Raw genomic sequence first — 280586 nt, forward strand, 5'->3', positions numbered from 1 at the left:
CTTCAGGGAGCTTGCAAGAGTATATGTCTTTTTTTCCCATATCCTGAGAACAAGAATTAGACTGAAAGGGGAGGGGGTTAAGTGGCCCAAGGTCACCCAGTGGACTTAACTTCTGAGCAAGGATTGCTTTGAACCCTGGGTCTTGGTAGGGTAGTGCGACTACTGTGCCACACTTGCTCTCTAGCTGTATTCCCTGAAATTGTGCATGCTTAGCTTAGACCATCATTCTGTCTACCAGCAGCACCCATCAGCACCCATCAAGTTGCCACAGAAAACTCACAAATATGACATACGAGTAATAGGGAATTACAGATAACCACAGATTGTCATACTTTGCATAGAATTTAGCTTTTAAAAAGTTTCTAGACCAGGGGTGTAAAATTTGTTTCATACAGAGGGCCAAATAGCATTCATGATGCCTGTTGAGGGCCAGAAGTGACTAAGCAGGTCACGACTAGAAATAAGCCTGTTTTTCTCACTTGGGAACTCACTAGCTGCAATTAAAAGAGAAAATAGGCAAGTCTTGATCATGTTTTTAAGATATGAGAGAGACCAATTATCACGTGGGCTGCCCTTTCAGCCGTTGAGATTAGCTGAAAGTGATGCTGGGAGAGCCTGAAGACCGCATCTGGCCCACAGGCCTTTTGACTGACCTCCCGTTTCAGACCAGTGGTCTTCAATCTTTTCATGCTGTGACCTCAACATATGAGACTGAGGACCCAATGCTAATCCTCACCTTCCTTCCAGGACCCAATCGGTCCCACTGCTATCCACCATATTCCCCTACCTGCCCCATATCCCCCTACCTCTTGAGTCTTCACAACAACCCTGTGAGGTAACAGCCTGAGCAAGGCTGGCTCACTAGATGCCCACAAGCTGGCCTTAGGAGCTGCAGGGCAAGACAGTGAGAATAAGCTGTGCAGGATTATATCACGAACTCAGTTTTGATAAGGCAGTACCATTATTGGATTTGATTCAAGCCCTCTCTTGCACAGGCTTTGAAATTTTGCCATAACCCTCAGGTTGAAGAGCACTGTTCTCAACCTTCTGGTTGAGGGGGGAGGCATTGATTCCCAAACTTAAAAGCATGATGGAATGTTGAAACCCAGAGCTATCAGTCCTTTTCCCCCCTAATATGCATCATTTTGTACTTACTGACACTGAATTGCATTGCCATTTGGTTGCTCCTTCACTTGGTTTGGAAAGGTCCTTTTACCACCCTGAATAGATTTGGTGTCATCTGCAAACGTTGCCATCTCACTGTTTTACCCATAACTTCAGATCACAGATGGACAAGTTGTTGCAAGGTGAAATGCGAAGTCCGCAGCAAACTTCAAAAACTAAAAGTAAAATTGAAAACAAACTTGGTAGGCAAGAATGATGATCGTCTGCAAGCTTTATTTCGTTGCCAGCAACAGGCCACTCCTTTGTTCAAAGTGATGAGAGCAGTGAGAGCTGTGTGGTGACTCATTGCTATCCAGAGAATAGCAATATTCCAATGTGAATTCTTGGTTTATATAGGATTCTGGCTTCTTTGTCTGAAAAATCTCACTGTCATTGGCTAGGGGCTCATGACATCAGAAATGGAGCCTTTCTTGGGATTGGCTACAGTTTGCAAGCATTTGATTGGTCAGTGCCATATATGGAAAATACATACATATTTCAAAAACCCACTAGGTGGCACTGTTTACCCATTTATTACAGAGCTATTTTATATTCCTCTCAATTAATGTAACCCTTCTATAAACTGAATCTTTGGTTCCTTATAATCCTCAGTATGTATATTAACTCAATTTGATACCAAACAATCCAAATTCTTAAAAACAAGGGTTTTTAAGAGACTTTCTGTTGCTAAAGCCTGCTTTCTCTGTTAACTTTTAGAGTTCAGACAGTCTCTCTGGAATGCTCTTTGTTAATTAGGGCTTCTAATGATACTTTTCAGATCCTCTTGCTTATCTGTTCTTGTCTCAGCTGTTTTGTAGATGTTTGTCTCTACCAAGCTCTGTATCTGTCTTGTCAACCAGGATTGACTATCCTTTACATTAAATGCTCTTGGCGCCAGGAGAAAGAAATATAAATTTTCTGGTTTACTCCTTAGTTCTCTGTCTGGTGTCTTATCTAGTCCCATTAAGCTGACAGGCATGATATAAGTCTGGAATATTTTTGCTTAGATAAAGGTCTTATCTGTAAACTAACTTCTTTAGTGTCTTCCTAATTAGTTCACTTCAGGCATCTGCATTTTCAAGGTCTATATTTGTAAGCTGCCTGCTTTGATCAAACTAATTTTAACAGAACTATTTTAACAGCTAAAAGTCACTCTTTCATTTATATTGTTAATTGTATTCTCTAACCATCAACCTACATGCTAGCTCTATAACTTATTTGGCATTCCTATGAACCTTTGGGTGTGAGGCTTTAGCAGCTTCCAGTGACATTCCTTTTGTTAATTTACAACCCTATAGGCGTTTAAGAGTACACAGTAGCAGGATCTGTAACATCTTCCTAAATGCAGTCACACACCATGGTATTGCTTTGGTAAGATGCATATATAAGACTCCTTTTGATTTAAAGAGAAGCCTAATAAACATTGCCTAGAATTCAAAAGCCCTTTCTCTCTGGTATTTATAACACCGTCTTTCTGAATATAGAAATGGCAAAACTGTTTTTTCCATTTTTTCTTCAAGGAAGCTTAAAGTTCCCTGGATTTTAAAAAATCCAAATAGCTTCTTTGTTTTAGTCTGACATGCAGGCTGGGGCCATGGGTAGATGCACTCCAGCAACAAGCAGAAGGAAATATTTTAAAACAAACCTACTCTGTTCACCCTAGCTTCATCCATCACTCTGACAGCTGGTAATTCCTTATCTGATAGTTTGCTAAGAGTCTCTTGTTAATTCACACCCTTAAAGACTCTTCTCATTGGGCATCATTAGCCTGTCATTAGCACAAATCTGTAACACTATCCCCAAACACCATGATGTTGCATGCACAAGACAGTGCTCAATTTGTTTCTAAAGAAAGCTTATTTAATTATACTTTAAAATACAAGATATCATGTCCAAAAATCCTTTCTTTCTCTATGTTTTCCCTCTGTTTAATGCAGCCATTTAGGCTCTGGGTTTGCATTCCTGACTTCAAAGTGAAGCTACAACTTAGTCCCATTCATCATTCCAGTTAGGCTTGACAGCTACTAATTCTTATCTGATGTTGTGACAATTAAGTAGTAAAACATCTTAGATTTATGGCTTTTGCCTTCAGTTTTGCTTTTTTAAACTTCTTCAGAGGGGGCAAACATGAATCCAAGCCTGTTTGTTTGTGGGCATGCTGAATATAATATTTTCCTTATTTCTTACTTAACTAATTCACCCATTGCATTAACGCTATTAAGCATTTGTTTTAAACTGATTCACTTATAAATGACTTGGGTGCTCTCTGGCAACTTTGTAGTTATAAGCAAAAGGGGGTATTTCCCTCCCTAATTCCTTCAGAGGAATCATCTCTCCAGCAGGCTGCCACATTCCTTAGATAACAGCCAATTTGCTGACCTGCTTGAAGCAGACAGAGGAACAAAATGAGATCCATTTTTTCCTATAGCTGCCAAGCATGTGAACATGAAATTTTAAACTAATTTGTTTAATTGAACATATTATCCATAAACACCTATAGCGTAGCTAAACTATAATGTGTTTGTGTTTATAGCTTTCTTTAGCCTTGCCTCAAAGTGAAAAAGGACCGGTCCCAATACAAATCTTCTGGGAACTCCAGTTCTTGCTTTCCTCCAATGTGAAAATTGCCCATTTATTCCAACTCTATTTACTGTTTTTTCATTTGTTAGCAATCCATAGAATGAGCTGTTCTCTTATTCCATGACTGTTAAGTTTACTCATGAGCCTTTGGTGAGTGGCTTTGTCAAAAGTGTTTTTGGAAGTCCAAATATACAATTTCACCCTAATCACCTCTACGTGCCTGTTGACATTCTCAAAGACCTCAAGAAGATTATTGTGGCAGGGCTTACCATTGCAGAAGCCATCCTTCAAAAAGGTTCATTTTTTAAAATGTTTAATTTTGTCTTCAAGTATGTTTTCCACCAGCCTCTAATTTCTTAGATCTCCTCTTAAATGTGTTATACTGATTATTTTCCAGTGTTCCACAAATTCATGTAGGGGTACATGCCTGTACATCTTCTGTAATGAAGCTTCTCTACCATCTCTGCATTCTCTTTAACTTTTCCTTTCTATTTCCTCATCTGATGGTCCAAGCACACCCCCTGGTAGGTTTCCTGCCTGTGGTGTATTTAAAGAAATTAAGAAGAGCCCCACTGGGTCAGGCCAAAGGCCCATCTAGTCCAGCTTCCTGTATCTCACCAGATGCCTCAGGGAGCACATAAGACCTGCATCTGGTGCCCTCCCTTGCAGCTGGCATTCTGAGGAAGCCTATCTCTAAAACCAGGAGGTTGCACATACCCATCATGGCTTATAACCTGTGAAGGACTTTTCCTCCAGAAATTTGTCCAATCTCCTTTTAAAGGCACTGAAGCCAGATGGCATCACCACATCCTGTGGCAAGGAGTTCTCCAGACTAAACACATGCTGGGTAAAGAAATATTTTGTTTGTCCTAACTCTCCCAACATTCAATTCTAGTGGATGTCTCCTGGTTCTGGTGAGTGAGAGGGAAAAGAACATCCCTCTATCCACCTCCTGCATAATTTTGTATGTCTCAATCATGTCTTCTCTAGACTGAAATGCCCCAAATGCTGTAGCCTTTCCTCATAAGGGAGGTGCTCCAGAGAGTAATTGTTTTGGTTGATTTCTTCTGCACCTTTTCCATCTCCACTATATCCTTTTTGAGATGTGGCAACCAGAACCGGACTCAATACTCCAGGTGTGGTCTTACCATAGATTTGTACAAGTTTTTAATAGTTTGCCTTGGAGTTTTCAGCCTTGTGCTCCTCATTTTTTAACCCTTTATCGTCAGCTTCTATTTCTTTTGCTTGTGTTCCTTTTGCTGTCACCTGGGAAAGCCTCCCTTTGGTCCTAAGGAAGCCTTTTTTGCTTTTCGTAGTTTCCTTGTCTCCTGTGAGCCCCGCTGGCAGCCTCCTGGACCCGGGTGCCTTTCCTCCAAGGCTACAATCCTACCCACACTTACCTGGGAGTGATTACCCACTGATTATAATGGGACTTACCTCTGAGTAGGTAAGCACAGGCTTGGGCTCTGAGGCTGCAATCCTATCCACACTCCCCTGGGAGTAAGCCCCATTGAGCATAATGAGACTTACTTCTGAGTAGGCAAGCACAGGCTTGGGCTCTGAGGCTGCAATCCTATCCACACTCACCTGGGAGTAAGCCCCATTGAGTATAGTGAGACTTACTTCCGAGTAGACATGCGCAGGCTTGACCTCCAAGCCTCTGGAAACCCAGCATCCACATGGAATGCTTGCAAGCTAGCCTGGCAGAAGCCGCTTCCGCCCTCACAGCAAGAGGCTTCAGCCTCTTCCGGCTCCGAGCGGAAGTGTCCTTTGGTCCGTGTACTTTGGTCTTCCCCCCTGGTAACGTGCGGAAGTCGCGCTTTCTCTCCCGGAAGGAGCGTTCCCAGAGGTGTGTGGAGGGGAGACACTCGAGGGTCGGCCGCCGAGGAGCCTCTGCCTGGCCGTGGCGGTGATGGTTCTGTCCTCTGCCCAGGTGGGTGAAGGGAGTACCGGGCTCCCGAGGAAACCAAGGCTCGGACGCCTGGATCCCTTTAGTGCTTCATGCCCCCTCAGCCTCTTGCCTTCTCTTAGGACCGTTAAGAGCTGCGCTTTAGCTGTTTGGGTACTGCTTTGGAAAACTCATGCACTGCCTGATGACTCTGTGGAACTCCCTGCCACAGGATGTGGGTGGCTGTGGAACTCCTTTCCACAAGAGCTTTTCAGTCTAGGAAAAAAGACGACTTGGGGGGGGCACATGATTGAGACATACAAAATTATGCAGGGGATGTGGAGACTGTATAGGGGATGTTCTTTTCCCTCTCACACAACACCAGAACTGGGGACAGCCATTGAAATTGAGTGCCTGTGGACCTCCTTGCCACAGGACACGGTGACGGAGTGGATAGAAGGATGCTCTTTTCCCTCTCACACAACACCAGAGCCAGGGACAGCCATTGAAATTGAGCGTGCAAGGGAGGGATGTTGTGTTCAGTCGGTATCATGCATTGAAAATTGGCTACTTGCGTTTAATAAAATGGCCCAAGTTGAACCCAAGTTAGTCTAGTGTCTTTGTTGGAGGGTGTGGGGTAACTAGAATGTCAAGCAAGATGAAAGTATGTTGTATTGTAGCTGAGTATTGTCTACAACCTGCTATTACTAGCAGTGGGACTCTAAAATTTCAGGCAGGAATTGTTTCCAGTTCTATCTAGAGATGCTGGGGGTTGAACTAAGACATTGAGAGTCACTGGTGTTTCTCAGTATGAACTTTTTGAGGTACTACCTTGATGCCTCAGTTATTTGCCTAGACTATTTGGACCTTTGCTGGCTTGCCTGTGAGGAACCAATCCAGTAGCTGCCCTATTCAGTTCTAACTCCCTGAGTTCTTGTTTTCAGGACAGCTGGCAAAATGGTGGATTGTCCGATCCTTCAGTTTGTCAGCCCATATGCTTTCGAAGCCATGCAGAAGGTGGACGTTGTGTGCTTGGCAGCCCTGAGTGACCCCGAGCTTCGACTGCTGCTGCCTTGCTTGGTGCGGATGGCTTTGTGTGCACCGGCGGACCAGAGCCAAAGCTGGGCGCAAGATAAAAAGCTGATTCTTCGCCTGCTCTCAGGTGTAGAAGCTGTCAACTCCATTGTGGCCTTGCTATCTGTGGACTTCCATGCTTTGGAGCAAGATGCCAACAAAGAACAACAACTTAGGTGATTACTGTTGTGATCCTATCCACATCTTCTTGGGACTGAATCCTAATGAACCAGTGAGACTTGTGTCCAAGCAAAGGCATATTACAGGCATATGATTATTTTTTTTTAATATTAAACATTTGTGTGTTACTTTTGCACAAAAAAGTTCACAGAACAGTTTACATAGCAAAAGACATGAAAAAAATATTCCCAGTCCCAAAAGGGCTCATCTTAAAAAGAAATAAAAAATAAAAAACTACCCACCAGCAAACAGCCACTGGAAAAAGCACTATGCTAGAGTGATCTCTCTCTTGTGAATTTATACACCACTTAAATGCTGTGCTTTTATCCAGTTGTGCTGCAAAAAGAGTTTTTGTCCGTTATGATTACACTTCTTGATTTTTCAGAGTTTTCCATTTTTTTACACTAGCAGAGAGTGTTACAGAGTGTTACAGATTACATTATCAGAGAGAGAACTTTGGAGATGTAGGTGACGAAACAGTTGAGGTTGAGGAGCAGTGGCTTACCTAAGATCATTATGAGTTCATGGCAGAGGTGAAATTTGAACTGGAGAGATTCACAGCTTACTTCCTGAGCCACTACACAGTGGTAGCTCTCCATGCATAAAACAATCCCTTTAATACTTACCAATGTAGTACAGTATGAGGGTGAATGCCCTGTGGGATGATAAGGCGGGGTAGGCATTTAGTACATAAAGTATTTTTCCTAATTATATACCACTTGGGGAAGACTTGCAAATAGCTCGCAGAAGTCTCTTCTAATTTGTGTATATCTAATTCAGTGCAATGGCTGAGGTGTGGTGGTTGAGTGGTTAAAGACACTGGACTGTCGACCGGAAGGTCAGCAGACCAGGGGTTCAAGACACCGGTGCTGCGGAACAGGGTGAGTGCCTATTACTTGCCTCGGCTCCTGTCAACCTAGCAGTTAAAAAGCATGTAAATGCAAGTAGATAAATAGGTACCACTTCAGTGGAAAGGTAACAACTTTCTGTGTGCTTTGGTGTTTAGTCATGCTGGCCACATGACCAGGGAAGATATCTTCAGACAATCTTGGCTCCCGCTGGCTTTGAGACGGAGATGAGCACTGCCCCCTAGAGTCAGATACAACTGTGCAGGGGAAACCTTTACCTTTACCTTACCTAATTCAGTACTTTGGAATGCATTGACAGCCTGACAGCAAAAAAAGGTTCCAGCATTCTGTGAAAGGAAGGGAGCCTTCACATACAGAGGCAGTATGCAACTGAGTAGAAGGTACGGCGGGAATGGCCACTGGCTATCACTTTCCCAGCCTGCTTATAAGCTGCTTGGAGGCAGGCGGCCAGACTAGGTGGGCCATGTAGAGATATCTGCTACTAGGCTACTGTTGAACTCAGTGGCTTTTTGGTTTGCTCTTGTGAGGCTGTTAAGTACAACAGGATTTGCTTTCAAAATCTGTCTTTGAACAACTGTGCTTGAATCCTCAAATTAGGCATAAACTTGGTGGGGGCAGTGGTGAAAGTATCTTGGTGTCGCAGCTGCAACACGGGCTAACGCTGGAGTTTGAACACAGCGATTCCCCTCGCCGGCTTCGTCTTGTTCTTAGTGAATTACTGGCAATTATGAACAAGGTATAGTTTCTTTTTAAAGCCTCTCTCTCTCTGTGTGTGTTTGGGTTTTTTTTTCCCTAACTAAAGCAAAATACATGAGATTGTTGCCTGTTACCTGATAATCAAAATATCACAGTAGTAATCCAAGTTTCCTTGGTACTAAAACGTAACTTCATCCAGCAGATAATGAACTTATGGGGTTTACTTGCCCTAGCGTGTGGGCATGGCTGCTAGCTTAGATGCTCTGAAAAAAAATCCTTTCAAGGAGGATTTACCTTTGACTGTATGTTTTGATAGCTAAATGGAGTTTCCAAGCTGAGTGAACTGTCAGGTGCCAAGGAGTACAAGGGACATCACCATCCATGCCTTACTTGTGACCTTCTTTAGAGGCATGTTGGACTTTGATGGCTCTTTACTCTGATCCCACAAGGCAGCTCAGCTGAGACATCTTCCTCTATCAGGATAAGCAATTGCAGGAGAGAGTCCAGTTTCCTTCATGCAATAAGTGCAGGGAGAGTGAAGTATTAGTTAAAATACACCCTTTCAGTTGTGGCTGGCGGTGCTTAAGAGGGAGTTCCTTCTTCTTAAGAAGGAGCGCCTTAAACCTGGAAGAATTCCTTCAGGAGTGTTTTGATGTGTGTGAGAGAGATTAGGCGGTCCGCTGAAGTGCCAATTACTGGCAAATCATTGCAGTTTAAATAAATTTATTACTGAAACGTCAGTACAGGTAACTTTCCAAGACAATGAGAACAGAATTTAATAAACAAAAACTGTTGCACATTGACCAGTTTAAGACCTCATGTAGGATTGAATCCTGATTTCACATCACCTAGTCTCAGATCACCCAGGAGTAAGTCCCATTGACTATCATTGTTAAAAGCATAGTAGCCTGTTAAAAGTACATATCTGTAACATTTCCCCAAATGCAGTCACATACCTTGGTAGCATCAAGTCTAATATATTAAAAATAAAATATTGAAATGAATGGGACCCACCTAGTGGGTCCCAACCCACAGTTTGAGAAACACTGCCCTAGACTGATCAACCACTCCTTAACATTTGCAGCCCTAGGTGGTTGGCCTTTGTTCCTGAGTGTACAAGAGTCTCCTTTTACTTACCATTTTCTGTCGTTTGTCCTTCAATTTCTGCCTTGTCCTGCTCTTAACTTCAACCTAGTTAAATCTCAACATAGCCAAATGGTGCTGTTCTCATTTGTGTGTGTCCAAAAGCCTATGTCAAGACAACTTCTTTTTGTAGGTGGCGGAGTCCAATGGGGAGTTTTTCTTTAAATCATCAGAACTGTTTGAGAGCCCTGTTTATCTAGAGGAAGCAGCTGATGTACTCTGTATCTTACAAGCAGGTGTGTATGTACAGTATAAATAAAATAAGAAGAATTTTATTCACGTGACATTAGTCACACACATGACTAAATTCCATTAGAAGTAATAGGACTTGGGACCCAACTAGACATAAGGAAGAATGTATTCATTTGGTCCCCCCCCCCCCCCAAAATAGCGCTGGGGTGTACATGCCTGAAATGAGGCAAAATCTCCATGGGGAGTAAGGTGACATCAACATTTTGCTTACACCACAGTTCCTTGCACAGTTCTACCCTTCATGTGCTATTTTAATTAGAAGCCTTTTATCTAATTAAAATAGCACATGGGAGGAGAGGATATGATCAGGATCTGAACCATAAGAACAGCCCCACTGGAGCAGGCCAAAGGCCCATCTAGTCCAGCTTCCTGTATCTCACAGCGGCCCACCAAATGCCCCAGGGAGCACACCAGATAACAAGAGACCTGCATCCTGGTGCCCTCCCTTACATCTGGCATTCTGACATTCTGAACCACAGCAGGCGAAAGTGTTCTAGCCCACTAAAAACAATTATTTTGCCCCATTTTTGGCACTCTTCTTATGTTATTTAAGGGGGAAAAATGGCCAAACTATAATACTATCTTCGTAGTGTCTCGTTTGGCCCTTGACTTGTTTGACAAGTTGACTTGTCTGATATCTATGGTACTTAATCAAGGTCCATTTTAGTTTGTTGCAACCCATCATTTATTACATGGTTTATTTAGTATATTGATTTATATTACATTTATTACATATTACATTTTACAATAATTTTACATATTACAATAATTACATATTACATATATTACATTTATTGATACTATATTTATTACATTGTTGATTTAGTATTTTTTTTGTTCCTTGTTGCTGTTTTGCCTGTTTTTAAAAAAATAGTTTTAAAATTTTCTGTTTTTATTGAATTGCTTTAGTGATTCTTGTAAGCTGCCTTGATGGTCCCTTCAGTGCAACCAAAAGGTGGCCTAAATTTATTAATTTGCTTTGGTGGTTTCTACTCTGCCTTTCCATGTTAAAACGAGCATAGGGCAGCTTACATGAAAGAAATGAAACTTTCTGAAATACAAAATAAAATTCAGCATTTGCTGTATAGAATTTTGATGTTTTCCCCTAGCTCAGAAGAGTATACAGCAGTGGCAAAGATGCAAAAGTTTGTCTTGTTTCTAAATTCACACTTTGCATCACCTTCAGGTTTGAGTCATTGGGATGGGGTTACTTTAGGGAGTTGCCTACCAGGCTAATGGACTTTTGGAAGGGAGAACTGATGATTATTTTTTAAATGCTTTCTGTTTAGAACTGCCTTCCCTGTTGCCTATTGTGGATGTGGCTGAAGCTTTGTTACATGTGAAGAATGGGGCTTGGTTCCTGTGTCTCTTAGTGGCCAATGTTTCTGACAGCTTTAACGAAGGTATGTACTGATATTTATACTGTGTTTTTTCTTTCTCCACCTCTTCAAAATTAGTGGGTTGTGTCCTGAGGAAATTTTTGCCAGGCTTCCCCATGCTGCGTCCATCCTGCTCAAGAGAGTCCGCTGGTCCTTGAGAGTGGATTTTCAGGAGCTGCACAAGCAGATGTTAAAGTAGAAGGTTCAGAGTTAACATGGCACCTTTGGCTGGTTCAAGTTTGTAGGGGCTTGATCAAGAATGGCGAGCGGCAGGATGAGGAAAGCTTTGGAGGCCGCCGGAGGACAGAGGCTCTCCGCCATCTTTGCAAGATGAACCCTTCCCAGGCACTGAGGGTCCGTGGCATGGTGGTAAGTCTTGTATGGGCCTGATGTCATCCACACAAGGGGTGCACTGACACCAAACACCTCAGGACAGACTTGAACTGAGCCACTCTTGGGAAACCAGATGCCTTCTTGAACCCAAGTAACTTTTATGAGCTGCTTACTTTGCTTATCCTGCCTCACCACAACTGGGCCCTGCCCTTTCCTTTCCAAGTATAACTTCCCCTTACTGTAAGCAGATGTTGCCTGCTTAGAATTCCCTTCTTTGTCTTGTTCCTGTTCTGAGCCCAAAGACACCCTGTAGACTTTGTGGTAGAGATTTGAACCTGGGTCACCCTGTTCTTAGTCTGATGCTCTAACTCAGAGATTTTCAACTTTTTCATCTCAGGGCACACTGAAATGGCTCTAAAATTGTCAAGACACATCATCAGTTTTTTGACAATGGACAATGCACACCATGCTGCTGATGGGAGGCTCAGATCCCCCAATGGCCCTACTAATAAGTGACCCTCCCCCAAACTCCTGAGGCACACCTGCAGACCATTTAAGGCACACCAGTGTGTCACGGCTCACTTGTTGAAAAATTACCACTCTTAACTACTAGACCACATTGGCTCTCATCTCCTCTCAGTCAACTGCGCTGGCCTGATGCACTTCCTGAAAAAAAAAAAACCACCCCTACACAAGTCCAAATTCTGTTCATCTCTCTTTTGAGAGGCTTATATGACCCTACTGATTTGTTTAAATAACGTACATTCTGCTTTTAAACCAAAAGTTCCCAGAGCAGTTTACATAACATGGATTGAGAAAGTTGCCTGTCCCAAAGGGATTCTCAAACTAAAAATTAGACAACTCGGGAGAAGAGGAGAAGGAATGTGAAGGCAGAAGAAGCATATTTGAGTATTTGATGCAGATTTACTTAGGGCTGTTTGCTGTATCATACTAGTTCTTGCCCAGTCAATGCAGGAGGTCTCTGTGTTTAATGTTTACCTCTGCAGCAGCCAGGTGGAAATGGCTGTAGGAGGATATAGCTCTTAAAGGGGAGGGAGTCAAATGGCAGTTTTGTTCTAGCCAGGCCAATGGAGGGTGCCTTGGCTCTCCCTTTGTTGCCACCAGTTGGAAATTACCTTGACTCTGCATGGAGGAAGGGGGACGGAATGCAGTCCCTCTAGTGCAAATGTGTCATGAATATGTACGTGTTAGGCCTTGGTTAGCATGTGGAGCCTGAACCAAACTAAGTCAGTAACGGAGAAGTGGCTAGCGGTTCCTAGCTGCAAGAATGTGAGTAAACAAACAAAAAGATTGTTATCTCTCTTCTGCTGGCCAGAAAGGACAGACAACAAGAATTACAACCTGTTGGAATGTTTAACACCTCAGTAGACTGAGGGGCGCCGGAAAGGAATGCAGCCATGATCTCCAGTTGGAAGTGGTAAGAACTAGGAGGGCTAGCAACCAGACCCACTCCGAGAAGGTTCTGTCCTCAAAAGTTTCTGATTGGACAGTCTAAATAAGTATGAAGTCACCTCAGCACTATTAGCATAAGAAGTATCATAATGAGTGCCCCAAGGGGTGTGTGTCCAGATCTTCTTGAGCAAAGTTTTTGGGGTGCAACATTTTGCACGAGGTGAGCTTCATTGTCCACCATGGGCATCTGACCTCACAGGTAGCCTGGAGCTAAAAGATCTACAAGAGTGAGTGACCCAGGTGAGAGATAGGGATTAATAGAGATAGCCAGCTAGCTTTATTATTTTATTGCTGATATGTTTCCTAGATGTTTATGCTTCTAGCATTTGCTGCCTTACTGTAACTTATGTAACTTTATGTTCTTAATAAACTAAAATCTCTTTTACCAAGTTGTTTCATTGTCTGTTGGGGACAAAGATTCAGAATCCTACCTAGCCGTTCAACAAGCTACCGAGTGCTCATTGAGGTCTACTAACTTGAGGACTGAAGCTTTAATTGGAGAAAGAGCTCAGTGCCTGCAAGGGAATAGAGTTAAACCTAGAGGGTCTCAGTGTCCTTGGACTGAGGCACTGTCACATACAGGGTGGTGGTAGTACTACTGGATGGGGGAGCCTTGAGGGCTTTAGGGTTTGAGAACCAAGAACTCTGAGCACCCCAAACCCCCCTAAGTTTGCAACAATATGCCAGCAGGCATGTACAATGTACTACATTGTTTGTCCTGTCTGCCAGTAGTCCCTTTTCCCTGTAAGTGGGCATTTAAGTTTGCTTTTTTTTTTTGGCCTAGGTGGAAGAGTGTCACTTACCAGGTCTTGGAGTTGCATTGACTTTGGATCACACAAAGAATGAGTCTTCAGAGGATGGTGTGAGTGACCTGGTGTGCTTTGTTAGTGGCTTGTTGCTTGGGACAAATGGAAAAGTGCGGACTTGGTTTGGAACCTTTATTCGAAATGGGCAACAGGTAAGAGCATCTGACATGTGGACTGATGCCAGGTGAAAAAGAGAAACTAGGCAAACAAGGGAGGATATGAACCAAATCAGCCTTTAGTTGTCAAACTATTCATTTATTAATCAATATAATTTCATTGATTTAACCCACTTTCCTAACACTCAAGGCAGCTTGCAAACCCATGTTGAAGCTTCAAAGAATGTTAATTTGATTTATCTGCTCTTTTCCTTATCTTTTTTTAAATCCAAGAATTCAGTGTTTCTCAGACTTTGAGGGAGCTTTACTCCCTTAGTAAGTTCTTGCGGGGGAGGAGTGATCCCCAGGATCATGTCGTGAAGGGGGGTTGGGGTGGTGCTTTGCACTTACATTGAATGATGTAAGGCTGCTGGAGGCTGCACAAGGTATGGGGAGCCCTGCGCAGCCCACTGCAGCGCTCCCCGAGGCTTGTAATGTTCACTAAAAGCGGGCGCAAAGCACCTCCTGCAAAACTACAGTGGTCTGTAGTAGACTCCCATGTTGGTATCATTCTTCTCTCCTTTTCTTCTTACTCAGACCCTTTATCTGGCTTCCATGAATAAGTTCCTAGAAGTCTGTGCAGGTGTATACATTCTTTATCTGTGTATCTTTATATAGTGCAACCCCTATACTTCCTGTCTGTTCCATCCCACCAATTTTCTGTGATGCCTATTAACTCCTATGTCCCTATATTAGAATTTCAAGTTCATCCTGTTTCCCGTACTTCAGACAAAATATGTTTTGCACAGTGATTGTTTGAACCAGACAATGTCTCTTTTTAGCATGTACTTTTATGAAATATTTGCACTGTCAACAAAGACAAAAAATAAAAGGACTGCTGATACGAAGCAGTAAAGAAAGAAAGCTGTTGTTCTTTTTAAAGATGCAACTGCTTAGGTTTCTTTCCTCCCAATGTTTCATGCAGAGAAAGAGAGAGACCATCGGCTCTGTGCTTTGGCAGATGAGAAGGCAGCTACTGCTGGAGCTGATGGGGATCCTGCCCACTGTTCGGAGCACCCACATTAGGGAAGAAGCAGATGCAGACATGGAACCCAATGTCTCAGTGTATTCAGGGCTGAAAGAGGAGCATGTGGTGAAAGCCAGTGCCCTCCTGCGACTCTATTGTGCTTTGATGGGGATTGCTGGTTTGAAGTAAGCACTCGCTGTTCTCTTTAAATGTACCTTGCTATCTTCATAGTCCTCTTGGGATCCTCAGTTCTCTGGGGATTCCTTTTTATGTTCCCCATTCACTGCAAACTCTTTCTTGACCTGCTTGTGGGCTCCTCCAAAGCCTTTGGTTGGCCACTGTGGAAGCTGGGGGCTGGACTAGGCGAACGTTTGGCCTGATCCAACAGGGCTGCCCTCATCTTCTTATTGCTGCCACCCACACTATCTGGAAGCAGTGGATATGGTGGAGCCGCTGAAGTGTGGTGTGCTGGGAGCTATATGTAAGCCTCCTCTTGGGGCCTTGGAAGTGGGAGGTAAATCTAACTGATGGATCAAAATGGATACTTCATTGCTAGTTCAGGATTCATTTTCTTTGCAAAGTGCTGTGGAGGCTGCCATTGTGCCGAGGTGAAACTGAAACCTACAGAAAGTGAGTTTACCAGGGCTTTGTTACACAGGTGTGGGTCTGAATTGATGTGAATCATCACTTCATAAGTAGAAGCATGTGATGGCAAATATCAAGATAATGTCTATCCATGATCCTTATTTTCCTTTATAGGTTGCACTGGCATTTTAATAGCTCATTTGCCCTTTATCTAAGTATATTTTAAAAAATGTTAAGAAAACATATTCAGAAGTACTAGCTTATGTGTGGTTACTTCATATAATGAGTGTAGCCAGGCTTTGAATTGGTGTTAGGAGCAGGGCCCAAACCCAGGATTTCCATGTGTTGCTCCAACTCTCTTTAATTGCTGAACTGCTTTGACTTTTGGGCAAGAATTTCTGCTGGTGTAGTTCAGTATATGCATGTTGGATCCAACTGCAGACTCTTGACTGAGTCAAAATTCTCTTATCTGTTTGATTTTCTTTTGAGCTTTTAAACCAACGTCCCCTCCATCGTGGCCCAGTGTTCTGATGTCTTTTCAAAATGGGTGTCTTATTTTTTTGGTTCTTGTTCTTGCTGATGGTGTCTAGGCCAACAGATGAGGAAGCCGAGCAGTTACTTCAGCTCATGACCAGCCGGCCCCCGGCCACTCCAGCTGGAGTCCGCTTTGTTTCTCTTTCGTTCTGCATGCTGCTGGCCTTCTCCACACTTGTCAGGTATCTTTTTAACCAGAGCAATAGCTTGCTTTTTTTTTAAAGAGTATTCAGTGGTTGTGGATGACTCGCCCAGGCTGTTCTTATATGCAAAAAACGCTCGATTCTTAGAAGGGCAAATCGAAATGTTAATATTTTAGCATCTTTTCAGAGTCTACATATTTATTTATAGAATTCTTATTCTGCCTTTCCCCAACACCACCAAGGCAACCAACTACAAAACAATGTTAATTTTGTATCAAGGGAATACTCAGTTCTTTTATAAACCAGCTAAATGAAACTGCAATAAAATAGGAACATCATTTCCGTGCAGTAACTGTCCTGTTCTGTTTGTCTTGTAAGCTTATACCTGTCTTTGATCCTCTTTCCCATTTGTTGTGTCTTTTAGCACCCCAGAACAGGAGCAGCTGATGGTGATGTGGTTGAGTTGGATGATCAAAGAAGAAGCTTATTTTGAAAGGTGAGCCAATTCCTTGTTCTCCTATGACAAACTCAGCAAATGAGGATTCTCTCTCTTTTAAAAAAATCTTCATCCATCAGAAAATCACTCCCTCCTTCTTCTCATGTTTCTACAGCACTTCTGGGGTATCAGCATCCTTTGGAGAGATGCTGTTGCTGGTTGCCATGTATTTCCATAGCAACCAACTCAGTGCAATCATTGACTTGGTCTGTTCCACTCTGGGAATGAAGGTGAGTGCCTGCCTTTTATTAGGGTGTGGCCCTTCCCTCCCACAAACGCTTTGAGTTGTATTGCTTGCTTGCTAGAGTTATATCCTGCTTTCCCATTGCTGTGCTCAGGGAGGCCACCAAAAATCAACGCACCTTGCTTATTTTTAGCCTGTGTATTAACTGAGCCTGATTCCTATAATGCAGTGGAATTACAAGATTGTAACAGTACAAATACAAAAATAACAAATAGGGAGAAAACATAAAGTGAAGAGTTGGTATTCCAGCAAGAGCCAGGCAGATAGTAACACAACCATGGAGGGAGATGACTCGGCTGCTTGGCAGGTGGTGCAGCTAGAATTTATCAATTTCCTGGTTCTCACTCAGTGATCACCGTTTTTCAAGTGGGGGCCACTTTGGCAAAATAAAAAGAAAAAAAATCTGTGTGAGAGCCACATCAGCTATTAATTTAACACATTAGGGAGGAACATAAAGCCAAACATGTTATTTTATTTCTATACCCTGCCTCCTATCACCAGATGTAAAGGTGTGCAATCCAGTTAATTGCTGGGTTTAGTAGGGAAGGAGAGATCAGCAGCAGATATTTCAGTGCTCCTCTTTGGCTGGATCAGGTGCAATGGAGTGAGGCTCCCACTTTCCCTGGTGTCTGCATCTCTGCTTGGTTAGGGTCAGCATAAGCTCCTAGTAGCTTGTGGGCCTTGCAAAGGAGAACACTTCTGTAACCACTGTCTTCCTTCTGATGCTGGGTTTGAATTCAAGCAGCCTAGCGTAGTTTGCCACAAGTATGCCACATATGTGGTTTGCCACAAGTATGAGTCTTGTATAGTGCAGGATAGTGGCTGAGAAACTGGGTTACAAATCATGACATTTCTGTGTCAGATCTTGTCTCTGCCATGAGAGTTAATTACTCTCAGCTCACTCCATCTGCTACATGGGGGTAATATACTTGCCTACTTTACAGAGTTGTAAAGATTACAAAATAATATATTTGAGGTATGATCAGCCCACACCCACGTGGTTGACTGTTTAAATGTTACCCCTGCTGTGCTTCTGAGAAAGTAATTCTCCAATGGCAATGGTAACTTTTCAAGTTACTTTCCAAAGTTACAAAAGTATTTATTTCCAGAAAAGTAGTCAGTTGGGAACTCTTGTATGTGGAGAAGGAATTCCTTCTGAAATGAAAACAGGTGTGACAGCCAATCTCATTGTGTGTATAATTTGTTTCAGATTGTTATTAAACCTAGTTCTCTGAGCCGCATGAAGACCATCTTCACTCAGGAGATCTTCACAGAGCAGGTAATTTGTAGGGAAGCTCATTTCCTCTCCATTTTCTTATACATGGTTTTGTTTCTGCTGCCATACACCTGGTGTATGGCTTATGTTCTGATCAACCTAATAAACTTGAACTTGTTTCTGCTGCTGGTGTTTCACTGTCCGTGTTTCAAATTGTCTTTGAAAGCTGCCCTCCTATGTAATTTCCCTTTCTCTTCTTCTCCATAGGAGCCTTGCAATCCCCCACCTTCCCTTCTTTCCTCATTTCTCCCACTTGGCAGCAGACAAAACTTATCAGCTAGAGCTTTTTAAAGGAAGAGGGTGTTGTAGTCCAGTGGTAGGTCACTTGTTTTGTGAGGATTCATACCATTGGAGGCTATCCAGTTCAGTCCCCTGCTTGTTGCTGGAAATCCATAACTAGAGCACGCCTGACCTCCGTTGAGGGAGTGCTCATCAACCCCTCCCCACCCTCCAGTAATTGGTTCCATTTTCAGACTGCTTTTACTGTTCAGAAGTTTCTCCTTATATTCCACTGAAGTCTGCTCTCCTGTAATTTAGTCTTGCTCTCTGGGGCAGCAGAGAATGAGTCTTTGCTCTCTTCTGTGTGAAAGCCCTTCAGGTATTTTGAAGAGTGCCATGCAGAAGGCCTGAGGTTCAGTCCCTGACAGAGTCTCCAGGTAGTGCTGGGAAAGAAACTTGTTCGAAACGCTAGAGAGCTGTTGCCAATCAGAGTAGATGACACCAGGCTAGAGGGATCAGTAGTTTGATTCAGGATTAGGCAGCTTCTTATATATTCATTGATGACTTTCTCACTCAGTCCAGGAAAGAAATTGGTTTGTAATGTGCTGTTATGGCAAAACCCTGATAGGTAGGAGTAGGATTCTCCAACATGGCTGTGGTGGGGATACAGGTGGAGCCTATTTATCCGCATTAGTTCCGTTCCGTGACTAGGCATGATTAACAAAAAACGTGTTGTGCTAAATTCCATAGAGTTACGCAAATACACTGCAGCCTGACACTTCCGGATGGACGGAAACTAAGGCAGCTGTTATCAATCCCCTGCCCTCCACTCTGCACTCAGCTGTCCCGCTGAGCTTTTAAGAGTCCAGCCCTATGCGTTTCTACTCAGAAGTAAGCCCCATTTTAGTCAATGGGGCTTACTTCCAGGAAAGTGTGGAGAGGATTGTAGGTTATATCTCATGCTTTGCTTGGTGGGAAGGCTTGCTTGTGTCCATGATAGCCTGCACCATGGGGGGGAGGTTTGCTTGTGTCATGATTGCCTGCACCATCTCAATGGGGGGGGGGGAAGGAAATTGGCAAACATTTTTTTTTAAAGCAATCCCCTCTGTTGCTACCACACCTGCCCCTGTGTGAGTGTGAGTGAGTGAGAGCGAGAGAGAGAGCTGCACCTTGCTGCACGTGTTCTGGCTACAGAGATTTTCAGCCCCCCCTTCCCCTCTTTTGCTGGCTCTTTGCTCTTTCCCCTCTTTGCTGGCTCAGGGGCTCCAGGAGTTTATTGTTCCTTTGCAAGGGGAACCTCTTCCAGGGCTATTTCCCTGCCTGGGCGAGGCAGAGCCTTTTTCCAGTGTTTTGGGCTGCCTGGAAATGGACACCAGCAAAGGCAAAGGAGGCAAAGGTGTTCGTGCCTTTCGGTGCCTTTCGGTCCCCCACCCCATTCAGGTTGAGACAAATCTGCAGATAAAAAATCTGTGGATAAATAGGCTGCACCTGTAATGATGCTGTATTGAACTGAGCTCTGTGCTATGTTTGTTGTTGGTACCTACTTCTGAAAACAGAATAAAGGCATCTCTTCTTCATAGGTGGTAACTGCCCATGCAGTTCGCGTAGCTGTCACAAGCAACCTAAGTGCCAACATCACTGGATTCCTGCCCATTCATTGCATCTACCAGCTTCTCAGGAGCCGATCCTTCACCAAGCACAAAGTCTCTATCAAGGTGGGTTGCTCTGTCTATGGCAGCAAAATGTCACACCAGAAGAAGACCTTCTAACTCACAGATGAAGCACAGGCTTTGCATGTAGAAGGTGGCAGATTGGCTTCCCAACATCTCCAGTTCGAAAGATCTCAGGCAGCAGGGCTGGGAGACTTTGAAGAGCTGTCTCCATTCAGAGGAGACAATGAGTCTTGATGGGCCACTTCTGAGTTCAGATTTCAATCTTAGTTGATTTAGACTGCAATCCTGTACCTGGGAGTAAGTATCATTGCACTCAGTGGGGCCTACTTCTGAGTAGACATGGATTGCTCTATAACAGGGGAGGGCAAACCATGACCTGGGGCTGGATCCAGTGTCTACATGGATCTGTCCACCCGGTGAGCAGACCTTTTGGTTCTGTGAGATGTCTTCCCCATCCAGAGGACAGAGATGCTCTGGGTGGTCATGTCTGCCCGGACGTCCTGTTGTGCGGCATTCTGACACGCTGGGCAGACGATGTGACTGCCCAGAGCGTCCCTGTCCTCCGAATGGGGAGGACATCACATGGTAGCCATGTGGAAAACTCAGATGCAGTCCGGATAAGGACTGCATTCTGGGCATGCTGCACTTGGCTGTTTTGAGAAGTGTTACTCTATAAGGCTGCCATTCTAAATACAGTAAATAAGGCCTAATCCCCTGGACACATTGGACTTTGCTTCTGAGTAAACATTAATAGGATTGCCTGTAGGTTAACTTTTATTTCTGTTTTTTTTTAAAGGACTGGATTTATAGGCAGCTGTGTCAAAGCTCCACTCCGCTCCATCCTCAGTTACTTCCTCTCATCGATGTCTACATCAACTCCATTCTTACACCAGCGTCAAAATCCAACCCAGAAGCCACAAATCAGCCAATCACAGAGGAGGAAATCCTTAATGTTTTCCAAGGACTAACTGGGGTATTTATCCATGATCACTTTTTAAATGCCTGCCTGTGCATCGGGTACAGCACAGCCGCATGTTGCATTATAATGTGTACCTTTCTTGTATTTCACTCTTAGGGTGAGAACTCTCGTCTGAATCAGCATTATGGAATCACAGCCCAGCTTCTGGTCCTATACTATGTTTTATCTTATGAAGAAGCAATCCTGGCCAGCTCAAAGACATTGGGTATGCATTTGGGAGTGACATGAGGCAAATGCATGAGTGTCTGAGTACAAATTCTAAGTAGCCTAGAATGCCTGAGCACAAATCCCAGAATTCAGAACTGTCCCACCAGTTCAGCTGGTATGGTGACCGTCTTTTTCTTTGGACATTGCTGTTCAGGTTCTTGCCCTCACTAGATACTTTGTCATCAGTGTGAATGCACAAAGCTGAATCAGGCCTTTGATTCATCTTGTTCAGTGCTGTTGCTCAGCCACTGGTCAGCGCTGGTTCTCCAGAGATTAAGACTCTGAGGTCTGTCCCTTCTACCACTGAAGAAAATGATATTAAAAAGCAGGCAGCTGTGCTGAACTCTCAATAGTGGTTTTCTGTATTGTCAGTTATAGCTTATTGCTTCTGTAGTGCAATTGTTTTTATTGTAATAGTCTGTTTTTTATTGCATTTGTTTTAATGAAGCTGCTTTGTCTTCTTGTATGAAAGAAGCAAAATAGGCATTTTTGTTTTAAATTAGTGTGGTAGCACACATGCTTTGCATACAGGAGGTGCAGTCATTAGCATCTCCAGTTTAAAGGATCACAGATAGCCAAGCTGAGAAGGACACTTCTCTGGGACCACAGAAAGCCCCTGCCCATCAGATGAATAGCAGAGGGCTTGATAGACCAATGGTCGGACTAGGTACAAGTCAGCAATGAAACTTATACGGTTACAACCAAAGATTACACTACAGCGACAACATATAATTCAAACTGTCCTGCTGATTTTCTTCTAGTGGTCTTCAGAATCTGTGTCTGTAACAGTTGCTGGTTCCAAACCATTAAGAGCTTTCATGTGGTGGTAGTTGTGATTGGCTTACAGATTGGCTTCATGTCTTTTTGTGCAGCTGCCATGCAGAGAAAGCCCAAGTCTTACTCCTCTGCGCTGATGGACCAGATCCCAATCAAGTACCTCATCCGGCAGGCTCAAGGGCTGCAGCAGGAACTGGGAGGTATGTCTAGCTGGAGGGGAAAAAAGTTCATCTTGTGGCATTGTGTGGTCTGGATTGTACAAATGAGAGGGGTTTAGTCACTCCCAGGACTTGAAGTAAATAGCAGTTCTGCAGGAGCACAGAAGCCTGTTGTATTGGGCACAGAACCTATGAGAATATTCCTTTCATTGAATAATAAATTTCAGTTCCCTATAGGAATGAAGATATGTTTGAAAGTGAGTAGACAGTGCCTACTGTAGTCTTGGAAACCTGAGTGTGGACTAAATAAGACAGTGATGGTAGTGAAGGGTGGATTTCAGTGCTTTGTATATCTTCTTTCCCCTTCCAAACAAACAAAATCAGAAAAATTATTTGCAGAAAGACTGTAGCAACAGAAATGACCAAACATTTTGTGACATGTTAAAGACTTACACATGTATTGTAGCATAAGTGTTCATGGATTACATGAGGGTAAAGCACACAGATTGCAGATTTGCCTTTTCTTGGTGGAGAACGTGGATTATCTGAGAGCAGTAAACTTTTTAGTTCTGCCCTTGAGAGCTTCTGAGTTTGGGCAGGGAGTCAGTTGGGCCAGAGAGTTATTGGGTTGCTCCCTGCTATATAATGCCATGAATATTTGCCGGGGGGGGGGGGGGGGAGGAGGAGTTTGTGGATGACATCAGTTCTGCTATAACTTTGCCTGTATTGGGTTGTACTGTCTTTGTATCATGCCATAGCCGGCCAACTTTACTGCAAAGATGAGTGAAGCGCTGGGCAATTTCTAACTATGATTTTTTTCTGTTTCAAACCCCCCCCCCCTTTGCCCTTGGAGGTTTGCATTCTGCACTACTGCGTCTCCTGGCCACCAACTATCCCCACCTTTGCATTGTGGATGACTGGATCTGTGAAGAGCACATCACTGGCACAGACACCTTGCTGCGCAGGATGCTTTTGACTGATGCTGCCAAAAAACACTCTCCCAAGCAGCTCCAAGATGGTAGGGTGGTTTCCCTTGTGGAAACAGCATTGGGGCATTTTATTGCATGGCTCTGAAAAAGGGACTGGATCAAGTCACAGCGAACTAGTCTGTCCATTGTGACCAAGTTGGTCACAATGGCAACATATGACATCCTGTTTCAGAGGCAGTGTGGCCCTGAATACCAATTGCAGGAGCAATTGAGGGACGGAACTCTTCCCATCTTCCCCTGCTTGTTGGTTTTCCAAAGGCAGCTGGTGGGCCACTGTGGGAACTTGGGTGCTGGACTGGTTGGACTGATCCAGCTGGGCTTTTCTTATGTTGAATCTGTGCAGCACAGTAGTAATTAACACTTTCACCTTGAACCCTCTTTCTGACTTCTGTGCTTCCAGCATAGGTTGTTGAGTCTCAGCATTTGTCTCTTTCTGCCTAATCCCCGTTCCATTCCAGGTGTACCTGTCCTTGCCATTGTACCTTGTTCTGCTATCTCCCCCTCCAAGGTCCTAGTGCCTGTCAGTTTCTCTTTTTAGCTGACCACCTCCCTTCCCTGGAAGTGACTATTAATCTCTGCTAGCCCTAGTGTATAGTCATAGGATGTGTGATGTTGATGTGGTTCCTTCTCAGCATGAGCATCTCATTATTCATTTACATAAACCTGTACCTGGAACACTATCTTTACATTTTTCTTTCTTTAATTTGTCAGCCTTTTCAGTACTGCAAGAAAATCACACGCAAGCCCTGCAGATTCTGGAGCACTTGACGCTTCTCTCGGCTGGAGAGCTGATTCCTTATGCAGAAGCTTTAACATCCAATATGAATCGGCTGCTCTATCCTGGAATCCCTCGGCGAATTCTTCAGACTGTCAACAGGCTTTGGATGGCCTTGAACACAGTGATGCCTCGAAGGTAGAAGCTTTAACTGCTGTTCTTCCCTGGACCATTCTAGCATCGCACTGCATCCTTCTTTACAGCTACCTGACTTTCCTCTGCCCCCACTCCTCGATCCTGACTTGGATGTCTGTTTATATGGTCCTTGATGTGTCTGTTTATATGGTCCTTGATGTGACATTGCTCTGTTTCACAGAACTTGATGAAACTCACTGAGAAGCAAAGTTGCTGCAATTTGGAGCACAACTAAGTGGCAGCAAGACCTGCCTCTCACTTTAGAGCTTGAGTTGGCTAGAGGCCCTGCATCCTGCCCTACTGGTATACCTGAGTACATCCCTTTACTCTTGTTTAGGAAGTTGTCTCCTACCAAGCCAGACCCTTTGTCCACTTAACTCAGTATTGTCTGCTCTAACTGGGCAGCAGAAAGCAAATGATCTGCACTGAACTGTAACCCCTCCAAACTTGTCCAAAAAAGTTTTCCAAATGGCTTCAGACTTCCTGTTGTTGCTTCTTCATTACTGATCCCATCAAGGCTGGACTACACTTCTGCAGATGTGCAGTGGGCTGCTTCTATCTGCAGATGGTAGCTCATTCCCCTTAACTCCTTTTACCCAGCATGTTTTCATTCATGATTGCAGGCAGATAGTCAAGTAAAGATTGTGATTGCTTTGGGATGAGTAGTTTTTTTTTTCTCCTCAAAGCAAATTGTTCCCATGTGTGAGCTTTGCTGAGAATATGAAGGAAGTGATGGGGGCTCTGGGGAAGATGACCATGTGTTCATAGTCTTTCTTATCTGTAGGTTGTGGGTGATGACAGTGAATGCCTTGCAGCCTTCAGTCAAGATGGTCAGACAGCAAAAATACACCCAGAAGGACCTGATGATTGACCCTCTGATTGTGTTAAGATGTGATCAGAGAGTCCACAGGTAAGCCGCATTCTTCCCTCCCCTGGTCATGGCCTCTGTAACTCACAAGCATTGAGGCACTGCAGTCTCAGCAAATTGAGGGATGGATTTTGCAGATTTTAAAATCCTAGAAACAGCCATGAAGGGTGTTAGATTTGGGCAAATCTCCATAGCCAGGTACAGGTCCCCAAACACAGCCAAACTAATATATTAAAATAAAATTGGACAAGGTCCCTAGAACTGTAAAAGAACTGCACCCCAAGGGGAACTTTAGACTTTTATTCTTCTAAACAGCAGTGCTTCCTGCCTGTAGTTAACTGTGTAAACCTCTTTGTGAACTTTCTGTTGAAAAGCAGTATATAAATACTGTTAATGTTAATAATAATTTTACAAGGTGAACCAAGGCATAGCCAGGGCCATTTGTATGACCTGGTTCTGCTGGAGGGTAGAAAAAAGGACTAAGTATAACAGGCTCAAAATCTCAACTGCCATGTTTAAAAATAAGAGCACATTTAATGGCGGCAGAGATCTCTGAAAATGTGTGGGCCATGTCTATTGGAATCTCAGAAGACAGAAGAGTGGCCGAGGCAAGATTTTTCCAGGCTATGGGTGGAGCTGTCTTGCCACACCCCATTTTATAGGTAAAAAGAGGAATCACGCACATTTACTCAATCAGTATACCTTATGCAAGGTTGCAGAATTCAGCTTTTCTTGGCACAGATTGCTGAGTGCTGAAGTTTTTGATAGTTTTCACATCCCTGCCTGTATCCTACTGGCACATTTAGAGCTTTTCTGCACTTGTCTTGCTTTTTCCAGCAGCTCTTGCTTGTTTGTTTCTGCCATCCTGTGTATGTTTTCTCATGACCTTAGGTGTCCCCCTTTGATGGATGTCACTCTGCATATGCTGAATGGGTACCTACTTGCTTCAAAAGCCTACCTGAGTGCCCATCTTAAAGAAACAGCAGATCAAGATATCAGACCATCCCAAAACAACTTGATGGGCCTGGAAGCGACAGAAGTGACCCGAGAGGAACTGAAAAATGCATTACTTGCCGCCCAGGTAATCCTGCAAGCAATGATCAGGAAGAAGAATAAAGTGGCCCAGTTTTTGATAGGGTGGAGCAGGGAATGATCTTGGCAGCAGCAGTTCTGACAGAGATTGAGTGGTGTTAATGGGTAGTGAACTGAAAGTGAGTTTTTCAGCAATTTGGGCAGACATGTATGGGGGAAAGCTTCGGGGTCCGTGTTTTCCTATTTTTGTGATGGGATTAGGCTAAAGTTATGTGCAAAGTCCCTGAGAAATTTTGGTAGCCGAATTGTTACCATCTTCACTAAACAAATTATTTAGGTATTCCTCCCAAGTAGGAGCCTGCATGTTCATTCTGAGTATTTCTTTTTGATGATATTCATTGGCAACCTGAATTCCAGGTCTTATGAATCTACCATGTGGATTTAGCTTGTTTTCTAGCCTTGGACTCCTGGCAGAGCAACTTGAGCTGGTGAAAGGCAGGCTTGGACCCTAGGCATAAGCTAAGGGCTGCACAGGGAAGTACACACTTTTCTGGAAGTAAGCCTCGTTGAACACAATGGGACTTACTTCTGAGTAGACATGAGTAGGATTGTGCTCTCAAGCAACCTATGTTACTATACTCTGTGATTCCTAGGTAAGGAATTGTGGGACCCCCTTGAAACTTTGTAGGACTTGAAACTTTTTGTTTTAGAGCAGGGGTGGGCAAACTTTCAACTTTAGGGATCCTGAACCTTTGACAATTGTATAGGAGAAGGGATTTCAGCATGTGCAGCTTGTCACCTGTTTTAGAGGAACAGAAACCTTAAACATTTTTATTTTAAATTTACCTGCTAGTTTGAATATTATGTTTTAGGGAACCCAGAAGTACGTTGGAAGCTTCTTTAGGTTCCTCAGTGAGAAGATCTGTTATGGCACAGCTAGCGTCCCACTTTCTCCTGCAATGTTCATCCACAGGGGAGTGTTTGACTGTTTTCTGGGCAGGTTTCAGTCCATGCAAATTGGCAGCAAGGGTCGACAAGTCTGACCAGTGCCCTGTGTGAATAGTGTACACCCTAAAATAGGCAAGGTGACATGACAGTGTACACTGTTGGTAGGTAAGATGACACAACAAGACAAAAATGACAGATCAGTGCCACACATGACTAACAGCTCCCCCCCCCCCCAAAAAAATAAATTCCTTCTAACTGGGATGTTAGAGTGTTAGGAAACCAGATGGGGCTTGCAGACAGACTCATGGAAAATACTTTGCACCATGTTAAAACATGTCTGTGCGTCATCTTTGGGTAAACTTTGTATTTTCTGTTTCAAGCCTTATAGTGTCATGCTTGCGAGGAGTTTGGAGAGCATCTGTCTCTTTCAGTGCCTCTCTTTTGTCACCCTGTCAAGTGTGTTTATACGCTCTGCAGCACTTGGGCTGTAGCGTGTGAATGAACTTGATGGGCATCCTCTCCAAGCCATTCTTGTATTGCTACTTAACAGAAACAACAACTTTGCTGTCTTGGAAACAGTAGAAGACTTAGAGAATGGCTGATTTGACTACAACGCCTTGGAGAAGACCTCCATTTGTGTTCCTTTTGCCTTTTCCAATCCAGTATCCCCCCACCCTTCTCCCTCTTTTTTCCTTCCTCCATAACAAAGTGTAACTAAGTGCTTGCCACTTGCCACCAGCTAGGGTTGAGCTGATCGGTTTTGCAGCTGCCATTAGAGATGGTCTTTTGATTAGTCAACAAAAGGTGGGCCAGTGGGGGGACAGTTTCTAATGGTTGGAGACAGGGTGAAGCATCAGTGACACATGACTGATCGCGCATCAGTTCACGCATGATTGATCAGTTCAGTCTCTTCTCTCCCTTGCCTGCTGCAAGGTGGCACACTTGAACTGCCCCTGACCCTGCATTATCTGTGTTCAGTTGAGTGAGAGACTGTATAGTTGAACCTCATCTTGAAAATGATGAAGCCATTAGCTCACTTTTCACATAATGTTTATTGGTACATTGATGGATAGTTTGTGTTTATTTTATTTGCAACGCTCAGCTCAAAACTGCCTGCAGCAGTTTATTTTGTCTATATGTATGAAAAATCAACACAATTTAAACAATTTAAAAATGCTTTTTACAAATGAGCAATTTATATTGAATAAGATATAGATAAAGATTATTGGATAAGATATATGCAATTTATATTGGATAACAAGATCAAAAGAAATATATGCTACACCATTCTGTTTTGGCTAATGTCTTTGTTTTGACTCCCCCCCCCCCCCCCAGTTTTGGCTAATGTCTGTGTGTGGTGTGTTCATTGAGCTTGGTGAGATGCCATTTATGGACCCTGCATCTGTTGTCTCCTGTGTTGGTAATACTACTTCTAGGACCAGCTTGATTATCCTGTGCCTGGTGCATTAGATTCACAGTAGCTGTAATTAATGTGGCATATACATGTGGACACTTGGGCAGGATCAGAAGATGCATGATAGAGCAACCTTGCACAAGCTCAGCAGGTGTTCTGTGATGTGAAACTGCCTGAGAATGCCTATGTAAATTGCCTTGGGTTCCATGAGTAAAATTTTAAAAGCAGTGATATTCCAATTAAAATCTCCAAGTGTGTTGTGGACACACCTTTCCCTATTGCAGGGGTGTCTAAAGCTTTTGACAGGAGGGCCACATCATCTTTCTGACACTGTATCGGGGGCTGGTGAAAAAAAGAATTAATTTACATTTAAAATTTGAATAAATTTACATAAGTTTACATAATTGAATATATTAAAGATGAACTTATATGACTGAATGAAGGTCTTGCAATAGCTCAAGGCCTATAAAAGGCCTTGCACAAAGCAAGGCTGGCCTTTCCTTTGCTGCCTCTACTGCATCACAGACGTGAAACAACAAGCAGTGGAGGGAGCCTTCATCCCACAGCTCACTCGAGAGGCCAAACAGTTGCCCTCATGCTGAGAGCAGTTGCATCAGGCCAGTGTGGGCTCCAACAAATCTCTGGAGGGCCAGAGGCTCATTGGAAACTGGGGGCTCCCTGAGGGCCGCATTGGGAGTCCTCGAGGGCCGCAAGTGGCCCCAGGGCCGGGGTTTGGGCACCCCTGCCCTATTGTATTAACAGAAGTGATTTTATCTGCTGCATTCTGCAGAATGTGGTGTGCAGTTTCCTGAGACTATTTTCATTTAAAAGATGAATAAAAATAAGTTTTTAGCTTGAATGTCTGCAAAGATAGACTGGCAAAGGCATGGATAATGCCTTCTGAAATCAGAGAGGCGACTGCTGCTTGCCCTGAGGATGCAGAACCATGAATTTGGATAAATCCATTCCTCCCTGCTTATTTTTTGTCTTGTTCTGTGTCCTCTGATGTTGTCTAGGATAGTGCTGCAGTTCAGATTCTTCTGGAGATTTGCTTGCCTATGGAAGAGGAGAAGTCCCTGGGTGGTAGCTCTGGCAGGCTACTGAAAAGCATTCCAGGCTCTGCTTTCTCCAGCCCTCGGAAAAAACAACCAGAGGAAGAGGAGGAAGGGGAGAAGGAAGAGGACAGCCTTCTCTGCAACCTGCGAGAGGTGCAGTGCCTCATTTGCTGCCTCTTGCACCAGATGTTCATTGCTGATCCCAACATCGCTAAGCTAGTTCACTTCCAGGTGTGTGCTGTGTTTTCTTGCTGGTTTACATTAAAAAACAGAAGTAGCAGCAAACTTATAGCTGAGTCCCAGGTCATGTTCTTTATGGGATACAAGGGATCATTGCTGAAGCTAAGCAAGTCTTGGTCCAATCAGTGCCTGGGAATGGTGACTGCCTAGGAACCCAGTGTGCTCTGCTTTGTGTTCTATGATGATGGGTTATAAATGGCATACATAAATACTTTGGAAAACCAAATTACCACTTCTCCCTTGGGAACAAAGGCTGAAAGACCTCAACAGATTTGGAAGTTGGGACCCTCAAGAGCCACAAAGTGCCTTTTCCATGAAGAATGTTCATTAAACCAAACACATAATTATTTGAAGTTTAATGTTTGTTCACTCTTGCGATTGTGCCTGGACTGTTTGTGTCTGGCAGTTCACTTGCCAAGTATGTCCAGTGTGGTCTTGTCATAAATCAGCACCAGGCATTCTTTGTTCTAGGAAATTACAACTTTTTTTTCTGGTGCTGCCCAAGTCTTACCTGAGTGATAGATCAGGGCTGTGTCCTCAGAACATCGATTTCTCAGTGGTACAGCAATGCCATACATGTCAAAATGGAAGCTGAGTCATTAGAAGAGTCTTGGCAGATCCATTGATCCCATAGCTGGCCATCAATCCCAACCCTAACTATTCTGCTATCTTGGTTTTCTCTCATTAAAATAACCTTTTATCAGTATTGGTATAAAATGGTTTAATCCAGAGTCATTCTCTCTCTCTCTCTCTCTCTCTCTCTCTCTCTCTTGCTCTCTCATACTGTGATGACTGAATGGTTATAAGCAATAAACTTGCTTGTAAGATTGAGTTATTTTCAACTCAGTTTGAAATATTGCTAATTGACTTTAGTCAAACTTGAGTTGACTTTTTTTTTTAAAAAGACAACCATATGAAACTGCCTCATACTGGAGTCATTAATCCATTTAGGCAGCCTTGTCTGCTCTGACTAGCAGCAGCTGTTTGGGTTGAGAACTGAGTGAGCTCAGGCAAAGGCCTTTCCTAGCCCTGCTGCCCAGGAACCATTCAACTAAATTTGCTGGGGATTGGATCCTTCTGCATACGAGTTCTGCATATAGCTTCTGCATATGGGTTACAAGTCATGGTAGGTATGTGTAAAGAGAGTTAGGCTGCCTCTGAATGCCAGATGCAGGGGAGGGCACCAGGCCGTAAGTTGTGTCTGTTGTCTAGTGTGTTCCCTGAAGCATTTGGTAGGCCACTGTAAGATACAGGAAGCTGGACTAGATGGGCCTAGTCTTGTTCCAGCGGGGCTCTTCTTATGTTCTTACAAAGCAAGTAGTCTGCCACTGCATGTCTCTGCTCTGCAAACGGGAGAAGTTGGGTGTGTACATTTGCTTACTGAACCAGCATATAATGAAATCTGAGTTTAAGAATGAAGAGCTGCCTTGGGACAGTGAATGTTGCTAGGTGGGTTTTCTTGATTTCCCTGCAATGGCTTATGGTGTCAATCTCTCTCTCATGTATGTATATTGTATGCATCTGATATTGTTATTCAAACAGGGTTACCCATGTGAACTGCTTGCACTGACAGTGGCTGGCATTCCATCTATGCACATCTGCCTGGACTTCATACCTGAACTGATTGCTCAGCCTGAACTGGAGAAACAGGTATTGTATGTGGCAGCTACCTACATTCTATTTTCCCTGATCACTGGGTAAACAGGCCCAGCACAATAACTCCTGAGAAGTTTTACATTAAGTGTCGAATAATGGCAGTAATGGTACTTTTGCTTTGTTTGGTGATGACTGCTCTTATTCATCAGAAAAAATACACATCATTTATGACAGGTGGGGATGTGTTTGTGGAGAGCTTGTATATTGGAAGGAGCCCTGGGGCCTTCTATGCACAGCCCTCCCTGGTTGGGGATCTCTGCCTTTGAAGCCTGGGCTGCCCAGTGTCAGGATGGAAGGCAGGTTTTATCCTCACTGCAATAATAAACTTAAGTGCAGGGCTTGACTTTTTCCTATTGGCGTGAATGGAAATCATTCACTTTTACAGGAGAAAGCAAATGTGAGCTACATTGTGAGTCAACCCCCCAAACTTCCTCTGTTACATTAAATTCTTCACTTTATTTCTCAGAAACCAAGATCACTCATTTTGCAGAATTAGATTCACCAAGATCCAGTGCTAGTTGTTTTAAGCCACAATTATGACACTCCCTACTGCGGGAATTAAGAACCACCACCTCCCTTGTGACTTTTTGGCAAGGACTCAAAACATATTTGTTCTATCTGATGTTTGAGTGATGGGTTTATGTCTGCCCTCTGTGCCTCTATAATAATGCTTTTATGCAAATAGTTGCCTCCCCCCCAATTGTTTTATTGTTAATGATTTTATTTATTGTCTCACATATTGTATATTTTAGTATGGAATGTGTAAGCCACTTTGGGCATTTGCCTTGGCATAGAAAAGGTGGGGTATAAACCTTTAAAATAAATAAATAATGCGGCAAATTAAAAAGCGCACAGAATGGTCTTGACTACTTCACAAATACCATTACTGATCTTTTATCGGGCCTTCTTGTTTGTTCTTGTTTCCTCTCCCCTCCAGATTTTTGCCATCCAGTTGCTTTCTTATTTGTGTATCCAGTATGCTCTACCGAAATCCCTTAGTGTGGCTCGTCTAGCTATTAATGTCATGGGGACGCTGTTAACAGGTATGTTGGGATTCTGTAAGGCACTGGAACTTGGGATCAGAGGTTTTGACTGAGCATGTGTATAAAAGGGAAATGTCCACTTCCACCTGTAACCAAGTCTCTGGCTGAGTCATCTGATTTGCAGCCCAATCCTAGGCATGTCTACCTGGAAGTAAGGCCTATTGTAGTCAATAGGGCTTGCTCCCAGGTAAGACTGAATAGGATTGCAGCCATAGTGAGGCCAGCTCCATTGGTTTGGCTGAGTCATCATTGCCCAGACCTCTTGTAGTCAGTTGCCACTCCACCTGACAATAACAATTATCTAACATAATTGGTACCTGAATGTGCTTATTTCCCCTTCCTTCCCTGTTTCAAAGGATAATTATAAGGTGATTTTTTTTTGTGATTTTTTAAAAGATTTTTTTCCTTGTGATTTTTTTTTGAAAACTGTACTATTTCACTAAAACAACACTTCTGCTTCTCTTGTAACTGTTTAGAAATTCTATGGGGAAACTTTTCCGTAATCTTCACTCACCATTTTCCTCCTTCTGCTTCCTGTCAATAGTCTGCTATTACCTTCTACTTCTCCTTGACTTCACTACTTCACTCATGTCTAGCTATTTTTTTTTTTTGCCACCTTGAAGTTTTGATTGCTCATCACTTCCCTTGATGAATGTCACGTGAAGGGAAGGCTGGTCTTGTGCACGTATATCACTTAGTAATGTAACACCCACTGACTTGTAACTGTGTGTGAACTGGCTCCATTGGAAAGTATTGATTTCTTCTTTTAAAATATTGACTTTTTAAGACAACATGAGGTGACTAAAATGTCTTATCTGTGGTGTCTGATGTGAGCACATTTGCTCAAGCAAATTATTACTTGATATATTAATGACTGAATGACATGCTGTCATTGACCAAATGCTTCAAGTGCTGGCAGAGTTTCTTCAGGGTTACAAGGAATATGAAATCCATCTTGTAGCAAATTATGTGATGTCATTCTCTTGTTATACACTTCTATTAAAATGACTTCCATTTTCTTGCCAGTTTTGACCGAGCCTAAGCGTTACACCTTCTTTGCGCCGACCCTACCCTGCTTGGTCTCATTTTGCCAAGCCTTTCCTCCACTCTATGAGGATATTATGTCTCTGCTCACCCAGATTGGACAAGTCTGCGCCTCAGATGTCGCCACAGAGACGAGAGATTTTGACCCAATCATTACACGTAGGTAGCTGGTCTGAGTGTGTGTGGTGATGTGTCATAGTTGGGTGCCGAGTTCGTAAGAATCCAATGCTCTTTTGTGGAGGAGCCAGAGAGGAAAATCTGTTCTAGAATTCTGCTTTGCATCACCCAGTATGCTCATAGTTCAGCTCTCTTTCTTATCCTTCTAAACTTATAGATGTGTACCTAATTTGTAATTGTATCTACAGATTGGTAATCTATTTCAGTTTTTACCTTCAATTGTCTCTAGGTCTCCAGCAACTGAAGGAGAAGCCATATGAGCGGACAAAACTACCTAAAGAACCACCATACAAAACTGGAGTAGGAGATGCAAGTAGCTTGGATCCCAATGTCCAGTTATGCCAATGTATTGAGAATACATTCATTGAAATCATCAACATGAGCGTCAATGGAGTTTAAGCAAACCAGAAACGGGAGGACCCTTGCCAAGTTCTGTAGTGTATAGTGACTTTCTATTGGTAAAGCAATCAAAAGCTAAGAAAAGAATTAGACTGAAAACAAAATATTTGTTTGAATTTGCTTGGATTTAATGCAGAGTAGTGGGTTGGAGAAGATGCTGTTTTCAGTGAAAGGCATCTAAAGCAATGGTCTATATGTAGCTCCTATCTGGAAAGGATTGGGTTGGGTATTTGGTTGGGTTTTGCAAACAGATGATCATTTTGAGTTATGAAACCATTTTTGGAAAAGCGATTGCCCTGCTGTCTTTTAAGTGCTTTGTACCTTTGAGCCGCAGGTAATCTTTTTCCCTCTGCTGTTTCTTGGGTAAATGATTGGAAGGTGCATCTGACTGTGAGATAATGCTTGCTCCAGAAATGGCATCAGTCTGGGAAACAATTATACTCCTTCAAGAATGGCTTAGAGGAGTCTGGCCAAGAAGAAACAATCATGTTCATTGTCTGAGTATTGTTTTGTTTTTAAAAAGATGTATGTAACAGTAGGCCCCAGTGGATCAATTTCAGAGGAGCGTGCTGGCCTAGGGGCTAAGTTGTTTCCCCACGCTCTTCTGTTTGTTATATTGCAAGCTGATGCTTTTGGTGCCAGAAGCTGCCTATGAGGTGGCTGGTTAGGACTAGTGTGTCCTTTTAGCCACTTGAAGAACACAGATGAATGTGGGCCCAGCTGGTGGTTCTTCATAGTTTGGATTTGGTATACTAGCTTCTAATTCCCTATTCCTCTTATTGTCACATTTCTGCTCCAGTTTGAGTACCTGTATTTTCTGGAACTTGGCAAATATCACTTTCTAAGCAGTGTTTAAAAAACCAATTAGATTTTTTAAAAATCAATTTGGGTATTGGGGGAGAGATTGCTTTTTTAAAGTCTGTTGGATATCTAGGGAAAAAAAATTTCCAAAAGCACACTTTTATTGGAGTAAATTTTTCTAACACTGTTATGTGTAAAAGAAAAAAAAATGTAAATCTGTTTTACAGCTAGAGCACTGGTTAGTTTTATTTTAATCCTGATACAGGTGTTTATGTGTATATTAGAGCAATTTGTATAAAAAGCAGTATGGAGACTTGTATGGGAATGTCTGTTTTTGTTCTGATTCATGTTTTGGAAAGCTAGTATTTGTGCCAAAAGAATTAAAAGGTAAATTAGCCGTAAAATATCAAAATAAGAAATTTAAAAGTTTATGGAGTGCCACTGACTAAAAATCAGGTCATTTTATGAGTCAAAAACAGATTTTTAGTGATTTAGGGGGAAAGAGGTACACCCTGGTTGAGCGCACCATTTTTTTCAATGTCTTCAAGCATGGTAGTCAAATAATTTCAGAGAGGTTTTGCAGTTTCCCCGTGGGTTTTGTTTTTTTTTAAATTACAGAATTGCCCTTAAATATTTCTTGTCAGGCCCCCAATCCATGAATAAGAAACTTTTTGGATGTTGAGTTATGTTGAGCTGGGATTTACATAGTGTAGGGATCAACAACTGGAGCTCTGTGGCCAAATCTGCCCTCCAGGTATTTGGCTCCACAAATGCCTGTCCAGAAATATGTGTAGAAGGAGCAATGACTGTAGTCATAAAAGTAGTGTCGGTGGTCTTCTCTGAGGATGAGAAGTTGATACTGGTCCACCTCTAGAAGAATATTTGGTACCCACAACAATTAAGACTCAACTAACTTGGTTTTCCAGCTGATACTGCTGTTTAATTCAATCAGCAGTATTCCCCAATGAAACCATCAGATTGAGCTGGAAAATGTTCTTCAGAAGCACAGTATTGTCCTTCAGATATTTCAGCACGTTCTGCAAAGAAATGTGTAGTTTCTGCTAGTATTACTTTATCGTAGTTATGGTCAGAATCTGCTATAATATGTTTTATATTTTAGCAGACTTGGTTTGTTACAGATATGGCTGTAAAGAGAGAGAGAGAGAGAGTGTGTGTATGTATGTATGTATGTACCTGGATTCTTAGGCTGTAATATTTTTATATACTGTTGGTAACATTTTATTATGACCGATTGGAAATGTGTGTGTTTTCTTATAAACACTTGTACAGTACCAATCCATTCGTATTTATTTTTTATATTCTCTCTAATGACAACTCATGTATGTGTAATAGGCTAGAATTGGGTTGCAAGTTTTGCCTATTTGTTATGTGAAGTCATGGAATATTAATGAATATTCCAGTTGCTATTAAAGCAAAAGGTCAAGACGTATGGATGGTTAATTTGCTGAATATAAGTGGAGCTGTGAGCTGGTGGGACAATACTTTGAGAATTGTTGACTGTATCTGATAAGAGTTAGTTTTCCAAAATGATATTAAAATGAAGAACATTTCTTTCTAGCATGCAGGAATAAAAAAACATGAACTGGTACACAAGACTTTGAAACCAGCTAAGTAAGCACTGTGAACTCAAATGTGTGTTCCATAGAACAAATGGCAACTAAATTACTTTCTTGGAAATTATAGAGGCTGGTGAACTTCAATCACTAGGTGGGTTTAGAACAGGGGTGAGATATTCAGTGTAACAGTTTAAGTGCCATTTGGCAATGTAAGCAACTAATAAGTTCTTAAAGTTGCCAAACATTTTTTCCCCCCAAAACTGAAATGAAGCCTCTTGAAGCAGTTCATATGAAATGGATCAAAACAAAATTTCAGACTAGAAGATAAAATAGAAAATGACGGTTGGCCTATAATAAATGAATGTGAAAGGTTTAAAAAACCATTTCCACCACATGATGTCACCAGTGTGCAAGGAACAAAAACTCTCAATTGCTCCTAGGAGTTGATGAACCTGTACTACATACGCATCAGCCTCCCTCAAGCTGTATGCATGACTTAATGTGTGCAAATGAACACCATCAATCTCCTCTCTAGTTACAGTGAACAGATGATAATAGCTTTTCATATAATTAGCAAAGAGATTTTTGCAGCACTACTTATTAAATAGGCACAGTGTCTATTTTCTCATTCCCATCCTGAAACAACCAGGGTTGCTTCAGTGCTGGCCTGCTCATTTCAGTGGCATTTAAAATAGTTGCACCTACCTTTTCCTATTGATTTAAGTGGGATTGATGATGATGAATAAGTATTTATATACCACTTTTCAACAAGAGCAGTTCACAAAGCAGTTTACGAAATAAATCAAATGGTTCTCTGTCCTCCCAAGAGTTCACAATCTGAAAAAGAAAAATACAGATGATTCACCAGCAACTGCCACTGGAAAAGGTGCCATCCTGGGATGAAGAGGGATAATTGTTCTCCCACTACTAAATATAAGTGCTATAACCAGATGTCATAACTGCAAAAGGACCAGGCACCCCAAAATGTAGGACATTCAAGAAAAATGTGTCCCTGACAAAATAAAAGCGAAAACATTGCATATTAATTTCAAGAGGTTAATTTAAACACTATATTACCTATTAAATTTAAAACTATACTACATATAATTTACATATATACACATATATTTACATACATATAATTTATGAATTACTGTACAAGAAGGCTATGCGCCACCTGCTCACAGGGAAAAGAAGGATATTTAAGTTCTTTTCCAGGACACATGGCGAAAAAAGAGGACATCTGGTCCCCTTGGCTATAAGTAATAGATGTATAAATAAGTTTTACTTGTATATAAATATATGTATATAATTTATTTATAGGCAAATACATGTTTTTGTTTATATTTAAATAAAATGTATAATTTATATTTATATCATTTACACAATAAAATTTATTATATGAATATAAATTATATATTTTATTTATAATATATTTATAAAATATATTTAAAAATTATATTTAAAATATATTTATAAAATATACATATATTTATATAATAGAAATTTATATAATAAATGTAGATAGATTTATAAATTTTATATAAATGTAAATTTTATATAAATTTGTAAATTTATATACATTTATTATATAAATCTCTTGTATTATATGAAGTCTGAGGTAGAGGGAAATGCTTTTTCTTCACCATGTGTGAACTGAGGTGACTGTCAGCCCAATTCAATCCACACTTTCCTGGGAGTAAGCCCCATTAACACTAATGGGACTTAGTTCTGAGTAGACATGCATAGGATTGGGCTGTGTGTTAGAGACTCATTGGGAGCAACTGAGGCAGAGGTGCCTAAAGTTTTGCTAGGCCGCACAGGCCCTGGCGTTTCCAAGGCAACCAGCGAAGAACCCGGAAGCGGCGGTGGGTGGAGAGTGGAGTAGAACCCCGCATAAAGGAAGAGCGGAGGCATGCGCACGGGTCGCGCTGTGAGACTAGCGCGGCCGCCGATTGGCTGGCGGAGCCATCACTTTCCAATCACAGGACGGGGAGAAACGGAGGCGGGAAGGAAGGCTCGAAGTTGAAGAGAGCGAGTGAGGGGCCGTGCTGAGGTAACTGTCGAACGTTGCGGTGTGGGGGAGGGGCGCGCTGAAAGAGCCGTTAAGGGGAGGGGGTTCTCCCTCGTCCTGCTGTGGGCAGGAGGCGCTCTTGGGCGTCATTAGTTGAATGAAGGGGCAGCATGAACACCTATAGGGCGTTCTAATTGGACAGTATAGTCTTCCTATGGACAATGTAGGGGAGGGAAAAGGGGCATTCTCTGCCCCCCCCGTCTGTCTCATGAAAATCAAAGCCTGAGGTGAAGATGCAGCTCCCCACCTGGAGTGCAGAGGGACCTGCCTCCTCGGGCCTGCCCTGCACCTGGCACTCTGAGGCAGCCACTTCCAGGACCAGGAGGCTGCCCATCGTGGCTCCTGACCTGTGCCTTGGACTCCTCCTCCATCAGTATGTCCAGCCCCCTCTGAAAGGCATGTAGGTCAGATGCCAGCCTCACGTCTTGTGGCAGGAAGTTCCACAAACTAATCACACGCTTGGTCAAGAAATATTTCCTTTGGTCTGTCCTGACTCTCCTGACACTCCGTTTTGATGGATGTCCTCTGGTTGTGGTGCTGCGTGAGAGGGAAAAGAACAAGCCTCCATCCACTGTATCCATCACCATGTCATGTGGCAAGGAGTTCCACAGACTAATCACAGACTGAGTAAAGAAATGCATCCTTTTGTTTGTCTGAATGCTCACGACACTCAATTTTGGTGGGTGTCCCCTGGTTCTGGTGTTGCATGAGAGGGAAAAGAACAACCTTCCATCCACGGTATCCATCACCATGTCCTGTGGCAAGGAGTTCCACAGACTAATCATATGTTGGGTGAACAGATATTTTCTTTGGTCTGTTCTAACTCCCCCAACATTCAATTTTAGTGGCTGTCCCTTGTTTCTGGTGTTGTGTGATAGAGTAGATAGAGGGATGCTTTTTTCCCTATCACCATTACCACATTCTGTAGCAAGGCGTTCCACAGAGTAATCACATGCTGGGTAAAGAGGCATTCCCTTTGTTTTGTCCTACTTCTCCCACAATTATAGTGGCTGTCCCCTGGTTCTGGTGTTGTGTGATAGAGCGGATAGAGGGATGCTCTTTTCCCTATCACCATTACCACATTCTGTGGCAAGGAGTTCCACAGAGTAATCACACGCTGGGTAAAGAGGCATTTCCTTTGGTCTGTCCTACCTCTCCCAACACTCAATTATAGTGGCTGTCCCCTGGTTCTGGTGTTGTGTGATAGGGAAAAGAGCATCCCTCTATCCGCTCTATGACCATTACCACATTCTGTGGCAAGGAGTTCCACAGAGTAATCACACACTGGGTAAAGACGCATTTCCTTTGGTCTGTCCTACCTCTTCCAACACTCAATTATAGTGACTGTCCCCTGGTTCTGGTGTTGTGTGATAGGGAAAAGAACATCCCTTTATCCATCCCCTGCATAATTTTGTATGTCTGAATCATGTCCCCCCTCTGGTGCCTTTTTTCTAGACTGTAGAGCCACAAAGATCTGTAGCCTTTCCTTGTAAGGGAGGTGCCCCAGCCTGTTAATCATTTTGACTGCTCTCCTCTGTACCTTTTCCATTTTCACTATTTACTTTTTGAGATGTGGTGACCAGAGACACAACAGGGATGTGAATGTGTCTATCCTATAGATTATATAGCAGGGGTGGACAAACTTGATTATCCTAAGAGCCACTTATGATAAATTTCAGATATTTGAGAGCTATAATTTTTAAGAAGCATTTAAATTCTTAAATATATTTACTTACCATGATCATTTCACATATGTTTTAATCCAGTGAACCTCAGTTTATACCATGTAAATAATTATAAAGCTTGAATTTTTTTAAATTTACCTTTTACATTAATAATCTATTTCTGCCCAGCCCACAGGTATACACATTTCATCCCTGTTTCGTATATACAACATTGGGCAGAAGTGACTTAATTGTGATACAAAAGGGAGCCCAGCCAGATTATTTGCACTTTCTATGTCAGAAGAGCCGCACATGGCTCATAAGCCATGGTTTGGCCACCCCTGTTCTATAGCAGCATTTCTTAGGTACCACTGGTGGTACTTGAAGTGGTGTCTAGTGGTACACATGGGATCCCCAGACCCCCACCACCTGACAGCGAGACCAGCAATGCAATGTGACAAGCAGCAGTAGGAGGCTAAGCTTGGCAGACAGAGCTCCAGTGTGCACTTTTCATGTGCTTGAAAGAACCCTCTCATCTTCCCAGAGCCTCTTACTGGTGTCTGACCTCCCAGTCTGGAAGTAACTGGTGATGACATCATTGCCAGTTACTTCCTGTGGTACTTCCAGTAGGCAGACCATGCGAAGTGGTACAACAGGGGAACAATCTTTAAGAAATGCTGTTCTATAGGATATAAAACTCCCCTAGATAGCTAGAGATAGCACTGAGTTTCACTTCCTCCCCGAATTAGATGTGTCTGAGTAAATGACTGAATGGGGGGTGGGGTGGGCACTGATACATTATTTCAGTGGTTCTAAAACTTTTTAGCACCAGGACCCACTTTTTTGAATGACAATCTGGTGGGACCCACCGAAAGTGATGTCATGGCCGGAAGTGATTTCATTAAGCAGGAAAATTTTTTAACACCCCTGTACAACAAACTCAAATCTATTTAATTAAGTAAATTAAAAGCCTCCAATTTATTTAAAATAAAGACCCCTCCTATCATTGTTAAAAGCATAGTAGCCTGTTAAAAGTACAGATCTGTAACATTTTCCCTAATGCAGTCACATGCCATGTGTTTACTGAAGTCTATTAAAAATAAAATGGACATTTAAATCAATGGGGACCTACCTGAAATTGGCTTGCGACCCACCTAGTAGCTCCCGACCTACAGTTTGAGAAACACTGCGTTATTTCATTTTCACTTGTATATCCTAATTCAATACAGTAGTCTCACCATGTTTCTTGAAGATGAGAAGAGTGTCCTGGAATAGTCTATACCAGTGGTTCTCACACTTTTTGCACCGGGATCCACTTTTTAGAAACAGAATCTGTCAGGACCCACCAGAAGATGTCATGAAAGGAAATGATATCATTGAGCAAGAAAATTTTTAACCATCCATGTGTTTAATCCTACCCACACATACTTAGTAGTAAGCCCCATTGACTATCATTGTTAAAAGCATATGCAGAGTAGCATGTTCAGTATAGATCTGTAATATTTCCCCAAATGCAGTGACATACCATGGGAGCATCAAATCTAATAAATTACAAATAAGATACTGAAATGAATGGGGACCCACCTGAAATTGGTTCGCGACCCACCAAGTGGGTCCCGACCCACAGTTTGAGAACCACTGGTCTATATTGTAACTCATTACAAAAAATGGAAGAATTTTCATATGTCCTTATGCAATATTTTACCCATTGAAGCGATTGGGGAGCACTGTTGAAACCTTCTAATCTAAGCAGCCTAACATAGAAACTCAGTGCCAATTCCAAGGCATCAGTAGCCCTTAGGCAAGGGATATTGGTAGAGTCCCTTAATCCAGGTGAGGTGGGATATGCACACTGAGACTTATCTCATGCTGCCATTGACTTCCCTGGATGTCTGTGCAAAATGACCATGATGGTACCATTGGGCTGGCAAACACTTTACCATTCTGGAGGTCCAAGCCAGTGCTTGATTTGGTCATGCTGAGGAACTGTCTCTGTATACATCAAGGGTATGAAGGAGATGATAAAGCAGAACTCTCTTAATACGTGGATTACTTCTTACAGCTTGCCATCTTGTTTACAACTAAAGTTGCATCTTTAGTTGCAGAAATTAAACAGGGTTCTTTTCCCACCCTTTTATTTCAGTGCTAAGAAAAGCTTTATTTCCCCAATTTCTTCATTCAAAGTTGCTTCATTCAAAGCATAGGAGAAGAACTGGTAGAAGTTGTGGAACCTGTTTGGGTCTCAAATCTAAACCCAGCGCTCCCTTAGTTTATTCTCATCAACTTAACATAAACTTTGTAGAGCGATCTAGAATGCAGTTCCTTATTTGTTACAGAGAACCAGGCATGTGGTTGTTGTGTCTCACTCTCTGTGCCTTTTGCAAAGATCCTGTAACCGCTGCAGAAGAAGGTGCATTGTTAAAACTAGTTTTTCCTTTTTATTTGCAGGTGTCAATCTGAAAAGAAACTTAGCCATGGCTTCAGGAACACCTGAGTACACAATTGGAGGTGTGAAAATTCTTTTCCCTTGCAAGGCTTACCCGTCACAGCTTGCTATGATGAATGCAGTAAGTTTTGTTAACACACTAGATGGATTAGAATTAACAGTGTTTCCTGTAATGCTGTTCGGAGCTTCTGCAGTTATATCCTAATAAGTACCGTTGTTCCAGCTTCCCCTGATGTTTTCCTTCCAGAACAAGCAGTGATTTCTTTGTATATTATGAGTCCTGTTGCTCCAGCTTGATTCAGACTGTTGGTTACCCATAGAACATTGTGTCCAGGAGTACCTTATTAAGGGTGCAATCCTAACCCACTTTTCAGCACCGACATAAGGGCAATGCAGCTCTGAGATAAGCGAACAAACATTCCCTTACTTTGAGGAGGCCTCAGTGAGTGCCATCCAACTGCAGGATGCAGCACATGGCCCACTGGCATAGCTATGCCAGTGCTGGAAAATTGGTTAGGATTTGGGCCTTAGTGTGCTAGCAAAAGATTTCGCATTATATATTCATTATATAAAGCAATGAAGATGGCTTATGCCAAATCAGATCACTGGTCCATCCAACTCATTACAGTGTATTCTAACTAGCATCGACTTTCTGTATTTCCAGCCACAAATTATCCCAACCTTGCTATCTATTGGTTTTAATTTGCATTGAACCTGGAACCTTCTGCCAACAATACTTCTGTTGTAGCATTGACCTATAACATCTTCCCACAGCCGCAAATTCAGCATGCTACTTTCTTCCTTGTCCAATCTCACATCTACAGCAAACCTTTTCAGAACCATTCTAATATCACCTTGCCTTTGTTTCCACTGCCACCAGGTTGTCATCTTTACAATTCCCGGTGATTTGCTGTTCATTTCTAAAGTATTGGAATCTGATACCAACTGAACTGGCTTTTCAGAAGGATTATAGGCCCCTCAACCACTGTTAGTCATGGCAGCCTGAAGAACATCTGTGTTTGAAGACACTATATCTCTTTATTCCACCCTCAGGAAGCACACAAGAAAGGGCTGTTGCCTTCATGCTCTGCTTATGAGCTTCTTAAAGGCATCTGGTCGGCTACTCTTGAAAGCAAAATGCTGGATGTATATTACTCTGATGCTACAAGACCAGTGTGTGATGTGTTCAGTATATATAATAATATAAGAGAATAAGAAGTAGAAAAATGAAAGGGGAGAGGGAGAAAAAAAATCCTGCTTGTTTGCGTACACACATGCACCCACCATGTATATACAGGACAGTTGCAATGTGAATCCATATAGCCTCTAGTCACCAAAAAGGTCTAGGAATTCCAGCCAGATTCACTGCAATCCCACTCATTATTAATAATGCTTCCTTTAGCTGCCAGGTCTAATATGTTAATTTTAATTATCTTTGCTCATAGATTGTCAAGGGGCTAAACTCCAAGCAGCACTGCTTGTTGGAGAGCCCTACTGGAAGTGGGAAGAGCTTGGCATTGCTTTGCTCAGCATTGTCATGGCAACAGTCTCTGTATGGTAAGTTGTTCTATAATGTTCATTTTCTGTTTTGGGATCATTTGATGCTGATCAGCCAGGATCCTTAGGTTTCTGGAATATAAGCTAGTGAACTGCTGTAGACTGTGTGTGTTAAGGCCCCAAAGCCCTCTTATGGCTATTGGAACATTTGAAGGTACATTGACACCGAAGGTGCATAGGGCTATTGTACCTTTAATAGTTAAGTAGAAGAGTGAATTTTGGGCAGAGGTAACTTTTCTCAACCCTGTGTGATAAACTACACTTTCTAAAACATCCTCTTCTATGCATTGGTTAAAGATACAGGAGTCCTGTCCTCCTTTGCATCTGGCTGTTTGTTGGCTGCCTGAAATTATGTGATGTAATGAACTGGAAAATGTCTGCTTTTTCTGGATTTGTAAATTATTCAAATGGATGTTGATTGTCATTTATTCATTATGGAGTTCTGTCATGGTGCTTTGTCTACAGTTCAGAAGGACTGTGGTAGAAAGGAATTATGAACGGTGTGAAACAGACCTTGCTTGTTTTGGACTGGAAGGTCATGTAAGGTTGGAGCTTGTGGTGGTTTATGACTATGACGTTGTCGAAGCATGCAGTCTTTACTTCTCATCATTTGATAAATAGGGCTAATTTTAATGATAACTTAGTTCATTAATCTTATGAATTGAATTGATTAAATCAATTGAATTAATTGATTGAATCAGGTTTCAGTTGAATTAGATTTCTTATGTGCAAATGAGAAATCTAAAAGAAAAAAAGCATTTTCCTTAGTTTCTAGGTGTTGCATCCATGTCTCACAGTGGGCATCTTCTTAGAAGAAGCTCCCCTCTTCATTCTCTCCCAAGAGAGAATCCCTTTTCTGTGATGGCACTTGCCATCCACAACTTTTATAAGAACTTCTATTAAATATTGTTTTAATACCTTTTAAATTTACTGCATAAATAATCTGGGGCACCTTTTTGGGGATGTGACATCACTCAGTGGGAGAGCCTCTGCTTTACATGCAGAAGGTCCCAGGTACAGTCTCTCAGTTAGGCCTGGGAAGGACCACTTTCTCAAACCTTGGAGAGACATCACCAGTCAGTGTGGACCAAGGGTATCAAACTCATTTCATATAGTGGCCTGAATAGCTTTCGTGGTGCTTGTTGAGGGCTGGAAGTGTCATCATTAAGCAGGAAGTGATGTTGTTAAGCAGGTGATGGCCAGACATAACCACCTTATTCTCACAAGAAACTCATTAGCCACTCTTGACAGATGAGAAAATGTGCAAATCTTGATCGTAGTTTCAAGTTATGAGAGAGCCCAATTATCACGATGGGAGAGCTCAATTATTACATGGACCACCCTTTCAACAGCACTACTTCTGCTGCAGCATCACTTCGCAGCTCAGCAGCTGAGTGGTTCTCTGTGAAGTAACAACTCAACAGAAGCGGCTCTGCTGAAAGGTTGGCCCATGTGATAATTGGGCTCTCCCAGCACCTTGGCTGCATATTCCTTGCCTTCAGAGGCTTCTTTTGTCTTTCCCTCCTAGAGCCTGGCAGAAGTGGCTCTGGAAGAGCCCACTTATGCGGGGGTGGATAAAGAGCTTCTTCAGGCCACATTCAGACTGCGGGCCTTATGTTTGACACCCTTAGTGACACCTAGGTAGACCAAAGGTCTGATTCAGTAGAAGGCAGCATCATATGTGTAGTCTGTCAGAATGTTTTAAAATGGATTTGAGTAAATTTGCCACGCTACTGATCACTCAGCATTTGGGCCTGGTGTGCATGCGTGTCCCTTGACAACCGCAGCATCCAATGATGACTTACCTGTGTGATTAGGCCATCCCACATCTTAACACTGCAGACAGAACTATTGTATCATCTCAGACCAGTGCTTTTCAGTAAACTTATACCATGGAATGGGGCACATCGCTTTCACACCAGGTAGTACACCTTGCTTTCCAGTGCTGCAATGAATTCTGTTTTGCAGTTAGACTTTGTCCTGGGTAAGTATGTGTACAAAAGTACGTAGTATAACTGAATAGGGTTATCAACTGTGAGTTCTTTGAACATGTTAAGCGGCCTACTGTGTCAGGGCTCAGTATTGTCTGCAATGATTTAACAGTGGCTCTCCAGATGCCAGGGATTTAAACTTTGGTTCTTCTGCATGTAAAGTAGGTACTCTGTTACTGAGCTGCAGTCTTTTTAATTACCATATTATAATACACTACAAAGATGTAAACTGAATCTTCAACTATGTGCTATCAGTAAACTTTTTTTGTCAGTTAGCTTGTCTGTTAGATATCTATAATCCCAAAATAATAAAAAAAACTTGGTTTTCCTACAGCTGTTTCAAAAAGAACACTTTAACAGTCTTGACTGTTTGTTGTTCAGATCATCCACTAGATGATTTGTCGCTCTCAAAGGAATGCAAGAAGCCAGAGGCCTTGATGCCATGCCGCTGTAGTTGCCACGCTGAGCCCACAACTAAAGACCAGAGCAGTGCAGAGGTGAAGCCAGGGACTTCTTCCTTCATCAGCAGTGGAACAGGGGCACCTGTAAACAATAAGACCCTGTTAGGAGAAACAGGTAATTCGAAGATTGCTTTTTGTGCAAGTCCTTGGCAGTAGAGTGTGACCTTTAAGGTGTGTCCAGCATGTAAGTCCCTCCGGGGTAGTCTTTTTTAAAAAAGCCATGGTAAGACTAGGCTCCAGGTAAATAAGTAGAGAAGAGTAGGTTCTTGCTGCAGCCAAAAAGGAAACTTCGGAATGTGTGGGCAGTTGAGTTAATAACAGTTCATGTGGTTTAGTGACTTTGGTGGACCAGTTTTCAAGAGGATAATAATTAGGGATCTGGATTGGAGGTGGGGAGGTGGAGGAGAAGGGAAAAAGTAAAGTTTAGGATTGTTGTGGAGAGATGGGAATTGAAGATGTCATTTATTTTAAAGTGGTGTGCACAAATACAGACTAAGTATAATGTGAATATGGTGGTTTAATTTAGCAGTCCCCAAACTGGGGCATCGCAGTGCCTCAACTAGTGAAAAATGGTTGCTACCCTCTTAAGGTGGGTGACAACAGTGGCGATGGTGTGCCCATGATTGCACTGCTTCCATGAAAAAAGGGGCTTTTGTACATACTTGGTAGTCGCAGTGGCCCTCCAGGTGGTGCAGGGAGCCTGTTCCCCCTCTATAGACCTTATTGCTCCTCAGAACAGCTCCCTAACATTATTATGATCCACTTCTGGTTTTTGGACAATGCTGGATGGTTTTTGAAGTGCTCATTAATCGTATTATTTTTGTTTATTTTAAAGTTTTTCACCTTATATCCTAAATGCCACTCAGAGTACCTTACAAAATAAGTTTAAGACCATACAATAAAATGACAAGCAGGCATTGCAACCAGTTAATAAAATACAGGTTGACTGAAACTGCACAGAAGGAACTATGTTAGCAACCCTTTAAAGCAACAAACACCTGGTCTTCTAAAATTCTGAATTCCAGGCTAGTGGGCCTCCTGGAGAAGTGAATTCCACAAAAAACCTTGTGTGTGTTTTTTTAAAATTTTTTGGTAGAACCATCCACTTCACTTCTGTAACGTAGGGCCCAATGCCATCCAACTTTCCAACATATTTGCAGCTGTGCCTGTGGGGCATCCTGCAGTTGGGGAGGGCGGTCACAGAGGCTTCCTCAAAGGAACATTTGTTCCCTTACTTTGGGGCTGCATTGCAGTTGTATCGGCGCTGGAAAGTTGAATAGGATTGGATCCTTAGAGGCACTTTGAGCAGGGTCTCTTGGAAAGATATAAAGCACTTGTTGATATGAGTGGTTTGTTTCAGATGCAGGAGCTTTGATGCTCACAGTGCTGTGCTTTTCCTTTCATTTGATTGGAGGCAATGGATCTATACATACTTATTCTTTTGAACCCATAAATCTAGTCTCTTGAAGTGAATGGGGCTGATGTGGTGCTTGAAAGTTTTGTATATGTGTTACATCAGGGTAAGTGAGCCTCATTGCTAACCCTTGAGCTCTTTCAATTTGTAATGCTGCTGAGTATAGTATTTACAGGAGAAGAATTTTTGTTGTTGTTTTTTCTGTGATGGTCTCTTTATCCAATGTTCCTGTTACAGAGGAGATGCCAGAAAGCACACTTTCTTCAAAACTTTCTGCAAGGAAGCGGGCATCTTTTTGTGAAAGTGAAGATAATGATTTTAAAGTGGATAGAAAAAGAATCCGTTCATTTGGCATAAGTCAGCAGGTGAGAAAAATTTGTTGCCAGTAAAAGTAATTCAGGAATGATTAAGGATGCCTATCAGTATTGTAATCAAAAATTCACAGGTTAGCTGGTTTGTATCGCAACCTAGATTAGACCATCTACTGCTTTAAAAAATGCCAGTTTATTTCATTTGATTATTCATAAAAATACAACTGAGTAATTTGGTTTGTATTAAATTACAGGCCTCTCTCCCTGTGTCTGTTCCAGCCCCTGTGGATGTGGGGGAACCCTATGTAAATAGCAGCCCACGTACCCATTACCTTAGTTTTTGTTTAACAAAGCAGTATTCTTGCTGAACTGAAGAATATGACATGTAATCAACCAGCCTGCACATTAGTGGAATGTTTACAGCAGCCTCTAGTGTGCAGGCTGCTTGCCTGCATGTTGCATTCTTTAGTTCAGCAAGACCGTTGCTTTTGTAAAGCAAGAAATGCCCAAGCTTCCAGCACTACTAAACAAAAACTAACACATGGTAGTGGGTGTGAGGCCATATTGTAGATGTGAGACTGAAGAGGAAGTGGGTTGCCTAAGAACACCTAGTGAGTTCATGACAGTGAGGGGACACAAACTATGGAACTGCTAGCTTGCAGTTGTGCAACAACAGCTCTTATAAACCATTTGCTTGGAGTCATTGGTTTCTGCTCTACATTTTGCTTCCTATTTAGTTTATAAATGTTTATGTTTCCTGTAGACTAAGAAACATCAACCATTCAAAGGTGTGCAATTCGTGGATGCTTTAGAGGTTTATCAGAAGCGGAAAAATGGGGAATTGACCGTGCAGACTGTGCCGTCTGAAAAAGCTGTGCCTTTTTCTCTCAAATCAGTAAGTATGACAGTTCCAACGCAATTCAAAATATGAAATTCAAAATATGAAAACAAATTATGTTGCTAACACAAAAGTTTCACTGTTTGAACTAAGTTCCTTATCTCTCTGGCTCCTTCTCCCCTGTAGCATTACAGTTAAGGTGCTCTTTAACCCTGCACACACACCCATGTCAGCTTTGAAGATGAAGCATTGTCCACTTAAAGTTGTGCTTTTATTTCATGCTGCTTTGCCCTTGTTTCTCATTGCTTTTATTCTCACCGTCCTTTGTGATAAGCCAGTTCTCCTTTAACCATTTATTCTTTGGAGGTTTTTCTTTTAAACAATGAAAAGTTTCCATAAGCTGAGTCGTGAATATATAAATATCTTTTTTTTTTTAAGTTTATATCATTCAAAAGGAAATCATCAAATTGCCATGGTCTATAAATATCAGTTCCTTCAGAGGTTTGAAAAGTCAGCAAAATTGTTGAATAGTCAGGAATAGCCAAAACATCAATATGTGTTCTTATTACTTTAGATAAAAAGAATTTTGATACCAGAAAGGAATCCAATCTGTAGCAACTATGATGGACTGTGGATACAAAGGTATATTTTCTGTCTCAAAGGTGGAAAATGTGCCATGGTCTATCAAATTCCTCCATATATGATTTAAGAGTGGATCTAACTTTAGTATGAATTTTGCAAGGTGGTGTGCTGTTATCACAGGATCCAGGACTTCGATGAAATCATCTCCTATCAAAAGATAGCAAAACTTGATGTCAGCCAAATAACTTAAGGGCTCAATCCTATCCAATTTTCCAGTGCTGGTGCAGGTGTGCCAGTGGGGTGTGTGCTTCATCCTGTGGTGGACGTACAGTCACTGGGGCCTTCTCAAAGTATGGGAACATGTGTTCCCTTGCCATGGGACTACATTGCGGCTACACCGGAGCTGGAAAGTTAGATAGGATTGGGCCCTAAAACAATTAAAAAACATGGCTGGATTGTCAAGGTTTGGCGCATAAACATTTAAAAAAACATAACCCCAAACCATTTCACAATTAGAATAATATATCTCACCTCTCTATCCACTATGGTCCCTATATGTAATACATCTGTTAATAAGAATTGCCACACCCTTTTCAGAGTAATCAGTTAGATAAACACTTGCCACCCACTTTTTAATCAATAGACTCTTATCTTCCACCATTAGGTGAGTCTCTTGGAGAAAAATCAAGAATCCTTTTTTTGTTTGTTTTTTGCTTAGCAATTTAAAAGGACAGTTTAGTAACTTTTAACACTACAGGTAGATTACCCCTTATTTGGACTGTTCAGAAATCTTGCCTTATTATGAAATCCAAACATTTTTTTCCAAACCTTAAAAAAAACTTTCTGTAGGGTGAACACTAGAAGACCTTGTGCTCATTATCTTGTGCAATGCAGGTACAAGCTGTCAGTTCTGTGTTCTTTGGTTTGTATCTGATGTACATACATTGTTGCAAAATGTCAGAGGCCAGCAGACACTCATGGGTATCAGTGAAAAGAGAGGAAACATTTCTCATTATATTTATGCAATTATTCCAAAAGCCAGTCAAATCCAGATACCTTCCCATCCTAAGCATTCCAGATAAGGGATACTCAACCTGTATTAGTAAGTCTCTACATTTACAGATGGAATGTGAAGTTCCAACATGAAGCAATCATTGCCTGCAGCAGTGTGGAAAATCTCCTTTGTGGTTCTGATCATGTTCAAAGAGAGTTTGTGTATTTTAACCATAAGTTTCTGGTTATTCTGATTTGTGTATTTTGACCATAAGTTTCTGAAACTACAGTATATCCAAGGTTGGTGAGTGGGAAGAAAAACCCTATTGTCTGAGAGTAGAAGGTGGTTTGAAAGATTAATCATGACTATGTTGTCTACTGTCATGTGGAGTTAATTGATTGGCTTTTGTGTTGTTTGAAAAACCTGCAAAATTTGTTTGAAAAGATATGGCAGTTGGACTTGCAAAGCAGATTAGGTACAGTATGAAAAATGAAGCTTGTCTTATAGCACTTAACTCTTTCAATATACTCTTTCCCCTTGTTCTTGGGACTACTTATGAAATGTTGGTACGATGCCATATCCTTCAGTGGTTAGGCGAGTCACTACTGGGAGCAGGGCCTTTTTCATAGCGGCACCTGTTATTTCAATTTTTTTGCTGGCAAGTTCTTTCCCAGCCTTTAGGTTGAAAGGACTGGTTTTTGAAGGTAACCTGAGTGTCTCTAGGCAGTGCTTATTTGGTTGATGCATTGATTATTGTTGTGGTGCTGGTTGTAAGTCCTTTTGACTTTTGTACTTTTGATTTTGTTGCCATTTTTCAGTTGTGGCCTTTAATGTATTGTTGTCTTCACATTGCAGTTAAGTTTCAAATTTCTAAAAATGGAAGTTCAGAAGCTTTTAGTTATAACAAATGGTATTTGACTTGTGAAAAAATTTCAATAATAGATAGAATTTCAGCACAAGATAAAATATAATTCTAAGTTTTTGTACACCTTTTATGAGAGTTTCACCTCCTATCTAGCCATTCAGATTTAAACATATTTTCACTGTACTTTAATAAAAACCCGGTCATAGAAATGTTTAAGTGAACCCAAATGTTTTGTTCTACAAGTCCATTAATTTTTTCCCATTATTTTCCAGTTGTATTTATAAATTTTTGAAAAAACATCTGAAAATAAAAAGTCATAACGAGAACGTGCTAGAATTGGCACTCTGAGAGGAACCTCACCCCCCTTTGTTTCTGCGCAAGTCAGTCTGAGTATGCCTGCTCTCTGGGAAGAGGCAAGTCTAGAGCAGGGGGCAGATAATTCTTGTGTGCCTCTGTGGGAGTGATTACATGCTTTAGTTGCAATTGATGTACTGATGGTGTATAATTCCTTCCCTACATTGTGAAGGCTGAGCAATGAATCTTGCAGAGATTCTGCAGACAGCCTCTTCTGTAGGCAGATACTTTTGGCTCCCAAAGCCTTTAATTTTCTTTCTTGTGACATAAAATGCTGTAGTTCTCTCACTGCCAGCAGTTTGAGAATTACTGGCTTCTTATTACTACTGTCATTTGTAATAATATTCAATATGCTGTGCTCTGTTTGGAGTTGCATCAGTAAGCAGTCCTGCAGGCTGCTAGGGCTGCAGGTTATCCAGTTCGTTTTCGCTTCCCTGTGCCAATAAAAAATGTTGTGTACACACTCACCCTTGTGTCTTATCATACCAATATCACATTAAATACTCAAGAATTGATCAGGTTACTACTTTATTAACTTTCATTTTTAGTATCAGTAATTTAACTGTTGCCCTATTTTGTTTCACATAAATTAATTTAGAATAAATAGGAGCTCTAGAAGGCTCTCAATCACAGCTTCTGGAATTCAGGGACTGATATTACCCGATCTCTGTGCACTCCACCCAAAATCCTATGCCGCAGCTTTTCAAGACAACTACATAATTGAGAAAGGTGACCCTGCAATTTTTCCACCCCAGACAGGTGCCTAGTTCACATCTCTGCTTTGGCTGGCCTTGTCTACTTGTAAGAATGCTTTCTGTCTCTCCTGGGTGGTAAGAACAGCAAACCATTACATGGAATATTAGTGACGCGAGTGAGTGCTTTTACTTTTTCCACTGTGATTTAATGACCTCGGCTGCCACAATGACTTAATAAGTTGGGAAACTTGTATTGATTTTGGTGGTGGTTGTAAGTGTCTAACTGAAAATCAGTGACTGCGCAATTAACTTGCTTCTATAGTTAGTGTCCTCCTACTGCAGTAGAGTTGAGGCATATGGGAAATCAATAGAGATTTATTCAGCCAAATTGCTTCATAAGTAGTGACTGCAGGGTAAACCCTGTCCCTTCAGACTCTTCAGTAGCCTAGTCTCTCATCCAAGCTTTGAAGTGAAACAGTTTTCAAAAAAAATCTCTCCCCAGTGTCTCTTGACTGGGATTCTGGCTGAAAAGTCAAATCATGCTTTGGTGTTATGTGAAGGAATCTGTCTTCATCCTTGGTCTTGTGTGCTTTTTCCTCCTCTTGCCCCCTTGCAACCAGCAACTTTTTCCCATCCTTTCCTGGCAAACCATAGCTTTCTATTCTAAACGAATCAGCAAACTGGTTTGTGCTTTCCCTACAAATTAAGGACTTGATCTTGAAACTAGGTTGCAGGGCAGGTACAAACCATAGTTTGCCAGCTTGGTTGAAAGGGCAACTGTGGTTTGCTTCAAATCAAGAGAGGAAGAAGGGAATTGCTGCACATGGCAAGAGGATGGAGTACAGTGATACACCAATCAGATTTCTGGAAAAAGTGAAGGTGGGGATTTGGAGAGGATTAATGACAACTAAATTTATTAATTGAGAAAGTGTTTTGAAATGGGAAAAACAAATTTTATACCTCATGGCTTTTCTGCCATCTTGAAAAATTGTGATCATTTTCCAGGAATTCCATTTGGGAAAGAATTGGTGGCAACCAGCTAACATTTACAGATTTAAATAATACAGATAGAATGTTGACATTGTTAGCATCAGCTTGTGCTTCACTTTTTGGTGGAGACAGCTCATAGATTTTGCTGAGCATCATAAAATATTATCATGTATCAGTCATTGAGTGATCAGGTTGTATTAAGTGCATGTGTCAACCAGTCCTTGGCCTGTAATGTAAAAGAAAGCAATGGAAGGATTATTTCTTTAACAATATTCTTACTCATTTCACTAAAATCTTGCAAGGTTTTGAATCCATTTAGCAAAGCCTTTTAAACAATTTAAAGAGATGTATTACTCAAAGCTTAGTAGTATTCCAAGTGAAAGCTGTTTCCTTAAGTACTGACTGATTTTAAAATTCCATTAAATGCAAATGGCCAGATAGCCTGCCAAGGTAATTTCATTGATTTTTTTTTTCCCTTGAAAACATGTCAGCAGAAAATCTGGCTCTCTAAATCTGTGTATAAACTTTTAATAATATATGACACACCTACTGAACTCTCACTTGTGTAAAACTGTTTTGTTTAACACAGCATAGGCATATTGACTGGAATATAGTACATTCTGGGAATACTGGAGATGTGAGATGAATAGTTGTTTCCTGAATTGTAGCTATGTCTCTGCCTCCTTCTCTGGGTGCTTTAACTTTTGCTAGGGTTAAGGAAAGCATTGTAGGTTGGCAGTTGTGCATTAACACAAAAAAGAAAGTTAACAGACTAAGATAAATCGGATCACTATTTTTATACATGTTACCATCCATTTATGTAGCATTTTACAAGGGAATCAGTACCTTCTCTGACGGGCTTACAATTTAGACATTAACAGAAGGGAGACAATGAAAGGTAAAAGGAAATATAGACAAGGCTAAGCAGGGGAAGTATAGAGGTGTGCGTCACTGACTGCACAGGCTATTGGATTCAGATTGCCTCTTCTTTGCATTAAGAGCCTCTTTGTTGTGTAAACAGACATTCTGCTGCAGGCTATGGGAGACCTGATTGCCTCATTAAGAGCCTCTTTGTTGTGCTTTGACCACCATCATATATGCGGTTCATCAATAGGCGGAAGGTCATTAAGCATTTCATTAATAGGTGGAAGGTCTTTAAGCGACACACTCCTGCACAGTCATTTCGGTTGTATGTACTTAGGCTTTGTTGTAGTAGGGCATGGGGACCCTGGTGCACTTTAGGAATGTTTTCTTTGCTGTAAGCAAAGGGGAGGGTTCAATGGCTGACCATATATTTTGCCAGAAGAAGGTTTCTGTCCAGGGCAGAATCTCCAGGTAGGGCTGCGAAGCACCCTGTCTGAAACCCTGGATGGATGCTATCAGTGAGAGTGGACCATACTGAGCTAAATGGACCCAAGGATCTTACTCGAGACTAGGCAGCTTCTTATGTTCACATGCAGAATTGCATATTGTTCTTGTTTCTGCAGAAGTGTAGGACCAAAAGTTTATCAAAGGATCCTGTTTCCAGAAGAAACTGACCAAATACCTTTGCAGGGAGCCCTCAGCAAGTCTGGATGGCAACAGGCCTCTCCCATTGTCACTCCCTAACAACTGGTATTAAATGCCATACTATTTCTGAACCTGGAGGTTTCGTATAGTCGCCAAAATCAAAACCATTGATTAAGATCTGTTTTTGTTCCTGAATTTGTTTCATCCTGTTTTAGTGAGAATTTAAGAAGGGTAGTGTTAGATCGGACCAGAATGCCATCAGGTTTTCAGCATCTTGTTTCCATTTGTGGCCAGCAAGATGCACCTGGGAAGCCCACAAGTGGGACTTAAAGGCACTAGCCCTATCCCACCATTGCTCTCAAGAAACTGGCATTTGATGGCAAGTTCCTTTCCTAACTACCATAGCTAATAAGAATGCAAGAGCCTTACTGGATCATATCTATCAATCCCAGCATCCTGTTTCTGGCAGTTGCCAGCCCAAACAGTAATTAGTCTCCAAAGAAGTTAGAGTTTTCCTTGGACAGGTGAAACTTTCCATTTGTATCCGACTGTCTTGCAATAAGTACTTCATTACAAAAGTCTCACCCAAAATGATGCACTTACCCAGGTAAGTCTTCATTTATTATAAATTGTCTGCAAGTTGAGGAAACAGCATAAGCATATACATGGTTGAATCAGAAACAAACTCCGCTTTTCTTTCCAATCAACCATCCACATTATGACCTGATTACATAAATGTTATTTAAAATTGTTGGTTTACTTTTACGGTACATTGAGTTCATGACTAGCTTCATGCCTATATATATAGTGTCTTGAAACTCCTAACAAAACCAAACTGTGTTACTTAATGTTCATTGTTTAAAAAAGAAAGGTTTTCTTGCTTAGCAAAAGAAGACCTGCTCTCTAACTCCATTTAATGGGCAATAAACTTTAGTAGTGTACGGAAAAGCTTTCTACAATTTTAAATCTGTCATGGTGTTGAAATTCACTAGAAATAATTTTGGGGACCAGCAGGGGGTGCTGTTGGTTTTTTAATGGAAGTCTAAACATCAAACTTTCAAGTATCTTCATGAATTATAATAAAAATTCATGATCGTTGAGGCCACTCAGATCTTACATGGGTAGCAACAATAAACCACAACTTGGTGATATTTATACGTGCCTCATTTTAGGCTGTTAGATGAGCTCCTGGATTATGAAGCATGAATAAAAGAAAATCACCACCCAAGACAGATGGCTGTTTCTGCTTTGAAGTAACAGTTTATTAGTACCATTTTCATTCATGACCCTGCCTGTAATAATTATGAGGTAAATTGACTTTTGACATTGCAGGGAAATTTGTGGAGGACTGGACTTTTGAATGGCTGTGCTTTTCCTAGTGTTCTGAAATTGTGTTTTAGAAAGCTAGCATGTGGAAATATTGCCTCTTGATTTGGCCTATGGACAGTATACCAGGTCTGTGTAAGAGACCCAGTGGGGACCAAGCTCATTGGGCTCCTCTGTTTGTGTCTGTTAACCCTCTGTTTGTGTCTGAATTTCAAAGTAATTTAATCCTTTAAAAGGGGATTGGACAAGTTTTTGGAGGAAAAATCCATTACGGGTTACAAGCCATGATGTGCATGTGCAACCTCCTGATTTTAGAAATGGGCTATGTCAGAATGCCAGATGCAAGGGAGGGCACCAGAATGAGGTCTCTTTTTATCTGGTGTGCTCCCTGAGGCATTTGGTGGGCCACTGTGAGATACAGGAAGCTGGACTAGATGGGCCTATGGCCTGATCCAGTGGGGCTGTTCTTATGTTCTTAAGTACTTTGTAGGGTGGCTATGGTGATGTGAATGCAAGAGGGAAGAGGAAATTGATTCCTATCATCCATTTCATGTCTTGCTGTACTTTTTTGCTTTTTCTAAGAATTTGCAACAGTCTGTGTGAGGTCAGGGCCCCAGAACAGCATATGTGTTCTAAGAAACGAAGGGCGTAATTTGTTCCAGAAGTGGCCCTGCATATCAGAGAAAGCAGAATATATGTAATAAATACTGGCGATCATTTTTGAAGTTAGCAACAGAAATAGGCATGTTCAGTGTGTAAAAAACTTTGTTTGTCCAGGAAGCACCACCTGCTGATTACTCAAAGCTTCTATTTCTGAGGGCTGATTTATATATTGTTCCGGTTGTGATGGCTTTATAAAACCTCCAGTTGAGAGGCAGTGTATCCAAATGAAAGTTGCTAGAGAGCAACTTTAAGGAAGAGGGTTATTACCTTCATGTCCTGCTTGTGGAGTTCCTAAGGCATCTGGTTGGCCTTTCTGGGTGACAGGATGTTGGAACTTGATGGGCCTTTGGTCTGATCCAGCTGGGCTCATATGCCTATCCATGGTAGTGAAAGCAGATAATTTTTCTCTGTGTACTTTGCAGTGCTATTGCAGGAGCTTTTTGTGGCCTGGTCTTAGGGAGCATGCTTAGCATCCCATTCCAGTTTCTGGGGCAGGCTCAGTTTGGTGAACTTCCTGCTCAGTTAAGCACCTGTATTCTTGGGCAACATTCACAGTGCAGTGGATTTGGGAATGAGCATCCCTCTTTGCATATATTGTAGCATAAACCTTATATGAACTAAATATGTAGAATAACAAGTAGGCTTCATTTAAAGTTCACAAGAATCTCAGTCTGTCTTTTGAAACATATTTTAAAATCTGTTTAAAGTAACTCTGAACTAATGACAACTTAATTATAACTCAGTTCATCTTCCTAGATAAAAGGCTTGATTATTTGAGCTTGGTGGTACAGGAGATATAAAAGAAAATAGTCTACACTTAATTTGATGAAGAGATTTTTGATTATGGAGCTTGGCATTGAACTATGTCAAACACATAGCATAAGATGGTTCCTAAAGCTGGGCTACATATATTATTTTAGTGCCTACAAAACTAAGAACTTACACTTCAAATTGAGATAATTTCTAGTTTTCCTTTTAGTGCAGCAGCTAAGCCACAGTAAGTATAAGACCTGTACACTTTGGGAGAAAAATCACTGAGCTTGGTATATACGAAGGATATCTAATGAAATTCAAATGAATATAGTGAGGCATTCATATAGGTTGGCAACCTTCAGTCTCGAAAAACTATGGTATAAGCCTACAGCACCCGGTATTCCCAGGTGGTCTCCCATCCAAGTACTAACCAGGCCTGACCCTGCTTAGCTTCTGAGATCAGAAGAGATCGGGCATGTGCAGGGTGACAGTTGCCTGTTACCAGCACAATCCAGCCTGACCCCTCCTTCCTCCATGTCCCACAATCCTCTCCTCCCTCTGCTTTCTCTATCCAGCACAATCCAGCCTGACCCCTCCCTCCTCCATGTCCCACAATCCTCTCCTCCCTCTGCTTTCTCTATCCAGCACAATCCAGCCCGCCCCCTCACCCCTCCATGTCCCACAACCCTCTCCTCCCTCCTCCACGTCCCAGAATCTCTTCTCTATCCACCATAATTCTGCAATCCTCTCCCTCCACAACCCCAGTTTGGCTGTACTTGTCGTAAGAGGCGACAAAACAGCCACCGGGTAGATGTGGCTCGTCAGCCTGGGAAGGCAGCTCATCTAAGAAGGAAACTCTGACCTCCACTGCCTTGTGGCTATATCCAGTTGTGGAAAAGGCTTCAGGAGTCAACCTCGAGGCAAAATCCGGAGCCGGAGTACCTGAGGCAGTTCGCTGCTGAACACAGTCACGCTCTGGCTACTCCTGCGACGCTGCTGGAACCAACCGTATTGGCTTCTGCCTTTCCATTGGACCATTTCAGTGACGTGGAGAGGGGGGATTTGCTGCATGGGTAACAGTCTATTCTCCATACCCACTTTACCCAGGCCTCGTGCACTGAAGAGGATACTCCAACTTTGCCATACGGCGTCGGCACAACATGGGAAGCAGCAGTTTACTGGTTATAAGTCTTCGCTCGTTTGGCGTAGAGCATGATACCAGGGGCTGCTTCCGACAGTGGGAGAGATCATTGCATCTCATTGGGCAGCTACCGCCCGCCTTAAGCTGGGCAGTCCCCAGCCAATAAGGTGCTGCCTCGCCACGGTCCGTTAACCTCACGGGGTGCGTGGGGTTTAGGGTGAAAACTGACAAGCGGATTGACAATTCTGCACCAGGCAACAGAAAACTGAAAACTCCTGCCCTAAAGCTGGGCACCTGGAACGTTAGGACAATGATACCTGGCTTCTCTGACGACCTGAAAGAAATAGACAACGCCTGCAAAACAGCTGTCATCGACATGGAGCTGAGCAGACTGCAGATGGACATCGTCGCCCTTCAAGAGATGAGGCTGCCAGATTCAGGATCTGTCAAGGAGAGAAATTTCTCATTTTTCTGGCAGGGAAAACCACCAAACGAAACCAGGGAACATGGCGTTGGCTTTGCGGTCAGAAATACCCTGCTGAAATCCATCATCCCACCTTCTGCAGGAAGTGAAAGAATTTTGTCCCTACAGCTCCACTCCTCAGCAGGACGTGTCACTCTCGTCAGTGCACATAAACCGACTCCGTCATCTTCAGCAGAAGCTAAAGACAAATTCTATGATGACCTGGCCACCACTTCAAGAAAATCCCCGAAAAAGAGCCATTGTTCATCTTCGTCGATTTCAATGCTAGAGTTGGTGCTGATCACAGTTCATGGCCCACTTGCTTAGGCCAGTTCAGCACTGGGAGGATGAACGAAAATGGCCAACGCCTGCTAGAGCTTTCCTGTCATCACGGTCTCTGCATCAGCAACACCTTCTTCAACACGAAGCCCCAACATAGAATCTCTTGGAGACACCCAAGATCAAAGCACTGTTACCAGCTCCACCTGATTCTCACCAGATGCTCCAGCCTTCCCAGCATCAAGATCAAGTTATCAGGATGCTGCCTGCTACACTGACCACTCCCTGGTGTGCAGCAGAGTGAAACTGCTAACTAAGCAACTGTATCACACAAAAAAGGAAGGAAGACCTCGCACTGACACTAGCAAGACCCGGGACCAGGGAAAAGTGGAGGAATTTGCACAAGCACTTGAGGAATCTCTTCCAGGCCTGGCCGATGCAGATGCACCCAACAGATGGGAACATTTCAAAAATGCCGTTTACAACACCGCCTTGTCCATATTTGGCAAGAAGACCAACAAGACGGCAGACTGATTTGAAGCCCACTCTGAGGAGTTGACACCAGTCATTGAGGAAAAGAGGAGAACTCTAGCAGCATACAAAGCCTGACCCAGTGAGCGCAACCTGCAGGTCCTCCAAGCTGCTTGCAGCAAAGTCCAGCAGACTGCCAGGAGATGTGCTAATGACTACTGGCTCCAACTCTGTTCCCAGATAGCAGCTGACATGGGCAACATCAAGGGGATGTATGACATCAAGGGGATGGTATCAAGCTGGCCCTAGGTCCAACACAGAAGAAAACTGCCCCTCTGAAGTCTGCAACAGGCGAGGTCATCCAGGACCGGGCGCAGCAGATGGGATGCTGGGTGCAGCACTACTCTGAGCTATATTCCCAAGAAAATGCAGTAACTGAGGAAGCACTGAACAACATCGAGTGCCTGCCTGTGTTGGAGGATCTTGACAGTGAACCAACCCTAGCAGAACTTCATGTGGCCCTGGACTCCCTCGCCTCTGGCAAGGCACCTGGGAAAGACGGCATCCTTGCTGAAGTCCTAAAGTGCTGCAAAGAGATCATCCCCACTGAGCTGCATGAAATCCTCTGCCTCTGCTGGAGAGAAGGTGGAGTACCACAGGACATAAGGGATGCAAACATCGTCATGCTGTACAAGAACAAAGGCGACAGGGGTGACTGCAGTAACTACCTTGGCATCTCTCTCCTTAGCGTTGTAGGAAAGCTGTTTGCCCGAGTTGCACTAAAGAGGCTCCAGGTACTTGCAGAGAGCGTCTACCCAGAATCGCAGTGCGGATTCCGAGCCAACAGGTCAACCACCGATATGGTATTCTCCCTTAGACAGCTGCAGGAGAAATGCAGAGAACAACGACAGCCACTCTTTATAGCCTTCATAGATCTCACGAAGGCTTTCAACCTGGTCAGCAGGGACGGCCTCTTCAAGATTCTCCACAAGATCGGATGTCTACCCAGGCTCCTCAGCATCATCAGGTCTTTCCATGAGGACATGAAAGGCACTCTAGTCTTTGATGGTACCACATCAGACCCCTTTGACATCCGAAGCAGAGTGAAGCAGGGCTGTGTTCTCGTGCTGACCTTGTTTGAGATTTTCTTCGCTGTCCTGCTGAAGCAGGCCTTTGGAACTGCAACAGAAGGCATCTATCTCTGGACCAGATCAGACGGAAAGCTCTTCAACCTCTCCAGACTGAGAGCAAAGTCCAAAGTCAAGCTGAAACATCTGTGTGACTTCCTCTTTGCCGACGATGCAGCTGTCACCGCCCACTCTGCCAAAGATCTCCAGCAACTCATGAACTGTTTTAGCAAGGCCTGCCAAGACTTTGGACTGATAATCAGCTTGAAGAAAACACAGGTTATGGTTCAGGATGTGGACTCACCTCCCTGCATTGCAATCTCTACGCATGAGTTGGAGGTTGTCCATGACTTTGTGTACCTTGGCTCAACTATCTCTGACACTCTTTCTCTAGATACCAAGCTAAACAAACACATCGGTAAAGCAGCTACCACATTTTCCAGACTCACTAAGAGAGTCTGGTCCAACAAGAAGCTGACGGAACATATCAAGATCCAGGTCTACAGAGCTTGTGTCTTGAGTACACTTCTGTACTGCAGCGAGTCATGGACTCTTGACTTCTTCTCCCAACAGGACAAAGTTCCAAACAACACAGTCCTGGAACGAGCTGGAATCCCCAGCGTGTATACACTGCTGAAACAGAGATGCCTGCATTGGCTTGGTCATGTCGTGAGAATGGGCGATGCACGGATCCCAAAGGATCTCCTCTATGGAGAACTTGTGCAGGAAAAGCGCCCTACGAATAGACCACAGCTGCGCTACAAGGATATCTGCAAGAGGGATCTGAAAGCCTTAGGAATGAACCTCAACAGATGGGAAACCTTGGCCTCTGAGCGTTCTGCTTGGAGGCAGGCTGTGCAGCATGGTCTTTCCCAGTTTGAAGAGACACTTTGCCAACAGACTGAGGCAAAGAGCCAAAGAAGGAAGGCCCATAGCCAGGGAGACAGACCAGGGACACACTATACTTGCTTCCAGTGTGGAAGGGATTGTCACTCCTGAATTGGCCTTTTTAGCCACACTAGACGCTGTACCAGAACCACCATTCAGAGTGCGATACCATAGTCTTTCAAGACTGAAGGTTGCCAACAAGTGAGGCATTCTTATTATAGGCAGCTGTCAATTTACATGGGGGTTATTTTTTTCTGGAAAATGCCATGTATATTGAAAACGTGTAAATTAAAAAGGGTTTTCCCATAAGAAAATTTTGAGACTAAAAGATAAGTATTTTGAAGGTGTTCCAGAGTTTTAGAAAATGAGTAACTTGAACTCTAAAAAAAAAAAAGTAAAAAAAAAAAGCTTGAAATGGAATAAAAGGCATATGGTTTTTTAACTGCTGTTTCTGACTTGCTCTCTAACAGTGTGTCCTGTCTACGTGTGTTTCCCTGATGAAGTTCTGAAAAAGTAACAGAATGAAATGTTGGACTTCTTATCAACATGGATTCTAATTTTTTGACACAATCATGGTTTTCTCACCCGAATTAAGATATGTTAAAAAGGCATATGATTGATTGAAAGGCATATTTTCTCCCTCACTGTTGCAGTATGCCAAACTGTGGGTTGGGACCCACCAGTGGGTCACAAAAAGTTTCTGAAATATTAAAAAAATAAAAAGAACTTTGTAAGTACCTTTGCCTTGTTTGCAGAAGAAAATGGCAGCAGTGAAAAATCTGGATGGAGAGACTGCTCTCATGGCTGGAATGATAACTTGTGGTATGTGGTAATTTTCATACCCCCAAATTAAAATGTTACATTTTTTTATTTTTCGCTAGTAATAAAAATGTTACATTTTTTTATTTTCGCCACAGCTGGCATGCTGTGGATTATTTGTGAACTCAGTTCTAACCTTTTACCTGACCTGGAAGTACCTAGCTGCACATCTGGCTCTCCAGTTCAGTCTTCGGGGCACCCTGGAGTGACTGGAAAGGTTTGGGGGACCAGTCCTTGAACTCCATTTTTAGGGACAGTCTAGCAAATGTATACATACACATACTATATGTAAGGTCCCTAGCAGCCTCGGGAGCACAAGACCCCAGTTATTAAAAATTTATTATTAATAAATAAAAATATTCTTTCTAGATTTTTTTTTAGTAAATCTATAGGGCTGCAATAGATTGTCATTTTAAAAAGTGGGTCCCAGTGCTAAAAATTTTGGGAAGCACTGCAGGATACCATTTGAAGCTAGCTGCTTACAATATTCATCCTGCTACTACCGCAAATCGCATGGAGAAAAATCAATAAAAATGTTGCGAGAAATCACTCAAAGTCCTCTGACTACTTGTTCAAATCATCCTGCCATTTCTGCTGAAATGAGCTGCTTCTGGCATTAAATCTAAAGCTTGCTTTGCAGCTTGGTAACCAAGACAAAAGTGAGAGCTTTGATAAAGGCATAGGTAAACTCTTCCCTCTTATTACCTTTTGATCATGCACAGTGGATTAGCATAGTGCCCACACAGTGTTTGTTGACAATATGCCCTTTAGCGGATGTTTTTCTTTCTCTTATGCTAACAATTATATTACAGAAGCAGGACCATGCAGCAAGGCCTTTGAACATGTAGATATGTGATGGTTTTGGAGATCCTACTTCGCTTTCAGTACACAGGGCATGTATTTCCATTGAAACAAAGTTATTTGTTTACCTAAGAGACTCCTCTGGGTTGCATAAGGAGAGTGAAGAAAAAGGGAGGTGGGAGAACCAGAGAACTATGCCTTTTTGAAAAGATCTGCATTTATACTTAACATTGAAAGGACACTGAGCTTTTTGTTTGGGCCTGACCTTTTATCTTAAAAGGATGGGTCTTTCAAAGGAGAGACCTTTGTGGATAACCATTGACTAGGAGCTCAGGAAGAGTAAGGCTTCAAACAGAATTGGTGTAGTTCAGTCAACATAACTGCAACTGCATTTTAGTATAATTAAACAGTGGCAACCTCATAGACAAGTTTAGAAAAATTACTGCCTCACAGTTTTTTCTTAATTAGGCCATTGCTGCCTTATAACTGTGATGGTTGTGTGTGTGGCCTAGTGACAGCTTAGAAGAAGAGTAATGAACCATCATGCTGAAGGTTTTTTGCCCATGAACTTGGAGGCAATTTTTATTCATATAAGCGACTAGATCAGTGGCTAATTGGAAGCTTGTCTGCATGTGTATTCAAAAGACTCTCCAAATCTTCTGTTCTTACTGCATCTTCCTGTGCTAAATTGGATGCAATCTCAAGAAACCCTAATCTTTCTGGAGTGATATTTGAAGAGAATTACAGATGCAGTGGGAAACCCTAGAATTCAGATGAAAGCTCCATCCAGAGTGCTCTGTATAATTTCTTCCAAATGCATTCTTCCTGCTTCCATGCATTCAGGAGCTCAGCTGAAGTAATTCTGTTTTCTTAATCTGGAGTAAAATAACATCTTAGTTTGTGCACTGTACACTTGTTTTCTGAAGAAGATTCTGGTTTACGGGTGCTTTTATGTATTAGCTCAGGAGGGTGATACTTTTCCTTTAATAGCAGAAAACCATATTAGATGCATGTGCACCTATACTAATCCTCCCTCTTTTCTCTCTCTTGGCATATCCTTCTTTAAGCAGTCTTGTTTATCTCTTTAAACCCCTTGTTTATCTTTCTCCACCCCAAACAGTTTCCGTGCATTTGAACATAAGAAGAGCCTTGCTGATTCTGACCAAAGATCTGCCTTGTCCAGAATCTCGTTTCCAATGGTGCCCAATCACACATTTTCAGAATCTTACAAGAAAGGCAGCCTCCTTTGCTGTCTGATTCTATAATCTCTTGGCTATTGTGGCTTATGATGGATAGACATCCATTATATTGTCATCTTCTTTTTCCTTAAACCAGTGGTTCTCAGACTTTTAGCACTTTAAAGATCCACTTTAGAATGAAAATCTGTCAGGACCCACTGGAAGTGATGTCATGACCAGAAGTGAAATAATCAAGCAGGAACATTTTTAACAATCCTACTCACATTTACCCAGGAGTAAGTCCCATTTACTATCATTGTTAAAAGCATATACATAGTAGCCTGTTAAAAGTACAGATCTGTAACATTTTCCCAGATGCAGTCACATACCACAGTAGCATCTAGTCTAATATAGTAAAAATAAAATATTGAAATGAATGGGGACCCACCTGAAATTGGCTTGCAACTCACCTAGTGGGTCCCTATTCACAGTTTCAGAAATAGTGCCTCAAACCATCTAGGTTTTGTTGAAGTCCTTTTTCTGTCTAATCTGAGCATTTGTCTCTCCTGTTGGAGATGGGTTGACAAGTACTATATGCAGATTCCAATTACATCTTCATACATTTATATTGATATAAGATGTTGTGCTTTTTTATTCCTTTGTGCTTTATTCCTTTCAGCATTATTCTTAATAGTGAATGTACCTAATTTAGTTGCCACTGCACTGATGTTTTCATTGAACTACCTGCCATCACTCCTAGTTAGTCACAGCCAAGTAAACCTTCATCAGTGGCTATGTGAAACAAGGATTTTTTTGCCTGATATGCGTCACTTAGGGCCCAATCCTATCCAACTTTTCAGCACCAATGCAGCGGCAATGCAGCCCCAAGGTAAGCGAACACATGTTTTCTTACCTTGATGATGCTTCTGCGATTCCTCCCCCACCACGGGATGCAGCGCATGCCCCACTGGCATAGCTGCATCAGTGCTGGGTAGGATTGGGCCCTTAATTGCCTAGAATTCATTTGACATTTTGTTTCCCATTCACTCTGTTTGGAGAATGTTATTCTGGTTAGTTTGGGTTTTCCGTATCTTCAGTAATTTGTTGTCTTCTGCAAGACTGAATGTGCCCCTGATTATCTCAAAGTCAGACCATTTATGAATAAGCTATTCTGCCCCCCTCCCACTTGTCTTGCACACCATTTTGTTCACTCATTTCACCCCATCGGGTCTCTCTGCATCCCCATCTATGTTACCCTCCTTGCTGATAATTTGTCCTTATTGAGCTTGGTGGCAAAATACACATGATTTTTACTGTCCTAGCAAATCACACCCAAATGCATGGGGGCATGCAGCATGACTGACTGGCTAGAAAAACTGGCACCAAATCTGCTATGTGTTTCTGAATCCTGGGAGAGGAGTGGCAACATAGAATGTTAACAACAGATGTTCTCCTATTCCCAGCTCCACTTGTAGTGTACTGGAACATCTGCTCAGAAAATCATTTATATAGCATGAGAAATTAAAATTTGGAGGCAGTAATACCTTTGCAAAGACTTCTTTTGGGTTTGTGGAGGGTCCAATATGGACAGTGTTTCCTTGTCTTTCAGGGGAAGGTCACTGTAGGTAGATTTTGAAGTAACTTTTCAGCAGAGTTCTTGACCTTTGGGTGTATTTGTTAGTTTTTCTCCAGGTGCTTGCTTTAGATAGAATTGCTTCAGTCCCTTGTATGGAACGAGTGTTTTCTTCCATAGGTGCTGCAGTGATCTATAGATACTAAACGCTTGGGGCAAGTTTAGCATTTTTCTTCCTTAAGCATTGGAAATGTTCCAGTTTTTGCAGTGTACATCCCTTGCTGAAAGGGAAGGAGGCTCAGCTTGTGGCAAATTGTCACACGGAAGCTGTTTGGTTCATTCTGAACATCAACTGAAATTCAGTGTTTCCAATCCTTAGAAGTAGTTGGGGTTGTAGCTCAATAGTGAACCTTATGTTTCACATGCTGAATGTCTCAGGTTCAACTCTTGGCATCTCCAAGTGGGAAAGACTGTCATTTGAAATCCTAGAGAGTCATTGCTAGTTAATGTAGATGGTACTAAGCTCAGTGGGTCAGTGATCTAACAGAAGGCAGCTACATATGATAAGGCAAAGTGGCATAGCAGATAGAGCAGTGTTTCTCAAACTGTGGGTCGGGACCCACTAGGTGGGTTGCAAGCCAATTTCAGGTGGGTCCCCATTCATTTCACTATTTTATTTTTTATATTTTAGACTTGATGCTACCATGGTATGTGACTGCATCTGGGGAAATATTATAGATCTGTACTTTTAACAGGCTACTATGTATATGCTTTTAACATTCATAGTCAATGGGACTGACTCCTGGGTAAGTGTGAGTAGGACTGTAGCCTAGGATTGTTAAAACTCTTCCTACTTGATGATATCACTTCCGATCATGACATCACTTCTGGTGGGTCCCAACAGATTCTCATTCTAAAAAGTGGGTCCTGATACTAAAAGTTTGAGAACCACTGAGATAGTGTGTTAGTTTTGGACCAAGGAGACCTGGATTCCAGCCCTCAATCTGCTATAAAGCTCACTGAATATTTCTCAAGCACAGTCTCAGTTTAATCTACCTCACAAAGATGTTTTGGAGAATAAAATAGGAAACTTATGATATTGTTTGGAGGATGGAACTTGGGATGGGACTGTAACTCAGTGGTATACCAGTTGCTTTGCATGAAGTAGGTCCCAGGTTCAGTTGGTTGCAGTATCTCCAATTAAGGTTGGGAAAAGACCCCTTATCTGAAACCCTGGAGACCTGCTCCCAGTCATTATAGAGAATACGGAGCAACATGGACCAATTGTCTGGCTCAGTAGAAGGCAACTTCATATTTCAGAGTAAAAATTCCATCAGTGGAGAAATACTCTCTTGGTCAGTCTTGCTGAAATACAGACCCTTGTGAGTTTTTTTGGGAGAAAGTGGGACAGCTGTGTTAAGGAATCCCCACTTACACTAGGCAAGAAAGTAAACAGTAAATGGAGAGTAGTGTAACAAACACTTGGAGTATCAAGAAACAGCTGTGAAAAGGATCTGTCTTAATGTGCTAGCCCATTGCAGTTTAACATATTGCTTACAACCTTCACAATAGGGGCTGAGTGACTTCAGTTACACATTCCAGGAGACTGGCAGTCTGTTACAATCAGAGTGCGGGCTCTCAACGGGCTAGCTTACTGCCGATGGGATGAAGAAAGTTGCGGATTTGTATTACACACTCTCACCTGACACTGTATCCGATCCCTTACCCCTGCTGATTGACGTCCTGAATGAGCTCTTTGAAGCAAGCTCCAGCTTAATTAAAACGTTTGCTTGGTTAGCGGTGATCTGTGAAAGCCAGTGATAAATATTGAATCGGGTTCACCTGCTGGTTACTGTGAGTGGATAAACAGCTGCTTTGTGCAGTTTAATCAAGAAGCTGAAGACTATGCCTTTTGAAAAAAGGGTTGTTTTTTTTTAAAGAAAACCTGAAAAGTTTTAATAATGCCACCTCAGTTATCTTAGTAGGGTGTACTTGTGTGAGATTTCGCACAGTGGGCATCCACCACCAAGCAAGCTTTGTTTCCAGTGATATGTAGATGGGGTATATCAAGGAAGCTCTTATTGCGTCTTATGTCAAGGAGCGCAACCCTGCTGTTTGTTTAGCCTTATTTTGCATTTGATTTTGCTTTCCATTTCTGATGTTTCAATTCTTTGCCTTATAACCACTGACGTTCTAAGCTGTCTTATTTCGGGCAATGCTGTCCTTTGGAACAGAGGAGGTACAATGCTGTATTGGCCATGAAAATCTATCTACTCAAATGTTTTCTTTCTGATGGTGGCTACTGTCAGCCGCTTGGGAGGCTGTTGTTGCCAATGGCAGGGGAAATCTCCATTAGACAGCTATGGAATACGCTTTGTGCTGTATGAATATTCTTTAAAAATTCAGAGTTTGGGCTAAAATCTCACGTTTCTTCCCCTCTCAAAGGACATTGACTTTCATTCTACCCTCTTTTGTGCGTGTTTTTCCGTACTAAAGCATCCTTGTTTTCTTGTAAGGATAACAACAACAGGTTGACGCTAGCTTGTATCTAAGCTACCCTGTTTCGCCCTCCCCCATTATGTGTTGCATCTATTTTGAGATTTGCTCCTGAGAGATTTGGCCACTTCAGAAGAATAATGGAATTTGCTTATGTGTAACGTTGCCTATAAAATATAATTTTATTTATATGATTTATATCCTGCCTTCTGAATCCACAGAGCGCTCAAGGCACTATCCAGTATAAGCAAAAACAGTAAAATACAAAGATAACACAAGAATAGTAAAATAATAATAATGAACAGTGCAATTAAAAAAATTAAAGCTAAATACAGAAACAACCATAAAAACCAAGTCAACAATTTAGAATATCTATGTTGCTTTTCAAGAAACAAGTTCTCAATAGTTTACCAAGCAGATGGAATGGAAAGATGGTTCTATGCCCCAAAAGGACTCACAGTCTGAACTGTATGTTGGAATCCAGGAATGTTGCACCCTTATCTTTAAGGGGCCTTTGGGCAATTGTTAAGGAGAGTGGGGTATATAAACTGAAAGGAACTCCAGAGTTCCCTGTGCCATTGCAAGAAATTCTCAGGCATTCTTACTAAGAACATAAGAAGAGCCTTGCTGGTTCAGGTTAAAGGCCCAGCTAGTCCAGCTTCCTGTATCAAACAGCAGCCCATCAGATGCATCAAGGAACACTTAAGACAATATACTTACATCTTGCTGCCACTCCCCTTCACCAGACATGCTATTTACCCTTCCACACACACACCCTCCCGTGAAGACACCAGCCTGCAGCTTGAGTTTAACTTGGGCCACTTTATTAAACACAAGTGACCAATTTTTAAAACATGAAACCTACAGAACACACCATCCCTCCCTTGCCAGTCTAGAGTAGGTGTTAGTGGGCATGGCCACAATGGATTTAGTGAATGCTATCCTGGACAAGTCTAGGGTGACTATCAGTTGGTGAGCCGGTAACAGTTGTTTGAGCCTACCAACCTCTAGCACTAGCTGTGGAAATAGTTGAGTTTAGCAAAGATGAGAGGAAGAATGTATTTTAAAACACTGGCTGTCTTTCCAGTACCTGTTGTCAGGCCTCCACAGAGTTCTGCTCTCAGTTGGTGTGACAAAATCATAATCCAAACAGGTAGAGTAAAAGCCAGAGGAACATAAGAACATAAGAACAGCCCCACTGGAACAGGCCATAGGCCCATCTAGTCCAGCTTCCTGTATCTCACAGCGGCCCACCAAATGCCCCAGGGAGCATACCAGATAACAAGAGACCTCATCCTGGTGTCCTCCCTTGCATCTGGGATTCTGACATAACCTGTTTCTAAAATCAGGAGGTTGCGCATACACATCATGGCTTGTACCCCATAATGGATTTTTCCTCCAGAAACTTGTCCAGTCCCCTTTTAAAAGCACCCAGGCCAGACGGCAGCACCACATCCTGCGGCAAGGAGTTCCACAGACCGACCACACGCTGAGTAAAGAAATATTTTCTTTTGTCTGTCCTAACCCGCCCAACACTCAATTTTAGTGGTTGTCCCCTGGTTCTGGTATTATGTGAGAGTGTAAAGAGCATCTCCCTATCCACTCTGTCCATCCCCTGCATAATTTTGTATGTCTCAATCATGTCCCCCCTCAGGCGTCTCTTTTCTAGGCTGAAGAGGCCCAAACGCCGTAGCCTTTCCTCATAAGGAAGGTGCCCCAGCCCCGTAATCATCTTAGTCGCTCTCTTTTGCACCTTTTCCATTTCCACTATGTCTTTTTTGAGATGCGGTGACCAGAACTGGACACAATACTCCAGGTGTGGCCTTACCATAGATTTGTACAACGGCATTATAATACTAGCCGTTTTGTTCTCAATACCCTTCCTAATGATCCCAAGCATAGAATTGGCCTTCTTCACTGCAGCCGCACATTGGGTCGACACTTTCATCGACCTGTCCACCACCCCCCCAAGATCACTCTCCTGATCTGTCACAGACAGCTCAGAACCCATCAGCCTATATGTAAAGTTTTGATTTTTTGCCCCAATGTGCATGACTTTACACTTACTGACATTGAAGCGCATCTGCCATTTTGCTGCCCATTCTGCCAGTCTGGAGAGATCCTTCTGGAGCTCCTCACAATCACTTCTGGTCTTCACCACTCGGAAAAGTCTGGTGTCGTCTGCAAACTTAGCCACTTCACTGCTCAACCCTGTCTCCAGGTCATTTATGAAGAGGTTGAAAAGCACCGGTCCCAGGACAGATCCTTGGGGCCCACCGCTTTTCACCTCTCTCCATTGTGAAAATTGCCCGTTGACACCCACTCTCTGCTTCCTGGCCTCCAACCAGTTCTCAATCCATGAGAGGACCTGTCCTCTAATTCCCTGACTGTGGAGTTTTTTCAGTAGCCTTTGGTGAGGGACCGTGTCAAACGCCTTCTGAAAGTCCAGATATATAATGTCCACGGGTTCTCCCACATCCACATGCCTGTTGACCTTTTCAAAGACTTCTATAAGGTTTGTGAGGCAAGACTTACCCTTACAGAAGCCATGCTGACTCTCCCTCAGCAAGGCCTGTTCGTCTATGTGTTTTGAGATCCTATCTTTGATGAGGCATTCCATTCCACCATCTTACCCGGTATGGATGTTAGGCTGACCGGCCTATAGTTTCCCGGGTCCCCCCTCTTTCCCTTTTTAAAAATAGGCGTGACATTTGCTATCCTCCAATCTTCTGGCACCATGGCCGTTTTGAGGGACAAGTTGCATACCTTATTCAAGAGATCTGCAACTTCATTCTTCAATTCCTTAATAACTCTTGGGTGGATGCCATCAGGGCCCAGTGACTTATTGATCTTTAATTTATCAATGAGGTCTGATCAATTTATCAATGAGGAAGAAGATCCAAAAGGCCAGAGACAGTAATAGCCAGGTCTAGGCTGAGGGTTGATTTCTAAAGAAGACTGTCTGAGGAGAGAAGAGTCTGTCATGACTACTTCTAATGATGATACAAATTCCTTTTAGTTCAGAGATCTGTGATGCAGGTGTTGGACTATTGACCTGATCTGAATTCTGTTCAAGAATTCAGAACAAGAGCAGGTTTGCAGCTTAGTGGTTTTCATGGTTTCTTTTTTGTTCCTGGTTAAACAGGTGACAGTGGTGACCAGGGAGGGGGCCTTTGCCCAGTGTAGGCTGGTGCGCAACTGTGTTCTTAACTGAGTTGGTCACACCTGACCACGGTGGTGACATCATTAAGAACATAAGAAGAGCCCTGCTGGATCAGGCCAAAGGCCCATCTCGTCCAGCTTCCTGTATCTCACAGTGGTCCACCAAATGCCCTAGGGAGCACACAAGGCAACAGACACAACCTGCATCCCGGTGCCCTCCCCTGCATCTGGCAAGCAGAGGCAGCCTGCCTCTAAAACCAAGAGCTTGCACATACCTACTATGACTTGTAACCCGTAATGAACTTTTCCTCCAGAAATTTGTCCAATCCCCTCTTAAAGGCATCCAGGCAAGATGCCATCACTACTTCCTGTGGAAAAGAGTTCCAGAAACTAATTACATGCTGGGTAAAGAAATATTTTCTTCTATCTGTCCTAACTCTCCCAACAATCAACTTTCGTGAATGTCCCCTGGTTCTGGTGTTATGTGAGAGGGAAAAGGGCATCTCTCTATCCACTCTGTCCATCCCCTGCATGATTTTGTATTCACTGCATCATTATGTAATCATGTCCCTGAGGCAGTTCATGGCTGAACACAGTCACGTTCTGGCAACTCCTGCGATGCCGCTGGAACCAACCGTATTGGCCTCTGCCTTTCCATTGGACCATTTCAGCAACGTGGAGAGGGGATTTGCTGCATGGGTAACAGCCTATCCTCCATACCTACTTTACCCAGACTTCGCGCACTGGAGAGGACACTCTGTTCCAGAACCACCATTCAGAGCGTGACACCATGGTCTTCTGAGACTGAAGGATGCCAACAATTATGTAATCATTGCATCATTAAACATTGTATGTAGGGCTACCTCTGAAGATTATCCAGAAACTGCAATTGGTGCAGTTTGGTGCCTCAGTATGGTCATGGGAGCTTGGTTGTTTGACTCAGTCAGGGCACTGCTCCTGTGGCTACTCTGGCTGCTGGTCCAGTTCTTGGACTAATTCAACGTGCTGGTGTCGACCTTTAAAGCCACTGGGATACTTGAGGGACTGCCTCTCCTGTATGAAACAGCTCATTCCTAAGATCTTGGGATGGGGGGGGCTCCCACATGTGCTGCTGCTAGCTGAAACAAGGCTGGCAGCATTGCAGACTAGGGCTTTTACCATGGTGATGCCACTGTTGTGGAATTACCTCCCTTTGGAGTTAAGAATTACACACCTTGTTGGTTTTCCAGCGGGGGTTAAATACTTTTTATTTCTCTTCACTTTCTTTACTTAGTTTTGTTTGTTTGTTTTGTTATCATTTATTACTCTTGCTGTTATGCTATTATTTAGCTTTTATTTGCTGTGGTTATTGTGTTTTATGCTTTAATTATTTTTAATAATTCATTCTGTGGACCATGCCAGTCAGCATGTAACAGATCCTGCAAAGCTGGCAAGAGCCTGGTTAGAGTGAAAAGATGGAAGACCTTTATGGATACTTTTTTAGGGGGGTTTGAAACCAATGGTCTTGGCCTCTGTATACTGCTCACCACCATTGCTGACACTTTTTATTTAATTATAGTAATAAAATAGATGCATGAGCTAAGTACATTGTAAGTTTTCTTTATTACTTAGATCAAAAATGGAGCACATTTTGTATTAAATTTCTTAGACAGCTTCATAAAATTTAGTAGTAAATATTTTTGGGGAAATGTTTTCTGTTATTTTTCAGTCTTGGAATTATGTTATCTTTGTTTCTTTAAAAATGGAAGTGGTGATGTGTTACATATCTTTAATATTTGAAAGCCTAATCCTATCCAATTTTTCAGCACTGGTGCAACCACAATGCAGCCCCAAGGTAAGGGAACAGATGTTCCCTTACTCTGAGGAGGCCTCTGTGCCTGCCTCCCCACCACAGGATGCAGTGCATGCCCTGCTGGCACGGCTGTACCAGCACTGGAAAATTGGATAGGATTGGGCCCTGCATCCTCCTTGTCTCATGCATAGAGACATTTAAAAAAATACACATAACCCAAGGACATAATTAAAATTGTGATTTTTTTTAAGAGGGGAAAAAAAGCAAATTACAAACGTAAATCTTGTGTTATATCTTTATTATACAAACTTCAGTACAGAATAAAAGGTGACAATTTCCTCCCTAAATTGGATAAAATGCATGTTCCATTGATAAAGTTTGTCGATCTTGGCAGTCTCTAGAATCTTAGCGTTACTGAATGGTAGTGTGCCTAGAAGATCATTTCCAGTACTAAACTTTAACAATGTTTAGTGCCATTGAAAGGTTTCTTATCCATTGTCCACTGCAAAATTAGGAATGTTTAACTATACAATGTTGAGACTATGCACTGGCTTTTATTCATTTCATTTTTTCAGTTTATTAAAAATATAAAGCGAGATCCTTCCTCATGGTTCCGAAACCCATGATGCAGGTATTAGACTATCAGCCTTTACTGGATGGGGTTGCTCACCCTCTAAAGCAGGGGTCTCCAAACGTTTTGGCCAGAGGTCTGCATCAAATATCTGACATGGTGTTGAGGGCCAGAAAAACATTTAAATAAATAAATTAGAGATGGAACTTAGATGAATGAATAAATGAAAGAATTATCATTCTTTCAACCTCTCTGGCCCTCAGAACATACTCAGTTGAGTGGGCCAGAGGCTTTCAGCAGACAAGAGGCTGGCTGCGGGCCAGATAGTGGCTTGCCGTGGGCCACAACTGGCCCCCAGGCCAGCGTTTGGAGACCCCTGCTCTAAAGCTTAGGAGCTTGCAGACCACTGATTGGAATTATCTTGGATCACACTACCCCCCCTGCACACAAAAAATACAATTAAATTTGTAATAATTAGAGAATATTTATTAGAGATTTATTAGATTTAATATTTATAGAGAAGATTTCTGGGTTGCTGTTTTTGTTGCCAGCTGTGGCTGCAGGTGGTCCATTCTTTCCTCTCCGTGGTGGTCCATGGGAAAGCATCTCCCAAGTGAGTGCCCACCCACCATGGACTACCAGAGATGCAAGAGAATGAACTGCCCACAACTGCAGCTGACACTTCACTAATGGCTATGGGCAGTCTGTTCTCCAACCTCTCTGGTGGTCTGTGGGGGAGCACTCGTTCGGCGAGATGCTAGAAGTGATCAGGGGTGATCTTTTTTTCTGAGATTGCACAGACCACTTCTCAGGGTCTCATGAACCACTTGTGGTCCCCAGATCACAGGTTGGGAACCAGTACTTTAAAGGAACAGTGCACAACCTGGGTTCCTTTTGAACCCATAGTTCCTCTTGGAATGCCCAGGTGACAGCTGTGGCCAGGAGGACCTTTGCACAACTTCAGCTTGTGCCGTGGCTGCAGCCATATCCCTGGCTGCTTTCATTAAGCCTGTCTCTTTTATTGTGTATTTGTATGCTTTTGCTGCGTCAGGAAGCGTCCTGCTTCCTGTTGACATTCACTTAGTCTTCTCTAGCATTTAGGCTGCCTTCCTGTTTGTCTTCCTATAAGCTTGCATGCTTATAGCATTTGGTAAAAGGAAGAGACATTCTTGCTTAGCATGACTGTAAAGAAGGTAAACGAAGGTAATGGGCTCAGGGGGGTACAGAGTAGGCTTCCCCCTTATTTGCAATTTTCGGTATTGGCTGGGGGGTTATCCCCTGCAGTTACTGAGGGATGCCTGTATATGCAAGCCTCTTTTCCCAGCTCTGCCTTTGCATTTTAAAAATAAAAAAGTACATCTAATATAAATATTAATATATTGGGACACAAATGTCCAGGATGCAAAAAGCCCACACTAATGCCCAGGGACACCAGTGACATACAGTTGACCAGGTTGCCATAGTCTTGTCACTGTGGCTGTATCAGTGCTGGAAAGGGATAGGATTGGGCCCTGAGTTGGCAACTCCGTGGACAGTCCAGCCATTCATCACATCAGTGAGTCAGAATGAGTACAAGATCAAGGTACTGCAACCAGATATAATGATGTGTATCTAGTAACATTGTTTTGTTTTAATTATTAAATATGAGAGTTGGAAAACAGATCACTAACACCTAATGGCCATTCTTGTGTGCTGCAAGAGAACAGCTAAAGTGTCAGTAGTAGTTAAAAAAATTAAAGGCTCCCATAAAGGAGTGTATGTGCTGCATCTCTGCATGAGTCAGTACTCTGACCTTGCCTACTTTCAGTTAACTTTTTCTGAACGTAGTACTTGGAAGCCTACCTTCTCTCTTAGGAATCTGTCTGGAAACAGACATTGGAGCCCTTCAAGTGCAAGTATAGGAGAGAAATATGCCTCCAGTTTTAATTCAAGGAAAAAGTGTGCTTCATCTGTATGTGGTATGAAAGAACTGTTAAAATCTTCTGTTATCCTTCACAGCAATATCAATTTTGAGAGTGAGAATGATAAACACAAGAACAAAACTCTGAATTACATTTTGACAAACCTAATGTCTTGATAGTTTTTGCTTTTTTTAAAGCGTATATTGTTTTTTTTTTACCAACGCATTGTTTGAACTGGACATCCAATGATAGAAATACAGGTGGGATGTTGGTATTCACTGATTTGACACTCACTGATTTGACTCTCCACTGATACCGAGGTCCATATTTAAATGCCTTGTATAGGAATTCAATTTCCTTGTTACAAGGAAAAAAACATCAAAATCCAATTTCCTGCCTTTGCACAGTTAAAATAATTATAATTTATTCCACTAGATTTGATTATTATTCACCCCATCTAGTGGCTGAATGTGGTATAGCATCAATACCAATGCATTCTGGGGGGAAATGAAGGCGAAACTTGGAAGTGGTTCTTTAAAGCTATTTTTCTATTGATTTGGTATCCACTGATTTTTTTTTATCCCCAGTGAATAATGAGCCACAACCTGTATGTCTAGAGCAGGGGTGTCCAAACTTTTTGTCAGGAAGGCCACATAATCTCTCTGACAGTGTTGGAGGCCGGGGGGGGGGGAATAGAAGAATCAATTTACATTTAAAATTCGAATAAATTTACATAAATTTACATAAATGAATATTTTAGAGATTGAACTTATATGAATGGATGAAGGTCTTGCAATAGCTCAAGGCCTATAAAAGGCATTGCACAAAGCAAGGCTGGTCTTTCATTTGGTGCTGCTGTTTCTGTTGCTACTGCATCACAGACTTGAAACAGCAAGCAGTGGAGGGAGCTGTTGACCCGCAGCACTTGCGAGAGAAGTCAAACAGTCATCCTCACACTGAGAGCAGTTGCATCAGGCCAGTGCGGGCTCCAGCATGTCTCCAGAGGCTCATTTGAGACTGGGGGCTCCCTACGGGCTGGATTGGGGATCCCTGAGGGCTGCAGATGGCTCCCGGGCCAGAGTTTGGGCACCCCGGTCTAGAGGCTTCATTCTGCCTGCACAGGAAACATGCATAAACTATGTCCATAAGCAGTATGATGGGCACAGCTACAAAACTGGAGTAGTTCATAATCATCATACATTTCAGTTCCTTTTTAATGTTAAGACACTTTCATTTTTCATATACTTTATAATAAGTGTGTAAGTTCATCTTCTAAGTAAAAAATAAAGTAAAAAATAGTTTTTTGCAAGAAAAGAATTTAAAGAGAATTCTTCTTTAATAACAGAAATAAAACAAATATCTCAGAGCCCAATCCTATCCAATTTTCCAGGACTGGTATAGCCATGCCAATGGGGCATGTGCTGCATCCTGTGGTGGGGAGTGAGTCACGGAGCCCTTCTCAAGGTATAGGAACATTTGTTACCTTACCTCGGGGCTGCATTTCGGTTGCACCGGTGCTGGAAAATTGGATAGGATTGGGCCCTCAGTTGCTAAAATTATAATTGTAACTGTTTTTCATATATACTCTCCCTCACCTTCTTTCACTTTATGCAGGCACTTTCTTGAAGGCTTTATTTTTTGGGCTGGTGGCGTCTGTGGCTTTGAGAAATGTTATGACTACTGCAAAGCTATTTTACTGGTGACTATAAAATCAGACCAAGTTTACTGCTTTCCTGATGTTGGTTTTTTTAGTAAAAGGTAACATTTTAAAGCTGCAGTAGAGGGTGAACTGCTTATTAAAGGCAGTATTATGCCAATTTCAAACCTTTTAAGAAAAACTTTTAAGGCCACCTGTAAAATACTGTAATTCTTTAAAAACCTCCACACAGTTTTCTCTGTCCTTATTTTATATGTTATATATACATTACTAAAAAAGTAAACTTTAAGTACATTTAATCCCCCCCCCCAAAAAAAAAAACCTTCAGTAGAAGGTATTAAGAACATAAGAACAGCCCCACTGGATCAGGCCATAGGCCCATCTAGTCCAGCTTCCTGTATCTCACAGTGGCCCCACCAAATACACCAGGGAGCACACCTGATAACAAGAGACCTGCATCCTGGTGCCCTCCCTTGCATCTGACATAGCCCATTTCTAAAATCGGGAGTTTGCACTTACACATCATGGCTTGTAACCCGTAATGGATTTTTCCTCCAGAAACTTGTCCAATCCCCTTTTAAAGGCATCTGGGCCAGATGCCGTCACCACATCCTGTGGCAAGGCGTTCCACAGACCAACCACATGCCGTGTAAAGAAATATTTTCTTTTGTCTGTCCTAACTCTTCTAACACTCAATTTTAGTGAATGTTCCCTGGTTCTGGTGTTATGTGAGAGTGTAAAGAGCATCTCCCTATCCACTTTATCCTTCCCATGCATAATTTTTTATGTCTCAATCATGTCCCCCCTCAGGCGTCTCTTTTCTAGGCTGAAGAGGCCCAAACACCGTAGCCTTTCCTAATAAGGAAGGTACCCCAGCCCAGCAATCATCTTAGTTGCCCTCTTTTGCACCTTTTCCATTTCCACTATATCTTTTTTGAGATGCGGTGACCAGAACTGGACACAATACTCCAGGTGTGGCCTTACCATAGATTCATACTTTTTTGTATGAATAAAATAAAAAGTATTCATACTTTTTTATTAAAAAATAAAATTATTATTATTATTTATAAAATAAATTAATAAATAATTATTAATTATTAATTGTAATTATAATTGTTAATTATTACAAATAATTAATAAATTGTTCTATTAAATAAAATAAAAGGTATTCATACTTTTTTACTCAAAAGAAGCCAATTAAATCTTTTGATCATCTAGTATTGGGATTACACCAACATGGCACATTTGTCAGGTATGAGATATTGTGTACTGGACTCATTACTCCATAATAGGGATCAGCAACATGGGCTGCAGGGCCAGATCTGGCTCCCTGGTAGTCTGCAAGAGGATGAGAGGTGGGCGCTAGTTGTAGCAATGGGAATTTTTGGCAGTTTTCTTTAGGGATCGGGTCTTGGCCTGCCAAACAGTAACAGTCTAAGAGCAAAAGAAGATCCCCTGCTGAATCAGACGAACGTTCAGTCTGCTCCAGCATTCTGCAGTGATCTGTGGATATGATTCTAGGAAGCCCATAGCAGGAGAAGAAAACAGCCTCCTCCTGCTGTTGCTCCCCTACCTCTGATCTTGGAAGTAGCATATACCATCCTGAACCATTGAACCATCCTCTTCTCAAATTGGTCCTCATTAACTAATTAATGACCATGGCCTATTTATTTATTTATTTAGTCCTATAGGTTGATTTTACCCTTATAAACACCTTCAAGTGTTTTTGCATACTCATTGGTAGAAAAGCACCTAAATTAAAATGCCCCAATAAACTGCAAAAAAGTAAATTTGGATTAATGCAGAATGTGTGTTTAATTTTTATTCCACTTCCTCCTTCTTCCAAGGAAGTCAGGGTAGTGTTACATGGTTCTCACCAGCCCCATCCTATCCTGCCTTTTTACCATCAGCAGGTGGTGGGGTGGTTGAGAACCATGTCATGTTATGCTGCCCTCCTTGGAAGGAGGAGGAAATGGCAGAATTAAAATTAACCTGTGAATTATTTTATTTCCTTATTCATATTAAAATTGGTATGCTGCTTTTCAGCACATTAAAGGCCATCAGAGTGGCTCACAAGGCAATAAAATTCAGTAAAGTAAGTAGTGCCTCATGACTGAAGGATGATTTGAACCCAGAGTTTCCTTGGTCAGAGTTCAATTCTCTATCAACTACATCATCTTGGCAAATATCACTTTAATAATTTTGCTTTTTAGTTTTTCCAAAGAGCAGGACAGAATGGGGCAGAAATATATCATGATATAATTTGAATTTCAATTTTCTGTGTGACTATAAACCAAGGCTGACATTGCCACATATGTAACATACACCACCCGTCAGCTGTTTCCTGCCCTGCATCAGGACAAGAGACCCATTCATAACTCTTCCTTTTATCCTTTTGGTGAATAAGTAATTATTCAATATAGAAGGGCAGGATATTTGGAACTGGCTATTTAATGTGGCAGCACACCATAATGAAACCTGCTGTTACTGGCAACCTGAGAGAGGAATGTAACAATTCTAGCACGGCCGGTAACTTTATCTGCTTTGACGGCCTGTTTATTTGGCACATCAGTGAACCTTTTATCCCAGTGAGTGACAGCTCTTGAAGGGCTGCATTTACTTCCATTCTATCATGTATTGTAATATTTAATGGTGGACAAGGTTGAGTGGGACCAAGGGTAATTTGAACCTGCTTTTCCACAGAGCGGAGGCCAAGAGACAGTTGATCCCTGGTATTGTGGCATAACGCTCACAGTGACTTTGCATTTGCTTATGAAGGATAATCTTACTGATTACAATTAAGAGGAAGGCGAAAAAAGAAATCTTGAAATTGACAAGAATACTGTGTTTGGCTCCCTATGTCATGGTGTCATTTTTTACACAAGATTAAGTTGTCGTCATCCCCCTTCATTAGAGATTAGGAGCGATTTTTACAGTGTTCAGGTCCCCTAGTTCCCTTTAAAGATCTATTTTTCTTATTATTAAAATCTTATAACCACCTTGTGTGCAAGTGTTGAGGGTTCCTAAGTGACAAAATAGAGTGCAACAAAGAAATTTGAGTTATGCTGTTACTAATTTGCACAAATTTACCCGAGATTCATTTTGCACTAGAGAAATGTTGTCAAACAGGGAAAGAAGCCTAGGTAGAGGGTTGCAGATCAGACTGGAGGGAAATATTTACCACTATGTACTTTGTTAGTCCTTAAAGTGCTAGAAGACTTTTTGGTTTTGCTGCAACACACTAGCAGGGATACTTTTCTAGAATCAACATATAGGCTCCCCCCCCCGTAGCTGCGGGGGATATGTACCAAGATCTACTGAGGATGCCTGGGACCATCAATAGTAGTGAACCCTATATATCCTGGACTCTCAACTGATATCTTGGAGTCTTGCCTGAAAGTGTTGATGCTACTTAGCCAGGATGGCGAGGTTTGGATGCCCCTGTAGGGAGACCTTGTAGTACCTGTGGTGGATCTCATCAGTTAAGTCTTGCACTGATACAGGTTGTTGGTCACTCCCAACTCATGGTACAGGTTGTTGCTGCCGAAAGCCCTGAAGCAGAGCTCCAGCTGCCCCATCATGGTGTGCCCACTGGGCATCCAACTGGGGCAGAGAAACAAACCAGACAGGAGTGCCAGAGCGTGAATGCTGCCTTTTCCACAGCATCATGCATGCCTAGTTTTCCTGCATGCCACACCTCTCCTCTCCCCGCAACATGTTTGGCTTTCTTAGTGCAATTTTTATGAATAATATAGAAAATAAGTTAATTGAGCCCTATGGAAACAAATCCAAGAAAGCACTTGCTCAGATAGATTCTTAATTATAAGCAGTTAAGTATATTGTTGGCATCACCTTAGCATATCATTCACCATCTTAACTGCTTTGGACTAATCAGAACAATTGGTGTATCAGACCTGTAACAAAACATTTTATTTCAATCCCTTACTGATCTGTACAACTTCTGCTATTTTGCTTTGGACATCCATAAGTATTTTTCAGTGAGTTTGCCTTTATTTGCAGATTTATATCCCACTTCCCAACTGTATTCCCAAAATTCTCAAATTTTGGCATGCTTCTCCACTGATGGCTAACCTTATTTGGGAACAGCAGCGTTGGTTTAACATGGTTTCGCATTGGCACTTTAGTTGAAAATTGAAGCATTAATCATTAGTGGTTATTGGCTGCCTCCACGAAGTGGCTTGGTTGTATGCTAAACTTAATGGACTTTTGTGAAACACCATCATTGTGTTTGGACTAGAATGCTTTGATTTAGCTTAAAAGCATTTTAGCTGCTTTTACAGATAAAAACATAGTTTTCTGATTGTTCGCAACCTTTGATTCTAAAAAGGTGATACAACAGTATAAGCTAATTCTCAAAATGTACCAAAATCTCTCTAAAATACATTAAAATCAATTCAAAGTTCATTTGTATTTTTAACTGTCAGACTGCGAGTATAATCATGAATGCTGTTTATTAGACATCTCTAGGAAACTAAGGACCCAATCCTATCCAACGAGACATGCACTGTATCCTGTGGCATGGGTGGCAGTCACAGAGGCTACTTCAAGATAAAGGAATGAATGGTCCCTTTCCTCAGGGCTGTGTTGCGGTTGCATTGATGCTGGCAAGTTGGATAGGATTGGGCCCTAAGAGCCCAATCCTATCCGTATCTACTCAGGTAAATCCCACTGAAGTCCGAGGGGCTTTCTCCCAGGTAAGTGTAGATAGAATTGCAGCCTAAATCCTCTTTCTGTGTAGTATCCCTTAACAGGAGTGTGTTGGGTTTAAGGAAAAACAAGAAGACATTCACATTCATTTTAATTCTTCGTTTCTGAGAATAATTCTGTTGAATGCTTATTGGGACTTGAATTTTGCATTGTAAGTTTGCATTTGGGAAAACTGAAACTCTTCTGGAGGAAAACATTAAGAAAATCTGGAGGGATTATGGCAACATCCTTAATGAAATGTCTCTACCTTAGTTACAGCCTTCCAGCTCCTGCCCTCTGTGTTCCTGTTCCTCTGTGGAGGAAAATGTCAAAGGCTCTGCTGATGCAAAGAAGAAAGAGAAAGAAGGAAAACCATTTATCCCCAAAATATTTTTTGGAACTCGAACACACAAACAAATAACTCAGATCACTAGAGAATTGCGGAGGACAGCGTATGCCAGTGTCCGTATGACAATTCTTTCTAGCAGGGATCTTACTTGTGTTCATCCAGCAGTATCTGGTTGTGTCAACAAGAACGAAAAATGTGTAGAGTTGCTGGAAGCAAAAAATGTGAGTAAATGTTTTTTTAAAGGAAAAAATTCTTAGTGCAGCTTATTAATTATAGCTTATTTTTCTGCCTAGGAGTGTACTCAAGGTGGCTGACATTCAAATAAAGTGATAATGCCTTAGTGCAGTGGTTCTCACACATTTTGCACTGGTTCCCACTTTTTTAGAATGAGAATTTGTCAGGACCCACTGGAAGTGAAGTCATGACTGGAAGTGACGTCATCAAGCAGGGAAATTTTTAGCAAGCCTAGGCTGCAATCCTACCCACACTTACTCAGGAGTAAGTCCCATTGACTGTCATTGTTAAAAGAATATACAGAGTAGCTTGTTAAAAGTACAGGTTTGTAACATTTCTCCAAATGCAGTCACATACCATGGTAGCATCAAGCCTAATAGATTACAAATAAAATATTGAAATGAATGGGGACCCAACTGAAATTGGCTCGCGACCCACAGTTTGAGAAACACTGCCTTAATGTAAAGTGACAGCATCTCACATACAGATTCCAGAACAAACACATTCCAGTAATGCTTCTTTAAGAGGTCTAAAAATTGTCTAAGCTACATGGTCTTCACTGCCCTTTGAAAAGTATCATTGACACCAAATGAACACCAAATGACACCAAATGAATTCAGCACCAGCTGAGCATTTTACAGAAAGCAGACTACAACTAGGATATGACTGCTGAAACAGTTCTATCTCTGGTTGCCACCCAGCTTACCTCTGCAAGTAGTGGTACTTGGAACAAGGCCCCTGATCCAAATTTTAATGAGTAGTACTACACATGTGATTGTAGGTGGTCCCTCAGCTATCCCTGCCCTAGCCCATTTATGGCTTCAATAAATGGGGTTCCAACTAAATCAGGGGTGCTCACACTTTTTTTGGCCCGAGAGCTACTTTGAAGCCCAGCAAGGCCCGGAGATCTACCAGAGTTTTTTTTACAATGTTCGCGCCATCATAACATATAACATTTATGTGTACAATGTATGTTGGTGTACCTTGAGCCCCACTGAGTATAACAGGACTTACTCCTGAGTAGACATGCCTAGGATTAGGCTGTGAGGCTGCAATCCTAGCCACACTTATCTGGGAGTAAGCCCCATTGAGTACAATGGGCCTTACTCCTGGCGTTTCCTCCCAGAGGCACCTGAAGGGGGGGGTCGGCACTCCGCGATCTACTCATTTTGCCTCGCGATCTACCTATTGAGCACCCCTGAACTAAATGATTCACATGATTCCCTGGGTCACATGCTTCTCAAAAATAGCCAGGTTGTTGATGCGTTTCCCATGTTACAAGAGCACGGCTTCTGGAGCACTTCCTTATCGCATAAGCATAAAGTTAATGTTATTAATTAATCACAGATGTACTCTACATGCATAGGAGTTATTTTCATTTCATCCACATAAGAACCGTGTTCGGTAGGATACATTGAGAGTGTGTAAGTGGCCGAAGACAACGTAGTCAACTTTGAGGCTAATCAAGAATCCATGCCTAGGCCCTAAGTTAAAGCATTCGACCAATTAGCATTTTCCCTTGTAAGCCACCAGTGTTTTCTGAAGAATGTACAATCTTACTGTGCTTAATGTCTTTCAACTCACCCTTCTCTTTTCTTCTTGCTTTCAAATGATTTTGGTACTTGTCAAGTGCAAGCAAGGCATGAAGTCTTCATGCTTCCATCTCCCCCTACAAGACCCTGAGGGTGAGCTATAGTGGTAATGAGGGCCAATTAACACTGTCACTTTCAGCGCCCTTGTTTTATCCCAAGACCATATTGCAAAAGTCAGTTGATAAACAGATAGCTGACAATTTGCGAGCTAAGAGACACCAAGTGTGATAGCACTTCTACTGCCAACCTTCCCTTAGGGTTGTGTTACAACCTTAAAATAGATTGCCTTTTCTCATTTGGTTATCAGCCTTTCTATGTGTAAGCATCCTTAAAGAGCTTCTAAAGGATACAGTTTCAGGGGCTTATTCTACTCTTTCTGCCTCTGCTTTAAAGAGCCATTGTTTATTAGTAAAAAAGAATTGGTTTATTGGTAAAAAAAATTGGTTTCTTGGTAAAGAAGAAGCAAAGAAAAGAAACTGTGTTTCATCCCTCTTTAAAGAGAGGTGATAAATGATTTCGGCTGTACCAGCATGTCAACATCCATGGCCAGGGCAACAATGGATATATGAAATGCAAAGCAGACACATTGAGTTGGTGACTGGGATGAGTGCTGAGGCTAGAGCAAAGACTGGCAAGGCAGAGAACAGAGTTACTGGAGAGTAAGGCTTGAGGAATTAAAGGGCAGACTTGGACATAAGAAGCTTCTCTCCTTTCCAGAGGTAGCTCCTGATGCAAGGTCTGCTAGCTGGGGACACTTCTCTGCCAGTTCTGAATGTTGGCCCAGATCCTGCAGCACCACTTCTCTTAGAGTCGTGGTGGCAAACAGAGTCTGAATTGGGGTCCAGGTGGGGGCATTGGATCTCCAAGATCTGACTATTCCATACAGGATTGTGGTGTTTGCTGGACTGTGACCAGTTAGAGGCTCAAGCAGAGAAATCTTATCTTTCTCTTCTTTGGAGGCTTCTTTGGGTCCAAATTGAATTGGATCCTCCTGACACAGCATCACATGCCTATGCAGTTGTGCAACTCCTGGCTACAAATTATGCCCCAGAAATGCTGTAAAACCAAACCCCAAAGTACTTTACTATTGAAGACTAACCAAATGAACTCAGAGAGTGATTTGGGCATGGAAAAATAAATTGGGGAGGCACTCAGAGGAGAAAAGATTGTAATAATGAGCAACTTAAATGACCTACATATTGACTGGAGAAATACATGTTTGTATCACAACAAAGGGACGGGCAGTCCAATCCTATACCTCCCAGCGCTGCTAGATGCAGCTGCGCCAAAATAGCTGCCGCTGCATCCAGCGGGGACGGGGACTCCTGAAGGTCTCCTCTGGGGAAGGGGACTTTCATCCCCTTCTCCTGAGGAAAGCCCCAGGTCCCTCAATGGGACTACTTGAGTCTGCACCAGTTATTTTGCTGGTGCAGACTTGAGAACCTCAGTGTCAGGGTTTGCAGCCTGACATGAAGGATAGGATCTGGCAGAGGGGGCTTACGCTGGTCCCTCCTCCCGTCCCACCCACCCCCATTCCCGAAACATCTCCCTCATCCCCAAAAAGCCGCACTGCTGCCTGGCAGTGCTGCATACTGCCAGCGGCTCGGTGTCATCATCCTCCTAGTGCTGGCCCAGCTCTGGCACTCCCTCCTCTCCAAGTGCTGTAAACGTGCTGCAAACATGCTTTATGGCATGTTTGCGACACCCAGTGCCACTGGTATTCATGTACCACTGGCACTGAGGAGTATAGAATTGGACCCTAAAGAAGCTTGCAGCTTGGGAGTGCTCCTGGAGTCAGTGTGACTCATAAATTTTTAGGTGGTAACAGTAGCTAGGAGTGACTTTGGTTAGCTTTGGTTGGGGCTTCCCTGTAAACATGTTCAGGTTCTTTAATTACTTCAAAATATGGCTGCTAGGTTATTCACTGGAGCTAGTTACATGGAATGTGTTACTCCACTTCTGTTCCAACTTTACTGGTTTATTTGCAGACCCAATTTAAGGTGCTGGTCATTACCTTTAAAACTCAAATTTAAGGCCTAAGTAGTTTAGGGATGAATTGGGGCCAGGATAACTTAAGGACTTCTGCTTTTGTCATCCCTAAGAGGTTATATGAAGAGATATGACTGAGGTATTGTTGTGGAACTGAGAGAAATTCCTTCTCTGTGAAAGCACCCAGGTTGTGGAATTCCCTACCCAAAGAGATGCATTTTGGGGTGTCTTTCAAATTTTAAAAATGTTTTTGTTTAGGCAAGCATTTGACTTGGCATCTGTTTTATTTGCTGTCTCTGATTGTTATAGTTTAGTTCTACTGTTATCTCACTTTTTTGTCAAACAAATATTATATTTGTTGGCACTTTTGTTTCACTGTAATAAGTTACATTAAGTGTTTTTGGCAATGTGGAGGTGAGATCCCAATTGTGAGATAAATAAATGGAACCAGTTGAGTGTAATTGTGTCCTTTGGGTTGTGTGTTTGAGTGCTGAACATCTTGTTTACTTTCAGGGCACATCCTGTTCTTACTATCATGGAATCTATAAGCTCAGTGAACATCATCTTTTACAATCTGTGCATAAGAAATCCCAGGCTTGGGACATAGAAGAGCTAGTGAAACTGGGGAAGAAATTACGGGCCTGTGCTTATTATGCTGCTCGGGAACTTATGCAGGAGGCTGAGATAGTGTTCTGTCCTTACAACTACCTTTTAGATCCACAGATAAGAGAGAGTGTAAGTATATTTGCCAGCAGATGTTTTAAAATGTAATTTTTATATTTATTAACTAAGAACATGAATTCTTATTCCATACAAAACTGCCAAGCCCTAAGATTAACTTTAAAGCCACCATTGACAGAAATGTAGTTTGGTGGACACTATGCTTAGAGTCTTTTCAGGGATGGCTTCTGCTCTGCTGAACATCTTCTTCAGGGAGATCTGGCCCCCATTTTGAACAGTACATCATGGTCTTTTTTTTTTTTTAATTCCAGAAAGCTTCTGATTCATTTTGATTTTGGCTTTTAGTATAAGAAGCATGTGTTTTGTTTTTACTGTAGCTACAGTTTTGATTTTATTGGTGTGCTATATATTTGTGTATTGTAAATCACTTTGTTGTTTATAACTGAAAGTGAGATAGAGTAGTGAAGACTTCTAATAAAAAAGCCCCAAATTCATGTTGCTTGGTGAACAGCTTATATTTGTTACTAAAACAAAGAAGAGATTGGTGTTAGATTTTTTTCAATTTAACTTCCTGTTGTGTGCTCAGGTATGCACTGCTTTATGTGGTAATGCATATAATATTGGGTTTAGGAACACTATCCATATCATGGAACTGGGTGGTGATGGAGAATAGGACATTCTTTTCCTGCATCATGACTTTATTGATCTGTGCGTTCCTCCCATTCAAAGTGAGAAGATTCTTTTGTTGCTTCTTGTTCCTCTTACTACTTCTCCTTACTTTCTCTCTGTTTTATTTATTCCATGTCTTATGTAGGCTTCTCAGTTGTTGCCTTCCAAGAGACAGATATTGAATCATACTCACTTGGCTCGAGCAATGCAGCAGTATCAGTGGTTCCTAGACCACTCATTGGCTTACATAAAACGTAACAATCTAGGTCTAACAAACTGTGATTCAGTTTTGCCTTGTGGCTATATGCTTTCCCCTCCCTTTTCCTCACCCAGCTAAATGGAAAGTTTCTGGTTTGTTAAACCATTTTCTCATTCCATTCAAACCAGGAAATGGTGGTTTAAGCTCTCTCTATGAACAGGACATCAGGGCCTGTTTTTTTTTTTCCTCTCTTGTCCTTTCTCCAAGGAGCATACATCTCTTTCTACCCTTTATTAATAGAGCATCTTTGCGAAGTAGATTAGGGTGCAAAACTAACTGACCCAAAGTGTACCAGAAAGCTTTATGGTTGAATGGAGATTTGAACCCAAGTCTTGCTGGTCTATGACCAATACTCCAATCCATACAACATATTGTACTGGTTTTTAACTTGTTTCAAGTGCCCCCCCACATTAATTTAAATAAATAATTGGAAATACTACAGCCTGACATTGCAAATTCTGCAGTTTTATTGCAAACAGAAAAAATGACCTTTTTCTTGTATTTTATTTTTGCCAGTGTTACTAGTTGTTAATTTTTTGGTTTGCTTTTTGTTTATTTTTTTAGATGGAGATTAACTTGAAAGACCAGGTGGTAATTTTAGATGAAGCTCATAATATTGAGGACTGCGCACGGGAATCGGCCAGTTACAGTGTAACAGATACACAACTCAAATTGGCCCGAGAAGAATTGGACACAATGGTGAACAACAACATTAGGAAGAAGGACCATGAGCCTTTGCGTGCTGTATGCTACAGTCTGACAAAGTAAGAGAGAGTCAGTTTAAAAGAAGTAGCTGTGACATTGGATGGATGTAGTTTATGATCATAGTCTTGTTGTGTTTACTATTATCTTGATCATTTACATTTTATAAATGTGTTAACAGTGCTGGAGAAAAGATGACATCCAAGGCTGCACATATACCTGATGAATCTTACTAGATTGTATCTCTTCAGACTGCAAAAGGAGATCAGAGATTTGAAGTCGCCATTAAAATAATAAAAAGCTTCAGGCATATGCAAAATTTGCACATTCTGTTGAACTAGCCTGAAACTCTTCTCCTTAGTGTGCCAATTTAGTGTGTCTAGGATTAGGTTTTTTATATGGGGAACATTCAAAAATTCAGTCTCCCCACTACAGTAACAACATATGAGTCTGCTGGTCATGTAGCTCAGCTCTGAATCTGGGAGACAGTTCTAACACTAGACCCTTTGGTGTATTTCCTCCTACACAGAATTAGAGTTGGAACTATCAACCACTATCAACAACTGCAAAAAAAGGCCTCACTTCTAAAATATCAAGTCTATTTTTTACACCATTTTTTTTACACCACATTTTTTACACCTTCAGGCACCACAATCCATATCAGCTTGTCCTTCTGCACACCTGCCATGGAGGTTGCCATGCGCAGTCTCCTCCCCCACTTTTTTTGCTTTTCTTATCATCTTGCCTAATAGACTGCTGGAGAACACAATAGCGCCCTGTATCATTTGTATCATTTGGGTTGGTTCTAATAAAGGTATTACTAGACTGGGCAGAATATTTGGGTTGGAAATGTCAAAACTCCATCACTCACTTTTATTTTACTTGCTCTCTGGGTAATTGGTAGTGTTCTGCAAGCCCTTCTCCAGCCTGTGCTGAAGGTTCATGGGTTTTTATGCTGCTGAAAAAGAGACTTCTTTCCTGTGATAGTACATTTTCTCATGGTGGCTCTTTCAGATGTTAAAAATCTTTTGCAACAAATGAAAGGAACAAGACTGAAGGCTTGAATGCCTCAAGCCTTTTAACCTTATCACAAAAACTTAGATTGATCTTCTTGTCAAGAATGCCAACAGTACAAAAGCAGCAGGCGGAAAGCAGGAGATGAGACAAAATGACCATTAATTAAGAATACGGTGATTAAAAAAATAGTGGGGTTGCCAACTTAGTAACCAATTTTAAAATAACCTGTGCTGGTTATTTTACATTTTTCAAGCTTTAATTCATAACGCCTGTCTATGTCTTAAATTTTAATTCTCTTTCAGAGATTATTTTCTAAATTGTCCCATCTTCCTTCACTGAAAATGGTCAGTATTTCCAAAACCAAGCAGGGGATGTAAAGGATTTTAGTTTGTCTATTAGTACTTTATACTTTTTTCTTTTAACAGCAGACCCTTGTTCAAGACCATAGATTGTTTTTGAAAGCCCCCTCTGTTTCAAAATTACTTTGCCGTTTGGCAAGGTGGGGGAGGGGAACAAGGTGGCTGTTTTCTGGATATGCAAGCTGAAAGCCTTCAGGCATATGAATTTAGTTTCACCATTCTTTAGATCCCAGACCTTGTATGTACCTTTCATTGTATGCCTCTTTAAAGCCTTATCTATTTTCATTTGAAATTAATAGCATTTGAAATTGAGGTAAATGTTTAGTTTGGTTTCTTTTTGACTAGGCTCAGCTATTTCAAGAACAATTAGGTAAGAAACCAATTGTCTAGCAAAGTTATGGAATTGCCTTATACAACACATTTTGTTTTAAGACATGGACTCTGGGCAACCATGTCTCAGTAGTTTGGATGACTCTATCGCAGTGTCAAAACCTGTCACACTGCAGAAGAGGACATGAAGGACTTTGAGCTAGCGTGGTGATTCAGAGCCTGTGGTGTGAGTTAGGGTTTCCATGATTTGAGCCCCTTCTGCTGTGAATTCACCACTTAGCTGTAAGCAATCTACTCCCTCTTAGTTTCAGTCTTCCCCATCAGCAGTGTAAGAATAATAATATTCAATTTCTTTCTAAGATTGTTGTAAATACAGTAGCTCCCCCTCCTCCCATATCTGTGTAGGATACACAAAACTACGGATAGTAGCAAACCCTATGTTTTCTGTCTGCAAGGCATTCTGGAGCACTATTTGGTAAGGGAGCAGAAGAAGCTTTTTAGAAAAGGAAGCAGACAGTGCTAGACTCTTGTCTGCTAGAGGAGGCGACAACAAGAACACTAACAGGAAGTGGAATCTTGTGTTCTTACTGTCTGCTTCTTCTGCTGTCCGCTTCCTGTTAGCATTCTTGCATCTAGTGGCTATGAGCTAGTATTCGCACTATCTGCTTCCTTTTCCAAAAAACTTCCTCTGCTGTCTGCTTCCTATTAGCGTTGCTTTGCTAAAAAGAATTTTCAAACAGAGTTGTGTCATGAGCGTGATGGGAATTTGAAAACCACGATAACTGAAACCCCAGAAACCAAGTTTGTGGATATGGGGGGAGTGGGATTACTGTATTATATCAAGATGTTGAAGCACTTTGCACTTTCAGAATATGCTAAACAAATGCTTATTGGTGATATCCATTGTCATCTTAACATTTTGTAAATTATTTTTTACTATCTCTGTACATTGAAAACTTTTGATAAGATTAGTTTTATTGTGCCCAAAATGTCATAGACTAGAACAATGGTTCCCAAACTTCCTCGTTTTGCAGTGCTCCTAGACCAAGTGTAATTTTTTCACAGCACTCCTCAGTGTGTTTAAATATTCCATGGCATCTTTAAACTATCCCATGGCACCCTTTTATGTTTTCTGTGGTGCTTCGGGACGCCACAGCACACAGTTTGGGAACTATGCGGCTAGAGAATTAAAGAATTTAATGTGATGTGTATTACAATCACTTTGTTTTTTGCTTCTTGTGATTATTTTACTTGCAGTTGGTTGAGGGAAACCTCTGGTCAACTTGTAGAGCGAGATTATGAAACCTCTAGTAGAGTTTGGAGTGGAAAGCAAATGGTAGCATTCTTGCATGATATGGGAATAACCAACGCAACATTTCCCATTTTGCAGGTAGGAATCTCTAATTCATAAAATAATTCATAATAATTCAAAATCATAAAATCTCAAATAATTCATAAGAACAAGGTACCAGTGCTGGAATTACTATACAGAACTAAAGTACATCAAAGTTTCCTAGACTTTTAGTACACACACTGTTCCCTATACAAATTGTACTTAACAGCCATTCAGAGGCATATGTCGGTGGGGAAGGGGGCACCACTGTCTCTTGTTGAGCCTCCTCCAAAGGAGGAGAAAGCATGTGGCAACCAGTGATGTTCCCTGGGAGAACCCTCTATATCAGGGGTGTCAAACTCATTTCAAACCAAGGGCCAAATAGCATTTATGATGCCTGCTGAGGGCCGGAAGTGATGTCATTAAACAGGTCATAACCAAAAATAAGCACTTTTTCTCACTTAGGACCTCATTAACTGCAAATGACAGAAGAGAAAATATGCAGATCTTGATCATATTTCAAGATATGGGAGAGCCCAATTTTCATGTGGACTGCCCTTTCAGAAGTAACACCTCAGCACTGCTTAGCAGACGAGTGCCTGAGGGCAGATAAAAAGCTTCTGGGGGCCGCATCTGACCCCCCAGGGCCTTATGTTTGACACCCCTGCTCTATATGCACTGCTACGTGAAGGCACACCATTCAGCAGCCACCTCTGCTGGCAGTGGTGAGGAGGAGGGGAGTGTGCCAGCACGAGTGGGGAGGGAGGGGCGAGTGGGCACAAGGCACTGGGTCGCAGGGCTGGAGGGCACAAGGTGTGGCCTCTGGAGTGCTGTCAGCCCCAGAGAGAGGTGTTGGAGGGGGCATCATCTTGTGCACTCCTTTGTGTAGGGGAGGCCCACGTGCCTCCCCAGAAGTGATGTTCCGGGGAGAACCTGGAAGTGACATCACAATGTCATGAAACATCTCTACCTCCGGTGACATGGCATCCAGATACACCACTGTAGCCATTACTTTATTAAAACCTAGTCTAGCATATATCTGACTTTTATCTTACTATCAAACAAAAATAGTTGCACCGTGAGTATTTAGAGAATGCTGCCATGGGGAAAGAGGCAGTATTCATACTGAGAAATATTCCATAAAAGATTCCAAACATTTATCAAGCATCACTAATTTACTATGCGTTTGTGACACCTCCTGTCCATGGCAGCTTGTCTTGATGCTTTGTCAAGGCCTGGTGCTCAGGATAATCTTGTTGCTTTTATATTGGCAGAGGAGGGGGATGATCAGTGCCACATGGGACTTTACCTGCTGTAATGAGCATGGCGCTGTGAAATGCATCCAATATGGTAGCTTGATTTTTCAAAAGACACTTCAACTCCTACCTTGGGACTTATCCTGGGACTTGCTGCTATAGTGGATTGGTTCTTGGTTCATATAGGTGAATTTCAAAATTTGCTTCCTTAACTTTTGCACCTGCAGAACTCAGTTTTCACCATTACAGATATTTCTTATGCAGTTACAGTACCTTTCCCATGACCTAATTTGTCTGAGAACTGCAGAGAGATTAAAGTTTTGTTTGTGGCTTCTGTTTATTCTAAATGATTTTGGTGGACAGGTTTCTTTGATTCTTCTTATTTTCTTCATAGTTTTTTCTTAAGCAGAACTGCTGTGAGTCTTTCTTTCTTTCTTTCTTTCTTTCTTTCTTTCTTTCTTTCTTTCTTTCTTTCTTTCTTTCTTTCTTTCTTTCTTTCTTTCTTTCTAATTGAACATTAGTTTCAATTTAACAGATATCAGTTGTCCCCAACCCACCAGTATTTCATGACTTAGAATCACTCTATTACAAAACGAGATGAAAAACATTCCAGGGATGCCCAAACCCCGGCCCTCAGGGACTCCTAATCCAGCCCGCAGGGAGCCCCCAGCCTCCAATGAGCTTTTGGCCCTCCGGAGACTTGTTGGAGCTCATGCTGGCCCAATGCAACTGCTCTCAGCTTGAGGGTGACTGTACAACCTCTCGTATGAGCAGTGGGATGAAGGCTCCCTCCACTGCTTGCTGTTTCATGTCTGTGATGCAGCACTGTCAGTGAAGGAAAGGCCAGCCTTGCTTTGTGAAAGGTCTTGAGCTATTGCAAAACTATTGCAAGATAGGCCTTGAGCTATTGCCTATGTTCCATCTCTAATATATTTGTTTATGTAAATTTATTTAAATTTGAGATGTATATTCTTTTTTCCCCCTGGCCCCTGACACAGTGTCAGAGAGATGATGTGACCCTTCTGCCAAAAAATTTGGACACCCCTGGTGTAGACTGTGCTAATTTTCAGTTTATTTTTTATCTGGTCTTGTATAGAAACGTTTTGCTGTTGTCCTTGAAAAGGAAGAAAAAATAACGCTATTCCATGGAGGAGAAGAGCTTGTTTCAATTCCAGTTATAAGTCCCTCAACTCAGATTGTGCTGAAAGGGCTATTCATGGTTCTACAGTACCTTTTTAAAGAGAACCACAGGTCAGTAAATGCTGCAAAGGTGATCCTTTTCCCAACTGTTTAAATAATTATTTTACTATAAATATATTTCAGGCACATCACCTCGGAACTTTTTATTTTTTATTGTTTTTTAGGTTTGCAGATGATTATAGAGTTGCTTTGCAGCAAACATATGTTTGGACAAATGAAAATACTGTTGATGTTTCCGATAGGAATGGTTTCTTTGCACGATCCAAGAAAAAATCTATGCATAAAATAGCAGTACACACACTCAACTTCTGGTGCTTGAATCCAGCTGTGGTGAGTTTGTTGTGGGTCAAAATAACATCTGTGCTCCTATGACTGAACTGTGTATGAATGTGGAAGAACTCTGATAGGATCTTCGGATGTGTAGTTTTTAACTTTTCTAGCAGTTACCATGTAGTGGGGAATGTGGATTAGGTGCTACAGCAGATTAACCTTATCCCCCTGCATCATTTCCCCAGTGGAAATCTACTCCCTGTTGTGACCCCAGTCTCAATCAGTGTCTAGGACTCTGGCACAAATTGGGAGAACCAGTGACACAAGCAGTGGAAGTGCTGAGCCAAAACCAGGAGCCCTTTGAGGCCAAGATCCCTGAACATGGACTTCCAGAGACAGTACACCCTGAGTCAGTCTCCTGAGAGAACATCTTTTCCCATAGTAGAAGTCTCTTGCTCCCCCAACATCTGCCCACCAGCTTAGGCAGTACACCAAGACTGGACAGAGAGGTGATGGAGAAGGCTGTCCCTTTAAGACTCTCCAGGAAGTGAAGGAAAGCCCAGGAAGATTAACCTGACCCAAGAGTTATGTAAATCTTTGGTTGAACTCTAGACCTTGTTGGAGCTCATTGCCAATTTTGAACTCTCCAAGGTCCTGTGCCTCCAGCCTAGCCTGCTCTTGTTTCTCAGCATCAAGATGAAGGAAAATCCTCTGTTAATCTGCCATGCAGCTGTTTAAGACACATGAACTCTTGTATGGGAGGATATGAAAGAAAGTTGACAAACCTGGTATAACTACTTCATCTGGCAGTATTTGGAAATAGGAAGGTTATAAAATATTTGGGGGGAGGGGTCGGGACATGCTTAATTTTTCACACAAACATTTTTAGAATTAAGAAAGCATTATGTTCCTGTATTTTAGAGTTTTGAAAATTAACTTTTTTTCTTTTATGCATTTTTACATGTACTACTATAAAAGCTATTTTAAAAAAACAGTAATGAACTGTGTTTATAAAACAATATTTGTTTTCTCTAGGCATTCTCTGACTTGAGTGGCAAAGTCAGATCAATTGTGTTAACCTCTGGAACACTTTCTCCAATGGACTCATTTTCCTCTGAGCTTGGTGTGAAGTTTTCCATTCAACTTGAAGCCAACCATGTTATTCGGAACTCACAGGTATGATTGTTGCATTCAGGATTGGATTCACCACAGTGCTAAGTGTACTGTATGTAAGAGACTTACAGTCTCTGATGCATGAACATTTCTGTATGGCGTTATTCCTAATCATTCAAAATGATTGAACTGTTCAGTTATCACACAGAAGATGATTAAATAGCCCTGTTCCCACTTATAGAAAAATCCTTAATTCTAGAGCAACGAAAGATATATACATATATTCAGAAATTGGTAATACTTCACTGTTGACTATACATTTCAAATATGATATTCAATTTGCTTTTTCAAGGTGAAATTTTATCTTAATTTTAAATTAAGAATACTTAAAATTTGTTGGCATCTCTTACTTGTGTTTATTTTAGGAGGCTGCAAATACAAAAGTTCCTAAGCTGTCATATGCAGAATACTATTATATGTCAGCTAACAAACACTATCAGATAAAATATATTGAAAGGTTCTTGCCGGATGTCACGTAATATTCAGCAAAATACCTGGGTATTCAGAGAGAACAGGAGAATGTTAGGCATCAGTATCTGCAGAACAGAATTTCGTATACCTCAGTGTTTCACAAATAAAAACAGAGATACACTTGAAGTGCCCCTAATGTTGACTGATGCTAACACAACAGTTAAAAAAGCATGGCCAGTATTTCTTCAAAAGGAAAAATAATAGGAACTGATTCACCAGGAAGAGGCTCCAGAAAATACAGACTATCTCTGGTAAATATGTACCACTGGACTGTCTGAAATTTTGGTTACATTTTTGGAGCAGATTCACTGATGCATGGTGTACACATGCTGCAAAAAGAGGTGGTAGAGTGGCTGTACCACTTTAGTCTGCAGATGGAGGGTTCAATTTTTGATTGTTTGCTCACATAAAACACTTTTTCAAATAGATTAAGGAGTAGCTTATTAAGGAAGAGATTTGAATCCAATCTGCTCTTTCCCGTGCTCGTTTTCCAATTACCGTGTTTTGTTTTTTAATTTAGAGGAGCATTGAAAAATATGTCTCCCCCATCACCTGCAATCTGAAATGTTACAGCACACCTAATTCTGAGCATGGGCAGACCATGCCTTATTCTTATGTAGCATGACCTTACAACAGGGCATATAATGTAGGATTAGCAGGCAGAGAAGAAAGAGATCTACCTCTGTGATTGCATTTTTATGAGTGCAAATTGGTAAGGGAATATGACCTAGGCATCAGGTGGGTTTAGGGCCTTTCTTGTTGACAATCTTCAGTCTCGAAAGACTATGGTATCGTGCTCTGAATGGTAGTTCTGGAACAGTGTCTAGTGTGGCTGAAAAGGCCGATTTGGGAGTGACAATCCCTTCCACACTGGGAGCAAGTGCAGTCTGTCTCTGGTCTGTCTCCCTGGCTATGGACCTTCCTTCTTTGCCTCTTAGCCTCAGTCTGTTGGCCAAGTGTCTCTTCAAACTGGGAAAGGCCATGGTGCACAGCCTTAAGAAAACACAGGGCCTTTCTATCATCCTCATTATCGTCATCAATTTTGAATGTAATATCTATCACTGTATGTGACACTTTGCACAGGGTGAGAAGTCAGGTTCCAGCCCCAGGGGTTTACATTCTAGATATTGACAGACGGGAGATAACAGAGGAAGGGAAACAAGATGGAGGCAGAGATAAACAGGAAAAGCATGTGCAGTTGTTTCAGTTACACATGTTTAAACTTAATGATAGGGAATGGTTCTTAAGTTGTACATAATGGGTTTGAAGGAGGAATTTGAAGAAAACAAGCAACGAAGCATCATGTAAGTATTTTCAGAGATGGGTCCAGGCATAAGGGCAGCAAGGGATAAAGACTGGATTAATTGAAGGACTAGAATATCTTTGAACAGTGTTTGGGGAGGAGTGAGGTTGGAAGAGAAGACATAGGAGTGTAATAGGACAGGAGTGGTGAGAGGTAAGAAGAGGTGAAGCCATGTGGGGCTAGAAGGCAAGGACAAGGAGCTTGTGCATACCATAAGTCAGTGAAGGAATTTAAGAAGGGGACCTAATGTTAAGAGGGGGACTGATGATGTCAGTGTAACAATAGAGATGAATGAGCAGCCAAATGGTGGATGAAGGTGAGGGGATCAAGGTGAGCCAACAGAAGCACCAGTGAAGGGACAGTTACAGTAATTAAGGCAGGATTACCATGTTTATATAAGAATTGTTTCCAGAAACTGAGCTTAATCAATGTATGATGTGCATAATTTTCTTGGACCATTATTTGGGTTTCTTTGTATATATGCCAATGAAGGTTTTGAAATTGAAATTGAATTAAGGCAGGAGACAACCAAGGCATGAACTAGAGTTTTGGAATGGAAGGGCTGGATTCTTGTAGTCTTGTAAAAGAAAAGTGATTTAGGGCGCAGTTCCCTTACTTTGAGGAGGTCTCCGTGAGTGCCTCGCAACTGCAGGATGCAGCACACATCCCATTGGCACAGCTATGCCAGTTCTGGAAAGTGAGTTAGGATTTGGGCCATAGTTTGGCAACAGACTGATGACCTTTAAAAAGAGCACTGTTTCTTGTTTTCTTCGTTTCAGAGAACAGAAAGCAAAAACAATTGAAACAAGAAATAAAATTGTGAAACATTATGGGTGGTATAAACCCCATTGTATTTATGGAGCTCACACATTGGTTGTATACAGTATTTGTGCAATCTCAATAATTAATTGAATCTGTGCTTCACTCTTGCTGGTGAATGCAAAAAAAAAAAAAGTACTAGCCAGCCCACCTCTCTCCACCTGTGTGTCAAAGGGCAGTTTGAGCAATGAGGCTGACAGCCTACTCACCTGAAAGGAATTGCTCCTAGCCTCAGGTAAGTGAGCAAGTGGCCATTTGTAAGGCTGTTGTGCATCATAAATACCTGTTTTATCTCACCATAGAATTTAAAAATAACATCTGCAATAATCCTGCTTGCCCTTCTCTCTCCTTCTGTGCTTTCATAATAGAATATGTTTTGTTATTGATATATACTTCAACTGTAAAATGTTTCTCCAACAGGTGTGGGTTGGTACTGTTGGAGCAGGCCCCAAAGGCAAGTCATTATGTGCTACTTTCCAACACACGGAAACATTCGAATTTCAGGATGAAGTGGGGGAGCTTCTGCTCTCAGTTTGTCACACAATTGGCCAAGGAGTTTTGTGCTTTTTGCCATCTTACAAGGTAAAAATGACCTAGTGAAGTTTTAAATACATTTTTTAAAGTTATGTAGAGATTGATTATTTGTAAAATGTGTTCTCCCTATGCTGCCTTCCAGGAATACCCTGGCTGTCTTCTCAAAGTCAATCTCTGTGCCGTTATAACTCCAGAGTCTCATAAGCTGTTCTGTATTGATTTGTCGGTTTGTTTTCATGCTGCAGTGTCCTGCGATATATTTTTCTACAAACCTTGAGGCCAATTAAACAGAAGAGTGAGTGAAATATAACTCTTAGAGAAGTTAGGAGTTAGGCCATGTTGATCTGGAAGTGTACCATAGTCTTCTAAAGCTTTTGTGAAAATAAATTGGTTCATCTTTTAAATGCTACGGAAATCCTTGCTATGTTTAGATATATGTAGATTAGGTTTAAACAAAGTAAGTTTGGAACTAGAATTCTTATGTGGATGTGTGTTCAGCATGTATTGATATAAATGCTCTCATTTGAGAGGAAAGGAAGAAAGCTTAATAAAGACAAGTCATGAGTGTTAAAGATACCAAGTTCTTTCCTTATACAGAATCAGGTGATTGGTCAGTATTGTTTTTTCTGACTGGCAGCAACAGCAAACTCTCAGGGAGAAAAAGGCCTTTCCTAATCTTTCCACCTGACAGCTTTTTAGCTGGTGTTTGAACCTGAGACTGTCTTCTTGCAAAATATATGATCTGCTGCTGAGCCATGGCAGCTTAAACTTGAACTCATAGTCCAGTTCTGAAAAGGGCAGGTTGTTTTCTGAGAGCTTAGCAATATAGTGTAATTTGGAGGACAGTATCTAATCCATGTATTTTTAGGAAAGCTTACAACCTGATCCTGTCCCAGGCCAGTGCTGGGCTCCTGTGCGCTGCCTGGGAGACAGCTGCCGCACATGTGCCTTTCTTAAATCTTTAAAAAGGTGACTTCTAAATTCTATAGAGGATGTCAACAGCAGTGTACAGTGAATTTTATGTATGTTTCATTTTTAAGACATGTCTTTGTGTAGTAAGTGTGACATATCCATTTGAGTCCATACACTCAATTGGCACTACTAACCCTGAATACTGAAAATCAGAATATACTAAGGACCCAATCCAATCCAATTTTCCAGGGCTGCTGCAGCTGTACCAATAGGCATGCACTGCATGCTGTGGTGGGGCAGCATCATAGAGACCTCCTCATGGTACGGGAGCATTTATTCCCTTATCTCAGATTTGCCCTGCAGCTGCTTCAGTGCTAGAAAGTTGAATCGGATTGGGCCCCAAGAGAGATTGCAAGTTGAGTCTATATTGGCTTTCAGCTTGAGGAAGGCCTCCTTATTGTAGGCACAGATAGTCACTAAAGTTGTGAATTTCACTCTTGTATTAGTATCTTGTTTTGACTAGGAGATGGTGACATGGAGCTCATCCCTTGCTTTGATTGTATTGGTGACAGGGACAGTAGGTTTTTGCTTTTTGTTTTTCTTAAAAACCTGTATGGGGTATGTGGACACATTTCATACCCTTTTTTAAGACCACTTATTCCTTAACCTGTGTGGGGAAAATTAAGAGTTGACAACCAAGCTGTCCGTCTTTGCTTTGCCCTTGTTAAAATAAACACTTTGTCGTGTTTTCAGGAAATAGGGACAAAATTTGAGAATATCTGACTTGGCGTAATTTTTAAGATGGATGCATGATGGTGAAATAATAAAAATATAAATTTTCTAATCATTTGATTTTGTGTCTTGTACCTGGTTACCTGGAACCCCAAAGGCTTAGAAAGTCATGCTTGCTTTGGTGAAAAGATTAAGAATTCCTCTTTTGAATTTGGAGACAGATTTTTATTGTGATGTGAAAACTAATTCTGTAAAGTAATATCATATTTCCTTTTCAGCTTTTGAGCTATGCTTTCTTGGATAATCTGGAGATCATTCTTAGCCAGCTTTGAGATAATATTTTTCAAGATTCATACTTCCATTCCATAGTTTTTATCCGATTTGTTCAATAGCAGAATGTAGAACAGTCACTTAGATCTGAGCAACCGGAATGCAGCCCACTTACATTTCAGTTCATCACATCAGGTTATGTCAACGACTGAAAGGAAATAAGCATTTTGTGGGGGAAATGTTTTTTTCCTGGCATTGTGTCCATACTGTTTGCAGCTTCTTTATCCATGCATGTATATATCCTAAAACCTTGTTGCTAATTTCAGGAATTTTTGAAGAAAATGTAATAACTTCATTGAATTGGAGAAATTTCAGAAAAGAAATATACATCCTGCATTATTCTTTTTTTATAATGTGCGTGAGTCAAGAGATTACAATTTCTTTCTTGTGTATTCTCTAAAGCGAGCCATAGTAGAAAGAGAACTTGCAATTACTGAGAATAGCCATTAGGTGACCACACCAGACTGTAGAATACAGACCAGCTGGAATAAGAAAGGTCTGCTGAATGAATGTGCATCTATTACATTGCTTTGTAAAACTTCCCAAACCCAAGCATGCAGGCATACAAGGATAACTTATCTCGTAAAATAGCTTAGAGTTATCATGTGCCTCTGAAACAAAGTCTGGGCCTCTATTCCAAGTTTTCTGCATACATACAAGTCAGTTTGAATCTGTATACTGCCCCTTAGTAGTAATAACTTGGATCCAAAGCATTGTGAGTAGCAGCAAAAAATGTATTAGTGCTGTTCCCTGAATGTCTTGTGCAAGAGCTTGTGGAATACTTGTTGTAGGATGCCACAGTATAGCAGGAGTTGTGACAGTATATACAACAGTGGAAAATAAAAATACAGGCTGTAATGTATTTGGGCCATAAAGTCTTGATATAGAGCTTGTCCAAAATTTTGCACAATAATTAAACAGAACAATTCACTAGCAGAGCACCTGCTTTGCATGCAGAAGATCCCATATTCTATCCTTGTTATCTGCACTTAGGTCTGGAAAAGATCCCCTACCTGACATCCTAGATCAGGGGTCATCCACTAAAATTGATTGTTGGGAGAGTTAGAACAGACAAAAGAAAATATTTCTTTACTCAACATGTGATTGGTCTGTGGAACTCCTTGCCACAGGATGTGGTGATGGCGTCTGGCCTGGACGCTTTTAAAAGGGGATTGGACAAGTTTCTGGAGGAAAAATCCATTACGGGTTACAAGCCATGATGTGTATGAGCAACCTCCTGATTTTAGAAATGGGCTATGACAGAATGCCAGATGCAAGGGAGGGCACCAGAATGAGGTCACGTTATCTGGTGTGCTCCCTGGGGCATTTGGTGGGCCGCTGTGAGATACAGGAAGCTGGACTAGATGGGCCTATGGCCTGATCCAGTGGGGCTGTTCTTATGTTCTTATCAGTGGTTTCCAATTTTTTTTTTCACTTGCATACCCCTTGGTAGCCAATTTCCATAAATTGTACCTCTAATATTAACTAAATGTTGGTAATTAGTTGCTGTTATTTCAAATTTATGTTTTCAACTATTGATCCATATCTGATAATACACAGATGACCAAAAACTAGCAGTTTCTGAGGCTTTCACAGCTAGCTAACTGCCTTCCTACCTGTCTTGCCAACCCTGCAAGACATTCTAATACAGACCCGCTTTTGTTCGCCATTATTCTTTTTCAAGTACCCCTGAAGGTCCCGGCAAGTACCCCTGGGGGTACATGTATCCCAAGTTGGGAACCACTGTCCTGGATGGTCACTGCCTGTCAGCATAGCTAGATGGGCCAAGGTTCTGCCTCAGTAGAAGGCAGCTTCCTCTATAACCTATGTAAATTTTGTACTGGTAGGACAAATTATTTTAATTTAATAAGATGCAGAATATTTTTATAATGACAGAATATAAAAAGCCAGACCTTCTTAATTACAGAGCCACTCTTGCAGATCTTTAATATATACGATTATGACAGGTATGCATCCAAAGATAGCCAATCATAGCTAAATCTCATTGAAATTACTGGGACTTAAGCTAGTCATGGCTAACTTATCTCATTAACGTCAGTAGTACTTTTTCTAACTCTCTCTGAATATAACCCTATTCTCAGACTTCGGATTGAAAGTAGTTGCAGCATTGGGCAAGGCAGTTCTTCATAACATATTCTCATGGGGACATTAACTACCTCCTCCAAGCATGAGAGCTAACCAGTTATCCATGTATGGAGCTGCATAGAGAAACTGATTTCCTACCTGAAATTGAAGTGTTCTAAGTGGTCATCCGTGCAGACACAGAACCCTCCCTCCCTCTTGCGTCTGGTGTCTGTTGCACTTCAGTACATTTTACAGTGAAAGCTAGTGAGCAAGAGTGATAGTGGCGGCAGTGGCAAAGGAGCTCAAGCAAGGAGGAACTTGCTGTACTCCTCATAGTGTGCATCGTGTGCATTTTTTTTTAAAGTGTGCATGAAAAAGCTTCTTTCTTGACAGGTAAGAGCAAAAGTGTCAGCTGTGAGGCAACAGCTGTAGAGTGTTCCTAGAGTGGGCTCTGTGCTATTTCAGAACCATATTCTGCTACCTCAAAGTACATCATATCAAAATATTCTAATTGTACTTTTAAGGTGAAGTTTCACTGAAAAGGTCTGAACTTTCTTAACATAACAGCCCTCTGGATCAGACTAAATGTCCATCTAGTTCAACATTCTGTTTCCTGCAATGGCCAGCTAGATGCTTCTGGGAAGCCCCCAAGCAGGGCAGAAAGGCAAAGGCCTTCCTATGGTCTTTCTCCCTCAGCATCTAGTATTCAGAAGTACATTGCTTCTGACCTCTCCTTCTCCATGAATTTGACCTTCCTGCTAGCCATCTAAATTGGTGATCACCACCACATCTTGTGACAGTGAGTACAATAAATTGTGTTATTTTTGTCTGTCTTGGACAATTACTTACTTCTGCAGATGCTAGAGCACATCAGTTACAAGTAGGCAATGATTTTTCCTCTTGGTTTTCATGTGACTTCTACTTTTGAGAGATATCAGCTAGTGCTAATATCTTCTTGGTAAAATATATGCACATTGTAATTGCTCTGCTTTGGATGCGGTCTCCCCCCTCCCACTGTGTGTGTGTGTGTGTGTGTGTGTGTGTGAGAGAGAGAGAGAGAGAGAGAGAGAGAGAGAGAGAGAACCATTCCTCCAGTAGGGTGTGGTAGTAGTGGTTCCCCCCCCCTTTGAAGTCAATTGAGGCAGGTATTGAACAAGTAGGGAAACTCTTTGAATAGAAACCTGCCACAATCCACATGAGAGAACCCCTGTAAGCATATGAGCAATTGCATGGTTCCACTCTCTAAGAGGGGAAACAAAACAACTGAAGTGCAGCTTTTGCCTGTTCCTAGCAGGGTCTCTTGGTGCATCACTTGCTCCTTATGGACCTGTGGCATCAAATGCTGTTGAGAGATCTAAAGCAATACACCTGGCCCCCTGGGCTTGCTTCTCAGTCCAGTTGGTAATTGTACTGAGCTCTCCAATTTAAAACTTGTCTTCAGAAATATGGCAATGGCCTGCCTTTCAAACAAGCACTATAGTGCCATTGCTATGTCAGCCATTCAACTGCTTTCCTGTAAAAGAAAAAATATTTCAATCCAGTAGTAAACATTGACTTGCTTTGCATTAAATGACCTGAACTGTTATTTCCTTATTTCATTTAAAACATTTATATATTGTCTTTCAAATGAAAAGTTTCGAAAGTACTTCACAGATGATGATGATGATGATGATGATAAACATAGCAGTTAAAATATGCTACTAAAAAACCTAAAGAAAAATTTTTAAAAAGAAATTATCTGGACTGAAATGTTAGCAGTGGAGTTGACAGCAGTCTCTCTCTGGGCGTAGAATCCATAAACAGAGTGCTGCCATAGAAAAGATGCTTCTCTGGTTACCACTAGTCACTTGATGGACAGGGATAACCAACAAATGGTCCCAAAGATTATTGTAGCACTTGGGCACATTGGTAAGGAATTCCTTTAGGTGCCTGTATTTGTAGCTGTGAAGGGTTACATAACCATAAAAGTTTGTGCAATTCAGTGATCATAGCAGTAGTTCCTTGCCTCGGGAGCCTGCGGACCACTGAGGCAAAAATTGGAATTGTCATGGACCACATAAAACCCCCCCATGTCTTGCACACAAAAAATACAATTAAATTTGTAATAATTAGAGAAGATTTATTAGATTTATTATTTAAAGAGAAGAGCTCTGGGTTGCTGCTTTTGTTGCCAGCTGTGGCTGCAGGCAGTCCATTCTCTGCCTTCTGTTATGGTCTGTGGGGAAGCATCTCCCGAGTGAGCACTCCCCCATAGACTACCAGAGAGGGAAGAGAATGGACTGCCTGCAAGCTGCGGCTGCAGGTATTCTGTTTTCCACCCTCTCTGGTGGTCTGTGGGAGAGCTCTTGTTCAGTGAAACACTGAACCATCTGTGGTCCTCTTGTTTTGGACAGAGCAAAAAAAAATAAAACCCACAACTTTTTGTCATTCCTCACAAGCCTTTCTGTTCATTCTGTGGTTTAATGGTCCTGACATCATTCTGCAGGTGCAAGCTACCCTTATGTATGGTTCGTCTCTTAACTGCTCCTCCTTCCATTTCTTATACTTATTCTTCTTAGTTCTCAACTTTTTAGAAAGCTCTTTGTGCAACCTCAGTGTTTCCTTAGCTGTCTCCCAATTTGTCTTCTCGTGGGAGCTGTTTGCAATTGTGCCTTCAGTACTTCACTTTTCAGAAAATCCTCCTTGGACTGTTTTCTCCAGTAGAAGTTATAGCCATGGGATAATCTTTCTTTGAACTCATTAAAATCAGCTTTTCTGAAAACCGGGGTATGTATCTGACTATCCCTAACTTTCCATTCTCTCAGTGTTGAGAGTTCTTAGATCGCTTTAACCCAGAGTCCTTTCCACTTTCACTTCTTTGACCAATTCTTGTTTGTAAACCTTAAGACCAGGATAGCCAACCTTCTTGTTCTTTCCTGGATGATAAAGTTGTCAAACTCCCTCTCAACTTAATCTACTTTGCTGAGTTATAAAAGGGGAGATTGGCCATGTCTGAGCTTCTTGGAAGGAAAGATGGGGTAAAAGATCAAATGAGGAAATTTACATTAGAAAGTATCTTGATTCGAAACCTTACTATGCCTATTCCTGCACTACCATATCTCCATGAGCCAGGTCAGGAACTAGTTATGTGGTAGCCTTGGTGAGTTAAGAATTACCTCCAAGTGACTAGGTTTGGAAGCTTTTTGTAAACTAGAATTGGGATTCATTTAGTTCCCCCCTTTCTGTCTAAGTGGTACAATAATTTTTGTTGTTATGTGGGAAATTATGTGTTATGTTCCCCTGGGGGCTGGGGATAAGAATAGTCCCTCAGTTTGGCTGTACTTGTCGTAAGAGGCGACTAAACAGCAACCGGGTAGATGGGACTCGTCAGCCTGGGAAGGCAGCTCATCTGAGAGAAGGAAAACTCTGATCCCAAACCTCCACTGCCTTGTGGCTACATCCAGTTATGGAAAAGGCTTCAGGAGTCAACCTCGAGGCAAAATCCGGAGCCGGAGTCCCTGAGGCAGTTCATGGCTGAACACAGTCACGTTCTGGCAACTCCTGCGACGCCGCTGGAACCAACCGTATTGGCCTCTGCCTTTCCATTGGACCATTTCAGCGATGTGGAGAGGGGGGATTTGCTGCATGGGAAACAGCCTATCCTCCATACCTACTTTACCCAGGCTTCGCGCACTGGAGAGGACACTCTGTTCCAGAACCACCATTCAGAGCGTGACACCATAGTCTTCCGAGACTGAAGGATGCCAACATGTATGTGGGAAATTTAGTGTGTAGAATTTTTTGTTGGCCAGGACACTTTATGGAGGAGTTATGCAAGCATGAGCCAACATCTTATGCTAGCACTCCCAGCACTTTTGCAAATCTTAAGGTCTGGAGTGCCAGAATATTGTGCTGAAGGGAGCAGGAGAAATGCAACATTGTCTCCTCTGATTGGCAGGCAATATGAAGTCTCTGGATTGGCCAGGCCTGGTATAAAAATGAGATGCCAGGTCTTCTGTCCTTACTTATATACTGTGTGTATTAACTACTATGTTTCAGCTTGAAACCTATAGCAACTGATCTCATGGGTCCTGGGCTGAGAACAAACCCTCTTTACATCTAAATTTGGGTTGAACCATACTACAGCCTGGCATATTGCTTTCCTATTCAGTATTCAGAGCCTGGGTTCTATATTTGTAATGGCCTTTTCTGAGGTATTTAAATGTGCACTTAATTTTAACCACATGAGTATAACATAGCAAGATTTTGTGATCAAACCATTGGAGATGCTATGTCTTCTGCATCCCTTGGGTATCATACAGTGATTTATGATCTTATGCGGCAAATTTTTTAAAGGGAGAGACAAAAAAAAAAGATTAAGTGAGCTCTTTTTCCAGTTGGGGGTGGGGGTTTACAGACTACTTGAGCAGATGATAAGCTATGGTGGTTAAGAAAGGAATTTATTAAAATCATTTTTTAAAAAGAGGGTTTCAAAAGATCTACAACTGTCAGGCTATACACTGTGTTAGCATATATAACCACCTTCTATTTATTATGAACTGAGAGTTATGTCGTTGTCTCTTCGCATTCCTTGAATTTTGATTGCTACATTCACTTATGTCTACAATTTAGCTGGAGAGCATCCAAAGACCCAAGAGTCTCTGTCTAGTCCAGGGCACAACAAAATCCCATACTTGATAGCTACTCTAATAAATAATGTGTATGTAATGATACTTTTACATTTTTATATGTGTAGATCTTGTTTCTTTCTTTTTCCCTCAGGTAGGGTTATCAGGAATAACTGCTGTGCCCATTTAAATTATACAATTCCTCCCTACCCCACCCAACCCCACCCCACCCCCCAAAACAGCTTTTTAATAGCACATGAAATGCTCTGGCATCTTCAGAATTGTGTGTGTGAACTTTAATTTCTGCTATTTAAAATTGTGTGGCAAGAGACAAATGCTGAAGGTTGAATGCATTACAGCAAAGGGAAAACCGATGTTTGTAATAAAAGCACTTCTAGTAAAATCGGTAGCAAGCCTGGCAAGCACACCCTATAAAGAGGAATATCAGAAAGTGAAAAGATTACTCAGAAATCTAAGGTGCTTTTAAACAAGATTAAGATAAGGGTCATTAGGGTGCCTGTCGCCGACCTGTCTGCATTTAAATGCATCCTGCCTGGTGTCTGTAGATTGGAATGATTCATTCAATATGTGTCATATCAAAGTCAAAGTAACCAGCAAGGAGAAAAATGCTAATGCTTATAAATTTCAGGGGTGATCCATCATGTTGATAACTGAACTTTCCTTGGTGGCTGTTCACAATATGGTGTAATCTTTAGAGGTCGTTGCTGTTGTTGTTGTTGTTCATGATTTAAGCTGCTCCTGATTAACTTTGTTTCTGTGGACTGTTAGAAACATAGGAAGCTGCTTATCTTGAGTCAGAACATTGGTCTGTCCAGCTCAGTATTGTCTACAGGATTGTGAGCAGCTCTCCAGAGTTCCAGACAGGTACTTGCCTAAAGCTGTCCAGAATTGAACCTGAGACCTTCTGTTTACAAAGCGGGTGCTCTATCATTGAGCCACAGCCCTTAATATGATGTTCTAAAACAGCCTGTGCAAAAATATAAATGGTTCCTCTGTACATGCACCTAAAGGGAGATGTTGGCCACTTTTCACTTCTTGCTGCAGCTCTTCAATGCCACCCTGATTACTGCCCTGATGTTAAACAGCAGCTTGAATTGGGGAGAGAATTAACACAAGAAGCTACAGTGGAAGGGGGTCATGTGTGGAATACTATGCACATTTCCTTTAAGTCCACCTTGGTACAGTATTTTAAATTAGAGATGGTATCATCAATGGTGATGAGGAGTCCTACTACTTTTTTGTTTTATTTGAGATATTTTAAGACTGCTTTTTATTTCAAAAAGCATGCAAAGTGGTTGTAATAAAAGCAGTAACAATAGTTAAAACAGGAAAATTAGGCACAGCTGATTACAATAGTGGTAATTCGCATGTTTATAACAACACTTAAAATAATAGGCCAGGAAGAATGAAAAGTTATTTGACTGGCACCTGTTGAGATTAATGGTAGATAGTCAAAGGGTAATATAGGCACCAGAATACCACAACTAGGGAGTCACATCCGAGAAGGCCCTCTCCTTGGTCACTACAGGTTGAGTATCCCTTATCAGAAATGCTTAGGACTAGAAGTGTTTCAGATTTTTTCAAATTTTGTAGTATTTCCATATACATAATGAGATATCTTGGAGATAGGACTAGAGTCTAAACACAGATTCGTTTATGTTTCATATATACACCTTATACACATAACCTGAAGGTAATTTTACACAATATTTATAATAATATTTGTGCATGAAACAAAGTCTGTGTATACTGAATTATCAGAAAGCAAAGGTGTCACTATCTCCACCACCTGTTTTGGATGTTGGAGCATTTCGGATTTTGAATTTTCGAATTAAGGATGCTTGGTCTGTACCAACATCACTTCTGATGACAGGCGAGTTCAAAAGAGGGCCTTTGAAGTTGGCCACAGTTTACAGGTAGAAACATGTGGGAGTCCAACATGGTCTTCAGGTCCAACAAGCAAATCTGAGCAGTTTCCCCTTATATCTCTTCTCACTGTATCTTAGCACTGGACAGACACCACAGAATGCAGTTGGCTCAGGGTCATATGTGGTTAAGGGTATACCTGAATACATTTTTGTATCATCCATGCCACTGCCATCCTCCTGTCTTCTTGTTTCTCCCCTTGGATACTGAAAGCACCACATGTGTCTTTTAAACTTGGCATTAACTGGCATTAAACTGGCATTTAAACCTGGATGATTTTTGTACCCAGGTTTAAAATGTAATACGTGAATTAGTCCTCATTTTCTAATGAGCTATATTTTTCTTTCCTTTTTTTTAAGGAACCATATCTGCCAGTTATTGTCAACAATATTGACCTAGATGGACTATTTCAGGGATGTCAAACTTGTTTCACACAGTGGTCCAAATAGCATTCATATTGCCTGCTGAGGGCCAGAAGGGAAGACATTAAGTAGGAAGTGATGTCATTAAGCAGCTCATGACCCAAAATAAGCTCCTTTTCCTCACTTAAGGAACGTATTAGCTGCAAATGAAAGAAGAAAATAGGCAAATCTTGATCATATTTTCAAGATATGAGATAACCCAATTATCATGCGGCCCACACTTTCAGCAGTGACACGTCAGCATAGCTCAGCAGCTGAGAGCAGCTGATGGTGGTGCCAAGAGAACTAAAAGACTGGATAAGGAGCTTCTGTGGGCCACATCTGCTCCCTGGGCCTTATATTTGACACTCCTGAACTATTTGGTCTTACTTGGGTTAAGGTAGCTTCATGTGCTGTTAAACTATCTCAGTTGATCAGTATTCCACAATTATTGACTGGTTTTGGTTGCCAAGCTGCAATTGTGGTTGCTTCTACAAAGCAGCTCCCCTTCTTTTCCCCCAAGCTTCCTTTGCCTGTTGTTTCTCCAGAAGATAGTGTCAAGTAAATAATGCGAGCAGTTATTGGGCCTGTGCAGTTGTGTTTTCCCCGTGTGTCAAGTTCAACATCCAAGTGCTCACACACACACACACCTATAGTGAGGACAAGAGATAATGAAAGCATGTTGGAACTAAAACATTCTGGAGTGGGCACGAGGCTAGGACTCCTAGTTCCCTTGTATAGGTTCATAGGAAAGACAAACAAAATGATAGCAATTCTGAGGTTTCTGAGAAGACTGCTTTGGGCTGTTAACACCCTCTGACAACTGATGAAAGTTGGGCAAAACCACTCTCCTTTAGTGGGCTGTGTTGCTTTCAGGGAGCATTGAAGATCATAGCTGGTGAGGCAGACCTATGCTTAGATGTCCAACAGTGGAATCCTGTGCATGTCTAGTCAGACATAAGTCTTACTGACTTCAGTGGGACTTACTCTGAGGTAAGTGTGTAAAAGATGGTAGCCCAAGACTTTTTGTCTTACAGGAGCAAAGGTCTATATAGAAATGCATTGCACTCACCGGCTACCATATTTGGCAATTCATTAGCAAGTGTCCAATATAATATTGAGGATATTTTGTTAACAAATGGTTAATTTTATTGTTAAAGGGTGGACCAAGCTTCACAAGCGTTGATATGATGCTGACTAAATCTTAGATTCTGCTTTTTTTTTCCTTTGCCATATTTGGCATGAAGTGTTGAAAGCGGTTTTCTGAAAAGCAAGTCAAATTAGTGAGTGAATCTTAAGAGGCACTGTCTGCTCCAAGTCTTGACTTAGTATCTTTGAGCCATCAGTTTTGTTTTACTGCTCTGTCTCTTTAGTCATGTTTGGGCCTTCAACTCAGAGCACATTTGATCTTAAAGTTTGCTTGAAGGATACTGTGTTGGGGAGGACTCATTTGGAGAATGATTCATATGTGGAAAGGAACAGAACAAAAAGTTTGTTCTTAATTGAACTTAGATCCCACCCTCTCCCAGGGGTTCATGGTGGGTTATAATATATAATATTGATTTGTGTATTATTTATTGATAAAGCACATTAAATGTCTAAATGCCGTATAGAAATTAAAAAGCAGCATGGTCCCACCTGCAAGCTTGCATTCTAAGAAACTAGATACTTTTAGTGGCAGTATGCCTCTGAATTACCATTTGCAAGGGAGTTGTGATGGAAGAGAAGTATACCATTTTTTCCTGCTTGAGGGCTTTCCAGAGGCAGCTGGCAGGCCACTGTGGGAAGCACAGTGCTGGTCTACATGGGCCTTTGGCTTGATCCAGCAAAGCTTTCTTTGCCACAGGATGTGGTGCTGGTGTCTAGCCTAGACGCCTTTAAAAGGGGATTGGACAAGTTTCTGGAGAAAAATCCATTACGGGGTACAAGCCATGAGGTGTATGCGCAACCTCCTGATTTTAGAAATGGGTTATGTCAGAATGCCAGATGCAAGTGAGGGCACCAGGATGAGGTCTCTTGTTATCTGGTGTGCTCCCTGGGGCATTTGGTGGGCCGCTGTGAGATACAGGAAGCTGGACTAGATGGCCTGATCCAGTGGGGCTGTTCTTATGTTCTTATGTTTCTTCTTTCCTTAGAATTATTCTACCCTATTTCTCCCTTGACACTGGAACCAAATCAAACAGAAAAATTTTTTATTCCTCTTCTTCAGGACACAGTTTCATGGTTGGAATTCTTTGGAGAGTCAGAGAAGAGCCACTGAAAATGCAACCTTTGTGCCTTTTTTGCAGGCAGATTATTGTATTTTTTGTTTACTTGAGAGTTTTGACTGTTGAATGTAGAAGGGCGCAATCTTAACTAACTTTCCAGCACTGACTTAGCCATAATGCCGGCCCAAACCAGTGGCACACCTAGTTTGGGGGTCTCAAAATGGGGGTGTCTCATTTTCATTACTCTACCACTTTCTCCAGGGATGAAGTCTGCAAAATCTTGGTAGGAAAAATATTGTTTTTAGAGTTATCTTCTTGGGTCAATAGTGAGTTTTGCACTAAAGTGAAAATGAAGCTCATTTTCAGATACCAGTGTTAACTTTCCTATGACTTAGTTTCTGCTTAAATGTTTCCTACAAGCACATTTTTGCATTCACTGCAAACTTCTTGAGCAAATTCCACCTAGTTTATCATTTTTGTAAAAGTTCATTCCCTTCTGTTTATTCTCTTTTCTGTTTCAGACTTTTCTGTCTGTTAAAAAGACCATGGGTATTTTAAAGTGTGGTCAAGTTGCAGGTACTTCCATTTGACTTGTGAAAATGCTGAATCTCTCTGGCTTAATTAATGCACTGGATACATGCGGAAAAGTAGATGTGCTTCAGTTGGGCCATCCCTACTGGGTGAATCAAGGATAATATTTCATTCTCCTGAATATCTGGCTCTTGTCAAATGGAGGCTGGGTCTTTTACTAGCTTTTGTATGAGTACAGTAGAAACGTATAAAGATATTCAAGTCTTGAAAATAGAGAGAGGAGAAATGGCAGTAAATCTAAATTTTAATTTGTTTTGAAGTTGCTCAGAAAGTATTACATTTATTCTAAAATTTCCTTCAAGATTAAATATGAGTTCTTAAAGTTTTGAATTTACATTGAAAAACTTTCCTTGCAAACAAAGGTTTGGTGAATACCTGGGTAAACAAATATTTTTTGTTTCATGATCACCAAAGTTAGGGAGGAGAAGGAGGGTTTTATGAATTAGCATCAATAAATTTAGAAAAAAATGGTAGTCTGTTTAGCCAGGCTTGTTTAAAAGCATTAAGATTTGAGCACTGGCTGTTAAAGTGAGTCGATGGCAACATCACAAAGTTTAAACAAATGCCAAAAAAACATTTTCCAGAGTACTCGGATTGTAACAATACCATTAATGAGGGCAAAGAGGTTTTAATGCAATTTGCACATTCTAAAGTTTCAAAAAGAGGGTTTGAGTTAGTACATTATTAATGCGTAGAACATCTGGAACTGTGTAAAAGCCACAGACATTGAGCAAGTGCAGAGTTTCCCCACTAGGCCTGATGCTGACTGATTTCCTCCCTAGTGAGATGGCTTGTTTTTTGGAAGTTTGAGACAGTAAAATGACAATAACCAGATAAGAAGGAAACATTCCATGCTCTCTCTCTCTCTCTCTCTCTCTCTCTCTCTGACTGACTGACACACACACACACACACACACACACACACACACACACACACACACACACACAGACTCTCTCTTTCTCTATGTAGGGTATAAATTAAACTTTCAGATTAGGATTATTCACACCTGAAGTCATAGTACTTTCCATGCACTGAAGCATCCAAGGTCTAGAAATTCAGGCCATTCACAGGCACCCTTAATCACCCTTAATTACTGCTGTCCCTGGTAGACATTAAAGCAGTGGTTTCCAAACTATGAGCTGTAGCTCCCTGGGGAACAGTGAAAACCAGCCAGGGGAGCAGTGGAATCTTCGTGAAAAACCCACCACCCTATACAATGTACCCCTAATAGGGAGCCACAGAAAATGGTCAAGTAAGTCAAAGGAGCCGACAGTCAAAAAAGTTTGGGAACCACTGCATTAAAGTGAAGAGGGAGCAAAATGAAGGCTTTTTCTTATTATAGTGCATATCTGTCTCCATCTCTTGAACTGCTTCTTCCTATGAATGTTACTAAAATAGGACTTGTCTCCTTGTTTTTGCTTCCCATAGTGTCCAAGAAACATTAAAAGTAAATATACTGCATAGTAAAACCCCACAGGAGTATCCCATACTGTTTGCCTTTGTTTGTGACTCTATTATTATTGTTGCACTTTTCAACAAAAATGTTTACAAAGTAGTTTACATAGCAATGAAAATCTTTAAAAAGTTTCCCTTCCTCAAGTAATAAAAGGCATGAGATACCAGCAGATAGGCACTGTAAAAAGATGCTATGCTGGGATGAACAATTGCTTTTTCCTTGCTAAATGCAAGTACTCTCCTATTTTAAAACTTGTTAGGTTCCAGAGATCTGTACTTAAGTTGGACATTCTTATGTTGAACATCCTTACCTCACCCTTATAGGAAAACCATCACCAGAAACATGCCTCTGTACCTAGTTAGGATGCATTATTTTATGGATTTGTTGACCTTTTTAAAAACATGCAATGCAATTCTATGAATGTTTACTTAAAAGTAGGTCAAGTTTTGTCTGATGTTGCTTACTGTCAGGTAAACCTTGGATGTTAGACTCCTGTTCAACCACTTTTTAAAAAGAATATTCAGAGTCCTGATCAGGCACTGATCAGGTTTGGGCCTCATTAACTATACCACTACTGTAGAATTCAGTGTGGACAGATGATTTGCTGCATGCAAATGCACGTTCAGCCTGAATCATACTTGTGATTTTTATACCCTTTGCATATTAAAAGAAAAAAGCATGTCCTTTTTTCTTTCTCACCTCCTTAGTTGTTTATTATTCATGAAGAGCTGGGTCAGACATTACTACCACTTAATGATTTGCTTGACTCTTGTAAGCGTGTCGCTATTCCTTTCTCATGGTATGAACCTCTCTGTTCCCCTTATTTAATGTCAAAACCTACATGGAGACCTACTGGTAGTGCTGTTTGTTTCATAAAGAGGTTTCCTCTCAGTTTCTGAAGTGTTAGTTAAAGCAATTCCAAAGGACAAGTGGCTTTTTCAAGCCTTACTGAAGTTCACATGACTTGAAGATGTATTCAGTTTCTGCTTTTCCTTCCCCACCATTGCCTAAATCAAAGACAAGAGTTCAAAAGCCCAGGGTTAAACAGATTAGCATCAGATAGTTGTAGGAGTTCAGTTTTGTTGGCTTGCTGCAAAATTTAGTGGGCATTGTTTATGAGTCTTTGCTCGTCCCCTGTAGTTTTGCCATTACAGATTTGGGCATGGTTCATTTATCTCAAATCATGGATATTTATTATTAAACGTATTTTTGCTGCACCTTTTCAATTCAACCGAATATACAAAATTTAGAACACATTAGGGGCACAATCCTAACCAACTTTCCAGCACTGACATAGCTGTGCCAATGTGGCGTGCACTGCATCCTGCAGTGAGGAGGCAGTCAAGGGGGTCTCCTCAAGGTATGGGCATGTTTGTTACCTTACCTTGGGGCTGCATTGCAGCTAGGTCAGTGCTGCAAAGTTGGTTAGGATTGTGCCCTAAAATACTTAAACAACTAATCAAAAATACAAGGCAGATAAAAACAGTGAAAAAGCAGCAATCTAGCTATTAAAAGCTAGGGCAAAATAATTCATTTTAACCCGAAGCCTAAAACTGAAGAAGTGGTAGATCCAGGCAAACAGTCCTGGGGAGGATATAGGCTATCCTGTCCATGGGCCAGCAGTTGCTTTATGTAGTGCAGTGATTCCCAAACTGGTGGGTCGCAACTCCCGACGGGGATTTAGAACAGACTGCCCATGTAAACCACCTTGAATAAAGTCTGAGGAGAAATCTGACGACCAAGAAAGGCGGTATATAAATACATTTTATTTATAATAACTCACCAGGGAAACCAGAAGCAAAGCATTTTCCCTTAAGGGGAGTGACCCTGCAGTGATGCCACTGCAGCAATCGTGCCACCTCCACAACTAAGGAGCTTCTCTACATACGTACTTGGGAGATAACACTAGCCTTCAGCGGGGTGCGGGGGGCTTTCAACCCCGTCTGCCGGCCTCCCCACTGCTCCAAACAGCTCTTAATTCCTATTGTGACCCGCTTCTGGTTTTGCGATCGCAACCTGGAAGTGGGTCATGACCCAAAATAAGAGTTATTTGGATTAACAGGGAGGGCCCACAGAGGGAGCTACGAGCCTCCCACACCCTTCCAAAGGCCAGCGCTTCCCCCAAATATGTAAAGGTTCCCCTTGATCACAGCAGTGCCATCGCCACCCTTGCAAAGACTTAAAAGGTTCCTAACTCCCATGTAGGAGTTTGAGAACTACTGATGTAGTGGGTTGGTTGAGGGGGTGGGTTTGTCCTCCATAACTGTTCCCATTCTCTGGATTTGAAAAGTAAGAGAGGACCAGTGGCGTTGCTAGGGGGATGTGGGTGATGTGCATAGGGGGTGTGTGACACCGCTACTAGCCAAAAAATTGTAGTATATATTTATGCTTGTATCTCAAAGGTACATAAATTTTATTGTGCTGTACCACAATGACAATAAAGTTACTACTACTACTACTACTACTACTACTACTTAAACCAAATACCAGAGAAGAGCTTTCAGCAATATTTTCTGCTTTTGTCTAGAACAGCAAATTAAGTTTTACAATCCAAGGAAAAGGCAAAGACAAGATGAGAAGCTGGCAAATCAAACAGATAGATGGGTTGATGTGACATTGTTGTGATTCCAAGGATACTATGGATGACTGAGGTGAAAAAAGATAGCATTGTGGGTATACTGCATTACTTTGTGTGTTCAAAATTGAACAATAGCTTTACTGCAATATCTGAATAGCCTGCATCAAGACACCTGCCTCTGTGTCTGTGAATTCACTAAAACCCTGCTGCTTGCCTTGGCTGTTAGAAGGAATGGAAAGTTTCCACTCTTTCTGAGATCAATTTCTGTTCTGCCCAGAATGCCTTTTATCAACAGCATCTTCCTACTATTAACAATGCAGTGAGACCAGACTTGAATGGATGACTGAAATGCTATTACGTTTGGAGCCATGTGAAATAATAGCTCTTAAATTTTTAAAGTTGCTATTTTATTGTGTAAAGTGTAGTTGGGTATTCACCTGCTTCACATCATTTTTTAATCTGTCATGTTTGGTTTCTTTGCTTGGTTGGCTACTGCTAATAGTTAATATGGGCAGGTATGTACCATCTAGATTTTGTCCTTTTCAATAATGCTTCAGGCATGTGTGATGGTAAATCTTCGGTGGATTATTAACTTCTGAACTGATCCTTCCCCCATCAAAACCTATACCTGAAAAAAACAAAAGTTGAAAGAGTAACATATAGCTTGATCCTATACTCTGCCTTTTTGGAGTGGTAGAGCATAAGATTTAGCACTAGACTTCTGTTCCCCTGATACTGGGGCAGCTTCTGCTATAATGTGACTGTATAATGTGACTAACTTCTCATAACTTTATTTCACTGGTTTAGAGTCACACTTGCATTGCTTCTGAGTTGCAACCAATCATCATGTCATCATGCCAGACTTCTGCATTGCTGAGCTCTGTGTTGTGCAGAGCTCAGCTTGGAGGTTTGTGGCAATGTACTTGGCAATGTACTTGGCAATGTACCTGAGAGCAGTGTTTTTCAACAAGTGGAACAGGTACCACCAGTGGTTCTTGAGGTGGTGTCTGGTGATACTTGCGGGACCCGTGACACCTGCTGTCCAGCAGCAAGCCCAGGAGCGTGACACAACAAACTGCAGTAGGAGGCTTGGCTCAGCAGGCAGAACTCCAAAGCATGCTTTTCCACACTCAAAAAAGCTCTCCCATCCACCCTGAACCTCTTACTGGTGTTTGTTGCGTCTCATCTGACCTCCCAACACAGTAGTAACTGGCTATGATGTCATGCCAGTCACATCTGGTGGTACTTCAAATAGGTGAACCATGTGAAGTGATATGGTGGAAGACAAATATTGAGAAACACTGCCTTAGAGGGAACAGTAGCTTCAAGACATTGCTACTGCTACTTACTAACCAAGAAGCTGTCAGAAACCTTAGGAGAGTTCTCTTTTCCCTTTTCCATTGACCATAAATCAGTGGTAGAGCACATGCTTTGCATGCAGAAGGTCCCAGATCCCATCTCTGACATCTTCAGGTAGGACATCTTTCAATCAGGAAGGAAGGAGGGGGGAGGAGCCAGCCAGGAGTATAAAGCTAGGCGGGCCATCGCGTGTGGCTCTCTGCAGACGCGTGTGGCCTCTGGGAACCAAGTGCCTCTGGGAACTAAGTGCCAGGTAAGGCACAAGAGTTTAGCATCTGGGCGAGTTCAGCAGCAGGGCGAGGAGGCCAGGGCCCCATACACTGCCCTTCCTCTTCCCTTGAGAAGAGGGCTGCTATCCAGTGTACGGTTTTTAAAAGGACCCATAAATAAAACAACAACAACAACAACAAAAAAGCTATGCAGTCAGACAGCCAGCAGCAGGGTGGGGGCTATCCAGTGTTCTGCATTGAGTGCCACATGTATGATTATATGCCTCTGGGGCATAAGTCATGGGTGTGTCCTCGGTGCAAGGAGCTCCAGGCTCTCAGGGAACGCGTCCGCTCCCTTGAAGCCTTGGTGGCCGACCTGGAGAAGCGCAGGCAGCCAGAGGAGGACCGTGGGGAGACTTCCGGGGACAATCAGGCTTCGTCCCAACCTCAGGCGTGCAGCTCCTCGGCTGCCCGGGTGGGAAGTCTCGGGACTGGAGGACGTCATCCTGGAGAGGAGGGAAACAATCCCCTAGGGGGGATCCCTTCTCCAGGGGATGGGCCCGTATCCGAGCGCACTCGGGATACTCCTCGGCGGGAGGGGGGTCGGGTGCTTCTTGTAGTGGGGGATTCGATTATTAGAAACATAGAGAGGGGGGTTTGCGACGGATGTGAGGACCACATGGTGACTTGCCTGCCTGGTGCGAAGGTTGCGGACATCACTTCTCGTCTAGACAGGCTAATAGACAGTGCTGGGGGAGAGGTAGCGGCTGTGGTGCATGTCGGCACCAACGACGTGGGCAAGTGTAGCTGGGAGGTCCTGGAGGCCAAATTTAGGCTTTTAGGCAGGAAGCTGAAAGCCAGGACCTCAAAGGTAGCGTTCTCTGAAGTGCTACCTGTTCCACGCGCAGGGCCAGCTAGGCAGGCGGAGATCAGGGGTCTCAATGCGTGGATGAGACGGTGGTGTAGGGAGGAGGGGTTTAGATTCGTTAGGCACTGGGGAACGTTTTGGGACAAGCGGGGCCTGTACAAGAGGGACGGGCTCCATTTGAACCAGAATGGAACCAGACTGCTGGCGCATAACATTAAAAAGGTGGCAGAGCAGCTTTTAAACTGATCCCTGGGGGAAGGCCGACAGGAGCCGAGGGGCATCCGGTTCGGGACTCCTCATCCCTATGGGATGAGGATGGGGAGGTTAGAGAACAACAAGACAAAGGCAGGGTAGGAGAAGAAATTGGGAAAGGTAGCGTGATGGGATGTGATAGACGGTTTGGCACAATGAGAGGATGCGGGGACAAAGGAGCAAATAAGCAGCCCATCCTGGGGCATTCCGTGTATAAATGCTTTTATGCGAATGCCCGAAGTCTACGAGCAAAGGTGGGAGAACTGGAATGTCTGGTGACAAGGGAAAATATTGACATAGTGGGCATAACGGAAACCTGGTGGAATGCGGAGAATCAGTGGGATACCGCAATCCCGGGCTATAAACTCTACAGGAGGGACAGGCAGGGGCGTGTTGGAGGTGGGGTGGCCCTTTATGTTAAGGAAGGGATAGAATCCAGCAAAGTAGAGATTGAAGGTGGGTCCGACTCCACCGTAGAATCTCTGTGGGTTAAATTACCAGGCTTGTGCAGCGATGTAATACTGGGGGCGTGCTATCGTCCTCCAGACCAGAAATCTGATGGGGACCTTGAAATGAGGAAACAGATCAGGGAGGTGACAAGGAAGGACAGGGTTGTAATCATGGGGGACTTCAATTATCCTCATATTGACTGGGTCAATTTGTGTTCTGGTCACGATAAGGAAACCGGATTTCTTGACGTGCTAAATGACTGTGGCTTAGATCAGCTAGTCAAGGAGCCCACCAGAGGACAGGTGACTCTGGATTTAATTTTGTGCGGTACGCAGGACCTGGTTAGAGATGTAAACGTTACTGAGCCATTGGGGAACAGTGATCATGCTGCGATCCGTTTTGACGTGCACGTTGGGGGAAGAATACCAGGCAAATCTCTAACAAAAACCCTTGACTTCCGACGGGCGGACTTCCCTCAAATGAGGAGGCTGGTTAGAAGGAGGTTGAAAGGGAGGGTAAAAAGAGTCCAGTCTCTCCAGAGTGCATGGAGGCTGCTTAAAACAACAGTAATAGAGGCCCAGCAGAGGTGTATACCGCAAAGAAAGAAGGGTTCCACTAAATCCAGGAGAGTGCCCGCATGGCTAACCAGCCAAGTTAGAGAGGCTGTGAAGGGCAAGGAAGCTTCCTTCCGTAAATGGAAGTCTTGCCCTAATGAAGAGAATAAAAAGGAACATAAACTGTGGCAAAAGAAATGTAAGAAGGTGATAGGGGAGGCCAAGCGAGACTATGAGGAACGCATGGCCAGCAACATTAAGGGGAATAATAAAAGCTTCTTCAAATATGTTAGAAGCAGGAAACCCGCCAGAGAAGCGGTTGGCCCTCTGGATGGTGAGGGAGGGAAAGGGGAGATAAAAGGAGACTTAGAGATGGCAGAGAAATTAAATGAGTTCTTTGCATCTGTCTTCACGGCAGAAGACCTCGGGCAGATACCGCTGCCCGAACGGCCCCTCCTAACTGAGGAGTTAAGTCAGATAGAGGTTAAAAGAGAAGATGTTTCAGACCTCATTGATAAATTAAAGATCAATAAGTCACCGGGCCCTGATGGCATACACCCAAGGGTTATTAAGGAATTGAAGAATGAAGTTGCAGATCTCTTGACTAAGGTATGCAACTTGTCCCTCAAAACAGCCACAGTACCAGAAGATTGGAGGATAGCAAATGTCACGCCTATTTTTAAAAAGGGAAAGAGGGGGGACCCGGGAAACTATAGGCCGGTCAGCCTAACATCCATACCGGGTAAGATGGTGGAATGCCTCATCAAAGATAGGATCTCAAAACACATAGACGAACAGGCCTTACTGAGGGAGAGTCAGCATGGCTTCTGTAAGGGTAAGTCTTGCCTCACAAACCTTATAGAATTCTTTGAAAAGGTCAACAGGCATGTGGATGCCGGAGAACCCGTGGACATTATATATCTGGACTTTCAGAAGGCGTTTGACACAGTCCCTCACCAAAGGCTACTGAAAAAACTCCACAGTCAGGGAATTAGAGGACAGGTCCTCTCGTGGATTGAGAACTGGTTGGAGGCCAGGAAGCAGAGAGTGGGTGTCAATGGGCAATTTTCACAATGGAGAGAGGTGAAAAGCGGTGTGCCCCAAGGATCTGTCTTGGGACCGGTGCTTTTCAACCTCTTCATAAATGACCTGGAGACAGGGTTGAGCAGTGAAGTGGCTAAGTTTGCAGACGACACCAAACTTTTCCGAGTGGTAAAGACCAGAAGTGATTGTGAGGAGCTCCAGAAGGATCTCTCCAGACTGGCAGAATGGGCAGCAAAATGGCAGATGCGCTTCAATGTCAGTAAGTGTAAAGTCATGCACATTGGGGCAAAAAATCAAAACTTTAGATATAGGCTGATGGGTTCTGAGCTGTCTGTGACAGATCAGGAGAGAGAACTTGGGGTGGTGGTGGACAGGTCGATGAAAGTGTCGACCCAATGTGCGGCAGCAGTGAAGAAGGCCAATTCTATGCTTGGGATCATTAGGAAGGGTATTGAGAACAAAACGGCTAATATTATAATGCCGTTGTACAAATCGATGGTAAGGCCACACCTGGAGTATTGTGTCCAGTTCTGGTCGCCGCATCTCAAAAAAGACATAGTGGAAATGGAAAAGGTGCAAAAGAGAGCGACTAAGATGATTACGGGGCTGGGGCACCTTCCTTATGAGGAAAGGCTACGGCGTTTGGGCCTCTTCAGCCTAGAAAAGAGACGCTTGAGGGGGGACATGATTGAGACATACAAAATTATGCAGGGGATGGACAGAGTGGATAGGGAGATGCTCTTTACACTCTCACATAATACCAGAACCAGGGGACATCCACTAAAATTGAGTGTTGGGCGGGTTAGGACAGACAAAAGAAAATATTTCTTTACTCAGCGCGTGGTCGGTCTGTGGAACTCCTTGCCACAGGATGTGGTGCTGGCGTCTAGCCTAGACGCCTTTAAAAGGGGATTGGACAAGTTTCTGGAGGAAAAATCCATTATGGGGTACAAGCCATGATGTGTATGCGCAACCTCCTGATTTTAGGAATGGGTTAAGTCAGAATGCCAGATGTAGGGGAGAGCACCAGGACGAGGTCTCTTGTTATCTGGTGTGCTCCCTGGGGCATTTGGTGGGCCGCTGTGAGATACAGGAAGCTGGACTAGATGGGCCTATGGCCTGATCCAGTGGGGCTGTTCTTATGTTCTTATGTTCTTATGACAACTCCTAAGGCAGTTTCAGCAGTTCACGTGTAGTATATTCCTTGCCTTTTCGTCCCAGTGGCAGTTTAATAAAACAAATCAATATTAAACACTCAGTAAATAGCTATTCGTCTGGTCACCTGTTGCCATTGTTCTCTCCAGCAAGTGGCCAAGCAGCTGTGCACCTCCCAGCTGAGCTCTATAGAGCTCAGCAACCCAAAAGTTCAGGGATGATGTAATGACATCATTGCCAAACTTCCGGAGGCAGCGTTCCAACAAGTTGCACCACTGCCCAATTACAGACAGGGTCTTACACCAGCGCAGACCCCTTGGAGGGCACAGTGCTTGTGGTAAGAATTTCCTCCAAAAGATATGAAAGGGGAAATTTTAGGGAAGCTGGTTGATTATTTTTTTCCCAATCCATAAACCAGTAACATAGGTATGTGAAGGTTAGTAATTTTTGTGGAATGATTTGCAAAGCTAATATGTTTTCATTTCATTTGACCTTTATTGGTATAAGCAATATCCTATAGATGACAACAATATCAACATAAAAAACTTACAATAAACAGAGGGATAAAACAACCAAAGTTGAAACCACTCATTGTTTAGGATCACTATGTAGGGGAGCAGAAATACATAAAAATTTATGCCTTGACAACATTGAAAGCAAATATCTCACAGCATAAAGCTAATATGTTACTAGTTTTAGTTTAGATTGCAAGTAGCATTTGGTGTTTGATTTAAGCAGGAAAGCAGCTATAATTCGTTTAAATTGGTTTTATTTTTTAACAAATGAGTATTTACTTCATGGGAAAATAAGTAAGAAAAGCATGTAAATGAGAAATAATTTTACAACAGCATCACAAAGGTTTCAAAAGAATTCACATCTTATTATGCTGAGTGCTCATAAAGGCAATAAATGGAACCTAAATCTTTTCAGATATTGCATATCCCTATTAACTCTCATGTAAGCAGACATCCAGTCAATTTGGAAATTAAGGCTAGAATGCAAATTTTTGAGAACTATTCTCTGATTGTTGGAATGGTTGGAGTTATGTCATTTAGCAATAACTTAAGATTTCTGTGGTTAATAGATTCCAAACAAGCTCATCCTTCTTTTAGTTCTTTTAAAACATGTCTATCCTTCCTTTGTTGCTAGTGCAAGACTGCTCATGATAAAACACTCATAAAATTACATAATCGTAAAATATAAATAGAATAGACATAATCGAATAAATAATTAAACCAAAAGCAGCAAAATCAAATAAGCCCAAATCTACAAGCCAAGAGCACCCCCCTCAAAAAAATTGGGCAGCAGCCAAACCACCTCACAAAATCAGTCCCTCCCAAAGCACAATAAAAAAACCACATGTTAACCTGACACCTAAACTTTTAGGTAGCAAGTTCTCGTAGCAAGGAAATTCCACTGAAAAGGCCTAGATTTTAGTGGATGTCCACCATATTTCATGTGGCAAAGATACTGAGGGCAGAGCCCTCAGGTGATGATGGAAGCACACAGGTAGGCAATTTGGCTTAAGTTGTCCCTACAGTACTTGGGTCCCAGACCATATAGGGCTTTAAAGATTAAACTGGCACCTTGAATTGAGCCACCTTGAATTGAGCCAAGGGTTCAATTGACAGGGTTGAGCAGTGAAGTGGCTAAGTTTGCGGACGACACCAAACTTTTCCGAGTGGTGAAGACCAGAAGTGATTGTGAGGAGCTCCAGAAGGATCTCTCCAGACTGGCAGAATGGGCAGCAAAATGGCAGATGCACTTCAATGTCAGTAAGTGTAAAGTCATGCACATTGGGGCAAAAAATCAAAACTTTAGATATAGGCTGATGGGTTCTGAGCTGTCTGTGACAGATCAAGAGAGAGATCTTGGGGTGGTGGTGGACAGGTCGATGAAAGTGTCGACCCAATGTGCGGCAGCAGTGAAGAAGGCCAATTCTATGCTTGGGATCATTAGGAAGGGTATTGAGAACAAAACGGCTAATATTATAATGCCGTTGTACAAATCGATGGTAAGGACACACCTGGAGTATTGTGTCCAGTTCTGGTCGCCGCATCTCAAAAAAGACATAGTGGAAATGGAAAAGGTGCAAAAGAGAGCGACTAAGATGATTACGGGGCTGGGGCACCTTCCTTATGAGGAAAGGCTACGGCGTTTGGGCCTCTTCAGCCTAGAAAAGAGACGCTTGAGGGGGGACATGATTGAGACATACAAAATTATGCAGGGGATGGACAGAGTGGATAGGGAGATGCTCTTTACACTCTCACATAATACCAGAACCAGGGGACATCCACTAAAACTGAGTGTTGGGCGGGTTAGGACAGACAAAAGAAAATATTTCTTTACTCAGCGTGTGGTCGGTCTGTGGAACTCCTTGCCACAGGATGTGGTGCTGGCGTCTAGCCTAGACGCCTTTAAAAGGGGATTGGACAAGTTTCTGGAGGAAAAATCCATTATGGGGTACAAGCCATGATGTGTATGCGCCACCTCCTGATTTTAGAAATGGGTTATGTCAGAATGCCAGATGCAAGGGAGGGCACCAGGATGAGGTCTCTTGTTATCTGGTGTGCTCCCTGGGGCATTTGATGGGCCGCTGTGAGATACAGGAAGCTGGACTAGATGGGCCTATGGCCTGATCCAGTGGGGCTGTTCTTATGTTCAAGGAACAAATAGATAACGTGTGGCGCAATCCTAACCCCTGGGTTAGGCCAGCACAAGTCACTTGTGCCAACCTGGGGGTGTCGCAAATGTGCCATAAGGCACGTTTATGCCAACTTTAGAGTCAGGGAGGCCAGCACAAGGATTTGCACTGGCCTCCCTGTGCCGAATCCAGGCCCACCGGGGTAAGTTTGTGTCAGCTGATGCAGGGGTGTGGGGGGGGCATGGGGAGGGCAGGGAGGAGGTGTTTCGGCGTGGGGGAGGGCAGGCGGCAGGCATTCCTGTGGGTGGGCGGGAAGTCGGAAGCAGGGCCATGATCCGGCAGTTATGCCAGATCCTGACTTTGTTCCTGAGTGGCGCAGCTGCTCTGCTCTACTTGGATTTGCACCACCTCCTGAGGTGGCTCAGATCCGAGTAGACCCATTGGGGCCAGTTCAGCATGAGATGGGGTAAGGTGACATTTTTCCCCTTTCTTCAGGCTGCGCCGCTTCTGGCCCCAAACATGCACTGGATGCAGTGCAGGCCCGCTGACCTGCCTGCTCCAGTGTAAGTCAGGATTGTGCCCTAAGGCAGATTGCGCAAATTTGAGGTGACATGTCTCTATGAGTATTCTCTCCTAATCGCTAGTGTGCAACATTTTGTCCCATTTCAAGTTTCCAAGGACACTTCAAGAGCAGCCTCATGTAGAGTGCACCTCTAGATAGAAACTGGAGATGAGTAGGGTGATCTGGGTGTGATTACGTCAAACTGCTCTGGGAAAGACCAAAGTTGGTAACAGGCAGTCTTTATTATCTTCCTGATGCTGATACACACAGTCTTTCAAATGAATATTTGAAAATTGAAGTGTTCTTTAAATATTTTAATTGGCAGATTTGATTGGAGTCTATATTTTTTTAAGCACCATGATAGAAAAAAAAAAATTAGTATTGTTGTCCCAGGATTTCCATAACTGAAAAAAGAACACCCTGATTTATTTCTGTACATCATCCAAATAGAAAACAATAAACAGCAGTCTTCCCTGGGAATTAAAAATGAGAACAGAATTGTGAGTGTGGAGAAGTAGTGGTTATTCCAATCTAATCCCTGTTGAGACTTTAAATATGGGACAGCTGCTATGTTCCAGGAACAAACACTTTCACTTGAACAGTGCCAAGATGATACTAGTAATTGAAGGGACGAGATTTTCTATCCTCTAGCCAAAGGTGGGATAGAATGGTGGATTTCAGCTGGCATCTGCAGGGGCTTTCAGTTTCTGAAGTGCCCTGTGGCACTTGCTTTTTACTTGGGGGAGAATATTTCTCAGCAACAGCTCCACATCACGTAAAGTGGAATCCATAGCGACAGTCAGTGGCAGATTATTGGACATCATGTCTAAAAAAATTACATGCCACACTGGCAGATGGAACTTTTTCCCACTGAATTTCACACCCTGGATACCAATTTCCTTTAATATTTAATCGTGCTGTTCGTTTAAATATCTTGAACACGCAACAGCAGGAAAATAAATGAAGAATTCAGGATTGTTTCTTTTCTTTTTTGTTGAAGGCAGTAAACTGGATTGGAGTGGTTTGCTTGAACACAGGCTTATTTCCACCTCGATTAACACATTTTTCTTGTATATTTCTCCTACTCATCATGCATGTGCGTTCACGCACACACCATTTAAGCAACAATTACGTAGGAAGGCGATATGTTATATGCTACACTTTGTTGGCAAGTATTAATGCTGCTTTTCCAAGTGTATTCAAGTGATTACAAAATGAGAATAAAGTAGGGGTAAGAGCTACACTTACAAATGATAAGCAATTCATTCCTAGAAATGTTCCTGTGTGTAATAGTATGACTTTTGTGCAACTTGCATAGGTTGCCTTGACCCTAACCATTGTTCTGTAACCTGCAGGGTTCCTACTCCCTTTGGCATTTCTTAAAGGTTCACTGCTTGAAGTGATTAAGATGTAAAAGAATCCAATGCCTCAGTCGACTGATTATTATCTTGTGATGTTTATGTCCGAAGCTCCTATCTTGAGATTTATTATTAATGTGTAAATGAACAAAGTTACAGTCAAAGCAGCTAAAATTTACAACATGAAAACATTTTATTGTGTGGACCAATAGCTTTATGTGATGATTCAGTGTCAGACTCTGATACGTACATAACAAGTCTAATTTAGTTCATATCCTGCCTGGAGGTGCATTTTAGCATTTGTGGTGTCAGCTACTGCTAACTTGTGACCAGAATACAGCAGCATTAGTATTCTCTGGTGGTATGTAATCAGTACTTGTCCATTAAGATTGTCAGCCAATCAAATATTTTTTAGTTGATTACTCATCTGTTTTTTGACTGATCCACCAATTGCATTTAAATAAATATGTTAACCCAAACTTCCGTGTCAGTGGAGGACAGTGATGGAAATGTTGATACTTTACAAATGAAAGTTTCCACTCATTGTTAGAAGAAAAGGCCATTGATGACCTTTCATTTTATTTTTAACAATTTCATGTCCTCAAAAAAGGGGGGGGGCACGTGTATTTTCCCAACTCATGATCTCACCCATTAAAAGTATCCTTCATTGATTCTAATAACTAACAGCGCAATCCTAACGCTGTTAGTATGCTGGAGCAGGCAGGCCTGTGGGCTTGTGCTGCATTCAGTGCAAATTTGGGGCCAGAAGAAGAGCAACCCGAAGTGGGGAAAACTTCCCCTTATGTGTCACGCTGCACTGGCCCTAATTGGTCTATTTGAATCTGCGTCACCTGATAAGGTGATGCAGATCCAAGCAGAATGGAGCAGTCAGGGGCTGTTCCACGCCACCCAGGAACAGGGTCAGGATCTGGCATAACCGCCGGATCCTGGCCCTGCCTCCTGCTGCCTGCCAGCCCGTCCATGAGAACGCCCACCCCTGCCCTCCCCCCCCAAGACGTCTCCTCTCCTCCCTCCCTCTGCTCCACAGACCCCTGCATCTGCTGAACTCGTCTGACGCGAACTTAACCGCTGGGCCTGCACCTGGTGTGGGGAGGCCAGCGCAATTCCTTGTGTGGCCTCCCCGTCTCCTGAGTTGGTGCAAACTTGCTTTAGGGCATGTACTGAGTCAGATACTTGGTCTGTGTAGCTCAGCACTATCTATACTGTCTGGCAGCGGCCTTTCTGAGTTTTCAGATAGGAATTGCAAAGAGTCTTACCTGGCAGTATCAGGGATTGAACCTGCATGCAAAGTAGGTGCTCTGTCACTGAACTGTAGTGTTACCAAAAAGGGCTGTTATGTTTTAAGGGGAATTATTTACCCTTTTGGAAACCTCAGAATCGCAGGCTGGATAACAAAACAGCATAAAGCAGAGAAAATCCCTTGTTTAGCTTAAAGAGGGGACTGGGAGAAAGATAACTTTCAATCAAAGATTATATTTTTATTACAAAACACACAAAGGTAAACATAATACACATTTCTTGGTTCTAGTACTTGAAAAATGTACCTAGTTTTTATGGTGGTTGCATGTGCTATGTATTTGGTGCATCCGAGAAGGAATCAGAAATGGATAGGTTGTAGGGAAGGATTTTAGGGGTCCCTTAATCTGCTAAACCCAGTTTGCTAACTAAAGATGGGGAAGAAGGCAGGAATAGATGGGAAAGAAGGGAAAGAATTTCAGAAACGCAGGATAATTACCTGTCCTGGGGAGCAGATGGATGGGGGTGTGTGGAGAGTCCTATGGAGGACCCTCACAACACCGATGTGCTGTGTCCCTGAAGGGGGGGGGGGCCCAGAGAGAGAGCCATGTGCTCGGAGCTTTCTCTTAAAGGGTTGTGGCTGACCTAGAATGACCCGGATGTGTCCTAGTGCTGGTCTAGATGTGCATGCTCAGTATACACACAGGTACACGTGGAGTGTGTAAAACAGTGGGAGGGTCCAGAAATCAGCTATCAGCAGAGGCTGACTGGGGGAGGGGGGGTAGCTTGCTTCCTGTTGCTACTGGACTTTGGAGTCTGGATGTAGCTTAATGGCTGTGATTTAGTTAACAATAGGAGATATTTAAGCAACGACTTAGGTGGAGGCTAGGTAAGGTGTTTGCATATTCAGTGATTGACTTAAACAATAAAGACATTTCCAGTGTTCCTAGAGAAAATGAGTCTTTCCAGACTGAAGGTGGCCAACAACATGAGAAATGGGTGAGCTTATGATTTGACTCCTTTTGTGGCCTGTAAGAGAAGTTTTAGACCTGCATTTTAGTCCAGAATACATAACCAGATATAAAACCACAACTTGGAAGGGAAAAGGGGATTTTCACGTAACAGTAGCCCCTCCCCAACCTCATCAATATGTACTGAGGCATGTGGATGTTTGCATCAGTGATATGGGCTAAACAAAAAAGAAAAGTGATTTGGAAATGGGTAAATGTTTGGCCAAATCAACCCTGATTTGTTGATGTTGTAGAAAATACATATAACATCCCCAGTGGATAGAAGTAGTGTTCCTCTAAGCTGCATGGTTGCACAGCTTTCACAGTGCTCTGGGGTTGCCCCTGCACAGCCAATTTGATGTGAAACTAATCCCACATATTTGAGCTAGGCCAGGTAGATTTTCCTCCTGTGACAACATTTATGATTCATCTCTCTTTTGACTAATTCACTAATTACATTTAAATAAATATATTAATCCAGACTTCCATGTTAGTGGAAGATGCAGGTTGAACTTGCTTGCTTTCCAATTGTGATTGGATGCCAGCCAATTGTTATGGGGCATGGGTTAAGTTCATGCAACTTAATGTTTGTAACACAGTGGTGGGAAAAAGAAAATATATGTTAGATGGAGGGCAGGAGTTGGGAGCAGGACATGACTAGGCCAAGGCACTGTAAGCAACATTGGGTCATGTGAGAGAACTGGCACTCCCTTGTTAAATAAACATTTGAGAAATTTAAAAAAATGAGGCGAATTATAAGTATTTTCTTTTGTGATTCCAAAGATACAGTAACACCATTTTGGTCTTCCATTTTTTAACCCTTTGCTCTTTGACACATTTCTTAACTAACTCTTCTCTGTTGTGAGTTATACACGTTCTTGGGCTCTTCTGGCCCACAGCCTAGGAAATATAGTCCTGCTTTGAATTGGATTTTAGCATCACCACTACTCCTGAATAGCATACTGTTTCCATTTACTCTTGCAAGGTGAAAAGACCACAGGTTTTTTTTTTTTCTTGATTTGTGGAGAACTATCTGAACTGATGCCCATGTTACAGAATATATCTGTGTTCTATGCTAGTTGAATGCATGGGCACAAAGTTCAATGCCTAGTAACTGCCACCTGCTCTGAGCCTGTCTTGCCCTGAATTTGGATTCAGACTGGGACAGTAGTTCTTGCTGCCATCACCCAAGGCCAAGGAAAACCAGAGAATGAGACTGTTTTGGAAAAACCTTTCCAGAAAAAGGAAAACCCTCAAACTTGAGGGTCCCTTGAAAAGTTGGCCAGTACCAAAGACTGGTGGTCTGTTGTAAGACAGGGCAACCAACTCCCTTTTGGGTGAACTGAGACCAGGTCCATGGAGCAGTAAATAAAGGAATCAAAGCACCAAAACAATAAGAGTTAAGTAAAAGGGGGGTAAATGGCATTTAAGGAATCACAGAAAGACAGAACAAAGTTTATATGAATGACTGCAGCAAAAGGTGGCATGGAGGTTACAAAGCTAAGAAGAACACTAGTGTGATTTCTCTCGGTAGGTAAATGCACAAAGTGGTTGTGGAGTTCCACAATTTTTATAACCTGTTAACCAGACTTCACCTGTAGTACTGGATACTGGGAGGGGGTTCAATCTGAGTTCTTCACCATTCTTAAAAATCATGTGGGCTCCACCATCCAGTGAGCTGACTCAAAAGCTGTTCTTTGGTTACTGATCCAAAGAAGAAAGCATTAAAAACAAACTATGGCCACTGCATTCAAATAACTTAGGAGCCACTGCAGGATACAAATAAATTATAAGAGCTTCCCTCAGTGTTAGGAAGGCCCAAATTAGCTGAAGATATTCAGAAAAATAAGGGGAAACTGGGATTTTTGCTGCTGATTCCATTCAACTTTGATCCTGAGTGTGTTGTTCTACTACATTGAATTGAAAACCATATGCTAATAAAGGTAAATGAAATGAATTGAAAGCTTTGGTTTTGTTTTAACTTTACATTATGACTAGTCTGCCACGGTTTCTTTATTTATACAAGTACAGTTGCCATCGAATTTTACCTGAAATGAAAGTTTGAAGTAAAAAACCTATTTCCCAGCCTTCACTGCTCATTTCAAACAGAAGTAGTGCAGAGAAGGAAGTCTGCACAGTTCACTTTTGGTAAATAAGGGGAAGGGGGAGGCAGAGGTGTGCCTACTTGTTGTGCATGTGGACTCATTCATAGGGGGTACATGCACATAAAGGTGGCATTTGCAGAGGCACATGGCAGCACTGATCTGAAGGTTCCTGCTTAAGCAGTATCTGAAGAATTTCAAGAGTAGCTAAAAGAGTTCCATTGCCACCACCTGCACATTTGAGTGGAGAGCACCACATTTTCTATATGCATTGCTAAAAGGAACAAAAAGACTATGACGACAAGCACCTATGCTTTAAAGTAAGCTCCTTAATTTAGTGAATCTTGGTTAAAAAAAACACAAATTTTATTTTGAAGTATAAAAATTGCTGGCAGTGCCTTCATCAAATTGAAATCCACAGAATGAAAGTTTTTAATTGATATGGTGAAACGTTACTCTGATGCTTTAATGAAGCATAGTCTAAGACAGTTGTGCACCAAACAGGTGTATTGCTTCAAAAACACCCAGCATTGCTTCATTGGTAGGCCCAGGATATTAGCTGTGTTATTCCAGAGTCTTTGGCGTGCAAAACATTTCATTTTTCATTACTGTTGTCGCTGTTCACATTTTTCATTATTTAAGGAGGTTATTGAAAAATTGATGGTATGTTGGTACCAGAGAGACATCCTGTAAGCTGCGGTGTTGATTTATGGCACATAGAACATAGTTCAGTGCTTCAGTTTCCTGCTGGCGAGTGGCACTTTGTCATTGTCCCTAAAGAAAAATCATACCAGTGAAATCCCCTGTGTTCCCCCCAAGTTGAGTGATGCATACTCTAGCTTCAGAATTGACTATGAATTATTCACCGTTTATTGTGCCAGTGTGTGCGCAGAGTGATCATCATCTTGTTCATAGTATGGAGTTTATCACTATGGGCCTGGTTTAATTATGTAGTTGTAGTGTGTGGCTTTTTTTTTTTTTAAAGCAATTCTATTTGTGTCAAGTCTGTGATAGCTACTCCAGATTTTACCTCCATTTTTCTTACATGTTCAGATGTGTCTCATGAAGATTTTGGTCACAATGGCCATCTGGTAACGTTTTGTGCACCAACTTTCTGAACAAAATCATGGCTACTTTTAATGATTTTCTCCAGTAGTATGTGACTGTATGGGAACATTAGACATAACAAACCTGGCTGACACCCCTCTGGAGCTTAGAGTATGCCCCAAATCCTCTGCACAGTGGTTGTTTGGTACACAAATTGATATGGAACCAATTTCCTGGTGTAGAAGATTTAAAACTGCTTAACTTTTTAAAAAATTATGTGTTCTTTCTTTGCATATTTTTTATTTAGTTTTTCAAAGTGCAGAAAGGGGAGGGCACAGTAAAGTTCATATACATAGAAGGATATATGCATATGCACACTATACTGAATAATATATGTATAGGTGGGACCTCAGTATCCACTGATTTGGTATCCACTGATTTGACTCACCCTTTCAATGCCTTATAACAAGGGGAAAAAGCATCAAAATCCTACAATTGTGCTGTTAAATAATTATTTCACTAGATTCCATTATTCACCCCAATCTAGTGGCTGAATGAGATATAGTGCATTCTGGGGTGACAGTGGAGGGGCCAGAAACCAGAAGTGGGTCTTTAAAGCTATTTTTCCACTGATTTGGTAACCACTAATTTTTTTTAAATCCACTGGGGGTTCCAGAATGGATAACAAATCATGACCTATATTATAAAAAGAAAATAAAGAATCCCATTCTTTATATAATTGTGAAAACTAGTATTCCAATAATTTAATAAAAAGAATAAAATGTTCTACACATGTATTTATTTCTCTCATTCTCTTATAGTAAGTTAACCTCACCATATCTACTGTTGTCTTTGAGGATAGTATAGTAGGATATGGACATCCTTGTATCCTAAGTTCCTCTTCTGTGAAAGGCACTTCTGACCATTCAGGGGAGGGGCAATTTTTGACCATCTCCCCTTAACCCTTTACCCCATGCAGTCATGTGATGGTCCTATGATACCTCCCCTGCTTCTTCAGAGGTTTTTCAGTTATTGCAGAGAGCTGCTGTGTTGAAGAAGTAGTGGGCAAGTTCACTTCCATTAGTTTCTTTTCATGTGCTCCTTAGGATACAACCCAATGTGTTCAGTGGTTTTTTTGTTGTTGTTGTTGTTGTTTTTTGCTGGAATATTTTCCATTAAGTTTTATACCATCATTCTAATATGGCCTTGTTTTGATTGAATTGAAAATATTAATCTTCAAAACTACACAACTGCGTTTCAAAAAGTAATGTCTGTCTGTCTCTTAGCTTCTATGTAATTTTTTAACCAATTTGATTTAAAACCTTCCAAATTTCAAGACACATTTTTTTAGTTCAAGAATCCAAAAATATTTCTTGACTCGTTTGTCCAAGTGAACATTTCAGAAAAATAATTTCTACTGAAACTGTCACTCAAGGCAACATGTGCAAATCTTTCTTGTGGGGAAAAAAATGTTTAAACGAACTAACGTGGTTGCAACTTCTTAATGAAACAGCACTTCATCACATAGTCTAGACTCTAGGAGCTGAAGGAGATATCCTAATTCCAAGCCCAGTGCCACTAAAGCCCAGGCCTTGTCAGGTCACTGGGTTGGCTATATCTGTCTCTTTTATTCTGTTTCTGAAGTTTTGTGCTGACTGTATGTAGAACTTCTGTTTGACCCTTCAAACACATTTCCAGCCCACTGGAGACACACGTTGATTTTGAAGCAGTGCTTATTCAAAAAGAAAATTCTGGTAGCAAACACATGAAGAGCTCTGGATGGTGGCGTAGGGGGTGGGCAGAAGGGCTTTTAGATCAATGTTAGTCCCTCGAGTGCCTCTGACTTTTTTCACTAAGGATGGTGCCAGTACTGTGAATTTTATTGAGGACAAACCTAATGGTGACTTTCTCACCTCTTTGCTTCTCTTTTCCAAGTAATACTGCAATTGCTTCACCATCATAATAATTTTTGTGGTGTCTGGAAACAGTTTAATTGATCTTCTCCGTATGCCTGCCCCAGCAGTCTGTTTTTTCTCCTTTATTTTTAATAGAATGGTTTCCTTTAACAGATGGTGCTGTTGGGATTTTGATAAGAGAGCCTACCTTAATTTATATGGTGGGTTCCTTGGAACAAGGATGTGTACTTTTTTTCCTGTTCATTTGTATGGCTGGTCCAGCCATCAAGGTAAACTAAGCAACCATCTGACCTATCACTGATGCTGAGGTGCTTGCCTCAGCAGTGTAAATACCTTCAAGAAAGCCACTGTCTATGCTTTTGGATCAACTTAGCTTAGATCAGGCAGCTTAGCAGCTTGTTGACTAGGTGCTATCACTTGCATTCCAGGGGACACGATAGAGAGCGTTTTGATCTCCACTGGTTGTTCATGGATCAGTTTTAAAAGGAGAGCAGTAAGCAAAAAGATATTAAAAGTATATTTTATTGGCAACCTTCAGTCTCGAAAGGTGGTTCTGGCACAGCGTCTAGTGTGGCTGAAAAGGCCAATCCGGGAGTGACAATCCCTTCCACACCGGGAGCAAGTGCAGTCTGTCCCTGGTCTGTCTCCCTGGCTATGGGCCTTCCTTCTTTGCCTCTTAGCCTCAGACTGTTGGCAAAGTGTCTCTTCAAACTGGGAAAGGCCATGCTGCACAGCCTGCCTCCAAGCGGGCCGCTCAGAGGCCAGGGTTTCCCACTTGTTGAGGTCCATCCCTAAGGCCTTCAGATCCCTCTTGCAGATGTCCTTGTATCGCAGCTGTGGTCTACCTGTAGGGCGCTTTCCTTGCACGAGTTCTCCATAGAGGAGATCCTTTGGGATCCGGCCATCATCCATTCTCACGACATGACCAAGCCAACGCAGGCGTCTCTGTTTCAGCAGTGAATACATGCTAGGGATTCCAGCACGTTCCAGGACTGTGTTGTTTGGAACTTTGTCCTGCCAGGTGATGCCGAGGATGCGTCGGAGGCAGCGCATGTGGAAAGCGCTCAGTTTCCTCTCCTGTTGTGAGCGAAGAGTCCATGACTCGCTGCAGTACAGAAGTGTACTCAGGACGAAAGCTCTGTAGACCTGGATCTTGGTATGTTCTGTCAGCTTCTTGTTGGACCAGACTCTCTTTGTGAGTCTGGAAAACGTGGTAGCTGCTTTACCGATGCGCTTGTTTAGCTCGGTATCGAGAGAAAGAGTGTCGGAGATCGTTGAGCCAAGGTACACAAAGTCATGGACAACCTCCAGTTCATGCTCAGAGATTGTAATGCAGGGAGGTGAGTCCACATCCTGAACCATGACCTGTGTTTTCTTCAAGCTGATTGTCAGTCCAAAATCTTGGCAGGCCTTGCTAAAACGATCCATGAGCTGCTGGAGATCTTTGGCAGAGTGGGTAGTGACAGCTGCATCGTCGGCAAAGAGGAAGTCACGCAGACATTTCAGCTGGACTTTGGATTTTGCTCTCAGTCTGGAGAGGCTGAAGAGCTTTCCGTCTGATCTGGTCCGGAGATAGATGCCTTCTGTTGCAGTTCCAAAGGCCTGCTTCAGCAGGACAGCGAAGAAAATCCCAAACAAGGTTGGTGCAAGAACACAGCCCTGCTTCACTCCGCTTCGGATGTCAAAAGGGTCTGATGTGGAGCCATTGAAGACAACAGTGCCCTTCATGTCCTTGTGGAAAGATCTGATGATGCTGAGGAGCCTGGGTGGACATCCAATCTTGGGGAGAATCTTGAAGAGGCCGTCTCTCCTGACCAGGTCGAAAGCCTTTGTGAGATCTATGAAGGCTATAAAGAGTGGCTGTCGTTGTTCCCTGCATTTCTCCTGCAGTTGTCTAAGGGAGAATACCATATCAGTGGTGGACCTGTTGGCTCGGAATCCACACTGCGATTCTGGATAGACGCTCTCTGCAAGTACCTGGAGCCTCTTTAGTACAACTCGGGCAAACAGCTTTCCTACAACGCTAAGGAGAGAGATGCCGCGGTAGTTGTTGCAGTCACCCCTGTCACCTTTGTTCTTGTACAGCGTGATGATGTTTGCATCCCTCATGTCTTGAGGTACTCCACCTTCTCTCCAGCAGAGACAGAGGATTTCATGCAGCTCAGTGATGATGATCTCTTTGCAGCATTTTAGGACTTCAGCAGGGATGCTGTCTTTTCCAGGTGCCTTGCCAAAGGCAAGGGAGTCCAGGGCCACGTGAAGTTCTTCTAGGGTTGGTTCACTGTCAAGCTCTTCCAGCACAGGCAGGCACTCAATGTTGTTCAGTGCTTCTTCGGTGACTACATTTTCTCTGGAATATAGCTCAGAGTAGTGCTGCACCCAGCGTTCCATCAGCGTTACCCAGCCATCAAGGTAAACTAAGCAACCATCTGACCTATCACTGATGCTGAGGTGCTTGCCTCAGCAGTGTAAATACCTTCAAGAAAGCCACTGTCTGTGCTTTTGGATCAACTTAGCTTAGATCAGGCAGCTTAGCAGCTTGTTGACTAGGTGCTATCACTTGCATTCCAGGGGACACGATAGAGAGCGTTTTGATCTCCACTGGTTGTTCATGGATCAGTTTTAAAAGGAGAGCAGTAAGCAAAAAGATATTAAAAGTATATACTGTATGATGAAATACAGTATTAATGGGCAACTTGATTGGTTATCATACTATTGTAGATTGTGCTTCTCACTGCAAGAGAAGGTAAAGGCATGAGATGGGGAGATATATTTTAATTCATTCAGGGGAACAAAAATTTCAGGCCAAACCCTCTTCCTTACCTTATAATTACTCTCTGAAGCGTCATGCACGCTGATGAAGTGACATAAATAGTAACAGCCTTGTTTCAGCCTTTTGGGCTCCACTGATGTGGATGGGAGTGAAGGGCAGCACAACAATAGGATCGAGCTGTTAAACACATGCTTAATTTTTCATGGAGAACAATGGAACTTTGGCTGGAATGTGATCAACAATAATTATTTATAGAATTTAGAAGTCACCTTTTTAAAGATTAAAAAAAGGCCTTAAGGTGATTTACAAAACAAACACTTTTTAAAAAGTAGCAGTACTAATTAAAATATACTGTCAAATAATAGCAGCAGCAATAAATATAAATAAACAGTGGCAATATTGGTCAAATTCAATTTCATAAGACATCTGTTGTCAGATAAATCCTCCCCCCCCCCCAATATTGTACCATTTCAGCCATGGAGGGAAGTTGCTTGATAACGAAGTCCAGCATATGGGTGTCACAACAGAGAAGGCCATTCCCCATGACCAGATTAGTCTGACTTCTGGAAATAAGGTGGATACAGAGCAAGAGCATGTCCATAAGCCTTAAAGGGGAGGTATATATGGGATAAGACTTTCTGAAAGGTACACAATACCTAGGCTGCTTAGGTATGCACAGTAATTGATAGGTTTTGATAGTGCTTTATAGTGTATTTAATTCTGCATGCATTTGGCTTTCTGCTCATAGTAGTGCTGTTTTAACATGTCACTTAAAGCTGTTCTGCTTGCTCAAGGATTTGTGCAACAACTTTTGGACTAACAGACAAGAGTGGAAGCATGAAAACTGCCACAGAATCTGCTTTATATAGTGCCATGTTAACTCTAGCACAAGCTCTTCTGCAAATGTTTGCAGAGCTATGGTAACTACTGTTTTCGTTCTGCTCATAGTTCTTCGGATCCAACACATTATTTTTTAATCTTCATAACCCTATTAAATATGTTAGTATTGTTATCCCTGTAACACAGGTGGGAAGTTAAGACTGAGGGAACATCTTATCATACAGTGCAATCTTGTGCCTGTCTTCTCAGAAGAAAGTCCCATTGAATTCAATGGGGCTTACTCCCTGGCATCTGTGTATAGGATTGCAGCCTTAGGTGACCTAATGAACACCTGGCTAATGTGAGATTAAGGGTTCTATCCAACCCCCAGCTCAGAGGTGTCATAAAGCACTTTTGTGCCACTGTTTGAGGAGGGAGGCTGGTACAGTATGTGTGCTTGGCCAGCGGAAGGGTAAGGCCATGCTGGCCGAGGCAGGCCTGCTCAGGGGCTGGGGGAGAGTCGGAAGGAGGTGTTCCGAGACAGGCATGCTCATGGGTAGGCCGCAGGTAAGTTGGAGGTGGGGCCAGGATCTGGCATATGTGCTGGATCCTCACCCCGGTCCCAGGCAACCCAGAGCAGCTCCAGGCTGCTCAGAGCTGCACCACCTTTTGAACATTACCCCAATGAATTCCCCCTGTCCCAGGCTGAGATGCAGGCACCCCCAACCCCGCATTGGATACAGGACAGACCAACTAGCCTTTCCATTCCAGCGCAGGTTAGGATTGGGTTGTGAAACTAGTGGTAGGAGTAAAAGTAGTAGTCTAATGAACATGGAATCTAGGAAGTGATCTGAGTATGTCATGCTTAACTTGAGATGTCAGCGTTGATCCTACTCCTCTTACCCATGGCTATTCCACTTCTGTTCTGAATGTCAAAAGGTGCAAAAGGATATGCTGCCCTGAGGAAGGACAATCAGCAGCTGTAAAACTGCTTAAATGCTTACTTTTCAGCTTCTTTTCCTTTTAAGAAGATGAAATTATGCTAAACAGGCCTTGAGGCAAAACACTTATTGGACAACTGTCTGGCCTTGTTGCTTGAGATTTAGCAAGGAGGAGAGAAGGAGTCTAAAAAGTTAAGATGCCAGTTCAGAATATAAAGTAACAGTCCTTGAGGGCAGAGAAATCCAGGCAAAATGGTAAAAGATGCCACGAAAAACTTCTCTCTGAAAAGACAGAACTGCCCAAGCTTCAAGAAATTATGGAAAGAAACCAAGGTGCCAAAATCCGTTTCTAATTATAATATCCAAGTAGACAATATGAACATAAGAACAGCCCCACTGGATCAGGCCATAGGCCCATCTAGTCCAGCTTCCTGTATCTCACAGCGGCCCACCAAATGCCCCAGGGAGCACACCAGACAACAAGAGACCTCATCCTGGTGCCCTCCCCTGCATCTGGCATTCTGACATAACCCATTTCTAAAATCAGGAGGTTGCGCATACACATCATGGCTTGTACCCCATAATGGATTTTTCCTCCAGAAACATGTCCAATCCCCTTTTAAAGGCGTCTAGGCTAGACGCCAGCACCACATCCTGTGGCAAGGAGTTCCACAGACCGACCACACGCTGAGTAAAGAAATATTTTCTTTTGTCTGTCCTAACCCGCCCAACACTCAATTTTAGTGGATGTCCCCTGGTTCTGGTATTATGTGAGAGTGTAAAGAGCATCTCCCTATCCACTCTGTCCATCCCCTGCATAATTTTGTATGTCTCAATCATGTCCCCCCTCAAGGGTCTCTTTTCTAGGCTGAAGAGGCCCAAACGCCGTAGCCTTTCCTCATAAGGAAGGTGCCCCAGCCCCGTAATCATCTTAGTCGCTCTCTTTTGCACCTTTTCCATTTCCACTATGTCTTTTTTGAGATGCGGTGACCAGAACTGGACACAATACTCCAGGTGTGGCCTTACCATAGATTTGTACAACGGCATTATAATACTAGCCGTTTTGTTCTCAATACCCTTCCTAATGATCCCAAGCATAGAATTGGCCTTCTTCACTGCCGCCGCACATTGGATCGACACTGTCATCGACCTGTCCACCCCCCCCGCCAAGATCTCTCTCCTGATCTGTCACAGACAGCTCAGAACCCATCAGCCTATATCTAAAGTTTTGATTTTTTGCCCCAATGTGCATGACTTTACACTTACTGACATTGAAGCGCATCTGCCATTTTGCTGCCCATTCTGCCAGTCTGGAGAGATCCTTTTGGACGTCCTCACAATCACTTCTGGTCTTTACCACTCGGAAAAGTTTGGTGTCATCTGCAAACTTAGCCACTTCACTGCTCAACCCTGTCTCCAGGTCATTTATGAAGAGGTTGAAAAGCACCGGTCCCAGGACAGATCCTTGGGGCACACCACTTTTCACCTCTCTCCATTGTGAAAATAGCCCATTGACACCCACTCTCTGCTTCCTGGCCTCCAACCAGTTCTCAATCCACGAGAGGACCTGTCCTCTAATTCCCTGACTGTGGAGTTTTTTCAGTAGCCTTTGGTGAGGGACCGTGTCAAACGCCTTCTGAAAGTCCAGATATATAATGTCCACGGGTTCTCCCGCATCCACATGCCTGTTGACCTTTTCAAAGAATTCTATAAGGTTTGTGAGGCAAGACTTACCCTTACAGAAGCCATGCTGACTCTCCCTCAGCAAGGCCTGTTCGTCTATGTGTTTTGAGATCCTATCTTTGATGAGGCATTCCACCATCTTACCCGGTATGGATGTTAGGCTGACCGGCCTATAGTTTCCCAGGTCCCCCCTCTTTCCCTTTTTAAAAATAGGCGTGACATTTGCTATCCTCCAATCTTCTGGCACCGTGGCCGTTTTGAGGGACAAGTTGCATACCTTATTCAAGAGATCTGCAACTTCATTCTTCAATTCCTTAATAACCCTTGGGTGGATGCCATCAGGGCCCGGTGACTTATTGATCTTTAATTTATCAATGAGGTCTTAAACATCTTCTCTTTTAACCTCTATCTGACTTAACTCTATCTGACTTAACTTATGCCTATTACATGATTACAGCATGTGTACAGGTCCAGCCTATTTATGCATGGATTTTTTATACACAAACTTGACTCAACACAAATGGCCCCTGCAAATGAGAAGGAATGTGCTGATCCCTGGAGAAGGGGAAAAATGCATCCCTTTAAAATCAGTTTAAAAAACTGAACAGTCCTTTAACAAAAACCTCCTTAATGAGAGGTAGCGAGAGGGGGGGGGCAGCTGACTGACAATCCATCAATCCTTCTCTCTCCAGCGGACCCCTCCCTTCTCCCTGAGCAGGAAAGGGAAAGAAAGGTGATCACTTTGCATTGGTGAAGGGAAGGGCTGAGTGAAGCGCCTTTCTTTCTAAGAGCTTGGAGGAGGACTGATTGATGAATTGTCTTCTTAATGACTCTTACCATACATCACAATCACCGGAGCAAAGAAACTTTGTTTTTTAAATTGATTTGCTATAGTGAGTTTTGCCATCCAAGTGAGTGCTTGGAACTGAACCCATGGGAATAATGAGGCTCAGCTGTACTTGATTTTTCAAATGTAAATAGCACATACTGGGATTTGGATCAGGATTATAGGAGGGTTTAACCTTTTCCCCCTATGTAGTATGGTTCTGCTCCCCCTCCAGCTACTGGTTGGAGACAATCCATATTGGGGAGAAGGATTAAAGCCCCCTTCCTACTACTACAGTCCTTATCCCTGTTGGGCCCACTGTATACACAAGACTATGTTTGAAAAGTTAAAGCATATATACTTCAATCATGCAATAGGCATTCTGCCTCGCTCACCAGCGAGAACACGAAGTAACTGGGTCCAGATGGGGGGGATGGGGTCGGAAATCTACCATCATTTGTGAATGTCACACAAGTGTTTGTGCTGCCAAATTACATGAACTGGAAATGGGGGGGGGGGGAGTCATGCTTGGATTAGCCCAAAAGAACAGAATGTGTGCCCCTCTTCAAGTGATAGGAATGTATCTTTCAAAAATCCATCACCATCTCTTAGATGTAGGTAAAGCAAGATTTTTTTTTTGTCTACCTTTGGAGAAGACTTCGTCTCATTTATGGAACCATTGGAAAATCTATTTCCAAAGAGTTTAATAAAACATATATATACTGCCTCACACTGTAAAAACTATTATTCCCCTGGGTGGAAGAGTGACTAACTGTAAACGTTAATGGCTTCTTCCAGTGCCTTCTAACCTTATACCTTTCTCTCCTTCTCCCTTTTCAACCCAAAGTGCTATTGTTTCTCTGGGATAACCTTCCTTTTGAGGTAGCAGTTCCTGTGAGGCATGAGAGTGATATATTTTATTTAGTCTTATTTTTAGTGGCACTCACCACAATAACAAAAGTGTGTGGCAGTGTTGCTTTTTTCCCTTTCAATCGTTGTCTTAAATTTTCCATATATGTGAGTGCTACATTTGTATATCTTATTGGGCTCTTATTGGAAGGTGAGTATCCCTAAAATGGTAATATAGAGCATATGCCAGCCACTGTTAGGTGCTCTTAAGTACTATTGGTTTCACTGGGAGAGATTTAATCCATTTTTGCCAGGCGCACAGGTGTACACATTTGCTCCCTATTGTGTATATGCAACGTTGGGCAGAAATGGTTTAAGGATGCACTAATCCCATTGAAATCAACAGGGCTTAGACATATGTCACTTTGGCTGGACTGTAGTTTTTGTTTCATCATTTGCTCCAGTTTCTTCTGGAAGTGAAGATTATTCAGTTGTGTTGAAGGATAATACTGAAAGCTCAACTCTTGTTTCTTCTTAGTCTCTATAAATCACTCTTTGAACTAATATGTTAATACTATTGAAGCTTAACCTACATGGTGAATTTTAGAGTTACTCATAGCACTGGAAGGTGGCGCTCATGAACCAGTTGGAGATCTTATCTAATGAGAACAGCCCAGAAAATAACACCTTGTACCAACATTACATGTCCACACATTTTCCATTCTCAGTACATACAGGTCCAGCCTTGTTATACACAGATTTTTTATACCCGGATTTGACTCAACACGAATGGCTCCTGCAAATGAGAAGGAATGTGCTGATCCCTGGAGAAGGGGAAAAATGCACCCCTTTAAAATCACAGTTTGAAAAACTGCTTTTTACTGTTGCAGAGAAACAGTCATACAAGTGATTACAGGTATAACCTAAGTATCCACAGATTTTTCTGTCTCACAGCTGATGAGAAGGGCCCTTTAAATTAAAGGAAAACAGTTGTTTAATAATGCCAGAGAGGGCAGCTGGCTGACAATCCATCAATCATTCTCTGCAGGCTTCACTCCTCCCTTCCCCCTGAGCACATGAAAGAAGGCTAAATGGCAGCAATTATCACCTTCTCCATTCTTTCCCCCTTGCTGGAGCTCCTGGTGAAGGGAGGGATTTTTACCTCCTAGTGAAGCCTAAGCGCCTGGAGACGCCATGCGTGTAAAAGGTTTTTTACAAAGGTTTTTTAATCACCAGAGCAAAGAAACTTTGTTCTTTAAATTGATTTGCTATAGTTTGTTTTTTGCCATCCACATGAGTGCTTTGAATGGAACCCTTGTGAATAATGAGACTCAACCTGCATACAGAAAACAGATGTAAGAAATGGCTGTTGAGTGCTGCTCTCCAAATCATTTTACAATAACCAATGATACTTTTATCCTCTGTATGAAAAATACCGCTGTAGGAATCCCTGTCAAGTCCATTTTATTATCATCCTTGATTGCCAATTTATTGTAGACAACCTTTCTGATTCTGAGGATTTTTTCAAATTGCATGAAAAGTTTTTTGCCATGTGTTTGTGCAACAGGCACAATATTGTGGCAAGTGTCACTTAGAAATCCCAGATTATCAAGGGGACAGAAGTGGCTTTGAATGTAGGCCGCAAGGGGGAGAAAAGTGGAGGTTGCTTGTTGCATCTCTATTATCCACAAAGCTGGAAATAATATTGCTTTTCAGGTTTTTGTTTTTTCCATGGTATCTCAAGGAAGGTGATCTTGGACTAGTTTTTCCAATGTTGAATAGGAATTGATGTGTGTTTTAAAACAACAGTAAAGAAACAATTGGATAGATAGGTAAATGTTTGAGTGGGTCTGTGTATGGGGTAAACTGCAGACATTGAGGTAAGATGGTTATATTTATCCTATACAAATTATTTCAGTGCAGCTGGTTCCCTCTTAAGATCCTTCCTGAATGTTCACTGCTTCAGATCATTTGTTCCCTGAACCAACACTGCTTGTTTACTTAGCTTATTTTATTTCTTTATTTAATTCAGTGTCCTTCTCTTCTGACAAAGAGCTTGGGGACAGCATTTGATCCTCAGAGGAGTTTTACCTCTCTCCCATCACCACTTGAAGTGAAGTTGTTGGGCTTGAGGGAATAACAGTGGCCACTAGGTTGTGGCCTTGCTGCATGAAGTCTGGCTAGCTTCCTCTCTCAATGATTTTAAGCATTTATTAAATACTTTTCTGTTTTAGATCTGTCATTAATTGTTGTTCTCTGAATAAGTTGACATCTTGTCTGTTTTATCATTACTGGTCAATCTGGTTTCCGTCTATTTCTGATGGTTTGCTATTTTGTTGATTGTTGTTTTAAGGACGTTATAAGCCACCTTGAGGGTTCTAGAATGGAAAGGTGGCGTAGATAAATTCTCAAAGCTTTTTTTTACTTGTTTTTTTAATTTGCTTTTTGTTTGCTATTATTATTGCTTGCATTTTGTGATCTTTTATTGTATTTTAATATTTTATATTATTGTTAGCTACCTTGTGCCTTTTGCTACAAAAGGGATATACAGTAAACTTTTAATTAATAAACACTCCTATTTACTTACTTACCATTTTTAAGCAAGGAGTTCTCAATGCGGTTTCTGTAATAGCCGAAGGGAGAGGTTATCTAAAAAGAAAGATCTTCAGGGGTCAGTGTCGTGAATATGTACATGTTAGGCCTTGGTTAGCATGTGGAGCCTGAACCAAACTAAGTCAGTAATAGAGAAGTTGCTAGCAGTTCCTAGCTGCAAGAGTGTGAGTAAACAAACACAAAGATTGTTGTCTCTGCTCTGCTGGCCAGAAAGGACAGACAACAAGAATTACAACCCATTGGAATGTAGCACCTTTGCAGACAGAACGGCGCCTTATCAAGCAGATGAAATGCAACTGTGGATCTCCAGTTGGGAGGGGTAAGAACTAAGAGGGCTAGCAACCAGGCCCACTTCGAGAAGGTTTTGTCCCCAGAAGTTTCGGATTGGACAGTCTAAATAAGTATGAAGTCACCTCAGTACTATTAGCATGAGAAGTATAATAATGAGTGCCCCAAGGGTTGTGTCCGGCCCTTCTTGGACAGAGGTTTTGGGTGCAACATCCTACACGCTGTGAGCTCCATTGTCCAACATGGGAATCTGGCCTCACAGGTAGCCTGGAGCTAAAAAGATCTGCAAGAGAAGCTGACCCAGGTGAGAGATAGGGATTAATAGAGATAGCCAGCTAGCTTTATTATTTTATTGCTGTTATGTTTCCTAGATGTTTATGCCTCTAGCATTTGCTGCCTTATGTAACCATATGTATTTAATAAACAAAAATCTCTTTTACTAAGTTGTTTCATTGTCTGTTGGGGACAAAGGCTCAGAATCCTGCCTAGCTGTTCAGCAAGCTACCAAGTGCTCATTGAGGTCTAGTAACTTGAGGACTGAAACTTTAATTGGAGAAAGCGCTCAGTGCCTGCAAGGAATAGAATTAAGCCTAGAGAGTCTCAATGTCCCTGGACTGAGACACTGGCACGTACAGGGTGGTGGCAGTACTACTAAACAGGGGGCCTTGAGGGCTTTAGGGTTCAAGAATCAAGAACTCTGAGCACCCTAAACCCCCCTAAGTTTGCAACAGCCAGAAAACTGCACTGCTGGCTGTACAACATTGAAGTCACAGGAAACTGTCATGCCACACTAGGCAACTCATCAGCCCAGATGGAAAAAGGTAGATGGTCCTCATGCTTTTGTCATCCCTGATGTGCTGACTCCAGAGGGACAACTTTGCTGGAGGTAGCCTGTTCCTCTTGTTTGGGCCTGGGAAAAATGCCCCACTTCCCCAGAAATAGCTTCAGGGGATTAGATGTTCCATTAGTCCCCTGGGAGCAGGTCTCTCCTTAGCCAAAGCTGAATGCAAGAAACACAGTCCCCACTTTTCCTTTCCCTGGATCTGACAGTTGATGCTAGTGCCATGTTGAAGTTTGGTGCTGTTGCTGCTCCTGTTGCTGAACTTCATACTTTGGAGAAATACATGGGGACTGTCCTTTTCTGCTCCAAAAAGCATCATGAACAATGATGGTGCTGTGATAATAACAGCAAACACATTTGTCCTCACAGCAACCCTGAAAAATAGGTTAGTCTGAGACAATAACTTAACCAAGGCTACCCAGTTAAGCTACTTGGCTAAACAGAGATTTGAACTCAGGATTTCCTCCTCTATCCACTACTCTATACTGTCCATACCAATTGCATTTTCTTTCCAATTTTTTGCTTATTTCTCTGCATGTCTGGACATTGATAACTCCCCAGAAGGTCTTGTGCCTGTTCAGCAGCCTAAAAAGCTGCTGTAACATCCTTTGCAAGCAGTCGAAACTCCATTATCTAACCCACCTGAGCATTTGTAGGTAGGGGAAATTCCTTCATGTCTGGAGTACTAAGATTGGCATGCGCTTAGCATTTTAAGCATTTATTAAACACTTTTCTGTTTCAGATGTATCTTTAACTGTTGCACACTGAATAAACCAAACCTGTCCATCTGGGCCAAGGGGTGGGGAGGAGTGACCAGCTGAGTTCCACTCCTCCAATCAAGGTTAGGTATTCCCCCACCCAGAGGAAGTCCAGGTTGTTCTCTCTCCATTGACCTGGAAGACTTCCTTGACCAATGTAAGTAGTGTGAGCCAGGATGTATTTAGTTAGCGTTGTGTTAAGGAAGTACATTTTTTTCTGGTTTGCTAAGCTACTCCAGCCATTTTCCAACTTCTTTGAGTTTAGCATAGCAAAGCATTGACGGGGAGCTGTGTGGGCTGAGTGTTTTGAGTAGTATCCGAACTCCATCTGCTAAGCATTACAGCATCCATTTGATCAAACCTTTCTGTTGTGCTTTCCAGCCCAGCTCACTCATTTTCTATCAGTCTGCTTGACCTTTCACTACCCACTTTTCTTTCCCATTAACCTTAATTAATGCTCTGCAGGATCCAGAGTGCTCAGGGAGGGCTCTGCACCCTACAGGAACACCTTTACTTTACCCTTAATGGGGTAAAGTGAGTAGCCCCATTGCGGGGCTGCTTACCTTACCCAGGGGAAGGGGACGAAAGTCCCCTTCTCCCGAGGCGCCTCCTATGGTAGCCCAGATTGCGCAGGATCTGGCGGCAGCTGTTCTCGGTGCCGGTGAGGCTGGGCACCCTGAGCAGCTCAGGATTGGGCTGCCTTTGCTGGTCCAGTAAAAGGAAAGCAGGAAGGGATGCAGGCATGGTAATCAGCATGTCCTTGATCAGCCTGCCTTCTTCCTGAATAATCATTCTCTCTTTTTTCCAGGATATCCCCGCCCCCTTCCTGTCTTCACTAATATCTTTCTATTGTAAGTTCTTCCTATAGGAGTCCTACCTGTTCTCTGTTTAGGGCAGTACCAAGCACACCTTTGGCTAGATGGCATTAGTATGCCTTTTAAATACATGTTTCCTGTGAGCAAAAAGTATATCCTATTCTTTGTGAATATATAAGCATTTTGTTGCTACAGTTTGTTTCATCTACCAGTCTGATTTGCTGAATTGTATATTAATGACCAATGAACTTTGGCACTAGGCAAGCATCTTATGATCTATGATCTTTAGCCTGAGGTTGCTGGAGAGGTAATTGGGTTAAGAGATGAGAGATGCTGAGGCTGTCTGGGGCAGTATTCTGGGGATTCCTGCAGGTTCCAGAGGGAGTGGTTTACACAGCCTGAGGCAAAACACTGAAAACTTGCAGGGAGCAAAGCTGGAGGAGGTAAAATGAGGCAAAGCTGAAAAATGAATAGAAAAGGCATGACAGCTATTATGGTTTGACTGTTTTTTCTTTTTCTTTTTAATTACAAGAATCCTGTGCATATAAAGTAGATTTGTGTACTACAGAACTGGCCAAAGGGCAATAGGGATAGAATTGTATTTGTTGTTTATACGATTTAGGGCCCAATCCTATCCAATTTTCCAGCGCTGATGAAACTGTGCCAAGAAGGGCATATGCTGAATCCTTCAGTGCAAGGGCAGTCATGGAGGCCTCAAAGTAGGGGAATGTTTGTTCCCTTACCTCGGGCCTGCGTGGCAGCTGCATCAGTACTGGAAGATTGGATAGAATTTGGCCCCTTAGATCTCTTGATGGTCCAAAGAGGATTACATAAGTGAACAAGGCAAATATACCTACTTTCTTCTTCATGTCCTGAGTTCTGCCCCACATATGGGATGTGTACCTACAGATCACAATATTTAACTTGCTAGAACCCTGAAGAGGTGCACTTGTCCCTCTCCTCCTCAGCTAGAAGTGCTCCACACACACTGCAGGCTCTGAGTGACTTCCTGCTCAGTTCTGACCCCCCAACCACAGTGAGGAGCTTTCTTTTTCTTTCCCTGTTTTTTGTGTTTATAATTAGTGTTTTGTGCTTTGAATGGAAAGTATCTGATTTTTCTTTCCTCTGTCATGCACTATGTTTCATTAGATCACCTTAAAAAGGTGCCTAAACTGTAGGGGTAAAATCCTCACTGTGGATGGCTCCCCATCTATGTGGACAAGGGATGTATAATGTGGATGTTTGTCTTGTTTGCTTAACATTTACAAAACAGAATAGCATCACTCCTTTCAACTTAAAACATATCAGGTGTGAGAGAATCTCTAGTGGTCCAAGTAACCTAATTAAAAAAACAAAAGAAATAATCCTCATTGTAAAATGGTTTAGTTGTTAGTATTTTGTATAATTACTATGGCATTACTTTATCTACTCATGCAGATTGTGCAGTTATATTTTTTCTGCTTGGAGACCGCCAATATTTCAATTTCTGCAAGCACCCTCAAGCATAAAGTTTCAATTTTCCAATGTGTTGCTTACATAAGCTTACAAAAAGTAAAATATGAATGCATATGTGATAGATCCAAAATGAATTTGTAGTTCTTTTGTTTGTGCATCTTACTATTTGCATTCTGCTCATCACCTCAATAGCTTGAAAATGTAGGAGAGTCAATAATTATAGTTCCAATTTTTTTTGGTTTGTTCAGATGTTGGATAAACTGAAAGCTCGCTGGCTGCACACTGGCTTGTGGGAGAAGCTGGAACAGATCAAGACTGTCATTGTGGAACCCAAAGGAGGTGACAAAGCTGACTTTGATGAGCTGCTGCAAATATACTATGATGCCATAAAATGTAAAAAAGGAAAAGGTGAGACAATGACTGGTATGACACTGCAGGTGCTTGAAAACTTGGTTGCTGCAACTAGACATTAGGATATACACACAACTGCTGCCGAAACCAGCAGTTATATGTCCTACCCTCTGCTTCTAGTAGTATCTAATGTACTTTACCCTGTGTCCTTTTAAAAGGACATTTTATTTAGTAATAAATAAACTTATTAAGAATTAAGATTTTTAATAATTTTAATTATTAATTTTATTAAGATTTTTTATTATCTAACATACATAGTAGTAAAAGTGAAGAAGTATAAATAAAATTAGAACAAAAATGTAGAGGAATGTAGTGACCAAACCATGTTAAATGTTGCAATTATGTACTTTGTGATAAAAGCATGAAACGTGGTTATATACAAAAGGTATATAGGAACAAGCCTTTCTCAGTTAACAACACTTAAGTTATGGAGTTCCCCCTCTGGCTGGCCAAATTGCTACTAGTTTTTAGAAGGGCAGCAAAACTGATTTATTTCATCTAAATTTTTTAAATTCTGGTCTTTTGTCTTCAGTTTTTATTTGTGCTCCAAGCTCTGACTCTGGATTTCTCCATTTGATTTTTGTATGCTTGCTGCCTTTGTTTTTTTATTAATTGTATGCTATGATATTTTAAATGTGTTATCTGTGTTGGTTGTTAGGTTCCCTCTTGGTCCTTTAAATGGGATAGGCTGCAAGATATCAGTACCGTATTCAAAACAAACAAATAAATAAACTAGGCACATAATTTTTTTTTTTCTTCAACAGCTTTTTGGGTTTTGTCATGCATGACTTTGGCCCTAAGGTATTGTATATGGAAGCAAAATGAGTCAGAAATGTGAAACAGTGTTGTCATAGACAACATAGTGATGATTAGTGGGCTTTGATAGTTCTTTTACTGTAATATGCCAGGTCCCAAAGAATTTCAGACAGATGTGCTCTTAATTCAGACAGGTGCATTTTAAAGAGTTAGATTCATTACCAAAGTATTGCTTACAGCTTGAATTTTGGTGTCGAAATAAACCTTTTTATTGTACTGAGCTGTGGTTGTTGATCCTAGAAGGCTTTGTCCCGAAGCAGGTGTAAAATAAAATGGTAAATGAAAAAAATCTCTGTAAATAAAGTCACTGTTCATGAAGAATATACAGGTTGAGCCTGTTTATCCACGGCTTTGGCTCAACATGGGTACCCTAGACCTGCGTTGAGCCAGACTTGGCCCAACGTGAACCCTCCAAAGCCCACAGAGGTCGTGCACGTCTGCCTGCACCCTCTTTGGGCTTCAGAATGGCCCCAGAGTGCATTAAAAAAAATGCAACTTCTGGTTTCCCTCGGGAAACTGGAAGTGATGTTTTTGCCCTTATAAGGCATTCTGGAGGGCACACCTGTATGTGTGTTTTACTTGCTTTGTAATTTGGCCACAGACCATTGACATATGTAAAGATATCAGGAAAATGCCCTTAGACTTTGCCCAACCCCCAAGAATGGAGAATCCTATAGTTTAGGACAGGGGTGCCCAAACCCCAGCCCTGGGGCCACATGCAGCCCTCGAGGACTCCCAGTCCAGCCTGCTCCAGTGAGCTCTGTCCCTATGGAGACAGTGAGCTCTGAACTCACTGTCTAGGGACTATGAACCCTAGTCTCCAGTGAGCTCTGGCCCTATGGAGACTTGCTGGAGCCCACACTGGCCCAATGCAACTGCTCTCAGTGTGACAGCCAACTGTTTGACCTCTCGTATGAGCTGTGAGACAAGGTATCCCTCCACTACTTGCTGTTTCATGTCTGTGATGCAGCAGTGGCAGCAAAGGAAAGACTGGCCTTGCTTTGTGCAAGGCCTTTTATAGGCCATTGCAAAACCGTCATTCATTAATATAAGTTCCATCTCTAATGCATTTATGTAAATTTATTCAAAATTGAAATGAAAATTAACTTTTTTCCCAGCCACCAACACAGTGTCAGAGAGAAGACGTAGCCTTCCTGCCAAAAAGTTTAGACACCCCTGGTTTAGGAGAAACCATCTCTGACACCTCTCACTGTGCCACTGTTGTTTGAATATGGTGCTTGGATGGTATTGCTAAAAGAGCTGAACTGTGATAGGGATGAAATCAGTCATTGAGATATATAAGGGCCATTTTGCTAAATTTAAAAAAAAAGTGTGAAGTTTGTCACTGTTTTCTGTTCTGGCCAGCAGCACTCCTAGCGCATGGTGGGTGGCATTGCCATGTTTGCATGTATGTGCAAAGGCATTTGTCTTTGTGTTCTTTCTAAGGAAATATATTCCCTAATGCAGTTGTGATGGTCTGTGGTAGAGAAAATAACAAAGGGTCTTGGTGTATGTTGGAGACTTAAGCTTTTTTCACTTCACTAAATGTACAAATTGGCCAATGAAAGAGTTGGAAATACCATGGGGTTCCCACTTCACACAACTAAATTCAGAATCATCTGTATCATCCATTTGTGCAGGCTACTAAAGCTTTATGATGTTTTTGCCCTTATCACTTTATACACCATTGTGCAGGCTACTAAAGCTTTATGTGGCCTGAGCACATGGGAAGAGAAGCATCATGCCCGTATCATGCTACAAGTTTTCAAGAATTTTTCTTCCTTCATTAGATTTATCAAGTGGACAGTGCAGTCTTAAAGTGAGCATTATGGTCTTTTCACGTACTCAGCAAAAATAGCAGACAGTCTTTTAATCATTTTGTTATTGTTTGATTCTGTTTCAGATGGTGCACTTCTTATTGCTGTCTGCAGAGGTAAAGTTAGTGAAGGTTTGGATTTTTCTGATGACAATGCCCGTGCTGTTATAACCATAGGAATTCCATTTCCAAATGTGAAGGACCTTCAGGTAGGATATGCACACTGCTAACACCTGTTAATTGTGCCATATCTAATTTTAGTGTGTTTTTTTTCTCAGCTGTATGCAATTATGACACGCTTTCCCAAAAATTCTTGCTTTACCCCTTTCCAAATGATGGTGTTTTCTGCATGATTATGTATAGATCAAAGAGCCTTACATTTTTATACTCCTTTGGTCTAGATCAGGGGTCGGCAACCTTAAACAATCAAAGAGCCATTTGGACCCGTTTTCTGGAGAAAAGAAAACCTCGGGAGCCACAAAACCCTTTTGACATCTAAAATGAAGATAACACTGCATATATAGTTTTTTTTACCTTTATGCTATGTATAAAAAAACTATAGTGTGTTGCATTTTTAAAATGAATGAACTGCTACAGAGAAAACAATATGTAACATATTTTAATGTTACAAGATCACCATAATCTTAAATTTAGAATTACATATAAAAAACGAAAGAGCTAAAATTAAATACATTTAAATTAAATACTAATTTATTTTCCCAGGGCCTGCCCTAGTCAATTTGGTGCTATAGGCAAGACTTGGGTTGGTGCCCTCCCTAGCAGAAAATCCTGACCAACAGTAAATAGTCATCTTTGTCTCTTTTCTACAGTAATGTAAAAGAGGTACAATGAAATACAAAATCTAATGACTAGTATTTTTCAATACAATAAAGAGATTTATAGTTTTTACTCCCCCTTGTATGTCCCAATTTATAATGCACTCCCCTCTTGTATATGCAACTTTTATAATGCGCTCCCCTCTTACAGGTCCCATTTTTATAATGTAGCCCCTTCTTGTAGCTCCCTTGTAGGTGCTGGGGCACCTTCCTTAAGAGGAAAGGCTACGGCCTTTGGGCCTCCAGCCTAGAAAAGAGGCGCCTGAGGGAGGATATGATTGAGACATACAAAATTATGCAGGGGATGGACAGAGTGGATAGAGAGATGCTCTTTACACTCTCACATAACACCAGAACCAGGGGACATCCTCTGCCTGTCTCCTCAGAAGTCAGCCCCAGTAGAGTGAATGGGGCTTCCTCCCAGGGAAGTGTGGACAGGCTCCTCTCCCTGTCTCCTCAGAAGTCAGCCCCAGTAGAGTGAACGGGGCTTCCTCCCAGGGAAGTGTGGACAGGCTCCTCTCCCTGTCTACTCAGAAGTCAGCCCCAGTAGAGGGAACGGGGCTTCCTCCCAGGGAAGTGTGGACAGGCTCCTCTCCCTGTCTCCTCAGAAGTCAGCCCCAGTAGAGTGAATGGGCTTCCTCCCAGGGAGGTGTGGACAGGCTCCACTGCCTGTCTCCTCAGAAGTCAGCCCCAGTAGAGGGAACGGGGCTTCCTCCCAGGGAAGTGTGGACAGGCTCCTCTGCCTGTCTCCTCAGAAGTCAGCCCCAGTAGAGTGAACAGGGCTTCCTCCCAGGGAAGTGTGGACAGGCTCCTCTGCCTGTCTCCTCAGAAGTCAGCCCCAGTAGAGTGAACAGGGCTTCCTCCCAGGGAAGTGTGGACAGGCTCCTCTGCCTGTGTACTCAGAAGTCAGCCCCAGTAGAGTGAACGGGGCTTCCTCCCTGGGAAGTGTGGACAGGCTCCTCTGCCTGTCTACTCAGAAGTCAGCCCCAGTAGAGGGACCGGGGCTTCCTCTCAGGGATGTGTGGACAGGCTCCTCTCCCTGTCTACTCAGAAGTCAGCCCCAGAAGAGTGAACGGGCTTCCTCCCTGGGAAGTGTGGACAGGCTCCTCTCCCTGTCTCCTCAGAAGTCAGCCCCAGAAGAGTGAACGGGCTCCTCTCCCTGTCTACTTAGAAGTCAGCCCCAGTAGAGTGAACGGGCTTCCTCCCTGGGAAGTGTGGACAGGAATGCAGCTCACCTCGCTCCTTCCTGCCCTTTGCCTCAGCAGCTTCTCCATCCAGCCTCGCCTCTTCCGTTCAGCCCCCTGCCTGCTGCAGGGCGAAGGAAGGAAGAGCGCAGGGAAGAGGTGCCCGGCTGCCCCCCCCACCTGCTCGCAGTGGGGCGCGGAGAGCAGGTCCAGGAGAGCGCCCCTGCCTGCCTGCCGAGGAAGGAGCTGCTGTGCGTGCGGGGGGGCGCTTTGCAGGGAAGGAGCTGCAGGGAAGGAGCTGCAGCTTTGCAGGGAGGAGCGGCGCCCCGTACTCACCAGCAGCCAGCGCCCGCAGCACATCGCGCCAGAGTGAGGCGCCCTCGGGGCTGGGCTGGCTGCGCGGAGGCCAAGGGGAAGGCGCCCCGCTTCCAGCCCCCACTGGGGAGCCGCATCAGAGGACAAGAGCTGCATGCGGCTCTGAAAACACAGGTTGCAGACCCCAGGTCTAGATAGAATCCAGATTTTAGATAATCCTGCAACATGTTTATTTGCCTTATGGTGCCACTTCAGTGCAATAGTGTAAAAGCTGTGTTTGCAGCAAAACCAGTCTCTTTAGGGAATGGTTGATCAACCAGCTTTGAACCCACCCAACAGTTGTACCATCTTGGCCACATTTTACAATTTTATCAACAAGGTTATCATGGCAGACTTTGTCAAATGGTATGTTGAAATCTATGTACCCTGTGCCTGTTAGTTTAGATCAGTGGCACCCAAAGTCATGACCTCTGTGTTTGAAAAATGCAGTCCCCATCTGGACTGCAGCTTTTCTTACTGCTCTCACGTGGCTCGTTCTCCTGGTAGACCTGGGCACCAGGACACTCTGGAACATCACGTCTGTTGCCCAGCATCCCAAAAGGCTGCATGACAGGATGTCTTTGGCAGATGCGACTGCCTGGAGCATCCTGGTGCCCTGGTCTTCCAGGAGAACAAGCTGTGTGAGAACCAAAAGGTCCACTCACCACGCAGAAGGATTCTACCAAACCCCGGATCCAGCCCTCGAGCCACGATTTGACCAGCCTGGTTTAGGTAAAAACAAAACAACAACAAAAAAATCTACCTTCTGTTCCCCTTGCTTTTAATTTAAATGTTTGCTGAATTAATTTTAGGAAAGATGATACCTTTTGTGTCATATCAGCTATGTTAGGGGAGAGTGGCCCCGTAGACTTTCAGGGGCTCTCTGTTACAAAGTTTGAGAGTTGCTGTAGAAGAAAAGGGGAGCTTTTGAAAAAGTGGGGCATCTGCACTGGCCTTTTTATTGTGTTTGGTGGGGTGGAAGATCTCCCAAATCTTCAGAAGTTGGTTGTTATAGAAAAAGGGGGAAGAGAGAGCACATGCACATGAGAGCGCATGCTTATTAGAGTCCAGCACAAAACTGTGGTACTCTCAGTGATAAGGTTTGGCTCTGTGGAAGTAGGAAAAAGTGTTTCTGAGCCAAAAATGACTTCTTTGGCTGTGACCAGATTTCCTGCCCACCTCTGGGACTTCCAAATTGAGGCAGGAAAATGTGGGTTTGGAGCCAAGTGTGGTTTGGTGAGTTCATAATTTACTCTTCTTACACTGGGGACTTGAAAATAAGGAAACTTGCTCTGAAATGTTAATAATGGGCAGTTTTGAAGTCTAAACCTGAAGCTAACACCTCCAAAGAGGATTTCTTAACTTCCACCATTCTTAGACACCTCTGAGAGACTGTAACTCAGTATGCAGCACTTGCAGTAGAAGTGTAGTATATGAGCAACTGCATATAAAAACAATAAACAAGTATTATTTATATAAATGCAAAAAGTGATCCTGGACTTCCTTTCTGTTCCCTTTCCAAGAATACAACTGGCATAGTTTGTTCTTTCAACAAATCTAAGCCACTACGGTTCAGATATTAACTGTTGAACACCATGTATCCAGCAACATAATACATGAACCATGATAGAACACATCAGTTCAGTTACACATTTCACTGCTTCAGAATTGTGTTAGTGAAATACTTTCAGGTTCATGACCCTGGCTTCTCATTGCCCTGATGGGGAATCAATTGGATTAGATGACTCACATTTTTTTGCTGACAAACAGCAACTTTAGGCTGTGTGCTAGGGATATTTGTGTATCGGTGAGCCACACAACAAATATCAGAGAAGAAAGATTATCAAAGATAATTTTTATTCACAGAGGGTGCAATCCTCTTCTTTGGAATCCTCATGAGCCCCAAGGCATGGGTAGAAACACACAATTGTTTTTTTTACAAGGACAGTCCAAGTGCACCCATGTGTTTTTCAATCACATCTCACTGAGTCATCTTCATGTGCACTAGTCTTGAGGTTGGTACATATATGAATAATCATTACTCATCGTTTGTAATAACACCTGCACAATTGTGGGTGGTTCTTTGTAAAACTCTGTGTCTTTGGACCCAGGCACCTCAAGGTTCACTTCCTTCTATATGTGCCTGTCTGTGTGTTCAGCTATCATCGGATCCCCTTTGCTGGTGTGCCTCCACCATCAGAGGTTATGTTTTTTGACTGTGATGTTCTATTTATGGAATACTCTGCTAAAAGATGTTTGCTTGGCACCAGGTGAAATAATTTTCCTAGGCCTTTTTTAACATGAGCAGAAATCAATTTTATCTGCTGCGTTGCTTTTAAATTTACAGTTTAATTATTACTGTGGATTGTTTTTATCATTTGTAAGTATTCATATTTAAGGGCAAGGTATAATGTGGTGACTTGGATGGGTGAATTGAGCCCTCACACAGTGCTTTCATTTCACCCAGTGTTAATTTGCAATAGTGTTTTCCAACAGTCAGTTCACACATTCAGGTGCCAGCCATGAAGAGTTAAATAATCAAGTGATGTGCATGCATATGTGAGTGAAGCAACTCTTTTTAATGGCTTAGCACATGTTAACATTTAGGCTAGACCATGTTCAGAACCTTCCTTTTTGAAAGGATGGAGCAAGAACAGTAATTATCTTGGTTTGATCTTTGAAGACTTGACACTGGGAACTGCCCCCATGTCTGCCACCAAAGCAGTTGCTACCTTTGGCACTCCTGCTTTGGTTCTCTTGGGGGGGGGGGAGCCTAATTGGTGCAGGAGCACTGCAGAAGAAACCTTTTTAAGGGAAGAGGGACAAGTATCTCTCTGTGTTCCATCCTAATGCTGACTCAGTCTTGTGTTGACTAAATAAGAGCAGTAGAAAAATTATTGTCCCTTATTTTAAAGACAGGGTTCCTTGGACTGTTTCCCAATCTGAGTCTCTTCACTGAAAGTATCTGCTCTGTGAACTTCCTTGCCTCCCTGGTACTGCTGCATTTCATAATTCAAGTTTCTGTCTGCCCAACTATGTTATCTGCCTCTGGTCCCCTTGACTACTAGTTCTTAGATGTAACCCATGCCTACTTGCCACTAATACCTTGGACTGTCAGCCACCCCTGAACCATTGACTTATGACCTCTTTGAAAGACCAGGAACTGACCCAAATGGTCCCTGAGTACTTTACCCAGGATGTCTCACGCTTGTTCCAGTATACTTGTAGGAAAAAGCAGGGTCTGGGTGTTAGTGTCACTATTTCTTTAAAACTAATCATATATGTTTTGCACATGTGCATGTGAGTTGCCATAAATGTGTTTGGATTTAACTGACTTTTGGCATGAACAGATGCTCCTTCCCCCTATTAAATTAAGGGTTAAATTAAGGGTTTACTGTATAGTAATCTGTCTGACCAATCTTATGCAACACCATTGTCTCAGAATAGGAATTGTGCAGAAATGCCACAACTTCATTGTAACTGTTCTAATTACAGTGCAAAATATTTAAAGGAAATTGCCAGTTAAGGTTGCTGGAGCCTTCCTGTGGTTTTACACTATCTTATAAAATGCCTTTGCCAGATGGTAGTAAGGCCAGCATTAAGGGCTGAATTAAGGGCCCTGAGGGACTTGGGGATGGCATATCTCCTCTATTGGTGTAACCTTTAATTTCAGTGATTGGTCACCATTTATGAAAGTTTTCCCTAAATATGTCCTTTGATTAAGCCTTTGAACCAATAATAGGGCAAAGACAAACTTTCCATTTTTACCTTCTGTAGTTTACTTTTTTTGATCCAATGAAAAAAAATCCAAAGTGATTTTCTTGTGTTTAGCTTGTCCTTAGCAAGTAGTGCTGACCTTTAAGTTTTTACTTTACTGTCAAAGTATGTTGAAGGCTTTAAAAGTGAAGCTATCACCTTGGGGATTTGTAAGGATGACTGACACTTACCACTTCACCTTAGACGCAGTGGCACTGAGCGTATGCAGCAGCGTTGTACCTCAAGGGAAGCTGTTTGATTTTTTCTTCACTTCTGCTTCACTGGAAATGGATTGAATTTTCTCTTCAGAGGAGAATTTTGGTTGCATTAGATTTTAATCAAGTCACTTGTTCGCAGTCCCTCAAAGCCTGCATGACTGTGATGAGTAGATGGGCCTGGGGTGACTGTGCTACATGATTTGTCAAAGCCGCAGAACTTCAAGATCTCAGAGATGCCGCATGCCGTGATTTGACAACACTAGAAAGTGTTTTCCTGGTTGCAATGTTATATAAGCTTCCGCTACTTTTTGTCACTGGGATTAAAAGTGCAAAGGGGAAAGAATGGAATCATAAGGTATAATACAGATCACAAACAAAAGGGAGAACACAAATGTGGCCTAGTGGCTAAAGTGTGGCACTTAAGCCATTTCTGCTTAACAGTGCATATACGCAACAGGGGCTAAATGTGTACACCTGTGGGCCAGGCAGAATAAACAAAGGAAGCCCAGATTAAAAACCCAAAATCAGCATGAATCTCACTGGATGATCTTGAGCTTCTGTCTAACCTACCTCACAAGTTTGTTGTGAGGAATCAAGGAAGGCAGCAATACATGCTATCCTGAGTTTGATAGAGGGAAAGTAGGATACAAATATAATGAATTTGAGTAAAAGCAAATATGTGTAGCAGTCATGTGGGTAATAGACTCCTACTAAGCAAAGAGGTGATAACTTTAAGTGGGGGTTCTCTTTAAGTTTGATGGAGGAGGGAAATTGTGCCTGTTCATCTGAGTGTAGCATATTTTTCAGTGGCTCTTGATGCGTTTCCCTTGTGTCTTTTTTTTTTTTTTAAAGTTATGAAGCCTTTGGGGGTTCCTTTTTAATTTTGCTATGTAAACTGTTTTGTAAGCTTATTTAGTTTGAAAAGCATTATATGGGTATTTATAGCACTATAATAATAAGCTTGCAGGGAGTAGATTTAAAACACAGAGGCACTGGCGTCGCTAGGGGGGTGCGGGCCGCACCTGGCGATGCGCCCTGGGGGGTGATGCGCTAACTTTGTGGCTTTAGGAGCTACCCTGTCATGCCATACACTGTTGGATGCGGAATGGCCAGCAGAGTGCAATGCAAAAAACAGAATCGAAATAGCTCATTTCATTTAAAATTATGGCCAAAAAACCGGAAGGAAAAAATGCATGGAGCCCTATGGAAAGTGAAAGTGAGCCGTATCGCGTGTTTACTCGTGAGTAGGCATACTTGCCATAGTTCATTGGAAATGGCAGGCTGAGAGGAATCTAACGACACCAGAATGGTCCCAATCCAATGAATGCAGCCCCCAAAAACACAAAAGGGAGGAGGTCCCTGCCTCCCTCCCAGCTGCCTCTATTGAGCCGAAAACGAAGCCACATGACCGCGTTTACTCATGAGTAGGCGAATTTGCCCTAGTCCATAGGAAAGGGCAGGCAGAGGGGACTCCAAGGATGTCAGAATAGTCCTGATCCAATGAATGCAGCTCCCAAAGCACCTGAGAAGGAAGTCCCTTATTCTCTCCTGCAGTCTATTGAGCTCTATGGAAAGCAAACTCAACCACATGGTTGCGTTTACTCATGAGTAGGCCGACGTGCCTTGCCTTTTGGTCAGGCCAGGCAAAGGAGAATGTGAGGCCACCAGAAGGGTCCCGATCTGATGGAACTGAAGTTCAATGTATGTTCCAGAAGGCAGCCTCTCTATCCAACTAAAAAGGACAAAAAAAGAGGCTTGAATGGTAAGGGGAATGTTTTCTATTTTGCACTTGCAAAGCCAGGTGGGTCTTTATCTTGATGTGCTTGAAACAGAAGAACTTTAAACTGGGCACTGGGGAGGGCTGGAAATCTCACTGATCCTTTTTGGGGGGTTGTTATTGCAGGCAGACTACAGAGTGAGCACCATTGACCACTATGGGGCTTACTTCTGAGTAGACATGCATAGGATTGGGCTCACAGGCTGCAATCCTACCCACACTTTCCTGAGAGTAAGCCCCATTGACCACAATGGGACTTACTTCAGAGTAGATTCATTTGGTGGAACAGGACTGGCTCCCCCTTATTTAATTATTTCTTTTATTTTAATTTAATTATTTATAATTATTTATTTTAATTTGCTTGATGATGTCACTTCTGGCCATGACATCACTTCCAATGGGTCCTGGACAGATTGTCATTCTAAAAAGTGGGTCCCAGTGCTAAAAGTTTGAGAACTGCTGCAATAAGGTTGACATGGGTATGTGTATCTGTGTGTGTGACTCTACAAGTTTTCAAAATCACTAAAATCAGAATTTGGAGGAATAATACCATCATGTTATATATCAATAAATGCATAATTTCATGCAGAATGCAGTGAAACAAACCACATTGAAATATCTGTGTTCTAACAAAAGGTACAGCCAAAAAACCAGTGGGGGTGGGGGGTACATCACTACGCCCACGACCTGGGGCATTGCCCCGTCCACTGCATGGAGTGACACGCAGGCCTCCCGCACTGGGTGACATGAATCCTAGTGACACCATTGCAAAGAATTGAAGTCTTAATTACTGTGTACAAGAGTGTACAAGAAATCCCACTTTTTCATGCATATAAGCATAAAAAGGATTGTAACTCAGGCCAAATTGCACATTGCAGTAATGTAACAGCTTGGTTTTTGTCAGGTGGCTTGAGCATACTGATGAAAAAGGCAGACTATGCAATAAATCAATGAGGAAGGGGCCAAGGGAGGAAGGAAAGAGATGAGAGAAATATGATAGCTATTTGCAGAGGCAGTCTCATGTACTTAAGTTTTGATTCAGGTTGGGAATTTGGATTAAGGGCTTAAGCTGAAGGCTTCATGGAACAGTTTTGAGGTTGAATTTGAATAGGGACACAGAGAGAGAAATGATACTACATTGGTATTCAAGAAAAGAGTACTAGGTATAAGGTGCAGGCAGCAAGGGAACATGGGCAAAAGACACCTTTTTATCATGGCTCTTTCTTAGAGTTCTAGGGATTATAGAAATCTCGTACAATGAGAAGGGAGTTCTTGGGAGTTCTTAATGAAATTAATTTTGGTCTTATTGAAAAAATAAGGAATGAAGAGGTTGTTTTTAGTAACTAAGGGTGCAGTTCTAACCAACTTTCTAGCACTGAGGTAAGGATAATGCAGCTCCAAGGTAACGGAACAAACATTGCCTCTGTGACTGCCCCCTAACTGCAGGATGTAGCACATGCCCCACTGTACCTCAGCAGTGCCAGTGCTGGAAAGTTGGTTAGGACTGTGCTGTATGTGACGGAGCACATCCCTTGGATGCAGGGCTTGGGTCCAATTCCTGGCAGCATCTCCAGATAGTACTGGGAGAAGCCTGCACCTGAAATCCTGGAGAATTGTTGCCAGTCAGTGTAGACTGAACTGACCTAGATGAACCAATCATCTGAATCAGTTAAGCGCAACTTTATATGTATCTATGAGACACTAGAGACAAGGAATTCTAGAGTGCTTTGAACCCTGCATTCTTTTCTGACTCCTTGGTTTATCCAAAGGTGAACCCTTACAGCATTCCATACTCCAGTTGCTTCCACACATTAGAGGCAACAGCCATCTTGTTTCACATGGTCACTCGTGTGAAAGAGAGGCAAGCCAAAAGCCTTCTTACTTTTGCCTGTGTTCCTCAGTGTTTCCCTTCAGCTTCTAACTCATCCCCTGAATGTGCAAATAGATTCAAGGCTGAAATGAGTCAAGGGAATTTGTTTGTTATCCTCTGACATTTAAACGAGTTTTCCTTATTCTCTCTGTTGGCTCTTTAACTTACTGCTTTTTACTCCCAGTCTAAATGTCTGCCTATCTTATCTTATTTATCATATCTTTCAAATTTATACCCATTTTTTGACAAGTGTATTCAAGGCAGTTTACAAAACAAATCCATATTAAAACTTAATTTTAAAAGTCTGATAAAAACACTAGTAAAAACTACATGAAACTGAAATGAGCAGCCAGATAAAAATAGCAGCTAAAACCAATAAAAGAATCCTAGATACTACTAAAAACCCATGAGAAAGAACAAACTTGTTTGGTGCCTAAAAGTTAGCTGTGAAGAAGTTAGAAATTAGATGTTAGGCCTAGGGAAATAGTTCCATAGTTTGTAGAAATAGTTCCAAAGATAGAATAATCTTTGAAGTGTTTCTTAAATGCAATTAATAAAGAAGGAGTGGGCTGTTGATTCATTCACTCTTCTTCCTCCCCACTCTCATGGAATTTCTCCCTGCTTGCTTTAATGAAATTTAGTATTGCATTTGTTAACTGTGGCTAAGGCTGATAGGGTTGCTGTTTAACCAAGGTTTGCTAAACAGCTTCCAACTCTACTTAAGTGAGGGTGATTATAGACAAAATACCATTTGTGAAATGGCCTTTAGAACCTCCATTTAGCTTACATTTATACAGCTTGGGCCTTTTATGTCTAGTATCACAGCTTACCCTTGCAATAGCTCCAGGACAGCAGCCTCCCTGTAATATCTTAGCCCCAGAAGACTAATAGAGACTTTTGTGTTCAGATCTAGCTTTTAGTGACTCCACTGAGGAGCTCAGATTTTTGAAGTATACTCTTGTGACCGCCCAAGTCTTTATGCATGCACTATTAAGCCTTAATTCTCACAGATGTTACTCCTCTTTTTGGGGGTGGAAGGGATGTTGAAAGCAGCCGTGTTTAATGGTGCTCCTACTTAAAAGATTTTACTTATAAAAAGAGATGGGGGTTTCATGACTCACACTGACTGACTTTTATGACTGCTTGGCAGTCATCAAGAGGTAACCTAGGTGGTGAGTTACATTGTGAAGGTGTATAATTATTGCTTTTTCAGGTGGAAGCAAAGCTCTTAATTTGACGCATGAAATTTTAAGAATATATATGTCATTTCTGTACAGCAGTGGTTTGCCCTTTTTGCTCCTGCCATGGTCATTTGCTAAACATTAGGATTTGAAAACATTAGCTGGGTACCAAACTCTCAGTGAAAATGGCAGCAAGCTTCTGTTTCCAATTCTATTCAGATGATCATTACGATGAAGTTGCCCTGGTTAGTACAGGTATAAAAGGGTAACAGATTCCTAAATCATTCTCATCTCCTTAGATATTGTCCAAGTTAAAGTTTTCACCTATTCAGAGAAACCCTGTCCACCATTATTTATCTGCTAAGGGGCTCCCAGACATCTACCACAGAACCTTCTCAATATTGCAGAGGTTTTTGGGCCAATATTCTAGCATTTTCTAGCAACATATGCTAGAAAATGCCCCAGAAACCTCTGCAATATTGAGAGGTTTCTGTGGTAGATGTCTGGGAGCCCCCTCAACAGACAAATCATAGTGGACAGGGTTTCCCTAAATATTTGAAAACTTGGTCAACTTCGTCAGGTCATGGGGCACAGACTAAGTTTAGTGGACTTTGTCATCAACCTGAATAAACTGGGAGTGCACTTCAAACATGCCCCTATGATTGCGAAAGGCAAGGAAAAATCCATAGTAGTGGGCAACCTTGACTTGTCTGTCACAACTAGTGCTGAGTGAAAGTACTGCCAAACTGATACTTAGGATGTAAAACAGTTTCCCTGAGGAGGGGGGGGGGGTTAGAGAAACCCAAATTTACTTTTAATTTTCTTCTTCTGTGTCTGTTTGCAAATGTTGCAACCATAGAAGTAGTGAATGCAAGAGAAGAAAGTATCCCTGTTTTTCAGGCAACACAGAAGAGTACTCCCTTCCCCTTGCTTACTCCTCCCCTGCCCTCCCAGCTCTGTTGGTGAACTTTGCCCACCTTTATAGGAATCCCCATTCTCCTCCCCATAGTCTCTCAACTTGCAGTCTAATTGCATCAATATCCCCCCTTTGATGCATCCCCACCACTGGAGCGCCTGCTGCATCCTGTGTTGGGGGACGATCCCAGAGGTATCCTCTGGGTAACCTGCACCAGCTATGTCTGAATGGCCCCCGAAAGTGGAATAGGACATTGATGACAGCACTGCAGCTGATACCACCCCCTTTCCGGCTTTGATCAGCTCTCCTCGCCACCCTGTTCTTGCCCTGCGTCTCTTCTGCCCCCATGTAGACTTGCTGGCACACAACCACTTGCGGTGGCAGCTGTGCAAAGCAATGTGTCTCTTTTGCAACAGCTGTACAGGACCTTGCACTGCTGAAACATGAGTTCCAGCAGCACAAGGCATCCATAGGATTGGATTTTTAATCTACCTCACTGAGATGTTGTGAGGATAAATGAAAGACTATATACTTTGCTCTGATCTCTTTGGAAGCAAGTCTTAATTTTAAAAAATATAAAAATAAAATGCATCATTTTAAATCACCGCATTTGCTCACATACATGGCTTGCTGGTGTGCTAACACCAATGGTGGTATACCGAGAACAAAAGAGCAGCCCCGCTGGATCAGGCAAAGGCCTATCTATTCCATCATCCTGTTTCCTACAGTGGACAAGCAGATGCCTCTGGGAAACCCATAAGCAGGAAATGAAGGAAACAGCCCTCTCCTACAATTGCTCCCCTGGAAGGCATACTGCCTCTGAACCTGGAGGTAGCGTAGACTCACCTGATTGGTAGTCATTGATGCTGTGTGACACAGTGTGACTGTGTGACACAGTCAGACAATTCTGCCATTAAGCAATTCCTAATCACTTAGAATTTACCAGCAGCTTTCAAACTGTTCTGGGGACTAGGGGTTATCAAGGGTTGTCCAATTCAGCATTTGAATTTATTATATTTTTGGTCAAGTGCTTCCTTAGTGTTGCTTTATCTGCCACAGTGTTTTTTCTTTGAAGGTGATATGTTTTCTTGCTTCCTTTTCAGTTTTGTTTCTCTTGTAGCTGCTCTAAAATGCCAGTTTGTTTTGTTTGCAAATGCTTGAATAAAAGCAGGGCTCAGTTTGGTTTTTCTCCCCCCCTTTTTTTGCAACATATAACACTGCATTCAGCTACATAAAATGGCCTCTCATAGTTGGTGAAAATAAACCAGATTAACAAAATAAATAGTCTTTCTCTGTATTTAGAATACCTAGTATACAAAGCCTAACGCAGTAATTTGTCAGTAAAATTTATATTGCGATAGTTTCCCTGATGATTGTTTTTATAGTATACTGATATTCAGCAGAAAATGTTCCTTGTGTGCATTCTTTCTTCTTCAGCATGGTTTAGCTTTAAACTGTTTTGGGTTGAAAGGTTTCTGCTTTGGCTAAAGATAAAACCATTCTGTGTGAGTGTCTGGTGGATGAAGTGTTTATTTTTACTGAGGCAAAGTTTTCTTAATGGTTTTGAATCTGTACACTTTAACAGGTTTAGTCCTCATATTTATTTAATGAACTGAACTCCTGCTCCTAAAAGGCTTTATCGTTGAAGAATAAAACGGTGCCATGCCGATCATATGTTTTGTTTATTAGAGGGTATTGTAATCTTCTTAGAGCTTCCAGTGTCATGTGCCCTGAGAATCTCATCAGTTTTATGTTGACACAGCCTGTTGAACTAATCCAGTGTTACCCAATCTTTTGATACCCCAAGCACAGGGTTATTTTATTTTTTAAAACCTATGTCCCACTTTTTAACCATATGCTGACATGAAACAGTTTACATTAAAAGAAACAAAAGACAGGTATAAAATAAAATGCAAAAGAATTATCGCAGAAAAACAATTGCAAAAAACAGTAAAAAGCCAAGTCCCCAATAACAGAATTATAATAATTAGGTCATCCATTAACCAGTCAAAACAGATTCAGAACAAGCATGATAGATCATCCAATCCTGAATGCTTTGCAAATATCTGGATCTATTATTACCCCTGGCTTTCTACCATCCTGTTTGCCCAGGAAGTCACTCAGGGCTCAAGGATGGCACCAGGCTTCTTAGGCAGCAGGGAGGTTCCCATTCCTGCCATTGCAGTGCAGACTCCATCTCTCTCATCATTCTTTCCCTTGGGATGATGTTATTGCTTATATATTGGCATGGAAGGGGTGAGGATCAGTGCTTCACAGAGCCTCCCCACTTCAATGGACAGAAAGTGGTGAATGCATCTTACAGAAGAGCCTCATGTTTTAAGGATCATATTGACCTGTCTTGTCACACAGGGTTTGTGAATCTCTGAACTAACTGTAGGAAGACTGATCGATCATTCTGTTGAACCTCCCTGCATCCCCCCCCCCCCCAAAAAAAAGAAAAATTGAATGGCAGCTGATACTCTGCTCTGGAGATTTTAGATAGATTTTGGGTGCAATCCTGAGGTGCCCATCTATGTTGAAGGACTAATAATAATATTAATAAATATTTATTGTTGCCCTAGACAAAGAAAGAAGACCGGCTTCCATATGTCTGTTTACGTCTGCCACCATGACCATCCAAGGTCACGGTGGCAGACGTAAACAGACGTATGGAAGCTGGTCTTCTTTCTTTGTCTAGGGCAACAATTCCCCAGTGGTGAATCAGCTCTGAGTGAATCAGCTCTTGGTTCTAGCATTGATCAGCATGGAGGAATAAGATCCCACCTTCGTCACCAGTGTTATATAGTGGGTCCATGCGAATAAATAATAATAATACAGGTATTTATATACCGCCTTTCTTGGTCGTCAGATTTCTCCTCAGACTTTATTCAAGGTGGTTTACATACGCAGGCTGATTAAATCCCCGTAGGGATTTTTACAATTGGGACACTTATGCAGAATGTCTTGAGTTCTTCCTGGAGGCCAACACAGTTAAAGATGCCGCCCTAAAGTGGGCCACTTTATTCAGCGTCTGTGGCTCTGCCACTTTTGAAATCGCCCAGAATCCTGTGGCACCAGCAGAATTAAGGGATACCAGTTATGTTGTGGGCCTCCTGCAGAATCACTTCTTGACCCAGCAGTCCCATATTGCACGCCGCCATACCTTCTACAAGCAAGATCAGGCTGCAAGTGAGTCTGTTCCAGCTTACGTGTCCGTGCTTCGTCATCTTGCATGAAGATGTGAATTCCAAGATCCGAAAGAAATGCTTCTCGACCGGTTCGTATGCAGCCTCCGGGACTAAAGGATTCAGAGGAAACTCTTTGCGAAGGAAGAACTGACCTTTCAAGAGGCTGTCAAGGAGGCGCTGGTGTTTGAAAAAGCAGAAGATGCAGCAAGGGAGATTCGTGCCTCTCGCAGCCCAGCCACAACTCGAAAAGCCAAGGCAGTCCACCATGAGGATATGGCCGCAGACTGTTTGGAAGAAGGGGAGGTGCTACGTATTAATCGAGGTATGTCAAGACGCAATGATCGCCAGGAACCACAAGCACCTAGACCCAGTGTCCAGCAGGCCTCCGATGTCTCCAACCAGGGCCCTTGTGCCAGCTGTGGGGAACCACATGAACGTCAGAGTTGCCGGTTCCGTGATGTGACTTGTCAGGCCTGTGAAAAGAGGGGTTATATTGCCTGCACTTGTCTCAGTAAGCCTTCTCAGGCTCAGAGCCAGAAACTTCTTCAGGGGTCTGTCAGCCAGGAAGAGATCTACACTACTTCAGTACACCCCATCCAGAGTGTCCGGTTGCCAACCAAGGAAAAGATACCGGTGACAGTAGAAATTCAAGGCTCCCCTGTGTAATGGAAGTGGACTCCAGATCAGCACGCTCTATTATTTCTACAGAGATTTTTAGTGCATTTGCCCTAGAAAGGGCCACAGACTGAAGCCGATTGGACATTTGCTTTCGGATTTTCAGGGTAACCGTGTCCCTGTTCGGGGTGCGGGTAAGTTTCAGGTGTGTTATAAATACTTTGATGGGCTCCTGAATCTGGTGGTCGCCAAGGGACATCGCACCAGTCTCCTCAGCCTTGTGTGGTTTGATCCTCTGGGCATCCAGGTGACTGGGGTCCAGAGTATCAGCAAATTAGACTTTGATGCAGTCTGCCAAGAATTTGCCCAGGTCTTTGAGGGGACCCTTGGCTGTTACATTGGCCCCCTGGTCTCTCTGCACCTAGATCCGGCCATCATGCCCATCCGCATGAAGTCATGGCGGGTTCCTTTTGCACTCGAGCCCAAGATAGACGAGGAGCTGGATCGCCTTGTGGCTCAAGGGGTCTTAGAGCCAGTGCCACACACACTCTGGGAGACTCCAACTGTTACCCCTCTCAAGCCTAATGGGGATGTGAGGATCTGCACTGATTACAAATGTACACTCAACAAGGCTCTCCAGCAGCATGCATACCTGGTGCCGGTCATCAGCCATCTCCTCACCTCCCTTGCAGCTTCCAAGGTTTTCGGAAAATTGGACTTAACTCAGGCTTATCAGCAGTTGCCAGTGGATGATGACACAGCAGAGGCACAGTCGATAGTTACCCAGCGGGGTGCCTTTAGGGTCAAGTGCTTACAGTTTGGCGTGTGTGTTGCGCCAGGAATTTTTCAGGGCCTCATGGACACTCTCCTCAAAGGAATTCCTGGGGTCATTCCCTCCTTTGACGACGTGCTGATTGCCGGGGCATCAGATTCGGAATTCGCCAGTCGCCTGCGCAAGGTCCTTTGCTGCTTCCAATCTGCTGGACTTAAGGTAAAGAAAGAGAAGTGCATCTTGGGAACCCCGAAAGTTGAGTTCCTGGGATACCTCATCGATGCTAATGGTATTCATCCTGCACCAGAAAAGGTTTGAGCTATCGTGAATGCCCCACCTCCAAGTAGGAGTTACAGACATTTTTAGGACGCCTGAACTTTTACCATTCCTTTTTGCCACATAAGGCAGCATTGGCACAGCCCCTCCATCGCCTCCTGGACAAGAGGACCCCCTGGGTCTGGGGCCACCGCAAGGATGCTGCCTTCTGAGAGGTAAAGAAATTACTCACTTCCAACTCCATACTGGCTCACTTTGATGAGTCACTTCCTGTTCTCCTTGCATGCGACGCCTCTCCATACGGTATTGGTGCAGTCCTTAGCCACACACTCCCAGATGGAAGAGATGCTCCAGTAGCCTATTATTCGCGCACCTTGTCTCCTGCTGAATGGAATTATGCACAGATATACAAAGAGGCTCTGACTATAGTGGCGGGCGTCAAAAAATTCCATGACTATCTTTATGGTCGACGATTTTTGATATTGACAGACCATAAGCCTCTGTTGGGTCTTTTCGCCCCAGATAAACAAGACGCCACAGATTCTGTCTCCCCGCATCCTGCATTGGTCCATATTCCTGGCAGCATATTGGTACTCCCTGAATTACAGACCTGGCAAAGTGATGGCTCATGCAGATGCCCTCAGTAGCCTTCCGCTGCCTACTCATGGACCCGATCCGGCTCCAGCACATGGCATCATGCTCCTGGAATCGCTCTCAGAACCGCCACTCCATGCATCAGACGTGGCTTCATACTCGACCAAGGACCGTATCCTTTCTCATGTTCTCAACTTGGTGTGGAGGTGGTGGCCTACGGACTGCATGAACGCAGAGTTCACTGCATATATCTCCCACCAGCACAAACTCTCAGCCAATAAGGGTTGCCTCCTCTGGGGAAGCTGGGTCGTCATTCCAACGAAGCTCCGTCACCGGGTCCTAGAAGCCCTACCTGAAAACCATCCAGGCATCATACGAATGAAGGCACTGGCCAGGAGCTATGTCTGGTGGCCCAGAATTGATGCGGCCATCGAAGAATGGGTGAATCGATGCAACACCTCCCAGGAATCTCGGTCAGAAGTACCTAGAGCGCCCGTACAACAGGGGGAGTCCATTCTGACTACATATAGACTTTGCAGGGTCCTTTCATGGCCAAAATTTCTTCATTCTTCATTCTAATGGCTAGAAGTTGTCCCAGTAGCAGCTATGACATCCCGGGCAGTCGTCAAGGCTCTCCACAAGATCTTTGCTACCCACGGCCTACCTGATACAATCGTGTCTGATAATGCTGCCCAGTTCACATCAGCAGAATTCAAGGAGTTCATCGGCAGGTATTTGATCCGCCATGTGACATCAGCTCCCTTCCATCCATCCATGAAAGGTCAAGCTGAACACATGGTGAGAACCACAAAAGAAGCACTCACCCGCATCATCCAGGGTGAGTGGGACCATTGACTGGCAGTGTTCCTTTTCAGCCAGCGAGTCACACCATCCACTGCCACAGGCCATAGTCCAGCGGAACTTCTTATGGGGCAGCGCCTGACAACGCGTCTTGACCGGCTGCACCCAGACAGGACTTCAGAAAGACCTCTGAGATATGAGGGGGTGTGCGTGGGTTCAGCCCAAATGACCCAGTGTATGTACAGAACTATGCGAATGGTCCAGTGTGGACCCCAGCAACCGTCATTAGAATCACTGGCCCCATCTTGTACAAGGTGGCCATTCCGGACGGCCGGACCTTCCACCGTCATGTGAACCAGATGCGTCGTCGCCTGGCTGACTCAGCACCCACCACGCTGATCCCTGTCCCCAGTGGAGAGCATCAGGTCTTGCCACAGTCTGGAGAGGCCATCAGTCCAGATGTGATCCTGCAGGAACCAGAGACCTCCCTGGACTTATCTGAGCCACCAGATGTCAGCGTACCTATGGGGAGTCCCTCTGCCATAGATGTGCCAACCTCAGAGCTGACTGAAGAACCAGGGGTCCTGATACCGACGCCTTGCCGTTCTTTGCAAATGCGGGTATGGCCCCACCACTTACAGGACTATGTTGGTTAATCTTGAACTGTAGTTGGGGGGAGGGGTGTTATGTATGTAAGTTATGCAGGATCAAAATCCTGACTGATTGGCCCAAACTTATGGCTGGCCAATCGGGTGATGGATCGAAATCCTACCATCCGATTGGCCCTCTAGTTAATGTAAGTTCTGGCCAACGGATGATGGATTGAAACCCTACCATCCAATTGGCCCTCTAGTTAAGGTTTCAATTGCACCAATCACGGGAAGTCTGGGTGGAGTTAAAGGCTATAGAAAGCCAGGCGTTTGCCTTGTATTTAGCTAGGTTTTGTTCTGAAGATGGAATAAACGTATTGAGCTGTTATCACTATGCTTTTCTTTATTTGCATGGATCCACTATATAACAAGCTCCCTGCCTCCTTGCTCCCCAAATAATACATAGCACTGTGCTGGAGAAGAGCTGGTGCCTCCACATGCTGCCTGTGCCTCCCTCCCTGTAGGCTGAAGCATTTTTGCATTGTTTCATTTATTTATTTGAAATATTTACACCTCATTCTTCCCCATCCCAATAATGGAATGCCCAGAGTGGCTTATAAAATATAAAGTAAAATATAGAGATGAAAACATATAAAAACAGAAGCCAGAATACAATATCATGAAAAATGCACCCAATACAAAAAACATAAAATGCAGCAACAGCAATAATAATAAAAGCATCTAAAACGGCACCATCCAAATCAAAGCAAAGGTGGGAAAGCCCATCAAAAAAGAAAAGTTCTTATCCCCTACATCAAGGCTATGGGGATCTCAATTTGCCTGGGAGGGAGTTCCGTAACATTGGCGCCTCTATGGAGAAGGCCCTACCCCTTGTTGCCATCCACCTGGTTTCAGTCATGAATAGCTTGTGAAGGAAGGTCCCCTCAGATGACCCCAGGGGATATGTCAGAAATAAGGCTGAGTTCAGACAACAGCCCCCCTTCCTCTGCACAAAAGGGTGGACTCACAGTAGCCATGGAAAGGGTTTCCTCTTCTTATGGCCCAGACTGTTGTACTTCCCAGGACTTTCCAACTGGCTTCCGACGTAGGCTCAGTAAAAAGATTTAGGGAGGGCATGTGGGCCCTTCTGCAGCTTCACTGAAAGCCTAGCCTGCCTCTCTGGACCTCCACCTGGCAAGCCAGCTCACTGCATTGCACTCACGTTGCCAAGCAGCTTGGTCAATGCACATCCTGCAATGTCTACTTTGGGAAGTTCTCTTTGGGAACTTCCAGCTAGGAAGTTCATGGCAGAAGCAAGAATTAAACTGAGGAAGTGGTGATTTGCAGCTAAGTCTCTTAGCAGCTACACTGACCAGCCCATATACAGACACTCATTAGAGGCCAGTCAGCTTATGAGTAAGGTGCTTACCCTATTACCAGTACAGATTCCCCAAGACACTTAGGGGTGTTCCATTACTGTTATGTTCCGCCCTAAGGTGATGCACTCTGTTTCATTCTCCACCCCCACCTTGACTCCCAGGAGAACTCATCTCCTTCTCTGTCTCCCACTATTTCTTCCTTTGCCAAATGTCTCCTGCATAATACATAATTAACCTTCTTCTCAGAGACAGTATTGCAAAACAGGGCTCAGTCGCCATGCAGCACCAGCAGCCTGCCCAAGCAGCAGAAGGCAAAAGTTTGTTTCCTGCCTTTTGTTTTTCTTGAAGCCCAGCTAGGGTGAAAGGACTGGTAGTGAAAGGGGGGGACGAAATGGGGAGGGGGAAAGTTGGTTAACTTTCAGTTGGAGGGAAGGTCTGTCTAATTAAGCATTAAAGGAAACAGTGGTTAACAGGTATAATGCTGTTAGACTTCAGTTAATATGAATGCGGCGGTGACCTCCCAGATAGATCAAAGCCTAATCTCTCTGACAGCTGCAAGATGACATGGCTTGCCACAGGCCTTCTACTGCTCCTTGTTGAATCTTTTTCTGTAAAGCATGCCTGATAGCTAGGAGTATGTTTTTAAGGATGAACAGGTAGAAATAAAGGCTGTCTTTTGACATTTTAACTAATCCCTTCTAGCCTGTGGTTTACTGCACATTTAGGATATTTGCTAGCAGGAGACGCTGGCTTTTCCACATATGCACCATGTCATGTTGAATTGGGCGTCACTGTGATGGCTGATAATGCAAACTTATACAGTGAAATGGATTCTGATTGCATTAAAGTGACGTGCGCTGACCTTTTACCTGTTACTTGATTTACAAGGAATACTTAACCCTAAACAATCAAACATGCGTTTATGTTGTTTTAGTTGTTTTTCAAATACAGAAGCATAAAATGCTTGTTTTCTTTGCTTATTATTAAACAGCAATGCACTGTCTGTTGTTAAAGATCCTTATAGTTGTTGTTATTAAGAATATTTATATACCACTTTTCAACAAAGAGGTTTGCAGAGAAATTCAAATGACAAAAAGGTTCTGTGTCCTAGAAGGGCTCACAATCTAAAAAGATGCAGAAGAAACACCAGCAAACAACCACTAGAAAACATACACTGCTGGAGTGGACAGTTACTCTCCCGCTGCTATATATAAGAGGAGCACCACTTGAAAAAGTGCCGGTGTTGTTTAGCCAGTGGTGAAAAGTAGCATATAAATCTAAAAATAAAATTAAATGGCTTACAGACAAACAGCTGGAAGCCTCATGGTCAAAGTCAGTCCCCAAGAAGTATTACCTGCTCTTCCTGATTGCCAGTCCAAGGGCAAAAGAAGCATATATGGGAGTGACAGCTATGGCCACAGGGCTTATCAGCAGCCCATTTTGGAGGATGGGGTGTGCACGCACATGGGCTGTCTTACACTCTGCCTTCTGCTCAGATTAACCTTCCAGGAAGATTAGTTGCTGACCAGGAGACAGTCTTTTAAGTTCCGTCACTTATTTACTTAAATTCTGTATCCTTGATTTTGCTTACGGGGGTGGGGGAGAAGCAGCCTTGCTATAAGAGAGATAACCAGTTTTGTGGGCCTTGAAGAGAAAAACAGGCCAGACCTGAAGTGCTGTGCTCAGCTTGCAGACGACAAAACAGAAGGTTTTTGAAAGTGCCAACTGTAATCTTAAATTTACATTTCATATGCAGACAGAGAATCCATCCAAAGTGTTGCCTGCCTTTCGAAAGCATGAATAGATGCTTGCCACAGGTTGCCCATTTCACTCTTCAGCCATGTGGACATCCTACAATTTAAGCCCATTTAAACTGCAGTCAAGAATACTCTTGCTTGGAGATGAGTTTCATTGAAACAAATGGGGCTTGCTCCTACATCATTGTATTAGGATTGAAGTTTTAGGCTGCAATCCTAACCACGCTTTCCTGAGAGAAAGCCCCACTGAGCATAATAGGACTTACTTTTGAGTAGACCTGGTTTGGATTGTGCCCTTAGTGTTGTTTGACCAATAGGGTTAAACCAACTCTGTTGATCAGCCTCACCCAAGTATTGTGTCCATTTCTGGGCACTTTAGAAGAGGTGCAGCTAAACTGGGACATGTTCAAGGAAGAGCAGGTGGAGAACAAGCCCTGCCAGGAAAGGTTGAGGGGACTTGGTATGTTTAACCTGGAGAAGAGAAGGTTCTGAGCGGGGCCGGCTTTAGGAGTTGTGGGGACCCCCTCGCTGCATGGTCTCTGCAGGTACCCCTCCCCCACTTACCCATGATGAGGGGTGGCAAGTAGCCTGAGTCAGGCATGGCACAAGGTGCACCCACAGCACCTAGAAGTAGGTTGGCAGTGACTCTTTGTTACATCTATCTTGGTATGTAGCTGAAGCATCAATAATCAGGAAGGAATATCAAACCTTCTTCATGGATCTGTAATTGGAATTGTTCAAGCTGTTTGGTCTTGTTCTAGATAGGGCTTGTTCAGTAAACGTTAAGCTTAGCAGAGAAAACCTTTGCCTGTGATCAATAAATCCTGAGTGATGGAAACAAATATTAGATCAAACTGAATTTATTTTCTGGCTGTAAACTCTGAATTTGTAAGTTTGACAGGCTGTTTTAAAGGGCATAAGTACATAAAATAACATTAAAAAAAGAAAGAATCCATACCCAAATTCGAGTTGAAAGTTACCTGTCAGAAGTGGTTAGAAGACTGCTGTTTTCTCTCCTGAAGCGTGTCCTTTCAGTTGTCAGTTTTAAAAGGTTAATACAGAACAAAAGAGCAGTGAAATTAACCTTCCTTGTTTAGTTTTGTGGCTTTCCTTTTAAAACAACAGGTTTGGAATACCGAATAGTGGGCCAGAGCTAGTTTTCTAGACAATCTCTTTCTCTTATCCATCTTGACCCAAACTTCTTCCCTGCCTGTGGAATGGGAAAATGAGGAATTTGGTCTTGCAGTGATATTCCACTAATAGATGGAATACAGCAGAAGTATAAGGATGAGCTTTCCTAACTCAGTGATGGGATCATGCCCATCCAGCTCACCAGATGCACCTGCCCTCCTTCTGTCACAAGACTACACAATGGGGATAATGTTTGCATAGAGGACATATGTATGTGTACATTCTAAAGTAGGTATGCCTCAATTTTGTGGTTGGTTTCCACATTTTAAGTGTGGATCCAGGCCCAAGTTTTTTGGAATTATTGTGCACAGGCACTGTAGAAATGTGGCATTAGACCTGTGGCTCCCAAACTCTCTGGGAACTGCTGTAAGTTCTTGCAGGGTAGGGGCAAAAGCAGTGATACGAATGCTGCTATCCTGCTGCTGCTGCTGGGGATTAAAAGTTTTTTTCCATACTTGAGGCAGTTCTGGCCTCCTGGGGTCCATGGAGCCTGCAGGCTCCCTACACCTCCAAATGTTTGTAAATAGTCAAAAACAGACGCTGCCTATGTTTATCGCAGAACCAGAAGTGTCAATTTTTTACTATTTTCAGAAGTTTGGAGATGTGGGGTGCCCTGCAGTGGCGTCCCCAGGCTCCCCGGGCCCCTAGGAGGCCATCATTGCCTGAGTTAAGAAAAAAAAAACAACCATAACCCTTGGCAGCTGTGCCAATGCAGTGATCTCATTGCTGCCTTTGCCCTCTCCCCACCCCTTATGGGGGAAGAGACAGGGCTTCCCTGGCTGGTGTGTTGCGATGCCCCAGTTTGGAAACCTCTGCATTAAACTCATTTTTGCTAATGAGCTCTGAGGTGAGAATGAGTGGGTGGGCATCTATTCCCCCCACCAATTGTAATTTAATTTTTAAAAAGTTGATTGTTTTTGGCATTGCAATATTGTAACTAGCTTATAAATATCTACTTGTCTGATCTGCTGTGGTGAGCAGGAATTGCCTCCAAGTGACCAAACTGGGGACCTTTTATATATTTGAAGATGATTCCTTTTTGCTTCTAAATTGTTGTCATACAAATTACTAAGGTTGCTCTGTCTGGATGAAGAAAATAAAGTGTTTAAGACTAGTGGCTTTTTAGGTCTTACTTTCCAAGGCCTATTTTGGAGATACATGCTTCAATATTAGCAACATACAATATGCAATTTCGAACTGTTTGAGTGCTGGTCTGTATAGTAAACAGTAGCCTCTGCTTGCCAGTTGGATGTTCCACAACTGACCCCAGTATATGTGTGTGGGTGGTGAGGAAAAGAAGCATAGATGGGTTTCTTCAGTTTTAAGTGTTGTGATAAGGATGATAAACTTGGCTCGAATGTAGGCTTATCAGCTGGAGTATTTATCTGCCTGCTGTGAGGAGTGAAACAGGAACTTGTGGTGTGCGGTGAGATAGAAATCCAGCGGACTTTCTCGGTTTCAAGATAATTCTGAGAAGGAAAGACACTAAGCAAAATAGTTATCCTTCTTTGGCCAGGAGGCCGCTAAGGCATCTTAGGCAAACCTGTGATCGCTGTGTACTGAGTGTTAAGGCATTGCTCAGTGAACCTCAGGGGGAGAGAAGATAAAAAAAAATCAGCGTGAATAATGTGCAAAGTGAGCAAGTAACCAAAGGGTTCATGTAGAATATATCAACACTGAGAGCCTTGTATAGAATTCCAAGTATTGTTGTAACAGTTGCTGTTTTTCATAGAATATAAATTTTATTTAAATTACTTTTTGGTTACACAAAAGCTTTCTGATCCCCCATATTATACATTGATTAGCATACGTGAATCAAGATAAGTGGACTTCAGCTAAAGCAGTTTTCATAGGTATAAAATTCATCCTTGAGCTTGTGTTGGCTAGATGTCTGTCAGCATGCGTGAAAAAAATATTTATTTTTTATTAATTATTTCAACACCAATAATTGGAATAAATCTATTTGTTTGGACCTTTGGCAGCCAATAGACCATTTCTCTTTTGAAGCTTACTTTATTAAGCAATCATAATTGGCAGTTCACCTTATATGAAGGAAATATGTCCAGGAATTTTAGTATGTTGTATTGATTTTTCTAGGTTGAACTGAAGAGGAAATACAATGACCAGCATTCAAAAACAAGAGGCCTTTTACCTGGTAGCCAGTGGTATGAAATTCAGGCCTACAGGGCTCTCAATCAAGCCCTTGGCAGGTGAGTAGAATTAAATTGTCTTAATATATTGATCTATAACTCCCTTTTTGAACCTTTTCTGGCAATTCCTATAAAACAACCACTGAAAATATGATTTGGTTGCTTGGATATACATAAAATGTGCTTATTATGCCTGCCATGAGTTATAATACCCTAATTTATTAGTTGTTATGTGCTGAGCATTGTAGAGAATGCAGATGAGGAGCATAGTCCCTTTGCAAGAGCTTCAGACTATGCTCAGATGGCTCTGTGTTTGTTTTACCGTGGTAGCAGTGAGGTAAATGCTAACAGAAGAAGAGCCCTAATGGTTCAGCCTAAGGTCCACCTAGTCCAGGATCTTGTCTCCCATAATGGCCAGCCAAGCGCCTCTGGGGATCCCATTAGCAGGGCACGTAGGCAACAGCCTTCTCCTGCCATTAATTCTTAGCAACTGGTATTCAGAGGCATAATGCTATTGAACCTGGAGGGTTGCCAAAGGGAAAAGATTTTGATGATTTTGCATTATCCATGAACATGGCACTTTAACACAATCTCAAAAGATTTCTGCAGTTTAGAAAGACAATAAAGGTAGCAAGGGATGAATGAACAGAATTAAGCTAAAGCATAATGGAATATGAGAAAGAGAGAGAGGTTATCTTACCATGCTAAGCAGGAAGAAGATGCAGCTGGCCAGTGTGTGAGAATGAGACAGGTATAAGACAGAAAACCTAGCTGTTCTAATTTTGCCTCCTGAAAAAAAAACCACAATCCTATAAAAAAAATAATGTGAGTTTTCCCGACATCATGTTTTTCCCTATATCTAAACAAGCTTTCAGGGTTGTGCAGGAGTTAGGGGCATTAAAACATCAATCACTTTTTCACCCTGACACCTAAGCTGGTGGCTCCTTCAGTTTGTGGTAAATGACTCTGAACTATAATCTCCAATCCTGTAAACATTTCTGACCTGTATTCTCTAAGGACAAAACATCTTGTACTCCAGTTCAGCTAAAACTGAAGTGATGTTTTGAGAAATCGAGTAACAAGACATTTTACAAAGTGGCATTAAAGGTTTCTGACTGTAGCCTATACCTTCCTTCCAACCATGTAGCTAACAATCTAAAGTTTGTTTTATATGTAGTTTTATCATTTTATTCTTTAGGCGTATCAAGTCTGATATGGGTCTTTTTTTTAAATTTGTAAACAAGACATGTGCATCTGGGAAAGAATTTGCGTCTATAAATATGAATATATTAATAATTTGCATCTGTAAATATGAATATTTAGCTGATCTTCCCCCCAAAAAACTATGATTGTGTTTGAAAGCAAAATTAATTATTCATTTAAAAGATGTATTAACTATTTTTCAAAGTTTAGCAAAATATTTTCGTGGGAGAGCAAGAAAACTATGCCATTGCTTCTTTATACTTCTACCAAACTTAGGAAGATGGTCTGATTGCCACCATCACCACTTGATGATACAGAAGTAATCTAATACAGAAATAATTGCTTTTTAACACTTTTTAAGAGTAATGTATACTTCTGCAATGACGTTATTATTACTATTACCATTATTTGTAGCACTAACTAGTATTGTATATGAAAGAGACACATGGGCCTTTCTCTCAGGTTTACCTCTACAAGACAACTAATAAGTTCCAGAAAAGTTCTTTCTGGGAAGAAAGGGAAGCACCATGTATGCAATGCTTTTTTGATGGGAGAGTACACAGTGTCTCTAGGGGTCTCTGTAGGCCTCATGGTGGGGGTTGGGGTAGGTTGCTTCTACTGCTGCTTTCCACTCTTCAAACAATTCATCGTTGATGAGGATTAAACCTACTCAAGCAAAACTCCTTCTCCCTACCTAGAACAGGTTATATGATTATTTCATTTCCTGTTTGTTTCCAGGATCATTTCCAGATTTTTAACTTTAAAACTCTTAGCAATTTGTAACATGAATGCCTTTGCCTTTTCTCTTATTTGCCCTTCCATATACTTCATTCAATACCTAGGTTCCATTTTAGCTCCCCCCATTGAGGTTTTGCAGGTGGACATAAGAAATAGGGCCTTTTGAGTTACAGTATAGACACTCTGAAATGCTCTCCCTAGTAAGGCTTCCATTACCTGGAGAAGACCTGCCTCTTTAAAGAGGCCTTTGGGGAAAACTGAGCCAGTAATCTATCTTGATTGCTGATTTGATTACAGTATATTGTCATGTTGTTTGGTATGCTGATTGAAAAAAATTATTTTTTTGACATTTATTTTGCATCAATTTTATATAAACATCAGAAAGGAAATAATACATTATATCATATAACAACAGTACCCTATGGTCTTCCTGATACTGTCTGCATTTTTTTGTATCTGTATGCTTTTAGCCACATCAAGTTCCTTAATCAAAGAAAAGTGTGATAGATATGTATTAATGTTAATAAATGATTATCTGCATCAAGTTCCTTAATCAAAGAAAAGTGAGATAGATATGTATTAATGTTAATAAATGATTATCTGCTGTAAGATCCAACTTGCAATGAGGTTCCACATAGAAATGGCTCATAGGAAGGATCCATCATGCAATGGGGTTGCAGGATGCTATGTGTTTGTTAAGAACAGTTTAGTTGTTCATCAAGGTTTGCCAGTCCAAAGTGAAGTACAGAGTATTCCATAGGTTTTATTTGGCATTCAAACATATAAGCTGAGAAATACAGATCTTGTATGGAGATTGACCTGGGCTAGCTTTAGTCCCAGATGTAGTGCTTTTGTATGGCCGTTGCCATATATGAAGTAACACAAGTCCATGAAACTTGATCACCTTTGGGGAAGGGGGAGAACATGCCAGATGTTGCTCATGGCCAGGTGACAACTCTGCCATGAAATCTTGCAACATTGCTTGACTTGAAAGGTGTGGGATATGTCTCCAGTGGGTCTAATACATTTATTTTAACTGCACACTTAGAGTAGTGGAAAAATGAAAAGATGGAAAGAATCTTCTGCTTTGCTTTCGTTTCTAGCTAGTATACCCGCCACAGGTGATGAAAGTTTCACTGGAAAGCCACCTGCAGAATTTTCTAGAGGTGAGCTTGTTATAAGGTTCGGTTTCTAATCTGAGCATATCAGGCTGTGGGTATTGTCTGCCAGGAGCTGCTTCTGCCCAAGCACCAGTGAAATTGGAAAGTACACAAGATTATCTGGTGAACTGTGTCCACAAAAACATCCTGGCTCTTCTGTTTTAATCTCTGGGCTCTGATAGAACTTCTGTCATTTCATTATAGATGTTTGCTGTTATAGATGTTTGTATAGTGCAGTGATGGCTAACCCATGGCACGCGTGCCACAGAGGGCACGCAGCACGTTTTTGCTGGGCACGCCAAGCCATGATGAGCAAGCCCCAGCTGCCATGTGCAAGCCTCTGCTCACCGCCCCTGGAAGGCACCAGCAGCCTGGGCAAAAAGGACAGCAGGGGGAAGAGCCAGGCCCCCAGGGAGGAGTCACCCCCAGCAGCCCAATAGGAGCACTTCCTCCCTCCCCTATCTGGGGTAAGGAGGGAGACTCCACGCAGCGTGAAGGTGCGGGCTCAGCAAAGCTGCTGCTGCTGCTGCAGGCTTTAAGGCGCCAGCCCTGCACAAAGTAGGTCACATTAAAGTCATTGGGGCTTGCTCCAAGGAAAGCGTGGCTAGGATTGCAGCCTCAGAGCCCAATCCTACTGTAGGATTGCATGTCTACTCAGAAGTAAGTTCACTGTAGTCAGTGGGGCTTACTCCCAGGAAAGTGAGGGAAGGATTGCAGCTTGAGCGCCCACTTCTATGCATGTCTACTCAGGAGTCAGTCTCATTAAAGTCATTGGGGCTTGCTCCCAGGAAATTGCAGCCTCAGAGCCCAATCCTACTGTCTACTCAGTAGGATTGCATGTCTACTCAGAAGGAAGTTCACTGTAGTCAGTGGGGCTTACTCCCAGGAAAGTGAGGGAAGGATTGCAGCTTGAGCAGCCACTTCTATGCATGTCTACTCAGAAGTCAGTCTCATTAAAGTCATTGGGGCTTGCCCCCAGGAAAGTGTTGCTAGGATTGCAGCCTGAGAGCCCACTCCTATGCATGTTTACTCAGAAGTAAGTCCATTGTAGTCAGTGCGGCTTACTCCCAGGAAAGTGAGGGTACTATTGCAACCTGAGGGTGTGGCACGGACATTCCCTTGGCAGGGTTGGAGAGGAGGTAGGTTGGAGGGGAGCATAGCTCAGAGCGTGGCATAGCTGGAGGGGATCAGAGCTGGAGGGGAGCAGAGCGCTCGGGCCACAGCACGGGCTTTGCGGTGCCAGCCTTGCACATGCTGCTGGCCCTGCCTTGTTGCCCACTGGAGGCTTATCTGTAAGAACCTCACACAAAACTAATTTTTATATGATTGTAAAGGTAAATCACACAATTGCTTCTCCAATCCTATTGGAAAAGAAGTGCATGCAGAATTTCACATAGCTGTGAGTGTTCATGAAATACAGCATGATGCAGCCATCCAACTAGGATAATGCTGGCTTAATTAAAAAATAAATGCAATCTTGCACAGTATTACTATTACTGACAACATTTATATGCTCCCTGTCCATAAAGGGCTCACAATGTAAAAAGAAACAAAAGAACACCAGCAGACAGCCACCAGAAAAGACACTGCTGGGGTGCAGAGGACCAGTTACTCTCCCCCTGCTCAATAAAAGAGGAACACCCACTTACCCAGCATGTAATTAACCTGTGGAACTCCTTGCCACAGGATGTGGTGATGACATCTAGACTAGATGCCTTTAAGAGGGGATTGGACAAATTTCTGGAGGAAAAGTCCATCATGGGTTACTAGCCCTGATGGGTATGTGCTACCTCCTTATTATAGATGTGGGCCATTGTGAGATACAGGAGCTGGACTAGGTGGGCCATTAACCTGATCCAGCGGGCTCTTCTTATGTTCCTGTGTTCCAGCCACTCATACATCTAACCAGCCACCCAGCCAGCACTCTACACTGCACAGCACAGGCTGAGGGAAGCAGCACAAAGATGTTAATGTATGAGTTATTTTTTCTAAAGGAAAACCTCAGTATTCAGGTTAAATTGCCTATCGGCACTTTGCGTTCAATAAGTGGGTTTTGGGTTGCAGTTTGGGCACTCGGTCTCTAAAAGGTTCGCCATCACTGGTATAGTGTTTGCTGTTCAGCAGGTGCTTGAGCAGAAATGCAAAACCCATCCTTTGTCAACTTTTAGATGAAACAAATGTGCATCCATTTTACTAAGTCATATTCATTTGTGCTGCAGTGTAATCTACAATGCGTTGTATACGGAGTTACCTTTGGAGACTGTTCGGAAATTGCAGTTAGTGCAAAATGCAACTGCAAGGTTACTAAGGGCCCAATCCTATCCAATTTTCCAGCACTCGTGCAGCGGCAATGCAACCCCAAGGTAAGGGAACAAATGTTCCCATACCTTAAGGAGGCCTCTGTGACTACCACCCCATCACAGGATGTAGTGCATGCCCATTGTCACGGCTGGAAAATTGGATAGGTTTGGGCCCTAACTGGGACTATATTGCACCTGTGTGTAAAGAGCTCCACTAATTTCTGCTCCATTTATGAGCCAATTCAAAGTGGTAGTTCCACCCTTTTTACATTTGATGAGACAGTAATGTTAGTTTTACTCAGTGCTTTTTTTGTAAAAAAAAAAAAGGTGCAGGAACTCACGACTTGTTAATCTTTCATTTATTTATTTATTTATTTATAAATTTATTTAAAATAAAATATTTTATTTAATATATACGTATATATATATATATAAATATATAATATGTATATATAAATATATAAAATATTTTTTTATTTAAAATAAAATAAATCTTTTATTTATTTATTTATTTATTCATTCATTCATTCATTCATTCATTCATTCCTCTCATTTCTCTCTCTTTAAATCCCCATTCCCCTACTACTTAAGAACTAGAAAATGAGGGGAGATCTCCAAGAGAGAAGAACAAAAAGAGACGGACCACCTCGGGAGCGCACACCAAGGATTATATCACGGCTTGTTGCATGTATTTGCAAATATGTAACAACCAAAAAAATTAATTAAAACTTTTAAAACATTTAATAAATATTGCTTAAAACAATTGATGAGGGCAAAATATAAAAAATGATTACATTACATCACTCTACAGATTTGTTTGAACCCAAATCAATTAGCACACAGGGGAGAGGGGGCACAAAAGATGGGTTAATTAATTGATTAATAAACAAGTTATGGATCAAAAATCATGTGATCACATACCCTCTATTGGCTCAAGACATTGAAAGATGATTGGTGCGGAAAAAAAGAGAAATATGTGATCAGATAACAATGAATGTGCAATATAAGCACTCAAGGGGGAGCAGAAGAATAAACACAAAAGATGAATTGTAAAATAGATAAATTATATAATACTGGAATATAATCTATTTTACAACTCATCTTGAACCAATAGAGGGTGTGTGACCACATGATTTTTGATTCATAACTTCATAACTTAATCAATTCATTAACCCATCTTTTGTGGTTCCCCCCTTTCCCCTGTGTACTATGTCCCCATTATAATAATAGTGATTAAATATAGTCTAAAAAAACCAAAAATTAATAGACAACAGTGATCTGACCTACTGCACAGAGGAATACATATTTCCTAAGTGTTATTATAATATAGCAAGGACACTTAAGCTTCCCCATTTATAGTTAAAAACCTAAATCTCCTGTTGATGACATTACAAAGCTACTAAATTATTAGTAATAATTTTTGTTTAATTAATTTAGATCAGCCAAGCCTTATATTAATAACTATAAAAATGAATGAATTACTTGCTTCTGAGTAGACCTGCATGGGGTTGGGCTGCAATCCCATCCACATTTTCCTGGGAGTAAGCCCCACTGAACACAAGGGGACTTACTTCTAAGCAGACCTGCATAGGCTTGGGCTGCAATCCCATCCACATTTTCCTGGGAGTAAGCCCCACTGAACACAAGGGGACTTACTTCTCAGTAGACCTGCATAGGCTTGGGCTGCAATCCCATCCACATTTTCCTGGGAGTAAGCCCCACTGAACACAAGGGGACTTACTTCTCAGTAGACATGCCTAGGCTGTCTCAGGTGCAGGGGCTGCACCAGCCAGCTTCCTTCCCCCCCTCCTCTGCCAAGCCAGTACCTGGGTGCTGCAACCTGTCTCCCTGGCTGGCTGTCCCTTGTCGTCCTCTTCCTCCTCCTCAGCACATGTCCCTGCGCCCTCCACCGCTTGGAAGCTGTGCGGGAAGCAGAGCGCGAGGAGAGGAAAGGCGGGCTGGGCTCAGGCTGAGAGCTGTGAGTGCGGTGAGGCAGGGGCAGTGCTTTTTTTGAAAAAAAAAGGTGCAAGAACTCACTTACAAGAACAAGTTTAAGATTAACAAGTGTAATCTTTTATTTACTTATTTATTAACTCCCCACCTAAAAAAAAAAAGAAGAAAAAAAATTATTCCTTATGGGGATTTGAACTCCCAACCTCTAGCTCCACAGACCAGTACTTTAACAATTGAGCTATAGAAAGTCTTAGGCTCAAAGTGTTTGGAACTAATACTTGGGGCACTGATAGCCACCAGCTGGGCTCAAGACCTTATATATTAGTTCTGAACACTTTAACTCTAGGCTTTCCTATAGCCCAATGGAGAGAGTGCTGGGCTTTGGAGCACAAGGTTGGAGGTTCAAATCCCTCCCTAGCCAGCAGTGCTGGGCAGCGCAGGGAGGGAAAAAAAGGTGGGGGCCAGGAGGAGGGGGAAAAAAGGTGCCGGAACGCCATTCCGGTGCGTTCCATTACAAAAAAAGCCCTGGTTTTACTTCTGCTTTTATTTCTCTCTTTTGGTTGCTGTTTTATTGTATTGTTTTTAGCATTTGTTCTGAATTACACTGATAATTCTTTGTTTGAAGGATGATATATACCAGGGGTCTCTAAACTTTTCGGCTGAAGGGCCGCATCAAATATCTGGCACAGTGTTGAGGGCCAGAAAAAAAATACAAAATTTAAATAAATACTTTAGAGATGGAACTAAAATGAATGAATGAGCTCAAATGTCTAGGATTTCTCCAAGCACCAACACAGCCCAAGAAATAAAGCACATACTTAAATGGACCCTCATTCTTCCACCCCACAAGCACAACTCTGGTTGTGTTTGGTCAACTGGGCCAGAGGCTCTTGGGGTATCAGAGGCTGGCTGTGGGCCGGATGGAGGCTTGCCCCGGGCTGCATCTGGACCCCAGGCCGGGGTTTGGAGACCCCTGATATATACCTATGCTTCTGACCCTTGCAGATACTTCTGAATAATTTGCAAATCATTTGTGTGTTCAGGGGTTTACTCTGGTATGGTAGTTCCACTCTTAAGGAATAAATATCAATATCCTGATGTTGAGCTAAGGTTATGTAAGGTTTTGTGATATCTGAAACAGTAATTGGAATCTATTCTGGCTAATATTATGAAATTTCTCTATTCTCTCCCTCCCTCCCCCCTACTTCCCTTTTCAGTTTAAGAAGCTAAACATTTGTTTTCTCTTTCTTTTAGGTGTATTCGACACAAGAGTGATTGGGGTGCACTTATTTTAGTTGATGATCGCTTCAGAAAAAACCCCTCCAAATACATAACTGGTAAGAAGGTATTTCAATGCTCTAGGGATGCTGGTAGGAATGCTCATGGTCCATATCTAGGCTATCATGGACTTTGCCATGGTTCAGATTGTCACCATGTGGCAGCTTGCCTCCAGCCAGCTGTTTCAGTCAAATTTGAACATTTTTTAGTAGAAAAGGCTTGACTGTGCCTCATCAGCCTTCTGACCATATGTTGCCTGATCCTGCTCTAACTGTATTCATAGCTGAATGTCACATTAATAACTTTTAACTTATCCCTGACCAAGGTGACATATTAAAACTTCTGTAATGCATAAAAACCAGTTTAAAAGATTGTTTCAATCAATTATAAAATATTCTCAGTTAAGGAACAATTGTGCCACGAGATCCAGGTGTGGTGGTGGTGTGTATAAATGTGTAGTGAATATTCTACAGTCATCTTAGCTTTATGGTCTGAAGGCTCATCACATAAATCTTGCCAAAGCTATGTATTTCCGAGTTTGGGCAATGTCTACTTGGTAGGGGGACCATGTATATGTTGTATTGAGTTATATGGAAGAAAGCCATTATATAAATGTAATAAAAATAAAATTTAATAAAGTAAAAGGTACAGAGCATCTATTAGGGTCTCTTCTCACATGTTCATTTTCCTACCTAACTATTACTTCTGTGTTGCTATAAATAACATGACAAATGCACATGTGTCTGTTTTGTTTTGAGAAATTATGTTTTATACCCTTTGACTCATCTGGACCAAAGTTTAAGGACTTTTAAGTGCCAGTTACCCAGAGTTTAAGGACTTTAAGTGCCAGTTACCCAGGCATGAGCAGTCATCAATGCCATGACTAAAAACATACAGGTTGTGCAAAAAAAAAAAAATCAGTGGATATCAAATCAGTGGAAAAATATTTTTAAAGACCGACTTCCAGGTTTCTTGCCCCTCCATTGTCGCCCCCAAATGCATTGGTATAGATGTGATACTGCATTCAGCCACTAGACGGGATGAATAATGGAATCTAATGGAATGAGATTATTTAACAGCATGAAGGTGGGAAATTGAATTTTGGTACTTTTTTCCTTGTTACAAGGCAATTAAAGGTGGACCTCATTATTAGTGTTGAGTCAAATAAGTGGATACCAAATCAGTGAATACGAGGCACTACCTGTACTCATAGTATTCATAATCAGTCAGCCTTATTAGCTGCTTAAAAAAATTTCAGGAGGGCATCAGTTTGACTTACATGTCTAATTTTCCATCTGCTTGAACCCAGTGTAGGTGGAAATAGTGGTATTATTTTTTTTGTCCTATTTTTTGTAAACAAACCCAAAGTGTCTTACAATGGAACAAAGGTCATCAGACTTAAAGTTAAAATTAAAGACAGGACAAAATATTGAAATAACATTAAAACACTGATTCATTATCATCATCATCATCATCATCATCATTTAAGAGCAGCAAATACTGAAGTTCTTTAAAACAGCATATCAAATAAATGTTAAAAACTAGATATAATAAAACAGGGTAGTTAGTATGTATGTAGCTGCATACAGTATGTAGCAGTATGTACAGTATGTAGCTATATACAGGTGTGCTGAATACAGAAAATAGCAAATTTGGTGGTAAAAATTTATCTAGAAAAAAATTTCAACTTTATGAATATTCACTCTTTTTTTATCCAGTTCAGTACCATTGTTTGGGCACCATTTCCCCTGTCCCATCCCAGCTTCTGCTTCCTCCTCCTTTGTGCATTAATCATATGTGTAGTTCCACCAATCGGGGATTATACAGTGAATGGAAAGGTATCACAATATTATGTAGCCAGTTGGGTTTGGTTATGTGGTAATGGCACTGAAGGCAATGCGAATGAATTATTTTGCTGCTGTGCTTTTATTGTTTCTGCTGCTTTACTTTTGGTTATTTGCTGCTTTGATATTTTTATTATTTTAACTATTTTTATCATTAGCTGCTTTGAGAATAGAAATATTGTAAGGTGGGATATAAATTGTTTAAATAAAATAAATGAATAAACATATCACAGAGGGTGTTGAAAAACTGACAAGAAAGGGGAGACATAGTTTGGTTGTACTGAATATGCTCTCAAAAATCCGGGCAGCTCAGCTCTACTGAAGAGGCAACCAGCACGATTGGAATTCTTCACAGTATGTATTTGGTTATCACAGCTGAGAAGTCAGCCTACACATTAAGTATGTTTGAAGAAAATGTTTTAGAAATTGGGCTGTAAAAATTAAGGAGAAATGGTGCACATAACTCTAGTTTTCCTTTTGTGTTTCTAAGCAATCTCAGCCAAGGAAGGTGGTAAAGCAACTACTATTCATGTCTTGTCAGTAGGTGGTGCTCAGATTCTATCATATGAACTGTGTCATGTCTAAGGGAAGCAGGAAGACAGTGGGATTAGAAAATGAAATTCACTAATGTTGGAATCTTTTACACTGAATGTTAGAAGCAGTAAATGGTGGTGCCTCTTGCAAGCAATTGGGTGTTTATGGTATTGATTCTCAGTAACAACTTTCTTTCCCTTTGAACTGAGGCAAATTAAGCCAGAGATTGCAATAAATGATTATGAATTAATTTTATAGTGTTAGGGTGATTTAGATGCCACTGTTGCAATCTATACCAGCACATATGTGAGTTTAACCTGTTTTCAAAATAATCAATTTGTTAATGGCTCGAAGAAGTGTTTTTTTGTGATATTTTTTTGTGTGTGCTTTTCCTGAAATAGTTTCAGGATATGCAAGAGGAATACCTTCCTAACAAATATTGTGGTGTGTGTACGTACTTGCTCAGACACAATACACCGGAATCAGTTACACAGGGTGTCTCAAAAAATGTACACATATTTTAATGAGCTCTAATTCATATACATTGTAAAAACCTGCAATACTCAAATGTTTAAGGGAAGCAATTGAAGAGATATGCGGAACTATCCCAGCAGACATGTTGGTGGATGTCTACAGATACTGGGCAGCCCAATCCTGAACAGCCCATTGTGCTGGGACTGCTGCGGCACCGAAACAGCCACAGCATCCTGCACACAACAGGGCAGCCGCCAATGGCTCCTTGGGGGAGGGAACCTTTGCTCCCTTCTCCTGGGTTAGTAGACCTGCAATGGGCCTACTTGATTCTACAGCAACCCTTGGGTCGCCATAGAATCAAGAGCCTCTGTGTTCAGCCGACGGCCCGACATTGAGCCTCTGGATGCAAATGAGTGGAGCTCCTCTGGTCCCGCCTCCCTCCCGCCCCGCTCCCTCCCCTTGGCACATCTCCTTCCCATCCTTTCCCCACCTTCTTCCTGCCTCCTGCACCCCGGAACACTTCCTCCCCACCTCCCCCGATGCCCCACCTATCTCTCCGCCACCCGGTGGTTTGGGCAACCGCAGTGCAGTGGGGCAGCGGTGGTCCACCAGCGCTTGCCAACACTGAGCTAGCACTGGCACTGAGGGTTGCAGACATGCCTTATAGCATATTTGCGACAGCACCGGCGGTGGACCGGCAGGAAGAACTCAGGATTGGGCTTTTAGTCAGCAATGTATAGACGCCAATGGGGAACATTTCTAACACTTTGTCTCAGTAATTAATTAATTTAATTAACTGGGACAAGCAACTGCTTATGTCCCATATACAGTATGCGTGTGAATTATAGAATAATAAATTTGACACTACTGTGTGTGTACATTTTCTTGAGATGTCCTAATAACTGTAATTGTTCATTTGAAATGTATTCTACTAAAGCCCTAATTGGCAACTTATTTTAAACAGGGGACAGATTTTGAATTAGTAGGGCTGAAGGGCCAGCAGTGTAGTTTTTCCCTCTATCCTCTGCAAGCTAAGACACAGGCAAAGGGCTATTTACCTTCCTCCTCTATGTTAGTACAGAAACAAGACTTTGGCAGAGCCTTCTTCTTAGGCATCCCAGTCATGTACTCCCATCTGTCTGTGTCTTACCTTATATACCATAGTGTGTAACTGAGTTGCATAAGGGTCAAGTCCTCATAGATGGTTACCTGCTAACACTAAAGACAGAGGCCAAGGAGTATTTGCATGTGTCTCTGAATGAGCAGCTGAGGCACTTTAAAAAGGGAGTGCACTTCCAAAGTACCTGTTGTTCTTCTTCCTGGAAAGGGGAGTTAAATAAAAAGTTATTTGCCAGGGTCTTGGATTATGCAGGAGAAATTACCTGAGAGGCATAATAAGTGATGAGGACCCTTTGAATCCGAGGCTCTGTTGCGCGCATGGGGGAGAGGGAAAGAGTTGGGAAGCTCCTGGAGGCAGAACCAAGTTCCCAATTTGCCATTTGGCCACTCTGATTCTAAGATATTGTGAGTCATGACTTGCTCTTTTAGTATATCACGTTTTAGACCAGCAGTTCCCAAAGGCCTACTCGGTATTTGGGACCACAGGTAAGTATCTGTGGGGGTTGGACCTGGGGCAGAGGGTGTGTGTCCCAACAGTACCGCAGCAGGAGCAGCACCGTGGGGACCCAGGAGTCTTTCCCCTTACTTGCAGGGTCCCACTGGCTTTGGGGAGGGTCTAAGAGGCCTGCAGACCCCTCTGTGGGCCTCCTCCGATGCTAGAAATCACTCCATTTGGAAATTCGAGTGCAGTTCTGGTTTAAACTGAACCCTGCAGGTAAGGAGAAAGATCCATCTGTCCCTGGGCAATATGATCGCTGTGGCGCCACCCATTACTGGGCCACTTCCCTTAAGGGGGAATGACCAATTTTGGTTCCCTATGGTGGGTTGCAACCCACCACTTTGGCAACCTCTGTTTTAGACTCTTAACTGCAGTCATGTGATCAGTCCAAATAATTCAAATCTAGTGAATGAACTGTGAACCTAGTTGAAAAAGAAAAATCAGTTTTGCGATGTTTGGAATGCATCAGCCCCTCAAAACTTAGCTGCTCTTGCTTGCATTATAGTAATAACACAGTAGAATTTACCAATTTTAGAGACATTCTGCCAGTGTCCGTCTTTGTCTTTCTAAAGGGCTATCAAAGTGGATTCGTCAGCAAATCCAGCACCATGAAGACTTTCATCGTGCACTTTGTTCTTTGGAAATGTTTGCGAAGAAGAACCAGAAGGGCATTGATTCATCACCTCAGGGCAACGATGAGTCTATATTGATACCTTCCAGTTCAAAGAACCTCTCACAAAGTTCTTTTCTGGAGGCAACTCTTCATCTATCACCGGATGCTGTTGTTGAAGGAGGGGCACAAGACCCAGTCCCAGAAGTACTGTCTGCTGCAGATCTGATCACAAGTCCAACAGCATCCAGTCAGACATGCAGCATCCTTCCAAAGAAGAAAAGTAGGTCATTCAGAATAAAAAACTTTTATTTTGAAAGAAAAATAACCCCCAGAAAAAACCACTTTTGTTTGAGTGAGATCAAAAGAACTGTGGGTGGAGTGTCCATGTGAATGTAGGAAACTGCCTTATCCTGAGTCAGACAATGGGTCCATCTAGCTCAGAATTTTCTATTCTGACTGGTAATGGCACTTTAGAGTTTTAAGAACATAAGAGCAGCCCCACTGGATCAGGCCATAGGCCATCTAGTCCAGCTTCCTGTATCTCACAGCGGCCCACCAAATGCCGCAGGGAGCACACCAGATAACAAGAGACCTCATTCTGGTGCCCTCACTTGCACCTGGCATTCTGACATAGCCCATTTCTAAAATCAGGAGGTTGTACATGCACATCATGGCTTGTACCCCGTAATGGATTTTTTTCTCCAGAAACTTGTCCAATCCCCTTTTAAAGGCGTCCAGGCCAGACGCCATCACCACATCCTGTGGCAAGGAGTTCCACAGACCGACCACACGCTGAGTAAAGAAATATTTCCTTTTGTCCTAACTCTCCCAACACTCAATTTTAGTGGATGTCCCCTGGTTCTGGTGTTATGTGAGAGTGTAAAGAGCATCTCTCTATCCATCCCCTGCATAATTTTGTATGTCTCAATCATGTCCCCCCCTCAGGCGCCTCTTTTCTAGGCTGAAGAGGCCCAAACACCATAGCCTTTCCTCATAAGGAAGGTGCCCCAGACCAGTAATCATCTTAGTCGCTCTCTTTTTCACCTTTTCCATTTCCACTATGTCTTTTTTGAGATGCGGCAACCAGAACTGAACACAATACTCCAGGTGTGGCCTTACCATAGATTTGTACAGCGGCATTATAATATTAGCTGTTTTGTTCTCAATACCTTTTCTAATAATCCCAAGCATAGAACTGGCCTTCTTTATTGCCACCGCACATTGGGTCGACACTTTCATCGACCTGTCCACCCCCCCCCCAAGATCTCTCTCCTGATCTGTCACAGACAGCTCAGAACCCATCAGCCTATATCTAAAGTTTTGATTTTTTGCCCCAATGTGCATGACTATACTTACTGATATTGAAGCGCATCTGCCATTTTGCTGCCCATTCTGCCAGTCTGGAGAGATCCTTCTGGAGCTCCTCACAATCACTTCTGTTCTTCACCACTCGGAAAAGTTTGGTGTCGTCTGCTAACTGGCATCCACATGCCTGTTGACCTTTTTGAAGAATTCTGTAAGGTTCGTGAGGCAAGACTTATCCTTACAGCAGCCAAGCTGATTCTCCCTCAGCAAGGCTTGTTCATCTATGTGTTCATCTATGTGTTTTGAGATCCTATCTTTTATGAGGCATTCCACCATCTTACCCGGTATAGATGTTAGGCTGACCGGCCTATAGTTTCCCGGGTCCCCCCTCTTTCCCTTTTTAAAGATAGGCGTGACATTTGCTATTTAGACTGGGAAGGAGATGTAGCTCAGTGGTAGAGTAACTGCTTTACATGCAGGAGTTCCCATGTCCAATATCTGATAGCATCTCTGAGATGCTGAGAGAAACCCTAATTGAAGGCTGAGAAAGACCCTAATTGAATCTCTATTTATGCACTATTTATGCATAATTGAGGAAAAAGAACTGAATGGTTCATTGTGGCTCAGGATTATTGCGTATTAATCAGTCAGATTACTTGAAACAATCTACAAGTACTGTATTTGGGGAGTGAGCATTGATCTGTTTTGATCTTTTCTTCCTCTCTGTATTAAAACAGAATCTGTATTTAGTGCCAACAGTGAATGGGGCACTGGATGTAGTAATATTGTGATTCCTCCTCAGAGAGATTTCTAGCCTGACCGTCTTGTCCTAAATACATTACTGTACATAAATTTATGTGGAAATGATTTCATCATAATAGTCCCAGCTTGGAGCCCTGCATGTGCTTCAGTTCACATATCGACCAACTAAGCACAGCATCTAGTGGTTAGCATATAGCCCCTTCTCTCAACTTCACTGGCAGTTACTTGAAGTAGCAGAGCATGCTAGTAGTCCTTCCACCATCCAAAACTAGGGATCCCAGACAGAAAACATCTTGGGTTGTAAAGCCCCTCTCTCGGGAAAGAGGAAGTCCCAAAACCCTGGGGTGGTGTGTTTCTCTTTAAAACCAAACATAGTGGAATGTGACTTTCTGAGAGACAGGGAAGTCCTTCCCTTTTTATAAGTGAATATCAACCAGGCAAGTAAAACCGGAAAAACCCAAGTTTATTAAAGTTTAGTTTTTTAAGCTTAAGTTCTTTTTAAGTATTTTAAAAAGCAGTAGATAGATGAAAAAAGGAAGGGAAGGTATAAAGACAACAGATGACAATCATACCAAAATATTGTCATCTGTTGTCTTTATTCCTTTTGACCTCCCTTCCCTTTTTCATCTGATATCTATTGTCCCTCCCTTAAAACTCTGAGGTGGGGAGGGATGCCTAAAGACCATGGAGATAGTGGTGACAACACATGCAGAATGCTCACCAGGTATCCCTTGATGTGTTGGATATTGGAGGCAGTCACCCAGGATCCTGAATTTCCTGCTCTTGGGAGTCAAGTGGACTTTCCTGAACTGCTGACCTAGATCAAAATAAAGTCCTTTGTGTATTGCATTATGTAAGGGAAAGTGATCTTGGGGGTGGGGTGGGATATGCTAAACAATATAAAGTGGTGTTTTGCATCTGAATGACTCAGTGACATCACTGAGCTATTTCTAGGATGCTAAACTGGCCTTCATTAGAGGGACACATCATGGTTTGCTTGTCCAGATCTGTACTCTTTCCTTGAAGTGAATGAGAATGCATGTACCAGAATCATTATACTCTGAGGGAGTTACTGAATCAGAGCTAATATATAAAGGATTTAAATGTAAATTAGACAATAAAAAGGTGGAGATGAGAAGCTAAAGTTTGGTTCTAGGATAGTGAGCCTGAAGTTCAACTGAAGCCAAAATACATAATATTTAGTTAAGAATCTATGATTAATCCTTTTCCACAGTGTTTTTAATCTAGATAAATAGTTTTCAATTCATGTTCTAAGAAATGCCAGAGTTGTTTAAAATCTAATTAAGAATTCCTCCATGGGAAGATCAGTACTCATGGACAGAATTTCTTGAAAGAGAATTTCTAACCTTCCTCTGCAATGTGCAAGCTACAGTGGAGTGTAGGGTACATGTTTAGTTTGAGGAAAGCAACAGTGAAACCACAAAGGAATGGCCAGGTCTTATATCAAACTGTGTGTCTTAAAATGCTGCCTCAGAATGTTTGGAAATTTCCAGGGGCAGTTGTGGTTGATATGGAATACGTTTTTTGAGTGTCAAAGGTTTGAAACCCACTGATATAGTTCTTTCTAGAAACTGGACAATATATTCTGATATACATGCAGCTTTAGGTTTAAGAATCAGCATCATCACTTTCTACCACAGAGACTTGAGAATGTTGATTTCACAGATAAGTTGAGTCAGGCTTTGATCCAAAAATAATGGAGTTTTCTGTGACCCTCAGATAAGTCACGAGGTTAAACTGGTGGGGGGTGTCTGACTATAGTTTTGTCTGATTTTACCCAAGGTCAGATCCTGAGAAATAACCTACCAGTAATTACCTGTACAGTCACTAATTTATTAAAAGTATAGTAAAAGATCATAAGATACATTTTTATTCATTGATTTTTATTTTCTGGTCTTCACAACCTTTATGTAAACACTACCAGAGTAAGTGCACTGAAAACAGCATATCTGTAGAACCATTAATCAAATTCTTCTTTAAGGTTCCTGGTGTGCTAAACCAGAGGCTCAATATGTAACATACAACTTAAAACACATAAGGGGTTGTACAATTCAATTCACAGCAGAGAGACAAGCACCAAGGAATGAGCATAACAAGTGCAGCTACACATAGTTGCAACCCTATTTACTCAGAAGTAGACCTATTGCTTTCCATTCTTGTTATTCTTGAGTAGTGGTGCACTGAATTGTAACCTCAGACTTTGTTTCAGATGGAAATGAGGATTACATCCTGGTGTTTTAAAAGCCAGACCTCTGCTAAACATTTGCAAAATAGAATGAGGGTGCAGAAGGGTTGGGTGTGCTCCTGCCAAAGAGAATGAGGCTTGCTTGATTTAAATGGAAGCCTTGAGCCCTGGCTTGCTTTTTTTCCTCAGAATAAAAGGTAAACTTTTGCTGCAGAGTTGCTGCCCTGGAGGTTAATAGTCCTTTAGTTATTTCTGCATTGTCTCCTTTTTTTCTGTGCCATGATTTGTCTCAAACAGCCCTGACCCCTGAGTGACCTCGCAGATAAGGGAGGAGATAATCTAAGCTTGATTTATTGGCAGAAATTTTTCGCCTTATAGACAAGTATCTACGGTATTTATACGCTTAATTATCTGTGTTTTTTTCCTTATAGATGTTAACTCAATTTACCAGATTGGAAAACAAGAAACTCTTACAGTCTTCAAACCCAAAAGCTCCACCACTGAAAATAAGGGAGGGAAAGCAAATAGTTGTCTCATCTCTGGGAATATAAAACAATATTTCAGTAAGCCATTGACTTCAACACCTCTACCTGCAGTGAATAAAAAATATACCGCTAAAGCAAAATGGCAGCCAAAGGAGCCAATTGTTGAAACTAACCCCTGTGTCACAAATGGACCCCAACAGGATTTCTCATTGGGTGAAGATGACAGACCAAGTGGACAGACATTACATGGGGAAATGATTAGCCACTCTGCTGAAAAGACTACCAGCTCAGCCATTCAAGAATGTCCTGCTGAACAGCAGCTCTGCACTTGTGATGACAAAGGGGATGTGGCTTTTTTTCCATCAGGAGGAACCATGGAATTTTCAACATCAGATGTCACTGCAGAAACAGATGCTGAGGATGACAGTATCTATTTCACACCTGAACTTTACGACGATGCTGAATCAGCAGAACAGACAAGTGAATTGCTAAATCACACTTGCAGTGACACTGGGACTTTCTTCAAAACTGCACACTCTGTCATAGCAAAAGAGTCTTGGGAAATCAGTGCTCTAAATGCAGTAGAAGCAGCGGACACAGTTAAAATGAATGCAGAAGCAAACACAGGGTGGCACAGAATTGTGCAGGACAATGAAAGTCATGGAAGTGCAGTCAGAGCAGTTGAATATAGTGCTAATGTAGGTGAAGCTGAGCAGGCAACTGAAGAAAAGAGAAATAAACTTTCCAGATCACAAAGCAAAGGTGTGTCCAACTTTCAGTCAAGTTACAAGTAAAATTCAAGAATTGGTCGTGCTTTGGTCATGCTTGAGAGGAAATCATGGAATAGTCATTTTTAGCCTTTTTTTGGGGGGGGGGGATGGATGGATGGATTTGATTCACTTTTTGGCAAATTCATAATCAAAACCATAACAATAGTCTGATGTTAACTGAAGTGAGGCATGACTATAGGGCCAACACACAGTTACCATGTTCAAGTAATACACTACCCTGTTAATTCTTCATGTGGTAGAAGTGGAAATGCAAACCTTCTTAGGGATGCAGTTATTTTCAGAAAGTGACTCCTGAATAGGCCGTGATTACCATGGGTACCATGGCCATTGGTACCTCTGCATAGTTTTATTATTACCAGAGTTTTTCCAGCTCCTGAATGTCTAATCCAGCAAGCTGTGATGGCCACACAGTGTTTTTGGCAAAATAGGACTGTCCTGTTTTCCATGGATCCTGCTATTTGTTAATATTTGCTATGTGGCAAAAAAAATTGATCCTAACAATTTTCTTTAGGATGTGCAGAGAATGTTGCTGTCTTTATGTTTGATTGGTACTATCATGCATCATCTCTTAAACAGACCAGAGCATAGGAATGTTAAGAGTGATTCCAACGCTGCTTGAGTCTAAGCATGCACAAAGTCTTAAAAATCAAAGCAGATAGAGGGAGCAGATCAAGTCCTGTTGGTTATGAGAATTTTTGTTAGAAAAAAACTGCTGTGTGGGTAACACTTCAAGGCTGCTTCCCACTTTGCACAGCAGGTGCGTTCCCCATAGCAAATGCATGGAGGATGAATGACAGCTGCTTATATCTCGCATACCTGTATACATGTAGCTTCGGGAACTTTGGCCAAATCATAGCCTCCAGACACAGGTACATGTCTATTTAAGAATGCAAGTTCTGTAGGAAACACCAGTGTTTTGCACTTAAAGAATGAAGCAGCCCTTAGAATAACTCTGTAATAGGAGATTTGCTAAAACAACTACAATTTGTATGTATAGCTTGTATCTCTGTGTGTATCTATGTCTGTCTCATCAAAACCTTTCTTTTTAATGGAGCAGTGCATAAAGAATATTTTATAGAAAAACTAAATATACCATTTATAGACCTCTTATCTCTTTCTTATATGTACGTTATACAGTATGTGAAAATTCAGGTAAGACAGTATCAGTGATATCTCTTCAAGTCCTTTTGCAATGCCTTCTTTCTTTGGTTCTTCCATGAAATTCTTTGATGTTAGGTTACAAGATCATTATTACTTTGTGTAAGTACTTCTCTTCCAAATTTTGAGCAAATAAAACAATGTACACATTTTAATAATGTCCAATGAACTCTATTATTGCATTTTTTTTTTTTTTTGGTAAAATCTGCTTGATGGAACATGAGTTTAATGATTTGGTAAAAATCAGCACCAGGTTGTCTTGATTAGTGGAAATATGCAATAATTTAAATAAGCTAGGAACAGCATTTCATTCTCAGTTGTACAAACCATAATTAATACAAATCTTGAATTTATTGAAGGGCTGAAAGTGCAGAGAATATGTAAAGGAAGAATCAGGAAACGTTTTAATAAGGGAGGTGTCCACATCTGTGATAGAAAGGTAAAGTTGATAAAGATTGCTAGATTTAAGTTTATGACCATAATGGTGTTAGTGGTTATCCAATTATAATGATGAAACATGATACTACTCTGTATGCCTTGGTTCACATCAGGTAAATTCAGCTACTGAGTAAGTGATATAGATATAATTTCAGTTCAGGTTAGGGCTCCTTCTAATGTTACCTTGGCAAAATACATGAGCTTTTCCAAAATGACTTCCAGCATTGCTGGGTAAAATTTGAAATCTGAGATGAAGTGGGTGAGCCCAAAGTATGATTTCTTTCCATGTCAGAGTTGTTCCAGTTTCTGGGAAGATGTCACTGGCACGGGACAGAACTATGAACTTTCAGTGTTGTTAAGTGGCTCCTACCCTGCTAAAGGTAATGCCAAAAGAGGGAGCAGGCTGTTCATTGTCTTCCAAAAACCAGCCAAAGATCCAGCAACACTTCCCTGCTCATAAGAGCAGCTGAAGATTAATGAATAAAAAGTACTTAGGTGTTCTTTTTGTGTCAGGAAAAGTACTACTTGATACCATTTTTTCTCTTAGGACACTGTCCCAAGAATATTCATTCTAGTAACTTAGGACTGACTAGGTGCATCTCTGTCACTACAACTCTTTTTTCATGACAGAACACCAGAAATACTAAGGGCACAAATCCTATGCACTTCTACTCAGAAGTAAGTCCTACTGTGTTGAATGGGGCTTATTTTCAGGAAAGGGTGGATAGGATTGCAGCCTAACTGTAAGATAAATGAAGAGTGTCCCCTTGATACCAAGGCCATGTAGGCTTGTTCCTCCTGGAGCATGTATGGGGTGCGCATGGGGGTGGAGAAGGAGAACCTTGATTCAGAGTTCTCATGTTACTCAGTGGCATGGAAAGGGGTAGCAATGCAGCAACTTTCATTTGGCCAGGGTAATGTAAGAACTTGGACATAAAAACAATATTCTTGGTGATTGTCCAACAAGTATGAAACTTGCTTTCCCCGTTCTCCTCTCCTCCAAACTCTGTGCCACTCTTCCAGGTGGCTAGAAGAGGAGGAGCAGTTGAGGTGGGCAAGTGCCCAGATGGAGGCAGGTACCTCTGCCCACCCTCCACTTGAATCAACCATCTTGGTCTCTCTCATGGACAGACGGAGTGGTGGATGCATGAATATTGTAGTTCCAGTCTGAGAAGGGAAGGAAAACAGGGATAAAAAGAGGTGAAAAGTGGTCAAGTATGTTTATTGCTTTGAAATTAGCAATCAGGTTTTTGACTCTTAAGTTATCCTGTTGGTGAAATTTCATCTGATCTTAATAAGTCAAGAATTGTACCCATTCTGCTCATCAGGCCTCATTTAAAATAAGAAGTGGCTGAGATTACTGTATAATATATGCATGTTGAGCCAGTCATTTATATTTTTTTTTATCACCAATGAATGTAAATTTCCAAGCAATAAAATATTGATCTAAACAGGCTTGTGCTTTCACTATGATGACTAATTCATTTCTGTTGGAACCCATAATGTTCATTATCGAGTTAAGTGATGAGAGAGCAATTGGTTCTCTCTTAAAATAATTATTACATTATGTATTTGGACACTTAGACTTTCATATGTTAGTTTTTATTTCTGTTACCTTTTCATGGTGAGGAAGGAAATGCTGAGGGACATAACATGCAAGGCATGACTTCGTTGTATTCCCTGTGAAGCTGAAATATCACCTACAATAGCTGGTAAGATCCATTTTCTACGGCTCACTAATAACACTTCACAGTGTTATGATATTCTAGATATTCTACAGTATTATGTGGGAGAGGTTTTGGAATATCCAGTAGGATTGTTTTAAGTAAACTGTGTTAAGTAAACAATTTTACGTTAACTGTGCATTGGGGCAAGCGGGTCAGAATGACACGTAGATCCCAGCAGCACCTACAACAGCATATTGGTTGAGAGCACAACCTGCTCCCCAAGCACTAGCTAAGGACTGAAGATGAAGACTTAAAACTGTAGTCCCTATGTGCATATCACAAACTGCTTTTGAAAATCCTCTATAGTTTTAAAAGCAGTTGGCACATAACTATGGAGTGCTACTATTTAAGAACTCCAATTTGTACTGACTTGAGAGTACTATAAAGTACTACTATAAATTTCAATTTCATCAATATTTTGGCACCTACCTAGCTAAAACATATTTATAATTTAATTCAGATGAGTGTTGGAGGTGTCATATGCCTGATGAAGCTCCTATCTACCTTTACTGGTCATGTGCATATTTGAGTCTTGTTGAACCCAAGTCCTTCATGAAATAAAATAACAGCAGCGAAAATAAACTTTGCAGTAAAATAGAAATTGGCAAACTTACCAGTTATAATAAAAAAAAAAATGATTTGGTCAATTTGCATATTTAACAAAGTTAGCATATTCAAGTAGGTTTCAAGAAGGACTTGGGCAAGATAACTATGGGCGCAATCCTGTCCTGCTCTGCAACAGGCAAGCCAAGAGGCTTGCGCTGTATCCAGCGCAGGATAGGAGCCAAAAGCAGCTCAACCAGAGGCAAAGGAAACTTTTCCCCTTACCTCTGGGTAAGGACTGCTGGCCCCTATGGGTCTCCTCAAACTTGCGCCACCTCTTGAGGTGGCACATGTCCAAAGAGAGCAGAGTGGCTTGGAGCTGCTCCGTTTTCCCCAGGAGTGGGGGTTGGGATAACTGCCGGATCTCAGCCCCGCCTCCTGCTCCCCACATGTCCGCGGGGCCACCCACCACCAGCCCTCCCCCCACCCAAGAATACCTCCCTCCCGCCTCCTCCCCACCCCTCACCTACCTCAGAGTCTGATGTTGGTGCAACCAGGCCGACAGAAGGTGCTCAGAGGAAGCCAGCATGAAGGCTTCCGTTAGCCTCCACAGGCTGCCGCTTCTCTGAGTGCCAACCTGGCTTCCTGCTGAGGAGGCGCAAATGTGCCTTATGGGTGCAAGGGGCTTGCATCGACCCAAGTCAAGGGCTGGATTGCGCCCTGTTTTAACTGGGTCATATTTCTTACTTTTGGGGATGATGAAGTTTTCTCTTCCCTAAAGAGGGCTTCTTGAATTTTGTATTTATAATTATATATGTATTATGTTATTGCATTTTTCTACATGCATAGTAATTTTTTTTAAAAAAAGGACAAATTCACAGGGGCACCATGCGATGATCCTGGCTCTCCCCAGCACCACTAGCAGACATAGGATGCATTCTGTGACTACACAGGAATTAATGGTGCTAGGAAGCACACTTATCCACATGTAAAGGGTATAGGCAGAGTCCAGGATACCCCAGTGTTTAGGCTCAGCTGTGTATCTTGCAAACATGCAAGCAGTACTTCCAAATTGCTTAGATACTGATGTCGTAATTCCAGGAGCATTGGGGAAAACCTGCAGAAATCATGCAGAAATGAAAATTGTCTGGAATCTTTTGCAAAAGGCAACCTCAAGGTTACTGAATCTGTGAAGGTTTGCACATGTGAATGTGGTGCATTTGCAGAAAATAAGAATTAAGTGTTAATTGTCATGCATGTTTTGCTGAGCTGCAGCATTTTTTAACCAGCAATGAAAATGGAAGATAAGGGTAGCCTTGCAGGTTCCTTCCCACTGTCTTGGCTGGAATTAAAGAGGTGCTCTAGGTATGATATCCACTGGGAATTTTTTGCTTTTCTTTTTTTGAACATTCACTCCTCCAAGAATACCGCCCTGAGAGCTATATTTTGAACCACCTTGCAGAATATACCTTTTACCACACATTAGTAAATAAATGAATAGGACAGAATTTAATCATAGATCTCTCTTCTTGAAATAAATGGGACTGCAAAATACTTAACTTTTGTTGGATCACATCCAAAGTTTTGTATTGTTTAAAAAAAATATGGCAATGTATCAACTTAGACAGTCTTTTTCACTATTCTCTACCCTCCAATAGGGGTTGACATAATTGATCTTGACAAGGATGCCTGGTCATGGGTAAGTCAAATTTATGATGTGCCTCCAAAGCACGAAAAAGTTTCCTTTCCATGTATAATACAAGAATATTGCAGTTAAACAGGTTCAACCTACATATCTTAGCAATCTCTGTCCGTATCATGTTTTCATATCAGTCTCCCATGTATCAAATCTCAGTGCTCTGGGGAGGCTTTTAAAATTCTACTTCCAGAAATTATTTTTCCCAAGAGGTTTTCAGTTTTTTTTATCACACAAACAAAATCACACCCTTATGCTCTGCATTAATTCAAAATAACTCATGCCCACTGGTTCTATTTTTTGCAACTGCCAGAACAAGTTAGAATTCCTGCCTCATTCATATGCATATGTTGTAGGGATGGATACACACCAGCCATCATCTTTAGCCACCATTTAAAGGCTCTGTATTAAGTGTTCTCAGTTGATGGTGCATCCAGAGTGTCTACTGGAAATAAAGATAAACTCATTTTCATTTAGGAATTGTTTGTAATTCTTTAGTTGGTATTTCAGTTTTACCTTTTATGCCTGATATCCAAAGAATTACTGTAAGTGTGACCAAGGGGTTGAACTTTCTGGTTTGTGATGAGAGATAAGATTTACTTTTTCCCCACTTTGAACAGCAATCACATCACCAATTACTTTTGAAGATCTGCTTGGTTTTGAAAAGAGGTTTTCTGTCTGTTGAAGTGGCTCCTTTTGGAGAATAACAAACCAGGAGCTTCACAGATGCACAGAAGTGGTTGTGCAGTTCTCTGGATCATCATTATTTCTTAGGCAGAAGTGCAGTAAATTTTCTTTCAATATCAAACAAACAAAAAATTTATGACTGAATATTCATGTTGTTTCAGTACTTAGCAGTTTTCTGTTACCCTGGCTTCTGCTATTTCTCAGTACCAGTTTCTTTTTTTGCCCTTATTTGCTCTCACTGCCACTGAATCCAATTGAACATGGAGATCACATAGTTTTGTTTACATGTATCTATAACATTGCATTGAGACAGCATTGTAACATCACAGATAGAAATTGCACAAGACATTACAGGTGATAGGACTAAAGTGGGGAAAAGGAGGAACTCCCCGAAGTTAACTGAAACTGGCAAATGCCCCCCCCCCGCTCTCCGGAGGCGAGGGGGCTCTGCTCTCTTCACCTCTGGAGGGTCCTCTAAGCCCAGCAGTAAAAGAAACGCTACTTCCAGTTTCTCTGTGAAACTAGAAATGTCTGTTTAATGCCTTATAAGGCATTAGTAGGTCCAGGGAAGCAGGGGGGCATTTGAAAGCAGGAGGTGCGCGTGAGGGGCCCCTGCAGACCTGATCTGCAGGTAAGTGATTTCTTGGATATGAGGCCTCCTTGTACAGTAAATTGGTAAATGCAGTTCATAAATTCTACATTGTCTACAGTAAAGTTGATGAAGGTTTTGAGTTACCATCAAAAGAGGGGGAAAAGAAGCAACATATCTAATCATGTCTCTCATAATAGGAGACTTGAGTGACTTGGGAATTAAAAAATGTATGTTTTTAAGGTGGTTGTTTAAAACCTCACAAATGAAATTTGACCTTCTGCTGTAAAATTACATTGAGACAAATGTCTGCAATAGTATATAATAAAGCCAACAAACTTTTGGCGTGAAGTATGGCTAATTCTATCGTGTTGTATGTTTATAAGGAAAAAATATCCATTGTAAGTTACAGTAAAGGATTTCAGACATGGTTGACATGCTAAATTGACCTCAGACCTATAAAAAAAGAAATACCCCCTGAGGGTTCAATATATATTTTTTCTTAAGTTCCATGATCTTGGTTCTCCACCTGATAGAAAATCCAAAGGGAAGGGTCGGTAGCAGAACCAAGAAAGACTTTTGAGAACTTGGAGGACTGCCACCAATTGAAATAAGCAGTACCAGTCTTTCTAGAGACACAGACTCCATGGTAGAGTATGTGCTTTGCTTTGCAAAAGACTGAAGATCTCAGTCATTTCTAGTAGCAGGGCTAAGGAAGACCTTGAGATTTTAGAGAGCAGCTGCTAGTCAGGGTAGATCATTCTGAGATAAAGGGCTAATAGTTTGAGATCATATGTGGCAGCTCCTTTTCTGCTGAGTGAGCTATGCAAGGCCTTTTTTCCAGTGTACCTAGTATGCAGCTATTTTTCTTTCATTTTGAATTGTTATTCAGGATAAGTTAATTAGAAACTAATGAATTCTATAAATTAATAAATTTCAATAAATTCAGGTATAAACTTCTAGTGTGAAGTCTTCATGAAAATGGAATAGAGTTCATATTGGGTCCTCAGAACAAAAGTTATGTAAGTTATTATTATTAATACTTGTATACCCCCAACAAAATCATAGATCCTGAATCCTGCCTCCTGTTTGACTCTGCACTACAGTTAGATTCTAATATGTTTAGTAGCTAACATAAGAACTATAATAATGTTTTATACACAGCTCGCTAGATGTTGGTGGCTGGATTTGGCCTGTTGAACCTCCAGATAAATAGACATGGGGCATAATCCTAACCAACTTTCCAGCACTGACATCGCTGTGCCACTGTGGTGTGCACTGCATCCTGCAGTGGGGAGGCGGTCAAGGGGGCCTCTTCAAGGTAAGGGCATGTTTGTTTGCCCTACCTTGAGGTTGCATTGCAGCTAGGTAAGTGCTGGAAAGTTGGTTAGGATTGCGCCCATGGTGTCATAGAAAGTTCAGTGTTTCACAAATATAATTACTGTTAATAATTAATAATTAATTTGTCAGTCATCTAAATGGCTATCAAGACCATTTATATTGTAGGCACTTATGAGTTTGTTCATAAATATGTTCATACAATGTGTTTTTCCTGATCTCATTACATTATGTGTGGCACCAACAAGGAGGGCCTGTATACTCACAGTTGTTGAAAAAGAAAACTTTTTGAAAGCAGAGCATGTGCTCTTTTAAGCCTCATTCACAACACCTCGTGAATTCACTCTTGTGAATTTGCTCTTTCAAGCCTCATTCACACCACCTTGTGCTCTTCCAAATGCACAGAATCTCGGACTGCCAGATTTGCTAATTCCTTAGGAACAGAAAAGATGGTACAGTGGGAATGAACTTTTCTCTACCATGTAAGATAGATGTAAGTGCTAGAAGATCATGTCATTATAACTCATTGTAATTGGGCAGAACTATGCATTATGTAAGCTGCCTAGATTCTGCAAAAATGGCAAGTAACTCTCACCCATTGAGATCAATGGGATTAAAAACTTTGGCTGAATCCTGCCTAGTGTTTTTAGTTCATGTTGTAAAATAGAACATGTGGAGTGGTGAAACGATGGGTGTAGCTAGTTTTTACAGTCATGACTTCCCCTAAAGAGCCATATAAATTGTAGTTTTGTGTGACTTATGCTTAAGTATGTTAAAAAGTAGTTTCAGGTTTTTTGCTTAATCAGTACAGGTTGCTGTTCTTCTCCCTTCATGTAGTCGCCTGAATAATCCTTTCTTTCATAACTTTTTACAGTATATGTGATCACATCATCACTTTAAAAGGATCTTCCTTTGAACAACAAGGGTTATTTCCAAATTTGCCCAGGCTGTAGGGCTTCCTTATAAAGTGGCGAAAGTCAAAAATATCTCCAAAGTTTTTGTCCCTGAGACTCTTTATTTACATGCTTGCTGTCATATTTCCTGTGTATAGGATTTGCTTGTATCTTATGTACCACCACATTAGATTGTGTGCTGCAAAAGAATGGCAGGGTTGCTGTAAGAAATACATTGATTAAAAACCCCTGTGATCCCAAATCTTCCCATGCCTGTTACCTCTCTGGATGATTCACTACTCCGCCCTTTCCTCCTTCCATTAAAGAGATCTCCACCAGGTCTAATTCTGCCATAATTCTGACTCATTCCTGATCCAAAATACCTTGCCTTCAGAGGAGTCTCTTTGTGAGTCCCTGCTCCTTCAATCAGGAAATACCTCAGAAGATGCAGAAACATGAGCTGGTGAGCACTTCTGAGGGTACTTTTTATATTTTTATACTCTAAAAAGAAAACCTTTTAGAGTATAACAATGAAGTGTGTCTTCAGTTTTAATTCAGGAAAAAAGTGTGTCTCAGCTAACTGAAATGGGAGAGGCGGTGTACTTAGCAAGATTTCCGCTGCCATGTGGAAGAAATCACACAAACATAAGGTGTGTCCAAGGATTCAGTACCATGTCTGCTTTTTCTTGAGATCTGCTCTTGTTTGTCTAATAACACCTCCCAGTGTTTAATAAGCTACATTTATTTTTATATCATTTTTCCCTTAAATTAATTTAACAACTTGTTACCATTGCTGATTAGACAGTAAGCTGCTGAGGCAGTAGCTTTTTATATAACAGGAGATTGTTTTGTTCATCGTTTTGCCACATTTGGCAAACTTTTAGTTTAATGCGCCTCTTGGGAATACCAGTCTGACCTCAATCTGAGTAAAGCCTTAATAGTTGGCGTGAGGGAAGCTTGTGGGAGGTGGTGGCAGTCATCTTTTTCCCCCTGCAGACTGTATATTTATTATCGCATGTTAATCAGATTCATCATTCTGTTTAATAAAGATTTCATCTGCCACGCGAATGCATAATCGGCTGTGTCTGAGTGATTGCCCTTTGTCTTGAGCAGATTACAAAAACTGTATTAAGCGTCATCAGGCAAAAAAAAATGACAACCTTATTAATTTGTCCTTTATGTGTTTTCCAGCAGATTGGGCCTCATTATTATGCAAACTCATTACCCAGAGCAAGAAGCCCAGAAGTAGCTCATTAATGTTTCTTTCCCTTGGTTTGTAACAGATTTTTGTATTGGGGGGAGTGTGCAGAAAATAATTGCTAATTATGTGAGTTAAATTGTACAGTGCCTGCCTTTTCTTGTTGGTTTTGGTCATATGTTTTATGAACAGAGCAAAGCACCATTCAGATGCTACAGAGTTAGGGCAGAAGTGAGACCTAGAATCTGATACCAGCTTCCATTGCTTCTTTACCTTCCATTTTTCGAGCCTGCAGTTGCAAGAAGCATAATTAGATCAGGATTATTTTGCAATGGATGGGCTTGTACATAGCTTCTTTTAAAAGCAGATGAGAATCATGATAATTAATGGAAATATCCATCAGCAAGTTAACACATGCAGTGATAAAATGTTGCCTTGGAGGAAGAAATCAAATTTCAAAGCCAGCTGTATTTTGAGTATTCCCCCCCCCCCACCTTTGATAGCTATAGCATTCATTGTGTTAAAACTTGACTTTCTTGTTTCATATCCCACTTATTCTCATAATGGGTTTTTTTAAAGTTTTGTTGTTGTTGTTGTTATTTTAACCAGCTGTCCTTGTTCCTTCCAAATCCTACACTGGCAGTATAATTCCCTGTGAAATATGTGAATGCCTAGAAAATTAAATGTAAGGATTTGGCAATCATCTGCGGTTTGACAACTTTGCTCCTAAGTGCGTAATTGGTTTAAGTCAGGGTAGTGCTCATACTTATCTTGTAGCGCATCTTCTGTAATCTGTCTGCCATCATAGCTGATAAGACTTGGCTGCAACTGAAGTTTTTACAGCACTAGAAATGAAATCCTGATCCCTTAAGATTTTGCATGGATTTAGCTGTATAATCTGGCTCAGAAAATTGTGTGAGTAGACAAATCTAGGAGGAGACAAACCTTTTTGAAAAGATGTGATGAAAATCATCGGATTGGCTTAGATTTTCTAAGTAGACTCTTGTTGACAGCATAACCTATATTTTCATCACTCTTTTTTTCCTATTTGAGAGGTAACCATTAGGCCAGTTGCCATGGAGAGATAGTATACTTGCATTCAAAAGATAATAAAATAGTCTAAATTAGTGGTTCCCAAACAGTGGATCGGGACCCACTGGTTGGGTCGCAACCCAGTTTTTGGTGGGTCCTGTGGCATCCAAGTAGAGTCTCCAATGAAAACACAGGTGATGGAAAGATCAGATAACTAATTGCCTCAAGCCCTGAAGCTATTCAAAAATCAGATAATTGCTAACTGCCCCGCAAAAAGCTGAGCTCCTGCAGTTTGCAAGCATGTGTAAATATAGAGAGATAAGTGTTTGAGCATCTTTTTCTGGTGATTACTATGTGTAAATAAATCTTTCTAGATCTCTCTTTTTTTACAGTTTCATAAACCTAGCTGGGTCCTGGTAGAGTGTCATTTTAAAAAGTGGGTCCTGGTGTTAAAAGGTTTGGGAATTATTAGACTTGTGTTTATATTCACAGGGAATAGGAGCCTTATAATATATGGGGTTGTTGTTTTTGTTGGCAACACTATCTGACATAATGCCTAGTACCAGTCCCAGGCTTTGGTGAAACTTTCCCTAGGGAGAGCATTCCATAGGGAGATTTAAAATGAGTTTCATCATTGCAGAGAAGTACCTATTAGCCCAGGGATGCCCAAACCCTGGCCCGGGAGCCATTTGCGGCCCTCAGGGACTCCCAGTCTGGCCCGCAGGGAGCACCCAATCTCCAATGAGCCTCTGGCCCTCCAGAGACTTGCTGGAGCCTGTGCTGGCCTGATGCAACTGCTCTCAGCATGAGGGCAACTGTTCAACCTCTCGAGTGAGCTGTTGGACAAGGTCTCCCTCCACTGCTTGCTGTTTCATGTTTGTGATGCGGCAGTGAAGGAAAGGCCAGCCTTGCTTTGTTCAAGGCCTTTTATAGTCCTTGAGCTATTGCAAGACCTTCATTCATTCATATAAGTTCCATCTCTAATATATTCATTTATGTAAATTTATTCAAATTTGAAATGGCAATTAATTCTTTTCTTCCTGGCCCCCAACACAGTGTCACAGAGATGATGTGGCCCTCCTGCCATAAAAGTTTGGACATCCCTGTATTTACACAGTGCATTGTTACTTCTGTGTTTAGTTCGAACAACTTCTTTGTGATATTGTCCAAAAGGGCATTTCCATCTATTTTGCAGTGGGAGAATTGTGAAAGTTTTCCTTAGAGCATCACAAATGCAGAGGTGAGCAGACAGTTAGCTGGGGAGTTGCCATTAAAATGTCCGGAGTTGCGTTGTAGTGCCTTAGGATAGCTAGTCAAGTCAAGTTTATTAGGTTGATCAGCACATAAGCCATACACCTATTTATCTGAAATCTTAAAATCAGAGTTTAAAACCACATAGAAACAGAATTTGACTATATCCACAATACACTCTTTGCAAAGACTACTTAACAGTAATTTCAATCTTAAAGAGTCTGAAAACAGAAAATTTATGTATCTATTTCTTTAAGAAGCTATCTCTCCCTACTGTATATTTTGGGCATCGGAAAAATATGCACCGGGGTGTCTAATTCAGTTAAGGGTCAATCACAATAACACTGCTCAGGAGGGATCCTTTGAAAATGACCCTTCATTTGTGCAGTTGGTAAAGCATTACATCGTGCAATCATATGAGCACACCTTAACTTGGGAACCATCAGTACATAAAAATAAATGGGTAAAGAAAATTTAGTGGGAAATTTAATTCCGAAATAAGAAGGGGAGCATTTATGCTTAGCCTCCCTTAGAAGGCAATCCCAATCTTGAATTAATAGCTTTTCAACAAGCAGCGAATGACTTCTTCCACTGAATTTTTCTAGTGACTGTAGCTCACATATTTTCTTATTAATGTTGTTATTCCATTTTACCCAGCAACGTTCTTGTACTGCTAGTTTTGTGAAAATAGGAAGATTTTCAGCAATTGTATTTAAATCCGATAATAGCTTTCTTAGGATAGCTAATGGAAAATCTTTAGAGCATCTTTGTGAATAAGGAAACTCCATGAAATGCCACCAAAAGAGATTGGCTTTGTAGACATTTCACACCAAGTTCCTAAGACATGGGTGAAGTCCTTATTAGTGGTAAAATGTTAGAATTCCCCCAGCCTTTGGAACCTTATATAGACTTTAATTAAGCATGGTTAAGGGATGGGTCAAGATTACATCTGTATTGGCCCTAGGATCTGATCAGCAGGGGCACAGTGAAATATATAAATTCAAATCAAGACTTGGATGTGCAGTGAAGCAATGGCATCCACCACTTCAAGTTGTGCCCACACCTAGCCTGCTCATATATCTACCTACATTTTCCTTTCCCTTTGGAGTTATGACAATTCTTTGAGGAGGCTTGATTGACTTTTCTATAGAGCAACTTCATCCTTTTTTTTTTTTTTTTTTTACTAAAACATAACTTATTTGTGTGTCATTTTGCTCTTCACCTTATTTGATGGAGGTTAAAGACAGTTTTCTGTTCTTGTTGCTCTTTTACAATTTTTTCTTTTCTGCAGAGACATTACAAGTTTTTGCATGTAGGAAGTGAAATCAAGTGATCATAAAGAATTTGCCAGGAGTCCATGTAGGGATGTCACCGTGCAGCCCTTGCAGTTGCAGTCCCCCTCCCCACTTCTCTTACAGCCTAATCCTATGGGCCACTTATAGCAGCAGAGCTAGTGATCCGCTGCCCTAAGTCATCTTCTGATGGCATGAATGGTGTACCACCACCATGCACTGTGGAGCTGCTGCACCTGCTGTGCATTTAATGTGACCAAGAGGGAAGTTGGGGGGAGGACTGGCGTGGGGAGGGGGCTGATCTGGGTGTGGATCTCAGCAGTAGTCACACACCAGCTCTAGTCCACTGATAGAGGAATGGATCCACCCCATTTCTCTCTCAGACCTACATTAGCAAAATAGCTGGTGTAGGTCTGAAGGGATGCATTGGTGACTAGGTGCCTCTGGTCGCCCACCCCACTGTCGCATGCAGCATGTGCTTCATCAGCATGACTCCACAATGGAAGATGGTGGGGATAAGATAGTATTTGTTTTGTTCCTGAGGTCAGCCCCAAAATGCAAACTGTGTCTTTGTCCTATGCAGAATTATGAACCAATATGGTTGAAGACCAAGATACCGTCTATGTATTGTAAGATTCTGGTCTTTCATTGACAAGGGGGTGTGATCTCTAATCCAATCTATACTAGTTTGCTAGACACTTTGCAGATAAATTTGCTCATATCTACCACAATCTGGGCTCCATATTGACAGTTTCCCTTGATGTTCCATTTGCATCTGTTTGTCTTATTGTTATGGATCTTTTTTCCACCTTGAATTAGCCTGAGGATGTGGACAAGATCCTTCGGAGTGTCTACATATTGGGTCAGTCCTGCCCAGCTTGGCTCATAAGATCTTCTCTGTATGAAAATAAATTGGTATAAGATTGCTAGAACTTGGTTGGCCACATCAAAAAGCATTTTAACGGTCATCCACCTTTTTTGGCCTTTTCTAACAAGTTTATCTCTAGGCTACCCTAGAAATATTACCCTAGCCAAATTTCAGTCATACATACCTTTATACTCACAGATTCTTATTTCTTCTTTTGCTTAGCCACAAATTCTAGTTATATATTTCTCCTCCTTGCTCCCCCACAATCACAAGGAAAATATTCAGTGCTTATAGGACAAAGTTCTGCTACTGTACATCTTTATTTTAAAAATGTTTTATTACCAAAGTCTTCAGCAGCAACTGTCTGTTAGTGTTCCAGTGGCTCATGTCTAATTAAGCCTTTTGATTTACAGTATGGCTTATGAAACATGCTGGGATGGAGAAGAGCAAGCAAGCGTGGGCTTTTCTTTACACATTCTATGATTATTTTGGTCTGAAGAAACACGAGGACTCAGTTGTCTGTCCTTGCAATTAAAGTAATCTTTCAGTGCCATTTTAAGTTGGTTGAATTAGAGCAAATGCAGCTTGTGGATTTCTTTTTTAATTTTTATCTATCAAGATCTTCGTAAAAACAGTTCAGCAGCAGATGCAGAGATTATGGATTCAGCATTCTAATTGTTCTGTATTCTAATGAGCAGCCACTGTTGCCAGCCAGTACTTTGTACTGATTATGATGCGATCCAGGCGCAGCTGCCACTGACCCCTCAATTGCCCCATTAACAAACGCCTCTTTGTTGTTGGTATGGGAAATATCTTAGCTGTTGTGGGTGCGATTTCAACACAGAATGACATTCACATTGGGTGGGGGGCACCTTCACAATAAAGATTCATCCATTGCTATGTGTTAACTTTGCATTTTGTTTTTAAACAGAAGACCTAGTTTAGATTTTAGTTTCAAAGTATTTTAAAATTTTCCCCTTTCCTGCTTAGCCCAAAGGGCTCTTAGGACAACTTAAATAAAGTTTAAAAATGGACATTAAATATAATAATAAATACATTTTAGCAATATGTGTTAAAAGACAAGCAAACATGACAACCAGCTAAAAAGACGAAATGGTGAAAATCAATTCAGGAGCTCCTCCTGGGAAGGGAGGTCAGGCCATGCTTTACATGTTGAAGGTCCCAGGTTCAATCCCTGACATTTCCAGGTTAAGCTGTGAAAGATCCCATTTGAAACCCAGGAGATCACTGCTAGTCGGAGTGTAGACATCACTGAGGTTGATGGTCCAATGGTCTGACCCACTAAAAAGCAGCATATAATCTATGTATATATATAATCTATGTAACCTATTTATAACCAGCTATTTATTACCAGCTATCAAAAATCAATAAAAGAAACACAACTTGATGTGTGTCCTCAGAGAATACATTCCATAGTGAGAAGGCTTTGCTTAGAGCAGTGGTTCTCAAACCAGAGTTTGAGCTGCTCTAAGGTTTTGTGGAGGCGGGGGGGGGGGAGGCAGCGATGCGATCCCTGCAGCAGCCTCCTGGGGGTGCGGAGAGCACTGCGCGACCCTACACAGGGCTCCCAGAGCTTTAGAAAGTGAAAGCAGACTGATCATGCTCCTCCTCTGGTTTGCAGTGGCACAGCTACATGGGCTGTGTTTGATCTTAGGGCAAGCGAGTCCCATTTTGGCCTCAGTTTCCCCCATCTGCAATATGGAGATAAGAAGATTTATCTTCCAGAGTTATTTGTAAGGATTCCATCAAGAGAATACATGAGAAGTGCTTTGTTCTCTCAAAAAGTGCTATACAAATGCTAAGTATTGTTATCAGGTAACTATATTGTGTACTTCCTTCATCCTTTGTTTTCCTTAGATCATTCATTTGTCCCTTCCTCTGTTGCTTTGTTTTGCCTTCTTCTCCCTTTCATCTCTCTTCCATTGTGATGTTTAGATTATAAGTTCTTTGCAGCAGAGACCTATCTTTTATCTTTTTGTTACTGTGTGCATTTATATACCTCCTTTAAATAAAAAGTTCTCAAAGCATTTTACATATGTAGTGATGGAAAGACATATACTCCTATGCAACCTGCTTGGCATTTACTTTTGGGTTTCTCAAGAGGAGCATGAGACATGTCACAGCAACCAGACCCAGCTGTTGCTGCCATGTCCCATCCAAACTTGGGGGGGGGGGGATAGATTTGCATCCATCAGAGCTGGAATTGATACACCCAGATTGAGCCAGGTACTAGCCAGGTTTGCCTCAGCACTGGCACTTGTTGCAGGGTTGAAGGAGAATGCCAGCTGCACTTCTTTTTGTTCTCTCGTTCTCTCTCTCTCTCTCTCTCACACACACACACACACACACAGAGAGAGAGAGAGAGAGAGAGAGAGAGAGAGAGAGTACTCATTGCATTGGCTCAAGCTGTGTATTGGGCAGTGATTCAGCATGTCTAAACCAAAGCAGCCCATGCCCTTATAGACTATAAAAATGGCTATATTCAAAGAAAAATAGGGAAAGTACAAAATGGGAAATAAGAGACATAAGAGGCACTTTAAAAGAACTCAAAAGCAATTTCTAACTATGCATCCCTTGTGCCAAGGTTTTCGATACGTAGTGGTTCATGAGCCCAAATGTGGTGGGTTGTGACCTGGACCCTTCCACCTGCTCTTGTTCTAGTTTGGCCCAGCAGTGGCAGTCAGAGAAGGAGTATGTGAGTCCAGCACATGGGTTGCTTCATACCACAGCTGCCAAGCCAGCTCATGGGCTCCTTTAGGCAGATGAACTCGGCAGGACGAAGCTAGCCCAGGGGCAATGGGTGCAGGTGAAAGAACCTGAGTGCTGTGGCAGTGGCAGCAGGGAAAGGGACCTCTGGGTGAAGGAGCATGAGGGCTAGAAGGAGTAAGTTGCCACAACCTCACAAATTAGGCTTCTGGGGTCACAGTCCCAAGGTTGAAGAACACTGCTTGACATGAGCTCTCATATGGATCACTAAATTGCCATTTGCTGCCCTGAATCTTCTGAATAGGATGGGATATAAAAATATTGTTGTTGATTCTAGAGAGACAGCAAGAGACCTCTGGTTTAACCAAGCCTGATATGAATTACAAAAGTCTGCCTTTGAACATTGGTAGTCTAACTAGCAGCTCTGCAGTTTGCTCTCAGTTTCCTTGTTTTGCTAAGAATTTCCAGGTTCCTCTTGCTCCAGTTCTCCCCCCCCCTTCTAGCTTCTACTTCCTTCTCCATTCCCTACTGGCTGTTTCAGCACAACTCTGGGGATTGCCCCATTGTTTTTTTGCAGTTTCTTCAGATTAGGTAAAAGTGTTGGCATCCTTCAGTCTCAGAAAACTATAGTATCGTGCTCTGAATGGTGGTTCTGGAACAGAGTGTCCTCTCCAGTGCACAAAGCCTGGGTAAAGTATATATGGAGGATAGACTGTCACCCATGCAGCAAATCCCCCCTCTCCACGTCGCTGAAATGGTCCAATGGAAAGGCAGAGGCCAATACGGTTGGTTCCAGCGGCGTCGCAGGAGTTGCCAGAACGTGACTGTGTTCGGCCATGAACTGCCTCAGGGACTCCGGCTCTGGTTTTTGCCTCGAGGTTGACTCCTGAAGCCTTTTCCATAACTGGATGTAGCCACAAGGCAATGGAGGTTTGGGATCAGAGTTTTCCTTCTCTCAGATGAGCTGCCTTTCCAGGCTAACGAGTCCCATCTACCCAGTGGCTGTTTAGTCGCCTCTTACGACAACTACAGCCAAACTGAGGGACTATTCTTATCCCCTAGCCCCCAGGGGGAAAAGTAGGTAAAAGTAGATCTACCATAAGTCCCAGGTCAGTAGAGAGGATGCCCATGGCCTTGACCCAGCCTTGGTTGGTCTGTATAATAACTTTATAACTGGTGTTAAGAATAGGAGTCCTGCTTATAAGCCACAAAAATAGTTATGTGGTGTTAAAAGCATGTACACAATGCAGTCTAAACAAAGCTTTTCTCAATAAATGCCAAAGCAGGACTGACGCTGTTATGAGGCAAACTGAGGCAGCAATGTGAGATGCAGTTAAAGGAATGGCACACTATTGTTTGGGTTTTGTTTTGGGATTTTTTTTAGCATCTTGATGGTGGGGAAGGGATTTGATTTTCCACCTTAAGGCAAAATCATTGGACCAGCCCTGTCCTCATGGAAAAGGATATTTAAGGAAACATATCCTAGGTTCTGTTGTGCCATTTGTGATAATACAGCTTGAAAAGACACACAATTGTTACTTTAACCCCCATGAAAAGAATACTCTATACTTCAGCGACAATTAAATTGCATGGGCCCTGCATGTCTTTCATTTGCCCCCATCCCTTTTCCCACAGCTTTTCACTCGAACTGTAAGAGGCTCAGGGGTCACAGTTCCAGTCTACTGCTCCTCCTGGATGCCCTTAGCACCATCATTAATAACATCATCCTGAGATGTGTTGTTGACTGACAGGCTGATATTGTCCATTATTTTGACTGTCCCTTGAAATTACAACCCTAAAATATTCCATATTATATGGCGACTTTGTCTGGACATAGAAAGCCCAACCGGGGGGGGGGGGGTCTTGTCTGGTGTTTTGTAGTTGCTTGCCATATCCTGGCTGCCATTGCTGCAGCTATGGTGACTGCTGTGTCTAGATGAGCCATCTTGGCAGCTCAGACTGTTGCTGCTGTTGGTTGGCTCAAGTGTACCCCTACTCATGCCACCTCCTCTCATCTCTTTTTGCTTTCTTCTACCTCCCTGTCTTCAGCTCCTTATTAGTACTAGGGCTGATTGGCAGGTCCCACACTACCTATTGCCGCATCTCCATTACAGTCTAACCTGGTGAGGTTGACTTGAGCTGGGAAGTCATGCATAGCCCTACCGTCTATGCCCCATAATTGTAATGGGTTTTTCCCCCAGTGTTGTGCAAGCAGCACAATATATATGATAGAAAAGGGTGGTGTCTAGTGTCTTTCTTTTGTAGCTTCCAAAATGTTGTCTTTCACTTCAAATGAAAACATCACCAAGCATGGCTTAGATTCAATTTACTTGTCAGTCAGATGTACTTATTGCAACAGAAATTCTATCTTCATGTAATCTAGGCAAAAACATTTAGAAATCATCAAACTGTTGGGAGTGCTCAAGTGTTTAAAATGAAACACACTGTGTGAACTGGCCCTGGGAACCTAGTGTAACGGAAATGTGCAAGATCCCTTGAGGAGATAGGTTGTGGTGTCAACTATTGCATAGGGTTGCATAGGGTTAACCCCAGGGCTCTAACTAGTAGTGGGTGTGCTGCACAGCTGTAGCCACTAGGGGGCAACCAGATAATTAAGGGATAAAAGGAGCACCTGGAGAAGGGAGAGTCTGGTGGGTGTAGAAGGAAGGAACTTGGAGAGACTGAGAGAATAGAAGGAAGGAGCTTGAAGGAGAGAGAACTAAATTGATGGATAATGGACTGAGGAGCTAATGGACTGGCTGATGGACTATTAGACCTGCTGACTGACTAATGGACAGATGGTCGATTGGACTTCTGAGGATTGCTGGAACAGAGACTGCTGGAGACACTGGACATTGGTGTGTGGCTGCCACTCCCAAGACCTGCAGTGAACCAAGTTGTTGCTGTGATGGCTAGAGAAGCTACTAGTAGGAGAGGGGAGGAAGGAGGACTTCTGCAGGTTGAAGAGGTGAGCTACCCTGGTGGTGGGATCCAGCAGTGCAGAACTAGGGCCGTTGTTGGGGAACACAGGGGAGCTAATCAGCTTAAAGTGGGCATAGGTTCTCTAGGTGAAGCTTGGACTGGGAATTAGGCAAAACACCTAGGCAGCACTAAGTGAGGGAGAAGTGCTCCTCATCAAGTAACCCCCCACCCCCCACTGATAGAAACATATGGTGTGTAAGAGAGAGAGAGCACCCTATGGGGCTCACTAGCATTGTGTTTAGGATTATTTATCTGAAATACAATGTAGTGTTGAAATCTAAAATATGCACCAAAGTCTTCTCTCTTCCCCTCTGAATAGTCTGTATCTCCTCTGTGCCTCCCCCCCCCCAATAGTTAGTTTTCTGATGCAGCTGCTTTCTGGGAATGAAACCAGCCACCACAGTGCATCCTCTGAGGTAAAAGGTACTATATGTTGTTGCACAAGGTTGTTTTCCTACTTTGTTCTCAGACCATTCACCTTGCACTATTGTAGAGGATAAAGACCAAAGCACTGGTGGATCCATTTTTCCTTTGAATTCCCCTACACTAAGCATTCAGGCAACAGCTTTATTTTGGTTGCTTTTATTGACACTTGTCAAAAATGCTGATGTCTGGCTGATGATTGAATTTTTCTCCTCCTCGCTCCTGCCTCCAGTTGCCTTTTCCAGACTCCTTGTCTGATTCCTTCCCAAGTCGCACCATATGAGACCACTTAATTTCCTTATTTAGAACTGATTATATTGAGCATGAATTGTGTAGTGAATTGCAAAAAGCCCCCCTCAACTTCTTACCAGGAGACTTCACCAGAGTGCCAACCTCTTAATAAGTACGTGTGTATTCAATAAACTTTTGCCTACTTAACATTACTGGTAAGCATGTTGGAAAAAGAAAATATTTTATCCCTTTGAGCTTAACCTTTCTTTCCATTGAAATGAATGTGAGAATGCTTGTTGCTCCAGGGTTTGTGTATAGTTGTAAGGAATCAAGGTAGAAGACTACTGCAATCCCTGTGTTCCTTTCTTGCCCTTCACTTTCTGCTGGAAAGGCCTTGTTTTAAGGACAGAAGACAATGATGATCCACTGACCAACTTCTGGTGGACCACCTATTGTCTTCTTGTTGTTGAGTTTCTGAAGGTGTTCCTGCAAGACATATACCGTATGTCCTCAAGCAAGTGTGCGTACTCAGGATCACAACATAGTTATTCCTTAGTAAGAACACTAGAGTCTTGATGAATCATACCAAAGATCCAGCTTAGTGCAGCATACAGTGGCTAACCAGATGTCTCTGGGAAGCCCAGAAGCAAAACATGCAGGCAAATAGTCTTCCATTGTTGTTCTCCTATAACTGACATTCAATGACATACTACCTGTGAACATGGAGTCAGTCCAGTGCCAGGATACTAACAATCCTGGAACAAAGCCCTTTGTGTGAGCCCCTTTAGTGTCAACCAGCTCCTGATGGTGCTTTGGGTACTAACCATTGCTGAAACAGAGCTAAGGGATTAAGTCGACTCTGATGGGCTCAGGAATTAAGCCATTGATCAGTCCCTGTTACCTCCCCTGCACCAAGGTTCTTAGTCTAGAACCTCTGTTCATTGGAAAGGGGAAACCCCATGAATGCTTGAGGTTATGACACATCCATCCGCATGGGCACATGCATACTGTTATTTCAAACATTTCTGTCTCCCCCCCCCAACAACAACAGGGGACCTGTATTACTTACACACACACACGCACACACACAGACTCTCTTAAAAGAACATGGTAACACACTTAAAAGAATATGGCAACCTTCTGCTGCTTCTTGAAACTACGTAACCCAAAAGATATTGCATTGCTAGAGTTTATTTTAACAGTTGGGTGCTGATGAAAGAACCTGGCTTCAGATCACAGTTAGGACATGAAGAATAAATGTAGTAAAATATGCCAGTTCATAAAACACGTGTATAAAGCATGTGTCAAGTAGAATCTAGATCGCAAAGGAGGTCTCTGAGGGGCTTGAGTCAGAGCTTATTGAGGCTTAAAGGAAATCTCTGGGGGTAGCAAAAATGGCAAACCTTGTTTCATTGTGTATCATTATGGCTTACTGGAATTTAATACAGGAGTTTCAGAATTTCTTGTTTCTGGTCTAATTTTTCTTTGTAAGATGTAAAGGGGATGTAATGTGTGTGATAAAATTAATTTACTGTTAAATAGTGTGGTACAGCATCAGTGAATGACAGTTAATCTATCAAACCCTGCCACAGGTTCATTCTTGTTGTTTTAATATGTTATAGGGATGAAATGTGTTTTTCAGATATGTTTTATATTTGCACATGTAATGGAAAGTACAATATATTATGTGCTTGTGCCCTGGAGGAAGAAAATTTAAGAGAAATAATTGACCATCATAAATCTTATTCCCTACTTCACCCCTTAGTTGCCTTCTGTTTTGTATCTCGCTTGCTTGTTTTTAAATGTCATGTTTTTAGTTGTGGCATGGCTATTGCACTGATATTGATGGTACCCTCAGCTTGCCTTAGACTGCCATACATAGCCTGGGATTCAGATTTGGGTGTTCATCAGTAGAGTTTTGCCTTTTTTCCCCAATGAAGAGTTGACCTCTGCAGTAGTGTTGATACAAGGTTCTGGATACCTTGGTCCTATGCTGAATCGCTGTGGTACTCACATGTCAGACACTGTTCCCCCCCTTGCTGGAAGGTAGTGTTCAAATATAGTTCCTTTTACCTTTCCCAGAGATGCTGAAACAGGAATATCCTATAGCCTCTGTTTCCACTTTCTGACCTTTGCCTAAGGGCCTCTAAGGCAGTGATTTTCAACCACTCTGCCTTGGCACATTAGTTGGCAACCTTCAGTCTCGAAAGACTATGGTATCGCGCTCTGAAAGGTGGTTCTGGAACAGCGTCTAGTGTGGCTGAAAAGGCTGATTCGGGAGTGACAATCCCTTCCACACTGGGAACAAGTGCAGTCTGTCCCTGGTCTGTCTCCCTGGCTATGGGCCTTCCTTCCTTGCCTCTTAGCCTCAGACTGTTGGCCAAGTGTCTCTTCAAACTGGGAAAGGCCATGTTGCACAGCCTGCCTCCAAGCGGGCCGCTCAGAGGCCAGGGTTTCCCACTTGTTGAGGTCCACTCCTAAGGCCTTCAGATCCCTCTTGCAAATGTCCTTGTATCGCAGCTGTGGTCTACCTGTAGGGCGCTTTCCTTGCACGAGTTCTCCATAGAGGAGATCCTTTGGGATCCGGCCATCATCCATTCTCACAACATGACCGAGCCAACGCAGGCGTCTCTGTTTCAGTAGTGCATACATGCTAGGGATTCCAGCTCGTTCCAGGACTGTGTTGTTTGGAACTTTGTCCTGCCAGGTGATGCCAAGAATACATCGGAGGCAGCGCATGTGGAAAGCATTCAGTTTCCTCTCCTGTTGTGAGTGAAGAGTCCATGACTCGCTGCAGTACAGAAGTGTGCTCAGGACGCAAGCTCTGTAGACCTGGATCTTGGCACATTGGTCTTGAACCAATGTAGACCTGTATCTTGATCTTGTACAGGATCTTGTACAGGATCTCTGTACAAGATCTTGTACAGGATCTCTGTAGACCTGGATCTTGGCACATTGGTGTGCTGTGAATGGTCTGCAGGTGTGCCATGGGAGTTTGGGGGTGAGTCATATACTAGCAGGGCCATTGGAGGATATGAGTCCTGACTGGCAGTGCAGTATGTCTTGTCAATTGTTTTAAAAAAACAAAACCTGATTGTGTACCTTGACAATTTTAGCACCTGGGTTGAAAATTGCTGCTTTAAGGGGCCTCTGAGGAAACTCAATTGTGGGTGGGGAGAAGAAAGCAATGGCATGAGTCTCTCAGTTGTGCAAGTCTTACTGCTACTACCTGCTGGTGAACACATTGAGAATTTGAGGGGTCAGCCATGTAGGTCTTCAGAGACCAATTGGCTCTTGACCAATTCCTGAAGCTGGCCCTGCTGTATTTAGAACTGCTTTTGTTAACTTCCCCTCTTCTACGTGATTTGCCATGTAAAATAGAGGAGCCAGGGGCATTGCTGCTGTATTTGGGAAACAAAAACTGCCGTGTGTGTGTGTGTGTGAAAATAGCTGCATAGTTCTATGGATCTTGGCCATGCTATTTTTCATTGTAAAATGAATTGAATTTCGTCCTTGCATTGTCGTGTCATTGTTGCTTCTGTTCTTTTTGTCATTAAAGGCCAATCCAGACTTTACAGCAAAAATGCTACTGCCCCAGAAACCCTGTGTTTAGTTCCATTGCTTACTCTAGAGTTTAGCACAAATTACCCACATCCCCCTGTGTTTCCCCCAGATGATCCTCCACAGGGCTGCTGGGGGAGAATACTTGTCAAGGGCTGTACTTGGAAGGGCTAAAGGAAAGTACATCATCTAGGTGAGGCCAAAGAAAAGATCCAGAGCAGCAAACCAAAATCAGGGTGGCCCAAGACAGTTCCATAGTCAGGTCAGGCAGTGTTCAAGATCCAGAAAGGCAAACAGAGATCAGAGTGGGCCAGAGGTCATGATCAGGTAATCTAGTTGGTGGAAGTTGGGCAGCCCAATCCTAACTATATTCTCCTGCACCGATGCTGCATCCCATTGGGGAGTTACTGCTGCAGGAGTCTTCTTCGGGTGAGGGTACATTTGTTCCCTTCCCCCAGGGTAAGCCCTAGCAGCTGCAATGGGTCGACTTGGGCCTGCCCTAGCAATATTATGTTGCTCCATGTCAGCAGATCAAGCCCAGGAAGGGGAATAGGATACACCACGCACCAGTCCTGCTGATTCCACTTGGGCTCAATCTACCCACCCCTTTGCTCCAATTGCTGCCCTCCTCCTGCCCCTCCTTCATTCCTGCACCACACTCATATGCTCTGGTGGGTGTTGCCCTGTGCTCTGCTGCCAGCAGGAAAACTCTGGCATCTTGCAAAGTGCTTTATGGTGCTTTTGTGACAGCACAAAGGCCTGACATGCTGGCAGAGCATGTGTTCCACCACTGCGCTAGTTCATTAGGATTGGGGCCTAAAAGGAGCAAGGCAAGGAGTCTGTGTGGCTTCTCTTAGCAATTAGTTAGCCTGTGCATGAAGCAAAGGTTGTATAAGGCCATCCAACCCTTATTGGCTGCCCAGATCCCTTGGTCTGGCTGAGATGATGAGTAGCAGTATCTCCTCTCTGGTCAATATCTGGGTAGTGCTGCCAATAGCTCTCTCTGCCTGAGTGCTTGTTCAATTTCCCTTGCATTCTACAGGGGATAGGAAAATACAGAACACTGAGAGGTCAGGACACAAATAGTTGTGCTAGATGTTATCTGGAATGCACGAACTAGACACCTAGCTGCTGTTTTTGTGGTAGCTAGTTGTAAAATGCAATGTCTAGTTTGGCAACAGGCACTCTAATATTTTGTGGTATTGCTGATGGCCAAAGTTTAACTTGAGTTAGACCTTCTAACCTAAACAGTCATTTCCACATTTACAACCCACCTCAGGTTTATGTGAAATAGTAAAGTACTAGGTTTTGGGTTATACACAGAACTACATATGTGATTACAACCAGTCTTCACACATCTGGGTTAGGGAAAAAACTTCCAGGTCAAAAGTGGTGACTTCCAGAATGCAGTACTGTTGATAGCTTTTATACTTATATGTATGTTTTTGTGCATTTCATATAATGGATAATATTCCTGTATCAATAAATCTGGTGTCCAACTCTTGAATATGTTTATATCCAACAGCTTCTCTAAGGGAATGGATTGATCAGCTGTTTCAGTTTAGAAACTTTCCATCATGTATGGTGGTGATATGATTTCTTTTACATTAGGTTTAATAACTTCCTTTTTTGTTCCCTGATAGCTATTTGGATTTACTGTGTCACTTATATGTTCCCTTATCAGATACTTATCTTAAAGATTTGCCTGTCTTGCTAACAGTGTACTTGGTTTGAGTTGATGCTGTATAAATATAATTGAAGAGTAAGTTATGTTTCCAAGCATCTGGCGTTCCTTGTGGTTAATCATTTCTGCACAGGCATACCTAATGGGCTCCCTTGCACGATGACTTATAGAGAAAATTCTGCCCTCTTTATCTGCCCCTCCTTCTCATTCGGCTATTTGATCCTCTTGTGGCAACAGTACCTGAAGCAATTTAACTGTGTTAAAATGGGGCAGAGTGTAGTGTTAAAAGGCTTTTAGAAAATATTTAAATGGACTACTTTTTATAACAAAACAATAGACTGGATAAAAAACTAATCCAATAAATATTAATGGAGCCCAGGCTTGCACTCAGGGTTCACAGAGTCATTCTCTCAGCCCAGGTGTTTGTTTAGCAGGAAGTGATGAGAGGAGATTTCATCTTGTAGTGGATGGGTCCGATGTAATGCCTTTTCCATGTGGAAAAAGGGAGCTTTGTTTTGTTCTAAGCAACTGCCTGTAAGTGCTTTTAGAATCATGCCTAAAGAGGGTTACTGGAGGTGTCTCAACAGCCCATGTAGATTCTGAACCATGTAGAATAAGAGGTCTATGTGCACATTACCTTGATGACCATTATCTTAATTGTTGATTTTGTTGTAGATTTCTTTTGAAAAGAAAATGGGATAACATTTTTGAACAATAAATAAGACATCTGTTGTGGGAATGTGCTATATTTTTGAAACTTCTCTACAGCTGTTAACTCCATTTTGGAGTTGTGTGTTTCAGATGTGTATTTCAGTAATAATAGTAAGCAGAGGCCTTTCTTTTCTTTATTATGGTCCCAGACCAGCATAGAGAGGTCTTTCTTGGCACTTGCTGGCTGAAATAATTTTACTGGAGATGCTGGGTGGAGTGGGGGGGGGGGTTCATCATAGTGCCTTCTGCATGCAAAGCTTGTGCTCTGTTCATCCCTCCAAGATTGACCTGGTATCTCTAGGAATCAATATCCAGCTCCAGGTGACAGCTATCCTGGAGATTTCAATTGAATTAAAACAATTCTGAATTGAAAACAATCCTGGAGATTTTAATTAATTTAGGACGCAATCCTAACCCCTTATGTCAGTGCTTTCCAGCACTGACATAAGGGCAATGCAGCTCTGAGGTAAGGGAACAAACATTCCCTTAATTTGAGGAGGCCTCTGTGAGTGACACCCAACTGCAGGATGCAGTGCATGTCCCACTGGCACTGCTATGCCAGTGCTGGAAAGCACTGACATAAGGGGTTAGGATTGCGCCCTTAATGATACTACATCACGTTGTGGAGGGGTTGTGGGAGATGGCAAACCTATGAGCTATAGCCTCTCCTTTCGTTCTAGAGCTTTCCCAGGTAACTCATACCCCTCCTCCTTGATATACCTAACATTCCTTTTTCCTTAGCCTTATTTTTGGAATCAGTAGAATAACACTTGCCATGCCAGTAATGTAAATGAACAATATATGTTTTGAATGTCTCTTTGTATCTCCTCTATTTTGCAATTAATACAGCTACAGCTCCTCACACTCTTGGCCACTATGCCAGGCCAGTTCATCAGAATGTGATATACTTGAAATCTTGACCCTTTTCCGCCAACGGTAAGTTTAAAATTACGTACAATAACACAGTCTCTTTGTTATTAGATTTTCACTTTTGGAAATTTATACTTTACTTGGTATGCAAGCGGTTACCAGCGAACTAGATGACCACAATACCTGCGCCCAATTACAAACAGATGGTGCGCTGTCGTTCTAAATGGCCACATGTTCTGAACAATTCTTGTTCTGAATAGTCATAGTAAAAGCTGAACCCCCCCCCCCCATCCAGTCAAAGCATCATTTTTCAGAAGGAAATAATTTTGATAGTTCTGGACTGCTGGGTGAAATTTCTCTAGATGGTTCCATGGAGTTTGTTGGTTTACAGAAGTGCTTAGATAAATTGTTCTGAAGAAAAGGTGGATTATCAGAACATTTGACCTCCTTCACAAGTGTAAAGAGAAAGCACAGGAAATGCATGAGTTAGGTTAATCATGCAGAATCATTCTCCTGAGTGTTGCCTTTGCAGAGATGAATAATAGACATTAAGGCTGCAGTCTTATACACTCTTACTTGAGGGTAACTTCCATTAAACACAGTGGAATTTCCTTTGGAGTAAGCATGTGTAGAAGTGCAACATGCTGAAATGTATAACTCACACTTGTGTAATGTCAACTTTAAATACAAACACTGACAACCTTTTATGTGACTCAGAACTGATCCTGCACACTCATAATATTTGCCCCATACAGTCCTATTGGAATTAGTGATGTTCAGAATCCCTTTTCTCAGATGTTCAGATCTTTTTTTTTTTTTTTTTTTTGCATTCCTCTCAAACTGTTCCAGTGTTTTGCCCAAGCTGGTAGCTCTGAATTTGCCTGGAAATTACATTGCAGAGGTAACTGTAGTTTATTTATTTATTTATTGGATTTTTATTCTGCCTTTCTCCCAGGAGGGCACCCAAGGTGGCTAACAACATTTAAAAGTCATAAAATACATTAAAACAACAGCAGTAAAATAGGTAAAGAACAACCAGCAGCTATAAAATCAGAAGTAAAAACAGTTAAAAGCAGCCATCAAACATCAAAGACTTGCTGGAATAAAAATGTCTTGAGGCCTTGCTGGAAGGTTAACAATGAAGGAGCTGTTGGGGAGGAAATTCCACAATACAGGTGCCACCACCTAGAAGGCCCAATTTCTGGCCACCATCCCCCTAACCTCTCTTGATGATGGCACAATCAACAGGGCCCCCTCTGATGATCGAAGAGAGAGGGCTGGAATATACGGTAGAAGATGGTCTCTCAAATACGCTGGTCCCAAACCATTTAGAGCTTTAAAGGTCAAAACCAGCACCTTGAATTGGGCCCGGAAACTAACAAGCAGCCAGTGCAGCTGCCAGAGCAGCGACGTGACAGTCAAACCGCTGACCTCTAGCAACCACACGAGCAACTGTGTAGTTGACACAGCAGCACTTTGGAATGCAGATGCAGCAGTTGCTTAATGGAAACTTTTTCTCACAACAGTTTCGAGGGCCAATGCAAAACTTCTGGGTGCCTGAGGTGGCCCACTAAATGCCACTCTCTTTGCATGGCACCTTGCTGCATCCCTACTACTTGCCATAGAGGCACACCTCTGGTGCTTCTCCCACTCCTCTTTCTATTCCTGTTCCTTAGATTTGAAAAGGAAGAAGGGGGAACAGAGCAGAAGAGGAAATGTGGGGAGTGGGCTAAAGTGGCAGGCACACAGAGATGGGCAGCAGGTCAATTCCCCACCAATATGCTGCCTGAGACATCTGTTTCAGGTGGTCTCATAGATGGACTGACCCTAAAAATTCCTACACCAGGAACAGGGGCCCGCTGCAAAGCAAAGAGAGAAGATACTTGCTTCCTTTAGCATGGCCTGAACTAGTCCTGGATTACCGATCAGAACCATCATCATCCCCAAACCACTAGTTAATATGGGGCAATGATTATCAGAGATATATGTTTGCAAAATGATTGCAGCAGCATATCTGACATTCAGGCAACCCTGGCATCATCACCTTGCTGTGTTAATGGCATGTATCTGGTAATAACAGCATTTTTTCCCCACCTCTGCCCATTTTACTTTCAGCTTGTCATAGGAAAAAACCCATACCTTGGCAAATGCATTTAACCTCAACTTTAAACACTCTCTTCACAACATTTTAACACTGATTGTACCTTGGGGGGTTAGCCCAGCAGGCTTCATGTGGATTAGTAATAGCACTGCAAAATGAACTGACAGTAAAACTTTCACTTGCATTTGGCTAGGCCCATGTAAGCACGATCCTGATGAAGTGTGACTAAATCCCCAGTTAAAAACTTTGACTCCTTTTGCATGTTTGGAAAGTGCCATTATGTCATGGTATTGAGTACCCGACGGATAACTGAGATATTTCCTTCCCACCAAGGGATTGTATATGCTGTGGTACATAGGCTTTGTTGTAATTCAAGATAGGCAGTCTATTAAAACAGTATAGAATGTTATCACTGAAGTCAACCAGAAAGCAAAGGGTTTTGTTTTTGCCACCCCTGCTAAATTAAGGATTCATGCAGTCTTGAAAAACTTAACATAATTTTTTCTTGGTCTCATACTTAGGCCTCCAAATGGGAATTTCTGCTCCCTACTCTGTTATTTTTTTTTAATCTCACCCTATAAATCTCAAATCAAACAAACTATGGTTTTTGCTTTCCCCTCCCCCTTCAAGCCCTACCTCTTGCAGTGAAAGAACAACTGCCCAAGGACTGACCCAAGACCTCCCAACACTTGAGACAGCAGGCCAAATGCTGTCCCTCACCCAACCATTCATCAGCTTCCACCTCTGTTCCCTGGATTTGCAAAAGAAGAGGGGAACAGAGCAGAAGAGAGTGGTGAATGCAGAATCAGATACTTTCTCTCCTGTCCTCCAACACTTCTGCTCTGTTCTCTGTCTTTTCAATCCTGGAAGAGGAGGAGCAGTAGAGGTGGTTCTGCTATTGCGGCTGACAGCAGTCTAAGTCACAAGAAAGACCACCGTGCGAGTAAATGCAACTTGGATAAAGTGGTGCACGATGACCAGTGTCCTTTGCGACAAGAAGATCTTGTCTTAAATCAAAGATCTATCAGAGTCAGTTGCACTCTGCGGAGCTGAATGTTGGCCGGCGACACAAGAAACTGAACATTGCCTCAGTATCATGGAGACAAAGACGCTGTGTTGGATTAGTGGTATCTCTTGCTTTGACCGCATCCGCAATGATGACATCCGGCAGCGATACGGCATCACCCCAATTGCTGACAAGATTAGAGAAGCTAGGCTCAGATGGTACGGCGACGTTATGTGCGCCAATGACGACACACTGGTGCAGACGAGCCTTCAATTGGAGGTCAACGGCAAACGACCAAAGGGCCGATTGAAGCAGCGCTGGCTTGACACGCTGCATGGCATCATGAAAATCACCCGCCTACACCCAGACCAAGCCCGCAACCAAAAGAAATGGTGACTCCAATCCAGAATAGTGAACCATATGGGACAAATGCTGAAGAAGAAAGAAGAAAAAGAGGTCAAGAAGCAGTAGAGATGGCTAGGTGGGCAAGCAAAAGAGATAAATGCTTCAGCCAGTCAGCCACTTGAAGTGACTGGTTCAGTCAACCTCATGTATGGGGTTGGCCCTCTTTCCATAACCTCTTTTCCAGTGGCTTCTCAACTTTGAATTTTGAAATGAAACCATGTTGAACATCACTCAGACATACCTGTCCTGCAAACTTATATTGGTTGTCTGACACTTTGATTGTACCCCTTCCCTGTCCTTGGAATTGTTTGTTAGGGACCCCTAGTTCCCCTCACAACACTTCAAAAATATGAAATGGGTCTGTAGTATAGCTACGTTGTCATGCTCTCACTGTTCAGTATCACTATGTTGCTATTGCAATATATTAATAGTATGAATTGTCTGCGTCTATCTTCTACTGGCTGCTACTGTATTTATTTCCACACTTTCTTTCTCACCAAGATGACAGGCCAGGAGTGTCATATGTTTTAGTTCTGCATCTCTCTTCTCTGCTCATTTTGCTTTCACTCTTGCCAAGACAGCCTCTAAAGATATTCCTCCACTGCTTTAATTCCCTTGGGGCCTGCAAGAAGCCTTTTGAGTAATCCTTCTCTGAGAGTTAACCACCCAAGAGTTCACCCCTTATGGTGGATACTGGCTCATTCTCTCTGATTTCACAATCTGTGTTATCCTAGAGAGCCTTGCAGATCTTCATACAGAGTTGGCTGCCTTAGGAGCAACAAGAAACCTTTTGGTTGTGTATTCAGAACTTTTTTGACAACTGTGATGTGTATTTGTACCACAGGCTGTCAAATGGTGATGTACTGGTCCAGACTGGAAGAGTGGTATTTGAGCCTTTTGCTGGGAAGTGACTAGCTTCTCTAGCTGCTTTATAAGGTTCCATTTACCACTTTGACCTCACTGGTAATGTTTCCATTGATTCAACAGCAATCATCTGACACCTTCACCTTCTATAGCAATCCTTACATTTGAAGAGCTGTATACATTCTATTGTGTTTTCTTTGCTCCCAAAACACTTTACAAACTCTTCTTAGAAGTACTTTTCGTAAGCTTTCCCAATAGTTTATTAGCATATGCTTTTGTTCCATATGGTCGCAGGGATTTGGCCCAGGGAGTCAGTCCAGTACTGATAAAAGGATTTTCTGGCTAGTTTATTTCTCGCATATCCCCTTAAACATCCATCTTGAATGTAAGATTTATATGAAAGGAAGAAAATAAATCCATCAGAATGGTATAATAAAATAACTACTATACAATGGATTGTAAAATTTTGTTAGCATACCAAAGATGTCTGTTTCCCTGTTTTCCTTTTTTTATTCTACCACATATTCCCATTAACCATGTTTTATACATGGTAGTCCAGCATGAGTTGTATATTAATTTGTCTCCTGTGCTTTGGAGAAGAATGTAGTTTAATATACTTGAGTCTATGGTAAAGTTGCTCTCTTAAAGTTCACCTCCGGAATGAACTATATTTTGGTGGCCAAAAGTTCTTAAGTTATTAATCAGAACTTTTCAGATCTATTTTGAGCATGTTTGTGACTGAAGAAACAAATTGTTTCATTCTTCGAAAAGAACTGATTCTTCAAAAGGACTGAGGTGTTGTGCCTATACAGTATGAGCTGAAGGTAGCCCCATGCTATTCATACCCAAGAGTGTTTGAGCAGGCAAGACAGGGAGAGGTTTGGTGAGGTCAACTGAGCAGCAGACAGACTGAAGACCAGTAGTCTGGCAGCACAGAGCAGGGGAAAGGGGTCTGCTGACCATCAGCAGAAGTTGCCCACACTGTGGAAGTTAAGTGGGTCAGGGAACTGTTATATTGGACAGTGGCACCAGATTGGCCCTTGAGTGTTATCTGACTACCACACCCCATTTCTGGTCTTACACAGTCAAGCAGCTTGACGTGATAGAATGGACTGCACTACTTCACATTGTGAGTATCCACTTATGATGATCACAGTTTCATTTAATGATCACAGTTACGTTAATTTAAAACCATATTAGAAAACCAGCACAACGAGCAAGGGGTTAGAATAGATTCTTTGTCTCTTCTGTTTTCTGTTTTCAGGAGGTGATTTTATGTAATCTTTTTAACATGATAGGCCGTTCATAACTGGAATTCACTTATCGCAATCTGTTTCACTTCCTTCCCACGTTGTTCTCCTACCTGCGTAGAGCAGGCCTCAGTTTTCACAGATTTGCACAACATACCAGTAGTTGCACTTTCTAAGGGCCAAACAAGACACTCAGGTCAACTGTATGTGTTGCTTACCCTATTCACCTATAAAGTGCTGGTGGGGAGGTCTGTTTTTTATACTAAAAACAAGCTAGAAGGAATTGAAATTCTACCTTGGTCACTGCACTTGGCTTCTTTAAATGGTTTTCTTCCTGCCTGGCTCACTTCTACAATCAGACCCTTGGAGGAGAAAAACTTCTTAAAAGCAGCACAGCCAAGTCAGGCAGGAGATAGGTCATATTCTCCTTTCCCAAATAGTCCTTCTGCTATTAAAGTGTAGGACCTACCGTGGGTTCTGGTACAAGTTGGCAGATTGATTGGCAGCACTCATGTCTATCTCACATTACTTCAAACATCTACTAATTTGGTCCAAAGTTGCTGCACTGATGCATTATCTCAGGAGTTTTGTTGCCAAGGTGCCCTGGTGTCTGCTCCTGCCATTTGCCTTGCTTAGCAGGAATCTGAACATGGGTTAAACAAAACTGCAGTAGTCCAAACAGCTGAACATAGTAGCATGTGCAGATGAACTTCCCTGTTGATATTATAGCTGGCTTTCTAAATAAGAGAAGATCTACATTTCTAAAGCAGTGCATGTCATAGGAGGTGGCAAAAGAGTTCAAAATAGAAAGTTGCAGAATATGCTAGCCATTGACTAGCATATTGACAAATATGCATAGCATATTGACAAATAGTTAGCTAGCTATAATGACATTTGGGCTTTCACAAGAAATAAGAACAGAGACAAAGATTTCCTAAAACTAAACTCATTTGGGACAAACTTATCAATGGAACTAACTGCAAGATGTCACCTCAGTTAGCTTCATGTCTTTGTGAAATTATCTGTAAACACTGCACAGTTTAGTAAACACAGCAATGGAAAGAAAATTATTTTCAATTTTGAGATACAAAACCTATTCTGCTGCAAGGAAAAGACTCTGGACTTCCTTCTTTTTCTTACTCAAAGAGGTATGCTCATGCTGTCCTCCTTTGCCTCCTTTGTGTATGCTGTAATGTGTTATTTAAAGTTAATCCTTCTATTGTTTCTCTGCCATGTGGTATGTTTTGTTTTGTGTGACTACTGTATATTTTCACTGATGCAACACTTCATGTCTTACTGGAAAGAATCATGGCTAAATGCGGTTAATCCAACTGAATGCAGTTTCATTGACTCTGAACTACTTGATCTCTTCTTTTTGAAAAAAGACCCCCTTCTTTCTTTCTTTCCCCCCTTTCTCCTTGTGTTTTTAAGTACTGTAAAAATAAGGAGAATACTGGTAATTGTTGGTAACAGGATCTGCTGGCATTAGAACTTGTATGTCATTCATTTTGAGAGGATTAAAGCAGGTATGAGCTCACAGGCCAAAAGACAGTACATGACAATTTTAAAAAGCCCAAACGTGATTATTGATAGGACTCACAATGGGAGATTTAAGCATTTCAGTGCTAGCAACGGGAGTTGGAGAGGTACATACCACCCTGGGAGAGGCCGCTTGCCTTGTCAAAGAGCGTCCTAGTTCAAATGAAGAGCAAAGCTTGAGATCAAATACCTCTCCAACTATGGCTTAGTACAGGTGTTTACTTTCATCAGCCCCTTTGACTAAGGTCATAATGAATGGTGTGTTTGAATTTTTTTTTTTTTGTAAAAGAAAGCCTTTGAGTGGATAGAGACGACTTGCTGCTACTAAAGAGCTGGGTTAATGCTTAATCAAACTGAAAATGACATCTGTCTTTCAGGGAAAATGAGTCACCACTAAGTTGCTTTTAAGCCAATAAAAGAAAGCAGCATGTACTGAAAAGCAAAGACATGTTCAGGCATCCAGAGCTTGAACTTGGAAATGGTGAGCTAATTATTCTGCAAAATGAGCACTTATAGAAGTCATTCAGCTGACAGGAGGGCAAGAGAAAGCATGATGCATGGGTTGGAGGTGAGGGAGGTTAATGTGCATGGCCACGTATCTTGTTGAGTCTGCGCAATTTGTTAGCATTTACCGTCATCACCTTTGGTCTTTTCTGTGTACATGGGTAGGTACCAATGATCAAGTCTCCTAGTCTTATACTTTATATCACACCCTCCCTGTGCTTTACAGACAAAGCCAGTCCAAATCCCACCCCCAGGGTACAAGGCAGCACTCTGATTGTACTCCTACTTACCTGCTAGTACACCAGCCTCCATAACTCTTTCTCTTGCTCCCTGCATTCAAAAAGGGGGAAAGGAGTGGAATGGGAGAGAAAATGTGGAAGAGAGGACAGTAATAACCTAGAGTGTCAAAGATGCTCTAGCTGATTGCTTCCTTCCACTCCATTCTCCTCTTTCTCCTGGAATCCAGGGAGTGGGAGGAAAAAAAATAGTGGGGATTCCTCAGGCATGGGCTGATCCAGTTTACAGATAAGTCATGAACAAGAGATGTCTGTGTATAAATGCAATGTAGTTTGCTTATGACATTTGATCCCACCCTTCCTCCAAGGAGGCATAGGTAGCATGATGGTCCTCCCCCAATCCTTACAACTTCCCTTATATCTTTATAACAAACCTGTGAGGAAGCTAAGGCTGTCACAGGGCTAAATAGGGATTTGAACCTGGGGTTTCTTGGTCCGTATCCTACATTCTTCTAAGCACTATACACATTAGCTCATTTGTTCCAGTTGCAGGGAGTGGATGGGTGGACTTGAAACCCAAAGTTTCATAGAAAAAATGGGTTTTGAGCTAAGATGTATAGAAATATCTGCCCTTCCTTATTGCTTATCTATATTATGCAAAGAGCTCTCAAAACTATTTCTAGCTTCAGTCTCAACCCTGTGAGGTAGGTTCTTATTCTGAAACCTTGGAGAGGTTCAGTTGTCATGCTTGCAGGACACAGCCTTCTTGTTCTGAAACTTTGGAAATGCACATTGCCCCTTCTGTTTTAGCAACCACTGAAAAACCAGTCTTTCCACTTCTTCTTTTTTTGGGGGGGGGGGACTTTTAGGCTGGTCTACTCTAGTTTTACATTGAGACTGTTGTAATTGTTCTAGATCTTATCATATTTTACTTCTCCTGTTGTATGTTTCTTTGGGCCTTCTTTTGGTGAAAAGTGGCTGAGAAATGTTGTTAATAAATTTTACAGCTGAGGCAGAAAAATAGTGGCTCACATGGCTTCCTGAAAACACTTCAGCACTGACTTTAACCAAGGGCTTTAATTTCATGTCCATGGGGCTTGTAAGGAAACCTTGCCTGTCAACTCCCAGCCTCATCTATCCATAGCTTGATTGTAGTTCAGTGACAGATCACATGCTCTGCATGTAGAAAATCCCAGATTCAATCCTTTGCATCTCCATGTATGCCTTGGAGAGACCCCCACCCTGAGACCCAAGAGAGCTAATCTCAGTCAGCATAGACAATATTGAACTAGGTCACAGCTCTCCAAACTACGTTCTGTGGGCCATATCTGCTGTTTGGAGACAGCCCTCTGCAGCATGAATGGCGCTTAGCATTCTGCCATGCTGCTGCAGTTCCTGGCACCTGATCTGAACTGAGTGACACTCTGGGCAGTCATGTCTGCCTGGAAATCTGGGCGTAATGCCTCTGGGGTGATAGACAATAGACATGACTGTCCAGAGCATTTCCCAGTCCAGATCGGATTCCAGGAGCAGCAGCAGTGGAATGGTAAACCCCATTCACACCAGGGAAGCCTTTATCAGTGCAGAGCAGTCTCTACTTTGGAGACAGTTGAGCTAGGTGAATGAATGGTCTGGACTCAGTAGAAGACAGGAACATGTATTCAGCTGTTGGTCTGACTTGTTATTGCAACTGTTTCTTAGCTTCTTGTAGGCTGTGCTTGTTGTTCTGGTTGATTTTTATGTTTTTAATATCAGCTGCTTTCAAGTCTTTAAGAGGTGAAAAAGCACCCTAAAAATACTAAGATAATTTTTTTTAAGTGGCTACTCCATAAAAGAGGTTGGAAGGGAGTGGGAAAGAATTGAACAAAACTTTCTGAAGACTTCTTTTACGAAACTCATATTGGAGTGTCTGCATGGAGGACTGTTCCAATGTGATCTCTTAGCACATAGGCAGGGCTATGCACACTAGATTTGCCTAAGCAGGACATCAATTTATTGCTCATGAATAATTTAACTCCTTTCTCCATGAGCACCATGGAGTTGTATACAACTGTTGTATTGCAGAAGGAGGCATCATGATCAGCTGTGACTGCTGCCAGACTTGTATTTTCTTTGTGTTAACAAATACCTGAATATTGTGCTTGCTTTTTTTTGTTAAGGTGTTTGGATGCATTTGGTGGAGGTGATCCAAATAGGTTCCTCTGCTGAATGTAACATAAATTCTTCAGAGTAATGTGGCTAGCCACTTGCTGATATCTCCAGTGATTAGCTATATTTTTTCCTCTGGAATTCAAACATTTTACCTTCTTCTATCACAGCAGTTTGTCCTAACTTTTGAAGGGGATCTTGTTTAAAGAAACAGAGCCATTTTGTTTGTTGGATGTATACTCCACCTTTTCATAATACACTCAAAGTAGTGTACAAAACTAACAATAAAAGCAGGTTTAGAAGATAATACCTTGAATAACACTGGACAACACACAATTTGCCTCTGAAATGAAAATAGCTAATCTTTACTAATTTTGATGTGCTGAACACGAAATGACAATGAAATCTGTTGATTGGCTCTAGTGTAGGAGATACGCAGTACATTGTGTACATTGGCGGTTGGAAAGAAGTGGACACATCTATGGAGCTATCATGTCTATGGAACTATCTATTTCGGATCTGAGATCTTTCATAAACCATAGCCAATTTTGCCAATATTTATGATAGTGAAAATATATAGGAGATGACTGATTTAACCTTTTATACCCAACCCACAGGTATACACATTTGGTCACTGTTGCATATATGCAATGTTGGGCAAAAATGGCTTAATCTTGGGGGCATAACCTTTGTAAAAATTTGTTGCCCATTATAATTATCAAAATAATAAATGTGAAGCACTTTGCCTGCTCTAAAAATGGTATACAAATGCTAAAGTAGTATAAAAATACAAGTTGCATAAAACCAGAAAAGTAATAAAACTCAGCAATCAGTAGGAGAATGTCTGTCTGAACAGAAAAAAAAGTCTTGATCAGATGGCAAAAGACAACCAATGGGAGGTGGGGACTAACAATCCTGTCAGGTAGCTTAGATTATTTCCTAGGCTGCCCAGTGAGCTGCATGTGGTGGAATGGAATTTGAACCCAGGCCCAGTACTCTATTATTTATACTGCACTGACTTTCACGTGTGTGCCTTGCAAGCATATATGAAAGCTGCATTTGGGGCCGCTTGCATCCAGCATTTATCATTTTGTTAAAACGTGTGGTTTGGTGTGTCCGTGTTAAAGATCTTGCAGTGTTTTATGGGGAAAATGGAAAAGAATCTTGGATGTGCCAAAAGAAACTGTGAAGGAATCTGGGATGTGCCTTCATTAATAATTCAGCAACGTTTGATGAGATTCACACACGTCCTGAAAAGAGGTAGGAGTTCAGATAGTGGAAAGCTGCAAAATCAATACAAACAGCTGTAAAATGAAGGGTCAGAGGAAGGAGAAAAGGTGTCCTCTTTGGTTTGCTTTTTGTTAACCGGACTAACCCAATTCTATCTCAGCATTAGTGGGCAGGGCCAATACACGAACATTCTCTCTTATGTAGGCTCACAATAACTTTAAATGTAAACACGGTAATTCACATGTAAAGAAATATGGAACATAGGTTCTGGTTAGTTTCCAACACAGATTTATGATGACATTAATGGTGAGTGACTTATGATCATTGTAAACAGATGCCATATGGATTTCTATTGATTGACATGCAAATGTTTGACAGCAGAAATCCAGGCTATTTCCATCATGCTGTGCACAGTTTTGTTTCTTTTTCTTAAAATGTGATTAAACTACAGTGATCCTGAGTCTGGAAGTAAAGAGGGTCGTGGTAGAAATTAATTTCATTTCACAAGATGAGAGAGGAGTTGAGTAACGGATGGTACTGTGATTTAATCCATACTTCCAAAATTTAGAACTAGAGTTTATGGCAGAGAGAAAGAGTTGGCCAGTGCAATTTGTTGGGGTCACTACTGACACATGCAAAGCTGGGCACACAGACAAGGAAGCTTTCAGAAATCCCTAATCACTTTCAGAGGCCTAAATAGGGGGTTAATATTGCCACCTGTCATATTAATATTTCATGTCTGAGTGTTTCTATAGGGTTAATTTAAAAACATATGTGCTGCTCTTGTGACACACATTTCAGTAGGATAGCTTGTTTGTGGCTCCATAAAATGCAATATAGAAGTGAGCTGCTATTTTGGGAGAACCAAATAGCAGCTGTTGCACATTCAGATCCACTGTTTTGTCACAGATATGTCTAGCACAGAAGTTCAGAGCTCTAACCCCCAACAGAATTTGTTGTATGCCACAGAGCAGGGGTGGTCCAAGACAGGAGGTCTTGGACCTAAGGCGGTATGCCAGATGCTGTCCTCTTTGTTTAGCACTTTGCCATGCCAAATGACACCCCCCCTTTGCATGGTGGCATGCTAACTGCCCTGCCTCTTTCATTCCTCCTCTTCCTTCTGCCCCTTGGATTTGGAAAGGAAGAAAGGAGGAAAGTGGTGTTCTAGAGTCTCAGATCATTACCAAGGGAGAAAGATAAGATAATAATAGGCTAGGTCAGTGGTTCTCAAACTGTGAACCATGGCTCCTGGGGAAGCCACAGAAACCCGCCAGAGGAGCTGTGGAATTCTAAAATCCATCACCTTATACAATGTATATTATTGTAGCCCTAATGGAAAGATGTGATCAATGGCCCAGTAGGTCAAGGGATCCACCAGATGAAAAAGGTTGGGAACCACTGGGCTAGGTGAAGAAGCGCAGTAATTTAGAACTCAAGGTGATTGTGCACTTTCTCCCTACCTATTTTTAACTGTCTAAAACTGCTTTTACTTCCAGGCTGTGATGTATTGCTTCTCAAATGTAAGCAGTGAAAGCAGATTTTAATTGCAGATAGTCCTGCGCTAGAGAAATGGCTAGCTTTAAAATTAGCCATGTTTCCGGGGAGCTGCCATGTTGCTCTGAACATGTTATATGTATTGAGTAACTTCTCTGTTTATGTACGTATGAAAACAAGAGAGTCTTAAGAAAATAAGAGATGTTTCATTTTTCACTGAAATCAATTTTATATCCAATATTTCTTTTTAATTCTACCACTACAACAATTTTGTCCAGCAATGGCATTCAATCTCCTGACCATTTGCAAGTAAGCTTTGATATTTAATGAGGGTTTATTAAGCATAACCTGTAAAATATTTACATTATATTCCTTTGATTTCGCGCTTCCCTTCTAACATCCTGTATATGAACTTGCTTGACCGAACAGCATCAGCTTAAGTTGTTGACAGTCATCAGCCAGTTAGAGGGATTTTTTCCCCCAGTGTAAATCTCAGTCCTACCATCATCAGAGACTCAGTTGGCAACCTTTTCTGTTTGTTTAAACAAACAAGGATAAAATAAGAGTATTTTATGCAACGCTGAAAGATGAGTGAGGGGTTGGAAAGAGTTCATATAAAGCCTTGTGAATATTTGTTTTGAACTTTGCAAGTCATTTCAGATAATGCCTCTTTTGACTTGGAAAACAAAGACGATTAAGAACAACGTGCCAGCAGAGACGTGAAGATATATCCAGGCAATCGTGTGCTCTCCAACCTCCTTTTAGCTTTTGCATGAGTCCCACAAGTCCCTGTTCAAAGACTGAGGGAGGAAGGGAGGGGGATGGCCATACTGTTGTTTCTTCATCTCTTAAAATTCACACACACATATGCACATGCACAGCAAGGGTAGGCATGTGCTCCTAGACAGGGAGAACATTCAGTTTTCAAAATGATCATGAAATAGCAAATGTTTGAGAAATGCTATTCTACAGCTCCTTTGGGTGCATGGAACTTATTGGGTGGCTTTTTGGATCTCTCCTGAAATGTTTTGGGCCCCAGTTCCTGAGCTGTACTAGTTTTGGACTGATCTTTCTCTTGACAGAAAAAAAAATCTGAGAAAAGACCTATTGAATTAAATAGTTATATTGTATCATCAGAGTGCCTTCCTGTGTAACCTCTTCACATATGACAGGGTCTTACAACCTCAGAGGTAGAAAAGGGCCACAGTCACATGCAACCTGAGTTCCAGGTGAAGTTAAAAGCGGTCAAAGAAAATAGTTTTCTGTGGCTACAGAATGGGTTCCTCTGCCTCTTGGGGACCACTTGGAAAATGCAAGAGTGGAAAACAGGTCTGGCACAGTTCATGTTTAGGCCAGAACTGCTCATAAGGAGTGTTCTGAGTTTGCATTTTGCCTGTGGCACTTTTGTCAGTAAGTATAATTAATGAAACAATGGTAGGCCCTTTAAAAAAAAAACTGTAGGTGGCAGCAAAGCACTAATCTTATTATTCAATCCAGGAGTTTTGAAACAAACTGCTCCTCGCATATTGGATGAAATTGCCATGCTGGATCAGACCAAGGGCCCATTTAGTCCAGGATTCTGTTTCCAATAGTAGCCTGTGAGATGACTCTAGAAGTTCCCAGGAATAGATGAAGTGACCATTCCATGTAATCTGTTTCCAGCATTTGGTTGTGAAACCAGGCACATGAAGTCCCTGTTCAGCTATGAAACTGCCTGAGTGACCTTGAAGCAAGTCGCTATCCTTTAGTTTGAACATATTATGTCAATCTTAAAAGACCTTTGCTGGCTAATTGTTTCCAAGCTTCTAGGAATGAGATATCTAAAGAAACATCATATTCTATCAGAACATGGCCACACTTAACTTCAGAGGCCTTTCTCTGTAGAAGCCCTCTCTGCCTTTGAGTGACTGTGGAAGAAAGACCTTTGTGGTGGCACTCAAACTTTGAAACTTTTCTCAGACATGTTTATCTGGCGCTAACACAGTTACCTACATTTTTTTACATGTTCACTTTGTACCATCACTGTTACCAAGCAAAGTCCATTCTGTCATGTCTTGTCTTTAGCTTGGTTTTTGGTTTGCCTGTTGACTGCCATTTGTCATTTGCCATTGTCTTTCCACAAGGACATGAAGGGCACTGTTGTCTTTGATGGCTCCACATCAGACCCCTTTGACATCCGAAGTGGAGTGAAGCAGGGCTGTGTTCTTGTGCCAACCTTGTTTGGGATTTTCTTCACTGTCCTGCTGAAGCATGCCTTTGGAACTGCAACAGAAGGCATCTATCTCTGGACCAGATCAGACAGAAAGGTCTTCAATCTCTCCAGACTGAGAGCAAAGTCCAGCTGATGTGTCTGCGTGACTTCCTCTTTGTCGATGATGCAGATGTCACCGCCCACTCTGCCAAAGATCTCCAGCAGCTCATGATTCGTTTTAGCAAGGCCTGCCAAGATTTTGGACTGATGATCAGCCTTAAGAAAACACAGGTCATGGTTCAGGATGTGGACTCACCTCCCTGCATTACAATCTTTGCGCATGAACTGGAGGTTGTCCATGACTTTGTGTACCTTGGCTCAACTATCTCCGACACTCTTTCTCTCGATACTGAGCTAAACAAACACATCGGTAAAGCAGCTACCATGTTTTCCAGACTCAGAAAGAAAGTCTGGTCCAACAAGAAGCTGACGGAACATACCAAGATTCAGGTCTACAGAGCTTACGTCCTGAGTACACTTCTGTACTGCAGCAGATCATGGACTCTTCGCTCACATCAGGAGATGAAACTGAATGCTTTCCACATGCGCTGCCTCCAACGCATCCTCGGCATCACCTGGCAGGACAAAGTTCCAAACAACACAGTCCTGGAACGAGCTGGAATCCCTAGCGTGTATGTGCTGCTGAAACAGAGACGCCTGCATTGGCTTGGTCATGTCGTGAGAATGGATGATGGCTGGATCCCAAAGGATCTCCTCTATGGAGAACTCGTGCAAGGAAAGCGCCCTACAGGTAGACCACAGCTGCAATACAAGGACATCTGCAAGAGGGATCTGAAGGCCTCTGAGCGTTCTGCTTGGAGGCAGGCTGTGCAGCATGGCCTCTTCCAGTTTGAAGAGACACTTGGCCAACAGACTGAGGCAAAGAAGGAAAGGCCCATAGCCAGGGAGACAGACCAGGAACAGACTGCACTTGCTCCCAGTGTGGAAGGGATTGTCACTCCCAAATCGGCCTTTTCAGCCGCACTAGACGCTGTTCCAGAACCACCATTCAGAGCGCGATACCATAGTCTTTCGAGACTGAAGGTTACCAACTAACTGACTGCCATTTTATCTTTTTGGGTGCTAGTTCTGTTGTACTCTGTTGTGGCTGGTCTTGTGGAAAGTGGGATACACATTCAAGCAGTCAGTAAACAAGCTTTCTTGACAGAGTGAATGTGAGGCTAAAACACCTGCATAAGTTCTTCAGAGAAATGGCAGGATCCAAATGGGCTAAATAAACAAGTTTCACTTGCCAGGCAAACGGGAGAGCACTTAGTGTTGTCATATACACAAAAGCTATGCTTTATTGAAGTTGCAGGCTTTGCTCATATGTCCAGCATTGAAGTTGCTTTAGAAAACATATGCACACACCCCATTTGGCACATTGGCTTCCAAATTCACAAACACGCAGCAGAAATAGACACATGCAAGGTTTCTGCACATCAAGGGATAACTGCATTTATCCCTTGCAGTTATCCCTTGTGGCTAGGCATGAGTACCTAAAGTCTAGTACCTGAAGTGTCTAGTACCTGAAGTCAGTGAATGTTGCCCAAAACACTGTGTTGGTTCAGTGTGTTAGTTCTAAATTGGACTCTCAAGAAATTCCCTGTGTGTTTGTTGTTGATCAAACACCATTATCATGGTGAACAGTAAAAGGAAGAGGGGTTGCTACTTCAGCAAAAGGGTATAGGAGCTATGCCAATTCTTTGCGTCAGTTCATTTATGAATGAAAACACATTTACCTGTTCACATAAAGGAGGAAGAGGAGCAGTGGAGGCAAGTAGGTGGACTGAGATGGGTGCACCCCATCTGCTTCCTGAATCAGCCGCATCAGTTGGCCTCATGGATGGCCCTGGTCCCCGTTTGATTGCATCTTGGAATTCTAACAAAATGTGTTTTTGTCATTGCATTTGAGTGGGCTGGAGAACAACCCAGGTGTTTTTTAATAAGTTGTTAAAAGTGCTGCATCTTCCCCTTTGAACACATGCTTAAAGAATGAACAGACTTTGTGTTTTGGAGTGACGGATAAACCTTTTGTGGTTTCTTTTGTGTCTCCCCAAAGGCTGTTCTCTTCCTCCAAGCTTGTTTCAGAGTAGGAAATATAACTGTATTTTACATCCATGTTGGTATCCTTATTTTTTTCCTTTGCAGATGTTCACACTAAAATCAGCAGCAAGGGAGATGGATTACCCAGGATGGGATATTACACCAATACTAACACTGGAACCTAGCTAGTGCAGCTTTAGACTAAGAATAAAATCTAGTTCAGGGTTCTTCCCCTTCCTCTTATCTAGAAAGACCCTAGAAGAAGCAGCAAGCAAATGAGGTGTGTGAAAACTACCTTCTGCTGAGTTGAGCCTTTCATCCTACTAGCTCAGTATTGTCTATGCTGACAAGCAGTGGCTCTCCAGAGCTTCAGAGTATTTTGCCATTCTACTCTGCAATGACAAGGATTAAACAGGGGACCACCTGCATGCAAACCATGTTTTGTAACTGGTAAGAAAGATGTAGCAAGCAAGATTTAGGGTCCAACTCTGTCCAACTTTCCAGCCACAATGCAGCTGACCCAGCCGACTCTCAAGGAGGTGCAAATGTGCCTTACGGCATGCTTGCGACCCTCCTGGGCCAGTGCAAGGGACTTGTGCTGGCCCAGGGTGCAGTTTGGATTGTGCCCTTAGGCATCTAAACTGAGGTCTAAATCCTAACCAACTTTTCAGCACTGGCACAGCTGTGCCAATACGACGTGTGCTGCATCCTGCAGTTGGGTGGGACTCACAGACTCCTCCTCAGAGGAAGTTTGTTTCCTTACCTTCGAGCTGCATTGCCCTTACATCGGTGCTGGAAAGTGGGTTAGGATTGCACCCATAGGGAGCTATCCAAAGGTGCCCAAATGTGCCATAAGGCACATTTGCACCCCCTTAGGAGGAAACCTTGTCGGCACATAGAGGTGCGCCAACATACAGAGGGTGAATCTAGCCTCCGTGGCAGCTTCCTCTGAGTGCCTTGTGTCGGCTTGGATGTTCCTGGGTGGGGAGTCGGAGGCGGGGCTGGGATCTGGCAGTTATGCTGGATCCCAACCCCCGTTCCCGGGGAGAACGGAGTGGCTTCAAACCTCAGACATGTACCACTCAAGAGGTGGCTCAAGAGGTGGCACAAGTCCGAGGAGACTCATAGGGGTCTGCAGCCCTTATCCAGAGGTAAGGGGAAATGTTTCCCCTTGCCTCTGACTGAGCTGCTTATGGCCAGTATCCTGCGCTGGATACAGCACAAGCCTCTTGGCTTGCCTATTCCAGCGCAGGATAGGACTGTGCCCTTAGTCTTTTTTCACAGTCTCTCAGGTCTTTCCTCCTTTCTTTTTACTTTTTCCTCTTCCTCACTCTTTCTTTCCCAGTTTTTTCCCCCGCTGATGACTCTTCTTTTTCTCTGTCTTCCTACAAGGGCCCTCTATGGGAAACCAACAGGAAAGAAATTGCAACTGTAAGAAACAACAATGTGCTCTACCACTGAGCTGCAGCCACATACACCCAAACATGCAGTTTGTACATGTGTATGCCCAATCATGCAGATCTTAACATGAAAAGGAGTGCATGAGTGAGAGGAATTGAAAGCTTCTCCCCTGGTCTTATCTCCCTTTGGTTCCCTAGGTATCTCAGATACTTTTTTTTCCCCACCCCACTTCTGGTATCAGAGCTGAACTGAGAGAGAGAAAAATTAAATGGCCAAGAGTATTGTGATGTGGCGATGGCCACTAGCTTAGATGTATTTAAAAGAGGATAAGACAAATTCATACAAACATATGAAGCTTTTTCTTGAGTCAGACCATGAGTCAATCTAGCCCAGTACCCTGGCAGCAGATTTCCAAAGTCTCTGGTCCCAAAGCTGCTATCTAAATTCTTTTTAATCTGAAATGTCAGGGATTAACTCTGAGATCTTCTGCTCACAATGATCAGACAAAAATCTGAGATCTTCTACCATGGAGATATGAGTCTTCCATTGTCTATCCACAGCCATAAGCTATGTTTACTGTACAGGCAGTAGATGTCTGAATGCCAGATGTTGGGGGGGGGGGAGGAGGAGTGGGATAAAACGATCACCTTCATGCATTGTTTGGAAGCTTGCCAGAGGTCGCAGTTGGAAACAAATGTTGGGATAGATGGACCTTGAAATCCAGCAAGTCTTATGGTATCTCTGTGTTATGCAGTTTGCTATCCCTTTTGAATTATTTCAGTACCAAAGTCTTACACCATCCATGTTGTAGTTAAAAGAGGTCTCAAGCCAACAGAGACAGCCTGTCCATGAGGCCAAGGTAGTTGTTTCTGATGGCAGATTGGCATGGGAAGTCTGCCATTCTCCTCCACTGCTCATGATTTGAAAAGAAGAGGGGAATGGATCAGAACAGGAAGTATGGAAGAAAGGAAGCTGATGGGCTAGAGCATGGGTGTCCAAACTTTTTGGCAGGAGGGCCACATCATCCTTCTGACACTGTGTTGGGGGCTGGGGAAAAATAATTAATTTGCATTTCAAATTTGAATAAATTTACATAAATGAATATGTTAGAGGTGGAACTTATATGAATGAACAACGGTCTCGCAATAGCTCAAGACCTATAAAAGGCCTTGCACAAAGCAAGGCCAGCCTTTCCTTTGCTGCTGCTGCTGCATCACAGATGTGAAACAGCAAGCAGTGGAGGGAGCTCTTGTCCCACAGCTCACGTGAGAGGACGAACAGTTGGCTGTCATGCTGAGACCAGTTGCATCAGGCCAGCGTGGGCTCCAGCAAGTCTCCGGAGGGCCAGAGGCTCATTGGAGACTGGGAGGCTCCCTGAGGGCCGGATTGGGAGTCCTTGAGGGCCACCAGTGGCCCCAGGGCTGGGGTTTGGACACCCTAGAGTATTGGAAGCTTTCTTTTCCTCCATGGTCCCTCTACCATTCTGTTTTCTACTGTTTTTTTGAGTCCAGGGAGTGGGAAGAAGAGCACTGGTGGAGACAGTGGCTGGCATGCTGTCAGACTGGGGATGGCATCTGGCATACTGTCTCAAGTACCAGAAGATCTCGGGCTGGTTCTGCCAACTGAAATGACTTATTTTGAATGGTCCCAAATGATCCACATTGTTCACAACACACTTGTGCTGCTCATTCATGTTGTTTTTTCATTGTAATAATCACTTTTTATTGTGCAACAAAAGAGCCTCCAGCTTGATAAATACCTCAAATGTGAAAAACCCCTTTCCTTTCTTTCCCCCCCACTTACATTGTAAATGTTCTGTGCTGTATTGACTTAGACTTTAATGCATGAAGTCATAATGCGTGAGAGAGTATTCACCAACTTGATCTTTCAGGTGACACCCAGTGGCTAACACAAAAGTTGTAATGTTTTAGGAGCCGCTTTCACTCAGTCACCTGCTATGTTGAACTTCTTAGGTTTTAGGAGTAGTAAAATGCTAATAATAGAGACTTCAGATGTGTTTAGCCAAACAATAGACATATACAGGATGTTTAAAAGCTACTAATAGAGGATCCTTTGTATGCTGTTTTCTATAAGGTTGCAGCAAAGAAAAGAATAGAAACATTAATTGAAGGATGTTGTGGCAGGTGTGCTAACATTGCTTTTCAAAATGAGAAACCTCTCACTGGCATACAGAGAGGTTGGTCTTTTGAACAGAATGCTTTCTTTCCTGGATTTCTGCTGAAACCTCCTTTTGGGCTGTGAACCAGACAGACTCTTCTGGTCTTCCCCTGTAAGAAGTGTTCATTTATTTCCATTTGTCTTTTTCCTAAATGTGTTCTTTTTGCATGATGGATTTTTTATGCTGTGAGGAGACCCAGTGCACAGCATGCCAGTCTGATGTTAGACAGCTTCATATCCCAACGTAGGCCAAGTATCGATAGGCCTGTGATCTCATTGTTACACATCCTTGCAAAGCACCACTGCATAGTCCACACATATTCCTTCACAACAGATGCAGGAAATCCCCATATGAAAATGGGCAGCACAGTCCAGTCGGGGAAGGTCACACCCACAGTGCAGACTGCAAGATAGCTTGCCCAAACCAACCAGTGAGTCTGCTGCAGAGCATACTGGAACAATCAAAAAACCTTGTAGTAGATATGCAGAAGGGGGGGAGGGAACAGAGCAGAGCAAACACAGTGTCCAAGATATCCTTTTCTTTCATGTATACACTTGAAAGGTTATTAAGGTCAGAAAATTAGATCAGGACAATGCTATAGGGGACACTGTGGTCCACACAAGGACCTGGTAGGATAAATCTGGCCCCAGAGAGCTGCTCCTAGGTCCAGGCCTAGTCAAATCCAAGGGGTGTCAAATTCTGTTCCTTGAGTTGCTGCAGCCCAGAACAAGAAAATATGGAGTTGCATGGCAACTCTGTATTTTAGTTGTTTGTTCCACTCGCATATAGAACTAAGAAAATATAGTCACGGTTGACTTTTTTTCTTTTTCTTTCTAGGCTGCTACTGCAACCAACCAATGAACTACGTATATCCCAGGTGGGCCTTTGATAATCCACAACTTAGACAATGTCCTTCTGGCCAGTAGAAGGCTGGAAAGAGGAAGTGCCCTTAAGGGTAGGTGTGTCTAGATTAGCACAATGAATAATATGGGGGCACTGTATCTGTCCTAAGGAGCAGCGACGCTTCCTTTTGGGTCCTCTGATCAAGGGGGCCAATTCAGTTAAGTTTTTATTGAGAAGTTGTTTTTATTGAGAAACCTTTCAATAAACCTGATTGAATAGCCAGATTGGTGTTTCTTGAAAGTGATAACAAGTTGACAGATGCATGTCCTTTGTTGGATGACTTCAGCATCAGCATGAAGGAATCATCACAAAAAGATCTGTAATTCTCACTGCAGACACAATATTTTGGAGTGTAGCCTATTTGCACAAACCTACGGCACCTATAGCAGCAGCTGAGAAGACGACCTGTTGTCCCAAACGCCAGCTAAAGGAATAACGAAGAAGTCTATTCACACATTAATCCTTGAGTCATTGGATAGTGGATGTGCACGTCCAAACCGGTCAACAAGTGCAAGGTTAAACGTAGTTGAGACCAGGCTCTCAGGAACTTGTAGAAGAAGTAACCCACTGTGTTCTGATCTTGCTGGACTTTATGCACGTGAATATTCATTCAATATGACCTGTGCTCCCTAGCATTTGCTTTCTTCCTGTGTGTGGAAACAGAAAGATGTCCATAGAAGCACCAGCTGCATGCAAGGCTATCAATAGTCTCTCAAGATTGTCAAACATCTTCATACTTTTGGAGAGTCACTTCAGCATACTCGTACTTTTCATGTATTGCTCACCACTCTCCTGAGTTCCTGGAAGTTTCAAGCATAGCTGCCACAAGATCCCTTTCCTTGGCAGTCGAGAGCCCTTGAAGCTTATGGTATTTTTGTGATACTGCATTGACAGAGGGGTAAGGTGAGCATGGGGGAGCAGGTAAGCACCCACTCAGACGTGTAAAACAGCATATCCTTGGATCTGTAAAACAGGATAAGAAGATCTGTAAAAGAGGATCTGTAAAACAGCATATCCTTGGAGCATGGCCACCACATTCTAAAGCTACTAAGCTCAGACTTTCCTTCATTGACTATGATTCCGTTATGTTTTATTATTCTACTGAGTTGGCTTAGCTATTCATCTTTTGATTTTAGTAGTTGTATTTTATTATTATATTTTAATGGGTTTTTTAGAGAGGAAAGGAAGTTATAAATACTGTATTTTAAATAAAATAAATCAATACAGACATTCCAAATGCAGTCTTGTCCCCAGGATAGAAGTGAAATGTGTCCAGTAGCCACCAGCCATGAATAGGGAGGTAACTTCAGCTTGCTGTAGAAATACCAACTGACCATCAGTGTCCATGACTGTGGTGGCTCTCTTATATGTATCCAGAGACAACAACTATCCCTATTCATTCATATGTTCCCCTTGAGAACCCATTTGGGACAGGAACCATTTATCCCTTTCATTACGTAAACTACTTTTAAAAAACTTTTGTTGAAAAGCAATCCTTAAATAATAAGCAAGCAAGCAAGCAAAATACAATAATCTACAGCAGGGGTCTCCAAACCCCAGCCCGGGGGGGTCAGATGTAGCTCATGGTGAGCCTCTATCTGGCGTGCGGCCAGCCTCTGATCCCCTGAGATCCTCTGGCCCAGTTGACCAAACACACTTGGAATTGAGCTTGTGGGGTGGGGGAATGGGGGTCCATTTAAGTGTATGCTTTATTTCTTGGGCTGTGTTGTTACTTGGGGTAATCCTGGACATTTGAGCCCATTCATTCATTTATTCATTCATCTAAGTTCCATCTCTAATGTATTTATTTATATTTAATTTTTTTTTCCTCAACATTGCTCAACATTGTGCCAGATATTTGATGTGGCCTTTCGGCCGAAAAGTTTAGAAACCCCTGATTACAGTATTTCTTCCACTGATGACTATTACTCAAACACACACACATATATACACTCTCTCTTTTCCCTCTGCTTTCAACTCTGTGTGGATAGATGGGTTGGTAGCTTTAATCTTAAACTTCATGTCTTTCCTCTCAAAACAAGTTTGAAACGTATATTTTCTTTTGCAGATGCCTATCCTTGCTTTCATATTATGCACAGTCAAATAACACTTATTGCAAGTTAAATTAGAAAGAAAAAAGGGACCGTTTCCCTCTACTATTACTGTGAACTTCAGTAATGTTTTAGAGAAGCATTTGCTGCTCCCTGCTTGTCAAAGCCAAGAACCCAAGTCAAATGCATTTGTGGGGTCTTGGACTTCTCTTGAGTTCTTAGCATGGAACTTGAAGCATGTTCTTAGGGAATCTGTGAAAGTGATTCTTAGCAGCTGGAGTACAAAAGCCAAAGAAGGGAGGGATAATGACTCTCTTTGTGAAGTTCACTGCACCCCACCAAAGTGCTTTTGGCAATAGACAAAAGAACAAATGTTAGATAATACAATGAAAGCAGCCGCTGCTGAAAACACAGCACTGTAACAACTTTAGACAACTTTCCTTTTTTGTCTTCATGTCTTTTAAGCTTGTAAACTGTTATGCTGTCCCACAGTTTCTTCTTTGTTTGAAGCTAGACACACCCAGGAAGTGAAGACCTTTCCATGGTACCCAAAAAATAAATACAGCACCACTGCCAAAATCCAGCCAAATTCAGCAGGTGATTTCAGTGGGAGAGATTTAAGGCTATGCAGTTCTCCAGAAAAGTAAGAGAGCTGTCAGATTACTAGTGGAATGTTCATGGCTGACAGACACAGGAAGTTAAAGACAGTGAGATGCAATGATGCATAACAGAGGACTCCCATTCTCCTATTGAGTTTTATCAGGCCTCAGCAAAGACCAGGATCTAGGTCAGGGGTGCCTAAACCCTGGCCTGGGGACCACTTGCAGCCCCCCATCCAGCCCAAGGGGAACCCCTAGTTTCCAGTGAACCTCTGGCCCTCTGGAGACTTGCTGTAGCCTGTGCTCACTTGTTGCAACTGTTCTTAGTGTGAGGGTGAGTGTTCGACCTCTTGTGTGAGCTGTGGGACAAGGGCTTCCTCCACTGCTTGCTGTTTCACATCTGTGATACAGCAGTGGCAGTGAAGGAAAGACTGACTTTGCTTTATGCAAGGCCTTTTATAGGCCTTAAGCTATTGCAAAACCTTTATTCATTCATATATTCCATCTGTAATATATTCATTTATGTAAATATATGTAAATCTATTCAAATTTAAAATGTAAATTAACTCTTTTTTCCCAGCCCCGACACAATGTCAGAGAGATGATATGGCTCTCCTGTCAAAAGGTTTGGACACCCCTGATCTAGGTAATCAGGTTCTGGAATCCAGAGGAACTGGTCCTTAGCACAAGTGGCTCAGAAGCCGGTATGTGATCCATACCAGGTAGGAGCCAGAATCCAAGACTCCAGAATCAGAGGGGCAGAAGCAGCTAGACAGGTTTTTGAATCTAGGACAGTCATGAAAGAAAAGGAAGCAGTCATTTAAGCAGTGAGTCGTATTTCTCAGACTTAGGAACAAGCCCTGAATTGGTGAGCCAGAATTGGCCCTTGGGTTACAGCTGAATAAGTGATCAGGAGTGACAGGACCACTGTGACCTGGACAATTGTGTCTTAGTCAAATGCATGCCAGTAGTTGTGTCCATTCTTTTTATGTTCCAGACATTTGTGTCCCAATATATGTATATTTATATTAATGCATTTTTAAATTTTTAAAATGCAAAGTTAGAATTAGGGATAGGGTAAGAGGCTTAAGATCTATAACATGAGGTTTGTTGCCCAGCTACAGTGGGATGCAAATGATTGAGATACAAAACAAAAAACATAGACCCAGACACAAATGTTCAAGAATGCCAATGACCGGAATGCATTTGACCAGTTGTCCAAGACACAGATACCCTAGTACAGTGGTTCCCAAACTTTTTAGCACTGGGACCCACTTTTCTAAATGATACTTTCAGGACCCACAAAGCTTTAAGAGACTTTTTAAAACTTTCAATTTACCAGGTGCTCAAGCATTTGTTTTTATCCTTTTTACTGTGGTGGTGGAGACTGCCTTCTGGAGCATTTGTTGAGATTCATTGGATTGGCACTGTTCTGGTGGCCTTGTGTTCCCCTTTGCCTGGCCTTGGGTAAGAGCTGAGGAATGTTTGCCTACTCACTAGTAAACACACACATTTGGCTGTTTCCCTTTCCATAGGGCTCTATACATCTTCCTTGTCAGCTTGGAGGGGGGTATTTCCTCCTCTAGAGTTTGTTAGGGCCTGCATTCATTGGATCAGGACTATTCTGGGGTTGGTGCATTCCCCTCAGCCTGCCCTTCCAAGTGGACCCCTGCTAACTGAGTAAGAGGCACTTTTTCAAGTGGGTGCTCCTCTTTTATTTAGCAGGGGGAGAGTAACTGTCCCTCCTTACCCCAGCAGTGTGAGTGGCTAGTGGCTTTTCTAGTGGCTGCCTGCTGGTGTTCTTTTGCATCTTTTTAGATTTTGAGCCCTATTGGGACAGGGAGTCATTAGTTATTTGATTTTTCTCTGTAAACCACTTTTTGAACTTTTTGTTGAAAAGCGGTATATAAATACTGTTATTATTATTAATAATTATTAATATATTTATTATTATTATTATTATTATTATTATTATTATTATTATTATTATTATTATTATTATTATTATTAACAACAACAACAACAACAACAACAACAACATGGAGATGCCCTTTGTCAAATGTGATCTGTAGAGCCACCCTAAGGCTTGCTCATTCAGAGATCAGGGCACGAGCCTGTCAGGGCTGGTTTACACTTAACCATATATCCCTTCTGTGTAGGCAGAGCCGCCGTGTGCACCGTATATGTTCTGCTGTCATATGTGACAGGCGCACTTGAGCCTGCTCTGTCATATATATGTGAAGTGAGAAGCTGCTATTGGGTTGACTTCAGCATGCCAGAAGGAGTGACGTTGTGTGGGGACTTTGGGATGGGGCAAGTTACATATGCAAATGGGGTGGGCTGGGTTGGTAGAGCTGTATCTTGAACCAGGGATCACCAGTAATGAGTCTGCAGAGTCATCAGCCCTTCCCTAAAAGCCTGATTGGGTGCTATTTTGGTTTTTAAATGGCTTAACAGAAAGGTTAGACTGGGTATGCAGTGAAAATACATCGCATATGCAAGATACCATCATTGATTTAATGGCGTTGCTCCCTCTCTGATGCTTTAGGCCAAACTAAGTCTGGGAATAGACTCAAGAGATCTACCCAGGCAGTGGGGGAAGGTACAGTGCTTTGCAAAGCACTCCTTTGGCTGATAAAGGGTACCAACAGTTTCTACAAGGAGTTGTCTGTAGGGCTTTTTGAGAAGCTGTCTGGCTTACAAGGAAAAAAGGAAACAGCTCATGCCTTGGGATTCTTCAGGGTGTGTCTTGTTTGAGCCTCTAAGAAGGCTACTATCCACAGTTTAAGGGGCAAACTTTCTACCTTTTACATGGCAACTATGGCTGTAGAATCTTTCTTATAGCCATAGTTTTCTGTTTTGAGGTTGCTGCCAAAAATGGTGAAAAAGTTGACATTGAAGGGCTGGTTCACATTGTGCATCAGGGTTAGACAGATACTGTAGCTCAGTTGAGGAGCATATGGTTTGCATGCAGAAAGTCCCAGTTTCAGACTGTGGTGCCTCCAGTATTAAACCTTGCAGAGCTGTCAAGCTGTAATACTAGCCTGGATGGACCAGTTGTCTGAGTATACGTTCATATCATAAACTTCATATATTTAGCTATACAGGCGTTCTTTACTTAAGAGCATTTATTATTTTTACTTTTGCATCTTTTTTTTAGGCTTAGCACTGTTGCACTTAAATGATATTGTAAATACAGATGTGCCCCTGTATCCGCAGGGGTTCTGTTCCAGAAGCACCCATGGATACTTGAATCCGTGAATATGAGGCAACGCCTACCCCACCCTCCAGAGGCAAGGGGAGCTCTGGTCTGGAGGGTCCTCTGAGCCCAGCAGAGGCCATGGACGGCTATCTGTGGCCTTTGCTGGGCTCAGCCTGAGCCTTAGAGGCAAAAAAAGTACTTCTGGTTTTTTCCATAAAACCAGAAGTGACTTTTTTCACCTCTAAGGCTCAGGCTGAGCCTGGCAGAGGCCACAAATAGTCGTCCATGGCCTCTGCTGGGCTCAGAGACCAGAGCTCCCCTCGCCTCTGGAGGGTGGGGTAGGCGTTGCCTCATATTCAACTCCAAAGGGGCTGCAGGGACTGGGAACCCTTAAGGAGGCAGAGGCCAGGGCTCTCAGGCTAATACCACTGGACTATAGGAAAGATATCTTTAATGTAACCCCCCAACTTCCTACAAGGAGAAAACTAGCACTGCAGGGAGTGGGTCTGGGCTAGAATTTTTCTCCAGATGTGCTCTTTTGCTTCTGCCTTTTAAAAAAAAAAAAAACTTGAAGGGAGTCTTTTGGGTGGGCTTTAAAGAAAAAAAAATGTGGGGAACATCCCTCACCTGAAATCTGTAGCAGTACAGTCTTTTTCTACCATCTCATGAGTCTATCAGTTCGTTCTGCTGCATGCATAGACCAGGTCAGTGGTCACGGCAAATCAGAAAGGTGGACGTTTTTATCAGGATTAGAAGGGGAGCAATAACAGGGGTGGCAGCATCTATGTTGGTAAACATACATGCAAAGAAGGATTGGGTCTGACTTCAGTAAAATTCAAAGTCAAATGCGATTCTATTAACAGAAACCTCACATGGAAAGCACCACCCAGCTGAGTTGTTTGCTACCACAACAGGCTTAAGACAACGTGTTTCTGGAGGAAGGGGGAGGAATGAACTGGCTGCCAGAATGATGTCACTTCAGCATTAATACTAATCTATCTGAACAATCCCCATCACCATATTGACTCTAAGCACCCAACGGACATTGACTGACACACACACTCCCCTCCTTGCACAGGGGACAAAAGCATTATCGCCCTAATTTCACAGCCAGAATAAGCCAGGGAGAGAGATAGTAAGGACTTAGTGAAGATTGCACAACATTAGAGGCAGAGCCAGGAAATTAAAGCACACACTCCACGTCTCAGCCCGGATCTTTAAACCTCAGAAGTGTTGTCACTCCCCTGAGGTGCCCTCTTGATGTTCTCTAGCTACGTGCGAGTTGCTTATCCATGAACAGTTCCCACAGGTCTCTCTTCCGAAACTGGCACGACTCAAAGGTGTCAATTCTGTGGAAAAGAGTCATGTAATTCCCCATGGATGGATAAAATTAAATACCTTGCCCATGAATAAGCAGTTCCCACTGGGTTGAGAGAACCTCTAAAGGGCACCCAGGACAACCTGAAATGAATCAACTATTTCCAAACTGAAGTATCTGCTCTCAGAGGAGGCTATATGTTTGGTCAACAGTGTTCTGTTCTGGGCTTACCTTCTTCCAATATGGAGGCACATCCCAGTCTCGTGCAGCCAGAAGGTTTAGGCCTCATCTCAGGAAAATACTGTATTGATGTGAATACTTGCAACAATGGCCCCTTCCCTGGACAATTATACCATGCAGCAGCTGCTCAGTGTAGTGTCCTGAAAGATGCACATCCTAGAGAGTCAGCATGAGCAGCCTTGTACCTGCTGGTGCCACCACAGATGGCAATAAATAAAAAAGCTTGTAAGGGCAGGTTTCAACATTATTTTTAGGTCTTGTCAGTAGGAGTTACTGATAAAATATATCACGTGGGTGAAGAATCTTCAAGATAGCAAGGAACCCTTCTAAATTTCCCTTCAAACTGGAATGGAGAGACAATGAGGGACATGCTGGAGGCTTTTTCTGATACAGTTCCTTTACACTTCAATGGGGACAACTGTGTAACAAGTGGGTTGCACTTCACTTCCAAAATTGCATTCTGATGCTATTTGCTAATTTTCATCAAGGACCACTTGAACCTTGGGCTATGACTCATAGAGCAGCAGGAGATAGAAGTATGTAGGTCTGGAAACAGAGAGCCTGCAAGGTTGCCACTCTCCATTTCAAGGTGGGAGGGGTGGGCAATTGAAAGGGAATTCATTTATTTGTAACCTGCCTTCCCATTCACTAAAATGGGTTCCCAAGGTAGCCCACAGCCAACATAAAACCATAACTGCTCATTGAAAAGCGGTATACAAATATGAATAACCATAAATGCAACACATATCAAGAACAGATTACAATTTTTTTAAGAACGCCCAGTTGAAAAAGGACATTGAAAAAATATTGTTTGGGATGAGCTGGGGCCTCATTGACATCATTTGAGCAGAGCCCCTACAAAAAACCAAAGCCAATACCGATCTGTCTTTTGTGATATTTGCCTAGGCACAAGTTCAGCTCAGTGCATTATCCCTATCCCGGGGATCTTGTCCTTGACCAGGCTTTGCCTTCACTTGGAAGCATTAGACCTTGGCAGCCTCTATCCCACTTCCCACTTAAGCTGCCGTAAGTCTATGTGCAGAAGGGCCGCGTTGACATACCGGAGTGGAAAAGATGTTTGGATTAGCTAAGAAAACCCATTTCAAATCTCAGATAATAAAACACCCTAAATCCTAATTGGAACTTTCATCTCACGTCTTAAGGACTTGCCACCAGCTGATATGCCGATACCGATCAAGTGTTTAAGTTTGATAAATGCAGCTTACTGGGATCCCCGGCATTGCTGGCTGACAGAGTAGCTCAATAGGATCCAGGCTCCTAAAGGTGATTATCTGCCTAAAGGAGGAGGAAGATGAGCCCCAAGGACAACCTTGTTTGTCAGTTTGTGCACTTAATCAGAACAAAGCTCATAATGCTAAGAGCTTCTCTGTGTTATCAAAAATAAATCAAAAGCTGCTTTTAAATAAATTATGTTACCATTTTGCGGAGGAGGGAATGGAGGGGAAGGAAAATCTATGAAGATTCACTGCAGAATTGCCTTTTGATTGCTATTCTGCAAGATATTATCTTATATATTATCTAATATAAAGGTATATTATCCTTGCTAACTAGGCAAAGAGGCACTTTTCAAGTGGCGTTCTCTTATATTTAGTAGGGGGCGGGTAACTGTCCCTTTCACCCCAGCAGAGTGTCTTTTCTAGTGGCTATTTTGATAGTGTTCTTCTGCATCTTTTTATGTGAGACCCTTTGGAACAGGAAGCCATTTAATTATTTGATTTTTTCTGTAAATAACAACAACAATCTGAATCCTGCAAATGGGCTTTGGTTAATATTGGGGGATTGATAATCCATGTCCTAGTTTGCTGCCTCCCTAATTCCATCCACTGCCATTTTTAATTTAACCTTTGATCCAGGATAAGGGTCACTAGCAGGGTCAACCTGGTTGCATTGGCCTCAGACTTGAGGGGAGAAAGGTTGCAAGATGACTTCCTTCTCTCACCAGAGGAGCCTCTTTGTCACAGAAAAGTATGAAAGATTCCTCTTTAGCTTTATATATGAAGCCTTGTCTGTCATCAGTCACAAAAAAACAGAGGAAGCTACCTATACAGAGACAGGATTGCCTACACTAACAGGCAGCATCTCTCTAGGGCTTCAGGCAGGGGTATTTCCCAACCCTTCCTAAGGATACTGGGATTGAATCTGGGATATTCTGCATGCAAAGCTGATGCTCTATGGTCCTTATCCTAGGGAATACTACCTAGTCAGGCATGCTGTGCCCCCAAATCAAAGGCTTGAAAAGCAGTCACTTTCACAAGGACTGTCCCTCTTGCCCAGGAAGCAGCAATGCCACCATTCCCAAGCTACCACTTGTGATGCCACTAAACCAATATCTATACCCCACCCTCAGTTCTCCAGTAAGTCCTCTCTTCTCCACAACCTGAAGGTGTACATGTATCAGCATAGCTATTCTAGGTAAACAAAGAGAGCAGCATGCATTGAAAATTATGCCTGTGAAAATGGCGGCAAGTTGGGTGGAAGTCCAAAAAAAAAGCAGACAACAGATGGCATTGTACAGCAGGTGGAACCAAATCTTCAAACTTGTTCTGTGAGTAGATTTGGGGGTCTGGATCCAAGATTAGCACCACTGCTATTTGTGTTTCTTGGGTTTTACATAAAGCTGTATCTGGAGTCTATTTGTTTCAAATCAGTAGTAAAATTTAATTTGACTCATGACAGTTTTAACAAGTAAAAACATATAATGTAGCATCTCTTCTTATGTACAGCACACAGAGAGATGAAAGTCAATTGTTAAAACTGAAACCTTTCTGTGTAAGCTGGCACATTATATGGAAACAGGCCTAATGCTTCTTTCGGAGAATGCAAGCCTGTCAGAGTTAAATTGCTAATGCCCCTTAACTACATTAAGATAACACCAAGGGTATAGGCTAGTTACTTTATCTCCGCCTCCACTCTGCAGTTTCATAATGTGATTCTAATGCAATGTGATCGGGTCTGCTTTATTTTCCCACATTATAAATTTAATATAGGAAGCATTATTTTTACGGAAAGTCTCAGAGGTTCCATTCGATTCCATTTTCCTTTCTGCCTTCTATCACAAAAGAAAGAATTATTTATTTTCATAAGAGCCTCCCACAGTAGTCCCAAAGGAGAAAACCAAGTTGAAACTTAAGAAAAATGGTTGGTTCTTTTTATCAGAGCAAATAGCCTGTGCTTCTTCATGTATTTGTTAACTAGCTACAGCTTTTTACCTGTATTTGCATTTTAAAAAAATCTGCAGCCTGTAAGTATGGAAGTCGGTTAACTGAGTTGATATCACCATGAAAATAAATTACGTTCTAAGCACTGGCACCAGTTTTAGCTCCTGTTTTAGCATCTCCAAAGTGCAGATGTAAAGGTAGGTTAGTACTTCATCAGGGAGGGGAGACAGGCTTTCCCTTGTAATTTGCAGTTTTACTCAAAATATTACTTATAATAATCAGTAACAGCTTTCCTGAGAAAGGTCCATTAAAAAATTCTATTAACTAAAAAGTTCATCATAAAGAAGCTCCAAAAGTGGCATAATTTGACATTCCAAATGGGATCTGAGATTAGCGAGTAAAAAAGGGATTCATACTCCCACTTTTCTGCTTAATGATATCCAACAATTTATCTTACCCTCAACAATGTCTTTTAGCAGTATTGCACTACACATGATTACAGTGTATTTCATAATACATTTTTTGTTTTACTCCATTTATATCCCATCTTTCTTCCATCACGGAATTCCAGGAGGCATACATGGGTTCCAAGGCCATCAAACATGCAGGCGCTGGCCAAACCTAGCCATAAGATTCAGCAAGGTGACTGCCTCACATTTCCTCAGATGTATTCCTGGGATCTTTCTTTTCATTCTATGCAAACTAGAGGAAGCCTGGGTTTAAGCTAAATGCTAGTTTGCATTTAAACCACTAACAAAGACAATACTTCTACACTTGTTAAAGGCATTTGTGCCCTAGTTTCAATGTTACTGAACAGTTTTGTCTAATCCTTAAGGAAACTTTGTAATGAGGCTCATCTCCTTGCTTACAGCCTGTTTAGAGGGCAAACAAAGATTTAGTTCCTCAAGCCTGTCTCTAAATCTTCAAAGTGAAAGATGATTTACAGTTAAGCTAACAAAAATGTGACCATTCTGGAGTCTGGAAAGCCTCAATCTGGTTTTGGTAATCTTAAATCACAAGAAAAGATTTCATCTCATGAACCTTGGATTCATTTAAAAAAAAAAAATCAGAGTCAATTGTGAGACATTCATCAAATTAAAAAAGGTTTATGGAGCTTTCTGCTGTATGAAGATTGTCATTATTTGCCTTGGGAACCAAGGGAGGGGGAGATGAATTAAGTCCCTTTTTTCAGGGAGCCAGATAAGAAAAACTATTTTTTCACACTAACCTCAGCCCAAAATGGCATAAATTAGTCAAAATGTTAGAAGGAGTGAAAACCTGAGCTCAAATATTATAATTAGGACTATTAAGAGGTTGTGGTCTCTAAGTTCAAGCCAATGTTTTTGCTGTGGCCGATGGAAGCATTTCAGGCACATGCAATCCACCAATTTTTTCTATGAAAGTTCTACGAATCTGAACTGAAGCACAGGCAGAAGCAAGCCAGAGACCTCACTTGCTTGATGTAGAGGGTTGGCACATGAACCTCCAGCACCTGAGATGGCACACCAAATGCAGACCCTTGCCAGACGTAAGGGGGGGCACCAGGATGCAGGTCTCTTGTTGTCTTGTGTGCTCCCCAAGACATCTGGTGGGCCACTGTGAGATACAGGAAGCTGGACTAGATGGGCCTTTGGCCTGATCCAGCAGGGCTCTTCTTATGTGTTTCCCTTCTGCAATGTTACCCCTCTTAAACGGCAGTGCACCAGCTGCCTTTGTCACTCTTCCACCTGTTCCCTGGATTCAAAAAGGAAAACACAGCACAATCGGATGTGTGAAAGGAGTGTGATGAACTAGAAAAGTTCTAGTTCATAAACTGTCTCTCCTCCACACTACCTGTTTCATTCTGTTGCCTTCTTCTGTTTTGAATCCAAAGAGCAGAAAAAGGAAGAGAAGCAGTGGCAGGCAGACTGATCCCAAGTGGCCTTAAGAGTCTGCAGTAATCATCCTCATGAATGGGCTGGTCTCGTGATTTTTTTAATTTAAGATTTATAACCCGCCTTTCCCATGCCTAAGAAAATATAAATGAAAGGTTTCAAATCAAAGCACATTACGCATACTAAACAATAGATTGGACAATGAGCAATGATATCCTTTTGTGAGACTGCCAGTCCAAAGGTCATTTCAAGCAGCTTCATCATCTGTGTGTATGCTTGACAGGAACTGCAGCAAACACATCTCCCTGGCAGGTGAACTGATATTACACATATACTTACAAACGTGTTTGCATCATTCATAATTTATGGTTTTAGGCATTTACCTAAAAGTTATCACATATGTACACTATATTAGGAAATCCTAAGAGTTGCTTTATATTTACATTTAATATGCCATCATGACTGACTGGAGTTTGCTGCAGTAAACAAGCAAATGCAAGAGATAGATGCACATCTTCAAATACTTGAAAACACATAATAGACAAATACCAGAGAGCAACAACTGGCAAGCTGGACAAGTGTTGAGGCATCAACCACCCCCTCTGTCATCTGGTCAGCTTATGAATATAGGCATACCTTACTAATATGTCGGGTTAGGTTCCAGACCATGGCCATAAAGTGAATATTGTCTTAAAGCAAATCACAGCCTTTTTCACTTGCCAGCACATCTAAAAAGGCTAAAAACATACAGAGCAGCCCCCGTATCCACAGATTCATTTATCTGTGGATCAGGTCAGCAGGGCACCACCCCCTTTGGAGCTCTGCTCCCCTCACCTTTGGAGGTTCCTCGTACTCACCAGTCCCTGCATCAGCCTTCCCAGGAGGCGGGGAGCCCTGGAGGCGCTTGTGCAGAGCTCCCCAGCTGGTTTGGAGTGAAAGCAGAGCAATTGCGCTCCACTTCCAGTTTTGCGGAAGTGGAGCGCGATCGCTTTACTTTCCCTTCAGATGAGCTGGGGAGCCCTGCAGGAGCTTGTGCAGGGCTCCCCACACCCCCAGGATGATGCTGCAGGTACTGGTGAGTGCATCCTAGTCCATGCAGCCCCCCTGAGCGGCATGATCCTGGGGATCATGTCGCTGCCTTCCCCCCACCCCCACTGCCTCCCTCCCCTCCCTTGCAAGAACTTACTGCGCTTTTCAAACTCCCAGAGAGTTTGAAAACCGAAGCTGTATTCTAGAATGGTCCAGTTCATTCCCGTTTCTCATTCAGCTGCATGTGACAGTGAGATCACTGAGTTTACAAACTACACAAGTAACAGATAAGATGAGCTGTTTAGACCAGGTGTGTCAGACTTGTTTCATATAGTGGGCCGAATAGCATTCATGGCACCTGCTGAGGGCTGAAAGTGACATCATTAAGCATGGGCAGAAATAAGTACTTTGTTCTCTTGTAGGAACATTAGCTGCAAATGACAGAAGACAAAATGTGCAAATCTTATTTATAATTTCCATATATAAGAGAGCCCAATTATCATGCTGGGAGAGCTCCATTATAATGGGGGCCGAAGATATGCTTCCTGGGGTTGCATCTGGCCCTCTGGCCTTATGTTTGATGCCCCTGGTTTAGGCAGCCACCCTTCTAGGGATGGCCCTCACTCCTACTCCTCCTTTGTCTTACCTTTAGCTCCAGTGCCGCAGCCTCCCACCTGCTTCACCTAGTCCTGTTTGAAACAACAAGATGAATACAGCATGCTGAGAGTGCTCCCAGCATGTGCCACCTATATGTTTCAGACAGCACTGGATGGAGAAAGCAGGAAGAGGCATTAACAGAGCTGAAGGTAAGGGAAGGATCTAGCTTGCCAAATATCGCCACCTTGATGATCTTGCTGCTTTCTTAAGTGAGGAAGAGGAGGAAATGGCAACAGTGATGGGGCATGCCAGAAACATTTTTAATTTTAGTTTCTTTTAAGAGGGGCTGTATACTGGAATGGGATCTGCCCCAATTCAGGTGGCAGATCTACTAAGTCTGCTCCCTAACCCCCCCCCATCTGCTGCCTGAAGCAACCACAGCTGTACTGGCTTGTTCAAACTGACCAATCCTATTGACAGGTCCTGTTGATCAAGATTGGGAAGTCAGACTAAAGTTTTTTTTTGTGGTCAGCAGGCAGCTGTGCAGAAGATTCATCTTCATTGTTCCTAGATCATCTCTTATTTCTGTACAGGGCAGGTAGTATTTGTACAGTTTCCCTGTCTTGCAGATTAGTTAGGGATATCTTTCTTTCCATCCGTTTTCACCTCTTCTTCACTTGAGTTTGTTGGGAAACTGAATGTTTTCTGTTTCCACACTGTAGTCAAGCCCTGTGAATGGGAGTGTTCTCCTCTTTAGAAAAGACATAAGTCTGTTCAATTTGAACTTGCTGTTGACCAGCAGCAGACAGAGCACATTCTTGTTTGCATTGTTCTCACATTCGTACCTGATTTAGATATGCATTCAGATCTCCACCTGTATCTGCATCCTAGTGTGGACATGGTTTATTCATGTTGCACTGATGTTAATGCAATGAGTATTCAGATTGGCCTCCCCATCAAGTTAGTTGTGTATTAGACCACTTTCTTTAAGACCACCAATATTCATAAGCAATTAATCATTGTTTTTTAAAATGAATATTGAAATAGCTTTTAATTTAAATACCAAATTACTGAATCACTTTTCATAAAAAATCAAAGCAGTCTACCAAAATATTTTAAAATACAAAGTCTAAAAATAGCAACAACAAAACAGCATGAAGCAGAGAATAATAAAAACAATATATCAAAGCAGCAATAAACAAAAGAAGCCATGCAACTAAATAATGCAAAGGGTCAGGGAAGCTTTGTGAAATAAAAAGGTTTTTTACCTACTTAATAGCTACAAGTGAGGAGTTAGTACAGATCTGTTTAGGATGGGAATTCCACAACTGTGGTGCTGCTACTGTGAAGGCCCTGTCTCTACCTGCCAACCAAATCTCTGTCACTGGCAGTCCAGAGAGCAAGGCCAGGCAGGTTAGTATGGGAGAAAGCGGTTCTTTGGGTACCTTGGTTTCAGATTATTTAGGGCAGGGGTGTCAAACATAAGGCCCGAGGGCCAAATGCAGCCCCCAGAAGCCATTTATCCGGCCCCCGTTAAATGGGCTCTCCCAGCTTGATAGTTGGGCTCTCTCATTTCTTGAAAATATGATTAGGATGGACACAGTTTCTCTTCTGTCATTTGCAGCTAAGGAGTTTCTGTGTGAAAACAAAGTGCTAATTTTTGGCCATCACCTGCTTAATGATGTCACTTCTGGCCCTCAGCAGGTGCCATGAATGTTATCTTCAGCCTATATGAAACGAGTTTGATACCCCTGATTTAGAGCTTTGAAAGCATATTATTAAACATGTTATTAAAATATGTTCACAGTAATAGCTCCATTAACGCCTGTCTTAAAATCCTGTCTTAAAAAGATGAGTAGTGCCTGATACAGCACTATACGAAACATAATTGAAGGAAACTGGGGCTGATTGGCCAGAACAGGCTGTTCACATTAGCTACAATAGCTGTCAAACAACAGAGGATGAAGACTGCTGTAGCAAAATGGCATTAAAGGAAATGGTATTATCAGAGTTACTGCTATATTTATAGAACTTTGCAACAAAAAAGTTCACAAAACAGTTTATATACCCAAACAGAAGAAAATATGGTAACCTGTTCCAAAAGGCTTACAATCTAAAATGAATTTATAGCATAAACTAGTAAAATGAATGCATCTACTACCACCTTAGCACAGGGAAAGAAAGGTAGCCTTGGCATGGTATGTGTCTGTTACAATACATTCTCTGAACAGTAGAGGTCGTCAAGACATTAGCTCTTCAGCAGAGATGCTGAACATTGTCTCTGGCTTACAGCATTTTTCCTCCCCTTGCTCATACCTATGTGAGTAACATTTTATGGAACAATTACATTGAAATTACTTAAGTCTGTCTTAAGTGCATAAGAATCTGATCTAGGCTTGTGGTTTTTTTCAAGATGTGTTAAAGAACTTTAGCATGCCAGATTTCGAAGTGCTTCCATTACAAACATGAATTGTTTCATATCGGATCTGGAAAGTGCGTGCCTTGCATTAGAAATGTTTCAAAGAGTAAAGGAATAAACAGAGCCCTGCTGGATCAGATCAAGGATTCTTCTCATCCAGTTTTCCACAGTGGCCAACCTTGTGTGCAATATATACTGGTAGAAATCAGCCACTAGAGTAGAATGTTTCCACCTTGAATGGAAAAGAGACCACCCTGTTTGTGGCAGCCCTCTTCTCAAGAAATTTTTTATCATAGCTGTAGCCATGCTCTTGCAACCTGCTCTTCCAGACAAACAAACTAAAAATTGAATCATGCATTTTCATTCCAGCTAGTGATGGGAAACCAGTTTACACTACAGGTTGGGGAGGGAGCATAGCTTAGTGGTACAGCACCTGCTTGCATGCTAATGGTTCTGGCTGCAGTTCCCGGCATCTCCAGGTAGGACTGAGTAAGACCCTTGTCTGAAATCCTAGAGAGCCAGACAATACTGAGCTAGATGAACCCATGGTCTGACAAGGTATAAGGCAGCATCCAATGTCCGTACCCAAGTAAGGATGAATGGAGAGTTTTAAAAGAATGTCTATCTGTCCTATTTCCTGCAATGCTTTGTTGCAGTTTGATGTTCCTGTATGAAGCTATAATTCTGATTTTTGGTGTTGATGGTTCAGTTAGCCATACTGTTAGTCTTTGGGAAGCTCCTCACCTTCCTACCTACTAACTGGTTGTTGGCAGGGAGAAGGGGCATCTTCCAATTTAAACTGCTCACCTGCCACCAACCAGCATTTTAAGAGAGTCAATAGTAGAACCAGAGGCGTAATGCCTCTCCCCAGTTCCTGTTATGCAGCATCATGACGTCACTGCCCCGGCTTCTCCCTGGGGCGGGGCTTTGCATGGCTTCTCCCAGCATTGGGAAAGGCTCCAAGCCTTTCTTGATGTCAGGAGGAGGCATGGCGCAGCCTGCAGTGCCCCACACTCAGGAAGAACATCACAACATTCTCCCCGAAAGCGGGGCTTCACAGCACTTACTCCCAGCATCAAGGAAGGCTCAGAGCCTTTCCTGAAGCCAGGAGGAGGCACTTCAAAGCCTGCAGCACCCTGAGGTGACTGGGTGGAGCCTGGGGCAGTCATGCATCCCCCCCTGGCATGGTCCCTTGGGCACATGCCCCTCAGGCTCCACCCTAGATATGCCTCTGAGTAGCACACATGCAGAAGGCAGGCAGAAAGTCCCAGATTCAGCCCAGCTTCCAGTTGGACAGGAAAGATTTGGAGAGCTGCTGCTTGTCAGAGCAGATAATGCTGGACTTAATGGATCAGAAGTCTGTGACTGTAGAAAGCAACTTCATATGTTCATAGTCATAACTGTCATCATTCTGCCCCATTCCTCTGAGAGATAAACTTTAAGCAAAATTAACTGATAAAGCTTTTTCTTCAATCATATAACTTCAGACTCCATGTGTGGGGTTGCACGTTTGAATATTTCCCTTTAAAAAATTTTCATCCTGAGTATAGAAAATTTCTGTATCATCAAGGATAACGATTTGGCTTCCTCTTAAGGTTATTTTTCTATATATAAATGTACAAAGGGATTTTTTTAATAGAAGGAGCATTTAAACATGCAGCCCATCCCACCCACCCCTATCCTAAAGTGATTGTGGACCTCTCAAAAGAAGAGAAATGGTTGCAGATGCCAGCATTTGCTTTTCTCAAGAAAAGATGGTAAAACCGAATGTACAAACTGACCTTTCACTCAGAGGGCATGGCTCCAGGCAGACTTGGGCTCTCGCAACTCTTTTTTTAGAAATTAAATCACTGACTGTGTTTTACATACTGATAATAGGTTATTTTGTCTTATAGATCATAATTTTACACACTTGCAATGTTATCGTTTCCTCAATTTTTGCCTTTGTTCTTTAGGATTCCTAGTATTTCAGCGAATTGAGAAAAGCTATTCTACAGAGGAAGAAATTAAAAAACAAAGATTATTAGTGCTTTCTGGAAAATTTCCTGGTAGTACCATTATGTCTGAGGAGTTTTTAAAGAAGCGTTTTCTGAAGGACAGATTAAAGTCTGCCTTGGATTTTACATGGATTAAGTTCCAAATTAACATAAAAGAATAACTGAGCAAATCAATTTGATCAAAGAAAAAGTGTCACTAATTATTTAAACAGGACACTTACTAGAGGGGTTTAAAGGCAAAGAAGCGGATTTCCCTTGCATGTGGATCAAATCAGAAGTATCCCATAATTGACTCTTTACAAGACCTTGCTCCAGAGTAATGGACTAGATATTAAGGCCGTGACCGTTTAAAGCTAGTTTCCGTCTTACTCTAAATGGAGGTCTACCACTAAGAGCTATTTTACAAGTTCTGACACATTAGCTGCATCATTGTGAACTGCACTGGCTCTGGCCTCTAAGACCCAGAATCTCAAGAGCTTTCAGTAGTTAAATTGTGTGAAATGGGTAACATTGAAATGATTGAAAAGTGAGGATTACCCCCCATAATAAAATTAATTCCATATGGGGGGGTATCTTTCTTTCCTTATCTTTGCTTTCCTTTAAGTAGGCGTCTTTGAGGGTGGGGTACAATGCTTTGACAATCACCTTTCGGTGGCCTCTGCTGTTGCATTTCTGGAGGTTTCTCGTGGTTCTGCTATTATTTATCACCAACAGGCTGCCAGGAGCTGTTACAGAATGCAGAACCAGTCCCTGTTTAGGGGTGGTGTCCAGTCTTCAGGGCACAGACAAGACAAGCATGGTGAAAAGATGGGGGAGTAATGAGAATGGAGTAGGGCAGAGGTCTTCAGCAGGTGAATCGGGGCCCACATCAGATGAGTTGGGGCCAGGGCTATCACCAACATTTTGCTGCCCCCCATGTATCCAAGCAACACACACACCCTCCCTTCTTTAAAATGTATTGGCACTTTTCACCATATACTGCCACCATATCTGAGCTGGCCAGGTGACTTCAGCCAAAAGAAGAGGTGGCAGCAGCAGTGGGAGGTGGCACTGAACAATCTGCTTCTGCCTCCTCTAGCTCTACTGCCACAATATTTGAAAGTAGCACAGAAGGAAGACCCCACCCACTCTTCTTTCTTACCCACTGTCTCCATGGTCTTTGCTGTGACGCCCTGTTTTCAAATAGAGCCACAGAGTGGGCTGGAAGAAGGAAGTGAAGAGAAGCAAGATTCTTTGCTGAATTGTAGTCCCATAAGCCAAACATTCCCTTCTGCTGCTATTTACTGTCAGCTAAAAGGTTCATTCTTTCTACAAACTCAGCCCATTGATCCATCTAGGTCAGTATTGTCTAAGCTTACTATCAGTGACTCTCCAGGGTACCAGACAGGGGTCTTTCCAAGCCTAACTGGAGATGCACAGGGACTGAATGTGGGACCTTCTGCATGTAAAACATGTACTCCACAAGTGACCTGTGGCCCCTCCTTTGACAGCAAAGTGCTGGTCAACACCATTCAGTGTTGTCCTCCATGCTATGTTATGGCATACTAGAATTACATGGCAGTGCAGAGAAAAATCGGAAAGCCATTGGAACTGCCACTTTAATATTTATTAACTTTATTATAAGAATTCTGCTTAGGCTCTGGAAAGAGAAGGACCTCCCATTCGTTGATTAGACATGCTGAGCCTTGAAGGTACTACAGGACTCCTTTGGTTTGTTCACACTGTGGTCTTTATGTGGTCCTTTCTAGATTGAGTGAGCTGGGATTTCTCCATCCAGCCACAGTTGGCTTTTAAATAAAACCATCATTTATGTAACGCTTGGTGGAATGGCATTCCCAGGGGCTACTGCTGGGTTCAGAAGAGTAATGCCTTTGAGTTTGGCTTCCTCAAATGATACTTGAGGGGCCTCCATCACAGATGGTCCAGTGAACCCAGCTAGCCACATCCCTTTCAGAGTAGACCACTGCAGGACAAAAGTCCCCTTTTCTTAGTCTAGACAAGACTAAAGGGTACATACTTAACTGTGTCTGCCTGATTTAGGAACTTGAGTCTTGCTTCCAAGCTAAGCCAAGATATGGCACTAATGTTTAGCTAAACCTCCTTTACACCAAGTCTGGAATTACTGCATTAAAAATGAAAGTGGAAAGCAGTCTTTCCTGGAAGCAGTTGTGAGACTGGAATACCTCCTTTGCTGTTCTACATCCCCTTTTTGCCTATCAGATATGCTCTTTACACTCTCACATAACACCAGAACCAGGGGACATCCACTAAAATTGAGTGTTGGGAGAGTTAGAACAGACAAAAGAAAATATTTCTTTACTCAGCGTGTGGTTGGTCTGTGAAACTCCTTGCTGCAGGATGTGGTGATGGCGTCTGTCCTGGATGCCTTTAAAAGGGGATTGGACGAGTTTCTGGAGGAAAAATCCATTATGGGGTACAAGCCATGATGTGTATGCGCAACCTCCTGATTTTAGAAATGGGCTATGTCAGAATGCCAGATGCAAGGGAGGGCACCAGGATGAGGTCTCTTGTTATCTGGTGTGCTCCCTGGGGCATTTGGTGGGCCGCTGTGAGATACAGGAAGCTGGACTAGATGGGCCTATGGCCTGATCCAGTGGGGCTGTTCTTATGTTCTTATCCTTAATGAAATTCCTTTAGGATTGCCAGTTGCCAGACTAGAGCTCCTACCTATTGCTTTAAAGGTTTCAAGGAATCCAGAAACAATGCAGCCCTGCACTTCTCCACCAGTCCATTTGGACACCCTTCTCTCCTGCCTGCTGTAGCAAGTAGTACTTCATTTTCTCCCTACAACAGGCAAATGAGGGAGTCAGGCATAAGGGCCAGTGCAGATACGTATACCTAGTGGAGGATGTCCATATTTATCTAATTTATTTAAATTTGTATCCCAGGTCTCAAAATTTTCACATTGTCAGATGAGAAGCACCCTACGGAAATCATATGATAATGACCTTCCCTTTGAAGGTCTCCCTTTCCCAGGTTCTTCCCATTTCTTTGACTCTGTGCCAGTGCAAACCTTACTTACTTTCCAACCTTCCTCAGTTCCTTATTATATCACTCTGTTCCCCAACTGGAGCTCTCTCCCCAACACTCTATCAATCACATTTCTATATCCCTCCAAGTTAACTCAAAGCAGCATATGTGGTTTATCCCATTTTAATTGCATAGCAATCGTGTCAGATTGATTAGCCTGAAAGATAGTAATTGACCTGAGGTCATCTAATGAGTTTCATGGCCAAGAAAGACTTGAACCCAGATCTCCCAAGTCCAAATCTAAGGCACTAACTACTACATAACACTGACTGTTGCCCTACACTTTAGCTTTTACTTCCACTATCCATTAGGGAGCGTAACTGCTATCATGTGTGCCTTCTTCTGATCCCATGGCTCTCACCCAGGAGAGCCACACAACCATATTCCAGACCCCATGCCTGTAGTAACCACTCCTGCTAAGGGCTGCAGCCTGGACCTGCATGCTCACTGAATATTCACTGAAAGAATCAGACCGCATAACACGATTAATGCAAGAGACTGGGCACAGCCTGTCAAACAGTTATTTCTTATTCTTGCTATTAATATCAAGAATGTGTCAGAATTTCCATTCTACACCACTAATTTTGTGAGTTTATGACTCTGCCATAAAAACGTACCTCTTGCCTGAATCTTGGCATGTTGACTTCTAGTTGGTTTTTAAAGCTACGTTAACTCAAAACATCCATCCAGACTCCATTAAATTCTTGTGTTCAAATACACTTGTTCCTTTTCTTTTTTAATTTCATTTTGAAAGTACTGAAATCTGTCGTGGCATCAGGACCCACATATAGTCATAGGAGGAGGGGTTACTTTGCAGTGTGCAAATCATTTCATTCAGAATGTACATAATAGTTACTCTCTTTACACCCAGCCTATCTTATTGTTTCACACACAGTACCTGAGCCCAGCCTGCATTTGCCTGTTGTGCTTTAAAATTTGTTTAATTGTTGTGGTGTTTCTCCTGCCCCTCAAATAGCATGGGAAGATTATTTTGTGAATATGGTGAGAACTCTGCATTCAGGGATCTCCAGCTCCTAAAAAGACACATTTAAACAAGATGGAAATATTTTTAAGTGTCTTAGCTTCTTCGCCAGTGATCCTGGGGTTGAGAAAAGTGCAACCAGAATGATAAAGCACCTTCTCTATGAAGGCTAAAGTGTTTGGGTGAGAGAATAACACTGGGAAAGGGACACGATAGATGTTTATCAAATGATGCATGGTATGGAGAATGTGGATAGAGGTTTTCTTTTAGTCGTAATACTAGAGCTTGGGGTCACCTAATGAAACTGGTTGGTGGTAGATTCAGGACAGACTGTCCTTCACACAATGTGTAATTTATGGTACTCTGTGCCACGGATGTGGTGATGGTCCATGGCTTAGATGCCTTTAAAAGGCTGTTAAATACGCAAAGGATGGATCTATCAACAGCTGTTTGCCATAATAATTAAATGAAATGTTCATGTTCGGATATAAGATGGCATTGAATTGCTGAATTGAGTTGCTGAAGGGATGGTAAAAGCCTTTGTGCCCTGCTTGGGGTGAGGGCTTGCTGGAGGCATTCACTGGTTTTGTGGGAAGAAGGATGCTATACAACATGGACCAAGAGGTCTCTGATCTAGCAGGATTCTTCTTTTGTAATTTGATGACAGTCCTGGTAATGGATTGTTATGAACTCCGTGTCCCAACAGAGAACTGTTGTTTCCAAGGTAATTGGATGGGAGCCGTAGCACTCTCTCTCTCTCTTGTAAATTGCAAGGGTCTGATGCTGGATCTGTTGGTTTTGCACTATATGAGAAATATGGAGATTAATACATGTGTTATTTCATTAGATATTTGCACTTTGCATTTCAAAGATTCAGAATAGATTACACTTTTGCTAAATTGTAAATACTTATTCCATCCATTTTATTTTACCTCCTTTCTTCCAGCATAACCAACACTAGAGGTAGATTGGAACCCAGAAGTGGTTCACAACCCTACCTTGGGTGCATCACAACATTGATGCCACCACCATTTTGTTTTGAAGCTCAGGCATATGCAGCAGATGCCACAGACAGGGGTCCTAAATGAAATATATCTCATAAGAAACTTTGACTTTAGAAAGGTTGCTTTGGCCAACTCCACCAACCTTCAGTGCTCCCCCAGATGAGCCTTTCACTCATCTGACCACTCTCCTTTGCCATGGTACTCCCTCCTGTCTGCCATGCCTTGTGTCCTCTTTCTCTCTTGCTGCTTTCAAAATTGGTGCACACCTCTTCCATTTGCAATTGGCTTGGAAAGAAAGAAGGTGGGATTGACATAGTAGCCATGCATGCTGATTGGGGATCACTGGAGTGGAAAAGAAAAGGAGCTGTGATTGTTCAGTCATCCACCCCTCTTGCCTGTTGGGCTCTCAAGTTGGGCCCCATGTTGCAAATTGGGATTTGAGATGGATCCCACTTCTTGACTGTATCCATAATGCCTTCAATACTAACAAAGGTTGTCCCACCCATTACTAATCCAGAATTTTTGTATAACTCAAAACCACACAGCTGAACCCTCCTCCAATTCATGCTGTCTAGTTTCCAAAGAGCAATTCATATCCTTCTTGCTCACACAACAGCCTGTTTAAGCTATAGAATTCCCAGCTGCATTCTGAGACCACTTTGTAGTAATTCTCACCCAGGGTTTATTAGACTTGAGCAAAATATGAAGAGCTTGCTGTGATTCACTATTTTGCTATGAATATGCTCCCCATTTTCTTCTCCTTTCAGTTACTGGACTTTTGTGAAATGTCTCTCACACTGTCCAGATTTATTTCACTTTCAGTTTAATTCCACCTTACAATTGAATGACTTAAAAATTAGGGTTGTGATTTCTGTTCTTCCAAAGGGCATATCTTTGATGTACAACTCTCTCATGACCCCACAGTCAGGTTGTCTATGAGTGACTTAACACCAGGTTGCCCATGAACATGTGGTGCAGATTCAACAAAACTCAGAGCCCAATCCTGAGGTCCGCGGCATGGCTCCATGCCACAAACCTCAGTCGCAAACGTGCCATAAGGCACGTTTGCAGGGCTCACCGCTGGGCACCCTCTGGAGCTAGCCCAGCACCGGCCGGCGCTGGGCTAGTGCCCGGCAGTCACCTGGGTTCCGCAGCTCTGCAGTCTCCCAGACCACCGGGCTGCGGAACAGGAGGCGGGGGCATGGCTGGGGGCATGGAGGAGACATTCCGGGGAGGCGTGGCCGGGAGCATGGGGGAGACATATTGGGGGGAGGAAGAGAGGCGGATCCGCAGAGCTGAGATCTGCAGGATCCAAGTCGCTAGTGCAGGGCTGCTCGCCCTACACGAGCGCCTTTATTTTAGCGCTGGCCTTTTGGTCGCTGCTAAAGTGAGTAGCCCCATTGAGGGGCTGCTTGCCTTACTTGGGGGAAGGGGACAAACGTCCCCTTCTCCTGAAGATCCTCCCATGGTAGTGCGGGAGTCACAGGATCCGGTGGGAGCCCTCTGTAGAGCAGCCGAGTCTGGGAGCTCCGGACAGCTCAGGATTGGGCTGCCCCTCAGTCAATGTGTTAAATCCTTCACTTGATCCAAAATATGCTGCTGTTGCTCTCAGTGCTCTGATCACTGGTTGGGCCAGGGAGTGGGCCAGGCCTTTTAAGTGGTGGTTCCCTTGTCATTGAAGTCTCTCTCCAGAAGGCCCACTCAATGGCTGCAATCTTAACCAACTTTCCAGCACTGACATAAGGGCAATACATGGTAAGGGAACTTTGCCTTACCTTGAGGAGGCCTCTGAGTCTAACCCCAACTACAGGATGCAGCACATGCCCCACTGGCACAGCTATGCCAGTGCTGGAAAGTTGGTTAGGATTGCGCCCAATGTTGTTTTTTAGGAAAGATGTGATGTGAATTTTTCTGATGTGAGTTTTTCAGGAATTGTTCAAGTTTATTGAAGATAGGTTGGCTAGTTTATGACTTTCATTGTTGATTTTGGCCTTGCCATATTGTTGTTCTGAATTTATTGATGAATTTATTGATGAATTTTATTAGAAGTTTTAGTGATGGTATTATTGATTGTATTTTATTTTTGGAACTACGTGTTTTCTATTATGGCAGTGAGGATTCCCTTGGGATATAGATCTTAAGACTAAATAAATTAATACTACTACTGTTTCTTGTCCTCTGCTATTTAAGTGGAGATTTTCTTATATGTAGCAGGGAAAGAGCAACTGTCCTTCTTTGTGCCAATATAGTATCTTCTCCAATAGCTGTTTGTCCTTATGGTTATGATTTATAGGCATTTCTCCTATGAAAGTTGTATAAAGATCCTATTAAATCATAAATCTAATCCTAATGTTGTCTGTTTCTTTTTTCACAGGTCTGGCTCATTCCATCATCTGTGCATCCCTGAAGAGTCACCACATATTGGGTAGAATGTTCTGCATCTTGAGATAATAAGTTGATTCATACAACCAGCTCCCTTGGTGGACAGACAGTGGGATGAATGCTGGATTGATTTTGCCATTTCATGGCTTCTCAGGCTTTCCCCCCCTCATTGCATGAATGGAGAGATGCTTGCTGCAACAACTAGAAAGGTCTGTTCATTTTTTAGAAGTGTATAAGAGTTATTTCATGAAAGCTATTGCATGTTTAAATGACAGAAGTCAAAAATGCAAACATATTTCAGAATTTTACCTTTTTTTAAACATAATTTGTGATTTAACATTTTTTCTATTTCCTCTCGCTTTGCACCACCAGTTGCCATTATCAGTCATATTTTTGTCAGTCGGGTTTGGTGCATGCTTATTTCAATGGTATTTTGGGTTGAAGACTCTGTTAAAATATATTTAAATGTGCAGATAATAAAATTACTTGGGTGGTGAAATAATAAAATTTTAATGTTCAAATTTTTAAAAAGCAGAAAGACCTGTTTAAGCACAAACTTTGAATGAAAATTGCTTTCCTCACATTTTTACAACTATGGACGCAATCCTAACCCCTTATGACAGTGCTTTCCAGCACTGACATAAGGGGAATGCAGCTCTGAGGTAAGGGAACAAGCATTCCCTTACTTTGAGGAGGCCTCTGTGAGTGCCACCCAACTGCAGGATGCAGCACATGTCCCATTGGCTGAAAAGCACTGACATAAGGGGTTAGGATTGCGCCCTGTATCATACTGAAATGGAATATGGATTTGTACCTTGTTCATCATGAGGCTTTTAGCAATGATAGCTATATAGAACCTACCGTTTACATCTGAAGACTAGATGCTGTGGAGAAGTTCACCTTTCTGGCCTTCATTTGAACCTCTAGATGCCTCTGCTGAAAACAGAATGCTGGGCTAGGTAGATTTTAGCAAGGTAATTCTTACTTTCCTATATGTCACTTTTATTAGTGTGATTTTTAAAAGCAGTCTGTTAAAAGAAATATTGGAAAAAGTTATACAGAAATTTTGGAAAATCTTTTCAACTAGCCTGAAAGGCAAAATTCTGCAGCCTCAAACACAGACTTGAGCAGAAAGACCAGACAGACAGCCTGCTGTAAAACAGCCATTTAATAAGGCATTAAAATGCCATTGACTCAAACACATTTTTAAAGAAAAGCATGCTATGAAAACAAATGGCTTTCAAATAATTAGGATCTTATGCCCACGTCTAGCGCTGAATCTGTGTAGAGATTTTCCTGCTGCAATCTGGCCGGTCTAAATCTGATCGTCTAAGGGAGGAATTAACAGCACATAAATCAACTGCTGTTGGGTTTGTTAACTCTATATCTGCAGTGTCAGTGGATATTCAGAAACAAAGGTTGGCAAAATGTGACCTGCAGACTTCATGCCACTCCTCAGGATACTTTTGCCCCAGTTTCAGGCTCTTGTCAGAATCCTGATAATCTTTCCTTTCATTCAAATAGAAAGTTTCTAGCCCTCATTGCTACAGGGAAAAATGTAAAAATACAATGGAAATTAAGCATGGAGAAGGCAAGTAAATATGACTACCACACTTTCCAATTTCCATATTTTCAACAGGCTGCTTCCAACTTTACATTCAACCAGTATGGATTGTAAGACAATGCTTACTTTATTATTTACTTTATTGATCCTGACAAGAACCTTCTGAGATGAGTTAGGTTAAGAAATAGTGGTTTGCCTGCAGATACATTTCATGGTTATACAGGGATTTGAACCTGAAACTGGGTCTCTCCTGTATATTCATATGCAACTTTCTCAGCCCAGTCCAAAATACCACAGCAGCAGTGCACCTCTGGGACTCTTGCATGTTTGAGAAGATCCTCATTCACTTCAGTGGCAGACTGCATGCTTAGCATTGTACATATATTGCTCCTAAACATCAGTGTGCAATGAAGGAAGCCTGTATACTGGACGCCATTCTGGATATTGTGTTGCTGCACAGAAATCCAATGAACAAGGTTGCTGCACTTCTTGTTCAACAATATAATGTTGGAAACAGAATCCTTGTACCATTTCCACTCGGAAGACACACAAGCCTCCTCTGCATTGGGAGCCTGTAAATCTCCTGCGTGGAGGAGATGCAAAGTATTTCCAGGGTTACACTGCTATTGAGGAACAGAAAGCACAGAGCTCTTGTGCTTTCTGTGCCTGCGTAGCAACCAAACATTTAAAGTAATTGTTGGTTAGTCAGAGCAAAAGGGGATAACCCTAGAATGGCACTGGAAAAAATTTCAGAAATGGCTGTTTTCTTCTCTCGCTGACACTTTTGTTGTTTGCATCTGTTGTACTCTGTCTGTTGCGATCACATTATATGGCGTTATACACAGATGTTAGGCAGGCCAAGTTGCACCAAAGTAGCTATCACTGTGATAGTGGAGGAGTCCTGCTGCCATCACTTCTCTCCATCCCATTTTTAACAACTTTGCACCTGCCATTATTTATTTCAGTGACTTATATCCTGTCTTTAGAAACAGACACTAGGCAACATACAATATGAAATATTTAAACAATAAAACATAATATACAGTACTGATAAAAATAGTATAAAAGCAGTAGTATAAAATATACTCCCAAAGGAATGCTCTGACTCCCAAAGAGCCGCCCTGGGTCCCTTTTTGGGAGAAGGGTGGGATACAAATAAAGTTTATTATTATTATTATTATTATTATTATTATTATTATTATTATTATTATTATTATTATTATTATTATTATTATTATTAAAGGTAGCAGTCTAAAAGCAGGTTACAGTGTAACTGATCTAATAAGGCTACAGCCCAAAGATGAAATTCAAATTAAATGCAAAACAGCTAAAGAGGCAGCTGATGTGTCTCCCTGGGATATTACTCCATAGATGTGGTGTCACCACTGAAAGAGCCCTTTCTCTTTACCTTCTAAACATATTCCAGTTAAAGGCTACTGTCCAGCAATGGTGGTTATACCAATTTATGCTTACAGAGCCAAGTTCTGGGTCAGCTGGGAGCACCAGCACTATGCCACAGACTCAGACTCTGCTGGCATGTAGCAGTTTTGCATCTCTAAGTCATCATAGGATGTGTAGCAGCTTATATGTTTGGTCTGAAAGGTAGATTTAAAATAAGAAGAGATTCAGCGTATCACCTGCTATAAAGTAGGCTTGCAGTTCATCCCTCTTAGTACCCCTTCTGGCCAAGTTGGTCACAATGTATACAATGGTTTCTTTTTCCACTCTGTCTACCACAAATGATTAGTCCAAAGGAGTAGCATAAAACGTGGGCCTAGTTTGCCTGCAGGAACTGGGTGGAGGAAATTAAAGGATCAACAACTTAAGAGGGGTACTGAGGACGAATTGTTCCATGCGACAGCCACAAGCTTTCAGGAAATTGACTTCATGAAAGCCTGAGGATACGGGGACAAGGATGAGGAAAGCAGGTGAGGATCCTAAATCACATTTCAGCCTCTTAGAGGTCTTTGGGGTTTTCTTTTAGGTTGTTTTCTTCTTCTTCTTCTTGTACTATTCCTTTAAGAAAGAGCATATTTTTTTCTAGAAGAATTGACTCTCCTGCTCATGAAATTAATCACTAATGCAAGTTGCAAAGATCAGAGCTGGCTTTTGTAACAAGTGTTGAGACAACAAGGCTTTCTGAATGTGTGGGAGTCAGCATCCAGTGTGCTTAGGAGAAGAGAGGATTGGGAACAATCAGAGAAGTCTCAGGACTTGATCTGAAAGCATTTGATACAGCCAGCTTGCTGAAGCTATGCAGTTCTCTAAGTAAATGCTTGAATGGGCAACCACCCAGGAAGCCCATATTAGCTACCCTGAATTCCATGATAGAAGGAAGACATGAATCCCTGCCACAAACCTTTTTTTGCATGAGATAGCAGTTGAAGTATCTCCCAAGTATTCTGAGAATTGTTGGTTAGCATCCTCACCAAACAACACCAGTGTCCTGTCTTACCGAACTTACCTCCCAGAGCTAAATAACAGTAGACTGCATAATCTGGGAGTATGCCAGAAATGAGCATCTCCAGGAGCCATGGCTTGGCCATCTCTTGTCAAGGCATTTCAAGGCAAAATCTTGACTTACATAGGGCGCAATCCTATCCTGCGCTGGAACAGGCAAGCCAAGAGGCTTGCGCTGTATCCAGCGCAGAATAGTGGCTATAGGTGGCTCAGCCAGAGGCAAGGGGAAACATTTCCCCTTACCTCCAGGTAAGGGCCGCTGGCCCCATGGGTCTCCTCGAACTTGCAGCACCTCTTGAGGTGGTGCAAGAGGTGGTGCAAGTCCGAGGAGAGTGGAGTGGCTTGAAGCTGCTCCGTTCTCCCCAGGAACAGGGGTTAGGATCCCATAACTGCCAGATCCCAGCCCCACCTCCCGCTCCCCTCCCGCCCCCAGGGCCACCCACTACATGCCCAGGAATGTCTCCCTCCTGCCTCCCCTGCCTACCTTTGCTGCTTGTGATGGCCCAACGGGGCCGACGCAAGCCCCGGCGAGGAAGCCACCATGGAGGCTGGATTCAGCCTCCATGTGTCGGCGCATCTCCTTGCACCGATGTGGTTTCCTCCTGAGTAGGGGCAAGGGACTTGCGCCGGCCCAACTCATTTCCAGAATTGCGCCCATAGTCTTACAACCTTCACTGTACTTCATTGGTACAGCACCTGCTTTGCAAATAGAAAGTTGCAGGATTATTCTCTGGTACGACTAATAAAGGCCCCTGCCTGGAAACCCTGGGAAGTCATTGCCAGTCAGTGGAGACAATACTGAGCTAAAGCCCAATCCTGAGCTGCCAGGCCTGCAGGCCTGCAGTGGCACCGAAAATGGCTGCCACTGCACCCAGCATGCTCCAGGCAGCTACCTCCTCCTCCCTGAGAGAAGGGGACTTTTGTCCCCTTCCCCTGGGTAAACCAAGTAGCCCTGCAATGGGGCTACTCAATTCTACAACAACCCAAAGAGCCTTCATGTCAGGTGAACTCCCTCCCGCTCCCTGCCCTGACACGTCTTCTCTCCACCCTCCCTCTGCCTCCCCCGCCCCAGAATGCCTCCTCCCCACCTTCCCCATGCCCCCACCTACCTCTCCACTGCTCAGCAGTCCGTGTAACTGCTGAGCTCCAGAGCTCCAGCTGGGCTGGTACCAGCAAAGTACCAGTGCTACAGCCCGGCAGTGCACGCCAGAAGTGAACTGACACGCAATAAGTAGGGTTGCGCCCCTAATGGCTTGACTCATTAGAGGCAGCTTCATATGTACTATAACTCCTTGATGTGTCCTCATTTGTAACCCTCTCACCATTGAATGCAAACACAAGAGCATAAGGTGTTGCTGCAATGGCCACCTAGCCCTCATGTTTGTCTCATTTCGTCTTACTGCATCACCACCCATTTGCAAACCCTCCTCCTAACCTTATGTAGGCCATTTTTTATTTGCATCTGTGAAAGCTTTCCCCCGTATTTGTGACACCATGGAAATTCTTCTGTGTTTGCAGGCTTTCCGTTCCCATGAGGGGCATGAAGGAAGGTCCCCAGAGGTGAAATGGGCTCCAACATAAATGATAACTCTCTTGCAGAAGATTAAAGCAAATGATGCCCTGACTGATACAGCTGTTTATGGATTCCATTTTGTGCTGCTTACGCAGCTGATCCTTTAAGGAGCCTCAGATTACCCGTAAGCACTAAGACTTCTGGGAGCAAACAGCAGACACAGGATAACAGAACCCTTTTTATGATAATCCTAGCAAGCATCAGAGACTAATTTATAGAGATCTGGTTGCCAATGTGGAATTCGGTTAGAATTTCATTAGCGAAACCTCAATTGTTTCTAAGATCTTCTGTTGTAAGAGATATCTAAAGAGTGATAGCAGTTTTTTCTTTATATGAAACCACCAACCATAATACTGGGGTTAAAAATAAATGGCGAGGGAAGCCCTGAAAACTGCAATAATCCCTGTGGTGGAGCCGCAGGGATGTGGCAGAGCACTGCTTTGCATGCAGAAGGTCTCAGGTTCAATCACTGGCATCTGGTAGGGCAGAAAAGGGTGCCTGCCTGAAACTCTGGAGAGCCCATGCCAGTTCGTGTGGCCAAGTTGAGCTAGGAGGCCAAAGGTCTAACTCAGCAGGAGGCAGCTTCATATGAAGGAGGAATCTGTAGACCTGGGTAGCTGACCCGCAATGGTGCATCTGTTCGGTTGTGACATGGGGCTGCACTGAGTACTATTTCCTCAGGGTGACCTGAGTGGGTAGGTCTGTCTCCCATAATCTGAGAGAAGGTGAGAAGGTCTGTAGATTGCACAGAATAGAGTAGTAGAGTTCTGGACCTCAGATTGCGGGGCTGCATGTAGGGGGCCTAGAGTTTTATTTGCTTGATAAGCCTCTCTTTGCCAAATCAATTCATAGAACAGCCTGCAATAAGAATTAAAAGCATCACAATTAGTTTGGTGAACAAAATTTGTCAAATCCACAACAGTCTTGCCATGGTATTGGCAACCTTCAGTCTCGAAAGACTATGGTATCGCGCTCTGAAAGGTGATTCTGGCACAGCGTCTAGTGTGGCTGAAAAGGCCAATCCGGGAGTGACAATCCCTTCCACACTGGGAGCAAGTGCAGTCTGTCCCTGGTCTGTCTCCCTGGCTATGGGCCTTCCTTCTTTGCCTCTTAGCCTCAGACTGTTGGCAAAGTGTCTCTTCAAACTGGGAAAGGCCATGCTGCACAGCCTGCCTCCGAGCGGGCCGCTCAGAGGCCAGGGTTTCCCACTTGTTGAGGTCCATTCCTAAGGCCTTCAGCTCCCTCTTGCAGATGTCCTTGTATCGCAGCTGTGGTCTACCTGTAGGGCGCTTTCCTTGCACGAGTTCTCCATAGAGGAGATCCTTTGGGATCCGGCCATCATCCATTCTCACGACATGACCAAGCCAACGCAGGCGTCTCTGTTTCAGCAGTGAATACATGCTAGGGATTCCAGCACGTTCCAGGACTGTGTTGTTTGGAACTTTGTCCTGCCAGGTGATGCCGAGGATGCGTCGGAGGCAGCGCATGTGGAAAGCGCTCAGTTTCCTCTCCTGTTGTGAGCGAAGAGTCCATGACTCGCTGCAGTACAGAAGTGTACTCAGGACGCAAGCTCTGTAGACCTGGATCTTGGTATGTTCCGTCAGCTTCTTGTTGGACCAGACTCTCTTTGTGAGTCTGGAAAACGTGGTAGCTGCTTTACCGATGCGCTTGTTTAGCTCGGTATCGAGAGAAAGAGTGTCGGAGATCGTTGAGCCAAGGTACACAAAGTCATGGACAACCTCCAGTTCATGCTCAGAGATTGTAATGCAGGGAGGTGAGTCCACATCCTGAACCATGACCTGTGTTTTCTTCAAGCTGATTGTCAGTCCAAAATCTTGGCAGGCCTTGCTAAAACGATCCATGAGCTGCTGGAGATCTTTGGCAGAGTGGGCGGTGACAGCTGCATCGTCGGCAAAGAGGAAGTCACGCAGACATTTCAGCTGGACTTTGGATTTTGCTCTCAGTCTGGAGAGGTTGAAGAGCTTTCCGTCTGATCTGGTCCGGAGATAGATGCCTTCTGTTGCAGTTCCAAAGGCCTGCTTCAGCAGGACAGCGAAGAAAATCCCAAACAAGGTTGGTGCAAGAACACAGCCCTGCTTCACTCCGCTTCAGATGTCAAAAGGGTCTGATGTGGAGCCATCGAAGA

At 42.3% G+C, this 280586-nt stretch overlaps 2 protein-coding genes and 1 pseudogene across 3 annotated transcripts; 2 read left to right on the top strand and 1 right to left on the bottom strand.

Moving 5' to 3' along the window:
* Positions 1 to 5587: 5587 nt before the first annotated feature.
* Positions 5588 to 36118, top strand: INTS2 (integrator complex subunit 2). Of its 2 annotated transcripts, none has more exons than XM_066636016.1 (25): positions 5588 to 5677; positions 6577 to 6882; positions 8353 to 8491; positions 9728 to 9830; positions 11136 to 11249; positions 11464 to 11594; positions 13816 to 13989; positions 14918 to 15144; positions 16135 to 16260; positions 16646 to 16717; positions 16833 to 16947; positions 18172 to 18240; positions 20037 to 20171; positions 20926 to 21102; positions 21205 to 21313; positions 22188 to 22292; positions 23104 to 23268; positions 23951 to 24152; positions 24934 to 25059; positions 25909 to 26098; positions 29428 to 29697; positions 31249 to 31356; positions 32300 to 32405; positions 33432 to 33608; positions 33856 to 36118. In XM_066636016.1, exons 2-25 carry the CDS (start codon positions 6590 to 6592, stop codon positions 34023 to 34025), a joined length of 3603 nt encoding a protein of 1200 aa, XP_066492113.1. In that variant the 5' UTR covers positions 5588 to 5677; positions 6577 to 6589; the 3' UTR covers positions 34026 to 36118. The 2 variants fall into 2 exon arrangements, with proteins under 2 accessions (XP_066492113.1, XP_066492114.1); XM_066636017.1 differs by having other exon boundaries at positions 5603 to 5677; positions 6582 to 6882.
* Positions 36119 to 38410: 2292 nt separating this feature from the next.
* Positions 38411 to 199406, top strand: BRIP1 (BRCA1 interacting helicase 1). Its single transcript, XM_066635758.1, has 21 exons — positions 38411 to 38459; positions 42590 to 42708; positions 44033 to 44144; positions 46517 to 46711; positions 48248 to 48375; positions 49085 to 49216; positions 83190 to 83486; positions 87594 to 87815; positions 89254 to 89453; positions 92355 to 92487; positions 94783 to 94937; positions 95051 to 95216; positions 96192 to 96332; positions 99343 to 99504; positions 150000 to 150159; positions 152882 to 153003; positions 178147 to 178259; positions 186808 to 186890; positions 191874 to 192194; positions 196619 to 197434; positions 198981 to 199406. The coding sequence occupies exons 2-21, from the start codon at positions 42616 to 42618 to the stop codon at positions 199127 to 199129; spliced, it is 3900 nt and encodes a 1299-aa protein (XP_066491855.1). The 5' UTR covers positions 38411 to 38459; positions 42590 to 42615; the 3' UTR covers positions 199130 to 199406.
* LOC136659662 (5S ribosomal RNA) lies at positions 58273 to 58393 on the bottom strand (annotated as a pseudogene).
* Positions 199407 to 280586: the final 81180 nt, after the last annotated feature.

This window comes from Tiliqua scincoides, chromosome 8 (genome assembly GCF_035046505.1).
Source record: "Tiliqua scincoides isolate rTilSci1 chromosome 8, rTilSci1.hap2, whole genome shotgun sequence".
Taxonomy (NCBI): domain Eukaryota; kingdom Metazoa; phylum Chordata; class Lepidosauria; order Squamata; family Scincidae; genus Tiliqua; species Tiliqua scincoides.

What these genes read in the sequence shown, in the direction of transcription:
- INTS2 (XM_066636016.1), top strand. Translation starts at nt 6,590, where the DNA reads ATGGTGGATTGTCCGATCCTTCAGTTTGTCAGCCCATATGCTTTCGAA. An exon ending in TGAGGGTCCGTGGCATGGTG is followed by an intron (nt 11,595 to 13,815) that starts GTAAGTCTTGTA and finishes TTTTTGGCCTAG; the next exon opens with GTGGAAGAGTGTCACTTACC. An exon ending in AGCACAAAGTCTCTATCAAG is followed by an intron (nt 20,172 to 20,925) that starts GTGGGTTGCTCT and finishes TTTTTTTTAAAG; the next exon opens with GACTGGATTTATAGGCAGCT.
- BRIP1 (XM_066635758.1), top strand. Translation starts at nt 42,616, where the DNA reads ATGGCTTCAGGAACACCTGAGTACACAATTGGAGGTGTGAAAATTCTT. An exon ending in AGTTGCTGGAAGCAAAAAAT is followed by an intron (nt 83,487 to 87,593) that starts GTGAGTAAATGT and finishes GTTTACTTTCAG; the next exon opens with GGCACATCCTGTTCTTACTA. An exon ending in AAAATGTAAAAAAGGAAAAG is followed by an intron (nt 150,160 to 152,881) that starts GTGAGACAATGA and finishes ATTCTGTTTCAG; the next exon opens with ATGGTGCACTTCTTATTGCT.